Here is a 271,666-nt window from a genome sequence, read left to right on the forward strand (position 1 = left end):
GCCCAGCTGGCTGCGTTCTGACCGCAGGCCCTTTAGCTGCCTGCCTCTTCCCTAGGGTCAGTCTCCTCAAGGAAGGTCCCTGGACAAACGGGAAGCCCTGAGCACCCCTCCTCCATCAGACTTGCTGTCCACAGCAAAGTACTTCCGTGCACACACAGCTCTGATCTCGATGGCGCAAGGAGCCATCGCAGAGAAGATCCGAGTTGGCCTGGATCAGGGGGGCATTCCTGGCTGGTGGCCAAGGGAACCCCAGGGCCGTCCCGCCCTCACTGTCCCAAGTCCACCCTGCTCACAGCTCACCTGGTGCCCCAAGCTCCTGTCCTCTGGGCCAGGCGTGCTGAGTGCACCCGTCGACCCCCTTCTCCTGATGCACCTGCAGTGGCTCACCTGGATTCCCAGGGCATCGAACGCCAAGCCACTTCCAACGGGAGTGCTGCTTTTGTTGCCTGTGCTTTTGATGGGTCGGAGCCAGAAAGGCCACATGGAGCTCTGCTGTCCTGCACGTGTCTGCCCAGCCCTGCGACTCCTAGGATCCTGGAAGGGCATCAGGAGCCACTTGGCATGCCCCAGGGGTGCCAGGCTCTCTCTTGGAACACACAGAGGACAGGGGCCGTTTTATAACTAAAGCGTTTATTTCCATTCAGCTCACTAACCGATTGTTCCGCTCAGGTGCCTGCCTCGGCTCACGGGACAGAGCCTGTGGCCAGACCCCTCGGCTGATGGCTTCCCACAGCCAAGACCTCCAGGTCCCGGCAAAGGCCTGGAGGCAGGAAGGAGGTGGGAGAGAAATCACAAAGGTTCCCCCCAGGGAAGGGAAAGGGCCTGCCTGCCCGGGGCCTCTGGGGCGCCCTCTGCCGGGATGGGCTATCACAGTGAATGAGCCGGGTCCTGGCCTCCGATGCAGCCCGGGTTAGAGTCCCAGAGGCACAACTGGGTTTTGGCCGACTCCGGGCACCCAGGAACCTCGAAGGGGCCTTTGTGCCTGGGAAGTACTGGGTAGGCTGGAGAGGGCGGGGGTAGGGAAGTGGGCAAGGACTTGCAGCCTCACAGCCCACTTCCGGCTCAATCTGTTGCTTTCAAAAACAGTCCGGGGGGGGTGGTGGTGGTGGAGTGTGGGGTGGGATGGATGCTCCTCCACCTTGGTGCCTCCCCCTCCCCATTGAATCGCGGGAGTCTCTGGATGGCCAGATGGCCCCGTGGCGGTTGGCTTTGGTGAGGCCTGGCAGCAGGTGGGAGGTGGGAAGGATGTCGATGAAAACCGTATAAAAAATCCAGAAATGTGCATATAAAATCTCGCCCTTGGTAGATCGCCTAAGTCAGTATGCAGAAAGCACCTTCTTACTGGAGAAGGATCGGTAAGTCCTCAAAAGGTAGCAAACGTCAAAGTGTCACTTCATTGTCATTAAAAAAAAACACCCCACAAACCCCCCAACCAAAACCACCCGTGACCAAAATTCCCCACCCCCACCCCCCACGGAGTCCACGCGGTGCTGTCAACAAACCCAGTCGCAGGATCCACCCTCCTTGGTGGCAGTCGTAGCTGACGGCAGTGACCGCAGCAGCAGGCCTCGGCTGGGGGCTGGTGGCAGCGGCGGCGACGGCGCCACCGGGTTGTGCACGGGGTCTGGCCGTGGAGCTGCAGACCTGGGGTGGAGGGCGTCTTCAGCAAAGCTGCCCTTCCCCCTCTGTGCCCGGGGCTCTCCCCGACCCCGGGGAGGACCAAAGCCCCCTGTTTCAGCCCCAGGAACCAGCAGGAGACACAGTCTCTCATTGGAGTTTTTAGAATATTCTCCAAAGACAGAAAAAGTCTCTGATTGCTCAGTGGCAGCAGGAATGGATTTTTCCAGAGCAGGCCCGGGGCGGCTGCCTGTCCGCCTGCCCCCGGGGACCTGGTGCTTGGCTGTGTCGTGAGCAGCCCCAGGACACGAGAGGCGGTGACCCCGGCTCGCCGGTTCACATCTGATTCCTGAAAGTGTCCTCGGCTCTGACCAGGTCACTTTCCCAGAGGGAGACGGAGAGAAACTGCTGGTCTCCGGCTGGACAGACTGCGTGCACCCCCCAAGCCCTTGTACGCTTTCTCCAAGAACGGTCATCGCTTTCCTGATGAGAATCCGCTTTAAAAAATAGTCCTTGCGTGTCCCGCCCCTCCAGGACCTATTTCCTTTTAATTTTTTTTTCCGATTCCCTTATTTCCATCGTCCGAGTCGCGCGTGTTCTCGGGGACGTCTCGTGGCTGCAGCGCTGCTTGGTCCTTCCCGTTGCCGGCGGCCTCCTGGCAGGTGGCGGACCCTGCAGTGGACGGAGCGCCAGGGGGGCCGGCGGCGTGTGGGGCGGAGGGGGCGGGGCCTGGAGGAACAGGTGCGCCGAGGTGGTGACCGTCAGACCTCCACAGACTGAATTTGGTTCATCTGGGCCCGCATCACCTGGATGCTGTTGAGGATTTTTTTCTGGTGGCCAGCAAGCGTGACCCCCACCCGAAGAATGTCCCTTTGGGAGAGAAGCATGTGTGTTAGGGAGGGGTGGGGGGTGGTGGTGAGGGCTGGGCACCCCATGAGCTGCCTGGGGTGTTGGGATGGGAGAGCTGGTTAGGGTGGCCAGCGCTGCAGCGGCTGTGGCATTGGAAGAGCCCTGGACTGAGAGGCCGCCTGGGGGCCCCTCTGCCCTCTTCCCCGGGGACGGGAGGGGAGCTTGCATTCACCAAGCACCACTTCCTGCCATCTCTTTCAGCTCCCGGCTCACCCCCAGTTTACAGATGAGAAAACAGAGGCCGGGGGAGGTGCTGGGATTTGCCCAAGGTCACACGGCCAGGGGGCGTGACTCCAGAGTTGCCATGTCACCCCTTGGTCCCCGTGTGCCGGCTGGGACACGGCCTGTTCCTCACCCTCTGGGGGCCCCCTGCTTGGCTGGCGGGGCGGGTGGGAGCGGGTGCTGACGGCGCGAGTGGAGGTATTGGGCACTTACTCCATCATCATCTGAGACACGACGTCGAAGGAGGTGAAGCCGGCGTTGGCGAAGCTCTCCTTGTACTGCCCCATCTTGATGGCCTCCAGCCACTCGTCCACCGTGTTAAAGCTGCTGTAGTCGGGGACCGTGCGGTCCAGCAGCGGCAGGTTGATCCTGGGGTGACAGGGATGGTCAGGGCCCATGCCCGCAGAGGAGCGGACACACCTGCGGGCGGCCGACGTATGCGCACGTGTGTATCCACTTGCACCAACGGAGCGGGCGTGTTTGTGTTTCTTTTGTGTGCGGATGTGCGTTCGAACTTGTGTCAGTGTGTACATGGTGTGTGGGTGTGCAGGACTCGAAGCTGGGGCAGCCTGCTGGCCCTGCTGGGTCGATGGACCTCAGGAGCGAGAGGGGGCGCTGCTTCTCTGTGGCTCTAACTTCCGGGAGGTGGAATTCCAGTGGTCACTTCCTGCTCCTGCCCCAGGGCCACGCTCAATGCTGTTCCACTGGGGTTTGTGCTACAGGAGGCTGCATCCCCAGATAAACTGGTGATACTAAGGCAATGACTTCCTGCCTGGCAAGGAGTGAAATTGACTCTCTGGAGGTCAAGGTAGCCTTATCCACTGAGTCAGGAGGGGCTGAGACAAGGGTGTGGCAGGTGTGAAGATTTCTTGGCCCCCAGAGCTCAGGTGGGGGAAGGACTTTGGCCCAAGGAGTCTGGCACAGACAGCCCTGGATCCTGGGGACACACAGCTGGCTATGCCTTGGGGACCTGGGGGACTGTGCAGCCAAAGAGTAGGAGGGGGTAGGGCCAGCGGTGGGGCCCGTGGCAGCCGCCCAGGGTGGGCAGTGCTGAGTGGCGGCCTGGTGCAGCGTGCCCCAGGGCCCGGGGAGAAGGGAAGCTCCAGTGAGCCTGTGAGACCCCCCTCCCTGGACAGAGCCCAAGCTTGGGACACTGACCCGAGTGTGGGGACGCGTGTGTATGGTGACTGTGGACTTCTGAGCGGGCCGTGGGAGCAGGTGCCTGTGGCTGTGAGGAGTGTGGCATCGCGGAGTGCAAGGAAGCAGGGGTGTTTGGGCCTGAGTGTGCGTCCACTGCATCTGTCCGAGCATACATGCACGTGTGCGCGCGTGTGCACGGCTGTGTCAGTGAGTGTGCAAATGGAAGCTAGAGGAGTCCAGGACGCGCGTGAGGGGAGTGATGAGCCCCCAGCTAAGACTCCGAACCCTTTGTTAGTTTTCTTAGCTGCTGACCCTGCTTTACAAGGGATTCCCCTGCCACCCACAGTGCACGGGCATTCTCCTCTGACAGCAGTGTGCTGCACCCGCCTGCACCCCCAAGCCCCGCTGGTCCTAGCCTTCCCCCCGCTGGTCCTAGCCTTCCCCTTCCTGAGCGGCAGTGGGGGGCACCTGCCAGGAGCGGGATGCAGCCGTACCCGGAGGAGAGGGGTGCCATGGCTTTGAGGCTGTTGGGGTTGCGGATCATCTTGTCCAGCGTGTTGACGATCTGGCCGAACTTGGGCCGGTGGTTACGGTCCTTCTGCCAGCAGTCCAGCATGAGCTGGTGCAGGGCGCTCGGGCAGTCCATGGGCGGCGGCAGCCGGTAGTCCTGCTCGATGGCATTGATCACCTGGGGACAACACAGGGGCCGGGTGCATCTGAGGAGGCTTGAGCTCGTGTTGCCATGGCAACCACCTCCCCCTCCTAGAGGGGGCCCCAGAGTTGGGTCTGATCCCGTGAGCTGGCATCTGGGTGCTCCGCCCATCTTGGGGAATCCAGTGCTCTGACCGTAACCTCTGCCCAGGGCCCCAGGCTGGCCCTCCTGTGCCCGCCCCACAGCTGTACCCTCCTTCCCCTGTGTGAGCCCTGACCTGGCTTTGGTGGCCCTGAGGACCCCTACTCTGGCCTCTGCGTGACCCCAGGGTGGCCATGTTCTCCATGTCAGTGCCATTGACGGGTCCCCTGTTGGGCCCCACGGCACAGCTCAGGCCCCATGGTGGGTCTGTCCCGTCCCTCCTGGCCGGGCTGCCCTGCACAGCTCCACGGTGGCTCCCGGCTAGGAGGCGTCTTCAGGTCTTCCCGTCTGCACGTTTGCCAATGAAACCCTTTGGGCTGACTTTCAAATGGCTTTGACTCCTGCCTCCCTCTCTGCCCAGCTCCCCAGCACCCTCCCTCGCAGTCCACCTCTGGGCCTGGCACAGGCTGCTCTCCCCACCCGGGAGCCCCCACTTCCCAAGCTTGTCCACCATGCGGGTCCCACCTGTTGCGTGAGGACTTCCCGGTTGCTCCTGCCCATGCTGCCCCAACTTCTGTGCTCTCAGAACCCAACCCTGCCCCCTCCAAGTGAGCACCTGGCCACTTCTGACTCTGAACAATCTCGGTGAACCATACCTGGGCTGGCCACAGGTGCACACGTCCTGAAGGCCTTACCCCCACCCCTGCAGGGCTCAGGTCCTGTGCACGCACACACGTTGGCTGACCTTGGGCTGGGAGCTGCACTGGCTACCAGGCCTGCGGTCTCAAGGGTCCTAACTCCCATGCCCCAGGACAACAGGACAAGGCCTGGAGGTCCCCCCCCCCCCCCACCAAAATCTGGCTGGCTGGAAAGGCTCCGCCCACCCCCTCGGAGACTTACGTCCTGATTGGTCATGTCCCAGTAGGGCCGCTCCCCATAGGACATCACCTCCCACATGACGATACCGTAGCTCCACACGTCGCTGGCTGAGGTGAACTTCCGGTATTGGATGGCTTCCGGGGCCGTCCAGCGGATCGGGATCTTCCCACCCTGGGGGACAGGACAAATGGCTGACAGGTGGGAAGCTGACCTGCGCGGCCGCCTCTCTCAGCACTCCCCCGTCCTGTGCCCTGTGCTGTGCCAATCTCAGGAAGCAGCTCCTGGTTCCTCAAACTCTCCCTGCGCTTCTGACCACTGGACATCTGCACACACTGCCCTGTCCCACTCTGCCACCCAGACACCTCCTTCTCATCCACACATCCCCTGGAAGCCCTTCCCTCGTGTCCAAAGATCTGTTCTCTTCCTGCCAGTTCTCTGTGAGGGGCACAGAACTCGCCACACTTGCCCGCTGGCCTGGCTCCTTGAGGGCAGGGCCTGCGTCTTTTCAGCTAAAAACCCTTCATGGGACCGGCATTGTGGCACAGTAGGTTAGGCTGCCCCTGCATCCCACATGGGCACTGGTTCAAGTCCTGGCTGCTCCGCTTCTGATCCAGCTCCCTGCTAATGCACCTGGGAAAGCAGCGGAAGATGGTCCAAGTGGGAGACCTGGACGGAGTTCCAGGCTCTGCTTCAGCCTGGTCCAGTCCCAGCCTTTGTGGCCATTTGGGGAGTGAACCAGCAGATGGAAGATTTCTCTCTCTCTCCCTCTCTCTCTGCCTTTCAAATAAACAAGTACATCCTTAAAAAATAAAACGAAAAGCCTTTAGCAACCCTAGCTGCTCCCAGGAGTGAGTCCCAAGCTTGGGCACTCAAGGGCATCTCCTCATTGCTGCTCGCTGCCTCTCCCACTGCGTTCCAGTCACACAGGCTGGCCGTGAACTCCCGGCACCTACAAACTTCTGCTGGCGCATCAGCTCTCAGCTCAGCTGCCGCCCCTCTGCCTGGCCTTCACTTGCCTCCCAACACCGCTCTGCCTCCCTGTGCCGCCCCACCAGGCCGAGAGCTGCAGGAGGGCAGGGGGTGATGGTTGATGGGGTCTACACGGGGTCAGGGCCAGGTGTTTGGCATGAGCAGGTGCGGGCAGGGCTGGCTGTGGATGCACTCTTGTCCAGCAGGGGGCGCGTGTTCCCGATCTCCATCTTACCAGGGCGCTGGTATAGGTGGGGTCCGACGTGTCGTCCTCCAGGAAGCGGGAGAGGCCGAAGTCAGAGACCTTGCACACCAGGTTGCTGTTGACCAGGATGTTGCGGGCGGCCAGGTCGCGGTGCACGTAGTTCATGTCGGCCAGGTACTTCATGCCGGCCGCGATGCCCCGCAGCATGCCCACCAGCTGGATGACCGTGAACTGCCCGTCGTTTTGCTTTGGGAGGAGTGGGGGAGACACGGGTCAAGAGCAGAGCAGGTGTAGGAGCCCCGGAGAGCCGGAGCTGGCCCCTGCCGCCCAGACTCTGGGTTCCCTGGGGGAGGACTCAGATGCCCGCCGACCTTGGCAAGGCCAACTTGGGAGTGGTGGAGAGGACACGGGCTTCAGCTTGATTCTGGCCTGCCCCTTCCTGGTTGTGCAACCTGGGACGTGTGACAGAACCTCTCTGAGTTCTGATTTCTCATCTGTGTGTCTGATGGTGATAAACCATAACCACTTCCCAGGGCTGCTCCGGGCTAAACAACAAGGGGCCTGGCACAGAGTGGGTGCTTCCCAGATGTCTGTGGCGTGGCAGTCAGTCCACTGCTCTTCGGCTAACTGGTAACTGTGGTCCCCTGGGAGGGGCGAGGGACCTGGAAGTTCCCTCTGTTGGTCTTGTGCTCAGGACTCTTTCCCCCGCCTAGATAGTTCTGGAAAAATGTATGGGGGCTCCAAGATCTGGTGAAAACTCTGGGGGAGGGGCCGGACACCTGGTTCTCGTCCAGGCTCTCACCTTGACCCCCTGGGTGGCACTGAGCCATCTCTGCCCCTCCCTGAGCCCGTTTCTCCTGTGCATCAAGACGAGGATGGCTGAGAGTGTGCACAAGAACAGGCGGCCAGCAGTGAGCCAACTCTGTAATCGGCTGGGCGTGGCTTCCGGGGGATGTGGAGATTGCTTCTGGGTTTAGTGGGAGACAGTGCTGGGATTGACTAGCAATGCCTGCCATGGTAAGGGAATGGAAAGCGCGAGCCTACAAGCTGTTCCGGACCTAGGGCTCTCCCAGGACCCCTGCAGGCTCTGACCATCTGCAGCTGTGCCGCGGGGCCTTGGCGCTCCCTGCTTCCCCTACCCGGAGGAAGGAGTCCAGCGAGCCGTTCTCCATGAACTCAGTGATGATCATCACGGGTGTGCTCTTGGTGACGACGCCCTCTAGGTGGATGACGTTGGGGTGGTCGAACTGGCCCATGATGGAGGCCTCGCTCAGGAAGTCCCGGCGCTGCTTCTCTGTGTAGCCGGACTTGAGCGTCTTGATGGCCACAAAGATCTCTCTCTTGCCTGGCAGCTTCAGGTGGCCACTGCAGACCTCGCCAAATTCCCCTGGGACAGACATAGCGAGAGGTGGGAGGCCACTGGCCAGGTGGAAGGGCCACTTCCCTGTTTCCTGTCACCTCTTCCCCTGCGGCCTGCGGGTGCACTTCCTCTTTGCAGGTCCACTGGCCCTCTCAGACACAGAACCCCCATGACAACACGGGGGCCCGGAAAAGTCCCTGCCCCCAAGAAGAGCAGATTCCTCAAGGGTGGTGCCCTGGTCTCTGACTGGGCACTCGGGGAGGTGCAGGGGAGCCTGGGGCTGGGGGGGCACAGGGACTTGGGATGACCAGTGGGACAGAGGACAAAGCATTGCGCAAAGTCCAAGAACTGGATTCCAGTCCAGTTCAACCTCTGACCTGCTGTGCAAGCGCCTCCCCACCCCCGTGCCTCAGTTTCCCCCTTCTTCCATCGGTGAGGTTGTTCTACCAGATGACCTCTGAGGGGCCTTATTCCTCGGGCATTCTGAACCCCACCAGTCTCAGAGGGTGCTCTGTGGCCCTTGCCCCCATCGGACCCTCTGCCCCAGGAGCACACCCTGGCCTGGTCTCTCCACCCCTGGCTGCGGCCTGCAGGTGCCACCTACCTGCTCCGATCACCTGCTCAATTTTGACACAGGAGATGTCGATTTCCTTGGCGAATTCCCGCACTGCCTCGTTGGGGTCCTCGTAAGTGAAAGGGTCGATGTAGATCTTCATGCCTGGGGTCACTGGGGGACAAGACCAGGCTCGGTCACATGGGCTGACCCATCCTGAGTCACATGGGAAGGCAGAAGCCCGCCCCTCTGTGGGGAGAAGGACACTTCCGTGTGGCCCCTGGAAGAACTGGGCGACCCCCTCTCTGGGCCTCACTGGCAGATGGGCACTGAGTAGCAGGTGAGAGGAACAGAGACCAGAAAGGAGGCGCTGGCTCTTGTTCCAACTCTGATTGACTGGGAGTGACTTTCTGGGGCAGCTCAGTGTGTCAGGATCGACTAGCAATGCCTGTTGTGGGTGTGGGCATTAGAAGAATAAAAGGATGCAGAGGTTGGTGCCCTCCTGATGGAGAATCAGGGGTGCAAAGTAGAGGAAGAGGGGATCAAAGGGAAGAACCAGAACTACAATACAGAAAAGGGACGGGCATTTGGTGCAGCGGACACCAGCCTCCCATATGGGAGAGCCTGGCCCTGAGTCCCGCCTCCGTTTCTGAACCAGTTTCCTGCTAAGGTGCACCTGGGAGGCAGCAGGTGAAGGCTCAAGTGCTTGGGTCCCTGCCACCCACGGGGGAGACCTGGATGGAGTTCCAGGCTCTTGGCTTTAGCCTGGTCGGCCTCTGGCTGTTGTTGGCATTTGGGGAATGAACCAGTGGACAGATCTCTGTGGCTCTCAAACAAAAATTTTAAAAGTACGGAAAGAACAAGCAATAGACAGTTGTGGTGGGGGTCCGGCCAAGGACAACTCCATCCTGCCTCTCACACAGGAGCCCCTCCAGGCTGTCCAGGCTGCTGAGGCAGCCCTCCCAGGGCCTGAGCACCCACAGTTCCTGGGACCACCCCCTGTGTCCATTAGTCAAGTCTAAACCTTCCTGGACCCCTGGTGCCCTGGAGATCAGCAGGAGGCTGGGCATGAGGCATACTGATTTGATTCTGGATCCCATGTAGATTTTTGGTTTTTTGGTGCCAAGACACAAGGAGGTAACCAGGACATCAAAGACCCAATTCTGGCCCATCACCGGGCAGGAGGCTCTGCAGGAAGGGACACAGGATCCTCCCACATCCCCTTCCCAGGGAACTGATCCCCTACGCCCACCCCTTCCGGCCCCTGCCTGCCCAGAGGCCTTCCTCTGGCTCCTCGGCTATTGCTCACCTCTCCCACTGCTCTGAGAGCTGTCACTCTGGAGGGAGCAGCCCCAGGAGCTGGGAGCTGGCATTGCTGGGTCCCTGCAAGACACTGCAGATCGGTGATGTGAGGCCATCAACCCTGCTCAGCTGTGTGACCTTGGACCTGTTAGCCGACCATACTCAGCCTCCATTTTAGACATTCCAGGAATGTAGGAGTTGGAGCTTCTAACTGGCCCACTGCTTGTTTTGTAAATAAAGTTTTATTGGAACCTGGCTCTGTTCATTCCGTTGCCTGTGGCTACCTCCATGCTGTAACAGCAGAGCTGCTGCTAGAGCAGAGGCGTCCGCCCCACAAAGCCCTCACAGGAAAGACTGCGGGGTGGGCAGGTGGCACAGTGGTGAGGCTGCCGCTGGGGACTCCCGCACCCCACAGGGAAGTGCCTGGGCGCAGTCCACCTCCGCTTCTGATCCAGCTCCCTGCTCACGCGCACCCGGGAGGCAGCAGGTGAGGGCTCAAGTACTCGGGTCCCTGCCACCCACGTGGGGGACCTGGATTGAATTCCAGGCTCCTGGTTTTGGCTCGGCCAAGCTCCAGATGTTGCCCAGACATCTGGAAAATGAACCACGGGGTGAGAGACCTCTCACTGTCTCTCTCAGCAGTAACAAAACCACCGCCTGTGTTTAGAAGAATGTGTCTAAGTCATCTGATATTAGGACTCAAAATTATCCCACAGACTGTCTGGTTAAGCAGCGGCTAAGACGCCGCTTGGGATGCCCACGTCCCAGATCAGAGCGCCTGGTTCAAGTCCTGGCTCCGCTTCTGATCCAGCTTTGGGAGCAGGCATCGGATGATGGCTCAAGTGCTTGGGCTCCTGACATCCACGGGGAGACCTGGCCTGAGTTCCGGTCTCCCGGCTTCGGGCTGCTCTGGGCACTTGAGCAGTGATCCAGTGGTTGGAAGATGTCTCTCTCTGTCACTCTGCCTTTCAACTAAATAAAAATAAAATCCACCCCTGAGCTTGGGCCTCTGGATTTTTCTTGGCTACGCAAGGCACACCTGTGGGGTCCAAGCCTTGCAAGCAGCCTCCCGGAAGCCAGAGACCCAGCGAACCCCCGAGGTGGGGGGGTGCCTGGGAGCAGGGGAAGGCGCACAAAAGACACTCCGCCTCCAAGCAGCTGAGTCCAGATGACCGAGACAGACCATCCACAACAGCAGCTGTCACCCCAGCCTCTGTCTGTGCCCCACCTGTGCCAGGTCCCCTAAACGCAGCCGCATCTCATGGCTTCCTTCCAGTAATTCTCGGAGAAAAGGATCACTATCCCCATTTCACACACGGGGAAGCTGCAGCTCAGAGAGGTTAAGACACCTGGCCAGAGCCACACAGCCAGCAAATGGCACAGCCAGGACCGGAACCCAGGGCCAGCCCTCTTGGCTCCAGGGCGCGTTGCCTCCTGGGTGGTGCACAACCAGGACCTGGCCATGGCGCCTTCTTCTGGGGGTCCAGCCATGACTCCCTCTTTCCCCAAGTGCTGAGCTGGGCAAGCCGCTCCCTGGAGATGCTCCTGTGTTTTGCTCAGACCCAGTGCATGGTCTGTGGTTCTTGGCAACTGGATTTGTCCTCTCTCTTTAAAAAAAAAAAAAGATTTATTTCTTTATTTGCAAGGTAGAGGGTTGGGAGGAGAGATCTTCCATCGACTGCCCACAATAGTCAGGGCTGGGCCAGGCCAAAACCAGGAGCCCAAAACTCCATCCCAGTCTCCCCAGTGTGGTAGGGTCCCAAGCATTGGGCCATCCTCCGCTGTTTTGCCAGACACATTAGCAGGGAGCTGGATTGGAAGTGGAGCAGCTAGGACTTGAGTCAGCGCCCATAGGAGATACTAGCGTCACAGGCAGTGGCTTCACCTACTGCACCACAATGAGGTCCCTGCCCTCTGTTAACAGAACTGGGGAAGGCCTCTCTGGTGGCCAGCTAGGAAGGGAGGGCAGGAGGGGGTGGGTTCAGGGAGCCCTGGGCAAGCACAGAGGGAGCTCAAAGCCAACTGGGTGGGGGGCAGCGCTGTGGCATCGTGGGTAGGGTAAAGCCGCCACCTGCAGTGCTGGGATCCCACATGGACACCGGTTCAAGTCTTGGCTGCTCCACTTCCCATCCAGCTCTCTGCTTTGGCCTGGGAGGGCAGCAGAAGATGCCCAACTCTTTGGACTCCTGCATCCACGTGGGAGACCTGGAAGAAGCTCCTGGCTCCTGGCTCCTGGCTTCAGATCAGTGTATCTTCAGCCATTGCAGCCATTTGGGGAGTGAACCAGCAGAGAAAGACCTCTCTCTCTCTCTCTCTGCCTCTCTGTAACTCTGCTTTTCAAATAAATAAATAAATCCTCAAAAAAAAAAAAAAAAAAGAGCCAACTTGGTCACCTCCGCTGCCAGCCACTGCCAAGCCTTGGCCAGGAGCACTGGTCAGCAGGGCTCCCTGGTGCTCACAGGACAACGGCCAGTGCTGTACCTGGTGTACTCAGCTCTCCCCCTCACTGCCGGCCATGGGGGGGCGCAGGGTGGCGCGGGGTGGGTGGTTTCATGCTCTCTGCCTCCACGCTCTGCTCAAGTTGTCTTCTCCCCCTGCGATACCCACTCTTCTTCCACTTTTTTTTTTTTAAAGATTTTTATTTATTTATTTGAAAGTCAGAGTTACACAGAGAGAGAAGGAGAGGCAGAGAGAGAGAGAGAGAGAGAGAGAGGTCTTCCATCCGCTGGTTCACTCCCCAGTTGGCCACAATGGTTGGAGCTGTGCCGATCTGAAGTCAGGAGTCAGGAGCTTCCTCTGGGTCTCCACATGGGTGCAGGGGCCCAAGCACCTGGGCCATCTTCCCTGCTCTCCCAGGTCATAGCAGAGAGCTGGACTGGAAGTGGAGCAGCTAGGACTGCAACTGGTGCCCACATGGGATGCCGGCACTGCAGGCAGCGGCTTTACCTGCTATGCCACAGCGCCAGCCCCCCCACTTTTTTATAAAATGTAAATTTGAGGAGCTGGCACTGTGGAGTAGCAGGTTAAGCTGCCGTCTGCAGTGCTGGCATCCCATGTGGGCATTGGTTCAAGTCCCAGCTGCTCCACTTCCGATCCAGCTCTCTGATGATGTGCCTGGGAAAACAGTAGAAGATGGCCCAAGTGTTTGGGCTCCTGCACCCACATGGGAGACCAGGAAGAAGCTCCTAGCTCCTGGCTTTGACCTGGCCCAGCTCTGGCTGTTGTGGCCATTTGGGCAGCGAACCAGCAGATGGAAGATCTCTCGCTCTCTCCCCCTCTCTGTAACTCTGCCTTTCAAATAAATAAATAACTTAAAAAAAAGTAAAATGTAAATTGAGGAGCAGAACTGGAAACAGAGAGAGAGAGAGAGAGAGAGAGAGCAAGCACACGTTGATCAGTTCATTCCCCCAAAAGCTTGTGATAGCTGGGGCTGGACTGGGCCAAAGCCAAGGGCCAGGAACCCAGTCCTGGCGTCTCGTGTGGCGGCAGGGACCCCACCACCTGAGCGTCACCACCGCCTCCCGGGGTCTGCACTTGCAGGAAGCTGCAGCCAGGAGGAGCCAGGGCCAGGAATGCAGCCCAAGCGCTCTGCTTTGCGATGTGAGCGTCCCAGCTGATGGTTTAACCACCAGGCCCGACGCCCCCGCTCCTCTTCCTCTTCTTGATCAGCTCGCCACTGGCCTGGGCCCCAGCCGGGCAGTTTGCCAAGCTGAGCCCTCTGCAGAGCCTATAGACGATACTGGAAACACCGGACCAGGTTTGGGTGATTCGTGGCTGCCAGGCTGTAGCTGGGGAATTCAGGAGGAGGGAGAAGGGGGCAGGCGTTTGGAGTCCTGGGTTTGAATTCTGCCTCTGCCAGGGACAATGTGTCCGAGTCAACTGCTTTATGAGTTTCAGTCCAGGATTGGCCGCTGTGTTGAGCCAGCTGGAAGCTCTTGGATGATTCACCTCTGTGCCCCACTTCTATTATTTTAATTTTTTTTTTTTTGGACAGGCAGAGTGGACAGTGAGAGAGAGAGACAGAGAGAAAGGTCTTCCTTTGCCTTTGCCGTTGGTTCACCCTACAATGGCCGCCATGGCTGGCGCGCTGCGGCCGGCACACTGCGCTGATCTGAAGCCAGGAGCCAGGTGCTTCTCCTGGTCTCCCATGGGGTGCAGGGCCCAAGCACTTGGGCCATCCTCCACTGCACTCCCGGGCCACAGCAGAGAGCTGACCTGGAAGAGGGGAACCGGGACAGAATCCAGCGCCCCGACCGGGACTAGAACCCGGTGTGCTGGCGCCACAAGGCGGAGGATTAGCCTATTGAACTGTGGCGCCGGCTATTATTTTAATTTTTATGCATTTATTTTCATTTTATTTGAAAGGCAGGGGGAGAGAGAGAGAGACAGACAGACAACAGAGACAGATGTTTGATCTGCTGGTTCACTTCCCAAATGCCTGCAACAGCCAGGGCTGGGCCAGGTCAAAGTCAGGAGCCAGGAACTCCCCCCGGGTCTCCCATGTGGGTGGCGGGGGCCCAGGGACTCGAGCCATCACCTGCTGCCTTCGGAATGTGCGTTCACAGGCAGCTGGACTGGAAGCGGAGGTGACTCCAACGCTGCGCCCTGGTAGGTGAGGCAGGTGTCCCAAGCACTGTCTTAAGCACAGTGCCCAACACCCACCCCATGCCTCATTTTTTTTTTTTTACCAGCTACAAAGTGGGTGTAAAAAAATAGTCCCTACCTCACAAGAGGAGTGCAAGGATTAAATGGGGAATCTTTTTAAGGGCTTGGCAGCTGGCAAACAGCACTGAGAAAGTGCCGCTGTTAGAAAGACGAGGCGGCTACCGTGAAATATTATTATTACAAAGCACTTCCATCCGTCTCATCCTCGGGACCCATGAAAGAGCTGTCGCTCTGGCTACTCCCAGTATAAAGCCACCAGGGCTCAGAGGGGCGCGATGCCTTTCCCACAGTCCTCAGCGGGCCAGCGGCAGAGCAGGGGTGGGAAGCCTGGCACCCTCTGGCTCCACCTCCGGGCACCACAGGCCCTGGGATTGGCAGCAGCCCCTGCGGCAGGATGGGAACTAGGCGACTGTGTGGGTGGTCACACACCCGTGGGCCTCGGCACCTCCTTGGCCCTGGCCACGCAGGGTCGCTGGCCACGTCGGGATCACAGGGCCAGCAGTGCTTTGAAAAGAACAAAGTCTCCTCAGAGCTCAGATTTCAGCTCAGGGCCCAGCGAGGAGGCTTTGCAATGTACGGGTCTGCGGACACATCCCGGGGGCTATTTTTAAGATACATCGCTCCTGCTTTCTCGTCCCTGGCTCCCCAACAGCTCCAGCGACAAAGCGGGGGCCCCTCTGGGTCTAGCTCGGGGGAATGCAGACAGCGGGCTCCACACTCCGGCTGCTTTCCTGAGCAACTGCGCAGTCTCTGTGCCTCAGTTTCTCCTCCGTAAAGGGGAACTTACAAGGAGTAAACGAATAAATGCGGGCAAAGCCTGGAAACAGTTCCCGGCACGGGGCATGCCCGTAACACGTGCAGCTGCGGCCAGGAGCACGATTTTATCCCTTGCGGAACTGGAGGGGACGATGGAACGGATGACTTACTGTTAAGGCACAGGAGAGTTTTATTTCTGGGTACTTAAAGGTGTCCATCTTAAAAACATTTTTTCAAAAATTCATTGACTTGGGAGAGAGAGAGAGAGTGTGCGCATTCCCATCAGCTGGTTCATTCCCCAGATGCCCACAGAAGCTAGGAACCTGGAAGGCAACCTGAACCTGAGTCTCCTGCGCGGGTGGCAGGAGCCCAGTCCTCGGGCCTGGAGCCATCACTGACCCCTTGGGGTGCGCAGTTAGCAGGGAGCTGGGCCGGGAGGGGAGCTGGGCTCCAGCCCAGGCACTTGGATGCGGGACATGAGCGTTGCTCACCGCAGGCCACACCCCGACCCCGCACGTCCATCTGTTCCTTGTGGGCCTCCTGCTGCTTTTCAGCTCTGAGAGCCCTTGTCCCGTCCCTGTCTGTAATGCCGTTCCCTGGGCCGTCTGGTGGACATTGGACCCTATAATTGCCCTCACACGTGCATCCCACATGACTTTATGGCCAGGGGTTTTACTCCCCGTGAAGCCTCACCCCGAAGCTTCCAGTCTGGACCTGCTTGGCTCTGTTCTTTCTTGCACACCCCACACCCACTCCTGCAGCAAACCTAGGGGTTCTGCTTTCAAACTGGACCTCAGGGTCCAGCTGCTACCGTGACCGCGGCCATTGGGTCTGGCCCCCGTCCTGTCTGCCCCGGATGATTCCGTCACCTGCTGTCTCCCTGTGTCAGCCCCTCCCAGGCTTAGGCCAAGGTCCTGCCCCAGCTTGGTCCCAATCCCACTGGCCTCTCTGTTCCTAAACCCTGCCAGGCAGGCTCTGGCCTCAGGGCCTTGGCACAGGCTGTTCCCTCTGCCAGAAATGCTCTTCCCAGGCTCCTTTGTATCTTTGTTCAAACAAAACCCTCACAATGAGGTCAGCAGTGGCTCCCTCCAAGCCTCAGCCACACCCTGCGCTCACTGTCTTCCCCGCCTTCCCCATAGCACTGTATTTCGGAGAAACAGTAGCCACGCTCGCTGGGTCCGGGGGTCGCTCTCGTTCCTGGTCCCTCCCTCTAACAGGGGTGGGGAACCTTTTTCTGCCAAGGGTCATTTGGATCTTTAAACGTCATCTGCAACTTCAAAACTGGCCTGCTGTGGCTGCCTTGGCGGGGCCAGCCCCACTGACGCCATGGGCCTCACCGGATTCCCCAGCCCGGCGCCAGGACACTTCTACAGAGCCTGGGGTTCTGTGTGTTGGGCATCCCCGGCTTCTAGAACCGGGCCTGGCACACCCAGAGGGGGATGGCGGCCCTGTGGGGTCCTAGGGCGCCCTGCGGAGGACAGATGGACACGTGCGAGTCCTCTTTGCTGAGAGAGGAGGCGAGGACCGGGCTTTCCCCTCCGACGCGCACCCCGGTGACTGGTTCCGCCCAGGCTGCGTGGAGAGCGGCATCTGGGCGTGAGCTGCTCTTCTCTTGGGCCCTTCTGCAGGCTCGGCCTGGCCGGATGTAGGAGGGGACGGTGGGGAAGACCGGGGCCCTGGCCAGGCCACTAGGGGAGCACAGGGAGGAGGGGCTTCTGCCGAGGGCCAGAGCACCTCCCGCATGCGCAGTTCCCGCATTGCTGGTGCGTTCTGCAAGGTGCACCCGTGCCTGCTCCGCGCCAGGCGGATGCAGAGGCCAACAGTGGGCGTGGTTCCTGTCTCAGGGACCCCGGCCGTGCCGCTCAGGGAATAAGAAAACCGCCATTCTCGGCAGCACAGCAAGAGAGGGCCCGAAGCCCCAGGAGCCCCGAAACCTGATGGGGCCTAAGGTATGAGTCAGGGAATGGATACGGTGCGTGGGGCTCCAGGCAGAGGGGCAAGCATGTGGCAAGGCCAGGGGGCCAGCATGAGCCTGGTGCATCTGGGGAGCAGCTGGCCATTCTGCCTGGCTGCCCTCCGGGGCGGGTACGTACTGTGGCCGCTGGTGTAGTGCTGCAGCTTGTCCGTGTACTCCGAGTCGGCACGTTCAAACCCCCGTCTTCTGGAACAAGAGCAAAGGGCTGGAGCCACCTGGAGGCGCCCGGGGAGCTGGGAGCCACAGCAGGCGCAGGGAGAGGGGGGCAGCCCCGCGGAGCTGTCCTCCTGCTAGAAGGTTCTCTGCCCCTTCCTGGCAGCTTAGGTCCCTACGCCCCCTCCCACCTCAAGTCCAGGCTCACTCTCCTGGCCTCTGTCCAGCTGAGCCCCTTCCAGGAGGCAAAGTCATCGCCCAGCCATGGCCTCTGTCACCTGGCCTGGGGTCCAGTCTGTTCTACAGAGGATCCCCTTTAAGGAGAAGTCTCTTTTGTGGGAGTTGGGGAAGGGTCCTCTCCCCGCCTTGCCAGATGCTGGGGGCGCTGTCTCCTCGCCTCCTGTCTAACCCCCTCCCATCGTCCCAGCAGCTCAGCGGGGCCCTGCACTAGTGCAGAAGGTGGGGTGACCCGTCTACCACCCCCCGTAGCCCCAGCATCCTGCAGTCTGCCCTCCAAGCTCAAGCGCTTGTGTCGCCACGGGCCGGCTCTTTCACGGGTGGACTTGTCCAGGGCAACAGCTACGCTGCAGGCGGCCATTGAGGCAGTGGCAGGGGAGGGCTCCCCTGGCCCCAGCAACGCTGGGGATGCCTCCCGCGGTCACAGACGTGGACCAGGAGGGGCCAGGCCGAGGCGAGCTCCATCTTGGGCAGCCAGGCCCACAGCAGGCTTGGGACCCCAACCCACCTGTTGCACACGATGGCTATGACAACCACAGCGATGAGGAAGACCAGGCCGGCGGCCGAGGAGCCGATGATGAGGGGCAGCTTCTCCTGGATGCTCGTCTGGTACTCAGCTGGGGAGAGAGCATAGCGGGGCACTGTCACCTCACTCTGGGGTCCTTCCACCCGCCCCCAGCCTGCTCCTGGGGTCTCCTGGGACCCCCAGGCTCTGTTGCTGTTCCCCACACAGGGCCTGTCTCACGCCCATGTGGAGAGCAGGCCATCACCCACTCACATGTCACCTTGGACATGTCCAAGGACGGCTCCAGCCTCAAATTTCCATCTCTAAAATGGGTGTAATAATATGCCCAGCTCACGTTTGGTAGGAGAATCAACAAAAACAGCTGACACGTGGAGCGACGGGTCAGAGGAGCCCCCTGGGTTGGCAGCCCCAGGGTGCCATTTCCTGTCTGGGTGGAACTTGGGCAAAGTCATTACCTGTCTGTGCCTTGCTCTCCTTGTCTACATAAGGGGATAAAGATGGCTGTCACACAAAGCACTTGGAACCCAAGCCCCTTGCTGATGCGCCCAGAAGGCAGCGGAAGGTGGCCCAAGTGCAGGCACTGGTGCCGCCCATGTGGGAGACCCAGAGGGCGGTCCAGGCTCCTGGCTTTGGCATGAACCAGCCAGGGCCTTAGCTGCCATGCGGAGAGACTAAACCAACAGATGGAAGACCCCTCTGTCTGCGTCTCCCTGTGTGACACTCTCTTCTTAAAATAAATAAATCAATCTTTAAAATTAAAATGTTTTGCTGCAAAAAATGTTGCAATCCATGCATACGAGGGCCTTCAAAAAGTGCATGCAAAGGCAAATTATGAAAAAGCAATTAGAGGGGCCGGCGCTGTGGCGCAGTGGGTTAAAGCCCCAGTCTGGAGTGCCGGCAGCCCATGTGGGCACTGGTTCAAGTCCCGGCTGCTCCACTTCCGATCCAGCTCCCTGCTATGGCCTGGAAAAGCAGTAGAAGATGGCCCAAGTGCTTGGGCCCCTGCACCTGTGTGGGAAACCTGGAGGAAGCTCCTGGCTCCTGGCTTCAGATAGGCACAGCTCTGCCCATTGTGGCCAATTGGGGAGTGAACCAGAGGATGGAAGACCTCTCTCTCTCTCTCTCTCTGCCTCTCCTTCTCTCTCTGTGTAACTCTTTCAAATAAATAAATAAATAAATCTTTTTTTTTTTTTAAAAAGCAATTAGAAGTTTTTTTTGTACCACCCTACGTTTGTCTTTTAATTCCATTTTGCATCAGCTCTTGATGCCCCCCTCCAATCTGCCACCTATCCTGTCTGATTCTTGCACCAGTCTGGTGATGTACTTCCCATGACTGCCCGCTTAGGAGGGTCAGGGTTTGCTGGGGTCACAGTTAGGAGGTGGAATCCAGGCCTGCTCGCCCCAAGGCCAGGGACTTAAATGAGATTATACATCGGGTGCACTTAGCATGGGTCTGGCTCTTACAAAGCACCTGGTTCCTTCCCAATGCCTTCAACACCATCAGAGCTTTGGATCCTATTGTTGCCACTGGAACTGGAGCTTGGAGGTGGGGGACGAGGTGAGCTGTGTCCTTAGCACACGGCAGGGCCTCAACATGCACTTGGTAAAGGAATACAGAAAGGCTCGTGGGACAGTCCCAGGTTCTGGTCGGCGACACTCATCCCACGTGGGAAAGGACGGCGGGAGGTGAAGCCGCTGCCCGGGGAAGGGGCATCTCACGGAGGAGGTGAGTGAGCAGCCATTGGGGGGATTGGAATGTGGGGGGCCAGGCACCTCGGAAAGCTTCGGCCAGACAAAGGCCCAGGCTGAGAGCCGCCCCGGGGCTCGGCTGGCCCATGGACATGCAGGCAGACTCACAGCAGCCAGAGCCATGCCGTGCCTACTACTGGTATTGGCCACCTGTGCACGGGACCTAGCGCCACCCTCTAGTGAGGATGATGATGGTGAGCCAGCTGTTATCACCCCCACTTGTAGACGAGAGAATCGAGGGGCCGAGAGGTGAGGTGACACGGGGCAGAGTCAGGACCAGGATCTCCATCTGCCTGGCGTCGCAGCTCGCGTTGTTTAAACTATGCTGCTCCTTGTATTGACATCCTACATGGGCACCAGTTCAAGACCTGGCTGCTCCATTTCCGATCCAGCCCTCTGCCTTGGCCTGGGAGGGCAGTAGAAGATGGCCCAAGTCTTTGGGCCCCTGTATCTGCATGGGAGACCCAGAGGAAGCTCCTGGCTCCTGGCTTCGGATCAGCTCAGCTCTGGCCATTGTGGCCCATTGGGGAGTGAATCAGTGGATGGAAGACCTCTCTCTCTCTCTCTGCCTCTGCCTCTCTGTAACTCTGCCTTTTTTTTTTTAACAGACAGAGTGGACAGTGAGAGAGAGAAACAAAGAGAAAGGTCTTCCTTTGCCATTGGTTCACCCTCCAATGGCCGCTGCAGCCGATGCGATGTGGCCAGCACACTACACTGATCCGAAGCCAGGAGCCAGGTGCTTTTCCTGGTCTCCCACGCAGGTGCAGGGCCCAAGCACTTGGGCCATCCTCCACTGCACTCCTGGGCCACAGCAGAGAGCTGGCCTGGAAGAGGGGCAACCGGGACAGAATCCGGTGCCCCAACCAGGACTAGAACCCAGCACCACAGGCAGAGGATTAGGCTATTGAGCTGCGGCGCCAGCCAACACTGCCTTTCAAATAAACAAATAAAAAACTTAAAAAAAATAAACTATGCTGCTCCTCAAAGACTGTTAGAGCAGGAGTGGTGCTTAGAGACCCTGTAGTCCCAGATGGGGAAACACACATTGCACTCGGGCTATAGCCTCCCATGGCCCTGCCCAGGGTAGACATTACTAATCCATCCCAGCACTTCTTCCGGCTGAACTCAGACATGACTTCAGACTTCTTAATCCCCCTTGCAAGGTGCTGGAGCCGAGCATGGATACAACAGGCTCACTCTCTCAAATCAAACGAGAGAGATCTTTATAAATGAGAGAGATCTGATCTACGGGACCGAAGGCGCTTCCTCAGCGTGGCCATGTGAGTCAGGGCTGAGCTCCTGGAGGCCCGGGAAGGGATGTGGCCCAGCTGCTGCCATGGAGGCAATGGAGGCATCTGCATCCTTTCTGGGCCACTGAAATGGGGCCTCCGGGGATGGCTGTGCAGGCTGCACACTGCACAAAGGTTCCCGAGCTGGGGGGGTGGGCAAGCACTGGCCGCCAGGAGAGGCAGCGCCATCTCCAGCTTGCATGGAGAGGCCTCGCAGTGGGGGCGGCGGCGGGCTGGCTCACCTTCCGTCATGGTCTGGAAGTACATCTTGCCGCTGTAGCGCCCGTAGCCTGCCACGGTGCGAGCCCGCACCTGGAAGACATAGATGGCGCCGGCTTTGAGGCCTTGCACAGTGACCGTGTTGGTGGGGCTTTTTATGGCTGTGGCGTTGAACTCACTGAGCTCCTGCCGAGGAATAGAGAAGGCGGTTAGTGAGGTTGCCGCCCCGCGTGGTGTCGTCTGTGCGCAGACCCTGGGGGCTGGGCTGCTTTAGAGCAGGGAGAAGGCCGTGGTAGGCGCCGCAGGCCCCTCGGTGCCCTCTGGGGGAAGGAGTCCTTGTCGGGTTCAGCACACGTGGGTGAGCCCGGAAGGGAAACGGAGGCTCAACCTGCCAGTGCTGGCAGCGTTGGCAGTCAAGGCCAAGCTCTTGCACGGAGCCACCGCGAAGGTCCATGCCTTCGGGTGTCCCAGGACCCCACGTCCCCTCCCTTCAGAGACATGGGGCACCGTGCTGGCCTCCTGAGCACTGCCTGGGGCAAGACAAAGGCGCCATGGGGGTGGGGCCGGGCTGGGTGCACGTGGCGACTGCTCAGCAAACCTGCCCCAAGGATCCTCTTCTCCCGGGGGCTCACCCGGGGCGAGGCACACGTCCTGGTTTCAGAGAGCTCAGCCCAGGAAAGCAAGCCGCGCGGGCACCTTTGAGAACCCTCATCCGGAAACACGAGCACCTGATCGCGCCTGCCGGCTACGGGGCCCTCCAGGAGCCATGAAGGCTCCCGGCACAACCCGGAGCCCGACTTCCCCGGGTTCAAACCCAGCTCCACCCCTCGGTCATCGGCGACCCCGCACAGTCCCTGCACGTCTCTCGTCTCCTTTTCTTCATCTGTACAGGGGGTCCCAGCAATAGCCCCCTGGAGGGGCGGCTCAGAGATAAAATGAATCGGCTCACGCTGGTGACTGCTCTCTTAGAGAGCAACCAGAAGTCGCCCAGGCAAGGAAGGACGTTCCTGGTGGAGGAACAGCAGGTGCGAAGGCAAGGAGGTGAGAATGAATTTGGGATGCGGGGCTAGAGAAGGGGCTGTGAGAACTTTTTCCTCTGCTCCCACACCAGGGGGAGGCAGGGATGGCTCGTGGGGGGCAGCAGCACGCAGGAAGGCCCTTCCTGAGTCAGATCAGTTGCCCCCTCCTCCAGGAAGCCCCCTTGACTTCCCAGCCAGATACGCCTCTCCCTCCTCTGTGCCCCGAGCACTTGCTGTGGGTGCTGTAGAAAGGAGTTCCTGTCTCACTCCCTGACCCCAGGCCAGGGCTCATCTGGTCCCCTTGACTGTAAGCTCATGAGGGAGGGATTGTGCTTTGTCCCTTGTGCCAAGCACAGGGTCCTGTGACAGAGTCCTTTCCCGATGCCCACAGGGGAAGGCCAACTCCTAGCCCGGCATCCACACCCTTATGGGATGCCTCTGCCGGTCACTCCTGCCACGTGCCCCGTGTCCTCCTCTAGGCTCCAGCTGGCCCTGACCACCTGAAACACAGGACCCCAAACCCAGGATGCTGCCCAGCTGAATTTGAGTTTCAGGTAAATAAGAAATAACATGTTAGTGCAAGCATGCCCACGCGACGCTCGGGGCTGACACACGGAACATCTCTAGCAGGCAGCCCCGCCCTCCCCGGACATGCTGAGCTTTCGCAAGCACTCTCGTCCCTGTCTGAGATACTCCTTCCGCCTCAGTCTAGCAGCTCAGCTCAAGCTATCAGCTCTGGGGGGTGGGGGAGGGGCGGGGAGACGGCCCCGATGTCTCCACCGAGGCTGCAGGTCCCCTGTCTCCTTTCCCATTGACTGCTCTGATACACCTGCCTGTCTTCTTGAAGGCTGTGCTTCCTTGAGACCAGGGAGCACATCTCATTCACCTCCAGGTGCCCAGGCCGAGCACATAGTAGGTGCTCACTATTGACATAATGAATGAACAGTGAAACTTTTCCAAATTTACAAACCCTGGGCCGCAGTACCAGACTTAGCCACTGGGTGCCGCTGTCCAACATGGGATCTGCTCATGCGGGAAGAAAGGGGTTGGGTTCTGCGAACAGGACGGGTGCCGGCTTAGAGATGCAGGAGGGGCCCAGTTCCCCAGCACTGGAAGGAGATGAGAGGCCCCCGGAACCAACTGGAGCAGATCCCTCTCCTGGAACCCTGCGTGGGATGGAGCCCGGGATGGGAAGCTGTTTCCAGCCCAGTTCTTACACTGAGTTGCATGGTGGTCTTGGGGAAGACCACCCCCGCCCCCAGTCTCTGGTTTTTACTAGAACATTCAGTGTGGACCTCCCATGGCTGCTGTGAAGGTAAAATCGGATCAAGCAGTGCCTTGTGCCTTGGAGTTCAGGCAGGCACTGTCTCTGGAGTGCCTGAGTCTGATCAGGGAGTAATCGCCCACAGGCGATGGGAAGAAATCCAGCGCGAACTGTGCGAGTCCTTGGTCTGAGTCTCTACCCCGAGACCTAGAGGCAGCGAGGCACTCACTGGCTGACGTCGTGAGCCCTCTGAACCAGTCTTCTCGTCTCTAAAATGGGGCCACACCAGCAGGTCCCATACGGGATGGTGGTGAAGATTCACCAGGAAAATACGGGTATAGCTTTTGAGCACAGTCTCATGACTTCATTCATGTGTGTTGGCTGTCACCATACATGTCAACACAATCATGTGTGTTAGCTGTTGCCACACATGGCAACACATGTCATATATGCTAGCTGTCACCATACCTGGCGGTACACGTCACATACGTTGAGTGTTGCCATGTATGGCAACACAGTAACATATGTTGGTTGTCACCATACATGTCAACACATGCAACATATGTTGGCTGTCACCATACATGTCAACACATGTAACGTGTGTTGGCTGTTAGCATCAACACCGCATACAGGAAGTCCTCCCAGGGTTCAACAGATGGGTGAATCCACACACGTGGGGAAGGGGCGAGCAGCCAGATTGCTCCAGGCAGATCCGAGGGCGACAACAAGAATGCCGCCTGGGCTGCCCAGCTCACCCCGGCCTTGCTCATTCTCTGTCCCCGTCGGGAGGGCCTTCTGCTCACGTCTGCCTGCCCAGTAGACATCTCTGTTGAACACGCACTGGCATCCAGGACCGGCGCTGTGGCTCAGCGGGTTGAGCCACCACCTGCCACGCCAGCAGCCCACATGAGCACCTGTCCCGGCTGCTCTGCTTCCGATCCAGCTCCCTGCTAATGGCCTGGGAAAGCAGCGGAGGATGGCCCAAGTGCTTGGGCCCCTGCACCCACTTGGGAGACCCGGAAGAAGCTCCTGGCTCCTGGTTCCAGCCTGGCCCAGTCCTGGCTGTTGTAGCCATTGGGGGAGTGACTCAGCCGATGGTTCTCCTCTCTCTCTCTGCCTTTCAAATAAATAAATAAATAAATAAATAAATAAATCTTTAAAAAGACACTGAAACCGAGACCGACTCTCCTCCTCGAGCGCCCGGGGAGCTGAGTGCAGCCCGCACCGCTGTGCTCTGGGGCAGCTGCCAAGGAGGCCACGTCCCCAGGGACGGTGGAGCCGAGGGAAACAGCTCACGCCAGCTCTGCCGCGAGGCCGACGCTGTCCATCAGTAGCAGCCAGAAGCCTCTGGCAGAGCGGTTGGCAGCTCCGGGCTCTGGGCAGGCGGGGGAACCCCAGAGGGGCGGCAGGGGTGGAGGAGGGGGAGGCCATACGGAGCGCCCGCTCCCCCGGACCCCCTGCTGGGCCCTCCTGGGAACGTGTGCAGCCCTCGGGTAGAAAATCCACAGCAGGTGCCCGCGGGATTCCCACGTAAGGGGCGAAAGCCGGCGCCAGACCTGTCAGGAGGAGACCAGGACTCGGTGTCACCCCGGTGCTTGTGTCCTTGGAAGGCGGAGGCGGCGGCTGGGCCGTCTCGGCCTCGCCGGCACGGTCAGCGGCAGAAGCCACCCTGCACCTCCTCCTCCCCCTCTGCGGCCACTCCCCTGTCGCTGTCTCCCTGGACCTGGGCGCTCTGCTGGCTTCTGTCCCTCTCTCTGCATGCCGTCCTGTCTCTTCTGAGCGCCCCTGCCCCCGCTGGCGCCCAGCCCCGGTGAGCCCATCTGTACCTGCAAATCACAAACCCACATCCACCCGGAGGCGGCCCCACCTGGAGGCAGCCATGGCGGATCCCTGGCCCCCCGGGCTTCGATGTGCTTCCTGCCTCTGTCAGCCTCGCACCACCCCCGCTGCACAGCCTCCCGATCTCGCCACCACCTTTCTTTCCTGGGCTCCCGTGGGAGCCCTGCACAGGGTCTCCCCCGTGTCTCCAGGCTCCCCTTGCAACACACAGCAAGCTGCAGGGCGCTCTAGCACCATCGGAGTCAGATCGCATCATTCCAGGGCGCCCTCATCCTGCTTTAAATTAAACCCAGACGCCCCAGGCCCGGAAGGCCGGCCATGACCGGGCCGCTCTCCCTCCTGCTCATGTTGCTCCTGCCACGCTCACGCTCTGCAGCCAGCACATTCCTGCCCCAGGGCCTTTGACCATGCTGTTCCTGCTGCCTGCGATGACTCTGCTCCCATCATGTGTCTGTCTGGTGGACTCCTTGCCTCTTTCAGGGCTCAGCTCAAATGTCACCCAAAGCTGGCTTCCCCTGGCCCCTGCCAGGACGGTGGGGCGCTCCTGGTGCCCCGGGAGCCCTGTGGCTGGTATCAAACCTGTCTCACAGTTATTCATTTTGAGACCGTCTCTGGGCCCAATCCAAAGTCAGCGACCGTAAATACTGAACGACCCTGCATCCACACCCCTGGCAACTGCTGTCACACTGGCCTCTCTCTGCACCCCAGGGCCTGGTGCTGGGCACCAACCGAACCTTGTGGCAGGCAGACCTCCGGCTGCCGGGCCCTCTGCCCTGCCCCCTTGTCCTCTGGGGCAGGGCTGGTCCGTCACCTGACGGTCATCCCGGAAGCAGTTCTGGGAAACAGCCGGGAGGCAGGAGGGCCAGGCTCAGTGCCAAATGCCCTGGGTGCTCCTGGACAACTTGCCTGCTCTCTGTGCCTCTGTTTCCCCTCTACCCAACCACGAGGATGAGACCAGGGAGCCCAAGTGCTCGGCATCTGCTGTGTGCCCGTGACCTGTGAGCAGTGGTCACGTGGCTGCTGCGGAGCCTGCTGGTCCAGGCCCTCGAGGCAGGGGCCCGGGGATGCTGCGGCTGCCGTGGAAAGTAGGCCAGAGCCACATCCCGGTTCACACCCCAGCAGCCCCCAGGCCTGCCCGCGGTGGCAGGAAGTGGGTCGCAGGCGGGCCCGCGATGGGTTTCCTCGTTTCCGCTCCTGTCTTCAGGGACAAACACTTTCAGTTTCATTTAATCACACAGCTGCTTAATTAGGTTTTTTTTTCCTCCTCTTTTTTCCTTTTTGAATTCTGAGTTGCCGAAGCTCTGCCCGCTGGAGGGAGCAGGGACGCCGGCACCTCGGGCCGGAGCAGCCAGCCCCTGGCAGGACAGCCGCCCACACCACGCGCCCCACGGGCCCTCACCTGGCCACTTCCCAGAGAATCAGCCCACACGTGCTGGCCCGGCCCCTGCTGAGCGCCAGGCGCCAGGGCCACAGCAGAGGCTGGGGCAAGATCCCCACCGCGGGGGGTGCCCGTGGAGCTCAGAGTGGAGGGAGCAAGGTCCACGGCGGGGGTGGGGGGCCTGGTCAGGGTGCTGACAGAGGGCTTCTCTGAGGAGGGGGCAGCCGGACTGAGTCTCTCTCTCTTCTATTCACTGGTTCAGTCCCCAAATGGCTACAATTACCCGGGTTGGCCAAGGCTGAAGCCAAGAGCCAGGGACCTCATCTGGCTCCCCTACAGAGTGGCAGAGGCCCAGGGGTTGAGACCGACCGCGGCTGCCTTCCCTGGCGTATTAGCAGGGAGCGGGATCTGAAGCGGAGTAGCAGAACCAGTGCTCTGTTGGGGGGAGCTGGTGCCGCAGGTGGCAGCTTAACTCACTGCACCACAGTGTTGGCCCCAAGCTGCGATTTTTTAATCAACCAATCAATCAATTAATTAGAGAGAGAGGCAGTCAGCCAGAGCTCCCATTGGCTGGTTCATTCCCTAAATGCCTGCCATGGTCCTGGCCTGGGCTGGGCAGGCTGGGCCAGGGGCTGTAGTCAGGAGTCTAATCCAGGTGTCCCTGGTGGGCGGCGGGAACCTAATCACTCCAGCCCTCACTGCTGCCTCCCAGGGTCCACATCAGCAGGAAGCCGGAGCCGGGAGCCGGAGCTGGGGACTGACCCAGGCGTTCCGACGTGGGACTCAGGCACCTTGACTGGTGTCTTCACCACTAGTCTTAACCAAAGCCTGCTCCCAGGAGAGATAGGAAAGAAGACATTGGAGAGGCCAGGTGGGGGTGGGGGTGGAGGCGGGGGTGGGGGCCGGGACGCCAGCCCTCGGCCAGCCAGGCAGCCAGGCTTCCGCTCAGTCCTCTTTTGGGGCTGCAGGCTCTGCCCTCGCTTCTTCGTTCCCACAATTTGCTCACTGGCTGTCCACAGCCTGGGGTGGGGAGTGGGGGGCACCTGCCAGCAGCCCTCAGCTCTCAGGGTTTTCAGAGTAAGGGCAGAGTCCACGGGAAGAAGATGCACATTTGGCTGGGACCCTGGGGACTCTGACAGGCAGAGACGAGCACAGGGTGTGGGGAAAGTGGGCAGCAAGGTGTGTGTGTGTGTGTGTGTGTGTGTGTGAAGGCCAGGGGTGCCCGGGGCCTCTGCTGTGAGCTCCACACGCTAAGCCCAGGATCCACTCACTCACCCAACCCTTGTTTACCAGGCGACTGCTTCGTGCCAGGCCCAGGGTACTGGGCAGGAGGTGGGGGATGGGAGGGAGAGATGTGACCCCTGACCTCTGGGAGAGGATGAGCCAGGATCAAGCTGGTCAGGCTTGGACAAGTGTGTGACGAACTCTGAGTGTCACCGAAGTGTGGCAGACCCAGCAGGTCACAGGGTGCAGGGGCCGGGCCGGCCTCAGAGAGCTGGGCTCCAGCAGGGCTGGCTGGGGCCCTCCCACCTCCCTTCTTCTGCCTTTAGGGAGAGCTTTTCCATCATTTCCGGTTCCCAGTGGGCTTGCCTCTGAAGGATTTCCTTCCTCAGTACACTTGAGTCTGAATGGAAGCCCCGGGACCACCTTGCAACCTCTGTGGCTCTCTGGGAGGGGCTCAGGAAGCGGGTAAGAAGTCCTCAGGCACAGGACTGGCGCGTGGCCCAGTGGTCAGGCCACCCTTGGGGTGCCGGGGTCCCCGTTGGAGCACCTGGTTTGAGTCCTGGCTCCTTCACGGCTGACCCAGCTCCTGGCTAATGCATCCTGGGATGAGGACGAGCCTGAGGATGACCCAAGAACTTGGGCTCCTGCCATCCGTGTGGGAGACCTGGACAGAGCTCCTGGCTCCTGGCTTTGGCCTGGAACAGCCCTGGCTGGTGTTAGTGAACCAGTAGATGGAAGACACAACCCCACTCCCCGCCTTTCAAATAAAATGAAAATTAAATTTTTTTTTCAGATTTATTTATATGAAAGGCAGAGTTTCAGAGGCAGGTGGAGAGACAGAGAGAGAGGTCTTCCATCTGCTGGTTCACTCCCTAAATGGCTACAACAGCCAGAGGTGGGCTGATCCGAAGCCAGGAGCCAGGAGCTTCTTCCAGGTCTCCCTTATGGGTAGCAGGGACCCAAGTAGTTGGGTTGTTCTCCACTGCTTTCCCAGGTGCACTAGCACAAAGCTGGATGGGAAGTGGAGCAGCTGGGACATGAACCAGTGTCCATACAGGATCTTGGCACTGCAGCCGGCAGCTTAACCCACGAAGCCACAGCATTGGCCCATCATGGTGTAGCGGGTAAAGCTGTGGCCTGTGACACCGGCATCCAGTATGGGCACGGGTTTGTGTCCTGACCACTTCATTTCCCATCCAGCTCCCTGCTGATGGCCTGGGGAAAGCAGCAGGAGATGACCCAAGTGCTTGGGGCCCTGCACCCATGTGGGAGACCTGGAAGAAGCTCCTGACCGCTGGCTTTGACCTGGCCCAGCCCTGGCCATTGTGGCCAGCTGGGGAGTGAACCAGCAGATGAAAGACCTTTCTCTCTCTCCCTGTATCTCTGATTTTCAAATAAATTAAAAAAAAATAAAGTTGTCATCAGTCAGAGGAGAGGATTTATGGGGCATCTAATGGCAGCCATGTGGGCAGCCACCACCACCTGTGCTCCTGGCCCTGTCCCAGGCAGCTCTGCCCGCTCCGGCCTCACCCCATGCTGCCCATGCCCAGTGTGCAGCAGGTGGGAGAACAGGACAGGGAAGCACTCTGGCCTCTGCTGACGCCAGGCACTGCACTGGTGCCGCCCCTGCCGGTCTCACTCACACGGCCCCAGTGGGGAAGTGGCTCGGGGGCATTTAGCCCAGAGGCTAAGACACCCGCGCCCCCACCGGAGTGCCTGGGTTTGTTTTACAGCTCCTGCTCCTGACCCCAGCTTCCTGCTAATGCACACCCTGCGGGGCAGCGTGAGGGCTCCAGTAATCAGGGTCCTGCCATTCCCACGGGGCACCTGGATTGAGCGCCTGTCTCCTGGCTGTGGTCTGGCCCCAGTCTCAGTCACTGCAGGCACTGGAGGGGTGAGACAGCAGATGGCGCTCTCTCTCCCTGTGTCTCAAACATGGATGGACGGATGGATGGACGGACAGATAGAGGTGGTCTCGTCTACACCCGACACACACAGAGACCAAGGCTCGGAGGGAAAACAGTGCTGCCCGAGATCACACACTGGTAATGAGGCAGGATGGGAACTCGGAGCTGCCCGGCCTGGGCTGCTGCTCCTGCTGCTGCTCTAGGGGCTTCCAGCCAAGGGAGGAATGAGGGGCTGAGTTTAAAGCTGAGAGGCGCCTCACCCTCTCCCCTGCAGACACGAACCTCTCAGCCGGAACCAGGGTGCCGCTCGCCCCGGGCCCCGCTCTCCCGAGCAGGCTCAAATGTCGGCTGAAGAATGGGCAAAGGACTGATTGTGACTATCACACGCAGCTTGTGGAAAGCTGGGGTTTTATAGCTTCAGGCCCCTTGAAGTCCCAGTGCAGGGTGCCTCGGTGGGGGAGGGGCTGCGACTGTGGCATTGGTTCAAAGTCGCTGGCCGGACCCCCCCCCCCCAGACCAGAAAACAAACTCAGAGAGGTCAAGGCGTGTACTCCAGGCTGCGTAGCGTGGGGGGCGGGGCGCCAGATCAGAAGCCAGGAGGCCGGTGCTCTTGCTGCTGCACCCAGGCCCTGGTCTCTCGGGCGGGTGCATCGCCAAGAGTGCACCTAGGGAGGGGCCCAGGAAGGCCGGTGGGAGGGCGCGTGGGGGACAGGTTACCTTCTCATAGTACTGCAGCTCATAGTCCAGGATCACGCCGTTGGGCTGGTCCGGCTGGGACCACGACAAGGTGATGCTGTCCACGGTGCGGCTCACCTGGTGCATGATGGAGACGGCTGATGGAGCTGCAAGAGAGGTCAGAGGTCAGGGGTCGGGGTGGCCATGAGACAGTGCAGCTTCTGGACAGATGGGAAGCTGTGGGACCAGAGAGGTGCAGGCCACGCAGCCAGCCCAGGGGAGCTGGCGGGGGCCAGAGGGGCTCATGTGGGGCTGTGGGTGCAGCTCCTGAGCTCTCCTGGGGGCACCTGTAGACCCTGACAACGCTGGCCTCCCCGGGGAAGCTCACGCATGGCGAGTGCAGAGAGGCACTGGGGCCCAGCTCTGGAACCGGGGGCCTGTGTGCCTGTCACTCAGTCTTGGAAGTTCCAGTCTGTGGGACTGGGCTCCCGACATGGTGACGGCGGCCCTGGCAGAGGGAGCAGAGGGGACCATGGAGGCAGAGAGGGTGTCGGACACATTTCTTCGTTTACTGCGGGCCAATACATGCTAGGGGTTGCAGCAGCCCCTCGTCCCCGCCATAACTATGTATTCATTTTAGCAATTCCGCTCCTAAGTCCATCCTGATGCTGGGAGTTGGCAATGCAGAATCTGCCGAAGCCAGCACGCGTCCCAGCCGAGCTGAGCCGCCCGGCGCGCTGCGGAGTGTTGCTGTCCCCTGGTGACCCCGGGGCTGCCAGAGCTCTGCGTGCTGCCAGAGACAGGTTCGGAGCATCTAGTGCTAGCCCAGGAATGGATCCAAGTTCAAAACTCAAACCGTGGTTTCTTCTGAGTGCATGTCACGGTAACATCACAGCAACATCGAAAAATCCTGCGCTGAGCCACTGTCAGCCAGGAGCCGTCTGGGCTGGCGCCACACTGCAGATGGGTTCTCAGACAGATGCTGGACATGTGTGCCTCTAGCAGCGTCACTTGCAACAGCCCAAAGGAGGAGACGACGTGAGCACCCATCAGTGGGAGCACAGCTAGACAAACGGCGGAGGCACATGCAATGGAATTATATGCAGTCGCGAACAGGAATGCAGTTCTGATAGCTGCTACGGTGTGGATGCACCCCGCACACAGCCCAGGGGGAAGGCAGACGCAAAGGGGCAGATCGGACGATTCTGTGGATACGGAATACTCAGAAGAGGTGAATCAGTAGAGGCACAAAATAGAGCAGAGGGAGGGAGGGAGGGAGGGGGCACGTTGGGTCTGGAGGTCTCTTTGGGGCAATGGAAAGTACACTAAGCCACTGAATTATGCCGCGTGAGTTGCACCTCAGTAAAACCAACCGCTCCGTCTTCCTCAGCCCAAGCGCAGGTGCTGTTCGTGCTATTAGGAAGTGGTTGGATGAAGACGACAAGGAGGCCGGGCTGTGTTTTGTGCTAGGACTCTCAGAATCAGTTCAGCACACTTCCCCAGGTCCAGGAGGGGCCAGGAGCTGCACACGGCCTTTTCTCAACTCCTTAGCTCGTAAAGCACCCAGCCTGTTTTTTGCCTTTCTCAAGTGGAATAAATGTGCTCAAAGTACCTACTATGTGTCGGTCACGGCTCTGAGCCCTTTACACGTGTGTTCGGGGGTTGGCTGCCGCTGGGGGGCAGTAGGAGCTGCACAGCCTGGTAACGATGGGTGCCGGAGCTTGGGGCGGGAGTGGGGCCCGGCGCGTCGTGAGATCAGTCAGTGGGGTGCCAGGATTTGAACCCACGGCTCTGAGCTCCACAGCAGAGCAGGCTGGCACAGACCCTCCCATGGTGTGACTTGGTGTTCCAAGCTTCAGGTTTGCGTGGTCCGAGGGGGCGCTGAAGGGGGCATCTCTCTCATTCCCTCCTGGCTCCGGGGCTGGTGGTGATGAGACCCTCCCATGGTGTGACTTGGTGTTCCAAGCTTCAGGTTTGCATGGTCCGAGGGGGCGCTGAAGGGGGCATCTCTCGCATTCCCTCCTGGCTCCGGGGCTGGTGGGTGACGAGCAGATCCTGTCACCAGCAGCACAGGGACGCCTGAAGGCTGAGGGTGACACCCGCCTCCCCACACTCCCCTGCTTGCTCTGCAGGGCTCTGCCCACCCAGGATGAGAACACGGGGCCGGGCCGGGACTGATGGGGACTCACACATCAGCTGTTGCCTGGGGATGCCGCACCTGTTTCCTGCTCTGTTTCCGTCCCCCGAGACTGTCCTGTCTGACAGGCTGTGTGACCTTCGGGGAGCTGCGCCCTCTCTGGGCCTGGCTTCCCCTGCACCACGGGCCAGACCGGAAGACCCAGGCCTCGAAGTTGGATGCTCCCTGCCTGTCCCTCTCATGAAGCCCCTGGCCCTGAGCTGCAGCAGCCTGGGGGTCCCAAACTCTCCAGTGCGGCAGCGCTGCAGGAACGACCTGGACCTTGGTCTCAGCACCCCTGGTGAGCATCTGCTGCTTTTGCACCCAAGGGGGCCGCTGAGCTCCTTGCCAAGCCGGGGCAGTGGGCCCCTGGGGGCCAGGAATCCAGCTGAGCACTTGGTGTGGCGCCTGGCACGTGGACAGCACCGAGAGTGCTCACCGTGTCATTCGCCACTGTGCACAGAGCAGCTGCCCTGTGACATTCGATCCTCTGCACTTTGCAGAAGAGGAAACGGGGGCTCAGAGAGGCACAGCGACTTCCCCAAGGTCACACAGCTGGAGAGGGGCCATGCTGGGTCTCCCTGAGTACCTTCAAAGCAGACCCTGCTTCTTGTCCTGTCCCCTCATGCCCGGACCCCATGTCCAGCCCCAGTGCCATCCCTGCCCCCGACCACTTGTGCTCTGCTGGGCCTGGGCTGTCTACACCCTCGCTGGCCCGACAGTGTTCAGCTTTCCCCGGACAGCAACAAAGGAAGTTCCTTCGGGATGGAGTTTACAAGCGCGGGCCAGTGGGTGTGCCCGGGGGGGTCTCTGGGGGCTCATGCGTTGTGTTGGCTCTGGGAAGCACCCCCTGGCCTCTGGCCCCAGCCCCTCTCAGACAACGCAGCACAGAGCACGTGTGTGTGACGGGTGCAGGTCAGGAGAGGCCGAGATGCATCCCCTACCCCACCCCCAGGGGCCTGGGGATGAGGCTGCTACTGGGGAGGGGGATCCTCCAGGCACCTTGGACCCGTCCCCCGGGGGGCAACCAGGCGAGGCGGATGTGTGGCTCTGGGCGCTGTTTTCACAGTGACCGGAGCTTCAGTGTTCACCTCTGTCCAGTGGGGATCCTCACGGGGCCAGGGGGCTGTGAGCACGGAGCGGGAAGCCCCTTGAGGTGCGGCGGTGGCCCGGGCATGCGCAGGGGGCAGGCAGGGCTGAGTCCTTTGGTCCTTGGGGTGCGTTCAGGAGACGAACCTCACAGGCTCCCTGCCTTCCAGGGGCTCCGGGCCGGGTGAGCGGCACTCACGGGGGAGGCCGGGAGACTTGGGAGTGTGTGGGGCTCCTGGGCCCGAGCCCCCCGGTTAGGACTTGGCCAAGGGGGTCCGGTGCCGCCCCCTTTGTCCCTGCCCTCTCACTTCCCAATGGCCGTGCCATTCCCCTCAAACCAGAGCTGGCAGGGGGTGGGGGGTGGGGTAGCCAGGAGACTCGGCCCCCTCCCCTCAGGGAGTCTGACTCAGCAGGTCCGGGGCCTGAGAATCTGTGTTCCTAATGGTCTGTGGGCCGCACTGGGAGGCTTCAGGGCCAGAGACGGGCAGGGGTTGTCTGAGGCCCCACAGCGGGGTCCGGACGAGGGTTGGGGTCCGGAGCACCCGAGTCTCACACTCCGCCCGTCGGCCGCGCCGCTCACTGCAGGGCCTGCTCTCACCAGGGGCCCTCGGCTGAGTCCTGCCGCGGCGGCACAAGTGGTTCTAGGAGAGGGGCAGGGCCAAGGCTCCCCAGGAGAGGAGGCAGGAGGGACCCAGCCCGACACTCCTGCGTGCCTGGGGATGCCCGCAAAGGGGTGGGACCGTGCAGCGGCCACCAAGGCAGATGCTGCACCTTAGCCACTCATTTAACACTCAGATCCAGCCTGCGAGGCTGGTATTGTTATCATACCCATTTCACAGATGAGAAAACCGAGGCACAGAAGAGGGAAGCACGTTGCTCAGTCACACAGGTTAAGTGAGTGATGGAGTGGGGGTGTGAACCCAGGCCCACCCTGGTCCCCCCCCACCCCACCCTTTCCCCTCCATTGGCTGCAGCTGACCCAGGCTGCCCAGAGAGGTCTGGACACCAACGAACCTCAGAGGACTTCCGAGGACCCCCCGCCATGGCTCCTGTCCTGCCATGAAGCTAACTCCACCGGCACCTGCCGCCTAGGCCACTGCCCACCCGGCCGCCCCAGCTCCCGGGGGCTCAGGTGCCCGTCGGCGCAGGCAGGACCCGCACGGCCATGGAGGTCTGGGCCTGGTGGGCTTAGCCGGCAGGCTTGGGTTTCAGGCAGCTCACCCGGGCTCTGATCCCCTAAGCCCGGTAACCCGGGCGTGGCAAGGAGGCGGCATTTGCCGGGAAGATGATCCAGCCAGGGGCCGCGGGGGGCCGCGGAGGAAGGGGGGCGGGGAGGGCTGGCCTCTCCTGGAATCCGGCGGGATTAGCGGTGGAGGAAAGGGAACAGCTGGATGTTCTGGGCCCCTCCTGCCGCGCCGCCCACCCTGGGGGGTTGGGTTTCCCTGTAAGTTGGTCCCCAGGGAACTCTGGAATTTTCAATTACCAGCCTGCACGCCAGCAGGGGGACGGGGTCAGCGGTGCCCGTGACCTCTGCGCAGAGATGGAGCCCCAGGGAGCAAGCACAAAAGAGGTTTGTGGCCGAGAGGGGCAGGGGGAGGCCGGCCAGGTGGGTCGCGGGGCTGGAGCAGGTGGCCAGGGGCCCCGCTGCCTTTGTTAGCCGAGGCTTGGGGAAACGGCCGTCCTCTGGGTGCTCTGGGGCACGCAGGGGCTGAGCCAGGCGCTCCCTGAAGGCCTCCTGGGCCTCGGATCCTGGGGGGGGCCAGTGTGAGAGCCTGCTGGTCAGCGTCCTCTCTACAGCCCTGGGCTCCAAGGAGGGAGGGGGACCCCCGCCCTGGGCAGAGCGCCCCGTGAGCTGAGAGGCAGGGGAGAGGGCACCGGGCATTGGGGCATTGTGAGATCCCAGCCCCAGCCCCAGCCCCAGTCCCGCACAATCCCCCCTCCCCGTGCCCCCCAGGCACCTCCCTCCTGAAGCCTGAAGTGGCTCCCGCTGCCCAGGAATAAAGCAGGGATGTGCCACGTGGGCCTGCACCTGCCGCTTCCTCCATTCGACCCCGCGCCCCAGCCCTGTCCACGCTGTTCACCCCCCTCCCCCGTGTCTTCATTCAGCCCAAATATCACTGCCTCTTCAAGGTGCCCTCCCTGCCGGCCCCTCCCCTCCCGTCTGAAGGTAGGGGCCTGCGGGTGTCTCATCCCACCCTCCGTCCCCAGTGCCTGGGGCTCAGCATTCTCCAGACGAGCAAACGCAGAGTGAGGTGCGGTGCAGGGCCGGGAGGGACCCAGGGCTGCCGGACTCCACCGCCCGGGATGGTTCTCTTCCCTGGTTACCCGGCGCGACCCCGCAGGCCGAGGACACGCTCTGGCTCTGCGGGGGAACGACCCAGCCGTCCCCTTCCCGGGGGCTGCCTGGTGGGACCCATCCGACCACAGCACCAGGACCGGCAAGGCCTTGTGCATGTGGCCCAAGCATTTTGCCTCAGCCCTCTCTGCCTCAGTTTCTCCTCCGTAGAATGGGGACAGTGACAGGGACCTCGGGAAGGCCCAGGTCTTTAAAGTGCTCATCGCAGGTCTCTGCCCAGAGTCTGGGGTCGGGGGTCACGGGCAGCCCCAGGTCACAGCGCTATGCGCAGAGGCTCCTGGGAGGTGGTGGTGGTGACGGGGGAGGGGAGGCAGGCAGCTTTCAGGGTTCAGGTCCCGGCTCTGCCACCCCCAGGCCACCGTGTGACCTCAGGCCAACGATCCCTGTGTCTGGGCCCAGCGTCCTCACCTGTACACAGGTGCGGCAGACACTTCACTGCGAGCCAAATGCTCAGAGGACGAAAACCCGCCCTGGGCGCCTTCTGTCCCCAGTTCCCCAGCCGTGAGAAGGGACGCACAATGTGCCTGCCCCCGAGCTCTAAGCTGGGGTCATGGCTGGGGCTTCTGGGAGGGGCCTGGGCAGGGCGGCGGTTAAGGGGCTGGTCAGGGTGCCAGAGTGCCCGGGTTTGATTTCCGGCTGAGTCCCGGCTCCAGCTTCCTGCTGATGCAGACCCTGGGAGGCAGCAGTGAGGGCTCAAGTGGCTGTCCCCGCACCCACGTGGGAGACCTGGATGAGCTCCCAGCTCCCAGCTTCAGGCTGGCCCAGGCCTGTCTGTGTGGGGATTTGGGAAGTGAGATTTTACTCTCTCTGCTGAGAGAGAGAGAGAGAGAGAGAGAGAAAGAGAGAGAGAGAGGCCTTGCCCTACTCACTCTTCTTCTTCTTCTTTTTTTTTTTTTTTTTTTTTGACAGGCAGAGTGGACAGTGAGAGAGAGAGACAGAGAGAAAGGTCTTCCTTTTGCTGTTGGTTCACCCTCCAATGGCCGCCGCGGCCGCACACCGCGCTGATCTGATGTCAGGAGCCAGGTACTTCTCCTGGTCTCCCATGTGGGTGCAGGGCCCAAGTACTCGGGCCATCCTCCACTGCACTCCCTGGCCACAGCAGAGAGCTGGCCTGGAAGAGGGGCAACCAGGATAGAATCCGGCGCCCCGACCGGGACTAGAACCCGGTGTGCTGGCGCCGCAAGGCGGAGGATTAGCCTAGTGAGCCACGGCGCTGGCCCAACTCACTCTTCTTCTATACTGCAGCTTATGACAAACATGTGATAGCTGGAGCTCTTGCAGCCACTTTGGGTTGAAAGATTTGTTCATTTATTTGAAAGGCAAAGTCACAGAATGAAAGGGAGAGACAGAGACAAGACAGCGAGAGAGAGGCTTTCCATCTGCCGCTTTGTGCTCCAAATGGCTGCAGCAGCCCTGGGCTGGTCCAGGTTAAAGCCAGGAGGCTGGAACGCCATCTGAGTCTCCCACGTGGGTGCAGGGGCCCAGGCACTTGGGCCACACTCTGCTGCTCTCCCAGGTGCATTCGCTGGGAGCCGGATTGGAAGTGGAGCAGCTGGGACTAGAACTGGCGCCCACATGGGATGCTGGTGTCACAGAGGGTGGCTGAACCCACTGCGCTACAATGCTGGCTCCCTTGCAGCCATTTTGTTCCGTAAGGACAAGAAGCTGTGTGCTGAGGAGGCTGGACCACAGATGACTCCACAGAGCTGCCGAAACCACAGCACCCCAGGCTCTCTACACACTGACGCCGCCTCTCTAAGCCACCACGTTAGCCTGGTCGTCTCGTGCCCTTCTGTCCTGGGACGTGTGTGGTCTCCCTCTGACCCTGGGGTTGGCCAAGCAAGCCTGGTAAGACTGAGGAGCCCTTCGCCTGCGTCCACCTCTTGGTCCCCTGAGACTGCCACGTGACCAGGCCCTGGTCCACCTGCTGTGGGCCGCGGCACACAGCACAGAGCCGTTGCCTGAGCTGTCCCAGCCGGGGCCACTCCTGACCAGGGGACAGCAGGGGAGCCCTGGCGGATCGACGCCCGAGCCAGAACTACCCGCCGGGACCCGAGAGCCCGGCTGGCCGCCCCGGAGACTCAGGAGCCGGGGAGAGCGTCTCGCCTGACGCCAGGGCTTCCGCGGCTGACTGCTGATCTCCTCCCTACACGACGCTGCAGACCCGCACAAACTTTCCCTGCAGAATGCTGGGGAGATCAAAGAGGCCGGCGCGTGCAGAGGGCTCGGCCCAGGGGAGGCAGAGCGGCCGCCTCGCGCTCCTTCTCGGCCCTCCCACCCCAGGCACGGGCGCAGCCGGGGCTCCCCTGGCCCACTTCTCTCTGATCCTCCTGGCCCCCCGGGGGGAGAAGCAGGTGAGTGCATGTTTATGCCAGTCCTGGAGCCGGAGCCGGTTGGTTGCCGTCTGCCCGCCCTGCAGCAGGGTGGGAGATCAGAGAACACGGGTGGGAGGGGAGTGCAAAGTCCTTCCACGAGGAAGCCAGGCGGAGCAGTGCCATGGAGAGCGGTGTGGCCGGGGCGCCAGGGACTCTGCCTGCCACGATCCTGGGCAGTCGCTGAAGGGCCTTCCTCTCCCTGTCGCTAACAGGGCCCCCGCCAAGGCTGCTGTGACTGCCCCTGACTTAGGTCACCTTCCGTGATGGGCAGAATAAAGACCTCGCCCAGGGAGGTCTGTGGACGGGTCCTTGGGATCCGTGGCTACGTGCTCAGGGTCACGGCCAGCGAGGTGAGGAGAGGTTCTGGGACCATCTGGGTAGACCCAACTCAATCACCCGAGCCCTTCAAAGAGGACCCTGGGGCCAGCGTGTGGGTGGCAGGTGGAGCCACCGCTTGCTTGCAAAGCCGGCATCCTGTATCAGAGCTGCGGTTTGACTCCTGGCTGCTCCACTTCCCATCTAGCTCCCTGCTAATGTGCCTGAGAAGGCATCGGAAGATGGCCCAAGTGCTTGGGCCCCTGCACCCATGTGGGAGACCCAAATGAAGCTCCTGGCTCCTGGCTTCAGCCTGGTCCAGCCCTGGCCATTGCAGCCATTTGGGGAGTGAACCAGCAGATGGAAGACCTCTCTCTCTCTCTCTGTCTCTTTCTCTCTCTGTCTCTCTTTAATTCTGCCTTTCAAAAAAACAAAATAAATATATATTTTTAAGAGGAGACCCTCCCCCAGCAGGCTGGAGAGAGAGAGGGGCTCAGATCCCTGCTGCTGCTTCTGAGATGTTGAGGACCTGAGAGAGGGCAGCCCCAGCCCACGGACAGCAAACACACGGAGCCCCCAGGACTCCAACCACGTGGCGCTGCAGTCAGCCAGCGACTCCAGGCAGCAAGGACACAGACGGCCCCCGGGCACCGGCACACCCCTGCCGACGCCGGCCACAGCCCCATGGCGTCTCGCCACGCTGCCGGGCCCAGGGGGCTGGAGGCGTAAGATGCTGAGTTTCAGGTCCCTCGGCCCGGCTGCTGCCGGCTGTCCACCTACCACGTGCCTGGTGCTTTGTGCACGTTGCTGTCAACCCCCATGGCCGCCTGGCGGAGCTGCAATGATGGCAAATGGCGCTGTGTTGTTGAGGGTACCGAGGCTCCGGGCAAGCGGGGTCCTCCTAGGGCCTCGCCACACGGCTTAGAAAGGGCCGTGTGTGCCCAGCGAGGGCCAAGTTTGTCTCTCCCACACGACCCGCATGGACAGGCGGCTGGGAGAGCTTCCGCAGCGGTCAGCCCTCTGCAGGTGCCCGGCCCGGCCCGGCCCCGCCAGGGTGTGCCTGGGCCACCTGCTCCACCCGACCTGGCTCTGCAGAGGCGCGCGCTGGCCAACGCCGAGCCCCGAGGGCCTTGGCCTGTACCTGTGCTTCTTCACGTCCTGCCACGCCCAGCCAGCGTGACCCCGGCCGGGCACTGAGCTCTCAGGGCCACGATGCCTTTTACCCACAAGGCGGGGTAACAGGAGGACCCAGGGAGCCGAGTGACCCTCCTGTATCACTCTGTAGTGCCCGCCTGTACCAGGCCGCCCGCAGGCACCTCGCATCCACCAGCAGACAGCCTCATGGCCGTCCTTGAAGGAGCGGGCGACCAGGGCTGACTCGTCCAAGGTCACGCGCTTGGGAGCAGCCAGGAGCTAGCAGCGAGGCCAGCTTGCTTTGCTGAACAGAAAGAACTTTCCCTCCGGCTGCCTCCTGCACCTCCTCCCCTGGGACACCTTCCTGCCTGCCCAGTTCCATCTGTGCCACCAGAAGCCTCTCCGTTCTTCAAAGTCAAGCTCTAATGCCTCCTCTTCCAGGAAGCCCTCTGGCATACCTTTCTCTCATTCCCCAGGAGGAAATGAGCCCTCCTGCCAGTGATCTCTCGTCCCCCCGAGGGCCTCCTTGGGGGCTCACTCATGCTACTGTGTACACAGATTCTGCACCCACGTCGCCTCTTCCCAGCTAGGGCGCCCAAATCCTCAAGAGCAGGTACTGTGTGTCTTCTCCCATGCAGACTGGGAGTCACAGGCTCTGAGCTGGGTCTGTGTAGTAATGAGACCTTGCATAAGTGCCTGCACCTCTCTGGGCTCAGCTTCCTCGCTTGGCAAAGGAGGCTGGGGTGGGGAGGGGGGGCTGGGCTGCCCAGGCCCCGCTGGCCCTGAGCGGCTGTGAGCGAATGAGGCTTTCCAAGGGGCTCAGGCCAAAGAGGAGGGGGCGAGGCTTGTTACAATCCAGAAAGCCTCAGAGCTTTGAGGGCCTAACGGCCTTAGGCTCACTTATCCCAGGGCTCCCCAAGTTTGACTGAGGGTAAGAGATGTCTAAAACGCAGATTCCCGGAGCTCACTGCTGGGGCTGGGGCTGGGGCTGGGGCAGGGACTAGGAGTGTGTATTCTGAGAAAGCTCCCGCACAGTCCTGATGCACAGTGTGGTGGGGAAACTGAGGCCCAGAGGCAGGGAGTGATTTCCGTCCATCATCCCACTTCCTCCTGGGCTGACAGGTGATGTCCTGCAGGGCTCACTCACCGTGGGTGCACTGTGCCTCTCCATCGGCCACAGGACCCACCGTGGCCCAGAAAACGCGGGTGGCTGTGTGTGTGGCCCAGCTCCCCCCACGCTCCCACCCTGAGCCTGGAGTGGACCAAGCCCGGGCTGGCTGCTGGCATTAGAGGAGGAGACAGGAGCCCCAGACCGAACACAACCCACTTCCTGGAGTCCTGGCTGGCACGGAGGAGGCCCAGCCAAACCCCAGCTGACCCACAGACAGCTGAGCGGGAAGACCGGCCTGTCTCTGTGAACGGCTGAGGTCCGGGGTACTTTTGTTACGCGGTGCTCCTGCAGCCAGAGCCGACCTGCACACCAAGGTCTCAGAGCAAAGCTGGGGTCAAAGCTGGGGCCCCTGCTGCTAACCCAGGGCCTGCTCCTCTTTCAATCCTAGGGCTCCTCTGCACCCCGCCCCCAACTTCCATACTCGGCTCCAGCCCTACTGTCTGCTCTAGCCCGCTCCAGACAGGAGGAGCCCAACCCCACAGCCCGCATCCCACTCGCTGACGCTCATCTGTGCAGGCTCCTGGGCTCAGCGGCTGCCCTCTCAGCGACCCCCAAGAAGGCGAGTGTCTCCCTGCCTCCAGCGCTGCTGTGAGCTGGGCTTCCCAGTGGAGGCTCCATGGTCTCTTTAGGGGTTCTGCACCAGCAGCCACCCGCCTGGAGTCAGCACCCTCCGGGCCTCAGTCGCAGGGGGCTTCAGGGCCCCCACGGCCCCACGACAGGGGCAGGCACACAGCTGTTGGCCACGGCAACACTGCCACCATTCGCAGACAAAACCACACCCCCAGCCTAACTTAAAAACCCAGCAGATGGGAGCGGGGTAGACAGGTAGGGGGGAGGCTGGCGTCTCCCAGGCCCCTCGTGGCTCGTGTGGCCTGTGGCCAGGTGGGACGTGTGCAGAGCGATGGATGCTACTTCCGCCGACCTTGCTGACACCACCCCAGCCGTGCCGGGTCCTGGCTTCCCCCCAGCAAGCCCAGGGCTGGGCGGAGACAATGTAGGGCGGCATGTGTAAAGACCCGGGAGGCACACGGGGCTGCCCTGTGGCCCTGGGCTCTCCCTGCCCACCCCACGCGAGGCACTCACCTGCTTGGTTCGTGGTGATGTTCACGGAGGCGAACTGCGGGGAGAAGGGGCTCTGGTCGGTGACGCCGTTCACGGCCTGGATCTCGAAGGTGTACTGGGTGTGGGCCAGCAGGTCGCTGATGTAGATGCGCGGCTCGGTGAGGCCGAGCTGGCGCGGCGCGTACTGCACGTTGTCCCCGCAGCGGGTGCAGGCGCCCCGGCCTGAGCCGCAGCTCTTGCAGATGATGTTGTACACGAGGTCCTCGCGGCCGCCGGAGTCGCGTGGCGGAGTCCACTCCAGCATGAGCGAGGTCTCGTTGACGCTGGAGATGACGGCCTGCGGGGCCGAGGGGATGGCTGCGGGGGGGGGGGGAGGGGAGCGGTCAGCAGGGCCCCACAGCCTGGCTCCGGCCCACGCCTCCCATGGGGCTTCCTCCAAGTCCTTTCTCTCCAGCCACCTGAGGGAGGTTCCAGAACCTAACTCGGCAGCCTGTGCACCTGTTTAAACCTTCCCCTCGGGGCTCCTCAGCGTGGGTGCCGGGGACAGTTTGTGACTTCAAGGAGCCCTGCCTGATTTCTGCAGTGCCCCATCTGCCCCATCACGGGGCTGCAAGGAGCCCAGCTGGAAGACCATATTTCCCAGCAGTCTGTGCCCGCGTGCTGGCCACCGATACAGAGCAGAAGGATTGAACAGGGCTCTTATTTAAAAAAAAAAAAAAAGGGAGACAGACAAGCATGGCACATCCCTTTGTCCTTTCCCCTTGAAGTTGCCCAGAGCATGCGTGATGCCTGGAGCTTCAGCAGCTGCGTTGGGCTACAGAGCTGACCTTAAGGATGGGGCTCTGGAAGGCGGAAGCAGCCGTTGGCGGACATTCCGGCCTCTGGCGGGTGACCACCTAGCTCGATCTTTTCTGGGAGAGAATCATCCGTTTGATTTGGCCACTGGGGGCCGTGCTCCGTTCCTTGCAGCTGAACGCCCTTCCTGACTGATACAGGGGTTGTCAGCCTGCCCTCTGAGTCACCCCTCTCCTTGAGAACCCTGAGACCGTGGGCAGCTGTGTGCTGCCCCATGGCTCTTCCTCTGCCCTGGGCCTTTGGGAGTTAAGACCTTGAATTTCACCCTGCACGTGCCTTAGTGGAAGGGGGGAGGAGCCAGAGGTCAGTGCAGATGTCTGTGTGCTGGCGGCAAAACCACCCCAGCAACGGTCCCCACCCCCACCAGGAGGCTGCTCCGACTCGGGACAGCCTGCTGCACCCCCCGAGCCGGCCCGGCCCTGTCCCGTGGACCAGCTCGGGGCTCAGGCAGGCGCTGGCTCCGGGTGCCCGGGACGTACTCGTGCAGGGCATGTCCAGGGGGTCCAGGTCTGCTCTGTAGTAGCCGTTGCGGCAGACGCAGTTGGTGGCCCCTTCTGAAGTGGTCCGGCTGTTGATGGGGCAGTGGGTGCAGGCCTCGTCCCCTTGGTTGGCCTTGAAGGTTCCGGATGGGCAGGCTGGGAGAGAAGACAAGGCGGGTCAGCAGGGACATGAGGTGCGGGGAAGGCCCAGCCAACCCGCGGGTCTAAGCACTTGGGCCACCCTCTGCTGCTTTCCCTGGTGCATTGTAGGGGGCTGGATCGAAAGTGGAGCAGCTGGGACTCCATCTGGAGCTCACAGCGGATGCCAACATGATAGGCGGCAGTTTAACCCACGGTGCCACAACACCGGCCCCAACTATCCGGTCTCTTGTCCCTGAAGCTGCCGGCTCAGCGGGGTCCCCTAGCGGTCTCCTCCCCACACCCCAGCTTGGCTGTGTGGCAGCCGCTAGCATCAACGTGACCTGGCCAGGAGGCACCTGCAGAGCCGGGGCAGGGGCCGTGGGGTCCAGTCTGGCTTTCTAAGGTCTGGGTGAGCCCTGTTCTTGTAACTGTGTGTGTGATTCCAGACCAACATGATTGCATCACAGAAGAAAAGTCCCAGGACGGTGCAGGGCAGGTGGCAGCTGATGTGGCAGAGCAGAAAAGAACGCTGCCTTCGGAATCCGACAGGGCCTCTGACTCACTGTGTGGCCCTGCACAAGTGGCTTAACCTCTCTGGGACTCAGTTTCCTTATTTGTCAACTTGTGATGCTATGGCCGTTGTGAGCATTTTGCATAGGCCTGCAAGGTACCTGGCACAGTGCCTTGCCCAGGACAGGAGTCCCATCAATAGCTGTTGGAGTTGTTTGATTGATTGAAATAAAGGGGACCTGCAGTACCAGGTCCAGCCTGAGGAGGGCAGTGTTTTCACCGGACCCCCTTTGGAATCTGGGTTCTCTGGGGTGCAGGCCCCGCAGCTTGGTTCTAGAAGATCAGCTATGTGCACATGTGCTCAAACCCACTCTCCCCTTCCTGCTGGCCCTGGGCTGGGAATCAGAAGATTCTAAGCCCGGCCCTTGTGCAGCCTCTGCCTCCTTGGGCTTATGCTCGTGCCTGCTGAGATGCCTGGGCGGGACTGTGCAGGGGCGAGTGGGCGGGCAGGGAAGAGCTTTGCAGCAGACAAGACCCTCCTTGGGACGGAATGCAGCCAAACCATCCAGGGTCCTCACCCTCACTACACACGCCCGGGTGCTGCGTGACCTTTGACAAATGACTCGGTCTCCCTCAGCATCCGTTTCCTAGTAAGTCCGTTACTCACACAAACGCCCCCAGTTCATTTCTCCAGCCCTAATCTTCACGGGCTGTCTTCCAAGTCCACGTCTTAGCAAACCACCCACCTGCCAACCCCTCACCCAGCCCCGCCCCTGACACCGGCCTTTCTTGGCGCTTGGGGCACCCCTGGAGTTCCCAGCACTTTGTTCCACCCCCGTGATTATTCATCTGAAGGTCTCCTGGCCAGGGCTACCTGCCCGGGGCCGACCCCAGATCCGGGCACTCTGCAGCTAGGGCCTTCTTGAAGCTGCCTGCGTAGGTGGAACAAGCATGGGCTTCGAGAATTGTGCGGGTAGAACGGCAGTGAGCGCGGCGGTGAGCGCACAGGCTGCCTGGCAAGCCCCAGATGCACCTGTGTGAGCGGCGTGACCTCGGCCAAGTCACTTAAACCGTTTCTTCGTCCAACAACACTATCCCTAGTTTTCTATTGGTTGACATATGCGAAAAGGCTTAGGACAATTCCTGGCAATACTAACCAGTCCTCTAGTTCAGATCCCATCTGCTAAGTGACCTGAGCAAGTTGTTTGAACTCTGAGCTGCATTTCCTCCCTGGCCGTGAGGGTTCCATGCGATGCACACAGCCCCTGGCTCGGGGGTGGGGCGCAGGTGCAGCTATGGCCCTAGGGCTCGCTGGAGGAAGCAGGGCCTGGGGCTGGCCTTGAGCTCAGCAGGTGAGCGGTGCCAGCATCCCACGACTCTGGATCTCTGCTTCCAATCCAGCTTCTTACCAGTGCGCCTAGGAAAGCAGCGGAAGGTGGCCCAGGCACTTGCGGCCCATACGGCATTCAAGGCTCCCGGCTTCAGCCTGGCCCAGCCCTGACCACTGCAGCCATTTGGGGAGTGAAGCAGTGGACAGAAGACCTCTCTGTGTCTGTCTCTGTCTCTCTCTGTCACTCTGCCTTTAAAATAAATAAGGTTTTTTTTTTTTGTTTTTTTTTTTTTTTTTTTTAGTGAGAGCTCAGCAGATAAACCGAGGGCAGCTGGCCCGGGATGCCGGGAAACAGTGCCCGCCCCCCCCGAGCTCCCAGACGTGGGCCAGAGATGGTAGCCAGCACGTCAGTCAGCAGCCACGCTGGCTGATGCCACCGCCCCCAGGCCCTGTGGGGGGTCTCAGTCTCACAGAAAAGCAAAGGGGTGCATAGGGCCTTGACACAAGCAGGTACAGTGACACCAATGACCCCTGGGAGTCGGGGTGGCCTCCATGGAGGAGACAGGGCAGCCAGGGCCCCGGGGGACAGACATGCAAAGGGCTACCTTCTGGCCCCATCTTTGGGATCTGACGGTATCGGCCTGTGGCCGGGTAAAGGCTATCAGGTGCAGGAATGAAGGCTGTCCTGGGGTGAGGGCTCCCAGTGGCAGAGCCGGGAGCCACCCACACCATCTGCCCCAGAGGCCCCTTCTGTCCCCCCCACCACTACCACCACTACACGCTGTGCAGCCCCTACTCTGGGCACCCGTCAGGGACCCTCAGAGCTCTGCTGTGCCGGTGCTGGGGCCCCAGTCCTCCCACCCGGCCTCCCTCTCGGACCGAGTGAAGGGGCGGCCCCGCCAGCTTGGCACTGCCCAGGCTCCTGCAGCCTGGGCTCAGGCCGATCGCCCGACCTCTCTGACCCTCGGCTTCCTTCTCTGTAGGGCAGGGGCACGGGGCTCCTGCAAAGGTCTAGAACCATCCCAACAGATGCCAGAGGATCTTGGCGCCGAGACCAGGCTCGGCTGGAGAGCCTGCCCGGCTCGGCACGCCCCCTCCATCTGCTGGCCCGGACCTGGGCCCGGCTGGCGGGCGGCTGCTCTCTCCTCCCCGCCACGCCAGCCGCTCCATCTGGACCACTTCCCTGGCTGCCCTGTGTCCCTCATCAGGTCCTGGCCTCATCTCAGCCTCCCCAGGCCACCCCTTCCGGAAGGGGCCCCAGGGGCTGCGCTGCCAGCCCGGGCTTCTGCGTCCAGGGCCCGCTCTTCTCTGTCCCACTCTTCACCGCCCCACCCCCAGCCCGGAGATCTCATGAGCTCTTCCCCCGCACCCCTGAGCCTCTCATGGCCATCTGGCCTCCCTGTCCACCTGCCAGAGCCACACCGCCCCGTGTCCCCCACAGAGCCACAGCGGCATACAATGGAATATTACTCGGCCACAAAAAGGCAGGAAGTTCCGACACGGGCGGCAGCAGGGTGACCCTTAGCGCACCGTGCTCAGTGAGGGAGTGAAGGAGTATGATTCCATGTACAGGGGATGTGCCCAGAACAGGCCCATCGAGAGAGGGAGCTGGGGACAGGGGACAGGGGACAGGGACCGCCAGGGCTGGCGGCGAGGAAGCGCCCCGCAGTTCGTGCTGTGCGATTCGGCAAAGACACTAAAACCACTGCGCTCTGCACTCTGAAGACGTCTCAGTGAGAGTGCTGTGGCGACAGCCACGGGGCCAGGGTGCCGGCACAGAGGGTGGGGCCGCCACCTGTGACGCCAGCATCGCTATCAGAGCACTGGGGCGAGTCCCGGCTGCTCCACTTCCCATCCAGCTCCCTGCTAACGCGCCTGGGAAAGCAGCAGAGGATGGCCCGAGTGCTTGAGCCTCTTCCACTCTTATGGGAACTTGGATTGGTGTCTTGGCTCCTGGCTTTGGCCTGGCCCAGCCCCTACTGTTGTGGCTACTTGGGGAGTGAACCAGCACCCACGGGGAGTCCTGACCTCTGGGCCCCAAGTGTCCCCAGAGGCTGGTGCCCACCTATCTCTCCAGCTTCAGTGCCCACTGTGCCCCACGGCACTTGGCATACCCACAGCTCTGGCCTTGGCCCACGCTGACCCACGGCACTCGGCGCACCCACAGCTCTGGCCTTGGCCCACGCTGACCCACGGCACTCGGGGCACCCACAGCTCTGGCCTTGGCCCACCCTGCCCCACGGCACTGAGCACACCCAACAGCTCTGGCCTTGGCCCACGCTGCCCCACAGCTCTCGACGCGCCCACAGCTCTGGCCTTGGCCCACGCTGCCCCACGGCACTCAGTGTGCCCACAGCTCTGGCCTTGGCCCACGCTGCCCCACGGCACTCGGGGTGCCCGCATCTTTGGCCTTGGCCCAGGCTGCCCCTGACGCCTGCAGCGCCCTCTCTGCGCCCTTTTAAGAGGCCATCTTCAGTGCCTGCTTTGCCTCCTGCTGAACCTGCCCGCTGGCTGTGCTGTGAGCACCTCACCCAGTGCTGGGCACCCAGTGGGCGAGGGACGGGACACTGCACCTGGGGAGTGGTCGGCTCAACTCCTCGGTCATCATTTGGGGAAACTGAGGCCCAGAGAGGTGCAGACAGACGCAAACAAGTGCTTGGCAGCAGGGACGGATCCTGACTCTGGCGGGTGCTGGGATGCGGGCTTGCAGCAGCTGCCCCTCCCCGCCCCCATCCACAGTGCCCCCAGGGGCCGTCCTGCTCCCAGCTTCTTGGGGCTGGGAAGGCACCCAGTCCTGCCACACCGAATCTCACGTGCGGGAGTGGGAAGAAAACAGGGAAGCGAAGACGCAGACGCAGGCAGCCGAGCCTCTGGCGGGCGAGTGTGCCCCTCTCTGAGACTCGGTCTTCTCATCCAGAGAAGGGGTTGAGGATGCCCTCAAGGTGCAGACAACAGGGAGAGCCCGAGGGGGGCTCTCTGCTCTTCGTGGCCTCTCCTTGGTCCTCTGCGTGCCTGAGTGACCTTTGGAGAGTGAGTCAGACCCGCCACACCCCTGCTCCAATGCGCCAGTAGCTTCCCTGGCACTCAATAAATCTACACACCCAACCCGGGCCACAGGGCCTGAGTGGTCAGCCCCCAGGGCCTCCAAGCCTCCTGCCTGCCCTCGCTCACTGTGCCCCAGGCCACCAGTCACCGAGTAGGCGCTCACCTCTGGGCCGTTGTCACACTGTTCTTTTTCTTCTAGGCCCTAGCTTAAATGTCACCTCCTCCGAGAAGCCACCCTGACCACCTCGGCTAAAGCAATTCTCTGTGATTGCCTCTGATTTGGCCTGTTTCCTCTGTGGGCCCACACCACAGTTTGTGACTATGTTGGGAAACCTGTTGTGTTGTTTTTTCCACACCCAGGAAGCACCTGGATAGAGGAAGAGGAGCCAGGCTGGTGCTCAGCTCCTGGCGGAGTGGGCGGAGCACAGCAGGTGCTCAGGACGTGGGGGGACCGAGTGACTGTGCCCCTTACAGGTGGGAAGGAGAGGGAGGGGATATTTAGCCAAGGGCGAGCCTGCTTGGGTCCCACCAGTGTGAGCTCCGTCTCGGGTCACCTCTGGTGCCTCCACCGCTCATTCGTTCTCCCCGCGGTTGTCGCCAGGACCTGGCCTCCAGGGTGACCAAACGCTTTTGCTCTTTCAACTGGAAGTCCTGCGCCCCAGCGACTCCCTTCGTCCGAGGCCAGCGGGGAGGGCTGGCCACCCTGCTGCCCATCTTCCCAGCCCCATCTGTCATCGCTCCTGTCTGCTGGCAGCTTCAGACATCCCGGCCGCACACAAGGGCCCCTCTGCCCCATTTCCTGGCCCTCTGGATTTGTGGACCTGACGCGGGCACCTCTGGGAGTCTCCCGCAATAGCCGACGGAGACCTCCACTGTAGCGCACAGATCCGCTCCGCAGGCGGGAGCCTGGCCGCGGAGCAGGGGAAAAAAGCCGTGGTCTGCTGCGTGGTGTTTGGCCACCTCTATCCTGCGACGCCTCCCACCAGACCAAATTCCCAGCCACCAACCTGAGATCCCTGGACACAATTGGAAACAAACGTGCACCATCGGCTCTCACAAGCGACTTGGGGACGGGGGCCGTGGGTTGCAATGGGTGGAGTTAGAGCAGAACCTTAGAACACACAGCAAACACCCCCCGTCCGTGTGAGGCCCACGGACAATGCCCATGTATGATGGCTCTGCCGGTGCCAGGCGCGGCACGAAGGGTTTGACATAGATTCTCTCAATGAATCCACAAGACCCCCCAGTAAAGCAGGTGCCACCCTCATAGATAAGGAAATAGGGAAGGTAGTGGCCACCCCAAGGTCCCACAGGGAGCAAATGGCAGAGCTGGGGCTGGATGGCAGGTTTTTGTGGTTCCTAAGACGTTGCGTCCAAACAGCACAGCACAGGCCACAGAACTTACCGGGAGGCTGAAGGTCAGGGCTGGAGGCCGAGGGAGGGAAGGCTTGCAGGGGTCACTCAGTGAGGCAGAGGGGAAGCGCGGCCCTCAAGCCCAGGACCTCGGCCCCCAGCAGCTGGCCTGCACCTGCCTCCTGTCTCCGCCCACAGCCCGGGGCCAGGCAACCCAAGGCAGGATGGCAGCCGGCTGGGGCGGGGCAGGAGGGCTGTGGGGAGGCATATTTCCTCCTCCCCACCCCCTGGGCTCCGGGGACAGGTGATAATTGACCGAGCGAGCCCCAAGTCAGGCCGAGGCAGGGTTCCATCTGGGCCTGGCATGGTGAGGCTGCTAATTGGCACCGGGTGCTTCTCAGAGCCTCAATGGCTGGCCCGCTGCCCCTGCCTCCCTCCGCCCGACACCACTCTCATCCCAAAGCCGACTGCCGTGTAGTCGCCTGCTCGGTCAGGCTGGAGAGCGAGCACCTCTCTGCCTTGCCAGGGTCTGGGCGGACGCAGTGGCAAGACAGGCGCGCTCCCAGAGCGCTGCGCCGAGCTGCGCTGCCCACACCACACAGGAGGCCTGATGACAGCTGAACTGGGCACGGACCGTGCCGCTGCAGCCAGGTCCCAGCCCTGCCTCTCCTCACCCCCCTAATCGCTCTGTCCTCACTCTCCAGTCTGTGCAATGGGTGGCAATCTTGGTCTTGAGGGTGGATGTTTGCGCCCCCTCGGGGTGCCCGCATCCCCCGTCAGTGCGCCTGGATGCCAGTCCTAGGGCCGCTTCCAACCCAGCTCCCCGCTCAAGTGCATACTGGGAAGGCAACGGGTGATGATGGCTCAGGTGCTTGGAGACCTGGGTGGAGTTCTGGGCTCCTGGCTTCAGCCTGGCCAGGCCCCAGCTGTTTTGGGCATGTGGGGAGTGAACCAGGGTTGGCAGACCCACTCCCTTCTCCTATGTGTCTCTACCTTTGAAATAAAGTGAACATAGATAAATACAATGATCTTCCATTTGTCGGGGAGATCAAATGAGTTAATGGAAACACTAGAACAGTGACTGCTGTGGGACACCAGAAGCCAGCTCCACGTGGGACGGCTGCACCCATATCTGAGTACCCGGTTCATGCCTCGGCTGCTCCACTTCCGAGCCAGCTTCCTGTGAACGCTCCTGGGGCGGCAATGGAAGACAGTCCAAGGCCCAAGTTTATGGGTACCGGATGGAGTTCCCGGCTTTGGCCTGGCTCAGCCCTGGCTGTTGCAGGCATTTAGGAAGTGAACCAACGGATGCGAGATCTCTCTCTCTCTCTCTCTCACTCATCTCCTCTCTCTGTGTCACTCTGCTTTTCAAATAAACAGATTTTTTTTTAAAGTGTGATACCAGCGTCTGCTGTCATTGAACGGGCTGAATCCTCCTTATCCGAAATCCCCCTTATCGCACCTGCAGTGTTTTGGATTTCTGAATCTTTGCACGTCCATAATGAGATATTTGGGCGGGGGAGGAAACTCATCCGTGTTCCGCAGACCCCCTGGTCAGGCCGCCCGAAGGTCATTTTAAACAGTACGTTTAGTAATTTCACGCACGACAGTTTCACAGTGTGGAACTCAACTGGAGGTGTCACCGCGGAGTTCCAGAAGCTTCGATTTGGGGGTGAATTTTGGATCAGGGATGCCCGAGCTGCGTTCACTTGGCTTATACAAAAATAATTTTAAAATTGTAGAAGCTTTAACGAACACGTCCCGCCTGTCAGCTGCTCGTTCTGGGCTCTGGAGATGTGGAGAGAGGCCCCAGTCCCTGTCTTTCGGAGTTCAGGTGGTGTTGGGGTAAGGGTGACTTCTAGATGTACTCAACAGGGGGCCGGTGCTGTGGGTAAAGCCACCGCCTGCAGCACCAGCATCCCCTGTGGGCACCGGTTCGAGTCCTGGCTGCTCCACTTCAGATCCAGCTCCCCGCTGAATGTGCCAGGGCAAGCAGTGGAGGATGACCCATGCGCTTGGGCCCCTGCCACCCGCATGGGAGAATCAGTCAGAGTTGCTGGCTCCTGGCTTTGACCTGGCCCAGCCTTGGCATTGCGGCCATTTGGGGAGTGAACCACCAGATGGAAGATTTCTCTCTCTCCCTCCGTCTCTATTAACTCTGCCTTTCAAATAAATAAAAAACCAATAATAAATGTTTTCAACAACGCCTAGTGTATGTCAGGCCTTGAGGTGCTCAGACGACAGAGGCCACGGGCGGGCAGGGTGCTGGTGGGCCGGCCTTTTGCCAGGCACACCTGCTGCTGCGGGCAGAGGGGCCGGCGGTGGGCTCTGGGTCAGCAGGGCTGAACCTGAGGAGCATTTGCTTCCCACTCCTGCCCTGGGATCCCCAAGAAGTGAGCTCTGGGTCTGAGCTGGGGAGGGGCGTTTGAGCGGGCGGGGAGGGGTCCTGGGCCCAGGCTGGGGAGACTGAGGCTTGGTGCCCTTGGCTACTTCTTGTCCAGGCTGGAGGGGACGGCTCTGGCAGAGGCAGGAGCTGGCTGGGGCCACCTTCACGGTCGCTTGCAGCTGTCAGGTTCTGGCTGCAGCCAGGCTCGGGTACCCAGCGCTGGGCCCGCACTCTCGCTGCAGTGGGGGAAGCCAATTTGCATGTGTGCAGGGCTTGCCGTGTCCTGCGGCTGAGCGGGAGAGGTTTTTGGGGTCTGGCTCATGCAAAGTGGATTTAGCATTTTGTATGCTTCCTGATTTTGCCGCTGAGGTTAACCCAGCAGGCAGACTCCTGAGGCTGGGCTGGGCGGGGTGCCTGGTCTTCGGTACCATGGGCAAAGCTGGGCTGTGGGGGCTGGTGCTGTGGCATAGCAGGTTAAGCCTCTGCCTACAGTGCCGGCATCCCATATGGGCGCCGGTTCAAGTCCTGGCTGCTCCACTTCCTATCCAGCTCTCTGCTATGGCCTGGGAAAGCGGTAGAAGATGGCCCAAGTCCTTGGGCCCCTGCACCCACGTGGGAGATCTGGAAGAAGTTCCTGGCTCCTGGCTTAGGCTCAGCCCAGCTCCGGCCGTTGCGACCACTCGGAGAGTGAACCAGTAGATGGAAGACCTCCCTCTCTGTCTCTCCCTCTCTCTGTAACTCTGCCTTTCAAATAAATAAATACTAAAAACAAAACAACAACAACAAAACCTGGGCTGGAACTGGGCGCCCACACTGTACTCAGGGCTGGGCCAGGAAAGTCTCCAGCCCACGGCCTCACTGGTCCTCACGGCTGCCAGCGCAGTAGGGGTGTCACCTCCGTTCAGACGGGGAAACAGGCTCACAGAAGGGAAGGGGAGTCCTAGGGCCCCAGCCACAGGCCAGGCTGGTTCTTTCTAAAGCACCCACCCCAGGGGTCCCAGTGTTCCCACTGGACAGAGGGTGCCCCCCATTTAACCCTCTCCTCCCCCAGTGAGAAGGGAGACCCCCGCCAGCAGGTGAAGTCCAGGGAGCATCTCAGGGCTCTCTCCCTGCCACGGCAGCCCCCATGGGACCACCCAGGGGATGTCAGTCACTCTGCGCCCTCCTCCCCCGCCCCAGCTGTCAGGATGACACAGTCAGAAGGTGGTGGCAAGAGCTGCGTTAACATACCTCTCCCGTGCCTGAGGGGCACCTCCCAGGCCAGCCTGCCATCTGCCCAGGCACCACTCTGCTCAAAACACTTCCGTGGCTCCCTCGGGCCGCTGAGAGTCCAGCCTGCTCCGGCTCCCTGCCTGGTCCACCTGGCCAGCTTCAGCGCCACCACACTCCTGACCACAGCCTGGCTCCTGGCACAGCAGACGGCGTTCTGTGCCCTGGACGAGCTGTGCCCTGGACGAGCTGTTCTGTGCCTGGGGCTTAGCCCAGGCAGTTCCCTCTGCCCTAAATGCTGTTCCAGCTCCAGCCTGGCTAGCTCCTTTCACCCTTCAAATCTCAGCCTGGGGCAGGCCCTCGGCCCCACACACCACGCCGGAGCACCTGGGTTCGGATCTTGGCTCTGCTCCCGGCTCCAGCTTCCTGCTACCGCGGACCCTGCAGGCAGCGGGGATGGCTCAGGGCACCGAGCTCTCGCCGCCCACGGGGGGGGGGGGGGGGCCTGCACTGCGTTTCCAGCTTCTGCCTGGTCCAGCCCCACGTGTGGGGGGCGTCTGAGGAGTGACGCGGCCAACGGGAGTCTTCTGTCTGTGTCTGTCTCTGCCTCTCGGAAATCAGGACGGCTCTATCCCGAATCACCCTGTGGCCTTCCCAGGACCTGGGCTGGGTTTGGGGCCTCCCTCCCTGGCTCCTAAATACTTGACGGTGACCTCTGCCAGGCTCACAGGCGACCCTCAGGCCGGCCTGCCTCTCCTTGGGGCTGGTGACAGCGGCACCCACAGGTCTGGCACCTCTTGGCTCTGGTGTCTGACGGAGAGCTGATGGACAGGAGGCCTTAGGAAGCGTTTGTTGACTGACTGACTGACTGACTGACTGCAGTCCTAAAGGTGGAATCTTGTGCTTAAGGTTGCACAGCGCGTGGGTGGCCTGGAGACTTCATTCTAGTCTCTGGATCCCACCCCACCCAGGGTCTCCCCAGGTGCCACGGCACAGTTTTCAAGGCATCCTACCTCTGTCCCTGGCATTTGGCTAACATCTGTCTCTCTCCTACCAGCCCAGCCGAGAGCTCGGCCGCTGAGCCTGCCCTGCTAACTGCCTGGCACAGAGCAGGCACTCTGCAGTAGCTCCCCGGGCCAGCAGAGCTGTTGTGGGTCTGCTTCCAGACACAGTGTGAGTATCAGGGTGGGGGGGATGGGGAAAGTGCATGGCCCCCTGGAGAGCCGGACTCTGAACCCCACAACCTGCAAGAGCCGGTCAAAGTGTTTCGCAGCCTGGCCCCTGCAGCCCCTGGGCCCGGTGTGGGGCCCCCAGCCCCAGCTCTGGCCGGCCTCCCTTCAGCCTCCCCAGCCCCCTCGTCTCCACCCCCCCTCCACCCAGGGGCTGCCGTTCCCCCCGCCCAGCAGGCAGCCCCATTCCTGCAATTTCCTCCCAATTAATCAAGCTCTGAACTTTTTAATTATCTGCCTGCGGGGGCTCCCCACTCTGGAGAAGCAATTAAGGCCATTTCCAAGCGCCGTGGCCGTGCGGCTGCCGGCGGGCAGGGCCGGCTGACCGGGCCCCGGTGTAGGCGAGAGCAGAGGCAGGGCTGGTGACGGCGTGGGCAGGGCTGGCTGACCGGGCCCCGGTGTAGGCGAGAGCAGAGGCAGGGCTGGTGACGGCGTGGGCAGGGCTGGCTGACTGGGCCCCGGTGCAGCGGAGGGCAGAGGCAGGGCTGGGGACGGTGCGGCTGCACCGCACTCCCGCCTCTCCCGCCCCCGAGCCCCTGGGAGGGCACACAGGCTGGGGTCTGGGCCACGTTCAGGTTCAAAGGCACTTGGTCCGCAGCCTGAATCTGACTTCAGTGTTCCCGGACAGTTACACGTGCCAGGGGCTGGGTGAGGCGCGCGCCAGGCTGGCTTCACCTTGACCTTGGCAGTAGGGGAGGAATCACTGCTAGTTTCTACATGAGGAGACAGAGGCCCAGGAACTGGCAACCAGAGACCCAGCTGCCATTTGACTGCAGCCCCAAGGCCACACCACCCAGTTCTATCATTGCTCACGACAAATCAGTGTGACCTGTAAGCTTCCCAGGCAGGGCCGGCCCTGTGGTGCAGCGGGTAAAGCCACTGCCGCAGTGCCAGCATCCCACATGGTCACCGGTTCGAATCCTGACTGCTCTGCCAATCCAGCTCTCTGCTGTGGCCTGGGAAGGCAGTAGAAGATGGCCCAAGTGCTTGGGCCCCTGTCCCCACATGGGAGACCCGGAGGGAGCTCCTGGCTCTTGGCTTTGGACAGGCACAGCCCCTGCTGTTGCAACCATCTGGGGAGTGAACCAGTGGATGGAAGATCTCTCTGTCACTCCCTCTCTCTCTGTAACTGTGCCTTTCAAATAAGTAAATAAAGCTTAAAAAAAGAAAAAACAAACAAACAAACAAAAACTCTGGTACAGGTACCCCAGCCTGGGTCCTGTTGAAAAACATGGACTCCCATGGGCAGGCCTGCTGGGGGAGAGGAGGGGGTGTGGCCATGGGCAGGGCTGCTGGGGGAGAGGCAGGGGGTGTGGCCATGGGCAGGGCTGCTGGGGGAGAGGCAGGGGGTGTGGCCATGGGCAGGCCTGCTGGGGGAGAGGCAGGGGGTGTGGCCTGTGCAAAGGCACTGAGGTATGAAACAGCACTGTGTTGCTGGAGTATGAGCTGGAGGCCTGGAGAGGCGAGACAGGCAGGTGGGATCCGTGGTGCTGGAAGCCAACTGAAGCTTTGGGATCTTGCGAGCCAAGCTCCTCTCTTTAGTATGGACCATGCGACCCAGGCAAGGCAGGAGTTGGGGCTGCAGCCCAGGGGTCCTGATGCCCAGCTTTAGAGGGGATGTGGTGGCTTCCCGGCTGCTGCGCTCGCCCTGCCACATCCCCACCGTCCACAGAGCGGCCAGCGGGGCCTGCAGGACAGGAATCAGCTCCCGCTGCTGCTTTGCTCCAAGGCCTCCCGCAGCTCCCATCTCAGCTGGGGAAAAACCCATCAGCGACGCGGCTCTGAGCCCACCTGCTGCTACTCCACTGCAGACACACGGACCTCCTGGGCCTCAGGGCCTTTGCACATGCTTCCTCTTTGGCCCGGTTCAAGTCCTTGCCCGGGCATCTTGCACAACGCCCCTCTCTGAGTCTCGCCTCCTTACTTATAACTGGGGTTCATGCCGCACACCCCAACCTCCTGAGAAAATGGGTGGCGACTGTGTGCCTCCTCCCTCCAGCTGGGGGTCATCCCTGCAGCCCGGCTTGCAAAGGTCATGGAGCCCCCCAGCCTGTGACCGTTGGGACTCACAGATGCTGACGTGCCCGAGGGGGAGCTGGATGCATTCAGCAAACTTGACACATCTGGCAGAGCCAGGCCCAGGCCCCCAGGCACAGCTGGCTGCTGTACTGACAGGTGGCGCAGTGGGTCACCGGGGCAGGGTCTGGCGGATGATCGAGTTGGTGCCACGAGGGGGTAGTGGACGTGGGAGGCGGCCCCCCAGCTGCTCACGGGTGGGGGTCCCCTGCTCTGATCCAGAACCCGAGCGGCCGGATCCTCACACCCCTGCGTTCTTCTGTCCGTCCCAGCCACTCCTGCGCTGGGAGGGTGTGTGTCTGGGGAAGCCCCCTTCCCTCTGCAGTCAGGGAGGGGGCCTTTTCAGGGCCACCTCCTGCCGCACCCCTCCCCTCTTCTCTAGGCTCCAGAAACGTGGTCATCAGCCCCACCTGAGGGAGCCCAGGGCTGCGCCTGCCTCCTCCCGCCCCCCACCTGCCCCCACCGAGCCAAGGTCATTAATAAACGACACAATCAGCTGTCAGCGAAGAACATGAAGAACACGTCTGGAATTTTTTACCTGCTCGGTGAGCTTGGTTAAGGCAACACCCCCCCTCCCCGGCCCCCCAGGGAGCAGCTGCCACACACCTTCCAGGGGCCCCTCGCCGCAGCCCGGGTCAGGACGGGACTGTGAACTTTTCCAGCGAGGGTTCCGCAGGCCTGGGCCTGCGCCGGGTAGCTTTTTTTTTTTTCTTTTTCCAGGCCAATGGAGAAAGTGACAAAGCAGGAGAGATTCCTGGCAGAAGTGGTTTTGTTCGACCCAACAGGCAAGAGACGCAGTGCACGTGCCCGCCCCTTGCCCTGAGATGCGCTGCCCGCTGGGGCTGCAAAAACCGGCTCATCATCCAGCAAGGGAAACCGAGGCCGGGGAGGGAAGGGGCCCGGCTCCTGCTCCTCTCCTGGGTTCCGCACGGCATCCTTCACACGCGTGTCCGCGGCCCGAGCCGCAGTCCCTAGCGGTCTTTCTGCACTCGCTGCTGGGTCCCGGCTGTGGGGATGCCAATGGGGAGACAGGGTCCCTGCCGCGGGGAGCTGAGGTCTCAGGTATAACAGACAGGGGGTGAGAAGCAACGGACACATGACCAGGACGCCCTGAGGTCGTGGTGCTGCGGAGGGGATGCACAAGGGCTGGCACTGGACCTCGGCGGCGTCTCGGCGGGGACGGTGACATGGAGCACAGAGCATGTGGCAGGGCAGGGGACAGCACTGGCAAAGGTGGGAGCATCGCAGTGCCCCGGTTCCTCCCCGCCGGCCGCTCCACTCCCGCTTGCTCTCAATCAGAAGGAACGACCGTGCCTACTGACGCCATGACCTTGAGACCCGTCCACTCCACTCTGCAGACGAGAAACTGAGGCTCAGAGCAACCAAGTGCCGCTGCCCTTGGGAGCCTTATCCGCCAACACCTGCCGCTCTCGCTCCCTGCCCTGCCTGGGTGCTTTCTGGAACCGTGGCTGGCCCAGGGACCGTGACTCGAATACTAATGCCAGTCCTGCTCGGGAGGCGCTGGCATTTGGCACCTCGGGGAGAAGGGATCAGGAAACAAAAACAAGGAGGCGGGCGTCACCCACTCTCTCACGGGCTCTCCCACAACGGGTCCAGAACCCGGCACTCGCCCCCTCCTGCTGGCTTCTGGGGACCAGAAATAAGGCCTCAGCTAACCAAGCCATAAATCAAACAGGAGAGATGTGGCTTGGCAGCCCTCCCGGTGAAAGAGATCTGGGGGTTCGAGTTGACCACAAGCCAAAAGCTGCTGAAAAAGCCAGTGTGGTTGTGAGTCGTCAGCACCGCAGTGGAGTGACAGCCCGGCACCCTCCCTGCTGTGCGGGCAGAAGCGGCCGTGAGCGTGTCTGAAGGCGGTCCACGCCGTCGGGGGGCCACTGGGGGAGGTGGCCGGGGCAGCTCAGCCCCTGCCTCGGTGAATGTCGGCAGCCGCCTCTAGGTGGCGCTGGCGGGGGCCGAGGGCCAGGCTGTGCGCAGTCCCTGCAGTATTTCAGAGGTGTCCAGCCAGGCTCTGGAGGCCGCCTCACCCCGGACCAACCCCTGGCTGCATCCCGAGGAGCACGAGACCCCTCTTTCTCACCCAGGTCCTGCCACCAGTTCTGGGCCCCCGCAGACACGGGCGATGTGAGAGCGTGTGTGTGCACGTGTGTGCATGTGTGTGTGCAGCATCACCCGAGGCCACCCTTGATTTGAGGATAGACGTACTCAGTAAGAAGACTCATCGAGCATTTTCTAAACAACTGCTTTGTGTCCGGGTTGGTGTTGGGGGCACGAGCACAGGGTTGGATCAGACACTGTCTCTGGCCCTGACGCTCCCTATCCAGAGACTATGTGCACGAGAGGTGCCACGCAAGGCTCTCCGGAGCAGGGGCCATTTGCACAGGGCATTCACAGATAGGCAGGAGTCTGTCAACACCAGAAGTGCAGTTGGGGGGGGGGGGGCAGTGCTGTGGCGCAGTGGGTTAAGCTGCCGACCGCAACACTGGCATCCCATATGAGTGCCAGTTCGGGTCCTGGCTGCTCCCCTTTCGATCCAGCTCCCTGCTAACATGCACCTGGGAAGGCAGAGGAAGATGGCCAGAGTGCTGGGGTCCCTGCCACCCACAGGAGAAACCTGAGTGGAGGCTCCTGGCTTCGGCCTGGCCCAGCCCCAGCCGTTACAGCCATTGGGAGAGTGAACCAGCGGATGGAAGAACTCCCTCTCTCTGTAGCTTTGCCTTTCAAATCAATAAAACTTAACCAGAAAGAGTCTGAGAAGACAAAGAGAGGAGGAACGTTAGAGCAGCAGGGCGGGTGCTGAGGTCCCGCGGGCGACGTGGGACACAGCTGAGCTGGGAAACCAGAGGCGCTCCCAGCCCCGGGGCTCTCAGCCCCCTCCTCCCAGCAGCCTGCCCAGCTCTCGCCTGCTCGCTCCCGGCCCCTCCGACACCTGCCCTGTCTTCCCTCTGTTTTCTCGTCTTCTTCCTCCTTGCTGTCACTGTCCCCTCTCTTTATCATTGAAAAGGAGAGAGCACTGACTTTAAAAATATTTCTTAAAAACATTTGCTCACTGGCCAGTGCCACGGCTCACTAGGCTAATCCTCCACCTACGGCGCCGGCACCCCGGGTTCTAGTCCCGATTGGGGGCCCGGATTCTGTCCCGGTTGCTCCTCTTCCAGTCCAGCTCTCTGCTGTGGCCTGGAAGGCAGTGGAGGATGGCCCAAGTGCTTGGGCCCTGCACCCACATGGGAGACCAGGAGGAAGTACCTGGCTCCTGGCTTCGGATTGGCACGGCGCCAGCCGTAGCGGCCATTTGGGGGGGGGGTGAACCAATGGAAGGAAGACCTTTCTCTCTGTCTCTCTCTCTCTCACTGTCTAACTCTGCCTGCCAAAAAAAAAAAAAAAAACACTTTTGCTTACTTATTGAGAGTGTGAGAGAGAGAGGAGAGAGAGGAGAGAGAGGAGAGAGAGGAGAGAGAGGAGAGAGAGGAGAGAGAGGGGAGGGGAGGGGAGGGGAGGGGAGGGAGAGAGAGAGAGAGAGAGAGAGAGAGAGATCCCATCCACTGGTCCTTCTCAAATGTACCCAGAACAGCTGGGGCTGGGCCAGCTCCCAGCCAGGCCTCCCACATGGGAGGCAGGGCCCTAAGTATCTGAGCTGTCACCTGCTGCTTCCCAGGGTGCGCCCTAACTGGGAGCTGGAGTTGGCAGTGGAGTCAGGACTCGAACTCTGGCCTCTGCTAAGGGCTGCAGCTTCCCAAGCAGCATCTTGACTGCTGTGCCCAATGCAGTCCCCACTGTGCACCTGCTAACAATGGCAGCCACTGTCTGGTGACACACAACGTGGGCCAGGCCAAGCGCTTCCTGTAAGTCACTGGAACGCCGAGTGTCCCAGGGGTTAGTGGCAGCACAGGCTCTGGGGGCAGAGCCAGTGTGAGAGGGGGAGGGGAGTGCCGGAGCCCAATGGCGGGGACCGGCTGACTCCATCGCACGAGGCTGGTGTGGGGCTGCGCTCAGAGCCCAGGGGAGAGACGCCCAAGCACGCAGGCAGCTGTCAGGGCCCAGGGTTGTGTGCTGAACCCCACTGATCCTCAAAGTGGCTAAAGAGGACGACAGGGCGAAAGAAGGAAGGGGAGGGTTGTCTGGGCAGAGAGACCAGCCGGGGCAAGGGCGTGGAGGTGGCCATGGTGTGGCCCTGCTGCTAGCCCACTGCGTGCACGCATGAGTACAGGTCCCCGGGCACCAGGCTGGACGGGCAGGGGAGGGGGCGAGGGTGGACAGCACCAAGCCCCTCTCCTTCTCCCGCTCGCCCGCCCGCCTGCCCCAGCTCCTATCCATGCCCGCGGCCTGCAGAACAGAGACCCAGCTGTTCTGGGCTCCATGGCAGGGCTCCTCCGGGTGGAACTGATCCCGGGCAGGGACCGGTGGCTTCTTAAAAGGCCGCTCCCGGCCGGTCTGCTCCCCGAAGCTTGCAAACATCCACACCTTCTCAGTCTGAAGGGGTCAAAAGTTGAAAGCATGAGCCGGCAGCAAGATTTTCAGCCTGAGTGATCTCTGGCCGACAGCCGGAGACTTTACGACAAATTGTCCCGACACAGCCACCGCCGAGCCGCCACCGCTCCGTGTGGCTTCGGCGGGACTCCCCTAAACGTCTCTTTTATTTGCACAGCATTGGTGGGGCCTGGGGCTGCTATTCCTGGTCTGTGCAAAGGTTTTGTAAAGGAGGAGGAAACCAAGAGAGCTGGGGAGAGAGGAGGGGAGATTAAGGCTGAGGACGATGACAAACCTCTAAGCCCATAAACCCTTCTCTTATCTCAGCCCTCATAAAAAATGGGGAGCCCCGATTGCCCCTAAGAGCGGCTGGGAGAGCTCGTAAACTTGACACGCACTTAGCCCTGGCACCCGCAGGGGAGGGCTCCGATCCCCGGGGGAACTGGAGGTGCAGAGTAGGGAGGCAGCTGGTGCGGAGACGGCGCACGCTGTCACCCGGTGAGGGCCTGCGACCACGCCGACCAGGCTGGGCTTCCCTGACCTCACGGCGCCGCCGTCTGGGAGTGTCTCGGGGCCCGGGAGAGGCCAGCACTCGCATGTTCACCTCTGGGATGCTCTGATGAGTAACAGCTCCCCCTTAGCGCTTACGCCGGGCCAGGCGCAGTTTTAAGCGCCTCACCTGGGTTAACTCACAGAATCTCAGATTATACTAAGATGATTCCCAGGACACAGGCACTGGGAGGGGCGCGGCTCAGGAAGTGGCCGGGCAGGGAGTTTGTTTTTAGTTATTTATTTTGTAAGGCTTTTTTTTTTTTTTTTAAGTTTTGTCTATTTATTTGAAAGGCGGAATGACGGAAAAGGAGAAAGAGAGAGAGAGAGAGAGAGGTCTTCCATCTGCTGGTTCACTCCCCAAGTGCACACAACAGCCACTGCTGGGCCAGGCCAAAGCCAGGCCCTGGAACTCCCCCCAGGTTGCCCACGTGCGTGGCAGGGAGCCAAGCACTCGGCCATCGCCTGCTGCCCGCTATGGAGTCGGTCAGCAGGAAGCTGTTTCAGAAGTGGAGCTGGAGCTGGAGCCCAGGCAGTGCACTAGGGGGCGCCAGTGTCCCAGGCCGCGTCTCAACCACAGAGCCTGGGAAGGGATTCCAGTGGAGCTCACGCCCACCCCATGCCTCGCTCCCCATTCCAGGAGGGAGACCCCAGGCGGGGGGTGGGCTGCAGCAGCCCCCCCTTTCCTCCAGACGCCCTGATGAGCTCCCGGCCCTGCTTCATAGCTAGGGGAGTTGAGGCCCAGAGCACTGGGCCAGGAGCACACAGGAGGGGGCGTGGGCAGGGCCTGGGACCAGCTGCGGCCCCGAGGCTCAGCAGCTGGGGGCCTCAGGTTGGCTGCAGCTTCGTTTCCTCTGCTGGCCTGAACCTGGACGCTCTGGCACCCTGTCCAGCTGTGCCTCCTCCTCCAAGAGGCAGTGAGGTGCAGTGGTTAGCGCTGTGCACACCGCAGCCTGGCTGCCTGCCTGGACTTATGTCAGCACTTCCTGGCTGAACTTGCTAGGCCCAACAGCTCTGTGAACCTCAGTTTCGCCACTTACAACATGGGGATGACCACACTGTCCCTCTGGGTGGCCAGGGGGAAGGTTCATACCTATGAAACCGAGACCGCTGCAGGAGTACAGTGTGCTCAATAAACATGTTATTAATGTGATCTCCTCCCTCGGGGTCGCACCCTGGGCCCTGCTGTCAGACTGGAGCACCTCCCGCCCGCCCCAAAGCCCCCGGCAGTGCAGGCCGCTGCCCGGGCCGCCTGCCAGCCCCTGGCCCCGCCGAGAACGCAGCAGTCTTGGTTCAAATCCCAGCACCAGCTCTTCCTGGCTGAGGCACATCTCGGGGACTCGCTACTCTTGGGCAACAACAGCCGTTTCAGGCGCCAGGGACAGGGCAGAGCAGGGACCGGGAGGCGGACGGCCCGGCTCTGTGCGCAGCCTTGGGAAAGCTGCCTGAACCCCGGAGTCTCAGTTCCCTCGGCTGCTGGGCTTTACCCCGGGAGGGCAGGGAGGGCAAAGCAGGGTTACAGCTGGTCGGTGCCTGGACCTGCCTGGGAGACAGCCGCGGCCCCGCCCCGTTTCTCTTCGCTGGGACAGGCTGTGGGGACACAGGAGCAACCCAGACAAGCCAGGTCCCTCCGCAGGAGCTTACAGCCCAGCGAGGAAGATGGCAATCAACATGCCAAACAAGTCCAGGGTCGTGAGCCGGGCGGAATGGGTACGGTGGGGGAGGGGCGCTTCAGCTGGGCTGCCAGAGGGGCTTCTCGGAGGAGGTGACATCTGAGCGTGCAGGGACGGGGACTCAAGCCAAAGGGGAACAGAGTGTGCGGAGCCTTTTCCAGTAAGCTTGGGCTGTCTCAGGGGCCGCAGGGAGGCCTGGCGGCCGGAGGTGAGTAGAGCAGGCAGAGTGGGACGGGGCCAAGCAGAGGGAAGGAGCCAGAGCTGGGTCGCACGGCCCCAGAAAGGAAACCGAGCCTGGCTCTGGGTTTGATGGGAAAGCATTAGGGGAGGGAGGGGGAGCTGGGTCAGGCAGCGCTGGGCAGTGGCTTGGGATGTGAGCTGGCCCCTCTGTCTGCAGAGTGAGGGCTGGGCCCCGGTGGGGGGCATGGGGGGACCAGGGGGAGGCTGGGCCCCGGTGGAGGAAACAGGGGAGACCAGGGGGAGGCTGGGCCCCAGTGGGGGGCATGGAGGGACCAGGGTGAGGCTGGGCCCCGGTGGGGGGCATGGGGGACCAGGGGAGGCTGGGCCCTGGTGGGGGGCATGGAGGGACCAGGGAGGAGGCTGGGCCCTGGTGGGGGGCATGGAGGGACCAGGGAGGAGGCTGGGCCCCGGTGAGGGGCACAGGGCGGGAGGACCAGGGGGAGGCTGGGCCCTGGTGGGGGGCACAGGGGGGACTAGGGGGAGGCTGGGCTCCGGTGCTGAGAGATGACAGCAGATGGAGGCGGTGGTGATGGGGAGGGAGGGAGGGAGGCGGGATCCTCAGCCTTGGGTACCACCCTGGGTGGATGGAGGCTGCGGGGAGAGGCCGCCCCTTTCACCCTCCTGCCAAGGGCACACAGCCCTTCCTTCCGAAGTCTCAGCACAGCCGCCGTGCCACTCCCCGAGGACTGGCGATCAGCGAGCTGGCTGCCCAGCCAGTCGGTAATTAGGCTTCTGGGACAGGTGCCCGGGGGGCTGGCAGAGCCTCCTCTCCGCACTGCGAGGAGCCTGTGGCCACGTCGCTCCCTGGCAAAAAGTTGAAAGGAAAGAAAGCTGCTCCTGGCAGCCTCGTGCTCCATTTCTGGGGTCGCCCTGTTGCCCCCCGCCCAACGACAGGCTGGGGCTCCTCAAGCTGCCCGAGAAACCAGAGACCCCCGAGGGAAGGCTCAGATCTCGCCCAGCTTCTGGCGCCTACCCTGCCGCAGCCCGTCTGCTTCCCCCAAGCCCGGCTCACTCCTCCGAGAGGTCCGGGCTGCGTCTCTGCCTGGGAATCCCAATGTTGCACCGTCTACACCCGCGCGTACTAAAGCGAGAGCCCTCCCTCCTGGAGACCCCAGGCCTTCATCCCAGAAATGACTGCGGGTAGGAGGGGCTGGGAGGCCCACGGGGCAGTGGCTCGCGGCTCGCCCGCCTCCCCTGCTCCCGCCACCCAGAACGAATGAACCTGCACACCACCTCCCGAGAGCAGCGAGCCGTGCTCCAACAGCGGTACCGGTGCACGCAGGACCCTGCACTACTGCCTACCTCATCGCAGGTGACTGTGTCCTGTCTGCATGGCTGTCACATCCATAGTTTTTGTTTTTCTAAGATTTATTTACTTATTTGAAAGGCAGAGTGGCAGAGAGAGAGAGAGAGAGAGAGAGAGGGAGGGAGAGAGATCTTCCTTCTGCTGGTTCACTCCTCAAATGACTACAACAGTCAGAACTGGGCCATACGGAAGCCAGCCAGGAGCCAGGAGCCTCTTCCAGGTCTCCCACATGGGTGCAGGGATCCAAGGACTTGGGCCATCTTGTACTGCTTTCCCAGGCCACAGCAGAGAGCTGGATTAGAAGTGGAGCAGCTGGGGCTTGAACCGGTGCCCATATGAGATGCTGGAGTCACAGGTGGCGGCTTTACCTGCTACACCACCGCGCTGGCCCCCCCTTCTGTATTTTCAAAGGACCTGGGGGATTTTCCAACCCACGTTTCTAACGTTCCAGGCCCTCTCTTTCCTTTTTTTTTTTTTTTAGAATTTTATTTGTTTGAGAGGCAAAGAGAGAAGAGAGGAGAGACACAGAGGCAGAGGCAGAGGCAGAGATGGAGACAGAGAGCTCCCATCTTCTGGTTCCCTCCCTAAATGCCTGCCATGGCCGGGCTCGGCTGGGGTCAAAGCTGGGAGGCAGGAATGCTCTCCAAGCCCCCGCACGGGTGGTGGGAACCCAGCCGCCTGAGCCGCCGCCGCCGCCACCTCTCCAGTCTGCACCGGTGGGAGCTGCAGTCAGGAGCCAGCTGGGAAGTGACCCCCGGCACCGGGGCGCGGGGCGTGGGCACCTTCACGGCGGACTGAATGCCTGCGCCCTCCTCCCGCTGTGGCATCCTGGCAGAGCTACAGAATCCGCCAGCCAGGCGCGCTCTCCCGAGTGTCTATACTGAGACGTTAGCAGTGGCCCTGACTCTTTCCATTCTCCCCTGGAATGTGAGATTTGGGGGCTTTGCCACACCACCTCACTGAACCGCGGCCGCAGCGCCAGGACAGAAGGCTGCTGCCATTTCCCTCGTGTTGCAGAAGAGGAAAGAAGCTCAGAGAGGCTGCATGACATCTATCCGCTCATCTGTCTGTCCATTTGTCCATGCATCCATCCATCCATCATCCATCCAAGCACCCATCTGTCCATCCATGCACCTGCCCTTCCACCCACCCACCCATCCATCCGTTCAAGGTTAATCAAGTACCTATCATTGTGACCCAGCCAGGCACTGCGCTGTGCCAGGCTCCGGTGACACACGAGCCCCTACCCTATCAGGATTTCCGGTGCAGTAAGTGATGACCTATGTTAAATATGGGCCAGTGCCATGGCTCACTTGGTTAATTCTCTGCCTGTGGCACCAGCATCCCATATGGGCACTGGGTTCTAGTTCCGGTTGCTCCTCTTGCAGTCCAGCTCTCTGCTGTGGTCCGAGAGGGCAGTGTAGGATGGCCCAAGTGCTTGGGCCCTGAACTCGCATGGGAGACCAGGAAGATGCACCTGGCTCTTGGCTTCAGATCAGCACAGTGTGGTGGCTGTAGCGGCCATTTGGGGGGTGAACAAACGAAAGGAAGACCTTTCTGTCTCTCTCCCTCATTGTCTAACTCTATCTGTCAAATAAATAAATAGCAGTGCGCCAAGGCGTGCCAGGTGTGCCGGGTGTGCCGTGTGTGCCGGGTGTGCCCACCACGGGTCTGACAGTACGAGGGAGCCCCAGAGAGATGGTGAGAATGCAGGTTGTCCTTAACTTCCATTTTCCATGAACTTTCTGAAGCCCAACTGGGAAAGCCATCCCCTAGGGCGCTCCTCCCCACCCCAGCTTCACCCCTTAACGTTTACCAGGCTTGGTGGCCCCTGGGTGACACCTTGTCCTCCCCTCAGCAGCCTTGCTGTCACTCATCCCCAGAGAAGTTGCCACGGGACCTGAGAGCGGTCATCTGCTTGCTGGAGGAGCGCCAACTCCAGCGCCCCCTCCCCCGGGAAGCCTCCCTCTTCCCTGCCCCTGCACAGCCAGGGTGCTGGCTTCTCACTGCGTTCCTGACAACCTCCCACAGCACCACTGCCTCCTCTTTGGCCTTGTTCCCTCCAGAACCTCAAGCCTTTTGCTGACAGCAACAAGGCCTTAGTCACCTTTGGATCTTGGTGGACCTTCTGCAAGAGCTGGGTTTGGCCTGACACAGGGACAGGCAAAGGGCGTGATGAAGTCGCTCTGGCCAAGCAGGCTGGGGCAAGTGCAGGGGCAGGGTGTAGGGTTCATAGGCAAATAGCTTGGCCCCTGACTCTGATCACTTGATGGGTGGCTGCCTACATGGTTGGGTTGAGCAGGATTCTGAAGTAGCATCTGGCATGCTGAGAAGCGTGCGGTGATTGATTTGCAATGTCTGCTCTGGACCCAAGAGAGATGTGGCAACAGGTGCACCTCATTTCTGACATCCTGGGAAAATCCTTTCACTCTCTAAGGCTTTGTTTTTGCCATCTGCAAAAGGAGCAGCCCAGACTTGGTTATAGCCGACACTCAGGATTCTGAACCCGCCCCCTCCTAGTCTGTGACTTCTCCCTGGTCCAGCCCTGGGCCTGGTGCATGGCAGGGGCTCAAGAAAGCCCATGGGTGAGTCCTTGGTCATTATAGGACTCAGGAGAGAGAATGGGCTTGTTACCCCATTTAAACAGGGGGGAGGTGGGGCTCAAGGAGACGTGCAGATGCCTGCCCAGAGCTCCCCAGGGCGAGGCCACCCTGTTCCCTGGGTCTCTGGCTCCCGGCCAGTGCTCGCCCCCAGCCCCCACTCCAGTTAGCTGAATGGGCCCCTCTGAATGGGCGTGCCCCTCATGTCAATCAATCCTGGTCCCAGCCACAGACTGGGCTGCATTTTCACACTGCTCACTGCACGTGTGCTTCCCAAGGATTCTGGTGAGGGAGGGGTGGCTGCTGCCGTCGGTCAGACAGCGTGGGTGACTTGCTGGGACCACACAGAGTTGGGGTGCCAGCCCGGTTTTTGGGGTTCCACAACACGTGCTCTGTCCAGGGCCACCTCTGCTTCTCAGGTGGGACCACAGAGCAGAGGCACAAAGGGGCTGTGACAGGAGCTGGGCTCCCCTCGCCCAAGAGGCCGAGCCCCACCGGGGGCCACCTCCATGAGGGGGGACCAGACAGGGAGGGGAGGGGTCACGAGACCTGAGCAGCGGGGCCCCAGCTGTGCGACAGGCCTCCCAGGTCCCCCCTGTGACCCCGGCCTGGGCTCACAGCAGCTGCGTAAACAAGGGTAGCCCCTTCCAAGGGTGGGGGAGGGAGTGGGATTCCTGCCCCTCCAGGGCTGCTGGTGCGTTGCTAAGGATTCTGGGAAGGAGCTGGGGAGGGCTAAGGTGATGGGGAGCATCCTCAGGAAGTTGGGGTGGCCTGGAAACAGACGGGAAAACGGCTGGGCTGGCACCCCCTCTGCCGTTCCCAGCTCCACACGACCTGCTGTGATCTCACTCTCAGTGATACACAACCCTGAGTATGTTACTTGGTCTCCTGTGACTCAGTTTTCCCACCTGGAAAATGGGCCTGCAGACCAGCTCCTCAGCACCAGCTGTCCCCGCTCCACACACACGTCTGTCTGTGTGTGCGGAGGGGAGGCAAGTCGGTGAAGCTCCCGGCCCCTGACTGTGGAAAGGGCCCTGAACAGGAACTGGGGAGCCCAGGGTCCCCGTGACGGTGAGGAAGCTGCCTCCTCTCCTTGGGCCTCGGCTGCTTTCTTCCGGACAGGTTGGGGTGTCTTTGAACAGTTCTGCTTTCTCCACTCCCACACTACTGAGCAGGTGCCCCAGGGCATTTGCACACCCCGTGGCTGCACACTCAAGTTCAGCCCAGGGGCCCTCCCCCGGCACGCCTGTCCTGCTCTTGCTCTGGCCACGGGGACCACGGGGCTGGTTTCCCATCTCCTGCACCTCCTGGGACTTTGCATTTCTAAGGACACAGAAGTGTTCTGCCTTTCCTTTTAAAATATGTTGAAAATTATTATTTATTTGAGAGAGAGAGAACTCGTATCCACTGATTCACTCCCCACATGCACAGAAGGGCTGGGCTGGGGCCAGAGCCAGGAGCCAGGAACACAACCTAGGTCTCCCACGTGGGTGGCAGGGACTCAATTACTTGAGGCATCACTGCTGCCTCCCAGGGTCTGCACTTGGGTATGGGACGTGGTCTCCTTACCCGCTAGGCTGAACGCCTGCTGCCTCACTGCCTTTCTTACTGGAGCCCGGGCTGTCTACCCCTTGGGACTCTTGGCTCCTAAAGAAGGGCTTGGGGGGTCGGCACTGTGCATAGCAGGTAAAAGCCTGCGGTGCCAGCATCCCATATGGGCACTGGTTCGAGCTCCGGCTGCTCCTCTTCTAATCCAGCTCCCTGCCAATGCACCTGGGAGAACAGTAGAGGATGGCCCAAATCCTTGGGCCCCTGCATCCATGTGGGAGACTTGGAAGAAGCTCCTGGCTCCTGGCTTTGGATCGGCACAGCTCTGGCAGTTGTGGCCATTTGGGGAGTGAACCAGCAGATGGAAGACCCCCTCTCTCTCTCTGCCTCTGCCTCTTTGAAACTCTGCCTTTCAAACAAATAAATAATTCTTTAAAAAGGGGGGGGGGCTCAGTCCTATTCCCAGTCTCTCCAATGTCCAGCACAGCAGGTTCCCAGTATGAGTTTGTCTACCAGACAACAAAAATGAGCAAGAGTGTTGGCCCCACCCCTCCCAGGCTTTGGTGCACACTATGAGGGCCAAGGGGGCGGGCGCTGCAGCTCTGAGGTCCACTGGTCTTCTTACAACACAGAGAAAAGGTGAGAGAGGGTTCAGGTCGTCAGCCATCTGGTGGATCGGAGGCTGCGGCCACACGAGGGCCCCCAGGAGGCCAGGTCCAGTGAACTGCTGGCTGCTCCCCAACCCAGCAGCAGCCATCACCCACGCCCCCTTGCTGGCTGCACAACAGCGTCCCGCACGCAATATTCCGCCGATCACGGTACCAAAGCGCACTGCCCGCCGTGGCAGCCGCTCAAAGCCACGTAGCTCTCTTCTTCCCCAAGTGCTTTCAAGTAGCTGGAAAACGGAGACACACAGGGGCCCCTGACTCCTTGCCTGGTGGCCCCCTGTGCCCCCCGAGCGGGGAGCAGAGCTGGACTCGCTGAGCCCCGGGAAGGAGCAGCTGACCCCCACTCCTGTGCAGGCTGAGTTCTCAGCACGCCTCCCCTTGGACACACACGCTCTGTGGAGTGTAGACGATCAGAAGGCTTCGGGGAAATCAAAAGCAGCTACTCGGGAAAGGCCAGGGCCCCTCCGGAGAGGCCGCGCAGCGGGGCCCCGGGCCCCCGGCTGGTGATTCATGTCTCGCTGGCTGGGCTGGGAGCGCAGGCCGACTCTGAGCTGAATTCAGAAGACCTTCTCTGTTTTATCTCACAGATGTTTCTGGGATGGATGTGTCAGGGAAAAAAAAAAAAAAAAAGGATGAAGTTGAAAAATTCCAACTCAGCACATGCGCCCTGGCCCGCAGAGACGTGCGGAGAGATTCAAACGCCCTTTCTGCTCGCTCGCCTGGCGTCCCGGGAGAAAGCTCTGCAGCGTCCCCGCCAGGGCCGCTCTGGGCACCTGCTGTCTGCGATGACGGCCTCCTGGCGAGCCTGGCTTTCTCCCGCAGAACCCGCACCCCGGCGTGCGTGGGACGAGGGTGGCGTCGTGCGCCGTCCTCGCGCTGTCTGTAGCACAGCCTGTCCTCATGAATAATAGAAGCTACCTTGGGCATGCTTCTGGGTGCCAGCCTTTGTAAAAAGTTTTGATTTATTTATGTTAATTATTTGAAAAGCAGAGAGAGAGGGAGGGAGGGAGGGAGGGAGGGAGAGAGGGAGGGAGGGAGGGAGACAGACATCTCCCATCCACTGGTTCACATGGATGCAACAGCCGGGATTGGGCCAGGCCGAAGCCCAGAACTCAATCCGGGTCTTCTGTGTGGGTGGCGGGGATCTAGCTACCAGAGCTGTCACTGCTGCCTCCCAGGGTGCGCACTAGCAGGAAGCAGAACCGGACCTGACCCAGGCACCCCGACAGGGCTCAGGGCCGTCCCAGTTGGCATCCTCATCCCCAGCCAAGCGCCTGCCCCAGCCCTGGGTCCTGACCTCTCGTTTTCTGGACGGCTTGCTTACATGTGTGGCAGCATGCCCGTCGTGTGCAGACAGTGTGCTCAGGGGTACATCTTAGTCTTTGTGTATCTACCTGCCGCCATGTGCACACATGTCTGTGTGTCTGCACACGCGTGTGCGCCTGGCCCCTGTCCTGCCTTCTTTGCCAAGAGGCTCCACTACTGGGTGAGACCCCTTGTGTCTCTACAAACGGCTGCTGCTTGCATCAGAGGTGGGCAAACTGTGGGCCACCTTGGCCCGCGAGTTGCTTTTGCAAATAAAGTTTTATTGAAACACAGTCACACCCCTTTTTCTGTGCTTTGAGCTCCGCTGCATAGTCACCATGGCTGCAGAGTTGAGTCCTTGTAGTCCAGACTGTGGCAAAGCCCATGAAGGCTGAGATCTGAGCTCTTGGGAGCTTTCCGTTTTGCTATCCCCAACTCCACACTGTTTACGCAGGTTACTGACCCTCAGCACCTGGCGGCCCCAGCAGAGCCCCTCGCTTCCGGGTATCCGGGTATCCGGGTATCCGGGTATCCGCTGTGCAGGTGAGCGAGCGCAGGCTGGGAGGTCTGCCGCCTGCATGAGCCTTTCTGTGCGGCAGAACTGGAAACAAATGTGTATCTTCTTTGTCTCCTGGAAGCAGGAGTCCTATTAATTAGGTCATTGGGGTCTAATAATTTGTGTCTATTTAGTCAAACGATTTCTGAGAAATGCTAAAATATCTATGCTAAAATATCCCACTGAGAATGTGCGTTTGGTTTGGCAGTTTCTTGCAAGTATATCAGTTTTTTAAAAGAAAGCATTTTGGGGCCTGGGGCCGCTGTTGTGGCATAGTAGGCTAAACCTCTGCCTTCAGTGCTGGCATCCCACATGGGCGCCAGTTCTAGTCCCAGCTGCTCCACTTCCTATCCAGCTCTCTGCTATGGCCTGGGAAAGCAGTGGAGGATGGCCCAAGTGCTTGGGTCCCTGCACCCATGTGAGAGACCTGGAAGAAGCTCCTGGCTCCTGGCTTCGGATCAGCCCAGCTCTGGCCGTTTGGGCCATTTTGGGAGTGAACCAGCGGATAGAAGACCTCTCTCTCTCTCTCTCTCTCTCTCTCTCTAACTCTACCTCTCAAATAAATAAATCAAATAGTTTTTAAAAAAGTGTTTGGGGGGCCTGGTGTTGTGCCCAACAGGTTAAGCCGCTGCCTATGATGCCTGCATCCCATATGGGCACTGGTTCAAGTCCCGACTGCTCCACTTCTGATCCAGCTCCTGCTAACGCACCTGTGGGAGACCCAGATGAAGTTCCAGGCTCCTGGTTTCCGCCTGGCCCAGCCCTGGCTGTTGCGGCCATTTGGGGTGTGACCCAGCAGATAAAGACATCGCTCTCTTTTTCTGTAACTCTGCCTTTCAAATAAATAAAATACATCTTAAAGAAAAAGAGGAATAAAACCTGTAGCAAGAGTGTTATCAGGGCCGGTGCCGCGGCTCACTAGGCTAATCCTCCGCCTTGCGGCGCCGGCACACCGGGTTCTAGTCCCAGTCGGGGCGCCGGATTCTGTCCCGGTTGCCCCTCTTCCAGGCCAGCTCTCTGCTGTGGCCCAGGAGTGCAGTGGAGGATGGCCCAGGTCCTTGGGCCCTGCACCCCATGGGAGACCAGGATAAGTACCTGGCTCCTGTCATCGGATCAGCGCGGTGCGCTGGCCGCAACGCGCCAGCCGCGGTGGCCATTGGAAGGTGAACCAATGGCAAAGGAAGACCTTTCTCTCTTTCTCTCTCTCTCACTGTCCACTCTGTCAAAAAAAAAAAAAAAAAAAAAAAAAAAAAGAGTGTTATCAGGAAGTAAAAAGATGTTAAGAGGTTGGAGCTGTGGCACAAGGGTAAAGCTGCCACCTGCAGCGCCGGCATCCCATATGGGCGCCGGTTCGAGTCCTGGCTGCTCCACTTCCTATCCGGCTCTCAGCTATGGCCTGGTAAAACAGTGGAGGATGACCCAAGTCCTTGGGCCCCTGCACCTGCATGGGAGACCTGGAAGAAGCTCCTGGCTCCTGGCTTCGGATCGTTGCGGCCAATTGGGGAGTGAACCAGTGGATGGAAGACCTCTCTCTCTCTCTGCCTCTCCTCTCTCTAACTTCCAAATAAAATAAGTAAATCTTTTTAAAAAAAAAAAAAAAGATGCTAAGATAAGATGTTAGGAGCAAAGAGAGGCTTTGCTTACTGAGAAGGTTCAATAATTGTGAACTTGTACTCATTCACAGCATAATCTAAAACACTTTGTTTTGTTTCTTAAAGATTTATTTATTTACTTGAAAGGTAGTTACACGCACACACACACATGCACACACACACACAAGGGGAGACAGAGAGAATCTTCCATCCCGTTTCACTCCCCAAATGGCCGAAATGGCTTGGGCTAGGCCAAGCCAAAGCCAGGAACCTGGAATTCCATCTGGGTCTCCCATGGGTGCATTAGCAGGGAGCTGAATCAGAAGTGGATCAGCTAGGAGGACTTGAACTGGCACCCATATGGGATGCCAGCACTGCAGGCAGTGGCTTTACCTGCTACGCCACAGCGCCGGCCCCAGGATTTATTCTTTACATCCTTTTCTGTGCCTTTACTCCACCCTCTGTGCCATTACCTCCAAGGCTTGCCTCTGCTGAACAGATACAGCTGGACTATGTCTCCTCATTCAAGCTAAGATTTGTTTTATTTTTAAATTTTTATGTTTTTCATTGATTTGAAAGCCAGCATGACACAGAGAGAGATCTCCCATCTACTGGTTCATTCCCCAAATGCCTGAAAAGCCTAAGCCAGGAGCCAGCAACTCCATCCAGGGCTCCCATGTGGGTGGCAGGGGCCCAGCTACTTGGGCCATCACCGCCGTGTCCCAGGCTATTAGCAAGATGTCAGAAGGAGGAAGCGGGACTCGATCCTGGGCACTCTGGGCACCCCAACAGTGGCTCGACCTGCTGCGCCACCACACCTGCCCCTCTGACTCTGTCTTAGTTCCATTCTAAGTCCTCCCATCTTCTAGTCTTTGTTCCACTTACTATTAAAAAAATTCCTTAAATGGAAAAAAAAGATAAAGTCAAAGCGTTTCCTTTCTCTCTTAGATGCTGTCAATATCATCTCCAGTATTTGTGTGTGTGTGTGTATGGAGGTGGGGAGAGGGGCAGCCACATTAGCTCAATCCATCCTGTTCCAGAAAGTTCTCCCTCCCGCCTGTGTGTGTGCAGGCGCTGACCCACACGTGCACAGCTATGTACTTCTCTGACGCACGTGAGTGTGTGCACACCTGTGTGACCCCTGGGCAGGTGCAGCTGCTGTCATTATCGCACTGTTTCTGGTGCCCTCTCACCATGCAGGGCCCTCGGGGTCCTGACAATGTGACAGCGTCTGGTAAATGCTCTGAACAAGCTCTTGCATGGTCTGGAAGAAGAGACAGCTGACCTGCATCCTGACGGAGGAGAGGAGCAAGCCAGCCCGGAGAGGAGCGGCCTGGCTCGGGGGGAGGGGGGCACACTCTCTGTGACTCTGTGACTCTGGACATCTCTGATAGGATTCCTTACACACCTTGCACAAGTGCTGTTGCCAAGGAGAGGGTGGGTGTGACCGCGCCTGGCAAGCTGGGACGGGCCCTAGGTCAAACTCACAGACTGAGTGTCAGGCCCAGGGTTGATAAGCTGCCCCGCGACACAGAGGTGGCGCCCCTTTGTCCTCATGGCCAGGAAGGAACCCAAAGATCAGAGAGGTGGCATGACGCGGCAGGCCACCTTGGCTGACGCACGGGGCCTCAGGACCCAGAGGAGCCTCCTCTCCCGCCCGCGGCCGCACCCAGCCTGGATTCTCCCAGCCCTACTTTCTGCCTCCCCATCTCTCTCCCCACTCCCTGCTCAAACAGCCAGGGGCCCTGAAGTCCTCCTGGACCGCGAGAGCGGAAACCGGCGCCGCTGGCTCCTCCGTTTGGGGCCTGGGGAAGCCCAATTCTTCCCCCTCCCTGGTCCCCCTCCCTCCCGGGGCTGCTCTGCAGGTTTATGTGGGGCAGAGAATCAGGTTAATGGAATCCTGGCTGCCTCTGGCTGGGGGCGGGGCCGGGGGCCCCAGGAACCCACCATGGTCAGCACCGTCTGCAGCCTGGCCTGCCGAAGCCCCTCCCGAGCCCTCCAGGGTGGGCCCTGTGTCGTGCCTTCCTCAGGGAGCCCAGGTTAGCAACCCCTAGCACAGCCACCCTGGGGACTGGGTTTCAACACTCAGCGTGGATCCTTGTTTTAATGCTCTCAGTGAGGGACGCGCGGTGTCTAAGCCGGCACAGCACGGTAGAGGGTAAGAGGGGGCGGGTGAGCACTAGGGTTCCTGCCCTGCTTGTCTGACCTTAGGCCAAACACTCGGGCTCCCTGAACCTCAGTTTTTTCACCTGTAAAGTGGAACAACAGTGGACTCACTTGGAAGGAAGGCTCAGTTTCAATGAGATCACTGACTAGGACCCGGCAGGTTGCCTAGCACATAGTAGGAGCTCAATAAATATTTGTTGACTGGGTGTGTGTTATGCTATGTCTACAGCCGTGTTTTCATGTGAAACGCTGCCATCTGTTAAATAAGTGTTTATTGATTGGATTTGAGAGGCAGAGAGAGAGAGAGAGAGAGAGAGAGAGAGAGAGAGATGAGAGGGCCAGGGACAAACAGTGGGAGACAGAGACGTCCTGTTCACAGTGCTGGTTCACTGCTCAGGTGCCTGGGGCCAGATCTCCCACATCAGTGGCAGGGGCCCGCCTACCCGAACCATCAACGGTTGCCTCCCTGGGTGCATTAGCAGGGAGCTGGAATCAGAACCCAAACCCAGGCGTTCCAGTGCGCGTGTCCCAAGCTTAACCGCTGTGCCAGACGCAGGGAGAAGTGGCAGGGAGCGCCGTGCCCCGTCCTGACGCTGGGCTTCTACCCTGGGCACACGCACCTCCCATAGCTGAGCACCTGCTACGCACGAGAGACTCTGGGAGGCGCAGGACAGCGGTCACCGCAGCAGCGCGGCCAGGCGGCCAGCGCGGGCCTCCTGGCCACCCTGGCTCAGACGCCCAGACGTTGGCGTCACACCGTGCAGCCAGCCTTGACCTTTAGCTCTTTCCTTCACCTGGCCTCCACCTCCAGGCACTCGACCTCCAAACCGGCTGCTGGGCCCTGGCCCTCGGTTTCCCCAGCTGTAAAACGGGGTGGCCGGACCCCATCTCTTGCTGACTCCAGGCGTGAAGGGAACACGCCTGGCAGGGGCCCGGCATCCTCTCCCTCCTGGGAGCCCTGCGAGGCAGGCTGTAGGTCCCCGCCCCCCTCTCTCAGCAACACGAGCGCAGCCGGACACGGGCGTGCAGGCCCGTCTGGGCCTTCTGTGGGCGCCGTGGCCTCCTGCTCCGAGCAGACTTCCACAAAGCCTGCAGGCACTGGCAGGGAGCTTTGCTGCGGTTCCCCCGTGGCTCCCGTCCCAGGCCCGAGCCCCGCCCCTGCCCCTCCTTGGGAGCCGCGTCTGCTGCCCGCCTCTGAGGACAAAGGCATTGCAGCTGGCACCCCGGCGTGCAGCCTGGAATCCCTGCTCAGCCCTTTCTCTGCGTTTTTGGAGCCCAGCCCGGGGCTGGCCCATCCGTCCTGGGAAGGAATTTGTAGTTTCTGGTTTCTAAAGGGAGGGTAAGCGAATCTAAGCTCTGGTCCGCCCCTCCCGCCCGTCAGGAGCTTGGGCAGCCCTCAACCGTTTGCACATCCCTGCCTCCTCAGCCTGGCCTCAAGGCCTCTGCTCAGTGCTCAGCTCAGTCTCCCGCCCGCTGCTGTCACTTGGCACCTGTCACTGTCGCCCAAGTGAGAGCATGGGGGCTGCTGAACACACCCGACACGCGGCTGTCTCTGGGCCTTTGCTCCCTTACCACCCTCCCCCTACACTCAGAATCTGCCATTTCTGAAACCTAGCCCCTCCTCCAGGAAGGCCTCCGTGATACCTTGACCATTGCATCCCCTGGCCCCACCCCCACTCACAGCGCTTTCTGGGCATCCCCCAGTGGCCCCACTGTCCTGTCTCATAGGACAGGGAACTGTCATGACTCATGTCCATCTCCCCAGTGGCCAGAAAATGCCCTGACCCTCAGAAGATGACCTAGAAATGACAACTGACGGAGCAGACCGCTGATGAGTGATGGGGGCGGGAGGAGGGTGTTTGGTGCACATCGGTGTGGTCATCTGTGCCCCACAGGCAGGTGAAGAGGAGGGCAGGTGGGGGCGGCCTTGGGGCTCCGCACACGCCGCCCCTCACGCCCTGGCTAGGAATCCGGGCGGGGGTCGGGCTGCAGGCTCCTGCCCACGCACTGGAAGCAGATCCAAAGCTTCCACATTAACACGAGGAGAAAGGCCAGCCACGTTTCTCCCTCGGGAGTCCGCTGGGCCAGCCCAGACTGCAGGGCCTGGGGGCTTTGTGAGGCTCCTGTCCCCGGCCCTCCGCTGCCCACGTCAGGGGCTGCGGCGAGGAGCAGTGGGTTCGTGGATGTCGCCCGCTCTGCACAGACGCTGGCTCAAGCCGCCGCGGGGGCTCTCACCTCTCATTCCCGTTGACACCGAAACGCGCGCAGACGGAACCAGCCTGCCGGCCTGGACCGTGACATTCTGCTAGGACAGCTTCCTGCCCGCGCGGCGAGCCTGTGTGTGTGTTTACAGCTGGGCCACTGCCCTGCGTCTACGCTTCCTGCTCGGAAGGCTGCCACTCTAATAGTCTTCGCGGGGAAAATGCTCGCATTCTGGGGGCACGGCCTCCGGATGCTTGCAACATCGAAAACTGCTGCTCCCCCGTCTTCGCTGGGCGTCCGTGGCCGCACAATGGCCAGGTTCTCTGCTCCCGGGATCAGAACCTGGCGAGGCCGGCACCACGCTAGCACTGGCCCGGCTGTGATGCTCACGCCGTCCCATTCTGCGCAGTCACAGTGATCCTGGGCTCCCCGACCTTGTCCCGCTCCTCCCTCTCACCCCTGGGCTGCGGGCCCCTCCGAAGGGGCTCCGGCTTCCAACCGGAGTCTGAGCCCTCTGGCCTCTTCTGCCAACAAGGATTGGCTTGTGCAGAAGGAGAAGAGGCCCCAGGAGCTTCGGTGGCAGCCGGCGGGGTGGGGTGGGGGTCGGGTCATGGCGGCGGCGGCAGGGGCCGGGCTGGGTGTCTCGCTGGTTCCCACCCCCACTGCTGGGTGAGTCATGGCACAGCTGGCTCTGCGGCTGCTGCCTCTGCCAGGGCCCAGGGAGCCTGCAGAGCACACTTGCTCATGAGCCCCAAGCTAGAAGTCACACAGCTGCCACAGAGTGCCCAGATCCCTCAGGTAAGGGCAGGCACAAGACCTCCAACAACTGTGAGCCCTGGGGACCCAGACAGAACTGAGCACCTAGGTCTGGGGCCTGGGGTGGGGGTGGGGAGTAGCATTCCTTTCTCCTGATTCGGAGAAAGGGAGAGTGCATGCACGCATGTGCACATGTGTGTGCAAGCATGTACACACGACTGCGGCTGCCCACGTCCACAGCTCTGGTTCTGTCTCCAGGGGCCGCCCCCTGCACGTCCCTGGGGTGTGGGTCTCTGTATGACGCCCCAGGGCAAGGCCGAGGGGCTGCTCACCTCCTCCCTGCTTGTCTACTGTAGCCTGAGCCCTGGCTGAGCTGTTTCCAGGTGTACAGGAGAGGGGGCAGAAGAGGGTCGTCAGGCCCCCAAACTGAACACCGGGCTCCTTCTACCTCCACGTCGGACGCAGGAATCACTGCCCCGGAAGCAGACGTGCCAGGGCTCTGGCTTGGGAGCACCGAGCACTTCCACGTCCCAGCCCCTCTACACGGCTGCCCTCGGCAAGCCGCGAGGTGGGTGCCATCACTGCACGTTACCCGGATGAGGAAAGCGAAGGCAGGTGAGGGGTCACGTCCAGGCTTGGTGGACAGCAAAGCCACCACTGCCCGTGCGATCGCCACGCAACAGGCCAGGCCGAGAGTCCACCAGCCCGGGGGCGGGGCTAAGTCTCTTTCACGGGCTCCTGGGGGCCCTGCTGTGAGCCAGGCTGGGGGTAGGGCACCCAGAGATGTGCAGGAGCAAAGCCTGTCTTGCCGGGGAGAGAGGACCAGGGAGGGGGCGCGCTCCAGGGCTCCAAGGATGGACCGATCCACACATCTGTCCACAGAAACCAGGGAGGGCTCTCTGGGGGTGGTGGAGTTCAGGCTGGGCAGATGTGTAGGGAGGGGCCTAGAGAAAGATGAGATTCTCCTTGGAGGGGGATCTGGGGCTTCAGTGGGGAGCTCTGAATTCCATACTCATTTACTAGGAATTTCAGGAAAAACTGGTTTGGCTCTGCTGGACCCAAGGCAAAGGTCAACTGGAGGTCACAGGCAGGGGGAGGCGGCTGTGGGCCACCCACTCACAGACGCTCCCTGGGCTGGGATCCCCGAAACCAGCCAGAAGTGGATGCTGGGTGCAAAGGCGGCTCCGAGAGGCAGCAGGGCCTGGGCCGGGGACAAGGGGGCCTTGGCGACGCCCTCTGCAGCCTCCGGTGCAGGGTGGGGGAGGTGGCAAGGTGTTGTCCCCCGTGAGATCCGGGCAGCGAGTCAGAACACTGTGTGTGTGTGCAGCATCAAAATCTGAACGCAGGGATTTTCCAGGCTCCTGAGTCCTGCACCCCGGGGGGTACTTCTGGCCCCTCCCCAGCCTGGGGTTGGAGAGCTCAGCTGGAGAAAGCGTGAGACAGGGCTGACCTGGGAGGAGTGGGGGGCGCCGCACGCCGGCCTTTAAAGAGCGTGCATTTTCTGTGCATTGACGGGAGTCTCACTGGGGGAACACGGCAGCCTCACCCCAGGCCTCTGCCTCCTCACTCCAGTTCACTCTCCTCCCGCAATGGCCACACCCCTGCTCAAACCCCTCGGGGCCACACTCAACTCCAAGAGGCCCCCTCTCCCCTCCAGCTCCAGCCTCCGCACTCTCCCTGGGGGACACAGGGTCCTGACTTAGCTTCCGGGCTCTCCCCTCCCCTCCCCCTTCACTGACCACCTGCTCAAGGCCCCTCATTTGTCTACTTCTCGGCTCCCGCCCACGGACAGGTGTGTGGATTTGGTCTCCCGCCTGCACCCAAGGCAGCCTCCCAGGGGTCCCTGCTTTGCCTTGCAAAAGGCCGAGGCCTCACCTGGCCCAGCTCTGCCCAGTCTTCCACCTGTAGGGTCCTCTGAGCCATTCCCCAGCCCTGGCCACAGCCCTGGGTCCCCTCTCCCCTGCCCCTTCTAACCTATGGATGGGACCAGGACACAAACCCAGAGAGGTTGAGAGCGGGAGCTGGGTACCCTGACTCCTGGGCGAGGGCTCTTCTCACCTCCTCAGGCAGGCCGGCCCTCCCCACGCTTGCGCCCCGTGTGTTGTGCCTGGGCCACGAGGGGCGTTAGGGTCGCTGCTGCAATGCCACGCCTTTGGTGGGAGCAGCTGGTCATTTCCCAGGGACTCAGAGAGGCCAAGTGCCCTTCCTAAAGTCACACAGCTAGAAAGTGCCAGAACCGGGGCCTGGGTCCAGGTGTCTCTGAACCGCAGCCTGTCTCCAGGAGCTGCTTTGAGAGCAAGGTGCAGCGCGCAGACCGCGTTCCTGGCGTTCGAACGTGCTGGGAGCTCCCGGGGGTGGGAGAGCGCTCCCTTGAGAAGGAAAGGAAAGAGAACCATGCCCAAGTCCTCTGTCTCAGAGGCCGGGGAGGAGCCAGGCTCGCTCTCACCAGTTCTGCCCAACCCCGCAGGCAGCCCAGCCTGGCAAAGCCCCTGGGAACCCGGCGCTGGCCAGCCCACCCTGCCCCGGCCACGGGCGCCCTGGGACGGAATGCTCACAGGGCTGCCGTCCCAGGCTGCAGCTGAAAATTAAATTAAAACCACGACAGGGACAGTTAATTAAAGCAGATTAGCGTGAGACTAATTAGGGACACTGACACTGGAACCATCGCACTCCAAGATGTTAATTAGCTGTTCATTAATGTCAGCTCCCCGTTCAAGAGAGAAATATGAACAGCCCTTCGCTGGGCCTCCATTCCGGAGCCGAGTAAACAGGCCCCCCCCCCCCCCCCGCTCCGGCCGGGGATCTGCCCACTCCCTTTGTCTCCCTCCTATAGCAGCTTGCTGGCGCTGTGAGAAAGACCCTGGACCCGAGGCAAGGACCCGCTCAGCCAGGCCCCGACACGTCACACTGGAAGCAAGGCGGCCTGGGGCTCCCTGTCGCTGCCGCCTGCACTCAGGACCTCCTCTCCTTCCACCCATTCACCCATTCATCAATTAATCTGTCCATCCACCCATCCATCCGTCCATCCGTCCGTCCATCCATCCATACATCTGTCCGTCCATCCATCCGTCCATCCGTCCATCCACCCATACATCTGTCCGTCCGTCCATCCATCCACTCCTCCGTCTGTCCATCCACCCATCTGTGCATCCACCCGTCCATCCTTCAGACCAGCCGGCCACACGTCTCCCTCTCCCTTCACAAATCCACCTGTGATCCTCATACTCATCTTGTCACCTCTCCATCGACCCTTTTACCGGAAACCCCCCTGCCTCTCCAGCCCCTTCCAAACAGCTCCCGCTCCCCTCGTTAATCCACCCCTCTACTCCCGACCTTCAATCACCGTGCGCTCAGCCATCAACCAGTCTGCCTGCCCAGAGCTCCATCCAGCACCCAAGGAACCACCAGGCCTTCCGCTGTGTCTTCTTGCACACACACAGCAGCCGCTCATCGGTCCTTCCCTCTATCTGCCCCGGCTCCTCTGTGCACGCCTCACACATGCACATCTACTGAACACCAGGCACCAGGGCAGGGAAGGAATACGGGCAGAGAGGCAGTGGACTCTCCACCGCCACCCCTACTTAGCCAGATTGGGGAGGTGAAGTTACCTGCCCAGGGTCGCCCACGGAATTCTTCATCCAAATGCACTCACTGAACGTTGGCTTCGTGTTCCCGGTGTTGCTTTTCTATCCGTGTCGGCTGAGGACACAGGGCAGACACAGTTCCTAACAGCACAAGCACCGCAACCTAGAGCGGTGACTCTCCAGGGAATCTGATGCTACTGCTGCTGCACCCCCGGCCCCCAAACACGCACACGGGAAACGCTTTGTGAATGATTTCAGTGAATCTGCAGCCCTTCCTAAAGTCATCCCTGCGGAGCCGGCGCTGTGGCAGAGGGTTAAGGCCTCCACCTGCAGTGTCGACATCCCATGTGGACGCCGGTTCGAGTCCCGGCTGCTCCATTGCTGATCCAGCTCTCTGCTAATGCACCTGGGAAAGCAGTAGAGGACGGCCCAAGTCCTTGGGCTCCTGTACCCACATGGGAGACCCAGATGAAGCTCCTGGCTCCTGGCTTCAGCCGGCCCAGCCCCAGTTGTTACAGCCATTTGGGGAGTGAACCAACGGATGGAAGATCTCTCTCTGTCTCTCTGTCTCTGCCTCTCTGTAACTCTGTCTTTGAAATAAATAAAATAAATCTTAAAAAAAAAAAAAAAGTCATCCACACACCTTACGTTGAGACCTGTGATGCCAGATGAGAGACACGTATGTGAACAGAATACCAAATCCAGTATTCTAGAGAGAAGCAAGGAGGGATCCGTGAAGGCTCCCTGGAGGAGGTGACAGCCAAGATGACTGGGCCCCTGTGCCGGGTCTGCCTGGGGTGTGACTGGGCCCCTGTGCCGGGTCTGCCTGGGGTGTGACTGGGCCCCTGTGCCGGGTCTGCCTGGGGTGTGACTGGGCCCCTGTGCCGGGTCTATCTGGGGTGTCACTGGGCCCCTGTGCCGGGTCTGCCTGGGGTGTGACTGGGCCCCTGTGCCGGGTCTGTCTGGGGTGTCACTGGGGCCTGCTGTGGGCAGGGGTTTGGAGGAGCTCAGACTTGGCCCCAGGCCCCTGCCCAGATCTTCCTAAGATGCAGTGAGGACTCGTCTCTGGCCCCACTTCTGCCCTTGCTGTGAGACTGGGTGGGGTCCACGTGGGTCTGAGCGGCTCTGTCTCCCAGGAGCCCCGGGCTTGCGTTCTCCTCCGGGCATGGGGTGGGGGGCATTCTAGCCGTGAGTCTCCACCTTGAGGCTCTGTGTGTTGGGTCCTCCCTCGTCTGTCTCTGTTGGGGGAGGGGATAAGGAAGCAGGGGGCGCTAGACTCGAAGCCAGCTGGACAGCAGGCCAGGGGGGGAGGGGGGTGGGACACGTAGCCAGCACCTGGGGGTCAGTAGGTCAAGCCTCCGGCCTGCAGGGTGGTGCGTGCCCTGCCCGGGACTAAACCCTAGGGCCAGCATTGACCGCTCTTCCCTGCCCGTTCCAACCTGCTCCAACCTGTTCCAGCCTGCTCCAGCCTGCTCTGCGTTGATGGACTCTGGCCCCAGGTCAGACCAAAGGCGTAACACTGGTGGTTACCTCCATCAGAGACAACAGGATATTCCCAGAGAAGCAGGCACTTAGGGGACAGAAAGACCTGGATTCAAATCACACCCGTGCGATGTAGGGGCCACATGGCCTCAGGTGCATCACACTGCCATTCTAGGCCTTTCGTCTTATATTTTATTTATTTTTAGCATAAAAATTAAAATCGCAGGTCTTTTCCTGTCCCTTTACTTTTATCCGTTACCCTCTTGCGTCAGATGTGTCTCTTTCAGAGGGCATACGGCTGGACTCACTCTAATTGTTTATTCTTTTCTTTTTGGATTTATTCTACTTTGATTTTGGTTGTATTTGTTTTTGCTTTTACTTTTGTGTTTATGCTATTTTTTAAAATAATTATTTATTTGAAAGACAGAGTTACAGAGAGAGGTAGAGCCAGAAAGAGAAAGAGACAGAGAGGTCATCCATCCTCTGGTTCACTTCCCAAATGACCCCAACAGCCAGAGCTGGGCTGATCTGAAGCCAGGAGCTAGGAGCTTCTTCCAGGTCTCCCATGCAGGTGCAGAGGTCCAAGCACTTGGGCCATCTTCTGCTGCTTTCCCAGGACATAGCAGAGAGCTGGATTGGAAGTGGAGCAGCCGGGACTCAAACCATGCCCATATGGGATGCCGGCACTACAGGCCAGGGCTTTAAGCCGCTGCACCACAGCACTGTCCCTATGCTATTTTTTAAACCTAAGAGTCACTGTCTTTCAATGGGGAACATGACCGTCACGTTTATTGTAGTACTGTAACTGGTCCACAGCGGAGCTCACGCCTCCCTCTCAGCATTGGCCGTGGACCCTAGGGTTTTTTTTATATATATATATATACAGGCAGAGTGGACAGTGAGAGAGAGAGACAGAGAGAAAGGTCTTCCTTTGCTGTTGGTTCACCCTCCAATGGCCGCCACGGCCAGCGTGCTGCGGCCGGCGCACCACGCTGATCTGAAGGCAGGAGCCAGGTGCTTCTCCTGGTCTCCCATGGGGTGCAGGGCCCAAGCACTTGGGCCATCCTCCACTGCACTCCCTGGCCACAGCAGAGAGCTGGCCTGGAAGAGGGGCAACCGGGACAGAATCCGGAGCCCCGACCTGGACCAGAACCTGGTGTGCCGGCGCCGCTAGGCGGAGGATCAGCCTATTGAGCCACGGCGCCGGCCCTAGGGTTTTGTTCTCTGTTCCACTGCTCCTTCCACAAGTGCCACCCCCAGAATACGTGGCACAAGGCTTACACTCACTAAGCAAAAGCAACCCTCAGCTTCGAGTATCCCAGCAACTGACTTTCCGAACAAGAAAGACCGCCACGATCCTCAGAGCAGAACACGAAGGCCAAGGCCAGAGATCCTTAAAACATCAATGCTGGGAACAGAATCCGATCCTCTGCTACTCAATCCAGGGATCAAAGGGAGCCCCCACAGTATAAGCACCCCCACAGCACAGGCGAGGGAGAAGGGGAAATGAGGGGGACAATCCCCAAACCAGGAGAAAGGCCCCAAGGATGTAGGAGGTGTTGTGGCAAACTCAGGCTTTGTGGTTACTGAGCCAGGCTTGTGAACTTGACTCTCTCCCTTTTGCTGACTGATTCTAGACCTCCGGTTCCTATCCTGGGCTCCCAGGACGCTGGGTCCAATGGTTTATGAGACCGTGGCTCATGGTTTATGGGGGCGGCTCAGAATGATGCTACTGGAAGTCTGACGATTGTCCCACCATCTGACCTCCCCCATTCCTGGATAACAGCCCTGAATCAGGGGCGGGCGCTGTGTAGTGTCGACATCCCATACAGGTGTCAGTTCAAGTCCCGGCTGCTCCACTTCCAATCCAGCTCCCTCTAATGTGCCTGGAAAACAGCAAATGATGGCCCACGTGCTTGGGCCCCACGCCCACGTGGGAGATCTGGAACAGACTCCCGGCTCCTGGCTTTGGCCTGGCCCAGCTCCCGCCCTTGTGGCCATTTGGGGAGTGAACCAGCAGATAAGAGATCTCTCTCTCTCTCTGCCTTTCAAATAAATAAATAAATCTTAAAAAAGAAAAAGAAAGAAAGTAAAGGAGGAAGGAAGGAAGGAAGCAAAAAGAATGAGAGGACCAAGGCTACAATGCCAGAGAGACCTGGGTTCGAATCTCAGTGTCCCTTACACTGCCTGTGTGACCTCAGGCCAGCCTCGCCACCGTCCTGAGCCTGTCTTGTATTTTCCCAGGGCTGGTGATGCTGATCTCGTTAGGCTGTTCTGACAACCTCGGGGAGGCCCTGGGCAGGTTCGCTCTGGACACGGGACTGTGGCTGTGGCTTCAGGAGGCACGTGTGGGACAGAGGCTGCGCGAAGGGCCTGGGACGGCAAAGTCGCAACCGCATCGCTCATTTTTCGGCCTAACTGGCCCTGAGGGGTGCTTAGGACCCCGGGAGAAAAACCAAAGTTCCATCTTTAAAAAGCCAATCAATTTGCAGCAATCCACCTAAAGCCATTAGACGCGGCTTCCCCACTGGAGACACCCAGGGGCCTCTTCCTCACCGGGCTCCCAGGAAATTGAGTGGCAATTACTGACACTAATGGGGGTGGTGGAGGCCCGGGAATTTGCCCCGCCGCTCTCTGGGGACCCTGATGGCATGTCAAGATCTGTCAGGCTGCGTCCGGCGTGGGGCACACGAGACCCCAGCTCTGGCCGGAAGCGGGGCAGCCAGCTGGGGGTGGGTCCCCGGGGGGCCCTCGCCCCTTTACTTATTTATAGCCTGGTTGACTCATGGTGAGTTAATGGTGCTACTGTGGCTGGGCAGATGGCGGGTCCCCTCGCGGGAGGACGGGTGGTGGTCGGGGTGGGGGTGGGGGGGCCGCCAGCGGAGCTGCCAGGCCTGCCCTTCGACCTGGATCTGGAATTGCATAATGGAGACCTCAGCCCTCACAGGAGATCTGGGGTCACCCGAGAGGCTGACACAGAGACGGTGGGAGGTGATGGCTGGACACGGAGAGAAGACACAGACAGCAGAGGCGCTGAGAGGCCTGGCAGGGCGATGGGACACCGTGTGGCTCAGCTCCGTCTCTTACAGGTCCTTGGCAGTCAAGGCACAGAGAGGGAAAGACACCCACTCGACGTCTCACAGCACATTTCGGGAGAGCTGTGGCTAGAACTGCAGCAAGAATGTTTCAGAAACACGCCCTGGGGCTGCCGGGGGGATGGGTTGATGGGGAAGAGGGAAGGCAGGGGACCCTGGTGGGAGGCAGGTGCGCAAATCCAGACGATGACACGGCCTGGGCCAGGGCAGCGGGGGGGCCATGGGGGGAGTGACTATTCGGAGGGAAAATGGACAGGTCTGGTGTCTGACCGCGGGGCAGGCCAGGGGAGAGGGGAGGATGGAGGATGGAGGGGGTGGGAGGCCACAGAAGAGGGAACTGGGGATTGACAGGTGTTCTGAGAGTGAGAGTGAGTGGGCTGAGCATCACGGCCCTGAGCATGGATGGACCACATGGCTTCGGCAAGCGAGAAACTGCCAGCTGTTGGAAGGGAGGTGGCGGAGTCAGGCTCAGAGAGGTTAAGTATCTTCCCAAGGTCACACAGCCAGAAAGACCCACACTCTTCCTATCACACAGGCTGACCTTCGTGGCCAAGGTTGGAGGGCTGAGCCCTTCTGGTCAACATTTCTGCGACAGGGCCCCAAGCACCTGTTCTACCTCCCAGCCTCACCCCGGGAAGCTGGGTGCTGAGGGTTTTTTTTTTTTTTTTCTTTTTTAAGATTTATTTATTTGAAAGTCAAAGTTACACAGAAAGAGGGAGAGATGGGGAGAGAGAGAGAGAGAGAGAGATCGATCCTCCATCTGCTGGTTCATTCCCTAGATGGCCAGGGCGAGGCCCGGCCGAAGCCAAGAGCTAAGAGCCTCATCCGGGTCTCCCATGTGGGTGCAGGGCCCCAAGCACTCTGGCCATCCTCTGCTGCTTTCCCAGGCGCACCTGCAGGGAGCTGGATCAGAAGTGGAGCAGCCAGGACTTGAACCAGTGCCGACACGGGATGCCGGCACTGCAGTCGGTGGCTTTACCCTGTATGCCGCAGTGCCAGCCCTGGTGCTGAGACTTCGCCTGTTCTACCTGTGAGGTGTGGCGTTGAGAGACGCTCGGGCAGGCTTGTCCTTGGCCATGGTTGTGCGGCCTGTAGAGGGTGGGCAGTGAGGCTGAGACCACGGCAACCAGAAGTTCGGGTCCCTGAAACTGATGCCAGGCGGGAAGTGGCCCACACTCAGGGTGACTGTGGGGCCAGGCCCACCTTTCACCTTTCACCTTTAACTCTGGCAGAGGGAGGCTGTGCCCGGGCACCTGTGGGGAGGCGCCTCTCCTCACCTGTCTCGGAGCTCCTGGCCAGGGCACATTCCAGTCCTGGAAACGTCAAGCAGCTCCAGATCCGAAGTCCAGTGCCCAGAGCGCAGAGAGAGCCGGGAGGGATTCTGAGCAGGAAGGAGCCTGCGGGCGCGCACGGCCCTGGGCCGGGACAGGGACTGAGTCCCAGCGGGACACCCTAGCACGGAGCGGGAGCTTGGAGCCAGGCAGGCCTGGGGTCTGATCCCACCTAGGCTACGCTGTAGCCGTGCGATCTGGGAATTTCCCTCTTGGAAAATGAGGACCTCGGCACCTGTTCCTGGCGCTTGTAGGACTCAGAGGGTTAACACGTGTTACAAACAAACAGCAAACTCAGAGGAGCTCACGGGACAGCAGTGCAACAGGCGGCCCATCAAAGCCACAACACTTCGGCCTGCCCTGGACTGACCCTGCGGAGGGAGCAGGCCTGGCTCCGTCTATTCTTGGCCCACTCTCAGCCCCGGGGACGCGCTGTGGCATCGAGCAGGGCTGCCTGCCCACCGCGGTATCGATCTTCCTGTCGGCCGAGAAGGCGCAGCGCATTCTGCCCATCAGTCAGCTGCCCGGGGATCAGCCCAGCTGGGAGCCAGCCTGCCCGCGGGCCGCTCTGCAAGTGGGTCAGGCTTCTGGGAGGGGCCCCCAGGACCAGCCGGGCTGCAGTCGGCTCCGAGGCCCCCCGCGGTGCCCCACTTAGCAGCCTCGCACCAAGTCCCGGTTTGGCCTTGGGCAAATCAGCAGTCCCCTCTGCCCCGACATGGGGAGGGGGTGCACCTCGGCCCTACCTGTCCTCTTACTTGACCCTCACGACAGCCCTGGGAGGTGGCGAGAGCCCCAGTGTCCCTCCCACTCCATGGAGGCTCAGGGGCTTGCCAAGCGTCCCCCGAGTGGAGACCCAGCCCGGTCTTGGGTCCATGCGACCCCACGCTGCGTGCCTACCCCACCTGTGCAACGTCACCTGGAATCAGAGCTTTGGCCCAGGTGGTAACAGAGGCCCGGGGGGCGGACTGCGCCGCCATGATCAGCGCCATGAGAGGGGCAGTGGCGGCTGGAGGAGGAGGAGCCGTGGGGACTGGGTGTTCCAGGGAACAGCACGAGCAAGGGCCCCGAGGAAGGCAGGGCAACCGGAGACCAACGGAGGTACGGGGTGGGGGCGGGGGTGGGGGTGGGGGCCAGGGCGGTCAGGCCAGCCGTAAGCATTTGGAGGGAGAGTGCCAGAGATGGGCTTTCGAGGGGCAGAGACAGTAAGGGGACCTGACCGGAGAGAAGCCGCCATGGGGGGAGGGGCAGGAGCGGGCATCCTGGTCAACCGCGGCCGCAGCAGCCCTCGGCCTCTCCCCGGGGACAGCACACAGCAGGGCTGCGCCTTAAGGAGCTGGGGTTTTTGGAGGGCCGGTGGGCCAATCACAGAAGGCCCACCTATCCCCCTCTCCCTTGGAGACCCCAGAGCCACACCCAGGGGCAGCTGGGGAGGGGTTAGGTAGTCCTGGGTGGGCGGGCGCACCTGCTATAATTCCCATCTCACAGATGAGGAGGCCCAGAGAGGATCAGTAATTGGCCCCAGGTCACACAGCACGTGAGTGGCAACACCGGATTCTGGATCCTGTCCCCCTGCCGCTAACACCCACACTCCCGCTGCTCAGAACAGCAGGAGGCCAGCAGACCTGGCCGCTTCACCGCTTCACCTTTGCACTCTTCACGGGACCTGGACTTCAACCCTCGCCCTTGCCCTCCACGAGAGCCTCCGAGGGCTCCCCGCCCAGCGTGGCGCCAGCCCCAGCATCTGGCAGCCTTCACGCGTGGCCATGGAGGGCGGCCGGCTTCAGCCACCCAGAGCTGTCGCCATGGTGACAGGCACGGGGCCAGCCGGGCTTTTGAAGAAAACTCACAACGGCGCTAACTGGCCCCAGATGAGCCGGCGTGCACTTGGGGAGTGAAACAGCCTGGGTCACCCCACACTTTCTAAGCCACGGCTGCCGTGGCCTGGCCAGCCCAGCGAGCCCAGCCTAGCTTGGCAGCTCTGCAAGAAGATACAGCTGGGCAGCAGTCGGCCGCCTGGCCATGACCTTGAGCTGGGCGTGCATCCCCCTCTCCATGTCCTTCCAGTAAACTGGGCATGAGGAGGTCACCATGATGCACTGAGGGGGTGCAAAGCAGGTGCTTGGGGGCTGCCAGTCTCCCTCTGCTTGCCCCGCCTCCAGCACGGGGCTACCTCCTCCGGGCAGTGGGGGCCCCTTCCCCCTGCTCCCAGTGCACGCTCTGTGTGGGCCTGCACGGGGGCACCCAGAACACTGAACTGCAACGGTCTGTCCACGGTTCCCCAGATGAACCCAAGCAGCTGACACCTACCAGCTACTCTCCTCACGGGGCCACGCCCGAGGCTGGCACTCAGTGAGATAAATGGCAATGGGCCAGCACTGTGGCACAGCAGGTTAAGCCTCCACCTGCAGCCCCGGCTTCCCATATGAGCGCCAGTTCGAGTCCTGGCTGCCCCTCTTCTGATCCAGCTCCCTTCTAATGGCCTGGGAAAGCAGTAGAAGATGGCCCAAGTGCTTGGGGCCCTGCATCCATGTCCACATGGGAGACCTGGAGGAGGATCCTGGCTCTTGGCTCCTGGCTTTAGCCTGGCCCAGCTCCACCTCCGCCCCCCACTGTGGACCTCTGGGCAGTGAACCAGCGGATGGAAGACCTCTCTCTCTGTCTCTCCCTCTGTCTGTCTGTGGCTCTGCCTCTAAAATAAATAAATAAATCTTAAATTAAAAAAAAAAAAACAAACAGCAACATGCGGCCAGCGTTATGGCACAGCCTGTTAAGATACTGCCTAGGGCAGGTGCTGTGGCAGAGCAGGTAAAGCCGCCACCCGCAGTGCTGGCATCCCATATGGGCGCTGGTTCGAGTTGTGGCTGCTCCACTTCTGATCCAGCTCTCTGCTGTGGCCTGGGAAAGCAGTGGAAGATGGCCCAAGTGCTTGGGCCCCTGCACATGCATGGGAGACCCAGAAGAAGCTCCTGGCTCCTGGCTTTGGCCTGGACCAACCCCGGCTGTTGGGGCCATTTGGGGAGCGAACCAGCGGATAGAAGACCTCTCCCTCTCTGCCTCTGCCTCGCTCTGTAACTGTGCCTTTCACATAAATAAAATAAATCTTAAAAAAAAAAAAAAAAAGGCATCCTAGAGAGGCTGGCATTGCGGCCCAGCGGCTCAAGCTGCCACTTCAGATTCCTGGCCCCCCGCATCAGTGCCTAGGATCGCGTCCCAGCTCTGCTTCCAATCCTGCTCCCTGCCGATGTGCCTGGGAGGCAGCAAGTGATGGCTCAAGTACCTGGGTCCTTGTCACCCACAGGGGAGACCCAGATGGATGGAGTTCCTGGCTCCCAGCCTTGGCTGTTGAAGGCATTTGGAATGAACAAGTGCATGGGAGATATCTCTCCCCTGCTTCAAATAAATAAAAACGGATTTTTTCATAAAAAGGACACCAGATGTCAGCAGTTAGAAAGACACACAACAGAGCTGAAGTGCCTGTGCCCAAGGAGCGCGGTCTCCTGTCACTTGCTGTCCCCTGCCTCTCTGTCCCTCCCGCCAGCCGCGTGACCACCCGCCAGGTCTCCAGTGTGGCCCATCGACCTACACGGTGAAGCCCCTGCTAGGTACCGGCGCTCCTGATCCCCAGCTGGGTGCAGGTCAGCAGCTGCGCCCCAGCCCGCCGGGCGTTCCAGGGCCTCCTGCAGTCCCCACAGTGCGTCCTGCGCCCACTCCCACTCGGAGGACACCGAGGCTCGGAGAGGCTGAGGCCAAGACACAGCTCGATTCCGGCGGCCCTTCTGCCTGGGGGCCATGTCCCCGCACCCGGAGGTGGCCCAGGTCCCAGCCCCGCTGCCTCGGCAGGCCATCATCTCACTGTATCTTAGGAGCCTTCGTCCCCAACTTCCTTCGTTCTCAGAGCTCCTCCCACTCAGTGAGGTGGGGCCCGCCCCTCTCAGTCCCCTCCCCTGTGCCTGGGTTGTCTGCGCAGAATTCCCATCCTCATCCCTTCCTGAGTAATTTCCTTACGGAATGTGCCCCACACCCACTCCAGAAGCCTTTGTGGAAAATCCCTGGTGGTCCCAAGGGGCACCATATCCCCCCACAGCCCTGGCGGGGTCCCAGGCCCCAGCTCCCCTGCTCCCTGTGGGGCTGCCTTCTCTCCCGGGGGCCCAGGAGGTGCTAATGGGCGGCACCTCCATCTTATGACATCATACTCCCCCAGCAGCCAGAGAGCAGGTGCGATGTCAGCATCTTACAGCCGTGCCAGGGCTCTGAGGGGTCAGCTGCCTTTCCCTGGGTGCACAGCTCGGTGGGGCTGGGGGTGGGACCCGAAGCCCAGGCCTGACTCCAAGGGCGCGTTTGCCTGTGCCTCTGGTAGGTTCTGCCCTCCAACCCAGGGCCCAGGTGGGGTTCTCTGTAGCTCACCCTTGTCCTGCCACCTGTGAGGACAAAGGGCAGGGGGCAGCCATGCTGAGAGCGAACGACTGGCGCTTCCTGCCAGAGGCAGCCAGGATGTCGTGACCACGGCGGGGCCCAGGCAGCGAAACACACGGAGAATTTGGAACTGGTGCAGAGTTCAGACGCCGGAGCTCACCTTGGCCCCCAGGGTCTCCCGGGCCAGTGACACCCAAAACACAGGATGGCTGGGCCTCCCCTCAGCCCAACAGCATCAGGACCAGGAATAAGCGGCCAGGTGGGTCTCCTACTCACCTGGGGCTAAGAACCATACACCGACCCAAAGCCTCACATTTGACAGATGAGAAAAACGGAGGTCCAGAGAGGGCAAGGGCCTCACCCAGGTCACACAGCAAGTGTGTTGTCAAACCCAGCACACACCGTTTCCTCTGAGTCCCGGTTCCAGGTGCCACGGTTGCACCCCCAAGAGCAGGGAGCAGAGCATCTCGCAAGGCCACTCAGGAGCTCCAGTGGGCTGGGCGGGTTTGGGGAGGGGACCTGGGGCCACAGGTCTCCTGTGCCCGTGGGGTTGTCTGGGTGTCTGAGAGCACAGTGCAGCTGCATGTCTTTCTCTGCCACAGGAGGGGTGACGGGGACTAAGCGACACCTCGGGGGCGATCAGGCACCGGGAACAAGGTGAGGACTGGGCGCAGAAGGTTCAGGAGGCAGAGAGATGGAAGAGAAATGGTTCACCTGGACAGCTCCGCCGGGCTGGGTGGGATCCCGAACACGGCCCTTGTCACGGGAATTCCCTGCCCCCACCACACCCCTGGGACATTCCCAAGAGACAGACTCACCCTCCATCCCCAGGGAACCATGGGGTGTGGAGGCAAAGGGGTGCTGGAGACCCCTTGGGTTAGTTCTGTCTTCAGCTCTTCGGGATGCAGGCCCAGGGAGAAGTGACCGTCCTCAGGCCACACAGTGAGTTTGTAAGTGGCCCAGGCTGGGGGTACAAGGGAGGACAGGTGGATTGGAAACTCCTGGAGGGCAGCAGGAGGAGGTGACTCAATGGCCAAGCAATCAGCTTGGCCCCTCCTCCCATTCCCAGCCACCAAGAGGCCTGGGAAACAGGAGAAAGGTCCAGAGGACCGGGGGACCCCTGCGCCTGCCTGCTGGAGGTCCTGTTGGCCACAACGGGCTCCCGTTCCACCCCCACAGCCGGCGCCCAGGTGCCCAGCACAGCAGCTACCCCAGCGATCTCAGGGAAAGCGTCCAGCCACGCTGAGCCGGGAGCCACTGCCCCGGCACAGGGAGCCCTGCAGGGTCCACGCTGAGTTCTCTGCACGCCATGCCCCTTGGCCCAGCTTCACCCAGCAGACTCCTACACAGCCACCCAAGCCCCACCGAGGCTGGTTTTCTAAGTCTTTAACAGAATTCCCAGGGCAGGGAGGGCGGTCTCACTCTCCTCTTCTCTGCCTGCAGGTTCATGGTACACACCGGGTGTCCTTTTGCTACTGGCGTGGCCTTGGTGTCCCACCAGCATTGCACACACTCAGACACGGCGGCAGGGTCTGGCATGGCAGTTAAGCCCACGTCCCATATCCGAGGCCTGGGTTCAAGTCCTGGCTCCACTTTTTTTTTTTTTTTTTTTTTTTTTTTGACAGGCAGAGTGGACAGTGAGAGAGAGAGAGAGAGAGAGAGAGAAAGGTCTTCCTATACCGTTGGTTCACCCTCCAATGGCCGCTGTGGCCAGCGCACCGTGCTGATCTGAAGCCAGGAGCCAGGTGCTTCTCCTGGTCTCCCATGGGGTGCAGGGCCCAAGGTCATGGGCCATCCTCCACTGCACTCCCGGGCCATAGCAGAGAGCTGGCCTGGAAGAGGGGCAACAGGGACAGAATCCGGCACCCCAACCGGGACTAGAACCCGGTGTGCTGGCGTTGCAGGCAGAGGATTAGCCTAGTGAGCTGCGGTGCCGGCCCTTGGCTCCACTTTCGATTCCAGCTTCCTGCTAACACAGACCAGGGGAGGCAGCAGGTGATGGCTGAGGGACTCGGGTCCCTGCCACCCACGTGGGAGGCTCGGATGGAGTTCCAGGCCCCTGGTTTCGCTCTGGGCGAGCCCTGGAAGTTTCCATCTTTTGGGGACTGGACCAGCGGATGGAAGATCCCTCCCTCCCTCAGCTTTTCCCTTTTAAATAAAAGTGAAAACAGATAAAAATGCATATTCAAAAGCCGGGAAAGAGGCAGCTAGTCCTGGTCAGATCCTGGCTGCCCCATGTCGGCCTTGCTGGGCGAGTTGCAAACGGGAGGAACCCTCGCACCTGGCAGAGACGGTGAGACCGCTACACAGCTAGGCGCCTGGCCCACGGCGAATGCTACCAGTGACTGGACATACGTCAGATATGCGCGCTCTGGATATTAATAAATCATCTACTAGAAAGACTGAATAAAGACTGCAGCTCCATGGAAACTCGGTCCAGGCACTGATCCCTTGGAAAAACATCTTAGGAGGGTTGCGTCTGATCTGGAGACACCTCTGCACCCCAGCCTAAGCTCCACTTAATTGTCTCGCTGCGAGGGTGCCGAGTAAATACTCCAGGCCAGCTGATGCCTGCAAACTGCCAATCGCCGGGGAGCAGCTCGTTAATTTCACCGTCTCTGCACACAGACCGTGGCGCTTCTGCAACTCATCTTGGGAAATTGAGTGCAGCGGGTCGGGCTGGGGCCAGGGGTCGCAGGAAGTGGGGCTGGGGGCGCCAGGGGACATGAAAGGGCCTGCAGAGGCCCCGCCGGGAAGCCGTCCAGGCCAGAGGAAACGGGCCCGGAGCTGCCGAAAGGCAGATGGATCCCAGGCCCGGCTGGCCCCGCGGGCTCTGACTCAGCTCTCTGGCCTCCCGGCGACGCTGCACGCACACAGCCCCGCGGGTGGGCGGCGGCCCACAGCCTCTGTGGTGCTGCTCCTTGGGTTTAGCGCCGTGTGTTCTTGGGTGAGAGCCTTCAGTTCTCTGGGCCTCCGCTTCCCCTCGGCTCAGAGAGACACAAAGAGCAACCGTGCAGGAATGTAAGACACGCAGAGACCCAGCCCTGCCTGAGGTGTGGAAATCACTCTGTCCGTGTTACTATCCCTTTCCTCCCGCTAGAAGCATCTTGCTTGGACGACCTCATTGGCAAAATGCAAGCACGGGACGTAACCGCCTGGTGGCAGGTGTTTCACCCCACACGCCAGCTCCTGAGCATCTGCCTGCAGCCCTCTGGACTGGGTGAAGGAACACCACGATTGATTGGTGATGTCTGCACTAGACCCAAGAAGGGAAATGGGCAGCTGCTGGGCCCCCACCTGCCCTCGCTGGGCCCTGTCCTGCATCAGACCCTGGGCTACGAAGGTGAGCACTGCCAGTCATGGTTTCCCATGGGAGCTGAGAAGGGGTGGGCGGCCAGGCTCCCACGCCATGCCCTCAGCCCACAGGCACGGTGGCACCTGCCTGCCTGCCTGTCGTCGGTCCTGGAATCTGCTGTTCATTTCTGCTGGTGACCTGTGCCTCACGGTCCTCTTTTCTTTTTTAAATTTAGATCTATTTTTATTTTTTTGAAAGGTAGAGATGGGGCCAGTGCTGTGGCATAGTAGGGAAAGCTGCCGCCTGCAGTGCCCGCATCCCATATGGGCTCTAGTTCGAGTCCCAGCTGCTCCTCTTCTGATCCAGCTCTCTGCTGTGGCCTGGGAAAGCAGTAGAAGATGGCCTAAGTGCTTGGGCCGCTGCACCTGTGTGGGAGACCTGGAAGAAGCTCCTGGCTCCTGGCTTTGGATCAACCCAGCTCTGGGTGTGGCAGCCATTTGGAGAGCGAACCAGTGGATGGAAGATTTCTCTCTCTCTCTCTCTCTCTGCCTCTGACTCTCTGTAACTCTGCCTTTAAATAAATAAATAAATAAATAAATCTTTTTTTAAAAAAAGGGGGGAAGAAAAGGAGAGAGAGAGAGAGATGGGGACACAGAGAAAGATCTTCCATCCACTGGTTCACTCTCTAAACGCCCGCAACAGTTGGAGCCAGACTGAAGCCAGGAACCTGGATCTCACTCGGGGTCTCCCAGTTGGGTGGCAGGGACCCAGGTGCCTGAGGTGTCCTCTGCTGTCTCCCAGGGTGCCCGTGAGCAGGAAGCTGGGGTGGCAGCAGAGCCAGGACTGGCACCCAGGCACTCTGATCTGGGAAGCGGTCCCTTCACCACTGCACAAAGCCTGCCCCCGGTCCTCCCTTTTGAGAACAACTTTTCACCCCTGAAGGGGCAGCTCCTCGCTCCTGCCCCTCCCTGCCCCTCTGAGATGCCGGCCAGTTCTGCACCGGCCACTGCTGCCATCTACCACTGCGGGCTGTTGTGGGCATCTCCCCTTTGCCTGGAGTTCCTGGAGGGCGTGGTTGTCATGGCGCTTTCCCCAACACCCAGAGGCCAGCGATGGGCTGAGACCCAATTAGCATGCTCTGGCCAGAAAGCCTGCCTTTAAATGCAGCTTCTGCCACTTCCTGGCCAGGCATGGCCACGTTCCTGGGCCATTCTGAGAGCCCAGCATCTCTGCTGAGAAGATGGGGATCCTGCAGAATCAGGTTGTGCAGTCAATCTAGCAAGGACCCTGGCATACAGCAGGTGCTCAATAGGAGCCACTTCTCCCCTCTCCTGCCTTCCCAAGGTAGTACTCAGGTCTAGCATATGTGCCTGGAAGTGCCCAGGGCAGCCCCACCCTCAGGAAGCAGGACCCAGTGGAACGGAGGCGACAGCATAGGGAAGGCAGCCAGCAGGTCCCCTGGACCAAGCTGGGCCTGGCACTCGCTCACTGTTCCTTCAAGAGTGGGACCCATGGCCCACATGTGCAAGGCCACCCCTGCTCCCCCTGCCCTCTCTGGGGGGGGCCTCCTCACCCTTCCCTCAAGCAGGGGCGCCCGCCTCTTGGTGCTGCAGCAGCCGGAGCGCCGATAATAAAGGCACCTCTGTGTGTCTCGGGGGAAGCGGGGCTGGGGGTGGCAGTGGGGGGGCCCACAAAGCTCCCGCAGCTGTGTGTTTGCAAACAGGGGAGCTGAGCCGTGCAGAGGGGCTGAAAGCACTAATTGTCTTTAATTAAAGGAGGTTGGAGGCAGCGCAGGCTTTGACAAAAGAGATTCCCAGCCTGTTAGCAGCTTCAGCCTGTGCAGGGGCTGGGCCGCCCAGGCGCGCCCTCTGCTTTGTCCCCACGGGGCCTGGCCCTGTGGAGGGCACAGCCGACACCTGCCTGGTGGGGGTGGGGACGGGGGCGGCAGGGACCAAGCGCACGCAGTAGGACCCTGCAGAGAGAGCTGGGCTCCTGGGGCCTGGAATCGAAGCTTCCTGGGGAACATCTCATTCATTCATTCAGGCATGCATTTATTCCCTCACTCAGCAAACACTGCTGGGCCCTTGCTGTGCACACGGTGCTCAGAGCTGGGACAGCCCCTGCGTCTCGAGGACTTTGCACTCTAAGGGGGACAGCAAGCATAGACTCTGGGCTGTGGGAATGAGGCGGTAAAGGCGTCACAGCAAACCCAGCTGTGATTCTGCGGCAGCGACCTCACCTGCCTGTGCCTCAGTTTCTCTGCCTCGGAAAGGGGGGGGGGTGGTAAAAGCAACACATAGTTTGTAGGTTATGCAATGATACCAAGGTATCAACAGCTGTTTGCAGGGCCAGTGCTGTGACGTAGTGGGTAAAGCCGTCATCTGCAGTACCGACATCCCATATGGGCACCGGTTCAAGTCCCAGCTGCTCCACTTCCCATCCAGCTCTCTGCTGTGGCCTGGGAAAGCAGTAGAAGATGGCCCAAGACCTTGGGCCCCTGCACCCACATGGTAGACCCAGAAGAGGCTCCTGGCTCCTGGCTTTGGATGGGCTTAGCTCTGGTTGGTTCAGCCATCTGGGGAGTGAACCAGCGGATGGAAGACCTCTCTCTCTCTCTCTCTGCCTCTGCCTCTCTCTGTGTGTAACTGTTCGCACAGTACACCTGACAAGCACCAACAGTCGGGAGTCGTCCTCTAGCCAGGCAGGCAGACGCGCAGTGGGCAGGAGGCCAGTGACTTGCTGGTGGCTTCCCGGCATCACTGTCCCCACCTGTCCCATGAGGGCTGGACAGGACGGAGGGCGAGGGAGGCCTCTGCAGGCTGGGATGCCCTCAGCCCTGCCTCCAGCGCCTGGGAATGGAGACTTCTCTGAAGAGCGGCCTTGCTGGGCCCCTGCTCCCTGCTGCATACAAATGGGCTTGGCTTCCCACCCGGCAGCTCAAGCTGCTTTCTTTTGTCTTCTCCTTCACCAGGCTCACCCTCAGACACATCTGCAGCCACCCCCGCCCCAGCAGGCACACACTGGCTAGCCAGCACTCTCTCATGTGCACACACAGCACCTGCCTGATTCCCACCCCCCAACACACACACCACACTGGAAGCATTGCTGACCCCTGGGGCCAGGGTGGGCGGGAGCTAGGGGGCTGTTCACAGCCTCTGATCCCCTCCAGCCCAGCTGGCTGGGCTGGGTGGTCGTGGAGAGGTGGAGGGAGGGGGGCAGAGGGCAAGAGCTTCCTGGGCCAGAGCCCTCGGGTGGTGGGAGGGGAGGCCGGCTCCTGAAGGGGGGGGTGTCCAAGGGGGTCTGTGAGGGGAGGGCAGGTCTGGACCATCCGCCTTGGGGAGCACCATAGGAGCTGGCCTGGGAGAAACTGGCCCCTCGCTCACTCTTGGCCAGGAGGCTCTCGTTGATGGGGAAACTGAGGCTGGGAGAGGCTGGGAGTGGTCCAAGTGCACACAAATGGGGTCAGGTCAAACCAGGGCTCCACTCTGCTCCGTGCCTTCAGAATCAACAGGGCCAGGCCTCCTGGAGCCAGCACGGGGCACGCAGACGACAGGAGGATGACGTGGCCCTGGGGAGGGGGGGGAGCAACGGGGAAGGGGAGGCACAGGGTGCACGGATGGAGAATGCCTGACCCTGACAAACTCTAAGGCAGCCACGCCTGGGACTGGACGTCACCAATGGTCCCCACTGAGCTCCTGGACCTAACATCACTCAGGACCAAGGTCCTCCGATGCCCGATTTCCCTGTGACCCCTGAGCCCGGCCCTTCAGGCTGCCATCAGTGACCTTGGGGGCTGCTGGGCTCGATCAAGCCTCCCCTGTGCACTGAGTGCAGAGGGAGGGGCCACCAGTGCTCATCTGCACCACACTGAAGGCTGAGCCTGTCTTCTCTTTCATATTCCACCCCTGTGCACCTGCTACGTGCTGGCAGAACCTGCACACTTCGCCAGCATTAGCCCATCTGAACCTCACATGGAACCCGTCCAGGTCTGCTTTCTTGCCCCCTATTTAAAAAAATTTTTATTTATTTTGAAAGTGAGAATTACAAAGAGGTGGCGAGGAGTGGAGATTGCTCTTCCATCCACTGGTTCACTCCCCAGATGGCTGCAACAGCTAAGGGCTGGGCCAGGCTGAAGCTGGGAGCCAGGAGCTTTATCCAGGTCTCCCACGTGGCTGCAGGGGCTCAAACACTTAGGCCACCTTCCGCTGGTTTTCCCAGGTCATTAGAAGGGAGCTGGATAGGAAGTGGAGCAGCTGGGACACAAACTAGCATTTATATGGGACGCTGGCGACGCAGGCGGCAGCTTCACCTGCTACACCATTGTGCCTATCCTCTCGTCCCCATTTTACATACGACAAAGCTAAGATCCAGAGACGTGGAGACCCCTGCTCAAGGCATGGAGGGGGACTGAACTGGGGCTGGGATGGGTCTGCTCGTGTGCACAGGAAGTCACCTGGAGAACAGGGGGAGCGCTGAGCCCGGCCAGTGGCCCCACCAGCGCGGCCCAGAGGCTGGGTCCCTCCAAGCAGGGAGGCAGGGAGTCTGCTTGTGGACCTCAGCGTGTCCAGGGCGAGGAGGGAGGCGGCTTCGCTCTCCAGCTCAAGTCACCCAGGCCACTGCACACCCAGGCAGACAGCGGTGCCCTTAGGGCCTGAGGGAAGAAGTCGGGGAAGGGGAGAGGTGGGGGGAGGAGAGGGAAGGGGGGGGAAGCGGCCAAGAGCAGAGGCTTGCTTAAGGCAGCCAGAAGAGAGGAGAAGGAAGGGGATGAGAAAAGGGGGTGGGAGGGAGAGACAAAAGGAGGGAAGAGGCCGCGGGAAGGGGGAGGGATCAAGTTCAGAGAGGGGGTGGCAGGAAGGGGTGTGAGGGGCTGGGGCTGAGCCCAGGGAAGCCTCTCCTGGAAGGGGCCCCAGCCCCAGCCTGAGCAAGGAGGGGCGAGGGGCAGGGGCGGTCCCAGAGGAGCGGGGAGGGAGGGGCATGGATGCCTGGGCTGTGAGCAGTGGGAGTGGTGAGTGTGTGCTCTCAGCCCGGGCAGGTGTGGGCAGCAGACCGGTGTCTTCTCTCGCTCTCTGAGTCCACACCCGCTCTGCGTTTCGTATTCCCGAGAACTGTGCTGCGAGATTAATTCATATTTAATCGTCTTCCCTGGCAGGAGGGGGTGGGGTGGTGCAGAGTCATTATTTGGGGGGAAGAAAGGCGCTAGATAATGAAGAAGTGGAGGGCTGATTGACTGAATGGCTTTCTGCATTCATTCCCTACCCACCCAGCGGGCACCTACTACGGCTGGCAGGGCTCTGGGGCAGAAGGGCCGGGCAAGCGCACGGCTGCCCCGGCTGCGGGTCTGCACCGGTGGGGAGGTCCGCACTGGGGTCCTGCACTTCAACGCTGGCTCCTCCAGGTAACTGCTTTGCACCTGTTTGCTCACGGGTAGCAGAGGGTGGCCGATGCCCGCTCCCTGGGCCTGGGGAAGAGGAGTGGCTGCTGCTTTGTGCGAGGAGCCCAGCCCTGCAGGAGAGGCGCCAGCTCCGGGCAGGCTCGCCCACCCTGCGGCCTCCTGACCTCTTTCTTGTGACTCGCACTGAAGACACGAGCATCCGAAGGCTGCCAACCCTGCCAGGCCCAGGCGGTGGCCACAGCTGCACAGCCCGGCCAGGGCCCTGTGTGGGAGGGTGGGTCAGCCCTGCCCAGCAGCCCCGGCAGCTGAAGAAGGAGCATGGCGGTGGGGTGGCAGGTGCCCTGCCCCCTCCAGCCTCACCCCTGCCCTGTTGCTCAGGGATATCTCGGGCCTCGTCGGGCTATTTCTGTGTGTCCTCCAGGTCTCAGCTCTGATGCCCCGTCTTCAGGAAGCCCTCTAGGACTCCCGGGCTGGGTGGTGCAGTCCTATCCGCCCTTGTGGGCCCCTTCCCACACTCGGCCCTCTGGACATGGTAGCCCCCTTGCCTCTCTCCACTGTGAGCTCCTGCAGGCAGACGCCATGTCACAGCCCCTTGGGGCCCGGCACACCGTGGGGTCATTCCCAAAGGGGCCAGGGCACTGGCTGGTCTGAGCACTGAGGCCTAGACTGTATTCCCCCTGGTGCGGCCCTCCCTCTCCCTGGAGGCCAGGTCAGAGTGACAGGTGACTGTGAGAGATGAGATCCCAGCTCTGCCATGTAAAGCCGCACCTCTCTCCCCTCCACACCTCGGCTTCCTCATCCACACAGCAGGAGGGTAACTCAGGGGGTGGGCAGGGAAGGGCTGTTAGGCCATGCCTGGGGTGCTGGTGGTCGAAAGTTCTTTAGCCCATTTCTCAATGGTCGCCCTGGCCCCATCATAGGTAAAGCGTTTTGCAAATGAAGATTTTAAAACAATTCCCCAGGCCTGCAATCAGAGGGCAAAGCCCCTCCTACGGGGAGGTCCCGGTCCCAGCTCCCCACGCCGCAGTGTGCTGCCAGCGCCGCCCTCCAAGCCTCAAGTGGGGACCCGATAACCCCAGTGCACACCATTTTCCCCAAACACCCCCACCAGCCAGGGCTGCCCACTCCTCCCCAAGGCCCGCCCGTCCGTCTCTCCCGCCCGCTCTCCGCTGGGGCGTGACATTCACCAGCGCCCCTCCGGTCCCATCTGCGGCGCGCCCCGCCCCCCGCAGCTAATCCGCACAAAGCCCTGCGCAGGGCGCAGCATGACAAGCAGGCCCCGCGCCGCGCAGGCGGCCGAGCGTGCTCGCCGCGGCCGAGGCGGGATTCGGCGCGCCTGTCACTCTCGGCGCCCACGCCTCTCATTGGATTCCCAACACGCAGAGGTCAGCAGAAACGCGGGAGCGAGGGGGATCAAAGGGAAGGGGCGTCTGTGAGATAAAGGGAGGCATTGGCGCGCGCAGGGGAGGCGCGGGCGGGGACCTGCCAGGGCGCGGCGGAAGGGGCAGGAGGGCCCCCCCAGGCCTCTCTGGTTCCCACCCCTGCTTCCCCGGTGCCCGCGGTCTGGGCACCCTTCAAGGCCCGGCCTGTAACTGGCACGTGCTCTAGGGAGCTTGCTTGGAATGTTGGGGGAAGGGTTCCAACCCCAGCCTGCACCTGCTCCCTATGCTAGTCCTTGCGGCTCCCTGGGCCTCGGCCTCTTCCTCTGTGGAATGGGGGCAGCAGCAGCTGCCACATAGGGCGGCGGCTGGGGGGAAAGGCAGGGCCCTCAGCCAAGCGCCCATGGTTTGGGGCAGCTCATGGGCGCCTCTCTCCAGAGCTGCTCTGGCAGCCTGTCCATCAGAGAGACGCCAAGAAGGCGGAAGTGCTCCCTGAGTGTCACTGGGCGGACAGGCGAGAGGGGCACGGCAATCAACCCCCAGCCCGGGCTGGGCTTCCCCGGGCACATCTCAGGGCCGCCCTGTGCCTGTCTGCAGACGAAGAACCTGAGATTCAGCGAGTGGCGGGAGATGGCCCAGGCCAGGCAGCCGGGACACAGCAGAGCCTGGGCAGAGAGCCGGCCCCCAGCCTGCGCTCCCCCGGCATCCCGGGCTCCCAGGTCTGGGTGGCCGTGGGTGAGCCCGTGCGCAGCAGGGGAGGGGTGCACCGGGGATGGAGTGGAGCCGCAAAACGGCCCTATTTGCTGTAAGAATGTTGGATCTGCTGACTTTGGTTCATAAAAGAGACATGAAGAGGACCTCAAAGGGAATTTCTGAGACAGAAAATCAATGGCCCTGACATCCTGGCCCCCAGAAAGTGTGTGTGTGTGTGTGTGTGTGTGTGTGTGTTGATTCAGCATGCATGCACACACGCACAAATGCTTAGTTTCAAGTGCATCTGCCTTGATACATTGTAGCCATACACTCGGGCTGATCTCCCCATGGCTGTGCGCCCACATGAACCCACAGCCCCACGGCCCAGTGAGTGTGCTCACGCTGTGGTGACCGGGACCCCCCTGCCCACCGGTGCGCGCACACGCTTGTTTGGCACAGCACACACCTGCCTAGCCAGGCACCTGTCTGACGACGCAGCACACACAGGTGTGCTGGGACCAGCCAGGCAGGAGCACACGGGAGCGCGCCAACAGCGTGGTGACGACTCCTGGAGGGCTCCAGGGTGACCTGCACAGCGAGCGCCTGTCAGGGCGCATCCCTGCAACGTGCATACCTGCTCTCGGGCCAGTGCATGTGAATCAGTGGGCACGTGTGTGCATGACAGGCGCACACGCCCCCAGCAGGCCCGGCGCACATGGACGCTCCACGCTGCCCGACCACTCACATGCACATCCCTCCTGGGTCTCTGGGGAGCTCCACAGACAGACGGCCCTGACAGCAGGGTGTGGGGGAGGGCGGTGCAGGGCCTCGTTGCCAGGGATACGGGTGAGGGGCTCCCAAAGCTACTGGGCCTGCCCAGGCAGTGCAGGCAGGCCAGCCGGAGCTCTTAGCTGGTTAAAATGTTGCTCTTAGCCAGTTAAAATGTTGCTCATCTGATGGCTGTGGCTTTCAGGGAGGAAACAGGAGGTGGGTTTTCTAGCAGGAGCCAGTGCAACACTGACAGGTACCAGGTCAGGCCTGCAAAGGGACAAAAACAGGCCCGCGTGGCCCCCACGCCTCACCCAGGCCATACCTCATGTCCCATCAAATAACTGGTGTGCAGCGGCAGCCACTTACTTGCTGTGTGGCCACTCTCTCTGCACCCCGTTTCTTCATCCACAAAAAGTGGACGGGAACGGCCCTGGGCATTTAGAACTTGGACAGCCCACATGCCGCGTGCCAGCTGCTGGGCCAGATGTGCCTCTCATTGTCTCCTTGATTCTCCACTTACTATTGTACCCATTTTGTAGATGAGGAAATCAAGGCCATGGAGGTGAATCACCTGGCTAGGGCCACGTGGGTGGTGTCAGAGCCAGTGCTGGGACCCAGGTGGCCTTCCTGCTCACAGTGTGGCTCAGGTGGGACAGTGACAGCTGCCTGCATGGCCCCTCTTTGGGCACCATCAGGACCAGGCACGAGAATCAGAGGATGAACTAGCGGATGGAAGACCATTCCAGAAGCACACATTAAGCACCTGCTGTTTCCAGGCCCGCTGGCAACTGGTCATCCATCACCACTCCCCGCCCCCTCCTTAGTCATGTCCACACTGCCCTGCCCTCCAGGGACTCTGCCGGGCACTGGGCTGGCTCATTCCTTCCTAGAGCTGGACGGCCCCTCCCCACCTTCTCCCTGAACCCCCAGGATGGCTGGGCCCTCCAGCCGCAGGGACACTGAGGCTCAGGGAGAGGACCTGACCGAGGCTGGCTGCGGGGACACAATGGCAGGGTGGGGAGCTCCCCTCTCTCCTGCGTGCCTGCAGAGACCCCGGCGCAGTGGCTCCCAGAGCTCCTGGGCAGGGAGACGGCCTCCTGCAGAGCTGGTCCAGGACCAGGCGGCAGGGTCTGCACCCATTGGGCCTGGGCGGCGGCCAATGAGGCTGAACCGACCGCTGTTCAGGTCAAAACCCGAGCAAGACTGAAAGGAGACCCTCTGACGTTGCCAGCTCCGCCAGGATTGCGACCTTGTCAAGGTGTTGTTGTTTTAACTTATTTGCTTTTAGTTTGAAGGCAGAGAGCCAGATAGATCTTCCATCCACGGGTTCACGCCCCAGATACCTGCATCAGTCAAGCCTGGTGCAGGCTGAAGCCAGGGGCCAGGAACTCAGTCCATCTGGGTCTCCCAGGCACCTGCCTCCCGGGTGCACACCAGCGGAAGCTGGGTTGAAAGCGGAGGAGCCGGGACTCCAGCCAGGCACTCGGATACGGGATGTGATGTCCCAAGTGGCAGCTTAGCCACTGCACCAAACGCCCACCCAGATTTGCGATCTGATAGGAACCCCCGAGCACCAAACACCAGGACCCTCCAGCCGCGCCTAGAAGCATCCGTCCCAACCACAGACTTGAGGGGCAGCCCAGCCGTGCCGGTCCCCTGGGAGCCCTCCGAAGGTGGTAGCAAGGCCCAGCCTCCCCCAGGGTCTCTGTCAGCCTGGGCACTCACAGAGGGGCCAGGTGGCTGTGCCTGGCAGGGGGCGGGGCGGGACTCTGCCACAGTGCTGACAGTGCAGCCTGGCAATGGGAGACGGCGGCGAACACAGCACGCGCCTGCCCTCGTGGCACCTGCATCGTGCTGGGAGGTGGGCGGCAGAGGAGCGCCCTGGTGATGCAGGGCCGTCCGGTGCCCCTGGGAGCATGTGCCAATGCAGGGGTGCCGGGGGCCTCCTGCAAGGAGCAACAGGAGAAACCCGGCGAGGCCCGCCAGCCTGTGGACGTCTGAGGCAAGGCCACCAGCTCTGGGCAGAAGCCTCAGGCGTGGGGAGGGGGCATGCAGGGCCTGTGGCCACTGCTGGGACCTTGGCTTCTGCTGTGGGCAGCCCCAGGGGTTCCGGGCAGGTGGGGAACAAACAGGGGGAGGGGCAGGTGGGCTGGTGAGTCAAGGGCCCAGGGTGAGGGCTGGGCTGGAGAGAAGCCCAGGGAAGACATCTGAAGCCACGGGCCTGGACGGAGCCAGCCAGGGAGGGGAGAGGGGGTGGCCAAGGACCGGGCCCGGCGGCCCTGCCGGATGGGGAGACGGGGAGGTGGGAGACGAGCGGGATCCAGACTCCAAGCTCCCAGGGAGGGAGCCAGCAGCGAGTGTGGTCAGTCGCAGCCCACGAACTGGCCCCCGGCAACGTGGACCTCACCGTGGCCGTGATGAGGGGCTGCTCTGGTGGGATCAGGTGGCAGGGGCCTGATGTGAATGGGTCTGCAGGGGGCTGGGGCGGGAGCGGAGCCCCGAGGGCAGAGCCCGGGTTTCAGAATCCAACCCACGCGTGGCCTCACCCCAGTCCAGCTCCCACCGTTCCCAGCAGCGAGCCTTGGGCCTTGGGCCGGTCACCTCATCTTGCTGAACCTCAGCCTTCTCATCTGAACAGTGGGGATAATACCCCTGTTACCGCCTAGGGTTGCAGAGAATCAAACGAGAGAACAATTGTGGGAAAGGCGCTCTAACTCTGCAAGTATTCCCGAGGGGTGGGCTTGGGCCACGGAGTTAAAATCACCACTTGGGCCACCTGCTCCTGTGCCTCTGACCCTGCCCATGTGTACCCTGGGGGGGCAGCAGCTCATGGCTCAAGCATGTGGGCCCCTGCCACCCACGTGGGAGACCCAGACTCAGTTTCAGCTCCTGGCTATGCCCTGGCCCAGCTGTGCCTGTTGTGGGCATTTGGGGAGTGAACCAGCGGATGGAAGATCTTTCTCCATCTGTCTCTCTGCCTTTCCAATCAATCAATCCATCAGTAAGTACAACAAACAAAAAGCCCAAATATTCCCGTAGGGCGAGTACAGGTTTCTGGCTCCTCTGCCCCTCGCTGTGTGACCCTCGGCTGGTTGCTTCACCTCTCTGAGTTCCATGTGCTCCTCTGTAGTTTTACCCAACTTCTGCGGGCTCTGAGGACTCAGCAGAACAGGTCACGCCACACCCAAGGCACAGGGTCTGGCGCGTGCCAAAGCTCAATTCATGTCCGTTTCCTCCCTGGGCTCGACTTCTGTTCTGTACCATGAGGCCGGGCGGGAGGGCCAGGGACAAGCCACCGTGTCTCTTGTGTTCGGGCCTCAGCCCCTTCCTCCGGGTGGGTGTGAGGGGACAGAGAGGACCAGAGGGAAAGCGGGGGCGGGGAGCTGCAGGTGCGGCTACAGCCCTCTCCTGGCCTGTGGCTCAGCTGGTGGGACGCGTTGCCCTGACCAGAACCCAAATCCCTGTGGCGGACACAGCAACATCCCCCAGCCCACCCGGGGCTCCCCAGGCAGACCGGCAAGGCCTGGCCAAGGGCAGGGAGCCCAGGAGCCCGGCCAGGGCAGGAGGCCCAAGGCCCAGCCAGCCCTCGGTGTGGCTTCCCCTGGTGTTCAGGCTGTCAGGGCTGTGAGGACCTGGGCAGCCACCTCCTCTGTCCCGAGTGGGACAGACACCAGTGGGGCTCCCGTGGGGTCTCGGGGTGGGGGTGGGGGGCTCAGGCTGGCCATCTCAGAGACCAGGGCTCCAGCAGGCCGCAGCCTGGGAGGGGCCGTGGGGCCAGGCTGCAGGTGAAGCGAACCCTGCTCCTGGCTTCAGTGTCCCTGTCGCTGCAGCAGTGACCGTAACCTTTGCCTGTTTCCCTCACGTGGGCATCACTCACATCAAAGCGTCTCACGGGGCGAGACCAGACGCTGCACAAAAGCAGCCTCCAGGGTCTTCTGGAACAAAGCAGAGCGAGCAAATGCGCATGTGTGAGACATTATAATTGCCAACAGCATTTCCCCCTGAGCTTGGGAGGAAACCAGATCAGCCCAAGAAGGCCTGGGTTCTGAATCCGGCTCTGCATCTGACCCGGTGAGCACACCTGGGCCGGGCACTCCTCCCTCCCCGCCCCGACTCCGATTTGGGTTTGGGTTTTCCAGGGGCTCTGTATGTTCTGCCAGTAAGGAATGAACAATGCCTGAACCCCTCCCCAGAGAGGGGGTAGGAGAGAAGGGACAGGAACCTCAGTGGAAGCCTAGCACCTGCTGTGTGGCCTTGGGCTACTCCCTGTCCCTCTCTGGGCCTCGGCTCAGCAGTGAGGTCGAAGTTGTTACCTGGAGGCCTGAGGTGGGGGAGCGGGTGCAGGACAAAGGGCCCGTGGGAGGGGCGGCCCTGGTGGTGGGCGGGGGCCAGAGCGAGCCGGTGGGAGCGGAGCCAGCTGCCGCAGAGCGGAGCAATGAAAATCTCTTAACCACACAGGATTGTTAACGGCTCCCAAATCCTGTTGTACCACAGGCTTAGAAAGGCTTAAACTGTTAAATGCACAAACTTCCTCAATAAACGGGCCGCTGTCGCCAGATCTCGAGGCCCGGCGGCAGATGAAAAGGCAGCAGCCAGAGGGAGGGTTCTTCCCAGCTGTTCCGGGTCCCCGGGGAGGCAGCCAGGACCAGCACTGTCCACCTGGGGCTTTCAGCTCAGGGGGCAGCAGGGGCTCCTGGGCCCGAGGGCTTGGGTTCAAGTCCTCCCCCTCTGTAGCTGCGTTCCCTCTCTGAGCCTCAGTTTCCTCTTCTGTGAGGTAGGGGTGACCCTGTGGGGTGACCGAGGGGCAGGGGACACGGCAGAAGGAATGGAAGCGGGGGGGGGCAGGGGCTGGTGTGGGGGTGCAGGGGTGCAGCCGTGGCTGGGGCATGTTAGGATGCCCCTTGGAGCTCTGATCGCTCTGCTCTGTCCCAGCTCCCCGTCAGTGTGCACAGAAAGGCCACAGCAGATGTGGCTCTGCTGCCCACAGGGGACAGCCGGACAGGGTTCCAGGCTGCTGGCTCTGGCCTGGCCCAGCCCCGCCGTTGAGGCCATTTGGGGAGTGACCCAGTGGCTGGAAGATCTCTCTGCTCCGCCTCCACCCCCTGTTACTCTGCCTTTCAAATAAATAAGTAAATGTTTAAAAAAAAAATAAAAAGTAGGGGCTGGTGCTATGGTGCAGCGGGTTAATCCGCCACCTGCAGTGCTAACACGGGTGCTGGTTCGAGTCCCGGCTGCTCCACTTCTGATCCAGCTCCCTGCTAATGCACCTGGGAAAGCAGTAGAAGATGGCCCAAGTGCTTGGGCCCCTGCACCCACATGGGAGACCCAGATGGAGTTCCTGGCTCCTGGTTTCTGACTGGCCCAGCCCTGGCTACTGCAGCCATTTGGGGAGTGGGTGGAAGATCTCTTTCTCTCTCTGATACTCTACCCTTTGAATAAATACGTCTCTTTTAAAAAATCAAATAAGTAGATAAATCTTAAAACACAGGCACTGACGGGTGTGACGCTGGCCGAGCCTCCACACCCCCGCGGTATTCCAGCAGGTGACTGGCAGGAAGGGGCAGCGGGGGACTTTCCTCTCTGGCCGGTGTGGGGGCTCTGCCTCAGAGGCTTGGGTGCCCCCAGCATAAGAGGAGGCAGCCCTGGGGCTTCCCTACCCCCAGCCTTGCCCTGGGCCTGCCCTCCACCCTGCCCCACATCTCTCGGTGGGAAAACAGCTCTGTTCAAGGCCCAGCCTCCCTCCTCCTGGAGAAGCCCCCACCCCCTGGCTAGGGAAGAGCCCCTCGGCCCCCAGCAGGAGCCCCTCCCCCAGCTCTCTGCAAAGTCCTGCCTTCCACCAGCTCAGGGGCTCCTCAGGGGCCAGAGGTGGAGGTGGGGCTTACTATACCCATTGCTCAGGTAAGGAATGGAGGCTCTCCCCATCGCGCCCTGCTGGGGTGGGCTCCGTGGTCAGGTGGACAGGGCATGGGCCCCAGGCACGGAAGGCGGGTGCATTCTGGCACTGGCTCACTCCAGCTTAGCAAACCGTCCCAGCAAGGTGGGCAGGGTCCGACGCCGGCTCTGCTACTTGGCGGCCCTGTGGCCTTGGGCAGCCAGCTCCCTTGGCCTTAGTCTCACCATCTGCAGAATGGAGTCAGCGTCCAGTGCATACTCCATGAGAGACGGGAAGCACGTGGGTGGGCCCGGGGCCTCTCAGGACTCCCGTTAGAGTTGGCCACCCTTGGTTGTTGATGGGGATGGAAGTGAACCCCTGGCAGCCCCTCCCACCCATCTCCCCCCGCCCCTTAGCTGTTCCCTGGCCGGCCACACCTAGTCTGGATGTCAACGGGAAAGAGATCAATGTCACTGCCAATCATCTTTTTTCCTGGACTATTTTCCTTTTCTGCCCTCGGTTCCTCCCATTCTGGGAAAATGGTTCCTCCTCCAGGAAGCCTCCCCAGCTCTCCTCCACTCCCTGCTAAGCATCCCCAGGCCTAGTTACAAATGGAGCTGTCCCTGCATCCTAGACTGGACGTGGCAGGAGGGTAGGAAGGGCCTTTGTCCCCTCAGCAGCCTCCATACATGGCCCAGGGCCCGGTGCACAGGAGGTACTTGGGGAGTGGTATTTAAGTGAAAAATCCAAGTGCTATTATGAGGATCCAGAGCCTAAACTGTCCAATATTTCCTGCTTAGACTGCCAGGAACATGAAGACCAGGGAGCAAGAAATCATCTCATCCCCTGGAGACTCGGATCCTCCCAGTCAGCCAAGAGGAGAGGAGCGAGAACTGAAGTGACCCCACTCTGGCGGCCTCTGGGCCTTTGCACCTCCTCCTCCTCGCCTTGCTACTTCCCACTTCCACCGAAGTGACCCCTCTTCCAGAGCCCTCCCTGACCCCTGCTGTCCTGGAGGACGCTCCCCAGGAGGGGGGAGATGGGGAGGAGCCTCTGTCAGCTCGTCCGGGCCCCTCTGCCCACTCTGCTGTCCCCTGTCCCCTCTCCTTGTCCACAGACACCCCTGGCAATGTCTCTAGACTGGGTGGTCCTTGAGGCGAGCCTCTGGGGGCACGACTGAGCTTTCAGAGGGCCCCACTGCCTGGCACACGGCCGCACTCAGTGTGGGCGCCCTCTGGGCATCTCCGAAGACATCGCAGAACCCTCCAGGGAGCAAAGAGATCGGATGTGGCGCCCAGCGCACGTCGCACGATGGATGGACGGACAGACCAATGGGTGCACAGGAAAGGAGCGGTGCAGGAGCTGTGACTCTCGTCCAGTGTTCAAGAGCACAGACGCAGTGTGAGCGTGCTGGCCGGAGTCCCCACCCCAGAGGGCTGGCCCGTGTGGTCCAAGCCAGGCCTCCGTCTGGGGGTGTGCAGGGCCCCTGCAGCAGCCGCTGCCTCCCCAGCAAGTCTCCGCCCAGCCCTTGAAGAGAAACTGAACTTTTTTTTTTTTTTGGGGGGGGTGGTCTGGGCCTCCCTCCCACTTAGCATTCCAACCTCACGCCCTTCCCCAGCGGCACAGGCCCTGCCAGCTGGCCGCCTCTCTCCTTTTCCTCATCCCGGGCCTGAGCGCACCCCACCCCCGCACGCTTCCCCAGACACATCTGGGCCCCTGGTGCGGCCTCTGTGGGGAGGAGACCACCTCGAGGGTGGCCCAGCATCCAACCCTGAGGGCCCAGAGAGGACCTCTGGCCTCTGGCCCCTTCCCTCCCTGGGCTGGGGAAGCATGGGATTCTGGGAGTGAAGCAGAAAACTGAGCCGCGGGCGTCATATCCCCAGCTGGCAAGCATGCGGGACATCAGGCGCTCTCACGGGCTGCGGCCAGGAGGCCGGCGCAGCCCAGCCTTCCTGGGGGTGATCTGGCGACGTGAAACCAGAGCCCCAGAAAAAGAGTCTCTCCGCGGACCCCACAGCTCGTGGCCTGGAAGTGCAGCCTCCACAAACAGCAGCAGCACAGTGAGCGGCCGGGAAACAGGAGCAAGGGCGCTCACCCCAGCATGACACACAGCAGGGAGTTTCCCCATGGATCCGCAGAGGGATGGCAAGTGGAGTGGGCATTTGGGACCAGCGCTGTGGCGTAACGGGTAAAGCCGCCCACTGCCCACAGTGCCCGCATCCCGTATGGGCGCTGGTTCGAGTCCTGGCTGCTCCACTTCTGATCCAGCTTCCTGCTAATGTGCCTGGGAAAGCAGCAAGTACCTGGGCCCCTGCACTCATGTGGGAGACCCAGATGAAGCTCCTGGCTCCTGGCTTTGGCCTGGCCCAGCCCTGGCAATTGTGGCCATCTGAGGAGTGAACCAGTGAATGGAAGATCTCTCTGTCTCTCTGTCACTCTGTAACTCTTTCAAAATAATTAAACAAACAAACCTTTAAAAAAGCCACATGGGGGGACATTCACAGGCAAAGGCAGTGTCCCATAAAACTCCCAATTCTTTTTTTTCCTAACACCTTTCTCAGTTACTCTGGACAGAGGTTGTGGGAAGGTCAAGTGCTTGCCTAAGGTCACACAGCTTAGGAGAAGCCAAGTCTCTGAAGCCAAGGTCAAGGAGAGGCCATGGTGGAGGAGAGAGCAGGGCCAGGGGCTGCAAGGCAGGGCGGGGCAGGTGGAGAAGAGGACAAGGCTGGCTGGAGGAGCAGGCCGGCAGCTGGGAGCCGGGAGGAGCGAGCCGGAGCCGGCGAGCGTACACGTGTGCAGCCGCCCCGAGCTGGCGTGCGGCCCCTCTCCCCATCCAAGCTAAATATTAAAACTCCCGTTCCGCCCGGATAGCATCGCAGCCATCACACTGCCCACGGAGCTGCTTCTGGACGAATTATAGCCACAGAGAGAGGCAGGCAGGGCCCCCAAGGGCGGGCAGGCTCCTTCTGAGGCTGAGCCCCGAGAGACCAAGGGAAATGGGGACACAGGCAGACCCGCTTGGCGAAGTGGAGGCGGGCCACACTTACAGTCTAACCTGGGAGGGGCCGGGAGGGGCCAGAGACACCCACTCAGGGCCCCAGGGCACCCATAGCCCCCTCCAGCGCATCTGCTGCAGGGAGCCCCAGCAGAATCTGTGATCCTGAGGGTGGGGTTGGGGACGGGAAGGACCAGGAGAAGGCCAGTGGCAGCCGTGTGGCCACTGCAGGCTGGCATCAGGCACCAGGCAAACAGTGAGAGCAGGGCCCTACCCTCTTCACCCAGCAGAGCCCCTGCCATCTGCCCAAGTGTCCCGTGCTGTCACACCTCAGGCCTGGTCCACACAGTTCCCGCCTCCTCCCACCCTCCCCCACCACCAAGTCCTCCCCGTGTTGTTGAGGGCCTCGTTCCACCTAAAGCCTCCAGGCCGGGAGGGCCCCAGGCAGGCGCGGAGAAAGCCATCAGGGACCGGGTCAGAGGAGATGCCTTCTCCACTGTGTTCTCTGCAAGCCTGGACGGCCTTCATCCAGCAGGACCATGCTCTGCCTTGTCCCCAGCGTGTGCGTCCCTGGCCCAGCCCAGAGCCACTTGAGACCAAACTCTGAGTCTTCGGCTCTCTCGGGGCCCCTTGGCCTGGGAACATGCCCTTGGCCCCCCGGGACAGCCCGCTCAGCTCAGTTGGCACCTTTGAGCACTTCCCTGATTTTTATTATTTTATCCCCTTTTACCCATCACAGTCCGTACTGAGTTTCTTTCCTCCCATCCGTTCACCACGACTAAAAACTCCAGGAGGGCAACAGATGTGTTTGTGTTGCTCACTTCTGCCATCCCCAGCACCCAGCGTGTGCCAGGCTCCCAGGCCTGCGGGAGAGCTGACGGTACACAGTGGTACTACAGCGAGTTACAGGGGCTGATAGGCCGGGTCCCTGTTGGAAGGAGAAAAGGTGTACAAAATGCGTGCTTTTCCCCGCAGAAGCTGCCTTTAGCAAGACAAAAGTGCTGATCCCACCCTCCTGAGTTCCTAGTTTTGCCTTGAGAATAGAAAGAAGTTACCCAACCCAGCCTGTGGAAGGTTTTTTTGTTTTATCCTGAGCAGGCAAAATAGGATTCTGGCCTTCTGATGGGTTTTCCCCCACCCTTGGATCCGTCCTGGAATTGTGCTTAAAAGACGCCACTCCCACCAGCTTCTGAGGTCTTCCTGCCGGCCCAGGCAGGAGGTTTCTGACTTCAGCAAAGCTTGCTTTGCTCACTGCCTTGTCCGCGTGGAAATTCCTCATCTACGTGAAACAGGAACCAAGGTCATCTTCATTGCCGTTTTCCCTGTAACTGTACTCAATATGTGCTTATTAGCTAAATGGCATAGGTGCTCAATACTTGCTTATCAGAGAGCTAAATGGGGGCTGGTGTTGTGATGCAGTGGGTTAAGCCACTGCCTGCAGCGCTGGAATCCCATGTGGGCATCAGTTCGAGTCCTGGCTGCTCCACTTCCAACCCAGCTCCCTGCTAATGCACCTGGGAAAGCAGTGGAAGATGGCCCAAGTGCCACCCACATGAGAGACCAGGAAGAAGCTCCTGGCTTCAGCCTGGTCCAGCCCTGGCTGTTGCAGCCTTGTAGGGGAGTAAAACAGTGGATAGAAGATTTCTCTCTGTCTTTCCCTATCTCTCTCTCTCTCTGTAGCTCTGCCTTTCAAATAAATAGTCTTTTTTAAAAAAACAGAGAGCCAAATGGCATACAAAAAGCACTCAATTATCAGTGTCTCCAGACTGCCCCCCTCTCCCACTGTGCCCTGCACACAGTGGGCACCAGAGGAAATTGGCGTTGCCCCTAGTCTTGTCTGCCACTCACTGAATGGAGGACCGGCCCCCTCTTAGTCTCAACTGCCCACCTGGGATGGTGGCCACTCCCCACCTGCCTTCTGGCTCCAGCCTTAGTGCTCTACTTTATCTTAGCAAAGCAAGGACCTTTCCCCCATCCAACTGTGTTTCAGTGTTCAATGGACCCTTTAAACTATAGCCTCCTAGAGACTATGCTAATGGTGGGTGCTCCCTGGGCAGGGCTCGTGGGCACTCCCTTGCCCAGCCGAGGGTGTGCCGTCACTCCCTGTGTTCGAGTGGACGGGCCTGTCGGTGGCAAGTGCTGGCTCTGGGGCCCCTCCCGGGCCGCACCACTAGGCCTGGGGAAGAGGTTCGAGCCAGACCCACGAGCCGGCCTTTTCACTGTCCTGCCGGGTGATTCTGACCCACGGCGAAGGCTGAGAATCCCGGAGCTGGATGACGAGAAAGCGCTCGGCCGCCACTCTGGCGTGAGCTGCAGCCACCGCTCCCCCACGGCCTGGGCCGTCAGGCACTCGGGCTGGGGCAGCCCCACATCTGGGTGGCTGCCGCACAGGCCACAGCAGCAGCTGGAGCCCTTCTGGGCTCCTGGAGCTCATTAATCACTTCCCGTCTGGTCCCCATTCACCCCCGGGGCCAGAGGAGGAGAGGGCCGTGGGACGGAGCTGCATGGGCACCTGCTGCTCCCGCGGCACCTGGCACCCGCACTCCCTGAGGCCGAGATGCTGCCCATGACAGGTGACCTCCAAGATGGCCCCAGCGGCTCACACCTGGGTCATGGCTTTCCTCGGAGTAGGGGCTGAATTTGCCATCTTGCTTTGTAAGGGAGGACATGCAGCCGAAGTGACGGATTGTGGCTCTGTCCTGGGTGCCTCTGACACTCTCTGGGCCCACTGTACGTGCGAGACGCCTGCCAAGAATGACGGACGCAAGGGAGCGTGGGCGAGCCAAGCCAGCAGGTGCGCTGTAGCCCCCAGCTGCAACCTCATGGGAGGCTCGGAGCTGGAGGCCCCGTCTCAGCCGCCCCCGGGTTGCTCAGAATCTCGGCGATAGTGACTGCGGGCCGTGTTTTGGGGTACCGTGTGCAGCAGGAGGTGCCCAATGTGTGCAGCAGGAGGTGCCCAGTGCACCCCCTTCTCCGAGCCCCCTCCCCCCACCACAACAGTTCTTCCTGGATCCTTCCTAAGCCCCTAGCCAGGGCCATGTCAAGTTGACTCATGTGCCCTGATCTTGATTCATGCAGACCCGCCCCTCAGAAGTCCTGGGACCAACTCAACACCCCCCAGCACCCCCCAGACTCAGGGCCAATGCCGCCTCCTCGGTGGAGTCTTCTGTCATTTTCTGGGCCCACCACAGCCCGAGCAGTTTCTATTCAAACAAGGCTAATGCGTCATGGGTTTTGTTTATTCACAGGTCTGTCACCCCGCTCGCTACCTGATGCCCAGCATAAGTCGGTAATAGTTTGATGAGTGACTAAGGGATCAACAATGAAGCACGGGTTTCCATTGGCGCATTCTGCTCCCACCCCTGCCATTTCTCAAGGCTGTGAACATCCACATTCACGGATTTACAACCAAATTTGTTACCTTCCCCAAGGGGGCAGCCTTTTCCCCCAGATTCCCCATTTCTTTTCTAGAACCCTCACCTCCCCGCACCATCCCCTGTGCCTTCAGGCTCCTCCTCTTCCCCACCCTCCAGCCAGTCTTCACAGTGGTCTGCTTCACTGGCCACACCCCTTGCTCATCAGCACCCCAGCACTGTGGGGGAGGGGCCAGGCATCAGCTCCAGGCTCCCCTCCCCCATCCTCCCACAGCCTCACAGGGCTGGAGGCGGAGCCACAGGGGAGCCCCATGGCAACCATCCCCAGGCTAAACTTCCATGGACTCCCTGCAACCAGTGGGATAGGGTTGGCATTGGAGGTGCCCTGGGACACACCTGGGGCACACCGGGAGGCTCCTAATCCCCTACACCCCTGCCAGCCCAGCTCACCGGCAGGCACCTGCCACAGGTGGGCTTTGCATAGTTGGCGTCTAGCAAGCACTTCCTGTGTGCTGAGAACCGATAACGCTCTCGACTGCTCACAGCCACCCTACGCAGGGGGGCCTTGCCCTTGGCCAGCGTCCCAGGGCTTCTCCCAGCAAGGCTGTGACTTGAACCCAGCTCTGTCCGTGTCGTCAGAGCCTTCCCAGCCTTCCCACCGCCGCCTCGTGCCTCTCCAAACTCCTTATGCTTGCAAACCCCCTGCCGAGGCTTTGCCAGAGTCACCTGGCCCAGTGCTATTTTTCCCTCCCGCGAACTCTGTGGCCTGGGTAAGCAGCCAGATCTTCCCCGTTCTCTCTGCAGGAATTCTCTGAGCCTCAATTTTTTTTTTTCCATGTAAAACAGTTCTTTCCCTCAAGGGCTCCTGTGAGGGCTAAATGAGTTCATTCACAGAAGTGCTCAGCACAGTCCCCGTTGGCAGCCCTGGAGCCCGGCTCACGGGAACATGCACACACCCGTCTCTGAATCGGGAGTGACCACGTGACCCGCCCACTCCCCTGGCGTGTGTGGAGGTGGATCGTGTGGGCCGCCACAGGTATGAATTTCACCTGCCACCCTCTCCCCGCCCCTCTGCCCCGCCCACAGCAGCCTCCCAGCCCCTGGGTTTCCGGAGGGAGGAGCCTCAACCTGGACCATGCCTGGCAAGTGGCATGGGGTGAGGCGAAAACACTTCCTGTTGGGTCACTTCCGCACAGCCTGGCCTGTTCCGGACGCGGAGTAAAAGCTCCGTGCATGTTAAGTCATTCACACAGCAGGGCGATCTATTCTAGCTCGTCTCCTTAAAAAACCTCACCATTGCCATCATAAATAATCATGAAATAACGACAACGAGAAAGCTGTATCCTCACACCAACCGATTCAGTCATCTGGTGTCGCACCTGTTGTGTGTGTGTGTGTGTGTGTGTGCACGCACGTGCATAGATCAATGTGCTGGAAGTGTTCCCCACGCCCCTACAAAGAGAGGGCTTGGACACCCTGGCCGCAGGGGCCCCACGGTCATCTCCAGGCCCCAGCCCGCCTGGACCCTCGGCTGCCAGGTCCGCGTCTGCAGCCGGTAGCGACGTCCCGCGCTCACTGGGGCACGCGCCCCACTGTGGCCCTTACCTCGGCAGACGGTGCCGTTCTCCACGGCCTCGAAGCCCGCCTTGCACATGCAGCGTCCGATGGGCACCAGCCACTCGCCGTCCCCGTTACAGTACAGCTTGATGGGCACGTCCACCTCCTCGGCGTTGGCGATGCAGCTGCCCCGGGCGGCCACCAGGGACGTGCTCTCAGCCCCCGACAGCGTCTCCTGGAAGACGGCGCCGTTCTGGATGACACGGGGGCACTTGCGGTAGAAGACGCGCACGGCGATGAGGGACATGCAGCCGCCGTAGTCCTGGAAGGCCAGGTAGAAGCCAGCGCGGGACACGGGTCCGAAGCTCCGCACCTCCGTGTTGATTTTCATGACCCGGCCGCCCAGGTCCACCTGCGAGAAGCTCTCGTCGGCGGCAATGGTGTCCACCTTCACCCACGGGTTCTCCATCCAGTTGGGGAAGGTCTTGGTGGCCGAGTCGAAGTCGGCCTCGTAGTAGTAGAGGTTGAAGGTCTCCTTGCAGGAGCCGGGCACGCTGGGGATGCTGCTGCAGTCACGCACTGAGAACTTCATCTCCACGTGGATGCGGTGGGCGCCGCGGCGCCGGATGAACTTGGTCCGCAGCCAGTTGTTCTGGCTCGACTCAAACACGTTGCACACCTGGTAGGTGCGGATGGTGTTCATGTTCTCGTCATAGCCACTCACTTCTTCCCACTGCGGGCGAAATGCTGGTCAGGTCCGGGAGGAAGCGGCTCCGCCCCCCGCCAACGCCCGACTCCGCCTCCTCCTGGAATCCTCTGGTCTGATGGCGGAGGTATCAGAGAACTCCCAGGCTGTCTGATAGGGGAGACATGGCCTTGGCCCTGGGGAATTCCCAGCCTCTAAGGGGGACACACCAATCTGGTGGGAAAGGCACATGGCCTGCCCTTGGAGTTGCTCCTGGTCCGCGTGGGAGCCGTGGCCCTCACTGTCAGGAGTCCGCTAACCTGATAAAGGAAAAGTGCCCACCCGGAAGGGACAGTAGCGGGGGTGCTGCCTGTGGGGAGCACCGTCTGATGGAAGGGGGCACAGCTCTGGGCTCGGGGGCTGCCAGCGTGGTGAGGGGACCGGACTTCCGTCCTGTGGCAGCTCCCTGAGCGAGCAGGGAGACACAGCCCTGGGCTTCAGGGACTCCAGTCTGATGGGGAAAGTCGGTCCCCCCACCACCACCAGCCCCTCTGAACTCCCCCGATGCTGGGGAAGACAGCGCCCTCCCCACGGAGCAGCTCTGCTCTGGGCTTTCAGGTCAGCACCGCAGTGCTAGGCCGGGGAGGAATGTTACAAGGGCCCAGGGCCCCCGTGACCTCCTCAGAGACCCCTGGGGCTGGGCCTTGGTTCCCACTCTGCCCACCTCCAGCACCCCTCCGGCTGCCTGGGATCCTGTATTCACCCACTCTCCCCTGGCCCTCGGCGTACCCCGCCTGCCCGGTCCACTCTCCCCAGAGGCACTGAGAGCTTGCAGGGGGTACCATCCATCCTGTCCTCCTCCGGGGTGGGGGCCCCATGCTGTTGGGCTGCTTTTGCCTGGGGGTGACAGCAGAACGCCCCCACCCCCACACACACACGGGGCCCGGGGCTGGGTGCCCTGACACTATCGCCTTTGACAATCACTCGTGCCTGGTCGATTCTGCCGCTGAGGGAGTAGAGGTCAAGCAGGCAAGGACGCAGGCCCAGATCAGGCAAACCCAGACCATTCCGTGTGCTCGCCCGCACTGCCTAGAACACAAGGACCCAGTTGCGCCCCAGGAGCCCTGGGTTCTAACCCCAGTTCTGCTCACAACATGTGTGGCCTTGGGCAAGTCACTTCCTGTCTCGGGGCCTCTATTTCCCCAACCGCCTAATGTGACTGTGGGGGCAGGTGATGGGAGTGGGGTCCCCTAAAGTGGCCGCGCTGCGTGCTACTGCTCGGATTCTCTGAGCCGAGCAGGCGCGGTGTAGAGTGAGGGCCGCCAGCCCGAGGAGGGTCAGGCGCGTGGGGAGCGGGCTGGAGCCTGCTGGCCCCATCTCTACCGCAATGGCGACTCCAAAGCTCCCTACATTAAATTTTTTTTTTTTTTTGGTGGCACCATGTGACAAAGTCAGCCCCTTGTTACAACCACTGCTCTTCTTCAGAACTTAATTAGAGCACTTAATTAGAGCACTTTGCCTTTCTCCCCTCTCTCTAATTAACATGCGGAGGCCCTGCAGCCTAAACACCCCAAATAATTGCGTCCGGGGGCCCTGCAGCCCAGCCTGGCCTCATTACTGGCAGGGTGGGGCTGCGGGCCCTGCCGCCTTCACAGATGGAAAATTGGTGACAAGAAAGAGCCACAGAAAGAGGCCTGACCCTGGGGCCCTGCCTATTGAGAGCACAGGCCTGGGGGAGAGGTGGGGGGGGTGAGCGACTGCAGCGCCCTGGGGCAGCAGCTGAGTCCTGGGGGAGGGAGGAGCTGGGGTTGGGGGAAGGGCAGGGCGAGTGGCGGAGTCCCCCGCTCACAGAGCGGCAGGAGTGAATGCTGTCACAGAGGCCACGGCCGCGGTGCGATTACCATCAGCCGTGCTCTGTACTGGGCGGCAGCGCATCGCTCACCTGGCAGAAGACCGCCTAACGGTCCTGGCAGGAAGGCTTCATTGCGCCCATTTACGGATGAGGAAACTAGAGGGAGCTCGGAGAGACCAGTGAGCTGGCTGTGGCGGGAGGAAGAGGAATCTCCAGCCGCACCCAGCCTTGCTCTGGGGAAGTTCAAGGTCAGGGGAGCAAGCCCCCCCACCGCGGGAGACAGGGGGAGCCCAAGGAGGGGGAGCCTGGTGTTAGGGACCCGGGGCGTGGTCCCAGCCCTAGATACAGCCTGAGCCCCATCACCTACTAGCTATAGGGCCTTGGGCAGCCTCAGCTCCCCCATCTGTAAAATGGAGCCAATCTCATCCAGTTGGATTGCAGATGACGCGTATGAAGGTGCTTGCCACTGTAATTTTCAGGAAATGACAGCTCACTTTCCTCATCTGTAAAATGGGCAGAGCGTGGGTACCGATTTGGCAGCATGGGGATCTCGTGGGCATCCTTGCATGTTGTCATGGTAACTGGTGCTCTAGCAAAGGCAGAGGACTTGGTGTTGGGCAGTGAGGGGTCTGGCTCAGCTGAGTTGGGCCCCGAGCCGTGGGGAAGGGGCTGCAGTCAGAGGGGGCATTTAGGCCCTCAGTGGAGCCCTGACACATCTTGGGGGGAACCAAGTAGGGTTTGGGAGCCCCTGACTCACCCCTGACGGAGGGTGCACCATCCATCCCAGCTCAGCCGTCGCTGTGGTGGAGTCCATCAGGGTTTCTGTGGGAAGAGCCAAGAGTCATCGGCAGGCCCACCTACCAACTGCTGTCAATCACTCTGCAGCAGCCCTGAGATCCCTCCCTTTTGCATCCTTTTCCCTTCCGTTGCCCCAGTCAGCAGGCTGCATCTCCAAGACTGTCCTCCTTCTAGACTCCGCCTCTCCTAACCCCGCCTACTCTCACGTCCCAGCCAATCATTTGGTTCTAATAGGTTCCGCCCCTCTAGGTCCAACTGCAGCTCCTCCACCTACGATCAAGCCCCACCCTCCCAATCACCTCCAGCTAACCTAGGTACTGGCCTTTCCCTACTTTTCTGTAGAGTCAGGGTCCTAACCTGGGGTCTCCTTCATGGGTTTCAAAGGGTTCACTACCACTCAAAATTTTACATCAGGGGCCAGTGTTGTGGCGCAGCAGGTTAAGCCGCTGCCTGCCATGCCACCATCACATATGAGCACTGGCTGGAGTCCTGCCTGCTCCACTTCTGATCTAGCTCCCTGCTAATGCATCTGGGACAGCAGCAGACAATGGCCCATGTGCTTGGGCCCCTGCCATCCATGTGGGAGACCAGGATGGAGTTCCTGGCTCCCGGCTTTGGCCTGGCCCAGCTCCAGCTATTGCGCCCATTCCAGGAGATAGAAGATCTCCTTCTTTCTTTCTCTCTCTCTCTCTCTAATGCTTTCAAATAAATAAAATCAATATTTTGAAAAAAAATTTTAACATCACACTTTGTATATCTGTCCACTGTTTAGCTTGCATCAAATTCTAAAAACCTGGGACGTAGGTGAGCTTCGGCGCCAGCCACACCTCACCTGCCTGGCCCTCACAGCCTGTCAGGGCACCCTCCCTTCTCCCAGAACCTGGAGTCCTCCTGGTGTCCCCAACCCCGGGAGGCCTTCCCCAGGGCTCTGCCAACTCCATGCCCAGGAAGTGCTCAGGGTGTAGGATTGTGACTAGCAGGCACCAGCAGAGGGGTTAGGAGACTCAGGCCAGCCCTGGAACCAGCAGTCAGAGGGCACGAGCCACACAGAGCCCAAGAGAGCTCACGCCCACCCACCCAAGTTCGGCTCAGGCCCAGAGCTCCACATGGCCACAATGGCTAGGGCTGGGCCATGCTGAAGCCAGGAGCCAGGAACTCCCTCTGGGTCTCCCACGTGGATGGTGGGGGCCCAGGCACTTGGGCCATCATCTGCTGCTGTCCCAGACACATTAGCAGGGAGCTGGGTCAGAAGTAGAGCGGCCAAGAATCAACCCGGCACTCCAGTCTGGGACGTGGGAGTCCCAAGTGGCAGCTTAGCCTGCTGCACCACAACGGAGGCCCCTCAGAACAATTTGAGTTGAGTGGACTGAAACTGTCCCCTCAGCCATCTGGCCAGCTGACACTCGCAATGTGCCAAGCACTGTGCTGGGTGCCCTGGGACAGGAAGTGGGGAGCAGCATGACCCCCTGTGGAGCAGTTCACAGTCTGGCAGGGGAGATGAGGTGCGCACTGGGGACCTAGCAGGTCCCAGCAGGACGGGCACACCGCTCAGCCCAGCTAGCAGGTGAGAGACCTGCTCTCCACTCTGCTCCCAAGGCAGGCATCACCAATCAATCCTTGCACTCGTGGCCACCCAGGGTTTCTCATGGCAGAGTCCCTGGCCCATACAAATGCCCACCATCTGTGTTGCAGCCACCTGCCCCTGTCTAGAGACAGGGCAGCTGGGGCACAGGGAAGGAAAGAGATTCGCTAGAGATCACAGAGGAGTTGGTGGCGGGGCAGGTGTCCAGCCTCCTGCCCCATCCACTTCTGGGCATTTAGAACAATTAGTGTGATGGCCTGAGCAGGATAAACTAGTGCCAAGAGACTGGGGGCAGGGTGCCAGTGTCCAGGCCACTGAGAAGGTTCAAACGGGAGGTAACGAGGGCACGACCGGCGGGGCGGTGGGTGGGGGTGGAGCGTGGGGAGGGGAAGAAGCACTTGCCCAGCGATGACCTCAGCCAAACAGGAGAGCTGACAAGAGAGGATGCAGAAGTGTCCCTGAGACCGCCTGTGGCTTGTGTTTGTGGTCACTGGGTCTCTCGGCGCTGGGGCCGGCGTGGGGGGGGGGGGAGGGGTGCCAGGGACGGTGGAGCCAGTGCCAAGGGCATCTTTTTGATGACAAATTGAAGCGAAGTTCTATTATGATGCTTTGGAGCTGCAAAAAAAGGGCCCCTTTTCACACTCGGAATGCTACAGATTTTTCTTCCTGGAGAGAACAAGGGCTGAACTTTTAACCTGTTTTCTCTCATCGGCCTCATCGGACTCGCCAAGCTGGGCTCTCGGCCGGGCCGGAGGAGCAGCTGCCGAGAGCGGTGTGGACCGAGGGAGAGGAGCGGGGTCGGGGCGGGGGGAGGCGAGCCCCACCCCTTGGCTGGACTCCTGGGTGACCCAGAGGACACGCACTTGAGGGTTCTGTGTGGCCCAGGTGGGAGGGGCTGGGAACTGACCTCCTCGTTGTTCGGATGCAAACGTGGACCCAGAAGGGAACAGGGATCTGTCAGAAGTCGCGCAGGAAAGCGGGGGCTCAAACACTAGGCTCTCACCCAGGGGCTCCACCATGCCCCTCTCCTACCTGGCCCATGCTGGGCGGGAAGCCTGCCAGGGCAGGGGCTCGAAGGCCCGGATGACGCACGCTGCAGGCTCACAGCCAGTGAGGGTAAACGGGCAGAAGAGGCAGCGGAGGGCGGCGGCTCCCCTGCTCCCTTCTCCCCTGCCAGTCCCAGCCCTGGTGTGGGGAGTCTGGGCTGGGGCTGCTTTCCCCTCCCCTGGCCCTTTTCGGTCTGATCCTGCCCTGCCTCCCTCTACCTGTGCACGTAGGGCGGGGAGCAGAGCACGCACACCGGGCCCGGAGGCCAGCCAGAGCTGCATTCTAACACAGGTTCATTCTTCCCCCGCCTGGCCGTGCACCCTTGGGCCGTGTCCTCAGCAGGAAATGGCCCAGATACCTCCCAGTGTGGAGGTGAGGACCCAGCGAGCCAGGCAGAGTTTAGCTTGGAGTCCAGCACCAAGGAAACCCCCCAGGAAGTGGCAGCTATTTTTAGATGGAGCGCGGCACCCCCCCGCCCCGGCTGACCCTGGCACCTGCACCCATGTGGCCCCTGATGTGAAGGCGGGGGCTCGGCCCGCTGGCTTTCCCACGCCCAGACCACGCTGGCCAGCATCTGAGAAACATCAGCCTCCCTCTCCCGACGGCCGCCGCCTCCAAGGAGCCCTTCCCAGCCCGACCCACGCTGCTTTCCTGGGATGCCCCGAGCTCCTCTTTGTTCTTCTCAAACCGACTGCAACCGTCCGACTCAATTCCCTGGGGAATCTGGGGCAACCAGCTCTCGCCTCGGGAACCCAGGTGGGCCCAGCGCCCCCACCGGCACAACGGCTCAGACGCCTCCCCCGAAATCCCAAGACTCCACGGAGCGAGAGGACTCATTTCCACGGAGGCCCCAGTGAGGGCCAGAAACCTGCAAAATTCTCCCAACAACGCCAAGAGGTACCTGACACTGTCCTATGTCGCCGGCCGGCAGGGGCTCAGGAACTTGCCCAGGGCCACTCATGTCGTCTCTTCCCAGCTGTGCTCAGGCAGCCATGACTGTGTGGCGCTCTCCCTCTCGAACCTTTGCCCCTCTACACCTGCTATGCCTGCCCCTCATGCTCCCCAGCTGTGACGTCTCAACTCAGGTCACCTCCTCTTGGAAGTCCTCCTGAACTCGGCACCCTCCAGCTCTGCAGTCACGGGGGTTTTGAGATGGTCCAGCACCCGTAGCTGGCCAGGGCAGTAACTGCCTGGCCTCCTCGGAGGCCCTGTGCGTCCCTGAAGGGGAGCTGCATGGGGTCCTAGGGGCCTGGCGCAGAGTGGCGGGAACACGAGCCAGTGCCCTGCTCCGTCAGGGCCGCCGGCCTCGGGCCTGTCCCGTGGATGACACTGGATGACGTCAGCCAATCCTGCTACTTACTATTTTTCTTCCAACCGCCTCTTTTCTCTTAAGTACATTTTAAAGAGTTGGGGGGGGGGAGTAATCATTATTATAAATGGAAAACCAATATCACTTTCCATAAAAAGAAGGGAAATAAACACAAGGCTCTTATAATTAAAAATGTTCGTCCGCAAACCGCCGAACACGCTTTGGGGGCCACGGGGCTCCATCAAGCTGCCTCCGCTGTGACAGTGCCAATCCCTCATTGCTGGGGAGCTGGCGTCCCTGTCCACAGGTAATTAATCACCATGCGGATGTGACAAGACACGCGGGGCTGTGCGCGGTGCGTTGTCAGCTATGGGAACGGGAGTGGATGGAGGAAGGGAAGGCCACGTTCAGGTATGGCTTCGTGGAGGAAGTGACACTTGTGGGCGGGGGGTGGGGGGAGCTGGCGCTGAGTGTGGCTGAGGGCACTGCCCATGGGCTGACGCAGGGAGCCGAGGCCGTGCCCACCTGCCCACCTCCTGCTGCCACCGCTGCCATCTCCCTCTCCAGCCCACCCCACCCCATGGCCAGGTCCCCAGGGCCCAATGAAGAGATGAGCAAGGGGAGGCCACAGAGATTCTTGGCGCACAGGCCACAGCAGGAACGGGGAGCACGCTCCTCTCCTCGGGGTGGGAGAGGGCGCGGTCTGCCTGCGCCCACACCGCCTCTCCCGCCCGGAGCCGGCGCACAAGCAAGCAAGCGAGAGGCCCCGGCTGCACGGGCTGCAGGGGCGGCCGGCCCTCCGGCGAGTGGGAACTGTAGTGTGCATTTCAGAAATATTTCAGCTCAAAGGGGAGACACACTGAAGTCGTTAGCATCGGGCCGCCAGGAGGGGGCCGGGGGGGGCCTGCTCGCAGGCCGGCTAGATGTTGCCCCCGGCTCCCCGGGCCACCGCTGGGCAGCTCTGGCTGTCTGCACCACCATCGGTTAGATGAGAGCGCCAAAGGTGTGAAGAGGGGGCTTCCATTAAGTGCCTTCTGTGTGCCAAGCAGTGGCTGGGGCACTGGAAATGCCATCTTACGAGAAGTTGGGGGGCGCATGGGCAGGGCTGGGATGTGAACCCACACCCGTGTCCTCATCTGTATCATTTCTAAGATGCCACACCGTGCCCTTAGAAAACAGGTGACACAGGACGAGCAGATCACAGGGCTAACGTGCCTGTGCGTTTTCTCGCCCCCATCTAGCCCTGCGCGAGGCCAGGAGGGGGAAAGGGGGACAGCAGCAGAGGGGCAGGGCGGAGACCGTGCAGGCCAGAACGTGGGCTCCAGCATTCTCAAACATGTGACTGCCGGCGAGCCAATGCCCCTCTCGGAGCCTCAGCTTCCACATCCGTAAAATGGGTCTGTGTGAGGATAAAGTGACATCGCGTAGGTGAGTCGTCTTGTTCTGATGCCTGCCAGGGCCCTCGTCACCGCCGCGGCCCCAGCACTGACAAGGGGGCCGGGCTCATGGCAGATGCACCGAAGCTGCACACAGTGGCCGCCTGGGGCTTCTCACACCTGTGTCTGATCAGATCTTAACCGAGTTGAAGGCCTGCAGGAGACGACCCCAGCTCCTGTACCGTGCACTCCAAGCCCCTGCCCAACGGGCCGCCGGTGACCTCCCGGCCTCTCTCTGCCACCGCCTCAGCGTCCAGCCAGCCCGATCTCTGCTGCGGCAGGTGCTATGCTGGGGCACTGGAGACGTGGCCCTCCACGTTCCCCTGATCGCCGGCCCTGCCTGCTTTGGGAGCTCAGCTTCCAGGCTCCTTGTCGCTGGCAGTCGCCCTGCCCAGGCTGCGTTCAGTTACTAAGTTAGGCTCATCGGGTGAACGTCTACTCCACCCAGCGTGCGCTAAGCCCTGTGCTGGGCACTGGGGTCAGCAGGCCCTTCCCCCAGGAGCTACCGGGCTAGTGCCCAGTGCACGGACGTGCTGCAGGACCCAGGACACAGCTGGTGCAGGCCAGGGAAACCCGGGCGAAGAAGGGGTCAGCTCTAAGCCGGGAGTTGGGAGCTTGCGGTGTCTCGGGGAGGGAGCCAGGCAGAATGAAATGTCAGGCGCGGGGCGGCTTGGGCCATGACGAAGCTGCGCACTGGCCTTGGCCGTGGGCTCTGGGCTGGGCGGCCCGCGTGGAAGGAGCACGGGAGGGGCGGGAATGTGGGGGGGTCTCACAGGCTGGGACCTTGTCCACAGGCTGAGGGGAGCGACGGAGGATCCCTGACCAGGGTAGGGACGCCTCTGTCCTGAGAACTCTCGGCACCACAGTAGCCCTGCTGGGGGCTCAGCCCGGGAGCCAGCTGGGTGGGGAGGTGGTTGAGTGGTCTTTGCCCCCAAACTGGCCAGCAGCCCCCAGCAGGCAGCAAATCGGCCTGGTGGGGGCCTGAGCAGGTGTCACTCTGGAGTCTTCCGAGCAGCTCCGGGCACCTCTAACCCAAGCCCGGTGGGAATCCCCAGCCCGGGGCATCAGATCACCCTTCCTTGGTCCAACTTAGATGTCCCAAGAGGAGAGAGCGTTCAAGGCCACTGCCAGGCTCCAGCGAGTGGCTCCCCCTCCCTGAGGCCCCACCCCCTCACCTGTAAAATGAGGACAGACTCCTCCCCCTCTGACCTCACAGGCTGCTCTCAGGACCCCAGTAGGGGTTGGGTGCCAGGCGGGGCCACAAGAGGCCCGCAGGGAAAATCGCCAACACTCGGCAGGTGCTCCGCAGACACTGTCCATCTGGGAGCCCATGTGGCCAGTAAGGGGCTGGGCAAGATGTACCCACATGGGTTCTGTCCCAGAAGCCACCAGGCTGCACCACTCCACAAGAGGAAGGGGCCAAGCCTCTGCTTCCATCTCCCAGGGGCACGGGGGTGGGGGGACCAGGCCCTGAGCTACACACTCTGCAGTCTGTACGGCTGGCCCTGTGGACCCATTGCACAGATGAGGAGACTGAGTCCAGAGAGGCACAAAGACCTGCTCAAAGTCACACAGCTAGAAAGAAACCGGGCTGGGATTCAAACCCAGGTCAGCCTACAAGGCTTTGAGACCCCTGCTGACAAGATGCAGCTGGGAGCCTAAAAGGGCCTGGGGCTCAAGTGAGGGGCCGCGCCAGCCCCGGCAACCTTCCGAGGCGGGAACGGCCAGCGCACTGCTTCCGCAGCCCAGGCCCTGCTCGGGGCCCAGGCTGGACGACGGGGACCCTGCTGATGGGAAAGCCTTCTGCCCAGACACACGCTCCTGCCGGGCTCCGCGGCCCGCCCGGGGCGGCGTGTGTTTTCTCAGGCCCGGGCCCACCACGCCGCCCGCCGGCTCCTCCACCCTGTCCCCCGCCCGCCCGCCGCCGCTGGCCTGGGTACCCGCCAGCGCCGGCCCCGGCTGAAACCCAATCCTGCGGCCAGCGGGCTGCGCTAACAGCGGGCCGCATTGTGCAGCCGGGGCTGCGGGAGCGCTGGGATCCGCTGCCTGGGGACCCACTTAACCTCCGCAAAGGACAGGATGATGGATGGGGGTCCGGGCCGGGGTTGCTGGGGGCGGGGTGGTGGTAAATGAACACCAGGGCTTGCTGGGGGCGGGGGAGGAGGAGACACAGGGGGAGGGGGACACAGGAGGAGCTCCCTCAGTTCTCGGGACTCCTGGCCCTGGTCCCGTTTCACACGGAAGGAAACTGAGGCCCATAGAGGCCAGGCGACCTGACCAAGGGCACACAGCGAGTCAGAAACTGCAGCCAGGCCCGCCGCCCGCGAGCCGTCCCCGCGACACGCCAGGCTCTGCCCTGGAATCTCTACTTTTTGCGGCCCTTTTACGTAAGCGAACCCGCACACGCACACCCCTCGTGTCTGCGGATCGGCAGTACCAGTGTCCACAGGAGCCCGGCACCGTGCAGAGCTCTGTGCTACCTCATCCCACGAGGTCCCGCCGTGGCCCACGGACAGGGGACCCGTCACCAGGGCCGCGTTACAGATGAGACACGGGAAAGCTCAGGGAGTGAGTGGCCAATCAGGGCACGGCAGAGCCGGAGCGCAGGCGGTCACTGCTGGCACCTCCTCCACGTGGGTGCTAAGTGCCTTGCACCTCCCCTCTGCCCACCAGAGCCCCACTGTGCAGCCAGCACTGAGGCCTGGCCTGCTGGGGACACGCAAACACGTACATCCCTCAAGATGGGTCGCAAACGTCACCTCCTCTGGGAAGCCTTCCCTGATAAGCCCTGAAGCTGGGCTCCCAGGTCCTGTGTGTCTCCCACCGTTGTACTTGTCACCTCTCCCACGGCTTCCTTCACTTGACCCGTCAGACCCTCTCCTGGACTGTGTCGGCCATGAGCTTCTCTACCTCATCCCCTGCCCCCAACCCAGCTCTCTCCAGACATCCAATGTTCTTTCTCACTTACTCCGGCAGGCTGGGTGTTGGGGTTTCTCTCCAGGAACTATGGCAGTGGCCTGGTACGTTGTACAGTCACCCTTGCTACTCGCTGGGGACTGGTTCCAGGACCTCCTGTGGACACCGCAACCCGAGGAATGCTGGAGCCCCTCCCACGGAGCACGTGCACAGAACTCACACCTCCCCCTGGAGGTTTGAGGTCACGGGCCATGATGCAGCATGCCTAAGCCAATGCCCTGGGCTGGCTGTGTAACTGCAAGCACTAGGCACTGGCATCGTGGTGCAGGGGTTAAACCACAGCCTGCGACACCAGCACCTCATACTGGAGCATGAGTTCGAATCCTGGCTTCTCTACTTCCGATCCAGTGCACTGCTCACATGCCTGAGAAGGCAGCAGAGGATGGCCCAAGTGCTTGGGTCCCTGCCACGAACGTGGGAGACCCAGAGGAAGTTCCTGGCTCCCGGCTCTAACCTGGCCCAATCCCAGCTATTGCAGCCATTTGGGGAGTGAACAAGTAGATGGAAGACCTCGCTTCCTCTCTCTGTCACTCTGCCTATCAGAGCAATAAATCTCTAAGAAACAAAAAAAAGCAAGCGCTGGCTTTGTGCCAAGCCCCGCGCTGTCCCAGGCACCCTCACTTTGGGGGCTCACTGCGAGAGAAATCTTCGCTGGTCCCATTCAGCATCCATTCACCAGCCCCCCTGCCCCGCACCCCATCCGCCACGCAGCCACGGGCCACACGACTGGGATCCTGCTTATGCAGCCCCTCCTCGCCGCTCCCTGCCTTCGCCTTCCCCACAGCGGGGACAAGGGAGCCTCGGGGGAGCCACGGCCAGCTGCTCGGCCCTGTGCAGCCCACGTGGGAGCAGGAGGCAGGTTCTCTTCGCACCTCTCGGCTCGGTCGCCTGCCTTGAACCATCCTCCGCAGGCAGGCTGATCCGTCTGAGTCACCTCAAATCCTTCTGCGTGTGAGTGGAGTGTGAATTACAAATCAATACGGCGCGGCCGCTGTGGGTGCAGGGGGCTCCGTCAGCTCCGAGGCGATTAGCAGGCCTGCTGCGCCTGCTTCCATTTGCCTAATTGGCCCCGGTTTCCCCCAGCGCAAGACAATTAACTCAAATTCTAGAACCCGGACCACCCCTCGGCTTCTGGGCAGGGTGGCGGGCATTGGGCCACGTGGATTGCTGCTGGCCCACCCGCCCCCCGGGGCTCCCCATCATCCAGGCCGACCTGACATCTGCCCACCCACACAGCTATCCGCCTATCCGTCCATCTGTCCATCTCCCCACCCAGCCGTGCACTGACCCAACACATCCCACCCCTTCGCCCACTCGTATCCACACTGCCATTGAAACTCTCCATCCAGCAGCATGTATGAATGGATGCTTCCTGCCCCCATCCTCTCACGGCCTCCATTCATCCGTCACCCACCACCCATTTACCCATTCATCTGTACGGCCAGCACCCGCCTCCGGCGTTTGTCCGTCCGTCCATCCATCTTTCCAGCACACCAACCTCCCTCCCCCGCCCCATCTGCCCACACACTTGCCCATCCCCCCTCTGACCTCCCTCACTTTCGTCTCTATTACACCTGCTACCCACCCCTCCCATCCAGGCAGCCTGCATATGTCCAACACCTACTGTGTGTCGGGTTCATGCTAAATACTAGAAAATAAAAGACACTGTGGCTGATCAAGAAACTTAATGATTTGCAGCAAACGCTAAACCATCCATGGCTCCCACGCCCAACTCCTGAGGACTCTCCAAGCTTCAGGGTCTACCCTTGGACTTGGCCCTGCTCAGACTGCCTGCCCCAGGTTCCCAGGTCCCGTCCTGCTGCCTCTGAACCTGGTTTCTGTTCCCCAGGAGCCCCCCAGGGCCCAGAGACCTGTCTTCCACATCACATTAGGCACGGATGGGGCCGGGGCCGGGACCACCCCACAGAGGGGCCGTGGAGAACTTGACCCCCGAGCCTGCCCCATCCCCTGTTCCACAGCCTGTAAGGGGGACTCTGGCAGAAGAGGGACCTAACCAGGGGTCAGAGGTAACCCAGAGGAGTGACACCTGGCCTGGACTCCAAACACTGAGAAGGGAGCAGAGGAGGAAGTGGGGGGCGGTGCTCCCGGCAGGGGAAGAGTGGACATCTTGGAGCGCGGATGCCAGGCCTGAGGAGAGCAGAGACCCCCGGAGGGGCTGGTCTCACGCCTCTTTGAGACTGATGGAGGTGGCGCAGCCCCGGGAGCAGGGCGGTACGGAGGGCTGCCCCCAGCCGCGGCTGGTCCCATCCCAAGTCTGAGGGCCCCAGAGCGCTGGCTGTTTCTGAGAGTGGCTGCATCCATCCCCAGGCAGCTCCCCCCCCCCCCCCCCAGGACTCCATCTCTGCTCGGTGTACTTCCAAGGCCTCGCTCTCCCCCACCGGGCAGCTCAGCGGCTGAGCAGGCACGGCTGGGACCTACAAGGGAGTGTTCTGGGGGCGGGGCCTTTCTGGGGGCGGGGGCTTCCTGGGGGCACCGCTCAGCAGTTGCCCCATCCTGGCTTCCCCATCAATTCCTGCTCATTTCCTACCCACCCGACACCCTGAGAGGCTACGCCAGGCCAAGAGCTGGGCCGGGGAGCTTCCAGCGTGAGCTGGTGGGGGCCGGTGACATGGCCAGGCGTGGGGTGGGGTCAGCAAGGGTGGGCGTCCAGATCAGAGAGTGGCAGGAGGGGAACCGGGAGCAGGCATGGTCTGACTCAGAAGGAGAAGCCGATGCCCGGGGGTGGGAAGTGGGCAGGATGCAGTCCCCTGAGAGGTGCCCCACCCCCCGCAGCTGCGGGTCCCCTGGCCTCTGTGCCGTGTCAGGATCAGAGCTGGCTTCCGGTGGCGGAGGCGATGCCACACCCAACTGGAGAGGGTCCCCTCCCTCACCTGGGTGCCATCGCAGGCCTCAGGCTGGCAGGCCCCGGGCTCTGGGCCCCACGGCACCACCCTCCACCCCAGTCTGCTCACTCCCTGAGCCCCACTTTCTCTCCCCCTGCTGAGCCTTGGCCCTGGGTCCTGCCCCTGCCTGAGAAATGGGGGCTCCGCCAGGGCGAGGGCCTTGGAGAGGCGGGCGGGAGGAGGTTCTCGACTTGGCTGGGCTCTTTTTACCTCCTTGGAGCTGCCCGGGGAGTCCACATCTCCACCTGGAAGTTTCTGTTTACCTTGAAGACTCAGCTCAGACATGTCCTCCTCCAGGAAGCCTTCCCTGACCACCCACTCCTCCCCAGCTTGAGTCTGCCGCCCCTTCTGGGGGCTCCAGTTCCCGCTCTGGAATGACTGTCACGCGCTTCCCTCGCTTGTGCTTGCTTGGGGTCCACAACACTGGGCTGCCAAGCGGAATGTGAAGGCAGCTGGTGGCCAGGGCGACCAAGGGACAGGAGAGGCCGTGTAAGATGACAAGCAGGTGGCCTTGGGCTAAGCCACAAGCAGGCCCGGCCCTGCGTCCCCTCAAAGCAAACCCGACAGCCACCCTACCAAACTGCTGGCCGTGCCACTCAGCTGGAGGCCACAGGCCCACGGGCCACAGCCAGGCCCAGCTCCCTACCCCAGGTGGCCCCCGGCTCCCCGGCCCCACACTGGGGCGCCTCCTCACCGGGAATGCAGTACCGGGGGCGGCGGCAGCCCGGGCGCCCCTCGGACTCACCAGCGCTGGGAGCCGGGCCGGGAATTTCTGCTCTAATTGGGAAATTGGATCTGGAACCTCAAGCATCCGGCCACACTGGCGGGCAGCCCGCGGGGGACGGGCGCTTCACTTGTGGGTTTCGGGTGTGCGGTGGGTGGGCCCCTCAGGCCCACAGGGCTCCCGAGCCTCTGCCTGTGGCCTCCCCTCCCCCATCCACACAGCCTCAGTGACTTCACCCAGGAAATGGGGGCAGTGAACCATACCTTACTCACAGGTGTGGATGCATAGCTCTTAGCCCCAGGCCCCGCAAGCGAGCCTCACCGGAGGGAAGCCAGAACCACTTAGCATCAGCGCTGCTTCTGCCCAGGTTGCCGGGCCAGGGCAGCTCCCAGGGAAACCAGCAGGGAGGGGGAGGGGAGGCAGGGGAGCTGCATTGGAATGGGGTACCAATCCTAATCCGAAAGCCCTGCACTGAGGACCTAGGGGTGCAACTGTGAACACTTACTTACTGTGTACCAGGCCACCGTGACTTGCCTGGGGTCCCCAGGGAGCTGGTGGCAGTGCTGGGATTTGGAGCCATCTGGGGTTTCCTCCCCGCTGCCTCCCATGAACGCTCAGGGAGTCCCCGTGCCGGGCCTGGCGGGGAGCGCTCACTCGGCCTCATTTCACGTTGCAATTATCTGTCCCATTCCCCGCTGGCTGCAGCCAGGCTCCCCGGGGAGGCGGGAAGACCCTTTCGGAGAACGCCCGGAATAGGGAGTTCCCAGGGACGCCTCCCTGCGCCTCGGAGCGAGCGGGGAGGGGCCGCGTGCACCTGTGAAGGCCCTCCTCCTGCACCTGGCCTCTGTCCCCTGCGTCCCTGCCCTGGGGAGCCGGTCAGGATTGAGGGGTGGCGCCTTCTGGGGGTGCAGAGGCTGTGAGGGGGCAGGCTGGGGTTGAGGGGTTGCTAGGGTGCTGCAGGAAGGTAGTGCCCTGTGGAGGGTGGGGGGGGGGGCAGGCAACCTGGAGATGGCAAACTCAGCAACACCGACTAGAGGTCGGGTCCTTGAAAGCCTGTGGACAGGCAGAGAGCTCCCTGGGATGAGAGGGGCCTTGAGCTCCTGGTATGTGACGCCCCCGGCGTGGGCTCAGAGGTTTCAGGGCTCAGGTGCCTCCTGAGGCCTGGCCCAAGGTCGTGTTCTGACCACACAGTGTGGGGGCCACTATGTCCCCCTCTCCCCACCCCCACCTGGATACACACCCCCACCGCCATGGAGGCCTCAACAGCCCTCCCCACCCCCAACCTGCCCGTCTTCCCATTCCCACTGCCTCCCTCGCTGAGCACCCTGGGCCTCTGCCCGGCCACAGCCCCGCGCCTGCCACTGGCACTCTGGGCAGGAGGGCGGGGCCGAGAGTGGAAGCCAGGGGCTTTGTCCCGCACACAGGGGTCGCTCTGCAGCCCCTGCCGCCCCTTTCTGGCCTGTGGGAAGCGGACATGTGAGCACCTGCCTTGCAGGTAGCTCGGACAGCGATGACGTCATACACACGCCCAGCCCCTGGCTGCAGTGAGTGCTTAGAAATGACTGCCCGGCCGTCTTGTAGCCCCCACTTGTGTTACTGTCACCATCAGCCGGCCCCTCTGGTCAGCACTGAGGCTGACACTGAGGATGACAGAATTATGTTGTCATCCCCCCGCCCCAAAGCTGTCCAAGTCCTAATCTCTCGGACCAGCGATAGCAAAGGGACTTTGCAGGTGATTCTGACTCGAGATATGCGAAGGTGCCGACACAGGGAGACCACCCTGGGCCACCACATGGCCTCATGGGAGGGAGGTGGGAGGGCCAGAGTCCCGGATGTGAGGACAGAAGCAGAGGTGGGGCGGAGCGCCGTGAGGATGGAGGAAGGGGCCATGGCCACAGGAACGCTGGTGGCCTTCGGGAGCTGGGAAACGGATTCTCCCTGGGGAGCTCCCGGGGCGGTGGGGCCCCAGAGACACCCGCTCAGCCCCGGGAAACCCACCCACTCCAGACTTGGAGCTCCGGGATGGGCGGCCGCTGGAGACCCACACGGCCTCAAGGGGGAAAGTGGTGTCTGTACACCTGCTGCTGCCCCAACGCATGGCCCCAGGCCGTCTGCCGAGAGAGGGCAGGGTGCGGGCGCCGGCCTCTGGTGTTCTATCTGCTGTGCCCATCCAGGCCAGGCCAGTCACTTGGGCCCAGCAACACAGGGCTACTGTGGATTAAGCATTCATTACATGCCAAGCCCTGCCCAAGATCTCATCCCCGCAAAGTCCGGTGCGGCAGAAACTAGAGTCAGTCCCATTCTACAGATGAAGAAACAGAGGCCCAGAGAAATGATGTGACCTGCTCAAGGCTGTCCAGCAGCATGGGGCCCGGCTTCCCCCCTGCACAGGCCCAGGCCGCGCCCACCTGTGTGGATCTGGGGTGCTCCCTGGACCCCGAGGCAGGAATCACGTCAGCCTCCCTGAGTGTGGGCGCTGCAGCTGGTCCCAGGCGCAGGAGGAAGAGAGACCATGTGGGAGGCAGGGTGCCAGCACCCCGGCCAGACGCCCCCACGCACAGCTTCCCCCGGCCCTGAGAGGGCCACGGCGAGGCCCTGCCCTGGCCAGGCCCAGAGCAAACAGCTGGCTGAGGTCCTGTGCCGCGGGGGCCTCCCAAACCCTCCTCCTTCCCAGCCTGGCCGTCGGGGTTCGGGAGGAGCCAGGGCTTCCCGGGTGCACGGCTGGGACAGGGCGCTCCTGTAGCGCGCCCGGCCTCCGTCACGTCCTCATGGAGCAGACGGGACGCAGGCCCAGGGAGGCTGTCTTCCTCCCAGCCACGGGTGTCCCGGCGGCACCCTCAGGAGGCTCCAGCTGTGGCTCTGGGGATGGGGGGTGGCACCCAGGGACACACAGCTCGGAGCCTGTCTCCCGTCGCAGTGGGACCCCAAGAGCCGGGAGCTGGGACTGGGGGTCCCTGGTGGCCCTCGGTGCTCTGAGGACGCCGCCTGCACCCTGGTGTCTCCCCTGCGTCCCCAGGTGACGTTCGCCTCAGATGACTCCGGGCGGCAGCAGCGCCGGTGCCAGGCTAGGGAGGGGGAGGCGGGCAGGGCGGCGCTGCCACAGCAGGCCTCGGAGCCCGCTCGGAATCCCAATTGAGCTATTTTTAATGCGCTTCAATTTTCATTTTCTTTTATTGGAAAACACAGATGGGGACTTGCTGCCCCCTCACACTCACTGAGCAAGGCGCCGACAGGGAGCGAAAACCACAGCAGGCACGCACACGCCCCCTCCCGCGGCTGGGACCCTGCAGCTGCCCCGGGGCCTCAGTGTCCCCATCTGTAGAGTGGGCTTTGCCAGGGCAGCCCGGAAAGCCCCGGCCAGCCTTCCCTGCCAGGGTCTGAGCCAGAGAAGGGGCGGGGGCTCCCACAGGGCCCCGGCAGGGAAGTGGGGGCAATGAGCTCACTCAACACTGGCAGCCACGCATGGGGCTTTTACGATCCCCAGGTTACAGAGTAGCAACTGAGGCTCAGGAGATAGGCGGACACAAGGCCGGGTCTCTAGCTCGCCCCTCTCCGCGCCACTCCCTTCCACACGCACTCCTGCTTGTGTTTTCCATGGCAAATGCAGTACATGCCCATTAAAGACAACTCGGGGAACAGGTTAGAGTCAGATGGAAACTCAGGGCACAAGCCCCCCCACCCTCGCTCCCGCCACGGCCCAGCGTCCTGCCCGTGCCTCCACGCCCCGTGCTCCGTTCCCCACGATCGGCCGGCTTTCGGCAGCGCCAGGTGCTGGCACGAGGTGGCAGCCGCCCGAGCGTCAGCTCAGACCCGAGCACTTTCTGCACGTCCCAGTCCCGGCCTTCCCTCCGCCCCACAGGGCCAGGTTGGCGGCTGGGGGTCTGTGTTCTGCACAAGCCCCCGCCCCGCCCCCAGTCTGGGCGGCAGCTCCCTCGCCGGCCTGTACCGCGGATGTATCTGGCATCCTGGCCCGAGATGGAGCTGCCTCCCCGGGGCTGCCGTTGTCCTGGGTCACGGCAGATGGCGCCGAGGCCCCGGGGCACAAGAGGGGAAGGGGGGCTGCAGCACTGGGCAGCGTCACGGAGGCCTTCCTTCCTTGGGCGCGCTCGGCTGCCCGGCTGCCCCGACTCATCTCCCCTGGCACAGGCCTGCTCTCCCGTGGCCAGGCGGCACGAGGCAGAGTCTCAGGGACCCTGGCTCTGGGACAGAGGGAACAGAGGCCCGGCTGGGTCAGGAGGAACTTTTAGAAGCAAAACCACAAAGGTCCGGCTGGAGACCCTGCCTCCCCAGAGCCGTCCGCGTCCCCAGAGCTCCAGTGCTAGGCCTGGGATTGACCCCAGCCCCTGTACCTGTCACAGTTCTGCCAGCGGCCAGGGCCTGCCTAAAAGGGCATCCCCTGGGCTCCCCCAGGCCCCTGTCTGTGCCCTCCCACCCCAGCCTCCCAGAACTGTGCCTGGGTGAGAGGATGCCTTCTGAATCAGCCGAACATGACCTTCTCTAAGCCTCAATTTTCTCAGCTGTAAAATGGGGGAACTTCGTTGCCTGTCCAAGCTGCCTGGCGCTGTGGGTGGGTGGGCAGAGAGTATCCCCCCTGCCGGGATGCTGGGCAGGGTCCTGGCTTCTCCTCACCCTCCCGCCACTCCCAGACCTACAGGTGCCCTGCACCCAAAGCCTGGCCCGGAGCCCACTGGCTGCAGGAGCTGCTGCTGCCACTAATTGTCCCTTGTGAGAATGGCACCACCTCCCAAGTGTGTCCCCGCGCACAGTGGGGCGAGGGGACAGGAACAGGGCTCAGGGCCGCCTGGACACGAGGCGAAGCGGCAAAGCCACTGCTGGGGACTTAGCCCCAGGCTGGGCTTCCTTGGAGTTGGACAGCGACCGAGTGGGGTCCCGGACTCCCCCGCGTGCACAGCACCCTCCCGTGGCTGCCTCGGACTTTCCCCACGACAGCTCTGTGGACTACATGGTCTCACGTCTTCACCGCGCTCTGCAGGCCTCGCACTGAGCCCGGCAGACACCAAAGGCAGGCGGCCCACAGCTAGCGCAGGGAGAAGAAGCAGCCACCACAGCCGAGAGGTGCACATAAGGCGCACGCAAGGGGCCCCAAGGAAACGGGCAGGCCCCATGTTCCCACTGTGCCCATTTCACAGGTGACGTAGCGGGTGCAGTGAGGCCTAGGGCTGTGCTGGCCTCCACGTCTAGTGTTCTTTCAGGATGCTTTGTGCAAAGTGAGGAAATAAGTCAGTAAAATAGCTGGGGATAAAAAGGTTCAAAGCAGAAGAAATAGGGGCTGGCGCTGTGGTGTAGTGGGTTAAACCTCCACCTGCAGTGCTGGCATCCCATATAGGCACTGGTTCGAGTCCCGGCTGCTCCACTTCTGATCCAGCTCCCTGCTCACGTGCCTGGGAAAGAGCAGGAGATGGCCCAAGTGCTTGGACTCATCCATACATCCCTCTATCCAACCGTCTGTCAATCCATGCATCAGCTCACCTGTTCCCCCCACCTTCCTTCCCTCCTCCTGTCTGTCCATCCATCCCTCCATCCATCGGTGTCTCCATCCGTCTGGCCATCCCTCTAGCTGAGCCCCCATGGGTACCAGGCTCTGTTCTGGGGGTGAGGTTATGAGCTCCAACCTCATGGACTATAAAAGCTTAACAATGGGCCAGCTTGTCCCCCACCCCACCTTGTCACAGAGGACTCTGAGGCTCAGGGAGGAAAGGCCATCAGGGACCATGGCACTGGGCCTTGTGTCCCAGGTCCTGAGGCCCCGGGTGGCAGCCAGGATTCCGCCCTACGGAGGGCCCGGCTCAACTTGCTGCTGGCTCCAGATTCCAGCTCCTCGCCAGTGTAGACCCCAGGGGAGCGGTGATGGCTCCAGTAACTGGGTTCCTACTACCCACAGAAGAGGCCTGGCTTCAGCCTGGCCCAGCCCCAGCTGTTGTAAGGCTGGGGAGTGAACCAGCAGGTGGGAGCCCTCTCTCTCTCTCTCTCTCTCTCTCTCTCTCTCTCTCTCTCTCTGCCTCTCTTCTGCCCCAGCTTCGGATTCAATGCTCCAGCCTGGCCCAGGGCAGCAGGTGTCCAGTTTGTGGATGACCTAGGAGCCCTGCATGGGGTGGACCCTGACCCTGACCCCAGGACGCCTGGTGCCACACTGGTGTGGCCAGCTGCCCAGGAGGCCCCTCCCTGGAGGAACGCCTGCGTTAGGCCGCTCCACACCCTCCTTGCCAGTGCTCTGCCTCTGTCCCAAGCTTGTGGCCCTGGACGCTTGGCAGGGGGCTTTTAAGCTCTCAGAGCCAGCACCCTACTTTGGGGGACCCCCATATGTGAAAAAGAGAAGAGGAACTAGCTTATAGCTGGTGAGCACAGCCGACTGTTTGCACCGTCACACAGGAGAGAAAACTAAGGCGACGACACGTGCTCGGAGTCCCTCTGCTGCAAACAGATGGACAAGGATTCGGATGCACCCTGCCTGGCTGAAGAACGTGCCCTTAGCTTCCCTTCCAGAAAGTCCTTTGACAGTCCTCTGTCAGAGGGGACTTAGCACCCTTCAATGGTCACCACCTCCGGGGAGCCCTTCCTGACCACCCCAACCCACCTCAACTCCCTGGAGTTACTGCGTGAGCTCCTCCATGTGAGTGGGTGGGTGGGGGCTCCCCACTGAGGCTGGGGGCCTCCCAGGGAGCAAGGCTTCTTACTGAGAATGACCTCAGCATCCAAACAGACCCCAGCCCAGAGCACACTCAGGCCCACGTGACAGCAGCCGAGACCCCACCCCAGAGCGTGGGGAAGGCCTGCCCTTCTCCGTCTCCCACATCCCTGCCACTACCCTGGGTTTTAACCGAGGGTTTTAAGCGCACAGAAGTCTATGCTTATGAGCAGACATCACAACAGCACAGGAGGGGCCGGCGCTGCGGCGTGGCAGGTTAAACCTCTGCCTGCAGTGCCGGCATCCTGTATGGGCGCCAGTTCGAGTCTTGGCTGCACCACTTCCAGTCCAATTCCATGCTGATGGCCTGGGAAAGCAGCAGCAGATGACCCAAGTGCTTAAGGCCCTGCACCCACGTGGGAGACCAGGAAGAAGCTCCTGGCTTTGGATGAGCCCGGCTCCAGCCATTGCGGCCATGTAGGGAGTGAACCAGAAGACAGAGACCTCTCTTCCCTTTCTCTCCCTCTCTCTCTCTCTCTCTCTCTCCCTCTCTCTCTCTCTCTGCCTCTCAAAGACACAGAGGATGGCGTAAGAAGTCAGGGCTCTTCCCCGAGGCAGTCACGGTGGGGATCGCCGAGTCGCGCTCCTGGGCACACTAGCTGCTTACAGGGGCGCAAGTGCAGGGAGCTGAGGGTCCCCGGTGGACTCGCACTCAGCACGTGGCTTCTCGCCTGCTTTCAAACCAGGCATAGAAGATTCCAGCACATTCTTCCCACAGCCTCCTCACCTCTGAGCTTCCGGGACATGGCCCCTGTGTGCGTAGCCCCCTCCCAGGGAGCCCATCGGGGACACTGGGGCAGCAGGTGCTGTGTCCCAAGGCCGGCCCGGGGCAGGCTCTGAGGAATGAGGAGCGGAGTGACAGGGGCTGGCAGGGCCCCAAGGAGGAGACGGGTCAGCACGCGTCCCGGCTCTCCCCTCAGACCCGGCCCTGGACACCCCGGCTCCCCCGCCACCCGGCTGCTTCCCCCACACCTCATAAATCTGCAGGCAGCCAGGCCCACTCAGCCCAGCCAGCTGCCCTCGGAGCCGCCCAGATAAAGCTGCCCGTGGGCAGGGGGAGGCCCGGGGCGCTGGGCCCACCGAGCCCCTCCGACCCTGGGCCCTGGCTGACTGGGCCTGGCGCGGCGTCCTGGGGGTCAGTCTCCAGCCGCATCTCCCAGGGGACCTGCGCGGGCCAGCCGCCCAGCCGGGCTTCCTGCCGCCCGTTCGTGGGGAAACCGCAGCGGCGCACACCGTCCCCAACACCCCTTTTATCACGTCCCTCCCTGCTGCCGGCCGCTCCCCAGGGCCGGGGGAGAAAGTGAACGTCTTTTCCCGGAATTCCTGAGCGCGCCCACCCTCCCCGTCCCCCAAGATTCGGCTCCATTCGCTGCACATCCCCACGTCCCACCCTGTCCCCGAGTCAGGCTGTGCTTTCGGCCAAGGAACCACCTCCTAGAATCACGGTGGGGATGGCGGCGGGTGAGCTGTGCACACTGCAGTCCCAGTGCTTGGCCCATGAAAGAAAGGTCAGCTCCCTTCCTCTTTTCCTAACAATCATGTAAGCATTAATAACCCCAGCACACAGTTGGAAACATTTGTGTGTGTCGACTTAATCTTTGAAACACCCCTTTGAGATCTGTGCTGTATTATCCCCATTTTCCAGATGAAGGAACTGAGGCCCAGGGCAGCGAACAGAACCCAGAGATCCTCCCCAGGAGTGAGCTGGTCCCCGCCCTGCCCTGTGTCATTCCTCTCCTGGCAAGAATCCGGGTCCCCCTGGGGGCACTGGGTCTGGTGGGGGAGGCGGGAGGAGGCAGCCGGGTGGGGAGGCTGGGGCTCCCTTTCATCAGACCACAGCATGGCTGAGCGTGGCCCCTGCCCATCTGATGGGGGTACCCCCTGTCCTGCACCCATCCGCTCCTGGTTGAAACACCCAGGACAGGGGACGGAGGCCGAGGGCCTTGCCCGAGCAGTGAGAGTTCTGTCCCTTTCCCTGCCCTGCACCCCTGCATCCCGCGGGAGGAAGGCTCCGGCTGGGGCTTCCACGGCCCCGACCACGCTGGGCTCGCTGAACACGGGGCCTTGGCGGCCCTGCACCTGGGGCCCCTTCACCTGAGCGCCTCTCTCTGCCTCCCTGGGACTTCCAGCTGCCCACCGCGGGCCTGGAGGAGCCTGTCCTGCCCACAACGTGCAGGGGAGGGCAGCTGGCGACTCGGAAGTCCAGGCCCCTCTTGCCCCCAGTGGCACTCAGCTCAGCGGCACGACACACCCCGCACTGCCTGCCTGTTCCCCGGCCCCCTCAACCCATGTCTCAGGCTCCCCACATTCCTACGGGAGCCCAGCAGAGAGGGAGAGGGAGCCCCGGGCTCCAGGAGACAGACGGGGAGCCGTTTCTAGAACACCGCTCGAGATGCCAGCAATGGCGACGGACAACGGGGAGGCACAGGACAAAGAGGCAGCGGTGCCCGACAAGCCCCGGTCCGGCGTGGGACCCTCCCGGTCCCTGCAGTTGGAGGAGCTTCCTGGCTGGCGCGGCTCTCCCAGCGCGGCCACTGCGGGACGGTATCTCTGGGATGGCCCCTGCACGTGGAGCACTCGGGGGCAGGAGTCTAATACCAGCTCTAATCGGAGGGTCACAGGCCGGCGCGGGGGTGAAGCCAGGACCGGTGGGGTGGGGCTGTGGGCGCTCCCCACCCCTCGGCCTCATCCCCCTGGCCCCAGCACCCTCCGGGCTCCAGGGGGAGGTTTCGGGAAGGCCCCTTCCACACATCTGGAGCTCGTTAGACGGCGAAGCTGGAGAGGCCGGGATATAAATGGGTCCAGCAAGGGTTTAGATAAATACGGGGATGATAGATCCGTGGCGGGTTATTGAGGGGAAGAGAAAGGATGTTCAAGGAAGAGCCTTAACCTTGTCAAGCTCGCCGACAAACTGTCCCCAGGGGGCCCGCTACTCAGCAGCCTCATCTCCTGCCACCCCCCCCCCCACCGCCCCCGTAGCCCGCGAACAGCCAGAGCCGCCCAGCTCGGCCCTCCCCCGCCTCCCAGGTTGGGGGTGGACCCACAGGGCGTGACACTGACTTTCATTCATACTGGACAAAGCCACTGGACTGGGCCCGTGAGACACGACTCCATGACAACCAGAAGCGTGGTCACACATCGCGTGGCGTGTCCACCGAGAGCCGGGCCATGTGGAGTGTCTCCCATGCGTCGGCTCATTCAACCCGCACAACCGCCCGGTGAGGCAGCCCATCTTACAGGTGAGGAGCCTGAGGCTTGGAGAGGGGAAGTGACTGCCAAGCAAGGGTCGCACAGCCAGGAAGGAGGGGGACAGGGGTGCGGAGCTCGTGGGGCCTCAGCCAGCAGCAGGTGGAAGAAAGAAATGGCAAACAAACCCCAGCTGGGACTCCGGCCCTGGCCAGCCCCTTCCCAGAGGCTCCTGCTGGGCCCCAGGTGAGTCCCGTCCACGGGACTGTTCCGTCCGCCATGACAGCCGCGTTTCAGGGAGCACTCACCACCGGCCTGTCTCACCATGCCCGTGTGGTCAGTTTCACTGGACAGGCGAGGAAACTGAGGCACACAGCCACACAGCCGCACGGAGCTTGCCCAAAGCCAGCATGCCAGGGCAGTGCCGGCCTTTGGGAAGCCAGCCCTTGGTTTGCTCATCTCTGTGCTGGGCTCCATGACGAGTTTGTTCTCTACTTCCCAGGACCCTCGCACACCAGAATCCTGGCGGCCCCTAGGACAAATGGGGGCCCCTGTGGCAAGCTCCCCGCGGAGTGGGATAGCCGCCTGTCTCGTCTGTGCCACACAGCCGCCCCGCCAATGATCTTGGATCTGTGTCCCCGAGTTTTAGAGGGTGGGTGAGGGGGGAAGCCAGCAAAATCTGAAGGCGGCACCTGGTGGGGACCGGCAGAGCCAGGACTCGAACCCAGGCGAGCCTGTGGCTCCCAAGACAGAGGCCAAGGAAGTTTCTGGAAAGGTACGACCCGCTGGCTGAGCACTGAGCTCTTGGCTCGGGCTGGAACAACCCTGGAGAGGAGAGGAGACCTGGGGAGGAAGTTGGCCGCCCCAGTGCTGACTCGGGCTAGGGCCAGGGCAGGGGCTGGGGCCGGCCTGTTCTGGGAAGTGCAGAGACCACAGGGATCCCCTTACAGCTCTGGGCCCCCGCCAGGCAGGTGAGCATGGCTGGGCAGGGCGCACAGCCCCGCCTCTCTCCACTGCGCACCCCTGCAGCCCAGGATGGGCGTGGGCAGGCAGGGGAGAGCCCCCGGCGGCCCTGGCAGCTCACGGGTGCACCTGCTAAGGGACCTTTGTCCGGACTGCCTGGCTCTCTTCAAGCTTCCGACTTTCCTGAACTGCTGTTAGGACGGGTCACAGCCCCGTAACCACTTGAACTACACTTGACTTTTAAATGGACTCACCGACTTTTACTGAAGTAAATTCACTCGTAAAGGAAAAAGTGGGTTACTGCTGTAAGGAGAAGAAAGCCAGCACGGATTCCTCCGGAGAGGCAGAGCGAGGAGGCAGCGAAGGGCCTGGGTTCCTAAGCCTTGCTCGGATACTCACTGGCTGCCAGTGACCCGGGGCGAGGTCCCTGACGTCTCTGGGCCTCGGCCTCCTGGCGCGCCTGGCCCCTGGAGGGGCAGTAAGGATGAAACATGTACGTGTTTGTGAAATAAACTCCAACGCTGGCCGACGCTCCAGCTCCCCGCTCGGCTCTGAGTCTGGGGGCCGCTCTCGCCAGTTGGAAGGGAGGTTGGGGCCGTCAGCGGTGTCGCAGGCGTGCTGGCAGGAAACACACCCTCTCCGTGAGTCATCGCAGGCATGGGGGACAGGGAACGGGCGCTCTCCTACTCTGTGCTTCTGTGTTATTCACCACTACGGCTATGTGCTCCCCGCCCACCGCCCCCGCCATCCCACACCCTGGTAACTCGGGACAAAAGCACAGCGGGTAAAGCCAACACCTGCGGTGCCAGCATCCCATAGGGGCGCTGGTTCAAGTCCCGGCTGCTCCACTTTTGATTCAGCTCCCAGTTAATGCAGCAAGGGATGGCCCAAGTGCTTGGGCCCCTGCACCCACATGGGAGACCTGAATAGAGATCCTGGCTCCTGGCTTCGGCTTGGCCCAGCCTGGGTCATTGCGGCCTTTTGGGGAGTGAACCGGTGGATGGAAGATTCTCTCTCTCTCTCTCTCTCTCTGCAACCCTGACCCTAAATAAGTACATGTTAAACACACACACACACACTCACTCACTCACTCACGAGGATCAGGGCCTCGGCTCCAGCCCCTCCATCGGCTCCTCCTGCTGCCCCCTCCCCCTGCCCCGATGGCAGCTCTCCCACCCCGTCTCTGTCTCCACGTTGAGCGGAGGGCCCGCGGTCGAGGCGTTCTGACGCCTGCCAGCTGCGTGACCTTGGGCGAACCCCATCCCTGCCCGGTCCGTTTCCTCATCGCTTCCTAAGGGACGCGCCCTCCACCTGCCAGCGCTGTGCCGGTGTCGGGAGAAGCCGATCAATGAGCCCAGCAGATCGGGGGCTGCGCACACTTAGCACCCGATAAATGGCAGGTGTTGTCATAGATAAATTCAAAATTTGAGAAAAACCTCCCCTGTCAAGCCACCTGCCTTGATGGCCGTGACTGTGGCACTTCCTGCACTTCCCCTCCCCCAGCTTTCCAGGTGTTACAGGGGGGCGGGGCTGCTGATGGGGCTCAGCACACCAGCCCCCAGGGCAGGCTCTGGGTCCCAGGGGAGGCGCAGCTGAATGAATGAATGAATGAATGAGGAGCAGTGCTATCCTGCCTCTCTGCACCTGGGCCTGATTCCATCCGCTTCCTGCCCCCTTCCCCCAAAGCGGTACCAGGAGGGACAACTTCCCCCAGTGAGGGAAGCCAGGAGCCAGTGAGGGCACCTGTGACACCAGACAACCACAACCACAGAACACCTGCCGTCACCAGCACAGCACCAAACCCCTCGGCTCGCTTCCAGGTTGCTGCTGGGGTTCAGGGTGAGCCGGCCCGGGCAAGGCAGTGCAGCGGGTGGGCAGTGATAAGCAGCCAAGCCCCTGAAAACAAAGGAGTGAACAACGGGGGCCACTGTGAGGAGGAGCTCCCAGAGGCCCCGGGACACGCACGGCCTGCCCTGTCAGTGCTGTGAAACTCGTGCATATTCTGCTGTTTCTAGAAAGGATCAGAGGCAACTCTATAATTTATACATATATATATTTATACACACACGCACATAGAAATCAGGACATCTGAATCAAATTTACCTAAAAAGAACAGCCAGAGAGCCTTTTGCAGTAAGGGAAAGAGAAAACAGAGCCATAATCCCAATTAGGAAACAATGTTTGCTCTGAGCTTCCTGGCAGCCAAGGAGAGAAAGGAAACAAGGTAAGAGCGGAAATAACACAAGCCAAAACGTAGGAAGGGCTTCTCTGGGCCAGGAATTGGAGACTCAGATGTGGGAACATTTTGAATACTCAGTAATGGAATGAAGTGGAGCAGACTTCTTGCTCTATTTTACAGATGGGGAAACTGAGGCAAGAGAGGATTAAATGAGCGGCTCAAGTGGATACAAGAAGTGGAGCCAGAATCTGAACTAGGAAATTTGGGTCTGGTGCAATAGGACTCTTTTTTTTTTTTTTTTTTTTTAAGATTTATTTAAGATAGACAGATGTCTTCCATCTGTCTGGTTTTCTCCCCAAATGGCTGTAATGGCAGGGCTAGGCCAGGCAGAGAGAAGCCAGGAGCCAGGAGCTTCTTCCAGGTCTCCCGTGTGGGTGCAGGGGACCAAGCACTTGAGCCATCTTCTGCTGCTTTCCCAGGCCACAGCAGAGAGCTGGATTGGAAGTGGAGCAGCCAGGACTCGAACCAGCGCCCAAATGGGATGCCTGCCCCACTATACTGACCCTTAATCACCATGCTAGTTTGTCAGGTCTTTTACATGTGGGTTGTTTTTTATGTAAGATTTATTTATTTATTTACTTACTGGGAGGCAGAGTGACAGACAGAGGGAGATCTTTCATCCACTGGTTCACTCCAAATGCTGGCAACAGCCAGGGCTGGGCCAGGCTGAAGCCAGGAGCCCAGGACTCCATCTGGGTCTTGGAGCCCAAGCACTTGGGCCATCACCCGTTGTTGTCTTCCCAGACCCATATCAGGAAGCTGGATTGGAAGCAGAGCAGCCGGGACTCAGACCTGCACTCCGGCGAGGGGTGCTGGTGTCCCGAGCCGTGGCTTTAACCCCGCTGCACCACAGCACCCACCCCACACGGGTTCTTCATTGGCTTTGCACAATGACGTGACTAAGGCACAGAGAGGGGAAGTGACTTTCCCAGAGTCACATAGCTCATTGGTGGCACAGTGGGGCTGCCCAACCTCATTGTCCTTCTCAGCTCCCATGGCACATGGGTTCTAGAGCTCACAAGTAAGATCACTCCAGTTGACAAGAAGGCCGCACCCGAGTCCCCCAACCACACAGAAATCTCAATGTCAGGGCCGGTGCTGTAGTGTGACGGGTAAAGCCGCCGCCTACAACGCTGGCATCCCATATCGGCGCCGGTTCAAATCCCGGCTGCTCCACTTCTGATCCAGCCCCCTCTTGGTGCACCTGAAAAGGCAGCAGAAGATGACCCAAGTGCTCGGGCCACCTGCACCCACGTGGGAGACCCAGAAGAAGCTCCTGGCTCCTGGCCAGCTCAGTTCTGGCCGCTGCAGCTATTTGGGGAGCAAACCAGCAGAGGGAAGACACTTGTCTCTGTCTCTTCCCCCTCTCTCTGTAGCTCTGCCTTTTAAATAAATAAAATAAATCTAAAAGAAAACCCTCAATGACTCACCCTCCCGCTCTCTGCAGCCCGCACCCCTGGCAGAAGCCCCCTACGATGACGACGACAGCGGGGTCTGACAATGCCAGCTCACCGGCCACACACCAGCCACAGGTGTTGGCTCCAGAGCAGGTGGGTCACTTCAGAGCCCCGCCCCCACCTTGCCCAGGCCTGTGCAAGACCCCAAGCCCCTCTGAATTGCCACTGGAACAGCCTGGTGGGTCTAGAATCCACACACCTTGATTCAATCTGTAGCCTCCGGTATTCACCACTTGGGGGCGCTGTCAAGGAAGAAATCTCCACCTGATTCAGTGAGTGTTGGGGTGCCCAGGGAGTGCAGAACAAATTTCAGCCATTTTTAAATGCAGTGAGCCTGGCCTGGGCCTCTCTATGGCTCGAGCTGGCTGCTGATGCACCCACCAAGGGCAGACGGGATCCAGCCTTGCTCGGGCTGCAGGGGGCTCCACACCCAGGCACGGGGTCCGAGCAGAACACAGTTCTCCCAGGCCACCGAGGGCTCTGCTCTGAAGCTGCTGATGCAGAAACCCGAGTTTCGATCCCAGCCTGCCTCAGGCCGGCCACCCTGCCCCTCTGGGCCTCAGTTTCCCCTTCTATAAAATGAAAGGCTTATGCTGAGGGTTGCCTGCTCTGACTGTCGGTCCCGTCACCTCCTATTTCATCTGACTCTGAAGCCCCCGCCAGGAGGGCAGCGGGGTGGGGCAGCTCAGGAGTGCGGGACCAGGCTCAGGGGCTGGGCTCCGGGGCGGGGCTTCGAGGGAATCCAGCTCCTCCCCTCCCCGCGGGAGGTCATGAGGAAGACACTGGCCTTGGCCACCAGAAAGGCAGGGGTGGGCCTCCCTTGCAGGAGGGGCTCAGTCTCTGGTTCACAGCAGGAGGTTGAAGGTGGAGCTTTTGTTATTCTTTGCTCAAGGCCAATTTTATGACCTCTCCCTGGTGGACCTCTCCGCTGGGATGGCCTCCTTGGCTCCCAGGGTGGGAGGGAGTAGGCCCCCTTGGCCTCTGTGGGCTGCACTCTGCCCCTCCCCGCCCCAGGTCCTCCAGGCAGTCACCACTGGCAATTCCTGCTGGGCTGCTACTCCCCGCTGGTGCAGGCTCCTTCCCTTCAGCCATGTGGGCTCCCCCTCAGCTTTCAGGCAACACATGTCACTTCTTCCAGGAAGTCTTCCCTGGCCTCCCTACCAGACCCTACTCTTTTGGAGTAGCTGTCAACAAGGCAGCTGTTGGGGGCCCAGCACCTCAGCTCAGCGGGCTGAAGCCCCACCCTGCAGTGCTGGCATCCGCTTCCGATCCCGCTCCCTGCTAATGCGCCCGGGAAGGCAGTGGAGGATGGCCCGAGTGCTTGGGCCCCTGCACCCGCATGGAGACACGGAGGAAGCTCCTGGCTCCTGGCTTCGGATCAGCCCAGCTCTGGCCGTTGCTGCCATTTGGGGAGTGAACCAGCGGATGGAAGACCTCTCTCTGTAAATATGTCTCTATATATCTTTCAAATAAATACAAAATAAATCTTTACCAAAAAATGTAGTTGTTGGGACTGGGGCCAGTGCTGTGGTATAGCAAGTAAAGCTGCCGCCTGCAGTGTCGGCATCCCACATGGGCACCGGTTTGAGTCCCTGCTGCTCTACTTCCGATCCAGCTCTCTGCTATGGCCTGGAAAAGCAGCAGGAGGACGGCCCAAGTGCTGGGGCCCCTGCACCCATGTGGGAGACCAGAATAGAGATCTGGCTCCTGGCGTGGGCCTGACCCAGCCCTGGGAGTTGTCCTTTGGGGAGTGAACCAGCAGATGGAAGATCTCTCTCTCTCTCCCTCTCCCTTTCTCTGTGGCTCTTTCAAATAAATAAATCTTTCTTTAAAGAAACACAGTTGTCCCTTATCTGTGAAGTTCTTTGCTGATGGTCTGATCTGCCCCAGCCTCTGAGGACCACACAGGCAGGTGTCCGGCCCGGCCCCTGGCACAGCTCCTGACCCAGAGCAGGTGCTCCACCATGGCTGGGTTTGGATCCGAGCAGAGCCCACAGCTGTGTGGGTGGAGGCCTTCCTCACCCAGCCTGGGCGCCATGGACAGAGTGCAGCATCCACTTTGCAGACTGCCTGCCCGGGTGTGGAAGGGTGGGGAGGCGGGCTTTGAAACATAAGCTGAAGTTGTCACGCAAACCAGGAGCGTCAGCCACTCTGGTGAGAGGCAGCCGGGCACCTCCTGCGCACGTGGCTGCTGACACATTGCAGGCCCCACCTGACCCTGTGAGGTGAAGACCCCACGCCAAGCACCCAGCGAGCGCTAGGCCCCAAGCACCAGAATGTGTGTCCCTGTGATGGGCAGGTTGCTCACCTCTCCGTTAAAAAAGAGTTGTATTCACTGGAAAGGCAGAGAGCCAAAGACAGCCGTCTTCCTTCTGCTACTTCGTTCCCCCAAATGCCTGCACAACTGGGGCTGGGCCAGGCCAACGCTAGGAGCCAGGAGCTCCATCTGGGTCTCCACCATGGGTGGTGGGGACTCAGGGACTTGAGCCATCACCTGCTGCCTCCCAGGAGGCACACGGGCAGGAAGCTGCCAAGGGAGAGGGGCAGGGACTCAAACCCCGGCCCTGTGCTATGGGTGCCGCCGGCCCAGGAAGTCCCTGCCACTGCGCCAGACCTGTCTTCACAGAGGCTCAGAGTGACCACTCGCAAGCGGGCAGGGGCAGGGCTTGGAGTCAGCGGAGGTCTAACTGGCCCGCGGTCAAGTGCACGGATCTCAGGTGTAGGGCGGCGCCGTGAGTCTCACAAACATAAGCTCACGTGATGACCACCCGGATGCCTCCCTCCTCCAAATTCCTCCCTCCCCACTTGCCAGGACGACCCGCCCCTCCTAGAAACAAAACCACTTAGTAGGTCTCCTTTGGCTGCTTCCACTCGGCACGGTGTTTGGAGATTTCCCCAGGATGCCGTGCGCTCACACTGGGGGTCCTTTCTCAGTGTTGCCGGGTGAGCAGCCCAGTGTGCGCATTCCGCGCCATCGGGCCATTCTTGGCTGATGGTCATGGGCCGCTGCCTGTTTGGGGCTAGTTTGAGCAAGGCTGCTACGAACGCTCCGGTCTGGTCCTCTGCTTCTGTGAGCACAGGCACTCTCTCCCTAGAGGTCTGAGTAACCAGGGCGTGGGGAGCAGGCGTCCGGCCCAGCACCCCACACCCCACACCTGGAGCGCCTAGGTCCAAGTCTCCGCTCTACCCCCGGCTCCAGCTTCCGGTCGTCATGTGTCCTGCAAGGAGGCAGGCGCTGGCTCCCCGCCACTCACACGGGAGACCTGGATGGAGCTCCCGGCCCCTGGCTTCGGCCCGGCCCGGCCCTGGCCATTACAGACATTTGGGGAGTGAACCAGCGGATAGGAACTCCTCTGTCTGTTTCTCTCTCTAATAAGTAAAATAAATAACCAAAAAAATAAAAAATAAATAGGGGTGGAGTTACTGACCACCCGGCCGGCCTACTAAGCGCTTAGCTTTATGGAAACGCCAACGCTATTTGCCGTGTCCTGGGACTGATCTGTTCACGTCCTCGCTCCTATCCGCTTCTTTGGGGAATCATGATTTGGGTTGATTTGGACAGAAGTGATTCATTATGCTAATAATAAAATATAATTTGATCCTTTTTAGTACCACTGGGCGAGTTGCATTAGAGGCAAATTCACAAATCTATTCCGAACCCTTTGTGAGGCTCCCTAGGTTGTAATTTGGGGTTCAGAGCCACACATTTCCATTCTCCACTGGCCCAGATTGCACAGCAGCTGATGACGTCACCATGTGCACAGGGGCAGAGGCGTGCCCGCAAGCTCCCTCTAGCCCCCGGGAGGAGGGAACTGGGGTTCAGGGAGGTGAGTGTCTCCGCCGGGGCCTGGGAGGTCAGCAGTAGCCTCGCAGGGTGCTGGAGACGGCATCGCCGAGACTGGGGTTCACGTGACCAACGCTGGTAACCAAGGGCACAGTCGGCACCCACAGAGGCCGGCTTGGGGCTCGGGGACTGGGTGGCTCCCGTGTCCAAGCAGGAGGGGAACAAGGACCCTGGGGAAACCTGGGCTTGAACTTCTCTGCCCAGAGAAACCACCTCAGAGCCCCGGGACCAGCAATCAATAAATTCCATTCCCCTTCCAGGGGGCGGGGGCAGGGGTGGGGTGGAGCTCCAGGCCCAGCTCTGAGCCTCTGTCCTCTCCAGCGCCACACTCCCCAGCAGGCCCGACTGGCCCTGGGCCCGCCCCGCGTGCAGAAGGGAGCGTCTCTCTCCGGCCTGTCTCACTCCCGCCATCCTCTCACACCAGCTGGCCTAGCGTCAGTGGCCACGACTTGACCACAGCACAAGCAAGCCCAGGGCCTCCCAGCGCCAACATGGCCCTTGGGCTCACACAGGTCCAGAGGGTGAGCAGAGGCCTCAGCCCGGCCCCAGCTTGGACCTGGCCCACCACCCCCAGGGGACCTTGGGCAAGCACTTCTCTCTGAGCCTCAGTCTGCCCATCTGTTAAGTGGGGTGCTGATTTTACATGCAGGGCCATGGTTCAAGTCCTGATTTACGGCTTCCCCCAGGGGGCCGAGGACTTGTGCCTTCACCACACCGAGCTCAGCTTTCTCGCCTCCGCCTGGCAGATGGGCACGAGGACCTGCAGCCTGGCGTGCGACGTGGTTTCAGCGCTCACGCAGGTGCGCCGGCCTTGCTGCTCTTGCTTTCGTATTGCAGCGGGCGGGAGGCAACAGGAGACACGGATCGCCTTCCCTCGCGGGGAAGAACCCGGGCCTCACAGCGAGCACGCCCTGCGTCCGTCTGGATTTCACCCCAAATCGGCAGACAGGAGGGACAGAGGGGCCGCGGCCCTGCCACTCACTCCGCAAGCAGCCAAAGGCCTACTGTGTGCAGGGAGCCACTGGGAGTGTCAGGCAGCCCACACCCACCCTGCAACCAGCTAATCCCGCCAGGAGCCCCTTATCTCCAGCAGAGAGACAGGAGGGCTTGGGATTTAGATAACAGGGAGACTGGGGGGCGCAGTGGGGGATGGGCAGCCAGGTGTCGGAGTGGAGGGAAAACAGACCCCCGGGAGCGGGGTAAAATGCTGGGCTCGACTCTGCCGGGGTCAGGGCAGGGGACGATCCCAGCGGTGAGGGAGGAGAGGTCTCCCCACCCTCTGCTGGGGGCAATCAGGGCATGCTGATGGAATCAGAGGATGGAGGGGGGGGAGGTCTCCAAGGCCGGCAGCAGCCCCACGACCCACACTCCCTGAGCTCACCCCACACTCCTCGCCTGCCCAGGGAGCCACGCTGGGACCTGGCCTCTGCAGCAGGAGCTTGGCCCAGGGCGGCCTCCACCCAGAGGACTCCAAGAGCCCAAGAACAAGTCCAAGGCCACCCACATCAGTAGGCGTGGGGGAGCCAGCGCCACGCCAGGGATGCTGACTAGGGCTGACAGAGGGTGGGGCTGCAGGGGTGGGGAGGGCAGAAGGAGGGCTGAAGGGGTAGGGGGAGTGCACAGAGTGGCAGGACACAGGCCCCGCGAGACTCGTGGGCATCCAGTGGGCACAGAGTCGCCTGACGGCATGGGGCCAGCCCAGGAGGTTACAATGACAAGCCAGGCTCGCGAGCAAACCAAACCGCCTGCCTCCCAGGCCCGGGAGCTGACTTTCAAGGATTGGAGGTGGGGGGTGGGGGGGTGCTAAGCAGCCCGCCCTGGGCAGGACGGTCCCACGCCTGTAAGAACTGCCCTCCCAAATGCCCAGAGTAACCTTGTTGAAAAAAATAGATTCAGCCCATGAGGATGCACAGTCCCAAAAGAAGCCCCTCCACCCCCGCCTTCTCGTGACCCCAGCGAAGATGATTCAGGTGAGGGCGAACCTCGGGCCGTCACGCAGGTAAAGAGGGCCTGGCTGCGCTGGCACCGCCGAGAAAGATCGCGGGGTCACTGGGGACTGCAAGCTGAGTACAAGGAAGCAACAAACGGCTCAGGCAAATCGTCGAGGCCTGGAGCTTCAAAAACAGGGTTTATTTAGATAATCCCTCGCCAGGCCTCCCGCCTCAGCGCCTGGCTTCTCCGAGGATTTATTTTGTGAAAATGTCTCTCTCAACAAGTCAGTTATCCTGCCCTGAGCCAGGCAGGGAATTCTTCCCTGCGTTCAAAACCACAAACCCCGGGCAGCCCTCGTGGGCCCGGCCCGGCTTTCTGCAGCGTCAGGCGATGAATCACTCATCGGCGCCCAGGGTGGCTCCGGGCCAGGCTGGGCGCGATGCGGGGGGGGGGGGGGGGGGCTTGCACTTGCACTCCCAGCCCCAGCCCCAGCCGCCAGGGCCGGCTCCTCTGGCGCGGGACACAGCTTCGAGTGACCAGCCCCAATTCAGACAGGAGCTCAGGGAGGGGGTGGGGTGGCCACATGGAAAAGTGGTAAAACTAAGACTGGAAGCTAAAGCCCTGTGCACGCCTCACGGTGCCCTGCGAGGCTGGGGGCTGAGGTCACAGCCGCCGTCCCCACCCCACCAGACCGCAGAACCCCACGACCCCGAGTCTGACCTTCCCAGGAGGCCTCGGCTTGGCCTCCTCTCTGCCAATGCTAACGTCAAGTGTCGCCCCCTGGAGGTGTCAGCAGCCTGTGCCTGTGTCAGCCTGGCACATAGCAGGTCCTCAGTGAACAGTGGTCAGCAGCCACAGTGCTGTCGTGAATAGCTACTGAAAGGCTGAGCACCCGACGGCCTGGCGTGGCCCCAGCACAGGAAAGCGTGGGGGATTCCCGTGCAGGTTTCAATCCTGGCTCAGCTGCTTGGCAGCCTGATGACATCTGGGAAACAACGTTGCTCTTGAGAGCTTGGTTTTCTCATCTGTGAAATGGGGCCGCTGATGGGCTCGCAGGCTTGTTATGGAGCCGCAACAGAGAGCCTGGCTCAGCAGCTGCACGCGGGCCTGCCCCGGGAGGGAAGCCGGCACTCTGGTGGCTCCACAGGCACGCACAGCGACTCAGCGTTCGGGGACCAGCTCTCCTGGCTTTGGGATGGCCATCAACACAGACCTGGACAGGGCCAGACACTCAGGAATAAGGGGACGATGAAGGAAAAGAGGAAGAGGAGCTCCGGCCCAGCCCCCAAGTGCAAACAGCCACCCTCGCTGCGGCGCCAACTGTCCCCTAAGAGGAGGCCCCAGGGACCCCGCGGCCCCAAGTGGAGATTTCTCACCTCCAAGATGAGCTGCTGCGGGTCCTCTTTATTAAACATGCTTAAAACGTACTGCTTTCTTCCCCACTGAGAGAGAGGGAGAGAGAGGGAGAGAGAGAGGGAGAGAGAGGGAGAGGGAGAGGGAGAGAAGAGAGAGGAGAGAGAGCTCCGATCCACCAGTTCACTCCCCAAACGCCGGCAATGCCCGGGGGCCTGAAGCCAGGAGTTAGGAGCTCCATGCAGGTCTCCCGTGTGGGTAGCAGGAACCCGACTACTCGAGCTATCACCCTTCCGCCCACGGGTCTGCATGAGCAGGGAGCTGGAGCGGGGATCAGAGCGGGGACCGTGGACCCAGGACACACCAGGCCCCGCCCCTCCTCTTTCCACAGTCCCGGTCCCGGCAGGGCAGGAAGCTTGGGCCTCACGGGGGCTGCGGGGCCGCCTCGCGCTGCCTGAGCCCCCCTGCAGCCCGGCACGGCTCCACCTCGTTTCCCACGCGTCTCAACAGCCCTCGCCGCACCATCATTTCCTCCCACTTCCAGGGTCCTGTGGGTGTCACGCTGAGTTGTGAAAGCCGGAAGTCATTTTTATGGGCAGACAGCGTTTTCATTCATTCCTCCATTCATAAAACATCAACTCAGAACCTGCTGGTGGCAGCCGCTCGCTAGGCACCGTGGCCCGAGGATGAAGGAGACAAGACCGGGTCCTCGTTCCGGCCCAGTGGGGGGCCGCTCTGGACAAGATTAGCCACAGCTGGGTGCTGCAAGGCCCTCTACGAAGGGGTTGGAGCTAAAGGGCTGAGGGCAAGTCTAGAGCTGGGATACTAAGAGTTGGGCCTTGAAGGATGAGTAAGAGTTTGCTGGACAGAGAAGTGAGACGAGGGCGTTCGTTCCAGGCAGCAGCAGGGGTCTCCACAGCCACCGGGGGCACAGGGTCTGTGACACGTATTCAAGAAACCTGGAGTCTGTGGGTGAGGCCAAGGACAGGCGGGGCAACACCAGGGGCCAGCGACATGAGCAGGGAGTGATTCGGTCTGAAGGCTCGGGTGGCGCACAGTGGGGTCCAGGAGAGGAAGGGGAGACCTCGAGGTCAGGCGGGGGCTGCAGGGGGAGGAAGGGCCTCAGGGCAGGGCCAGGGCGAGAGGCAGGCGCAGCTCTGCCAGGTGCTGTCCCCTCTGAGCCACAGGCAGTCAGACTGGGAAACTGAGGCAGAGGGCGGCTCGCCCAGCGTTTCTTGTCAGGCTGGTGGCTGCGTTCAGATGCCTGGAGGCCTCTGGGGGGAGCCCCAAGTTCCCAGCTGTCTCCCCTCCGAATCCACCCAAACCAACCGAATCAACCCAAATCATTGCCAAGGTGCAGCTGAGACGTCGGAGCCAATCAGGGCCTCCCCTCCCTGCCCCCTCCCAGGGCTCTGGCAGTGGGGGTAGGGGGGCGGGAGGGGCCGGGTGGAGCGCTGAGCCTCGCAGCGGCTCCATTCTCCTCCGAGGCCGGCCGACCCCCCGCCGCAGCCCCGCAGCGCGCCGGGAAGAGAGCCCCATTGCAGGCTGCGCCGGGGTCTGGGCAGCGCCTTTATCCGCGGTGACCCTGCCGCAGCGTCCGCGGCTGAGACGTGTCGAGCCGCGGAGGCCGCCCCACCCCCGAGGGCCGCGTGCTAAAGCTGCGGAGGGGCCTCCATTGAGGCTCCCAGCCCCCTTCCCACCCCCCAGGGAATCGCGCTGGGCCGCGGGGTGGGGGCCCCGGGCCCTTTGTCCGCTTCCAGAATGATTTGGGAGGGGACAGGCTTTTGTGACTGGCCCAGCCCTGGGCCTCCTTCCCCACGCAGGCCAACAAGAGGGGCCTCCTAGTCCCCAAGCATTCCCCGAGGCGGGCCTGCTCGCTCCGGCCCCCTCTCCCGTCCAGGGCAGCGTTGCCAAGGAGCACCCGGAGGTGTAACCAGGCCCCCCCCCCCCCCCCCCCCGCCTTCCCCACTTCCAACCACAGCCACCAGGACCAAGGAACAAGCACCTGCAGGGGGCACCGGCCTCCTGGGACCAGAGCTCCATCCTCATTCCATGATGGGAAACAGAAAGAAAGTGGCCTCCTGCGGTCACCGAGCACCTAGGCGGCCGGGCAGGATTGGAACCCAAGCCCACCAGGGCCCATGGGCTTGTCCACGACACGGCCTCCTGAGACTGTGCTGCTAATGAGAATAAGTGGAGGCTCTGCCTTTGGCCCGGCGGCATTTTCAACCTCCCAGCCCTCTCCCCCAGCCCTGCTCTGGGTCACACCCATTTCCAAAGAGGCCTGAGGCTCCCCTGGGTGGGAGGGGCAGCTTCCAGGAAGAGAAAATCCCATCAGCCAGATGATGGACAGCGCAGAAGGAGGGGCTTCTTCAGCAAACCAGGCCCCTGGGGGGCAGGAGAGGGGGCACCTGCCTGCTAGGACAAGTCAGCCCGCCCTTTCCAGGAGGAAATGAACTGGCCCCAGAGCCTGCATCTACCAGCCAGCAGGCCGGAGGCTGAGGGGGCAGGGCCCGGGAGCCAGGCAGAGCTGGGCCGAGTCCCCGCTGCGCGGCCCCTGTGAGCACCACCCTCTCGGTCTCCCCAGCTTGCAGGGTTACGAGGAAATGGACGTAAAAGCATCAAGCCTCCTGCCCAGCGCGAAGCAGATGCTCAGTAAAACGGGGCCATCATCATGGCTGTCGGCACGGAGGCGCGGGACGCGGAAGCTTGCCATCTGCACGTCCCCTGAAGTTCACGGGAGAAGCCGGGTGCGTCTCCGGTTTCCTGGGATCAGCAGACTCCTAGCTCCTGGCAGCCGCTTCTCAAGGCTCTCGTGACCCCAAGAGAAGGCAGGGCCCCAGCAAACACTGCCCTTCCCGCGGGCCTCTCGGCCTCCAGCCCGTAAGGGTGGTTCAGGCCAGCAGGGAACGTGCAGAGGGGCAGAGGCGAGGGGACAGTGGCCCTACCAAAGGAGCCTGAGAGAGACACGAGCCCCCCGCCCCCAGCCCCAGGCTGACCTCCGCGTGGGGGCCGGGGCACAGCTCCGTTCTCCCTGACTCAGGCGCTCCCGCCGAGGGTGGCCTCTTGGCCGTGGTATTCTTTCTAGAGGCCAGGAGGCTGAGAATGAGGCCTGGGCTCCACGCCCAGCTCCGTCCCCACCGACCACGCCAGCCTGATGCAGTCAGAGGCGCTGGCTTCGCGTGGGAAGGGGGTGGGCTCAGAGCCCACTCTGCCACTCAGGCCACGGGGCCCCCTTGGAGTCTCTGCTTTCTTACCCCTAAAACAGACAGCAGCAAGGCCACGCGGGGAGCACACAGTAGGACGGCAGGACACGTGCCGGCCGTCGTGGGGACCCATGCTGTGAAGCCCACACTTGACACTCATGCATGTGGAGCCCGTGCCCTGTGGCGATGCGTGTCGCCGCGTGCCCTTCCACACGCACTCTCTCTGTCCGCCCTGTGTCCCACTCTCCTGGAAAGGTGGCCCAGGGGTGGGACTTTGGACAGAACCGGAGCTGCGGCTCCAGGGAAGATCCAGTTGGGCAAATTCTTTCATCTCTCCGAGCCTCAGCGGCTGCATCTGCACTCAACAGCACTGGCTGAGTCTGCGTGGGTAACGGGCCAGGTCCCCAGCGGAAGCCGCGGTGACAAGGCGCAGGCAGCACGGACCTGCGGCTATGGGGTGGGTCACGGTCACCCGCGCCCAGGGCCACAGTGAGTGTGAACACGCCTGGGGGGTGCCCAGGGCTACACACGTGTGGGCTCCGGCCAAGGGTGCGGCATCACAAGATACTTTCCTGCTGGGTAGGCAAAACCCAGGACTCTTCACGTCAAGGCCAAGGGTGGCTTTCAATCTAGCTCCGTGTGTGTGCACATGTGTCCGTGTGTGCACATGTGTCTGTGTGCATGCTCCTATGTGTGGCGGGCCTTGGAATGAAGTGAGGTCATGTAGAAACGGACTATTTTTATATCAACAAGGCATTTTAAAAATACTCTTAATTATATGAAGATGAGGGAAAGGCTTTCTCAAAAATTAGAGAGAACTGTCTGAGCCGCCCCCTGGCCGGGGGGCCCCCCCACACCCTTCCCAAACCCTTTGCCTCCCGCCCGCTGGCGCCTGCCCCCCATCCTCCCCTGCCCCCCCCACCTCTCCCAGGCCCCCGCGGCTCTTGGCACCCACCCCGGGGAGGCAACTGGCCCACACATCTGGACAGAGGGGAGCCGGAGGCAGCCCCGCCCTCGGAGCGCTTTCCAGGGGCTTCCTTATTCCACCCCGGGAGGTGGGAGAGGCCTCTTGTTTTCCCAGCAGCATGGACCGGGCGCAGGAGGAGGCGTGAGTTGAGGTCCCGCCTGTCATTTCCCAGGGGGTGCTGTCTTCCAGGGCAGCTGCCACCCAGGCCCTGCAGGTGCTGCCCAAACCCAGCGCCAGGCAGACTTCGGCACAGAGGCCTCCCGGGGCCCGAGCTTTGGCGTGTCCCCCCCCCCCCCAATGATCCCATCTTGATTATCGACTACGATTCACAGCCACACACCAAGGTCAGGGCTGTCCCAGTCACACCAGAACCAGCCGGGATGCAGGCAGGGTCCCAGGTCAGCTGTCTTCCAACACAGCCCCCAGCCTCAAGAACAAAGTCACCCATCACATCCTAACAGGGGCCCTGGGTCCAGGCCACACTCTCCCTGCTCCCTGGCCTCCACTGCCCCCAGGTTGGTCCAGCACTTGCTAGAGGCTCTGGAGATCAAATTGTCGATCAATTATTAATTCATGTTAGAAGCCAGAAGCCAGACGCTTCCATGCCGCGAACGCCAGCAGAGCCACCTGGGGCAGCTGGGTGGCCACGGGCCAGAGCCAGGGGACCTCTGCCGGAGGAGATCAGGAGCACCGCTGGCCAGTTGCAGGCAGTCCCAGCACTGCCCGACCCGCCCGGGCTCTGAGGCTCCTGCTGGCCCCAGCATCACTCGCGTCCCCGCAGCCGGTCCCCTCATGGCAGTCAGAGTAGTGCTGTCTGAACTCAAGTCTAGTCTTCTCCCGGCTCAAAACCCTCACTTGGGGCCAGCACTGCGGCGTAGCAGGTAAAGCCGCCACCTGCAGCACCAGCTTCCCATATGGGCTCCGGCTCATGCCCTGGCTGCTGCACTTCCGATCCAGCTCCCTGCCAATGCACCTGGGACAAGCAGTGCAGGACGGCCCAAGGCTTGAGCCCCTGCCACCCATGTGGGAGAACCGGAAGAAGCTCCTGGCTCGTGGCTTAGACCTGGCCCAGCCCTGGCTGTTGCAGCCGTCTAGGGAGTGACCAGGATAGAAGATCTCTCTGTGTGTGTCTTTTCTCTGTAGCTCTCAAATACATAAATAAATCTTTTTAAAAACGCTCACATCACAGCCAGGGTGGAAGCCAAAGACCTACCTGGTCCCCTGCTGTCATCTGCTCCCAGCCCCGCTGCCCCCTTGCACATTCTGGCCACAGGGCCTTTGCGTGGACTGCGGTCCCTGCCTGGACGCCCCGCTGGCCTGGACGCCCCCCTGCACCTCTGCTCAAACACCGCCTCCTCCAGCTGGCCCTGCCCACCTTCCTCTGCTCTGGTCCCCTCCTGAGTCCTGTCCCCACTCTGCTTCCTCACCAGGCACAGCCGTCACGAGAGGAAAGCTCCATGGCAGAACAGCCCTTGGTGTCCCCTGGCACTCGGCCACAGAGAGCCCCGACACCTCCCATGGGCACCATGGCGAAGCCGAAAGCCCCAGGCCGGTGTCCACTGGGGCACCCCTGTCCCCCTGGCAGCTCTGAGGCCTCCCAAGTCACTTCCCCTCCCCGAGGGGCGGAGTCTCATCGGTCCATCCCTGAGAACAGTCCCCAGGGGCCCCTTCCTCCCAGGGGGCGGTGCCCATCCAGTGCGTGAGCTGCCCGAGGCCAGGCCCACGCTGCGATTCCCCTCAGATCCCACACCCGACCCTGGGGCCTGGCCCCGTGCCAAGCCCCTTTAGACTTCAATACCAGCCTGTTCAATTACAGACATGACGGGTGTCACAGCACTCTGCCAACTGTCACCACAGAGAACACTCGCAGGCTGCCCTCACACCCTCCTCCAGGAACCGCACACTCATTCATCCCTGCGCTCACACACAGGCACCGGGCACCTGCTCCGGGCCAGGCGCTACAGCGGGCCCAGGGAGCCTGCAGCCGCAGCAACTCAGTCAAGGTCGCTGCCTCCGGGGCACAGCAGGTAAAGCTGCTGTCTGCAGTGCCGGCGTCCCATATGGGTGCCCGTTCTAGTCCCGGCTGCTTCTCTTCCCATCCAGCTCTCTGCTATGGCCTGCAAAAGCAGTGGAGGATGGCCCAAGTCCTTGGGCCCCTGCACCCTTGTGGGAGACCCGGAAGAAGCTCCTGGCTCCTGGCTTCGGATCGGTGAAGCTCCAGCCGTTGCGGCCAATTGGAGAGTGAACCAGCAAATAGAAGCTCTCTCTCTCTCTCTCTCTCTCTCTGCCTCTCCTTCTCTCTCTGTGTAACTCTTTCAAATAAATAAATAAATAAATAAATAAAAGAAAGAAAAGATCCCTGCCTCTGTGGAGCTGAGTCTGGTGGGAGAGAAAGATGCTCAAACAATGCATGAACTATTGTTAAATTACGAAACTTTAACAAATGAAACATCAGCCCATGGAGCTACCTGGGGTTTGAGGAAGATGGCCCCTGGGTAAGAATTGTCCTGGTGATTCCAGCGTGAGGGAGCAGCCCGTGCAAAGGCCCTGTGGTGGGAAGCCTAGGAACTGGGAGGGTTTGGAAGCCAGAGTGGCCACAAGTGCAACACCGAGGTGGGTGACGGAGCTGCGAACGGGCAGCAGTCAAGCCGAGCAGGGCCTCTGGGCCACAGGAAGCGTGGCTCTTTGCCCCCGAAGCAATACAAGTCATGGGAATGTTCTAGAGAAACAACACAGCTGGGTGCCAAACCCAGTCCTGTCTGGTCCCCTAACACAGGTCTGTGTGCCTCTGTGCCCTGGAGTGGCCATGGCTGGGGAGGCCAGGCTCAAGGCTCCTCTGCCCCCAGCGCCTGCTGCCCAGGGCGGAGCAGTCCGAAGCCGTCTGGGGGCCTGCTGGCTGAGGTCCACCCGTTGGCCAAGGTCTGCCCCACAGCACACTTGTCACAGAGGACTACAACCTGCCCCGGGGACTGATGAACCTCGGCGGGGCGCCCGCTGTGATCCTGACCGGGAGGCAGTACCCCAGCGAGCAGATGATCAGGATGCGAAATTTCTGGAATAAACACAGCTGTGCTTGTCTCTGCACAGTGTTCCAGACAGAACAGCAGCCGGCCCGCTGCGGGCAGTGGGAGTCTCGCACCTCGGGACGCAGGGCGCCAAGACCTTGGGACGCAGGGCACACGCCCCTCCAGCGGGCCGCTGGGCGCTGTCACGCCAGCGAAACCACCTGAAGCCCACGTGGGGCCCTGCAGCAGCCACGGGCCCAAAGTGGACATGGAGCAGCAGGAGACCCCCTAGGGTCAGGGGCGGCTCCCCGTCTGGACGCCTGGCCCTGGAGCTTCCCCCACTGAGTCCACGTGGGAGCCTCCTGCACCTGAGCCGTGCAGAGGGGCGGGGAGAGGCGAGGAGCGGGCAGGGGCGCCGCCCAGCCAGCCCCACCTCGTGCCGGGCCCCGCAGCACGTCCCAGGCGCGCCATCGCGTTCACTCAGCTCTGCAGCTGGGACACAGAGCCCGCTGTTGGTCCCGGTGCTGTCGTCCAGGAACCAGGACCAGAGTGAGTCACAGGGACCCCCTCGGAGGCCCGGCCTCCACGTCTGCAAACAGGGATTCCCACGCCCACTCCACGGTACCGTTCTGAAGGTTACAGGGATGCTGCCTGCAAGGGCTCTGGGCACTGCTGGGCCGGCTGCAGGGAGCCCATCATTTATTCATTCATTCATTCATTCATTCATCCAGGAACCGTTCCCTGAGCACCTACTATGCACCTACCACCACTCCAGGCACTTCCACTCTTCCAGGGAGAAAAACCGATGGCTAAATGCTGTCTTGTCTTTGTGGCTGCTATTATTACCCCCATTTTACAGCAGGGTCAACTAAGGTTCAGAGCAGTGAACTAATTTTTTTCTTTTTTAATTTATAAGGCAGAGAGAGAGAGAGAGGCGAGAGCCAGAGAGAGAGAGAGACTGACTCATCCACTGGTTCACTCTCCAAACGCCTGCAAGAGCCAGGGATGGGCCAGGCCAGAGCCAGGAGCCCAAAACCCAACCTGGGTCTCCCATGTGGGTGGCAGGGACCCAAGTACTTGAGTCACCATCTGCCGCTTCCCAAGCAGGTGGATCAAAGTGGAACAGCTGGGGCTCGAACCAGGCACTCCGGTACGGGCTGTGGGTCCCCCCAGCAGCTACCTTACCACTGCACCAAATGCCTGCCCCTACGTGATTTTTAAAATGCCCACGACTTATTTTTGTGCCACCAGACTTTCAAAAGGGCCCAAGGCAGCTGTTAAAGGACCCAGGAGGGCAAGGCCAAGGCTCCTGGAACGGGCGCCGCCTGCGGTAAAGGCTCTGTCTCGGAGACCGTTTCGGGGGCCGCAGCCTGCCACTGGCATTGGGTGACCCCGGCAGCTGGAGGGCCCTTCTGAGCCTCAGTTTCCCCTCCTGTTCAGCCCAGACATTCTGCATTCTGGGATGCTTCCAGGGTTGTCCAAGTTCCCTGAAAGAACTGGGCCCCAGCGAGGTGCCTGAACCCTGCCGTGGCACCGGGGAGGGGGCGGGGAGACAGGGTCCCCAGGGGCTCCCCGAGAGCTGCAGGGCTACAGCTTGGGGAGAGGGCGGGCAGGAGGTATTAGGGTTTTTAAAGGGATTTATTGACTGACTTATCTGCAAGGCAGAGTGACAGGAAGGAGAGGAGCAGAGACGGAGGTCTCCCATCCGCTTCCACTCACTCCCCAAATGTCCACAGCAGCCAGCGCTGGAACTCCATCCGAGTCTCCCACATGAGTGGCAGGAACAGAAGCCCTTGAGCCCCCGTGTGTCTCCCCCCAGGTGCACTAGCAGGAAGCTGGATCAGACACGGAGTAGCTGGGATGCGAGCCAGGCACTCCCACCTGGGATGCGGGTGTCCCAGGGCACGGCCCGCCCCGCTGCATCCCCTGGCCAGCCCCAGGGTGATTCTTCACGTGTTCTCTGCCACGGTCTCTCCCTTCTGGCCTGCCCTCCAGGTGGCAGCTCTGTGCTGAGCCTCCCCACGCTGGAGCAGCCGGCTTGGCAGGAGTAGCCTGCACCAGGCCCAGGCAGCCGCTCCCGGCCCCAGGATCCCCTGTGGCTGAGCCGTCCTCCCACGCCAGCCTCCAAGGCCGTCTTCCTGGATACTCCCCTGCTCCTGATTTTCCAGCGGCTCCCTGCTGCTTCTGTCCTCACCCAGGCTTGTCACTCAAGGCCTTTCTGAACAGACTCCGAGCTCCTCTGCCAGTCTCCTCTCCCATTTCCGTTCACTGCGGCCCGTGGCTCCCGGGAACCAGCCCCTCTCCGTCCTCTAGGCCTTTGCACAGGCTGTTCCCTCTGCGAAGAACGTCCTTCCTTGCAGTCAGTGTGTGTCAGACCCCTACCCAGCTCCTGTGTCTTCCCTGCTGCCCCCCCCCAACCCCTCGCACCTCGCACACAGGACCTGGGGGGACATTTGCAGCTATCTAAGAAGATATCTTGGGAATGGGCCCCTTCTCTAAACACAGATTCACTTGTGGTTCACATACACGCCACCCACGTGCAGTGTTTCCCACGTGCACGCGTGCGTCCTGACTGTGACAGCAGGTGGGGGGCGGGACTTCCCGCTCGGCCATCACAGCAGGGCTCAGCAAGCCTCACACCTGGGGAGTGCTGGGATTTCCAATTTTTGGAATAGGGGTGTTCAGTCTGCACCAACGCACGAACGTCTCTGAACACGCCTGTTCTCACCTGGAAGACGAGTGTCAGGGGCGGGGCGTTTGGCACAGCTGCTTGGGACGCCCACGGCCATATCGGAGGGTCTGGTCTGAGTCCTGGCTCCTCTGTGCCCTGTTAATGCGCACCCTGGCAGGCATCAGATGGTGGCTCAAGTACTAGGGTCCCTGCCCCCTACATGGGAGACCCACATGGAGCTCTGGGCTCCCGTCAATGGCCTGGCTCAGCCCTGGCTGTTGCTGGCATGTAAGGAGTGAACCAGCAAAAGGAAAATCTCTCTTTCTCAAATAAAAATGAACACTTTTTTTTTTTTTGACAGGCAGAGTTAGACAATGAGAGAGAGGGAGAGACAGAGAGAAAGGTCTTCCTTTGCCGTTGGTTCACCCCACAAATGGCCGCTTCAGCCGGTGCGCTGATCCGAAGCCAGGAGCCAGGTGCTTCTCCTGGTCTCCCATGTGGGTGCAGGGCCCAAGCACTTGGGCCATCCTCCACTGCACTCCAAGGCCACAGCAGAGAGCTGGACTGGAAGAGGAGCAACCGGGACAGAATCCGGCGCCCCATCTGGGACTAGAACCCGGGGTGCCAGCACCGCAGGCAGAGGATTAGCCTAGTGAGCCGCGGAACCAGCCAAAAAATGAACAATTTTAAAACAGTGTCCATGACCACCATGCACCTGCTGAGGGAATGCTGGGAGCCTGCTAGGGCAGCACCGGCAGGTGCAGTGGGGGTGGGGGGTGCCCAGCACTGGCGGTGGGGAGGGGGCTCCTTGTGGGGAGGCTGCTGGGACAACAACACTGATGCTGGAGGAGGAAAGCAAAGAGGCAGAGATGGAGAGGGGGGAGGCGGGGACGGAGGAGGCCCTGTCCCTCCCCAGCTAGGATAGAAGTAGCGCTTGGCCAGCAGAACACCTGTGTCTCTCCGTGCCCTCCGGCACCCTAGAGGTTCCCAAACCTGACGGCTGCCTGGGAGGACAGATGGACGGACGGATGGACAGGGGTGAGGAGGCGGGGTTCTGGGAAGGAAGGACACACAGCCAGACGCGCAGACACAGAGCGGGCTGCAGGAGGCCAGGCGCGCTCTCCCAGAGCCTCCAGCACAGCCTCCCGCCAGCAGCAGAGACTTCTGGGACCAGATGCCAAATCTGTCCCCCTGCTGTTGCCTGTCCCCTGGCTTCAAGCTCCTGTGCTCCTGGCCCCCGTCAGTCTGCTCTCAAGGTGGAGCGAGGAGAGGCTCCGGGCAGCCGGGGCCCAGGGGAGGCTCCACTCTTCCCTCCACCTGTCACCAGCCCCTGACAGCAGGCGCAGGTCTCGGAAAGTGCGAGCCAAGTCACTGGGAAAACAGGATTTACTTTATGGAAAGCCACGCTGGGGGCCGGCTTCCCCAGAGCGCCCCGGTGCAGAGGCTTCAGCAATCCACAGGCAATGGCTCAGCAGGTTTCTCCCAACCTGGGGAGCGTGCTACTTGCCAGCTCTCCGCAGGGCCAGAAGTGGGAAAAGGAAATGTCACAATCCAGATACCAGAAGGAGTCCAAGGGGGAGAGCGGCAGTCTGGTGTTTGGCTTCTTCATTTATCTGTTCATTCATCCACCCGGCTATCCAAAACATGCAGCCGTCTGTCCCTCCCTCCATCCATCCACCCACCCATCATCCAATCTCCAAGACACCATTTTTTGCTACTTATCTATCTCTGTCTCTCTATGTATCCAGTCATCCAATCATCCAACCTACGGAATCTGCAGGAAACCATCCTGTTATCTATCCATCCATCCATCCATCCATCCATCCATCCATCTTCCACCCAACAACCTGTCCAGTTCATTCAGTCAGCCAATCCACATAACTGTCCACACACACACCTATCTGTCAGTCACTCAACCACCCATCCACAGGCTCAGCTGCTCACCCACTACCGCACCGCATTCCACCCGATCAGGACGGCTGAGGACCTCCCGGGTTGGGAGGAAATCAGACCTGCTGACGCAGTACACTTCACGGTCTAAGTGGGCGCTTGCAAGGTCTGACCAAGGACACGGAGGCCACCAGGACCGAGGGGGAGGGGCCAGAGAGAGGTCAAGGCAGACTTCAAACAGGAGGAGAGGTTTAAACGTGATCTTATGAAGCAGCGCAAATCGGCCAGGCTGAGAAGGGGGAAAGAGGGCCCAGGTGGTGGGGAGTGGGGTGCAGCCTGAAACAGCACGGTGGACTCTGGGGGTCCCGAGGCTGAGTCCTCACATCACTTGGCCGCTGTGGCTGCCAGGTCATTCCTTCTCGATCCCTAGAGAGAAGGGGCCATGTCCCCCTGCAGCTGGGAGAGGTGCACCTGCTGCCCCGGCTGGATATGTGTCAGCTCAGAGAGGAGAGACGCGGGCCCCTAACGGTCTGTGGGCAGGCTCTGCTGCGAGCAACCCCACGCGTAGACCCCCACTTCCCGTTCTGCTGTGAGTCACCCCCACCCCCTGCTTCTGACTCCCCAAGCCACAATGGGGACGGGTGAGACCATCCTCACAGAAGACTCACGAGGTGGCGGGACAGGGCCCAGCAACAAAGGGGGGAGCCGGGATGCGAACGCCGGCCCCAGGCCAGCGGGCCCTGCCCCATCACCCGCTCGGCTCGGCTGGCACGGCTGCACTTCCGGCTGGCCAGGGGCACCCAGGGCCGGGGGCTCGCTGGCAGCTCTTTTCCACTGCGCTCCCCAGAACCGCAGGAGCTGCCATCTGAGACCGTGGGGAGTGACAGCTGCCGCTGACGGCGACAAGCAAGGGGGAGGACGGGCCAGGGGCCTGACTCGAACAGACTCCCTGGGCCACGGCCTTTCGTGGGCTCCAGAAAGGGCCCGCAGGCTCTGGCCGAGGCTGTTCCCAGGCCCTGCCTCCCCGTGAGAGGCGGAGAAGCCCCATTCAGGCGGGACACACCCCACTGTGCGCTAAGCCGCTTTCTCCCCACTTACACGTTTCCGGCTTCCCATGGACCCAGGCCAAGTGACAAGTTGGTGCTGTGGACATATGTCGTCGCCATAATGGGAATGTTGACCCCATGCTCCCTCCCTGCGGGGGCCAGGCAGCCTGCACCCCACCCTGGCGCTTGGCACGCCCTGCTCTCAGCCACACAGGACCCCGCCAGCTCCTGGACACATCCCACACCCGCCGGCCGGCCTCCGAGTGAGACCTCTGCAGAGGCTGGTCCCAGGGCCCGGAACGCCCGCCCCGCCACTTCCTCATCTGGTTGTTTCTGAAGCATCCTCTGAGAGGCTGCCTCTTCCAGGAAGCCTTCCCTAACCTCATTTCACAGCTGAAGAAACCAAGGTTGCAAGAGGCAAGTTGAAAGGGCCAACGTGAGGCCGCGTGGAAACGTCAGAGCCACAGAGCCAACCTAGCCCGGGAGCTCTCCATTCCACCGACTCCGCCCACACAGAGGAGCCCTGGGAAGATGAGCAACGTGGTAAATGCCTCCCAGACAGTCGGATACTCCGGGATTCTTCTGGAAGGTGGAGAAACACAGACCATGGCAGGAAATGACAGGAAAAGAGACCCCCTCCCCAGGTCAAGGCTAGGAGTCACGCTCCAACGGCTGCCATCCAGCTATGTGACCATGGGCAAGTCACCAGGGTGCTGAACCTCAACTTCCCCATCTGTACAATGGAACAACAACACCCTTGCTATCTCCTTCCCCCAAACACCTGAGCTACAGCCTGCACCCTTCTGCCAGTGTGCCAAATCCCGGTGGCACACGGGGGCTTCCTTGGCCAGGGCTGTGTTTTAGAACAAAACCAAGCAAGCATCTCAGTAACGAGATTCGCCATAAACTCCAGACTTTTACAAACCCGACCGGGCAAAGGTGGACCCTGGTTTCAGGAATGGGGAATGCCTGCCGTATTTTTTAAATATTTATTTATTGATTTATTTGAAAAGTAGAGTGGCACTGAAAGAAGGAGAAATACAGAGAGAGGGAGGGAGGGAGGGAGATCTTCCATTCACTGGTTCACTCCCCAAATGGCTGCAACAGCCAGGGCTGGACCAGGCCAAAGCCAGGAGCTCCATCCGGGTCTCCTGCATGGGTGCAGGGGCCCGAGCACTTGGGCCGTCCCCTGCTGCTTTCTCAGGTGCATTAGCAAGGAGCTGGATGGGAAGCGGAGCAGCGGGGTCTGGAACCAGCGCTCCAACAAGGGACGCCAGGATCGCAGGCAGCAGCTTAGCCCGCACCTGCCTTCTGCAGGCCGAACACGGGCTCTTCCTGCGCCCCTGCTGTCCATGTAACCCCAGCTCTCCTCCCTCCCCCCTCCCTCCCAGCACCGGCTGCTCCTGGGGCCCAGTCCCCGCCAGGACTCTCACGATCTATGCTCTCTGCAAGTCTTCTGTTGGGCTTGAGTTCTTGCTCAGTTAGTGAAGAGGAGCCCAGCTTCTTGTTCAACAGTTTAACCCACAACACGTGACTCTGCGTTACCCCAGTCCCCTGTGCCACACACCTTCGAGATCAGCGTCCCCACCCACCCACTCACCCACTCCACCATCTGCCTGAATCTCCTTGAGCTCGAAACTTGAATTTAGCCAACACCCTTAGGGCTTTATCGTCTGCCCTCCGGTCCCTGCTCCGTGCCCAGCTCCATGCCCCCATGTGGTGAGCGACGTCCCTTGAGAGCTGACCTGGGTAAAGTCATGATCTCCAGTTTGCTGGCGAGGACACTGAGGCCCAGAGGGGTGACGTGGCCTGCCCCAGCCACGGGCCACGCTCCGCATTCCACGCAGAGACCTCTACTTAGAGCGGACCAGGAGCATGGCCTGGTGCCAGGTGTGGGGTACCCCCCGCCCGGGGGGAGGAGCAGGCAGCCCTGGAAGACAACGCAGGGAGCTGGGTGCCGGGGGTGTAGGGGTGGGAACAGAGGCAGAGCCCGAGGGGTCTGGCTTCCTATAAACTCCCCCTGGGGTGGGATTTGGCCTGGGGGCTGAAACGCCGGTTCAGACCCCCCATCCCGTATCGGAGCACCCAGGTTTGATTCCTGGCCCCGGTTCCTGACTCCAGCTTCCTGCAAATGCAGGCCCTGGGAGGCAGTGGATGACGGCTCCAATGACCAGGTCCCTGCCACCCACGCAGGAGAGCCGGGTCACGTTCCCAGCTCCCGCCTTTGGCTAGGGTGGGCACGCGGGGAGTGGCCAGCAGACGGACGCTCTTGCTCTGTGTCCCTCGAGTCAAAATAAAGGCAGAAACTCCCTGTAGATGTCCACACCAGGGCTGCCAACAGCCCCTCTCACGGCAAAGCCCAGAGCCCCGCCTCCCACAAAGGGCGGCCCGAGCACAGGAAGCCGTGTGCAGGTGGTGGGTGTGCACAGGGCACTGAGCCCTGGGTGTCGGCTCCAAGACACGGCCGAGGATGAACACGCCCACCCCACAGTCCAATATCACGTCTTCAACCGTGAGCAAGAAGTGGGCTTCAGGGGCCAACGTGGCGGCGTAGTGGGTAAAGCTGCCTCCTGCAGTGCTGGCGTCTCATGTGGGTGCCAGTTCAAGTCCCGGCTGCTCCACTTCCGATCCAGCTCTCTGCTATGGCCTGGGAAAGCAGAAGATGGCCCAAGTCCTTGGGTCCCTGCACCCGCATGGGAGACCCAGAAGAAGCTCCCGGCTCCTGGCTTCAGATCGGCGCAGCTCCGGCCATTGTGGCCATTTGGGGAGTGAACCAGGGGAACAGAAGAACCTCTCTCTCTGTCTGTCTCTCCCTCTCTCTCTGTAACTCTTTCAAATAAAGAAAATGAATCTGAAAAAAGAAACAGAAGAGGGCTTCTCCCCGTTGACCGAACAGAAAATCAAGCTCTGTGCCTTCTCCCTTGCCTTCACCCTGGGGGATGTCTGGATGCAGGCGGGACGTTCTGTGACAATACAGCCAGCTCCCAGAAAGCCTTGCGGTCCTGCATCAAACTCCGTCACCCACAGGAAGCCCAGGCCATGGAAGCTACATCTGGACCAGTGACGCCAGGGTGGCGCTGAGGGGTGACGGGGACCCAGCCTCCCAGCCACAGCCCCCAGGGAGGGCGGCAAGGCTGCAGGTGAGGCCCTGCTGGAGCTCCCCGCCCACCCCGCCGGGTGCGGCCACTGGAGCAGCAGCTGTGCCCGCGGAGCCCCCGAGCCCCCGGCCCGCCCACCAAAGCACCAGAGCTGCGCAGTCACTGCTGTTGGAAGCCAACAGGTTTCGGGTTGGCAAGTGGTCATGGAGAGGATGTACACAGGCCCCCTGCCCCGGCCTCGAGCCAGGCACTGGGCACTGGGCACTGGGCACCGGGGCCCGGAGCCAAGGGGCCCCCCAAACCACTGTGCCTCCCCCCACTGTTTACAGAGGGGAAGCTGAGGTCCAGGGAGCACCCCAAGCAATTTACCCCAGGGTCAAACAGCGCGTGGGGGCAGGACCAGGAGGCACACTTAACCCCACAGGGGCCGCGCGGGCGACCCCAGCGCAGGGCAAGCTGGTGGCTCGCACTCCAGCTGAAGAGGCGGCCGCTATTCGGCCCCAGCCAACTGTGGCCACGTGCGGACGTGGGCCCCACGTAGCCAGGCTGTCTGCCTTTCAGAGAAGCCAAAAACAGGATTGCTCTTGATTTTCAAATGTTGGCTGAGAATTCAGATTGGACTGCTGTCCTCTGGGGTGGCAAAGCCCGGTCGAGCTGCTGGCTTTATCTGCCAGGCCTCAGTCTCCCCATCTCTCAAATGGGCCCCAGGGCTCCTGGCTACTTCCAGCGCTGCTGGGAAAACCCAAGGAGCTGGTGTCTGGCAGCACAGGCTGCAAATGGCACCACGAGCGCCCCACGGTGTCCACTCTCCACGTGGCGCCCCTCACCATGCCAAGCGTCACCGCCGGCCTAAGCTACAGCCGCGTGGTCCTCACTGAAATGACAGACTGCACGTTTATGGCAGGTGTGTATTAGCTGGGATGTGGGTGGACTCAGAGGCTGGACTCCTGCCTTCCAGACCCCCACCAGAGCCAGGTCGGGAGGAACATTCTGGAAGTGGCTTGTGTGAACTACCCAGCCAAAGCTTTGAATCCCTGTCCCACCACTCCCTGGGGGATCCTTGGACCTGTTACTCTCTGAGCCTCTGTTTCCTCATCTGTAAAATGGGCATAATCCGCCGTCCGGTTGTGGGGCTGCTGGGGCGATTCCACAGGACGGCACCCACAACGCCCTCAGGGCCGCGCCTGGCACGAGTAGACGGCTGGTATCATTGTCAGGGCACGCACGGGAGTGGGAGCCTGGCAGGCTCTGCACCGAGGAGCAGGGCACGGCCGACCCCGGGGTCCCGGGAGGGGATGGCACGGCCCCCACAGAGGCCGGCTGAAGGGGCCTCGCAGGGAGACCCTGGCTGTGGAAGACTCGGGCCAGCACCCCCGGAGCACTGCCAGGAAGCCAGCGTCCCACCGCCCAAGGGGGCGACTGCGAATGTCTACTGTGTGCTCAGCGGATGTTCCCTCCAGAGACCGGGGACCCAGGCCTCAGAGAGGTGCAGCAACCAGCCAGGGGACACACAGCGAGGGCCACTCCTCCGGAACAGGAGAGAAGGTGGCCAGCACCAGGCTCTAGGGCCGGGGAGTGCTTCCAACCCGGCTCAGCTACGACAACCAAGGAACACCCGGCACGCCGTGTGTCCGTGGTCCGGCCGCGTGTCCGTGGTCCCGCGGGTCACAGCCTGCGGCATCTCACTCATCCTCACCGCCAGCCTCAGCCAGCGGCGTCTCCAGTTTACAGATGAGGACTCCGAAGCTCCTCCAGCCGCGGAGCAGGCAAGCCCCCCCCCCCCACTCCCAGGGGGCTGCATCCCCAGGCCCAGGCTTCGGGGACTGGGGCGCTGGTGCCCCTCCCCCACCCCCTCCCTCCGGAAGGCAGCCGCTTTAAAAGGCCCTAAAACGCTTTCCAGGCGGCCTTATCAGACGGGCTGAGCTGATCCCAATCAGGAAGCTTCCAGGTGCTGCCTCCACCAACGGCCGCCGCACCCCTGGGAGCTGTGCAAACATTCCTTCCTGCCAGGCCTCCCCAGCCACCTCCACGCACCAGGAGCGGCCCTGGCCGGCTGCACTTCAGCCTCTGCCAGCTTCCTGCCTCTTTCCCGGGAATCCTGTGTCACCTGGGGAGCAAATTCACCTGCCCCATGGATTTCCTACCCTTGCTCCCCATCTACCAAACCAGGCAGCAGATCAGATCACAACATTGGGCCACCTCTTCCAGGAAGCCTGCCATGATCTGCATCCCCTCGGTTCTCAGTAGGAGCACAGGTGCCCTGCCCTGTCCAGCCCAGGCCTCCTCCACCTGCCCCTTCCTGATTGGGGCCTTTCTGTGTGCAGGTGCCCGGCCTCGGGCCTGAACTTCTAGGTGAGTTCTGGGAAGGCAGAGCTGACCTGCATCTGTCCCGGGCTGAGCAGCCAGCCCTGCCTTGCTAAAGTGCAGCCTGAGCACCGATCTAGGCCTGCCGAGGGGAACCTGGGGCTCTTCGGCAAGGCCAGGCCCCTCCAGGAAGCCACGTCAGCACCGATCCTGCAACAGTTCCACGTGAGCCCGGACCTCAAGGTTTAGGAAGCTGCACCCCCACACCGCCAGAGTCTGGAGAGGAGGCAGGGGGGTGCCGGAGTCCGCCCACACGTGTGGGGCCGCTGTCCCAGGGCCGGGGGAAGTGGGGAGCACCGGAGTGGGCTGGAGGAGACCCCAAGGCCTGGGCAGCTCAACTAGGGGCCACCGTAGGACCCAGCCATCATGGGCCGTGCCGACAGGCACTCGGTCCCGTGCCGGGGCATCCACGGGAGTCCCCGAGGACAGTGATGCTGGGGGCAGGGGGGCTCTGAGCTCCTTGTCCCAGAGCACCCCAAGTGCAGTGCTGGGATCGGGCCCCAGGAGGCTGGGCCTCACGCCGGCTACCGGTCAGTCGGCCCTGCTCCCCACCCAGCCCACGCCCCTCTCCCACCCAATGCCCGCCGCGCGCTAGGGGCCCGGCGACTCTCCCAGTACAGAGCCGGAGTGAATGAACACAGCAGCCTGCTTGTAGATTCCGTAGCGTTTGGGTCTTAAATCTAAGCCCTGATTTCCTGGCTAAGGCGGGCGCACGAAAGCAGGTCTCCTTCAGAAACGAGAAGCCGAAGAAACAAACATGAAAGCAAAGCCAGTTCCCAGTTAATCCCACTGAGGGTCGCAGGTTCTTAGCTCGCGCCCGAGAGGTAAGTGCGGTGGGAGAGACAGGTGCGGGGACGCGAGAGGTACACACTCCGCCCGTCTAAGGCGCACGTGGCTTCCGCCAGCACACTTGAACCTGTCGCTGGCTGGAGCTGAACTGGTCCATGCGTTATCTCCCCAGACCTCCTCGCACCCCGGCTCAAGCTGTCCCTGGGTGTCTCCCTCCCCCGGGTGGACTCCCTCCCTCATTTGGGTCCCGGTTCTCCACTCACTGGGTCACTCCACCTTCAATTCATTCAGGGTCGCCTAGCTGAAGACCTCCTACCGGGAGGAGCCCCCCCCCCCCCCCCCCGCCGTGGCTGGGGAGGCCACACCACAGCAGATTAAAAAAAGCCTCTTGGCTCCTGGAGTGGGCGGCCCAGGGGCCAAGCAAATACCGAGCGAGGAGACGGACACGTCTCCCACACCACCGCAGGTGGCCATGGGTGCTGCAAAGCAAAACGAAGCCGGTGGCAGAGAAAGGAGCAGAACTGGGTCTACGGTAGATGCGTGATCAGGGAAGGCACCCGGAGGAGGTGACGTTTGAGCAGAGCTCGTGGGACCACAACTCTGGGCCCCACATAAGCCAGAGGGGTCCCTGCTTCTTCCGAGTCTCTCCACCTGCTGGCTCCTCTTCCCGGCACCACGCGAAGCCCCAAAGCCGACCTTGACTCCTGGGAACGTGGCTCGTAGGCAGGACAGGTGGCTGAGAAAGCGCCTGGCAGGGAGAAGGGGCAGTGACATCACACGGCAAAGCTAAGGCTGTAGAATACAACATCGCCGCCTGCCCCGTGGCCCCAGGCAGCGTACAACTTCCTGCTGGCAGCTCCCGGCCCCGCGTCTCAGTCTCTCCTGCCAGCCGTGTCCCTGGCCCACGTGTCCCTTGTCTCCCTGCTGGCGCCAGGACCCGGATCACACCGGCCAGAGAGGAAACTCAGCAAGACCTGGAGAGGAAGTGAGCAGAGAGGACAGGCGAGCTTTCTCCAGCCCCAACCTCGGGATTGCATCTAGCGGCGGGCCGGCCTCTCCTGCTTCTCTCCCCTCTCAGCCTCCACTCGGGCTGCGCGCTTGGCTTTGCTTACAAGGTCTCCTGGTTTGGGGAGATGCTAAGCGTACCACCCCAACACACGCACGCGCACACACACACCTTCTCTCCCCCTTCCCCAGGCTGCAATGGGGATTCCCCAGGGCTTCGCGGTCAGGATGGCCCTGCTCTGGGCTGAGGGTTGGAGGAGGGGGAGCGGAGGGGATGGCGGCCCCATGACTCTGGGTACCCCAAGCCTCCACCCGGTTTCCAGACTGCTGCTCCCACATGGACCCCCGTGCCCCCGGCTGCGCTCATCCCATCCTCCACCCCCCAGAGGCCACTCCCAGGCCCTCAGGACAGACTCACCTGTCCTGACATGATTTGACAGGCAGGACAGGCATGAAGGTGCCCCCTTGGGCAGATGGGGAAACTGAGGCAGGGAGAGGAAACCACGAGGCGAGCTAGACCACTGTACGCCCAGGGAACCCAGGGCTCCTGTAGACGGGGAGCCAGCCCAGGGTCCCCCAGGAAACCTGGCAGAGCCCCTGACCACCTGACCACCTCACACCTGCCCCGCCTCCCGCTGGCCAGCCCCCTGGCCCCAGCGGACTGGATTTCTTGGCGTCCAGGGCAGAGGAAGAGCCTGAAGCCAGGTGTGGAGGACCCCCTGCCGCCCTCCTCTCACCCAGCCTGGGCTTCCCTTCCCCACCCTGCCCCCAAGTGGCAGCCCGGGCAGCCAGCTCCTCCTGTGACGTCAGCAGCCGGCCAGCCCTGTTCCCGGGGCCAGGGGCCAGTCTGGCCACAGCCCACCAGATTCTAAGCACCCCCTGCCAGGGCCACGGCCGGACAGATGCGGCCCTTCCACCTACCCCGCAGTAATTAAAAACACACCCAGGCCTCTTCCAAGGCGACGGGGGCCAATTTTTCTGCCTCCAGCACTGCCAACTGCAACCTAAATAGCGATATTTATGCCAGCTCCCCAGAATACTGTAAACATCGCAACATATAGCGAGGCCAGCGCATGAGTCATTTCCAAAGCCACAGCTAATAAGTGGTACCCTCTGCCACATTCCTGGGAGCCCCCGCCAGCAGCGAGGGCCCACGGCTGCCCTCCACACCCGGGGCCCGCGAGGCGGCACGGCACCCACTCTGGGAAGCCACAGGAGCCGGAGGACAGCTGGCCTCCGGGGCCACCCCCAGCCCCCGAGTGTGGCCAGTGAAGTCACTAAAGTCACACCGCCCATGTCACTTCCAGAGGCCGCAGCTCCGAGGCCAGGTCTGATCAGGTTGTGTTGAAGTTTGCAAGAGGGGAAGGGGCTCCCGGTCACCCCAAAGTGGCCGGAGAAGAGGGTACTCAGCCCGCAGCAGCGGCAGGATCCTGCACGGGCTCACCTTGCCGGGGGGCGGGAAAAGCCAGCCAGGGCAGCCCGACTTCAAAGCCCCAGACCTGGATGAGAGAGGGGCACTGGGCTCTCTCAGGCTCGGCTGCCCCGGCGGTTCCCAGGGGCCAGGAATCACGCCCACCTGGCCTCCCGGGAAGGCTGATTCCGAAGGAGCCAACACAGCTGCGGCGGGAAGGCGCTTTGCAAAGCTTAAAGTACCTTGTCAACGGTGCAGCACGCCGTAAACCACAGAGAAGCGCGCACGGTGCAAAGTACTTCATAAACTGTGACGCGCGCGCCACCCCAGAGCCATTATTCACATCCAGCTCTCGGCCCGCACGCTGGGCCGCTCCCGGGGAACACGCCCAGACCCCGCTAACTTTCCCTCCCGAGCAAGCTCGCTGGCGTGACCTGCCTGGGGGTCGGGGGCAGCATGGGGAGCGGGCCCGGCGACCCCGGCCGAGGCCAACACATGGCAAGAGCATCTGGTCCGGCCCTGGAGGCAGCTGGAGAGTTCCTGGGGCTCCAGCCGCCACGCTGGGCTCTAACGCGCGCGGGGCGGTGGCCGGCAGGGGTGCCCGGAGACCCCTCGCAGCCGAGAGATGCCCACCGACCCATCCCCCCCACCCTGCAGCCCTCCCGGGGAGGAGACCCCATTGTACGCCGCAGGCGACGGGCAGGCACCAGCGCTGGGGGCCGGCGCTCCCGCTTCCACTCTTGCCAGTCCGCGCTCTCCCGGGCGCCGGGCCCCGTCCCGGGGGCGCGGACCAGGGACCCCCACACACACCCCAGCCAGCCGCGGTGCCTCCCTGCCAAACTTTGCGGCCCCGACTGCGCGCCCGGGCCCCCCGGCCCGCGCGGGCCCTCCACCGGTGCCGAGCAAGGCCAGGCCCGCGCGAGGGGGGCTGCCCGGGCCGGGGGGAGGCGAGCGCGCGTGGGCAGCCCCCAGCCCTGGGCGGCGCTTGCCGGGCTGGCTACAAAGCCTCGGCAAGATGGTCCCTTCGCCTCCTCCTGGCACCGTCAATCAGCGCCCGCCGCTCCCCCGGGCGCCCGCGGGGCCCGCGCCCCCCGGCGCGGCCGGACACACCTCCCCGCGGCCACCTGCGCCCCGCGCCAGCCCCCGGGCAAACTTTGCGGGCCGCAGGGCGGAGGTGGGCGCCGGCGGCCGCCCGTGCCCGGCCGTTCCCCGCCCCCCATCGCCGCCCGCCGGCTCACCTTCCACGGCGGCGAGCAGCGGCAGCAGCAGCAGCGCGGCCCCCAGCCTCCGCAGGGCCATGGCTGCGCTTCCCGGGGCCTCGGGCCGCGGCGCCGCGGGGCCCGGGCGGCCCGGGCGGGAGCGCGCGCCCCGGGCTCGGGGGGCCGGGGGGAGCGGCGAGGCGCGGCGTACACACAGCCGCCGCCACCGCGCAGCCAGCAGAATGAGCCATCCAGCCCGGGCAGAACGGGGACCCGGGCTCCGCCAGCGCTGGGCACGGCCCACCTGAGCCGCGGGCGCGGGGGGAGCCCGGCCCGGCCGCCGCCCCCCGCGCGCGCGCCCCGGCGCCCCCCGGCCCGCGCGCCGCCCCGCGCCCCCGGCCCCCCGCGTCCGCAGGGCCCCCCACGGGGGCGGCGCGCGCGGCCGAGCGCAGCGACCCCGCGCGCCCGGGCGGCCGCGACCCCGGGCTCCCCCCCCCGCGCCGCAGTGGTCTCTCCCGGCGCTGTGGCTCCTCCAGATAAAGCAGCGATTTCAGCCCAAATGTTTCTCAATTTTTATTGAATGCTGCAAAGCCGGAGAGCGTCTGGCGCGGCTGACAGGGGCAGGGAGAGGGGACCCGGGGGGCAGGCGAGGGAAGGGGGCTGCCCCGAGCGGGGGCGGACGCTACCTGTCAGGCCCCGGGAGTGCCACCCCCTCGCCTCAGCCCTGCCACCCGGGTCCCTGCGGCTTCGAAAGGGACCGAGCTGCTATGAATGGGAAGAAGAAAAAAAAAAAACCGGTGGTGGTGATGGAGGGGTGGGGGGAGAACTGGGAACAAAACAGGCGGCTTTCCCAGGCGCCGGGGCCTGCGACTCGGGGAGTGGGCCTTGGCGCTGCCCCGAGGGCCTGGGGGCGTCCCGCTGGCAGCGGTGGGCCGAGCCCTGGCAGGCAGACCCCAGGCCGCCCCTCGCCGCCTTGTTCTGAGCGAGCGCGAGCCCCTCCCGCAGCCCCTGCACGGGGGATTTCTCCTTCTCTGTTGAGCGGGGTGCCCGTGCGGTTTAAGGTGGGGGTGGGGTTTCTGGGGGACGCCCTCACCCCAGCCGGCACCGTGGAGCGGGCCTGTGCCTGGCTGGCCCTCCAGGGAGGACACAACCCCTTGTTCCATTTCCACGTCCCAGCCGGCTCTGACAGCCTTTATCACCATCATCATTAGCAGGCTCTGTGAGGCTGGATGGTGGGCTGGCTGCGGGGGCCCCCCCCAGCCTTGGGAGCCACACTCTTGACAAATGAGACTTAACCGGGAGCGGGGCGCCCTGTGCGGTGGGTGCAGGAGCCCGGCGGAGAGGCGGCGGCGATTGGAGTTCACTGGGTGCCACCCAAAACCTTCAGGATCTAGCCCCCCTACCCCAGAAAGTCCAGACTGAGAAAATGGGCTCTGGGCTCGGAGGGGGTGTAAGGGGGGGAGATGGGGTCACCTTTGGCATCTCTGAGAGTCCATGTGACATGGACATCGTCCTGAAAGGCCACCAGGAGGAGGTGGCTCCCTAAGGCGGGAGTGGGCAGGGAGGAGGCGCCCCCTACTAAGCCTGAGCGCCAGGGTCCAGACCCCCCGGGTGCAGCTCCTGCTCTCCTATGCTCCTGCTTGTCTACTTTCCAGGGGGCCCAGGCCCTGAGGGACCCGGAACCCGTCCCAGCTTGGGGCAGAGGGGGCTCCCAGCAGCACCAACCCCAGTGCGCCCAGGGGCCCAGCTGCTTACTGGCCCGGCCGGTCCAGCCTTTCTGCGCCCTTTCTAGGGGGACCCCTGTCACCACCCAACCCAGCAGCTGCCCCCCATGACCAGCATCTGTGTGGGGGGGACCTGGGTGCTGTTTACACAGTGTTCCCCTCACTGTTTTAGCTCTGAGGGCTGAAAAGACAAATGAGGAAGCAGAGGACCAGATCAGCTCTTTGTCCAAGGTCACGCAGCACCTTGGGCTAGAATTCACACCTCCCTCCCCCCACCTCACTCATCTGCCCAACTCCAGGGCTAGTCCCCTTGTGTCTTTCAGCTCAGGGAGTCATTTGGTCTACTTCCCACGCCCATTTTACAGGTTAGGAAGCTGAGGCCAAAAGGGAGAGAGTGGTTCACTCAGGTTATGTAATTAAATATCCATTAGTCTCCGGTCTTATTATTTTTTTATTTGACAGAGTTAGACAGTGAGAGAGAGAGACAGAGAGAAAGATCTTCCTTCCGTTGGTTCACCCCCCAAATAGCTGCTACAGCCGGCGCCCTGCGCCGATCCGAAGGCAGGAGCCAGGTGCTTCCTCCTGGTCTCCCATGCGGGTGCAGGGCCCAAGCACTTGGGCCATCCTCCACTGCCTTCCCGGGACACAGCAGAGAGCTGGACTGGAAGAGGAGCAACTGGGACTAGAACCTGGCACCCACATCGGATGCCGCGCCGCAGGCGGAGGATGAACCAAGTGAGCCACGGAGCGGGCCCCCTTACGTATTTAACATTACAAAAGTGATAGTAATAAAGTCCCCCTTCTCAGCCATCCTTTTCTGTCCAAATGTTCTTTTATTCCTCATCTGAGATCCTCCAGGGAGCCTGGATGCTGCCATTGGGCCAGGCCCTTCCTCCCTGGTTTCTGGGCAGCTATGCAGCCCACTTGGCTCCCTTGCCCGCCACTCTGGACCCTGGGACTCGGCCCCATCACAGCCGCCACCAGAGCTGCGACGGGCACCGGCCTCCCAGCTCGCGACAACCCCTCTGCTTAACAGTTTCCCGGAAGCTGATCAGCCCCAAGGGCCCTGGCTGGTGTCTCTGATCCTGGGGTGGCGTCCGATTTGCATATCCCAGCCTGGGAGCTGCTCCCTGCGGGAAGTGCCTGTGTGCGAGCAGGAGGCCCAGAGAGGCCTGGGCTCCGAGGAGGAGGAAGAGGAGGGGAGGGGGAGGGGAGGCGGCGTAAGCTCGCCTGGGCTAATGACAACAGCTCCTCCTCACATTTGCAATCACGCTTTAACAGTTTACAGAGCGGCGTTCACACCCGTCAGCTCGCGCGTGCTCGCGCGCCCAGCCTCCCCTGCGAGCCTCCTGGCAGCGTGGCGATGCCGCGCCTCCCGCCCTGGCGGGGAAGGCACTTGCCCAAGGACACGCCGCAGACTTGCTTCTCGGCGCAGCTGGAGGGAGGCTTCGGTGACCTGACTTGTCCGTGTCTCTGTCAATCAGATCTGATTGACGGACACTATCCGGGCACCTCCCCGCAAGGCGGGCACCGGGGAGGCGGGGACGCAGCTGTGCACCTGCCGGGCAAGGCCCTGCCGTCCAGGAGCCTACAGGCTTCAAAAAGTTCATGGAAAACACCTGTTCCCTTTTCATCCACTCTTCCCATGAGCTTCTGAGGTGCCCTGGTGTACAACAGGATGGGGAGCGTGGGGAAGGTCGGGAAGAGACCGGAATGGGAACAGGGTGACGGGGCAGTGATTGCCGTGGGTAAGGGACAGCTCCAGCCCGGGGATGTGTGACCACTGAAAGCTGGACGCTACAGACGGTGGCAGGGAGGTCCCTGTGTGAGGAACCCCAGGTGCAAAGGGCCTGGGCCCCACGCAGGAGCAGCGGCTGAGGTCAGCAGACAACGGAGGTGCGGGGGACAAGGCCAGGAGGGTGAACCTAGATCGCGTATTTTAAGCACGAACGGAAGCCACAGAGGGTTCTAAGTAGGGAGCAGGTGGCCCGGATGCAAGGGAAGCAGCACGAACTTGGCTGAGAAGGGCCAGGGTGGGGGGGCAGCCCGGGTGCTAACCCAGGCCACCGTCCTGGTCTGCGGGGCTGGCCTGGCCTCTGCACCCCGTGGACGGAGGCCCCAGTCCTCCCTTTCCTTGCTGTGTGACCTCAGGCAGAATGCTCCCCCTCTCTGGGCCCCACTTGCCACAGATGCAGAATGAGGGCATTGGCAAAGGGGGTTTATCTGAGGCTGCCTTTGGCCCTGGCTCTCCCACTGCTGTGGGCCCAGTGGGAAGAAGACTTCGCTGAGGACCTCAGCCATGCCAGAGGGGGCTCAAGGCCCCCATGACTCTTCCAAGGCCCCCATTCCTGCAGTGGGAGGGCCTCCCAAGGGGACGGTGTCGTCCTGAGTGACAGAGCCTGTAGAGGGGACAGAAGTGTCCCCTTGGTGTCCCCGGTCTCTGACGCCCATCCACAAGCCTCATGGGGGCATCGGGCTCCCTGCAGCCCGGGCCAGGCCGGGGATGGAGGGGGTCTCAGCACAGAGTCCTGGCCCAAGTCCTAGTTCTGCCACCAGTTTGCTGTGCGACCCCAGCCGGGGGCCCGTCCCCTCCCTGGGCCTGCGTGGGGAGAGTCACACACCTGCGCTCCGGAAGCTGGCGGACCGGCGCTGTCCAATGGAAACACAAAAGTCCGTAACTGAAAGTAAGAAGAAACAGGTGGAATTGATTTCCACTTGTTTATTTAACCCAACATAGCCACAATATTGTGATTTCAACATGTGATTGATGAACCATCTTGCAGTCTTTTTTTTTTCCCACTCCATCTACGGAATGCGGTGTGTATATTTCAGCCTATCTCAGCTCCACCGCTGCGTGTGGGCAGGGGCGGCACCCAGTGACCCAGGGCGAGCCGATGAGCAGCCGTGGAAAGGGAGCTTGGACACAAGTTGTCCCAACGCGCCAAGGGCACGGGGAAGGCAGTCACTCCCCCTGCCGGAGGAAAGGGGGCAGGCTTTCCCCGGGGAGGTGACTGCCCCCGGGGGTGGGCGCCCGTCCTCAAGCTTACGAGGCCCCTGGGATGCCTGGGTTTCTGTCCCGGCTCCAGCTTCCTGCTGACGCACGCCCTGGGAGGCAGCAGGGATGGCTCAAGGACTTGGGTCCCCGCCACCCATGTGGGAGGCCTGGGTGGACCTGGCATGTGCAGAGTGAACCAGTGGGTGGGAGCTCTTGTTTCTCTCCACCCACCCCCCCCCCCACTCTCAAATAATACTTTTCAAAAATACTTTAAAAAAAAAGCCTCTTGACAGTTAATGTCTTTCCTTCTCCTTTACAAAAGCACATTTTTTCCAGGATAAAGTAATGCATATTTTGTTAGAAACAGAATGGCTAGAGAAGAGTTCGAAAGGAGAATGAAAATCACCCAGAACCTCCCCAGGCCCGGAGCCACTGTGAATAGTTCCAGCCCCTTCCTGCCAGGCGCTTTCCAGGCGCAGGGAGCAAGCAGCACTGTCACCTTGCTGTGTGTGCAGGGCTGTGTCTGGTGCCTGTCCCTATTCTGGTTCCTCCTAGCTCGCCCCTGGTTGTCAGAGACTGGGGAAGGCACACAGCAGGGTGCTGTTCCGGGAACACGATGGGCCGCAGGGCCAGCAGCTCCCGGGCCTTCCTGCCTCCCCTGCAGGCGTCTGCCTTCCCAGCTCCACCCTGGGTGCCGCTCGGAGGTGGCAGGAGCACTCAGGAGGGCCCGATCCAGCCCGCGCCTGACTCCTCGCCCCAGCCCTGTGGCTGGCTCTTTGTGACTCGGAGGCTGGGCTGGGCTGCGGCTCCCAGCAGCCAGTCTCTCGACTGCCACCTGGTGTCCCTGGGAGTTACTGCAGCTCCGGAGCAGAGGCGTCCTCCTCCCAGGAGCTGGGAGGGCCTGGGTCACCTGGCTTGGGGGCAAGGACTCTGATGGGGGGGGGGTGTCTTCTTGCAGGGACAGCCAGTCTCCAGCACCTGCTGTGATCCTCCCGCCAGCATGGCCGCCCTCCCCACTCCACAGCGGAAGAAGCTGTGCCTGGAGAGGAAGTGACTTGGCTAAGGTCACTCTGCAGACCAGTGGATGCTGCGCTGGGCACCAGGCTTCTGGGTCCCCGGGATAAGACCCTCTTGAGGCCTCTGTGTGTGCCGTGGCCGATAAGGCACCAGATTGGATTTTAGGGGACCCGAGTTCACGCCCCTGGCAGCTCTCCACGTGGCTGTGAGTGCCCGTGTGGCTTCCTGAGCCTCCGTTGCCCTGTTAGAAGATGAAAGGGGCCGGGGGACAGACGCGCCTCTGCCAGCCTTGGAGGGGCCCTGTCTGGGAGAAAGGTCGCCACGTCGCACCCGAGCCCGAGGCTTTGATCCCAGCGCCCAGAGCCGCACGGTTTATGGAGGTTCACTGGGCAGGCGTTTCCCAATCTGCCAGTTTCAAAGTGCAGTTTTGATGGGTGCCTGGCGGGAGGGGTGCGGCAGGGTAGGGGAGCTGGGCGTGGAGGCACGAAAGGCTGGGAGCGCGGCCCCCACCTGTGCCCAGACGCAGCTGGGCGCGGGGGCCGGAGAGGCACGCAGAAGGCTAACGGGCAGCCCCCCGTCTCTAAGGACCCTTGTACCTGCAAGGGAAACTCACGCAGCCAGGAGAAGCTGAGCTCCCTGCAAAGGTTCCGGCCCAGGAGTGGAGTTTTAGGACAAAGATGCAGCCGGCTCATGTTCGATCGGGGCCGAGGAGAAAGGAAGTGTTCAGGCGGTATCTGCCAAATTGGGGGAGGAGGGGTTGGAAGGAAGGAAAGAAGGAAGGAAGGAAGTGCAGATGGACGGGTGGATGAGTGGGTGGACGGACGGATGGATAGGCAGACGGATGGATGGATGGATGGATGGGTGGACGGATGGACGGATGGATGGTTGGGCAGACGGATGGATGGATGGATGGATGGATGGGCAGATGGATGGATGGATAGGTGGGTGAATGGAAGGATGGATGGATGGTTAGAGAGGAGAAAGGATGACAAGCAGGCAGGCTTCTAGGAGGTGGTGACATAAGACCTGGGATGAGTCTCGGCATTGTAAGACATTGACGCAGGAGTTTTTGGAAGGACACCTTTTACAGTCAAAAACGAGGAATCTGTACTTCGTGATGGGCACTCGGTGGAACCGAGAAGGGGAGGCGGAACAGGACTCGGATGATTCAGAATCTGGGGGCTGGCTAACCGCGGGGATGATGGTAACAGTAACCGCGGCTGCCCGGGCCGCCCCGAGCACTTGGCACGTGTTAGCCCCGTCACGCCTGCGCATTCCCCGGGAGGTTTGCTGGGGCTCCTGTGCCCGGCTGCCCTGTGCAGCTCGTTCCCCTGGGCGCTCACCTCGACTGCTTGACCGTGCCTCTGGGGAGGGGCCGCACTGCAGGCGGGGGAGGGCGGCGCTTCCGAGCTGGGGGAGGGACCTGCTCTGCGCGGGGTCCCCTGGCGAGCTGCGGCGGAGTTGGCAGAACTGGGGGCTCTGGCGCTCGTCCTCTCCTGTGCTCGCGTGGGAACCGGCGTCTGGGGTCTCGGAGAGGAGCGGGGAGGAGGGAAGGGGCAGCAGCTTTGAGGGCCTCCCCTACATCCCCTGCACAGGCTCCGCCCCTGGGAAGTGGCTCCCACCCACCGCTGTGCCATCCAGGCGGCCGCGCTGGTGATGACAACCTTGGGGTTTTACATCCAGAAGAGCCTGGCGTCGGCTTCTCCACCCTTCTCATTTTGTGAATGAAGAAACTCAGAGAAGGGAAGTGGCTTCCTCAAGGTCAAGGGCAGCGGAGGTTCCAGGGTCTCCAGGTTAAGCAGCGGACGTGGCTGTTGGCCTCGGGCTTCGAGTTAGGAGGCTGGGACCAGGGGAGTCCCGGGGGACGAGGTGGGCATTCTTGTTTCTCTAGAACCATCTGGAAGGCTGGGCAGAGCTCAACCCTGTAACCGTCTGAGATGGGAAGTAGCTCGTCTGTCTCACTGCTAACTCACATCCTATTCTACTTTCTTCCTCCAGCATTCGCTATTGTTTTCTAATTTTTTTTTTTAAAAGATTTATTTGTTTGAAAGAGGAAGGGAGTTGGTGAGAGAGAGAGAGAGAGAGAGAGAGAGAGAGAGAGGTATTCCATCTGCTGGTTCACTCCCCAAATGGCTTCAACAGTAGAGGCTGGGACGGGCTGAAGACAGGAGCCAGAAGCTCCGTCTGGGTCTCCTGCATGGGGGCGGGGCAGGGACCCAAGCACTTGGGCCATCTTCCGCTGCTTTCCCAGGCGCATTAGCAGGGAGCTGGATTGGAACCAGAGCAGCCAGGACATGAGCCGGCGCCCATATGGGATGCCGGTGTCGCCGGGAGCAGCTCAGCCTGCTGTGCCACCACGCTGGCCCCCAGGATTCATTGTAAGTGCCAATGCTCTGCACCTTCAACACTCACGGATCCCAGGCCCCATCCCAGGCCCCATGGGGAGCCAGCAATGGGGGACTCGCAGGTGGAAGGTCAAACTTTTGTTCCTGAATTCCAGCTCTGCAGAGACAAAGCAGTAGGGGTGGCACCACAGGGGGACAATGGGGAGCAAACAGGAGCCAGCTCTGCTGGCCCAGGAGTCTCCCCTCCACTTAATTAAGATCACAAAGGGAAGCCGGGTCTGCATTGGATTGTGGGGATTATGCAAATGAGGCTGCAGAAAGGGCAGACTTCTGAGCGCCTGGTTGCCCCGGCTGCCATGATGGGGCAGGCCTGGCCAGGAAGAGGCGATGGGAGGGACCCCAACCTCCCAGGGCCCCGCCCTGGGCTAGAGCTCCTAGGAGTGAGGGGCAGGTTTTCCCAGAAGGGGGCGTCTGGAGTGCTCACCTTGCAGGGATCTGCCATAGGTCACACGGCTTGGTGCTCCAACAGCAGTGAAGAGAAAGGGCAGGAGGCAGAACGGGTTTGATCCCCTGCTCTGCCACTCACTGGCCGTGGGGCCCTCGGGGAATGGCGTCTGCGCTCCAGGCCTCAGCAACCGCACCGCCTGGGGTGGATGTGGGGACAAAGTGTGGCCAAGTCCAGCAGCTGCTGCGGCAGTGCCCGGGTTCCTCCTCTCCTGCTGGCTTCATGTGGGCTCAAGGTCATGATAATTCAGTCAGGGTAAGCGCCTTATAAGTAATACAATGTATGAATGTGACAGCAATATATGTGTGCACACACATATATACACACATGCACACGCGTGCACACATATGCACACACATACACATATGCACACACACACTTGCTCAAGAGCACTTCAAAACATTCCTGGAAAATGGATTTAAAAGACAAGTTTAGGGCCGGCGCCGCGGCTCACTAGGCTAATCCTCTGCCTTGTGGCGCCAGCACACCGGGTTCTAGTTCCGGTCGGGGCGCCGGATTCTGTCCCGGTTGCCCCTCTTCCAGGCCAGCTCTCTGCTGTGGCCCGGGAGTGCAGTGGAGGATGGCCCAAGTCCTTGGGCCCTGCGCCCCATGGGAGACCAGGATAAGTACCTGGTTCCTGCCATCGGATCAGCGTGGTGTGCCGGCCGCAGCACGCTGGCCGCGGCGGCCATTGGAGGGTGAACCAATGGCAAAGGAAGAGCTTTCTCTCTGTCTCTCTCTCTCACTGTCCACTCTGCCTGTCAAAAAAATAAATAAATAAAAATAAAAATAAAAAACTTAAAAAAAAAGACAAGTTTATTTTGGGGCAAAAAAATTCATGCAAGGGTCTTTCATGCTACACACTTTCAGTGAAGTTTTTGAAGACCCCACCTATGCACAGATTTTGAGATTCTTTGTACCAAAATATTTGTTTTTTAATTTCATTTTCCATGAATTAAAAAAAATTATTTTATTTATTTGAAAGGCAGAATTGCAGAGAGAAGGAAAGATTGATCTTCTATCCTCTGGTTCACTCCCCAAATGGCCACAATGAGTGGGGTTGGGCCAGACTGAAGCCAGGAGCCAGGAGCTTCTTCTGGGTCTCCCATGTGGGTGCAGGGGCCCAAGGACTTGGCTCATCCTCCACTGCTTTCCCAGGCACATGAGCAGGGAGCTGGATCGGAAGTGGAGCAGCCGGGACTCCAACCGGCGCCCCTATGGGATGCCTGCATCACAGATGACGGCTTCACCCCCCATGCCGGCCCCTTCAAGAACTTTTTGAAGACTCCCTCCTATGCATGGACTTTGAAATTTTTGGCACCAAAGTATGCATATCTTTTAATTCTGTTTTCCATGGGTTTTTGAAGTCCCCTCCTACCTCTATGTGACAACAGCAGACACACGGAGAGTACCTGCAGCAGGAAGGATCTGGGAGCCATTCGGAGCTTGGCAAACACAGCTCAGGACTGCCGAGGTGCGACCACACCCATCTTCCGGGGAGCGGCCGTGTCCAGGAGGGCCGCGGCGGCTATGCCCCCACGGCTGAGCCGACCCCGGCTGCTCCCAGGCCCACAGCGCCAGGGCGCAGGAGCTCCTGGCTGTCATCAGGTTTGACTTGCTCATTTCACACTCAAGAAACTGAGGCCTGGGGAGGGAACGGAACCCCCACCCCGACCCGGCGCAGCAGATGGAGTTACAGCAGCCCCCTGTCTCCCAGCCCAGCCCTTCCCTCCCCACCCCTACGCCAGCACCCGGCCTGGCTTTCTGAACCACCAGCTGCCTCACGGTCGGCCAGTGTTTGCTGAGCCTGAGTCATGAGCTCAGAACTGGGCCCTGGGGGTGAGGGCAGGCACCAGACGGAGCAGCTTCACACCTGTCTAACCACAGGAGGAAGCCCAGACAGGGAGGGGAGCTCTGGGCCAGCCGGGGCGGGCGGGGTTGGGGGCAGAGATGAGCAGACCCCGGCCCTGCCGTGTAGAAGCTCAGCCTGCTCGGGCACTTGTGCCGTCCGCTGTGCCGTGCACTGCGCCACAGACGGCACGATCCTGCACTGCTGGGGTAGCGACAGAGCAGGTGATGACATGAGGGTGTACATCAGGGACAGAGCAGAATCCTTTCACGTAGAGAATGTCACCTGTGGGCCATCGCGCCATTAGACAGGTGAGCCGTCAAGGCTCAGAGACTGCAGAACTCGCCCAAGGTCACACAGCACTGCCACAGAAGAAGGAGGCAGAACTCATACAGTTCCTCGGGCCTCGTCCCATTACTGCTGTGTCCAGTGCGGCGACCACTTGAAGAGTGGCTTGTCTGAATTAAGATGTGCACAGCTGCAAAAATACACGTCCATTTGCAAAGGCATAGTAAGAAAACAGTAAAATATCTCATGAGTTTAAAAACAAAATGTTAGTGAGGGGCTCGTGTTGTGGTGCAGGTTAAGCTGTCTCCTGAGACACCAGCATCCCAGATGGGCGCCGGTTCGAGTCCTGGCTGCTCCACTTCTGACTGAGCTCCCTGCTAATGTGCCTGGGAAAGCAGTGGAGGATGGCCCAAGCCCTCAGACCCGTGCCACCTACTTGGGAGACCCGGATGCAGTTCCGTGCTCCTGACGTTGGCCTGAACTAGCTCTGGCCATTGTGGCCATTTGGGGAATGGACCAGCAGATGGAAGATTCTCTCTTTCTTTCAAATAAATGAACAGATCTTTAAAAAGAGTGCTGGCGAAATGTTGAAATGATATTCGCGATACACTGGGTTAACTAAAACGTGTTATTAAAATCAGCTGTACCTGTTTCTTCTTACTTGCTCAGATGTGTCTACTAGAAAGTTAAAAATCTGGGCTGGCACTGTGGCGCCCTGGCCTAAAGTGCCGGCATCCCATACGGGCACTGGTTCAAGTCCCAGCTGCTCCTCTTCCAATCCAGCTCTCTGCTATGGCCTGGGAAAGCAGTATAAGATGACCCAAGCCCTTGGGCCCCTGTACCGGCGCAGGAGACCCAGAAGAAGCTCCTGGCTCCGATCAGCGCAGCTCCGGCCGTTGTGGCCAATTGGAGAGTGAACCAGAGGACGGAAGACCTCTCTCTCTCTCTGCCTATCCTCTCTCTGTGTAACTCTGACTTTCAAATAAATAAATAAATCTTTAAAAAAAAAAGAAACTTAAAAATTGCCCATTTCCATCACCCAGCGCAGCTGTGCAGCGGAACTTTCCACCAAGATGAACACGGTCCCTCCTGCCCCGTCCCGCAGGGAGCCACCCAGCGGGACGTGGCTATTGAGAACGTGGACTGGGATAGCGTGACTGAGCAAGCGCATTGTCCATTTGCCGTCCTGGTAATGAATCGAAACTGGAATTTGAGCAGCCAGCGACTCCTGGATTGGTCCGCACATTGCAGCCGGGCTTTGCTGGCTCAGGAAGACAAAGAAACACGGCGGGGGGCACAGAGGGCTAGGCTCCATTGTCCTTGTGGAAATGAGGCTCAGAGAGGTTGGCGATCGCCCCAGAGCGCACAGCTTGGAGGGGTGGAGTCAGGGCTGCCCCCACCCCCAGCCTGGGAGCCGCAGCGCCAGCGCCGGCCCTGGTTTGTTCTCCAGAACTGCGCCTCCCTCCACTGCCTGAGGAACTGTCCCCAGGGCCTCCTCCAAGTCCCACCCACCACAGAGCCCCCCCCCCCCCCAGCCTCCCAGTCACCCCGCTGGAAACCTCGGCCGGCCCCCTGGGGCTGTCGTCACCCTTCCCTGCCTCCTCCCTCCGCACTCCACGCCTGAGCGGTGGCTTCTGGGCACCGGCTCCACCCTGTCCCACCCCAGCCCCCTCTCACCCGCTCCCATCCACTCTTCCGGGAAGCCTGGCTACCTTCGCGCCCAGCCTGCTCCATTTCCATGGCTTCTCAGACGGTCCCAGGTGCTTCAGAATGCGGAACTTGAACTTGGCATCCGTGTGCAAACCACAGCAGAAGCTGACCATGGCTGGGCCCGCCCAGCTCGGCCACACCCTTTCTGTGTGACCTTGGGCCAGTGAGGGTTTCGGCCCTCTGGGAAAGGGAAGGCAGGTGCTCCATGGAGCTTACTTCCTGAATAACCCCCTCCTAAGCTGAAAATGCGCCCAGGGGTGGGCGTTGGGCCAAGATGCTGCGTCCCACATCAGAGCGCCTGGGTCTCATTCCAGCTTTCTGCTTCTGCACACCCTGGGAGGCAGCAGAGAGGAGGAACTCCAGGAGGAGCTGGGTCCTGTCATGTACGTGGGAGACCTGGATGAAGCTCCTGGCTCCTGGCTTTGGCCCGGCCCAGTCCCAGCCTCTGCGTGCATTTAGGGACTGACCCAGCAGATGGGCGATCTCTCTGTCTCTCTGCCTCTGACACTAATGAAACAAAGGCGCTGAAGCCACCCACCCTATAGGACACCGGGGCCCAGTTGTGGGCAGCTGCACCTGCTGGTGGTGGGCTGACTTGGAGCCTCGGTGCCCACCAGTGCCCGGCATCACGAGAGAGGACCAGACTGCGTGTCAGCAACCCCAGGGCAGAGCAGCCCTCAACGTTGGAAGCGAGGTTTTTCTGTTGAGTACCCAGCGTGTTGTGCTGTTGTAAAGTTGAAAACGCCCGAGTCAGGCCACTGTAATTTTGTTTAAAGATGTATTTATTTACTTGAAAGTCACAGTTACACAGAGCAGATGTGGGTGACCCTCAGGCGTGGCCCACTCGAATTACAAACTGGTGTGGGCATGACCACTCTGTGGCCCACCTCCCGCAGGGGCTGTGCACGGCACATCCTGACCTGGTTCCCTGCAGGTGCTCACTAAATGCGTGTTTGCACGCTGGACAAGGCTTTTGAATCACATGGGGTCCCGGTCCTGCGCAGGTTCCTTGGCCAAACTGTGCGACTGTTGTGGGGTGTGGGGGCAAGAGGGGCATAGAGCTCTGTGTGCCACACATGGCAATCTTTCAAAGCTGGGGCTCAAGCTAACCAGCAGTTAGACAGCTAGAGGTATGTGCCGCCTAGTGACGGGGCTCTGTTCTCAGACAGGCGGTTTTGTCACCACGCAGGCACCACAGAGTTCAGATAGGCAAAGGAAGAGGGCTGTGATGTAGCAGACAGAAGCTTCCAGAACCGCTGTTGTCTGTGTGGTCTCTCGTGGAGCAAAATGTTATTAGGTGCAGCCCGTTATAGGAAATATAAAACATATGTAATGCTATACTTTTGAAAGTTAACTTTTAAGGATTTATTAATTTGATTTAGAGATTATTTATTTGATAGTGCTACCAAGAGAGAGGGAGAGACAGAGACAGAGAGAGGTCTTCCGTCCACTGGTTCACTCCCCAGGTTGGCCATAACGACCGGGGCTGGGCCAATCCGAATCCAGGAGCCAGGAGATTCTTCTAGGTCTCCCATGTGAGTGCAGGAACCCAAACACTTGGACCATTTTCCGTTGCTTTTCCCAGGCCATTAGCAGGGAGCTGGATTGGAAGTGGAGCAGCTGGGACAGGAACCAGCGACTGTGTGGGATGCCGGTGTTGTGGGTTGCGGCTTTGCCTGCTGTGTCACATCGCTGACCCGGTAACTCTACAGCTTCGATACGACAGGAAGTCAGCAGACTACCTAGGACGAGTGAATGTCATTACTGTTTGGGAAGTTTCTTGGCGGCCGGATGAGTAATAAAATAAAAATATGGATGACTCGCACATTATTATATATTTATTCTATCAATTTTGTTTTTCTTGCCTGTATTTCAGCAAAATCAGTAATTACGCTGCTATAATCAAGATTTTTCAGGTAATTTTTGTTCTGTTGATGGTAATGCGAAATTACAGCCTTCTTCGAGCCATTGTATTTCTCAGAGAGTTTTTAATTAATTTCAACTTGGAAACACTTGCTCTGTTGAGGATGTAGCAACAAATTGTCAATAAAATTCTTAAAAGCAATGTTTAGATTAGGAAATGAGCCATGAATTTTACATAGCAAGCTTAAACGCCGTGATGGGGTTGCCCATGATAAATGACAACAATTGTGGAAAATATTACAAACCATTTAGGTTCTCCATCTAAATCATGTCACGTGTGTATCTGGAGTGTTACAGTCTCTCAAAGCCATATCCAGGCCGAACCCCCGTGTCGCGTGGGCCGTGGCTGCCACGCTCCACGTGCCTTCCTAACTGCACCGACACAGGTCCAGAGTTCAGAGTGATGCGGATTATTTCATGTTGCTTGTGGACTCTCCGCGCCTCCTAAGCGCGTCGGCAACCACCAGCCACGGCTGGGGATCCGAGAGGGGCGGGGCTGTGCATGCCTGGTGCTCTGGGGAGGAAGGGGTTAGCGAGCTAATTCGTCTTTCCTCGCCCAGGAGCAGTGGCTTTTCTCGCCCTGCTCAGGGCCTCCCTCCCTCCCTCCCGGAGCTGCGTCCATCTGTGATGTCAGCAGCCACACAGCTCATGGCCGCTGTGTCACCGGTGTGTGGCCTGCCTTTGTGTCCAGGGCGGCACAGGGCGGGACATGGGGAGAGATGTTTCCCTCTGTACCAGACACCAGAGCCGATGTCGGGGGTGATGGGGAGCTGGGCCAAGCCACCGGGGCTCCACACTTTCTTTTCCTTATTATTTAAAGATTTATTTGAAAGGCAGAGCATCAGAGAGAGAGAGAGAGAGAGAATAATCCATCCACTGGTTCACTCCCCAAATGGCTGCAACACCCCAGGGCTGGGCCAGGCCAAATCCAGGAGCCAGGAACTCCATCCAGGTTTCCCACAGGAGTGGCAGGGACCCACGCACTTGGGCCATCCTCTGCTGCTTGAGGCGCATCAGCAGGTGCTGGATCAGAAATGGAGCAGCTGGGATGGGAGCCGGCGCTGCGATACAGGATCACGGCGTCGCAGGCAGTGACTCGCCCCTCGGCCGCTGCACTCCTTCGGAGAGGAGTCGCTGTGTGTGTGTGATACACGTCTGTGCCTGTCGTGGGCGGGCAGGGGCTGTGGCTGGCTCCAGGGCTGCGCAGAAGCCACGCCACTCAAGCTCGGGTGCCCGTATCCAATAGTTCATCTGCTAAACGATGATTTCACTGCGTGTCCTCCAGTGGCTATGTTTCTTGCATTTCCTGCCGTGTTAGCGCTGTTGCTTCATGGAGCAGGGACTGTCATTTCAACATAACACATATATTGGCACTTGCATTATTACAGGTTAGAAACCGACTTGATGGTGGGAGGAAGGCACGTAAGCTGATGGACCGTCCGAGCTGGTTTGTAGAGTGTGCAGTTCGTGGTGGTGTAGACACACCTCCAGAGCTTTCTCCTCTTACAAACAGGAGCTCCGGGTGCGCCCAGCCCCTCCTGCTCCCAGGCCCTGTAACCACCATTCCACTCTCTTTTCTTTTAATTTGTTTTATTTGAAAGACGGGCGTGGGGGAGAGAAGGAGAGACAGAGACACACAGACAGATGGAGGTCTTCACTCCCCAAAGGCCGGCAACAGCTGGGGCTGGGCCAGGTGTCCCGCATGGGTGGCAAGGACCCACACGTCTGAGCCGGCACCTGCTTCCTCCCAGGGTGCGCATGAGCAGGTAGCCGGGGCTCCACCCGGCTCCCACAGGGACGTGGGTGTCTCGGGCGGCCCCTACTCCCTGTGAATTTGACCACTTAGGATACTGCACTGCAAATTCATGTGTGTTGTCTTGGATGGAAATATCTGTCTGCAACAGATTGGAAATTTTAAAAACAAAATGGTCTCTCGCCATAGAAAGTGTTGAGAAGCAGGGGTTCCCAAAATGTGGGAACCCTCTGAGGGTCTCAAGGCATTTCTGATTCACTTCTGGGGCCCTCATCTTCCCCGCCTGCCCCCCCACCCGGGTGGGGGCTCGCTGCATCCTGGAGGTGCACCACCCTTGGCTTTGCCCTGGGGGCCCCCGTGGCCGTCTGGCTGGGCGGGGCCCTCCGGGCTCAGGCAGGCCCGGGTCCAAGTCCCATTTCACGCGCCGAGGACTCCTTTGTCTGCTCTGACACCTGGTTTCCGGCCTCTGCAGCCACCGGGAGGCCGTCTCACGGATGACACACACCAGCATCTTCCACCGCTGACGTCCCGGCCGAGACGGAAGGCAACGCCCGAGACAGCCGCTTCCCTCTTCGGCTGGCTGTCACCTGTGCATGTCACCATCCACACTGGGGACAAGAGGGAGGCACTGATGTCAGTGAGCCCCAGGCCGAGGAGGGGCCCTCATTCCAGACTTCCAGAGCCGGGAGGGATTGGCAGCTATGTCGCCCTCTTATTTCAGGAGGAATGGACCTGGAAAGACGGCCACAGTCCCAGCACCGGGCATGAGCACTTCCGTCTGTTAGCGAACATCCTCCCTGTTTTCCACCGTACATTTCCCAAAAACGGGAGCAGCAAAGGAGCAGCAAAGCGCATTTCGCGGGGCAGCGTGGCTGCTGTGACTGCAACACCGTGGCTCCAGCTCCGGCTCATTCTGGCGGCTGCAGGGCGTTCTGTCCGGGGTGTGTGTGTGTGTGGGGGGCGGTTGGCCCCCGAGTCCTCTGGACATTCATTCTCTCGCCCTGCCCAAGCAACCACATTCCGGCACTCAAGTTGTCCTTACTTCCTTAGAATAAAGTCAGAGATGGCGTTTCTAACCTAGGCAAGCGGACGCACGGACCCTATTCGCAGGCTTTGGCTGCTCCAGGGTTGGACACTATGGCCAGTGCCGTCAGGAGTGGGAAGTGTCCCTCTCAGCTCACCCTGCCAGCTCCGGGGCGAGGGATTTTGATTTCATTGTCTCGTGTTGGAATGCTTTTGGGATGCTGGGTCCTTGCCTTCTGCCTGTGGGTCAGTGCTACAGAAACAGCGTTTTGTTTTCCTTATGGCGCTTGGCCGATGGGACGAAATAGCTGTCCGAGCCTGTCCATCCAGCTCTTGATGTTGACTGACGGCAAGGGAGGATCTTCAAGTTCGGGTCAGGCCAGCCTGGGAACCAGGATTTCTGATGCCCAGGGGAGGACTTGTCCCCTGATTCGGGGGCCCCTGTGAGAGACAGGGGCTGTGAATCAAAATGGCAAACACCTCTCTTGTGCTCCGTGTCGCCGGACGCCGGGAGACGAGTGACGCTGGCCCCCTCCGGTCAGAACCTCGGCTTCCTCCCTGTAAAATGAGGAAATTGGGCACAATCCATAGCTCAGCTGGTTCTTGTTTTCGTTATTTATTCGAAGAAGAGATTTACAAGAGGCAGAGAGAAAGAGAGAGAGAGAGAGAGAGAGTGTCTTTCATTCACTGGTTCACTCCCCAGTTGGCTGCAGCAGCCAGAGCTGTGCCGATCTGAAGCCAGGAGCCAGGAGCTTCTTCCAGGTCTCCCATGTGGGTTTAGGAACCCAAGGACTTGGGCCATCCTCTACTGCTTTCCCAGGACCTAGCAGAGAGCTGGATTGGAAGTGGAGCAGCTGGGTCTTAAACCAGTGCCTGTATGGAATGCTGGCACTGTAGGTGGCAGCTTTACCCGCTACACCACAGCCCTGGCCCCCGTGGCTCAGCTGTTTTTCAGCAATCTAATTAAGACTATGCTGCCCGAGACCCTTCCCATCTCTGGCAGTTATGAGGGGATCTTGCACGGACTCCACAGTTTACAAACCCTTTCTGGAAGCAGAGAGGAGGGGCCTGGCATTAGCTCCATCACACAACACCAGGAGGCTCCTGGAAGTGTGTGGAATGTGCCTACGATGGATAACTATACAAAGATCTTTACAGCAACTTGTAAAATTTGTTTATTTCTTTTCATTTTATTTGAGAGGCAGAGAGACACACACAAAGAAAAGGAGTCAAAGACAGACAGAGACGTCTGCCTTCTCCTGGTTCATGCCACGAATGCCCCTAAGAACCAGGGCTGGCTGAGGTCCAAGCTGAAACCTTGGAGCTCCATCTGAGGCTCCCACATGGCGGCAGGGACAACGCACTTGGGCCATGACTGCTGCCTCCCAGGGCGCGCACCGGCAGGAAGCCGGCACCTGAGGCTGAGCTGGGACTCGGACCCCGGCCGTCCAATATGGGATGCAGGCGTCCCAATCTGGCGTCTAAACCGCTGGGCTGAATACCAAATACCTGCCCTGAATTTCCTTTTCAATTCCTTTTTTCTCTTTCCTGAAATTTTTATTTATTTTATTTGTATGTGTTTGAAAGGCAAAGCAACAGAAAACAAGCTAGATGGGGAGATGGATAGGCGGACAGGTAACAGACAGACAGACATCTGCTGCCCCCTGGTTCACTCCCCAAATGCCCACCACAACTGGGGCTGGGCCAGGTGGAAGCCAAGAGCCCAGAACTCAATGCAGGTGCCCACGCAGACGGCAGGAACCCAAGTGCTGGAGCCATCACTGCTCCTCCCAGGGTGTGCACTAGCAGGAAGCTGGCGTGGAAGTGGGCAGGGACTCAGACCCAGGATGTGGGTGTGCGGGCCAAGCACGACCCCTCGAGTCTGCTGTCCCACAGACTCTGGGGTACCCTCACCAGCTGGCCAAAGCGCAGGGAGCCCGATGGCTTAGCCTGTATGAACATCAACCGGAGGCAAACCTCTTCGCTGTCCTCCGACACACCTCACCTGACTGCTGGCTCGAAGCTCCCCTGCGAGGGAGTGCTGTCCATCCACCCGGCCAGGCTGTTCACTCAGCTCCAAACTCACTGTGCCCAGCTAGGGGGTGCCGACGGGCACGGAGCTTGCGGGGGTAGCTGTGGGGGAAACTCAGCACACATAGCATTTCACAGAGGCTGCAGGAGCCCGTGAGCTTGACTGAGGGTAGCAGGAGGGTGGTGGGAGAACAGGGGGCATCCAGCTCAGATAAAGGCATCAGGGTGGGCTTCCCGGAGGAGGGGATGCCTGACTCTTACCTTCAAGATGGAATGGTGATAGCCAGGAGCGTATGTGGGGCAGAGCGACAGCGTGCGCAGAGAGCTGGGGACCAAGAAGGAGCAGCACCTTTAGAGAACTTTAGGAAGGGCGCTTGTATGGGGCCTGGCGTGTGGCACAACGGGCTAAGCCAGTGCCAGAGACACCAGCATCGCATACGGGAGCGCTGGTTTGAGTCCCGGCTGCTCCACTTCCGGTCCAGCCTCTGTAACGCACCTGAGAAGGCAGTGGAAGATGGCGCAGATCCTTGGGCCCCTGCCACCCGTGGGAGAGACCCAGATGCCTGGCCTGGCCCCAGCCCCAGCTCTTGCAGCCGTTTGGGGAATGAAACAGCAGGTCGAAGATCTCTCTCTGTCTCTCTCTTTCCCTGTCAGTCTGCCTTTCAAATAAATAAAATGCATCTTTAAAAACAAAGGCCACCACGACAATGCTGTGGCACAGCAGGTCAAGCTGCTGCTTGCGATGTCCACAGCCCTGTGAGCTGTGGCCCGAGGCCCAGCTACTCGGCTTCTGATCCAGAGCCCCGAGAACGCTCCTGGGACGCAGTGGCTGACGGCCCAGGGGCTTGCCTTCCTGTCACCCACATGGGAGGCCCTAATTGAGTTCTGGACTCCTAGCTTCAGCCTGACCCAGATTTGGTCGCTATAAGCATTTGGGGAGTGAACCAGTGGCCGGGAGATTCTCTCTGTCTCTGTCGGTCTGTCTATCTGTCTCTCTCTCGGTCACTCTGCCTTTCAAGCAGATAAAAATAAATAAACATTTAAAAAAAATAAAATAAAAAGGGCTGGCGCTGTGGCATAGCAGGTTAAGCTGCCACTTCCAGTGCTGATAACCCATATGGGTGCTGGTCCAAGTCCTGGCCACTCCACTTCCGATCCGGCTCTCTGCTATGGCCTGGGAAAGCAGTAGAAGATGGCCCAAGTCCTTGGGCCCCTGCACCCACATGGGAGACCTGGAAGAAGCTCCTGGCTCCCGTATTCAGATCGGCGCAGCTCCGGCCACTGTGGCCAATTGGGAAGTGAACCAGCGAGGTCAGTGAACTGATCTCTCTCTCTCTCTCTCTCTCTCTTTCCCCTTTCCTTCTCTCTCTGTGTAACTCTGACTTTCAAGTAAATAAATAAATATATTTTTTAAAAAAGGGAAGCTTGTTTTGGTGCAAAAGTTTTGCAAGCCCTGTGTACAGGGGGCTTCAAAAAGCTGCTAAGCGGGCGATATTGTACCATCCACCAGTACCGTATTTATTATATTAGATGCAAAGACTGAAAACATGGAAACGCGCTCATTTATTGATTCATCTCGAAGGATTAGGAGGCCACCATGTGCTAAAACCTATGGCGTCTTTCCGCGACAACCGAGATTCTCCCAATGAAAGTGGGAGTGCTTTGTGGGCTGAGTGGCAGGTGGGGTTGACATGGTGTCTGGTTCATTTTTATGGAAAGCCTGTGGCCTCACAAGCAAAGTCCCTGGAGGGTCTGGGGGATGCCAGGCCTTGCTTGAGAGGAAATCCTGGAGGCAGGGGAGGAGGCAGCTTTCCTGGCAGGGGTGGGAACGGAGGAGCCGGGAGCCGTCGCAGGGGTGGGGGCTGGTGGGGGCTGGTGGGGGCTGGGAGGCAGGGCCTGTGGCCTGGTTCTGCCTGAGTAGGTGGGAAGCAGACCCAGGCCCCAGCTTGGTCCCCGGGCGCCAGCTTGCCGAGGCGGGGCTGCCGCAGAGGAGCAGGTTTGCGGAGGAGACGAGAACTGGCGCTCGGAGCTGCCGGCTTGGAAGTGTCTGTGGCCTCCCACGTGCGGGGCTCAGAGCCGGCGTGGGAGGGACAGTGTTGCTGCGGACAGAGCTGTCAGGACTGGAGGGAATGGCCTGGGGGCTGCGGCTGGCCGGGCAGGGCCCAGCGTGGGAGCGCGGGCGGTCAGCCCCTCGCAGCCCGGCTGAGCACGCGCCCTGCGCCATCCACGCCAGTCCCAAGGAGAAACTGTCGAGGAGGGGCCTGGCCAGGGCTCAGCACGGAGGAGCGCTGGGGATGAGGAAGGGGACAGGGCGCTCCGGGAAGCCGGGTGTCCAGGGGTCTCAGGGAGGAGGAGCCCCGGCGGCTTCTCCCCGGCTGTGAGCCTCTGCCCGGGTTTGAGAATCTGGACACCCCGCAGTCCACCTCCGAGCACCGGTTCGAGTCCCGGCTGTTCTGACTCCCACTGGGCTCTCTGCCAGTGTGCCTGGGAGAGCTGTTTGGTGACGGCCCAAGTGCCCGGATGGAGCTCCAGGCTGGGCCCAGCCCATTTGAAACAGTGCAAGGAGGACCTCTCTCTCTCTCCCTTTGTCTCTCTCTCTTTGCCTCTCTCTCTCCCCCCTTCTGCCTTTCCCACTCCACCTTTCAAATAAATAAATAAATAAGATGAAAATGTAGGGTCAGAGGGTTGAGTCACGGGCAGGCCACAGGCAGCTCCAGTCTCTGGAGGGCGCGATGCCTCCCTGCTCGGCTCTGCCAACTCCGGAGCGCGTGTCCGAGAGCCCCACAGGGACAGCCACGCCGAGGACGCGCACTCTCCCGGCTGGGGGACATCAGGAAGGCTTCTCGGAGGAGGTGCACGGAGCATGAGAATTAGGCCGGAAGGAGGCTCCAGGCCGAGGACAGAGCATAAGCACAGGTCAGGAGGAGCTCCCTGCGGTGGCGTGGGAGGGCGGGGCCCGGGGGCAGGCTGCAGAGTGGGCACGATTTTCCTGGCGGGAAGGGCCAGGCGCTGCATCTGGGAAAAGGCTGCAAACAGAGATGGAGCCACATTTGCTCAAGTTCAGTGTGTCCAAACTAAAGCCAGTCCAAGCCCTGCCCCCTGCCCCTCACCCCCCGCCTCCTGCCCCCCTGCCCCCTGCCCCAGGTGGCAAAACAGGGAAGCTCCGGGTCACCTTGGTGCCTTCTCCCCGCCCCCACTGCTTCCAGCAAGTCCCCAGCCGGCCACCCCGTGGCTCAAGCCCCGCCTTTGCTTCTTCCCCGGGCCCTGCTGCGTGCTCCAACTGGCCTCTGCCTCTGCTTGTCCCTTCAGTCTCCTAACCAACAAGATCTCCATCCTACCTGTCCCCTCCTCGCGACGCTCAGTGGCTGCCCAATGCTTGCAAGCTGAAACACAAGCTCCTCAGCTCCCTCCGGCCCCGCCTGCCTGCCTCGCCCATGCTCTCTGGTCCAGGCTGCCAGGTTTCTTTTCCCTTCTGGGAAACACAGCCTGTTGCCCCAGGGCCTTTGCATGCTCTGTGTGGACGTCCTCCCCAGCCCCTCTCCCCGTGACCCAGGTTTAGCCTCATCCTTTGGCTCCCGCTTCCCCATCATCACGACACACATAATTTTAAGGTCTGCCTTCTCGTTGGTCTCCCTGCTCCAGCACACAGCAGCGAGCCCCGTGCTCACTAGGTCCTGTGCTCAGTAGGCACCCAGTAATATTCGTTGAATGAGTGAATGAATGAATGAAGCATTGTGCCTGCTCCAGAGAAGCTCAGGGGCACAGGCACAGGTCACGCTGCAGGTACCAGGGGTCCCCGAGGGAGGGTCGGACAGCGGAGGGTGGGAAAGGGGTCTTGGGAGGCAGGGAAGGTGACGACAACCTTCCAAGCCATTTCTGTTTCTTTTTTAAATATTTATTTATAATTTGAAACACAGAGAGACAGAGAGCAATTTTTCATCTGTTGGTTCACTCCCCAGATGGCTGAGAGAGAGAGAGAGAGAGAGAGAGAGAGAGTGAGCGCCAGGGCTAGGCAGGCTGAAGCCAAGAGCCTGGGACTCCATCCGGTCTCCTCTGTGGGTGCAGGCACCCGCTCCTCGGGCCGTCTTCTGCTACTTCCCAGGAACTGGGTGGGACAGGGGGCAGCCAAGGCCTGGCCCAGCGCTCACATGGGATGCTGGCGTCACAGGCAGTGGCTGAACCTGCTGTGCCACGATGCTGACCCCTGGTTTTGGTTTTGGTTTTTGTTGTTTAAGATTCAGTTATTTATTTGGAAGAGTGAGAGAGAGAGGAAGAGAGAGAGAGACCTAGAGATTGAAAGAGAGACAGGGAGAGACCATCCATCTGCTGGTTCACTCCCTTAAATGGCTGTAGCAGCTGGGGCTGGGCCAGGCCGAAGCCAGGAGCCGGGAACTCCACCCGGGTCTCCCACGCGAGTGCAGGGACCCAAGCACTTGGGCCATCCTCTGCTGCTTTCCCAGGCCATTAGCAGGGAGCTGGATGGGAAGCTGAGCAGCCAGGTCTCGAACCGGCACCCATGTGGGAGGCAGGTGTCACAGGGGTGGCTCCACCCACCGGCCCCCAGGCACTTCCGTACGATAGACGACGGACGTGCTGCTGCCTGCCAGACCCTGAAGGATGAGTAGGACTCATTCGGCAGAGTGATGGCAGAAGAGCAAATGCTTAAATGTTCCTGGTCGTTATTGTTGGCCTAAGGACGCGCGCAGCTGGCGTGAAGGCGACTGGCCCACGAGAGGTGACCTGTTCCCGGAGGCGTGGTCCACACTTCGGTGTCCGGGCGGAAACACACAGAGCGCCTGGCTTCCAACGCTCTCAGGCAGGAGTTCCGGACTTTGTGGAGGTGCGAGGTGCACGCACACAGCCACCCCGCTCTCCGCTTTCACTGGAGTGTCCAGTGAATGACTCAACCCCTGCTTGTGGGTGGCTTCATGTCGGCTGTCGCCTTCTGGAAGCAGCCTGGGAAAGTGAGGATGTGCTGGGGGAGGCTACGGTGTGCACCGGGCTCAGGCATTGAATGCCTTTCCAGCCCACCATCTTCCCAACTCACAAAGCATTTACGGGGTGGCCGCCCTGTGTGACTCAGGGATTCCGGGGTCTGGTGGGGTGAATAGAAGGAGGTGATGGGTGTGCATCCCTGAGGAGACCGGGTGTGGGCGTCAGGCATGGCTGGACCCAGGTCCTCAAGCGATGTCCCCGTCATCTGCCTCTTCCTGTTTCCCTCTCCAAGGCTTTATCCGCAAGGATTCTCTCCACCTGTGCTGACAAGAGCTCTCCCTGCACAGAAAGCCCGGGGAGACGCGGCTCCGCCTTCTCCAACTCCTCCGCTGGGCAAGTCACCACCCACTTTTGAAGATTGATCGATTGATTTAAAGGGCAGAGGAACAGAGAGAGAGAGCGAGAGCTTCCATCCACTTGTTCACTCCCACAATGGCCAGAGCGGGGCCAGGCCAAAGCAGGAGCCCAGAATTCCATGCTGGCCTCCCCCATGGGTGGCAGGGCCCCAAGCACTTGGGCCGTCCTCTGCTGCTTTCCCAGGTGCATTAGCAGGGAGCCGGATCAGAAGCAGAGCACCCAGGGCTCAAAGTGGGGTCTGATGTGGGGTGCTGGCATGGCGGGCAGAGGCTCAGACCGCTGCATCCCAGCGCCGGCCTCACACGCCCCCTTCTGGACAAAAAGTCACCAACGGCAGAGAAGGATGAAGTGCGCCGATCGGCCGGGCCGGGGGCCTGTGCCCACTCCTGAAGTGGGGGTGGGATGGACGGGAGACGCAGGGCGTCGATGGTGTGGCAACAGGACGTCCCCCGAGGAGTGAGGAGGCTGCTGCACCCAGGAATGGTCCCTCCTCCAGGCGGCGGCTGCGACAGTGAGGCTCCCCGCAGCTTGCACGTGGCACAGACCCAGGGAGCCCTGTGGCCCCTGGGGACCCGTGAGACCTGGCGTCTTGCCCCGGCTCCCTCTGCCCTGGCTGTGTGACCTTGGCTGACTGATCGCTTCTCTCTGAGCCTCAATCTCCTGCTCTGAGAAATGGGCAAATGCCCTGAGGAGTGGAGCACACAGAGAGGAGGCTGGGTGGAGAGGGGGGCAGAGGCGGGAGGCTGGAAGGGCGGGGAAGGAGTCTTCTTGGAGCCATCAGGGGATGCCTGGCCCTCCTGCCCCCCTCCCCCGCCCCTGTGGCATCGGAATTCCGCGGGTCAGAGCCTCCCGGCGGCCGGGGGTGGGGGGCACTTTCCTGAGACAGCCGAGATGGGATCTTATTTACTGACTCATGTGTTTGTTCTCCACCCAGAGTTCTCCCCAGGGGGTCAGCTCCGAGAGGCTGGGTAGCAGCTGTCATCGTCCCTGCCGCCATGCCCCTGGTGTCTGGGGCGGTGCCTGTTACATAGACAAAGCCCACAAAGTATTTGGCCAAATCAAAGCCTGGAGGAGGCAGGAGCCCCTCGGCTCCACCTGCCCCCCAGCCGCCGGCCCCTCGGACTCAGCCACTCCACCACCGTGTTGCTGTGGACAAATTGCTCTGATGACAGAGCACGGCGCTGTGCCCCTCTGCCCAGCCCCCACGCTCGCTCACACATCCCGTGGGAGCAGTGCAGCCTGGTGGCACGTGCGTCAGTGCACCAGGACCCTTAGCTCCCGGCTTCCTCCCACGGACAGCGGGGCTGGGCTCTCCATCCTCCCAGAGTGCCTCGCGGTGCCCGGGACGGAGTAGGTGCTCGGTGCACAGCAGCTGCGGTCAGCTCTCCTGGTGGCCTGTCTTCCCTGCGAGGCTGGCCTGAGCCCACTCTTCCTGCAGGAAGCCCTCCCTGATGCCCCCAGTGCTCTGCGGAGGCTCCGCATGTCTGGGATTGCCCGTGCTGTTTCCTGGGCATCCGTGGCTGGCTCTCTGGCAGCCCCTGCCGTGGGCCACGTTTTAATGAGGAATTCTCTTTGTGAATAGGGAAGTGAGCTTTTGATCTCCCTGCTGGAATTGGCTGAGTGTGACCGTGCATGGAGCAAAACCGAGATGCGGCCTGGAATTCGGGCCTGGGCACCGCTGCTGAGGGCGGCTGGACCCTCTGCGGGCTGCCTCCCCTCTCCCAGCCTCAGTTTCCCCGTGGATGCAAATGGCCTGAGCACAGCAGTCACTGTGTGACTGGTGTGAGAATCGCCACTTCCATGACTTCGGGAAAATGTCAACTTATTCCCGCTTTCGGTGTCTGTTGGCTCACTAATGGGGACAAGGAGGCGAGAGAGGGGAAGGAACTTGTCCAACACCCTCAGCCAGGGGTGGGGCAAGGGGGGATTTGAACCCAGCCTGCCTGCCTCCTATGACCGCAAGGCCAAGGTTAAATGTGGTCATCTGGTGACACCTTGGGTAGCCCAGTGAGGCCCCACAGGCCGGCTCTGCTGTGGGAGGGGCCGCCTGGGAGCCCTGGGCCAGGCCCCAGGATTTGGAGGGGGGATCATTTTCAAAGGGGAATAAAGTTCTCGTCCAACTTAGTGGCCTCAGTTTTGGGGGACAGGGATTTCTTGGCAGTCGTGCCTTTTGCTACCCACCAAGGGGAGAAGGGGCTGCCTGGAGGTGGTGACCGGGCTGGCGCCGGCCCCAGAGCACAACCCTGGCCTGGCCCCGCCCCGGGCCCCACAGCAGGAGCAAGCTCCCTGCAGAGGGCGCAGACGGGAGCAGGGCAGACCCGGGGTGGGGGGGGGTCATGGGGGGGCGCTGAGAGGAGGGAGACGGGGAGTGAGAGCGGGATGCAGAGAGAAGCAGAGACAGGGGGAGCAAGCGGGGAAAGGTGGGAAGCAGGAAGGAGAGAGGAGAGAGAATTGCGGACTCCGCTCTGCTTCCTGAGCAGAGCCCGTCTCCAGCTCTGGGCGCGGGGAGGGCTGATCCGCACAGCCAGGCTGTTGGTTTTAAGATTTCATTTATTGAATCTTGATGTGAATGGAATGGGAGAGGGAGTGGGAGATGGGAGGGGTGTGAGTGGGAGGGAAATTGGGGGGGGAGCCAATGTAATCCATAAACTGTACTTTGGAAATTTATGTTTACTAAATAAAAAAAAAGAAAAAAAAGTACATAACAGAAAAAAAAGATTTCGGCCGGCGCCGTGGCACACTAGGCTAATCCTCTGCCTTGCGGCGCCGGCACACCGGGTTCTAGTCCCGGTCGGGGCGACGGATTCTGTTCCGGTTGCCCCTCTTCCAGGCCAGCTCTCTACTGTGGCCAGGGAGTGCAGTGGAGGATGGCCCAAGTGCTTGGGCCCTGCACCCCATGGGAGACCAGGAGGAAGCACCTGGCTCCTGCCATCGGATCAGCGCAGTGCGCTGGCCGCGGCGGCCATTGGAGGGTGAACCAACGGCAAAAGGAAGACCTTTCTCTCTGTCTCTTTCTCTCACTGTCCACTCTGCCTGTCACAAAAAAAAAAAAAAAAAGATTTCATTTATTTATTTGCAAGTCAGAGTTACAGAGGGAGAGGGAGGGGAGGGGAAGGGGAGAGAGGTCTTCCATCCACTGGCTCACTCTCCAGTTGGCTGCAACGGCCAGAGCTGCACCAATCTGAAGCCAGGAGCCAGGAGCTTCATCCGGGTCTCCCGCATGGGTGCAGGGGCCCAAGCACTTGGGCTGTCTTCCGCTGCTTTCCTGGGCACATCAGCAGGCAGCTGGATCGGAAGTGGAGCAGCCGGACAAGACCCGGCACCCACATGAGATACCGGGGTCGCAGGCAGTGGCTGTACCCACTGTGCCGCAGCGCCGGCCCCAGCACAGCCAGTTTCGACAGGAGCAGAAAGCACCAGCCACAGCGCAGTCCTGGGGCACAGTGGTCAGGCTGCCTCTCGGGGCACCCGCCGTCACACTCTGAGTCCTGGCTCCTCCAGCTTCCTGCTGGGCGCACCCCGGGGGGCCCAGGTGATGGTTCAAGTACTTGGGTCCCCACGGAGGAGACTCAGCTAGAGTTCCAGATTCAGCCTCTCTGCCTCCCAAAGTGAAAATAAATGCATGAGTAGTGAGAAAGCCAAACAAGAAACACCAGCCGCCTCGCTCCTGGGCTCGGCGGGCTGTGGGGAGGGTGGGGGCTGCAGAGGACAGGAGAGGGGGGCCGGAGGCCGGGCTGTGCTCGGGAGCTGGGTGGTCTGCAGCCAGCCACAGCCACCCTACCAAGCCTCAGTTTCTGAATCTATAAAATGGTTGGCATTGGGGCCGTGTGTGTGTGTGTGTGTGTGAGAGGGTATGTGAGTGTGCATGTTTGTGTGTCCAGATATGAGTGTGTGCGTGTGTGTATGATTGTATGTGTGTGTGAATGTGTGTGCAGATGTGCGTATCTGCATGTGTGTGTGAGACAGAATATGTGTGCATGCAAGTGTGTATTAGATGTATGTATGTGCCTTGTGTAAGCGTGCGTGAATATGTGTATGTGCTTGTGTGTGTGTGCACATTTGTGTGTATCTGCATGTGCATGTGTGCACATTTGTGTGCGTGCATATGTGCATGTGTGTGCATGTGTGTGTAGGACTCAGCATGTGGCCTCTGATATTCCAGATTCCTCCATGCCTGGGCTCTGGGCCATCCGTGGGTGGGGGTGGGGGCAGCTGGTCTACGCCCCCTCCCTGGGAGGGGTTCAGCCTGGACTCAGCTGCTGCCGCCTCCCACTCATCCCGGCCCCTTCCTCGCTCTGCTAGGCAAACCCCAACCAGCGGGGACGGGAGGGTTGGGCCCCACCTGCGCTGAGCTGTTTCGCACCAGGGCACCTACTGTGTGCCAGGCCCAGGTCTGTTTTTGGCACACTGTCATCACATGCTCAGAACTGTGCCCTTCACAGCTCTGCACTTGGGTGGGGAAGCCCGCCTGAGAGGGGTGGGGGGTGGGGTGCACAGGGAGTGGGAGGCGCCGGAGCCCAAGGCTGCACCTGCAGTGGCGGCTGGGCCACGGGCTGGGGCCACGGGCAGATCTTCGACTTGCGGCAAATCGCCTTCTGCCTACAGGTTTCAGTTTCCCCATCTGTCAAGCGGGTGGCAGTAAGAAACAGAGATGGTGGGGGAGCACCAACGTAGAGGAAGTCCGGGAACGTCAGCTACTGGCTTTCCCGGGGCGGAGATCCCAGGGGTGCGGGGTAGCAGCTGGGTAACCTGGGGAGGGTGTATAGGATGCAGTGCTTCGAGGGAAGGCTGGGGGTGCACACAGAGGCCCCAGGGAGAGCCCGGCACAGGAGGGGGCACGTTTGATCTCGGCCCCCACCCCCACCCCACTCGCCCCTGTCCCTTGCAGGGGTGTGGGAAGGGGAGGCGCGGGGCAGGCGGGGATTAGCCCTGGGTCCCTCTCCTGGGGCAGCTCTTTTAACTGCGGCCTCCCCGGGGATCAGCCCTGCCCCCTCCCAGGCCCCGGGCCAGGCCTGTGTTTGCCGCGGGGATCTGGGCTGGCCCGGGCCCCTGTCTTTCATTCCTAGGCAGCTTTGCTTGCTTTGCGTGGCGGGGCCAGCAGCCCGCATGCCGGCTCCCCGGGAGCAGATGGGCCACAGTGGGAACGCCGGGCGGGCGGCCCTAAGAGGATTGCGGCCTTTCTTCCCCCCCTTTGTGCCGCTCCCGCGGCCGCCAGCGCCCGGACCACAAAGGCCGTTTGTTTGGCCGCCTCTGGGGGCGCAGGGGTCACAGCTGACAGCAGCGCCCTTGGAGACAGCGGCACCCTGGCCCCGGGATGCCACTGGAAGCACTCCCGCACGGTGGGGCTGGGTGCGGGGAGGAGGGAGCCCCGGGGCCGGCCCAGACAGGGTCCGCATACCACGGCCACCACTTTGCTGAGAGCCTGACGCCCAGAGAGGGCTGAGACTCGGCCACATCACACAGCAGGGCAGCCGGCGGTCAGGACTCTGGGGTCCCCAGCACCCGTCGAGGCCCCCTGTGATCTTGGTAGTGTGGTCGACCTGGGGCCGGCAGGGACAGGAGGAGCTGGGCAAGCGGAGGCCTGGGGGCCGTGGGGAGACCCCGGAAGGGTGTCAGCCTGGAAGGGTGTCAGCCCGGAAGGGTGTCCGCCGCCGAGGCCTGAGGCCAAGCTCCACATCCCAGCTGGAAGCTGGGAGAAGAGAGGGCGGGGTGGCCTCCCCCATGGGTTTAGGTTCTGCCCCGGGCACCCACATGGGCGCAGAGGGAGGCTTTTGGTCACAGAGTTCCAGACCAGGGGTCTCAGGCCCATCCTTCCCTGTGCACCCTTGACCCTGACCCACGCATCTCAGCAGAACTCCCATTTACCTTTCAGGTAGATGAAAATAAACAAGTGTACTTTAAAAATAGATTTATTTATTTATTTGAAAGGAAGAGTTACAAAGAGAGAGAGAGAGAGAGAGAGAGAGAGAGAGAGAGAGAGAGAGAGAGTCTTCCATCTACTGGTTCACTCCTCAAATGGCCACAAAGGCCAGCACTGGGCCAGACCAAAGCCAGGAGCCAGGAGCTGCTTCTGGGTCTCCCATGTGGGTACAGGGGCCCAAGCATTTGGGACATCCTCTACTGCTGTCCCAGGCCATCAGCAGGGAGCTGGATGAACGTGGAGCAGCTGGGACTGAACCAGCGCCCATATAGGATGCCGGTGTCACAGGCTACCCCACCCCACAGCTCCAGCACCAAATATACATTTTTTTTTTAAAAGCTGGAAACAAGAACATTCCAGGCCCAAACAGGGCAAGATGACCTCCTGGATCCAGCCCTGTGCTGAGACAGGCCCCTGGCGTGCAGAGGGCTCAGGGCTGCCCACAAGGCTCTGCACCCTGTGTGGAGGCTGCAGGGGCTTCCCGGGGGTGGGGGGAGGCAGGGGGAGCAGGGAGGAGCTGGGGCAGGAGGAAGCAGCCCCTGCTCAGGCCACAGAGAGTCCCGGGTTGCAGCTCCGGGAGTGGGGAGCAGCATCCTGAGAGGGGGCTGAAAGCCAGGAGCCTGGGCTCTGCCCTGGAGGCACCGGGGAGCCAGGACGGGTTCTAGAGTACTCCCTGTGGCTGTGGGAGGGGACTGGGGAGCAGGGGAGCAGGAGAAGAGGCAGGAGAGGGGGTCGCAGTGGCTGAGGAGTGGGAGACACCCTCCCCCGTCCCACTGCGGAGGTGACAGGTGGGGTGACGGGTTAGGACGTGGGCTGTGGGGGCTGGAGGAGGCGTCTGGGCAGGCGATGAGCAATGGCAGGGCCGCCCTGAAACGCCTCCCCGGATTAGAAACCCCGGGCGGCGGACGCTGTGTGTGAGTCCCGGGGCAGGAATTATTTTGGGAGCTCCACTTCCCTGTGTCACTTTTAAATATTGATGACCGCTGTTTTTAACGGCCAGCACCATTCTAAGCGCTTCACTGAGTGAGTGCACTAAGTCCTCAGACGAACCCTGCGGGGGCAGCGATTTCCGCCACCTCCAGTCTTCAAATGAAGAAACCGAGGCACAGAGAGAGTCACGCGTCCAAGGTCACGCGGCCCACAAGCCGCCAAGCCGGGAGTCGACCTCGGGTCGCCCGGCTCCTCTCACACGGTGCAGAGTTGCTCGAAGCCTGCTCCCCGCGGCACACAGGGGTTCTGCGCGGCTGTCCCCACTGCCCGCGGGGTGTCTGAAACCCCGGGTGGTTCCAACCCTGATGGAGTCTGTGTATTTTTCTATCCACAAATACCTAAGATAAGGTTTAATGTCTAAGTTAGGCACAATAAGAGGTTAACAATCAATAATAAAATGGAATAATGGCAACAATACACTAATCAAGGTTATGTGAGTGTAGTCGCTCACTCCTGAAAGAATCAAGAGAAACGTTAATATAGTGGGGCCACAGCTGGCACAACAGGAAATGAAACCACAGATAAAGGGGAATGATTTGATCTTTTAAATATATTTTTTTCATTTAAAAAGTTATTTATTTGAAGGACAGAGAGAGAGAGAGAGAGAGATCTTTTTTCCATTTGTTCATTCTCCAAATGCCCGCAACAGCTGGGACTGAGAGCCCAACCTGGGTCTCCCACGTGGGCCATCGCCTGCCGCCTCCCAGGATGAGCATTAGCGGGAAGCTCAGTCAGAAGCAGAGCTGGGACTTGAACCCAGGACTCCGACTGCGATGCAAGCATCCTAGGCACCAAATGCCTGCACCCACTTTGTTTGTTTTTAAAAGACACACACAGAGAGAGAGAGAGAGAGCGAGCTCTCATCCACTGGTTGGCTTCCCAAGTGCTTGCAGTGGCTGGGGAGCCCGGAAGTCAGTGCAGGTCTCCCACAGGGTGGCCGGACCCCGACAGCACGAGCCAGCACAGCTGCCTCCTTGGGTCTGCCTTAGCAGGAAGCAGCACCTGGAGCCAGAGCCCAGACTCAATCCCAGGCATTTTTTGGTTAAGATTTATTTTATTTATTTGAAAGAATTACAGAGAAGGAGAGAGAGAAAGAGAGGGGGAGAGAGAGAGAGAGAGAGAGGGGTCTTCCATACGCTGGTTCACTCCCCAAATGGCTGCAACTGCCAGAGCTGGTGCAATTTGAAGCCAGGAGCTTCCTCTGGGTCTCCCACACAGGTGCAGGGGCCCAAGGACTAGGGCCATCTGCTACTGCTTTCCCAGGCCACAGCAGAGAGCTGGATTGGAAGAGGAGCTGGGACTCGAACCGGTGTCCATGTAGGATGACAGCACTGCTGATGGTGACTTTATCTGCTGTGACACAGCGCCAGACCCAATCCCAAGTATTTTGATGTGGGATGTGACTGTCTTACAAAAAGTCCACCTCTGGCTGGCACCGCGGCTCACTAGGCTAATCCTCTGCCTTGTGGCGCCGGCACACTGGGTTCTAGTCCCGGTTGGGGTGCCGGATTCTGTCCTGGTTGCTCCTCTTCCAGTCCAGCTCTCTGCAGTGGCCCGGGAGTGCAGTGGAGGGTGGCCCAGGTCCTTGGGCCCTGCACCTGCATGGGAAACCAGGAGGAAGCACCTGGCTCCTGGCTTCGGATTGGTGCAGCGCGCCGGCCACAACGCACCATCTGTAGCGGTCACTTGGGGGGTGAACCAACGGAAAAAGGAAGACCTTTTTCTCTGCCTCTCTCTCACTAACTCTGCCTGTCAAAAAAAAAAAAAAAAAAAAAAAAAAAAAAAAAAAAAGGCCACCCCTGTTGCAATCCGAATCTAAAAACCAAAAGCAGTGTCATTTCATAGGCTGTGGTGGGGGAATGGAAACTGGCAATGATCTGGAGTCCCAGGGAAACCCTACTGCGGGCGGAGGCTGCCGCCACCTGGTGGCAGCGTACCCCAAGCAGCGCCAGGACAAAGGCCGAGCTTTCGGAGTCAGCCGTGGAAACTCACTCCAGGTCTCGGCAACAGGAGCTATGAATTCAGGCCTGACTATCGGGAAGCTGTGTCCCCTGTTGCGCAGGAAGGAGACGAGCTCCCCGGGGCCTGGGCTCTGAGGAGCTGTTCTCGGGACACGCCACCCACTCCCTCCCCAGCTCCCTGTTCTCGGGACACGCCGCCCACTCCCTCCCCAGTTCCCTAGACGACCGGCATCAGCATTTCTACAACAGCTGGTGGGAGCTCGGCTGGGGTGGGGTGTGACTCTGCAAACATCGGCTGCACCCATGACCCCGACCTTCTAATCCCATGGCTTAACAGACTTCATTAACTCCAGGGGGCTGGAGAGAGACCCCCCAAATCATTCTCTGTCAAACCATACTCATAAAAGTCCCATTCCTGGGAGCTATACAGGAAAACCTACTGCCTGGAGGCAGGGGACTGGAGGTGATGACCCTTGGATGTGAACCCTCCGCGGACTGGTAAAAGGGCAGGAGCCAGCCCACCCACCCCCACTTGCCCAGGGGCAGCGAGGGAGAAAACTGGGTGAGAGCAGAGCATGCCGGGTAGCCTGGCCAGGAGCAGAGCGGTCCAGCCTCCCACCCCCCACCGCGGTTGCTATGGCAACAGAGTGGGGGCGGGAGGAGGAGAGGAGGGACCACTCGCCCCTCAGACAATGGGAACCTATTCCAGGTCACCGCTGGCCTTATCCGGAGGACTTGGGGTGGTCAACAGTTGTGGCTCTTCACACCCTGCAGTCCTGGGACCGGGGCCGCAGTGCTGGGCTCGGGCCAGACCTGGAGGCCTCAGGCTGGGATCTGCAGACAGACCCCTCCCCCTGGGAGCTCCCAGTCCTACCAGCGCCTCTTTCTTCTTGGGCTCCCAGATCCCCCAAGATGTAGTTGGTTCATTTGCCGGCCCCCTTGCCGTCTCTGCTGCTCAGTTTGACCTGGTATTGGGAGGCGAGTGGCGGTGCAGGCAGGAGGCAGCGGCTGCTTTGGGGACAGGCCAAATATTTTATGAGTAATTTAATATCTGGAGTGCGGACCACTGAGCAGAGAATCCTTCTGCCGCCTGGAGCAACGGGCTGGTCTGGCCCTCCTAACGCAGGGGTGAGGATGGGGGTTGACAGGGATGGGCCAGGCCACTGGGGACTTAACCCTTTAAGGGTCCTGCGCAGGAACCAGGAAGGGGCGGGGTCATGCACCTGCTGTGCCCAGGCACTGAGCCTGCAGTTTAGACGGCTTGAGCGCCCGGAGCCTGGGCGTTCCCTGGGAGGGAATGTGTGGCCCGTGGGGCTCGCTGCCTCTGAGCCCCATAAAATGGGAATGATGACAACGGTCCCTGCATCCCAGCTAAGGACTCCATGATGCTACAAAGCCTTAGTGTCCTGCCCAGGACCCAGCAGGTGACGGAAGGGCACCGTGGGAGCCTCAAGACAGCCCCGTGGGGCCCAACACCCTCAGCTGTGCCCTGACCCCTCGCCTCTGCCCTGGGGCGGTGCCCGAGAGGTGTTCCTGAATTCTACAGAGCCACAGAGGCGTCCTGTTGCCGACATTTGCTCCAGGGTCCCTGGGGAGGGTACTGTCTGGCCCTGGGACAGAAGCCAGCTCCGCCCCGCCCCAGCTGTGTGGCCGGGGCAGGCACCTCATGCTTCTGGGCCTCTGTGTTCTCTCCCATGAAAGTGGAGTGACGATGCTGTTGCCGCGAGTGAAGACGATCTTTGAAGAAGCCAGCCCTGAGCCGGGGACGCAGGACGCGCTCATTAGAGATCTCCGCCCTCCGCGCTTCCAGGGGGCGCCTTGGCTGCCGCACTGTCTTAGCCCCTGTCCTGGCTCTGGCACGTGCTGACTCGGAGGCAGGCCAAGGTCCTGCGCCTGCCTGCACCTCAGCTTCCCGCCTGTGAAATGGGCACAATAATCCCCTCTGAGGTTGAATGACGTGAGGCAGAGAAAGGGTTTGGAGCAGAGCCCAGAACGGAGAGGGTGGGGGAAGGTGGCTGTGAGCCGCCGGCAATTCGGGCACAGGACCACCACCCCCCCCCCGCTCTCGGCCCCTTCTTCCGGGGTGTGGGCTGTAGCGCCATGAGCTCGCGTCTGCTCAGGGCCTCCTAGGGGATTTGCACAGCGCTGGGGGCTTTTCTGGCCCTGGGCTTCTGCCCCTCAGCTCCGCATCAGCCTCTCTTTCCCCTACAGTGCAGCCCTCAACGCCTGGAAGAAGTTTGGAGTGCTTGAGCCAAGCTGGCCCAGAATCGTCGCCCCAATTCACAGATTGGGAAACTGAGGGCGAAGAGTGGTCCCCACGGGACTGGAGCCCTGGTCTCGGGACTCCCTGTTCGGTGCTCCTGCCCTGCAGCAGGCTGCTCTGTGGGCCTGGACACTGGGGTGCCTGTCTCAGCTGACAAGGAGAGGAGGGAGTCCGGGGCAGTCGGTCAGATGGGAGGGGAGCAGCCCACAGTCCCACGGCCACTGACGGGGAGTGGGCAGGATTCAAACCCAGGCCTGAGAGCACTAGAATCTGAGCAAGCCCTGTCCCTGTGGCCCCGGGGAGGGTCAGCCAAGGCCTGGGCAGCCCAGCCTGCGCTCATCATGGACTCTGGGGGGCAGAGAAGACCCCCACCCACCCTCCCAGCACAGGCGAAGAACCTGCAGTGGCTGTTGCGTGCAGGAGGTTAAGCCACTGCTGGGGTACCTGGTTCGAGTCCCGGCTACTCTGTGCTTCCCAGCCAGCACCCCTGCTGGGCCCCTGCCATCCATGTGGGAGACCCAGATGGAGTTCCAGGCTCCTGGCTTTGGCCTGCCCAGCCCTAGCTGTTGTTGGTATTTGGGGAGTGAACCAGGGGATGGAAGATCTCTCTCTCTCTCTCTCTTTTAAATATTTTATTTATTTGATAGGTAGAGTTACAGTGAGAGGGAGAGACAGAGAGAAAGGTCTTCCTTCCATTGGTTCACTCCCCAGATGGCTGCAACGGCCTGAGCTGCACCGATCTGAAGCCAAGAGCCAGATACTTCTTCCTGGTCTCCCACGTGGGTGCAGGGGCCCAAGGACTTGGGCCATCTTCTACTGCTTTCCCAGGCCACAGCAGAAAGCTGGATTGGAAGAAGAGCAGCCAGAACTAAAACTGGCGCCCATACGGGATGCCAGAGCCGCAGGCGGAGGATTAACCTGCTGCGCCACAGAACCGGCCGCAATCTCTCTCTTTTTCTCTTTCTCTCCCTCTCTCTTTTTCACTCTGCCTTTCAAATAAATAAATCTTTATAAAAGATAAATATGATGACACTGAGTCCCAGAGAATTGAGAGACTTAGATCTCATGAACTTTTCCTTTTTTCACACAGATTTATCCATTTATTTGTTTATTTGAAAGTCAGAGTTACACACACAGAGAGAAGGAGAGGCAGAAAGAGAGAGAGAGAGGTCTTCCATCTGCTGGTTCACTCCCCAGTTGGCTGCAATGGTCAGAGCCAAGCTGATCTGAAGCCAGGAGCTTCTGCCTGGTCTCCCACACGGGTGCTGGGGTCCAAGCCTTGGGCCACCTTCCATCCACTGCTTTCCCAGGCTATGGCAGAGAGCTGGATTGGAAGTGGAGCAGCCAAGACTCAGACTGGCACCCATATGGGATGCTGACATTGTGGGTGGCGGCTTTACTCACTGCCCCACAACACCACCCCCCTCCCAATCTATTTTTTGTCCTTGTTTCCCAGAGGGTCTCAAAGTCTCTCCCAGCTTGACCCCATTAAAAGGGCGGAGCGTCGTGTGAGCCGCGTGTGCAGCGTGGCCCCCAGTGTGCCTCCCTCTGCGCTCCTGGCTGCAGCGAGCACTGCTCTGCGCACGGCGCCACACTGCCGTACGCTATCTCCGTCTTCCCAGCAGCCCATGGGTAAAGTTGCTGTCCCCATTTCACAGATGGGAAGCTGAGGCTGTGGGATGATGCTGGCTCCAGGTCACCCAAGCGAGCACCGGGCCTGACGGAGGGTGCCCTGCAAGACTGGGTTCTGTCTCTGCTGTTCTGTCCACCCCATCCCCCACTCCCAGCAGGTCCTGATGGCCTGAACTACAAGAGGAGAAATGAAGACATCTCTCTCAGGCCTCCTTCCCTGGACAGTGGATGCGGCCAGCCCGGTGGGGCTGGCACTTAGGCGCTCTCTTTAATCACATTAGCTGACGTCTCCCAGACAAGATCACAGATACCTTGTTAAGGGGGCCCAGCTGCCTCTCCCCTGTGCGGCAGGAGGAGCCTGCCCCTGAGAGGGCAAACTCAGGCTGGGGCCCGCATGGCTGCGCAGCTCATCTGCCCCAGCCGCAAGCCCAGCAGGTGCCCGGCATGGCTCAATCCCAGGCTGCAGGCAGAGAAGAAAATTTGTCTCCACATGGGCTTGAGGGTATTTTTAAAAATATTTAATATATTTATTTGAAAGGCAAAGTAACAGAGAGAGAGAGAGAGGTCTTCCATCCACTCGTTAACTCTCCAAATGGCCTCAACATCCAGGGCTGAGCCAAGCAGAAGGCAGGAGCCAAGAGCTTCTTCCAGGTCTCCCATGAGGGGGCAGGGGCCCAAGGACCTGGGCCATCTTCCTCTGCTCTCTCAGTGCCTTGGCAGGGAGCTGGATGGGAAGTGGAGCAGCCAGGACCTGAACCGGCGCCTGTATGGGATGCTGGCCCAGCAGGTGGTGGCTTCACCCGCTACACCACAGCGCTGGCCCCAGATTGTGCTTATTTATTTAATTATTTATTTATGCCTCCGGTGGCTCATGGGAACCCCATGACCAGCAGCCGTCAGTTTGCAGGTCAGAGCGCTAACATTTGTTGAGGCCGGCAAGGCGTTGGTTCTAAGAGCCGCTCTTTCCCGTGTGCCTGTGCTGTGCTGGGCAGGTGCCTCCCTGACACCAGCTCACGCGGCTGACTGCGCTCATAGCCAGGATCGGCGGGGAGTCGAGGTAGGGCTGCAGGGGGACATGGGGCGGAGGCGAGGAAGGGAGCCGGCCTGGCTGCCTTCGTGCCCGCGGCAGGGGTGCTGTGGATTGAACAGGCCCACGTATGTATTCCCGGGCTCTGGAAGTTTCTCGCTGCCTGCCTGTGCCTCCCCTCCAGATGCCAGCTTTCCTAGGGAGACCGTCCTGGGCCTCAGGGCAGTCCGTCCGTCTCGCTCATGCCCCTTCCACCTAGCAGCTGTTCCCTGTCATGTGCAGCGTGTCCAGGTGTCCCTGTATCCACGGGGAATCAGATCCAGGACCTCCTACAGATCCCCTGCCCCCGGGCTGTTGGAGTCCCTTGCAGAAATGGCATCGGAGCTGCACGCTGCCCACGCACGTCCTCTGTGTACGTTCAGGCACCTCTAGGTGACTTAGGGTGGTGATCGCATCACTGCTGCCTGTGTCGTTGTCACACTGTACTGGCAGGGCACAAGGCCAGGGCCAGAAGCCTGTACCTTGCAGCCCTCACCGGCTGGGCCCTCATCGCGGCTGGCTGACATCAGAGCAGACGCCGAGCATGGACTGGAGTCTTATCTGACTCCAAGCCCTCTGCTCGCTGGAGTAAGTGAGAGGCATCAGTCGATCCATTCATTCACACACGGATCAACTGTGAATGAGTGAACCAATCATTCATTCCCACACCTGTGCTTCCGTTCATTCATTTGCAGGAGGTGGACCTCCCGGGCTGTCTGGGCCTTGGCACTGCGGTTTCTGGCCGCCCTCCTGGGGCCTCGCGGCTCCTGCACAAGCCATGTGTGATGGGGACGTGGCTGCTGCTCCTCCCTGCGGGTGACCTGGCTTAAATCAGCAACTCCCCTTGCTCCTGACCAACGGGCTTGGCCCGGGCCTGGAACTCTGCCTCTGCCCCTCATCTAGTGCACCGCTTTCCTCCTAGGAGCAGTCCGAGGCTCAGAGAGGGCTAGTAACCTGCCTGAGGTCACACAGGAAGTGGGGTTCTGAGGCCAGCTTAGAACTGGGAGCCCTGGACGTCCCATCCAGGGTTCGTCCTGCTCTGCCAGGTCTCCGTGCTCTGGGTGCCCCTCCCTTGGTGGGCCCTGCTGGGTTTCTTGAACAAACACCCCTGTTCTTCTGCTCCTGGCCAAGGGGGCTGCCTATGAAAATGCCTCCTGGCTATGTGCTAAAATAGACACAGATCGCAGCTTGCTGTGTGTGTGTGTGTGTGTGCGCGTGATGGGTGCGGGGATTTAAGGCAGGGCACCCGGTGCCCCATCAACAGCGGGACGCCAGAGGGGCAAGGAGGGAGACAGCAGGGCTCAGCTCTGGGGACAAGGACCATCCGCCCGAAGCTGCTTCCGTTGCCTGCCCTTGAACCCCCCAGCCCCCATCACCATCAGAATGTAATCGCAGTGCCCCCAGTAGCAATCCCAGCAATCAGTAGATGAAGGAGCACTTGCTGGGCTGTGCCAACCACTGCCCACGCATGAGAGTGGTGTGTTTCCCCCAGGTCACGTCGCCAACCCACCGCCCCTGACCCTGACCCCGACCCCTTGCGCTATGGCCCTGCTTGGGCAACCAGCCCGACAGTGTGTCAGGCCCCCTCTATGTACCTGCTGAAATAGAACCTGCATTTTAGCAAAACTCCGGGTGACTTTTGTGCACCAATTCCAAGAACAACCCAGCATTGTCGCTGCAGCTGGTATTCGTGGAGAACTCTGTGTGCTGGAAGCTTTGCACACAGGACCCCATTTAACCCTCGGCAGCTTTATAAAAGTCCCATTTACCTGAAAGGCGGAGTGACAGAGAGAGGGAGAGACGGACCTTCCATCCACTGCTTCACTCCCCAAATGCCGGCACCAGACAGGGCTGGGCCAAGCTGAAGCCAAGAGCCTGGAGCCCCATCCAGGTCTCCCACATGGGGTGGCAGGGACCCAGGTACTTGAGCCGTCCTCTGCTGCCTTCCAAGGAAGCTGGCTCTGACGCAGAGGCGGGATGCAGTCCCAGGCACCCTGGGCTGCAGATGTCCCAGGCAGTACCTGGACCTGCTGTGCCACCGTGCCTGCCCCTTGTCAGCTCTCTGGGGGTGGGTGTGCTGGTCACCCCCAGGTGACAGGAAGGGAGCCTGTAGCCCAGGAAAGACACAGCTGGGCATCCCACAGGGTGGGATTTGAACCCAGCCTCTCCGAGTCCACTGTTGTTCAAGTTCCTGAGCCCTAGGCTTCCCCACCCCACCCTGTGCAGAGCTGCAGGGCATGGGGTCTGTCTCCCCCTCTCTCACCCCGACACAGCCCCTGAACTCTGGAAGGAAGAGGCCGTCCATCAGCTCAGTCCCCGCACTGGGGCTGGAGCCACCTGCACCGGAACCCGCAGGGACACCTGAGAAAAGTGCAGACGCCCAGGTCCCTCCCGGTGCTGGCAGATGGTGGGATAGGACCTCAAGGGTGGGGCCCAGCCATTGCCAGGGGATCTGCTTGCTGCCAAAATCAGAGACCCAGCGCCTCCAGTGGCTCAGGGCAGGGACCGCCGCACCCATTTTACAGTCGAGGGCACTGAGGCCCAGCGAGCCTGGTAGAGCATGCCCTGGGCTTGGCATCTGGCCGGTGAGCCCAATGGGTGGGCACAGGTGGGCACAGGCTCTAGGTGGGCTGGTTCTGGGCTCCAGTTCCCGTTCTCTCCTGCAAGCCGGGAGCCACACCTGGCGCCAGCACAGATCAGCAAACTCCACCTTGGCGGGCAGCCCACCAGCTCAGCATGGTGTGTACATTTTTAAAGATCAAAAGCGATTGTTTTAAAAGATCTATTTTATTTATTTGAAAGGCAGAGTTACACAGAGAGGGAGAGACATAGGGAGAGATCTTCCATACAACCGTTCACGCCCCAAATGGCTGCAACAGCCAGGGCTGTGCCAGGCCGAAGCCAGGAGCTAGGAACTTCATCCGGGTCTCCCACGTGGGTGAAGGGGCCCAAGGGCTCGGGCCATCCTCTGGCGCTTTTCCCAGGAGTGTTAGTAGAAAGCTGAGTTGAAAGTAGAGCAGCTGGGACTCAAACTGGTGCCTATATGCGATGCTGGTGCTGCAGGAGGAGGCTTAACCCACATGCTACAATGTCAGTCCCCAAAAGAAATATTTTGTAGCACATAGAAGTTACAGAAAATTGAAACTTTAGTGTCTGAAAGGTTTGACTGAACTCGGCTACATCTGTTTGTTTATTCACACAGTCATCCCGTGGTCCCCACGGGGGAATTGGTTCCAGGACCCCAGAGGACACCAGCACTATGGGTGCTCAAGTCCTTTATGGAAAATGCCGCGGCATTGGCACAGCCTCCCGTACCCTTCAAATCGTCTCTAGGTGACCAACAATGCCTGATACAACACACACCTCATGGAAGGGGCTGGTGTCGTGGGGCGGTGGGTTAAGCTGCCGCCTGCAATGCTGGCATCTCTTATGGGCGCTGGTTGAGGTCCAGCTGCTCCACTTCCAACCCAGCTCCCTGCTAATGCTCGAGTACTTGGGCCCCTGTACCCACGTGCAAGACCTGGACAGAGTTCCTGGCTCCTGGCTTCTGCCTGACACAGCCCGAGCAGTCACGGCCATTTGGGAAGTGAACTGGCAGATGGAAGACCTCTCTCTCTCTCTCTCTCTCTCTCCCCCTCTCTCTCTCTCTCCCTCTTTCTCTGTAACTCTGCCTTTCAAATAAATAAAAAATAAATGTTTTTAAAAAAGAAAGGTGGGGCCGGCGCTGTGGTGCAGCAGGTTATGCCACTGCCTGCAGTGCTGGTTCGAGTCCTGGCTGCTCCACTTCTGATCCAGCTCTCTGCTGTGGCCTGGGAAAGCAGTGGAGGATGGCTCAAGTCCTTGGGCCCCTGCACCCACATGGGAGACCCAGAAGAAGCTCCTGGCTCTTGGCTTCGGATCGGCGCAGCTCTGGCTGTTGTGGCCAACTGGGGAGTGAACCAGTGGATGGAAGACCTCTCTCTCTCTCTCTCTCTCTCTCTCTCTCTGCCTCTCCTTCTCTCTGTGTAACTCTTTCAATAAATAAACAAATAAATCTTTAAAAAGGAAAGGCAAGGCAAGGCAGGCTATGGAAACAGTTGCCATACCGGGTGGCCTAGGGAACAAGAAGAAAGTGGGCACCTTTCAGCACGGAGGCGACCTTCCCCCCAGAATTTCCCGTCGGCGGCCGGTGGAGCCCATGGATGCTGGCGGGCACAGGGTGCTGCTCAGGCTGTCTGCGTGCACTGAAAGAGGGCGGAGTCGCGGCAGCGGAGCCCGGGTGGCCGCAGAGGCTGGAATATTTCCTGTCTGGCTCTTCACAGAGAAAGTTCAGAGACCCCTGCTCTGGAGCAAGCGTGGAAATCCCCTGGAGGGTTGTTGAAAACCCACAGACCGCCGGGCCCCTCCCCCCTCTCCCCGCTCCAGGGTGGGGCTGGAGCACTTGGCGTTTCCCACAAGTTCCCAGGCCGCGCGGATGCTGGACCACACTTGGAGGACGCTGGCTTAGCCGAACTTGGGCCTGCAGAGCTGACCCCCCGCCCCGCCGGAAGTTCATAGCCCACCCAGAGAGTGGGGAGGGCGGGGGGGGGGGGGAAGCGAGGGAGGGGGGAAGAGCTCTCACAGCCCACCTGCCTGCCGGGCCGCTTCCGGCGGCCTTTTGCTGGTGTCTGCTCCCCCTGGTGGCAGCGAGCTCAGAGCGCGGCTGGCGCCGGCAGCCTGACTCTCCTTGGGGACGCGGCTCAAAGACCTCAGCTTTGCTCAGCCTTGCACCCTAGGAACCGAACCCGAGACAGCAGCTGAGGCCAGTACGTCTGTAAGGGGACAGAACGGTGACTTGGCTGTGGTCACGCAGCTGCTGCGAGAACCAGGCAGGATTTGAACTTGAGGTCTGTCTGACTCAAGAGGCAGTGCCCTTGAACGCGGCCCAACACAGCCCCTCCGAGAAACTCCTGCTGCTACAATGCGGCGGAGAGCTGCAGGCATCCACCCCAGCTCCATGACTCTATGACTCCATGACTCCATGACTCACCAGGCCGGTCGCTCAGTGTTCCCATCTGCAGAAGGGGACCGTGGGTGTGGAGGAGACACGGGGCAGCGGAAGTGCGCACAGCTGGGCTTGTTGTGACTTAGCTGACCCCGCTTCCTTCTCTGCCCCGTACCCTGCTCCCCTCTTCCTAGCCAGCTCCAAGCACGTGCGGCACCGGGTGCAGGGGAGGGCATGTTGCTTGCAGTGCAGCGCGTGGAGGTGGAGAAGGCCGCCTGGCGCCGGAGTCAGCAGGTGGCCGTTGTCTGGCGGGGCCTGAGAGCCACCTGCGTCTGCAGGGCTGGGCCCTGGGAGTCTGGGCGGCAGTGCCCAGATCTTAACCGCACGGATTCAGCAGACCTGCATGTAGATCCTGGGTCCTCTGTGTGACTCGAGCAAGTAACAGCCCCTCTCTGATTCTCAATCGTCTCATCTGTAGAATGGGAGCGGTTGTGTGGTCTCCGAAGCAGCAGTGGGAAACGCAAATTGTAGCGACCCCTCCTGGCCATTCTGCTGTTGGCTCAGACTGCCTGCCCCACATCACTAGGTTCTGTTCAAGCACCTGGAGCTGCTCTGTTCTAGGCCCTGCCCCTCCTTGGCCTCCACTGATTGGGCCAAGGAAGATCCTTGCTCCAGCTGGGCCAAGCAGATCCCTAGTGCTGGGGACCGGGAGTGACAGCTGTTAGAATCTGTGTCGTCTCCCGAGCACAGGGGCTAGTGCGGGGTCAAGGTGTCACCTGGGCCATCTACTTGCCTTACTGGTGGGAGACCTGGGGTGGGCACCGTGCGCAGAAGGCTAAGCCTCCACCTGCGATCCCTTATGGGTGCTGGTTCGAGTTCCAGCTGCTCCCGATGCTCCTGACTCGTGGCTTTGGATTGGCCCAGCTTTGGACATTGTGGCTGTTTGGGGAGTGAACCAGCGGATGGAAGACCTCTCTCTCTCTCTCTCTCTCTCTCTCTCTCTCTCTGCCTCTCAAATAAATAAAATAAATCTTAAAAAAAAAAAAAACAACCCACACCCAGTGGAGAAGCCCGCTCTGCAGAGATGCACAGCGAATGCAGAGAGACGAGGCAGCCCTGGCCAGGGGTGTCCAGTGTCCACTGAGACTGGGTCGTCCACCTGCTCCTGGCTCACCTGATTGTTGCCTCCGGGCTCCCAGCGACCCTTGATCCAGGTTCCTGTGACATCACCCATCACCTGCTGCCCGTGGTGGGGACTCCTGCCCACTGCTTGGAGCAGAGCCACAACAGAGGTGAGGAGTTTAGATCCCTGCGCACGCTTGTGTCAAGTAAGCGATGTTGAGCTGCCACGGGCAAGGCTGGACACGCAGCGGAGCCTCGGATTCTGGCAGATCGGGAAGCTGGGGTGGGCGGGGAGGAAGGGGCACTGTCCTGAGTCCTGACTGGGGGGTGGGATGGGAGTCAGGGTCAGGGCTCATGGTCCAAGGGCAGAGGAGTGTTGGCTCCGCAGGACCACCGAGGCCTGAGAGAAGCCCCCGGCGCTAGCAGGCAGGGGCAGGAGGCTCTCTGACTTCCTGGCCGTGGCTGGTTTTGCCTGGGTCCTTGCAGTGAGGGTTCTCTGTACCTGCTTGGCGCCAGCACTCAGATCCACCCCTGGGGTCAAGTGCATCCTTGCCTAGACAGACCTGACGGCAGGGGCTCAAGAATGTGGGCCCCTAGGGCCCTGCGCTGTGGTGTAGCGGATTAAGCCACTGTCTGCAATGCCAGCATTCTGTATGGACACCAGTTTGAATCCTGGCTGCTCCACTTCTGATCCAGCTCCTTGCTAATGCATCTGAGAAAGCAGTGGAAGGTGGGTCTAAATGCTTGGACCCCTGCACCCAGGTGGGAGACCCAGAAGAAGCTCCTGGCTCTGGCTTCAGCCTGGCCCAGCCCTGGCCGTTGCAGCCATTTGGGGAGTGAACCAGTGGATGGAAGACTTCTTTCTCTTTCTCCATCTCTCTATGTACCTCTGCCTTTCAAATAAATTCAATGAATGCCTTAAAAAAAAAAGAAGAATGTGGACCCCTGAGGCCTGATGAGAGGCTGGGGGGCAATGGAGGGGCCAGGTAGGGAGGTGGCACCTCTACGTGTTTACCAAGAACTCTGAGGCCAACAGGAGCAGGTGCCAATCCCAGCTGTGCTCTCGCCAGGACGCTGGACCAATGACTTGCCGCCTCTGACCCTCAGGTTTCTTATCTGTAAAATGGGGAGCGTGCTGCGCACTTCCTAGAGGGCGCCTTGGGATGAAAGGAGCTAACACACCTAAAGCAGGAGACACAAAAACGTGGCGGGGCCCTGTGTAGGCACTGGCATCGCTGGACAGGGTGTCTGAGCAGAGGGCGGGCCCAGGGGAAAGCTTCCAGGTGTTGGCTACAGAGTCTGGGGTTGGGACAGGTCACCAAGGCCAGGCCGGGGGATGAGGCTGAGCCTATGCCCCGAGCGAGCGGCCGCGGGTCCGTTGGTAGAGGGGCTTGCGGGGGGGAGGGATGCAGCAGGAAGCGCTGTGGAGAGCAGGTGCTGCTGGGGCCCGGTCCTGCGCCCTCCACCCCTCCAGCAGTGAGTCTTTATGGAGGGGCCGATGTGCATCTTGGGCGCTGTTGGGGTTCAGCAGTGAGCAGGGTAGGGGACTCACAGCCTAACTGGGGGGATCAGGTGGGTGAGTGAAAAGCCAGAGGCTGGCTGCGCATGCTCACACGGGAAGGAGTGAGAAATGGGGCAGGGGGTGGGGTCAGAGGTGTCCAGCTTTGGGGAGGAGGTGTGGCCTGAGTGAGCTTTAAGGCTGGTTAGGCCGATAGAGTTGAAAGTTTCAGGTGGGTGAACAGGGAGCTGGCGGGTGCTTGGTAGAGGAGTGGGGCCGGAAGCCAGGCTTGTGGGCTGGGACTACAGCCGGTGGGCGGTGGGAGCCACGGAAGGTTGTTGAGGGGCAGTCATAGCTGTTGTAACTGGGTGACTGAATAAGATGGGGGGAGGGTCTGTGGAGGGAGTTGTAAGGGAAGATTCTAGTTCCAGGGTCAACTATGACCCCTGGTGGGCCAGTGTGGGTTACAGGTGCAAAGCCGCTTCTGGGGCTGGCCCTGGCCTGTTGCTGTAAAGAGAGCTCAGATGTGCCCTTGAACCCCAGCTGTGGAGTTGTGGGTGGCTCCCTCAGCCCTCAGCCCTCAGCCTCCTCCGGCGCCCAGGCGTGGTGCACCTGTCTCCGGGAGGAGGTGAGCGTGGAAGAGGGAGTGAGGAAAAGCTCTAGCCAGTGGGGGCAGCGTGGTCAGCGTTCCCGGCCCCGCCTCCCACTGTGTGGCTGCCATAGAACAGGACCAGCGCCTGGCCTTCTGGTCACCTCCAATTAGATGGGGCTTCTACTTTCAGAGATCATCCACGCATCCGTGCATTGTCCAGTCATTCACTCGGCCAGCTTTCCTGAGCATCTACTATGTGCCGGGTGCTGGGACCCAGAGCTGACGTCCACCCCCGTCCCTTGGTCTGGAAGAGTTTATTCACTCATTCACTCAACAACATGCACAGAGCTCTCCTGTGTGCTCTGGCTGGGCTGGGGGAGCGGGGGTCCGGGGGATCTGGGGGGAGGGAGCATGGCCGGCAGGGGTGGGGTGGGCGGGGTGGATGCGGCTCAGCCTGCACTTCCCCTGGGGTCACGCTTCTGGGAAGAGCAGGAACCCAGAGAAGATGCTGTTGGCCCCCTCCATGGCCAGCAGGTTGTTCTTGTCGTTGGTCTGCAGGTAGACTTCCTCACCCAGTTCCAGCTTGAGGACCACGCCGCCCGTGGTGACCTGGAAGGTGTTGTAGGAGTAGTCGCAGAAGGTGAGCACATGCCGTGGCTTCTCCCGGCCCCGCAGGATGTTCATGCACAGGTTCCCGCGGGAGCTGGCGTGGTAGGTGAAATAGTAGAGGCCGGGCACGGAGCATCTGAACTTGCCGTTGCCAGGCTGGTAGCTGCGTTCCTCGTTGGTGATGACCTGCTCGAAGCGGATGGGCAGGTCACGGCGCGGGGAGGCGTGGGAGGTCCGCAGGGCCGAGAAGGCGATCTTCTGCGTGGCTTTGTAGTCGCCCGATTCACCCTTGGGGCCGGGGGCTCCGGGAGCTCCTGGGGCACCTTTAGGGCCAGCTGGGCCCTTGGGACCCACTTTTCCTGGATTCCCCGGAATCCCTGGGTCCCCCTTCTCTCCAAACTCGCCGTGGTCTCCAGCTAGTCCTGGGAGTCCTAGAAAAGCAGGCAGAAGAGAAATGAGAAGGTCAGAGGTCAACGGAGAGCAAAGGAAGGGGCCTGGGCTGCGACCTCGTGCAGGCCCCTGGTCTTCTCCCGTCTGTGAGGGTGGGGGGCAGGAGTTGGAGAGCCTGCGTGCAGCCCAGCGTTCTGCACTGGTCCGCCACTTGCCAGAATTGGGGGCTGAGGTCTCTGGGGAGGGAGGCGCACTGGGCCTCCCTGCACCCCAACTTGTACAGGCGCAAGTCTTGAGCAGGGATGATGGATTCCTGGCCTGCGTGCTATCCCTCTCCACTCCCACACCCGTGCAGATATCCTTAATCAATCACAGCATTCATTCATTCCTGCTGAACTCGGAGGTGGACTTCAGAAGCCTTCTCTCTCCACCACTCCAAGCAGCCCTTGGTTTAGCACAGCACAAAACAAAAACCTGTTTTCCAGAAAAGTGGCAGAGAGCAGTGCCCGAGAGCGTGGGCTCTGGACACAGACACAGACGCCTGTGCGTGTTCTGCCACCTCCGCCGTTACTGGTCGTGCGTCCTTGCACAGGGAGTCACATCGTCTGAGGCTCAGCTTCCTCATCTATTAAATGGGGGTGAGGGTGTTTGTGAGCATTCCATGAGCTCAGTGGGGGAGAGTGGCTAGCACAGAAGCTGGCTCCACAATCCTCTGTTCAACGAATGAATAAGCGACGTTTTATACAAGGAGTTTTGCAGAGGGAGCGTCTCCTTGGAATGGCAGGACTTGCTGCCTGGATGCCATTTCACAGGTGAGGAGGTGCGACCCCAGAATGACCCCAGAGGCATAGTCTAACCCAGGGCCGGGCGGCTACCTGGGTGCTCTCTCTCCCGCTGGAGAGCCACGGTCTGGTCTCAGCCGGAACATTTGCTGGGCTGCCTTGGGCAGCTGGACACCAGCTTTCCTGTCTGTACAATGGGAATAGGAATTCGCTACTGGAAGATTTGTTGCAAGGGCTCCGTAGGTGGACGGGTTGGCAGGTGTTTTGCAATCTCATATGCAAGCAATGTGACTTGGGAGGGAGGAGATGGGGTCTGGCCAGAGAGACACTGGTGTGTTCCCGAGGCCTGCTGTACCTTTCTCTCCCTTTATCCCTGGGGTCCCAGGTTGGCCATCGGAGCCGGGTAACCCTGGGATGCCCGGGGTTCCAGGGATGGCTGGGTGCCCAGTGCAGCTGCTCTGAGCCTGGGAAGCATCAAGCAGACCCAGGAGCAGCAGTGGCAGCAGTGCCGGGACTCGGCCCCTTGGGCTCTTCATCACCACAGTCTCTGCTGCCTCCTGCAGGGGGAAAGAGGTGGGAGGTCACTACCAGGGCGACTCCTATCATCCACCCACCCACCACAGCCATGCACCCACCCATGGACCTGTACGCCCATCCATCCACCCACCCCACCCATCTACCCACCCATAGACCCGCATACCCATCCATCAACCCACACCACCCATGTACCCATGCAACCACTTATCCATCCATCTATCCATCCATCTATCCATCCATCCATCCACCCGTCCATCCATCTGTCTGCCTATCCATCCATCCATCCATCCAACCATTTGTCCATCTACCCATCCAATCATTTGTCCACCCACTTATCCATCATCCATCCATCCATCCGTCCATCCATCAATCATTTGTCCATCCATCCATCCATCCATCCAAGCATCTATCTATCCATCCACCCATTCACCCACCCACCCATCTATGCAGGCATGCATGCACCCATCCATCCATGTGTTCACTGTTTCCTGTCCCCCAGACACTGAACTTGGTGCTGGGGACACAGTGACAAACAAGAGAGTTATGGTCCTGCCCTCGTGGTCCTGTGCTCCAGAAAGAGAAGTAGTCGTAGACTGAGCTTGGTGCTTGGAAAAGTCAGGGGAGGTGCTGCAGGCAGAGTCCCCGGGCTGGGGGTCGGGGTGGCTAGTTTCAGGGGAAGTCCCCCACTGGGAGGGTCTCCTCCACAGGGGAGGCCTCTCTGTGAAGCCGTGTTTGGGCCGTCATCCGAAGGTGCGGGAAGGGCTGAAAGGCAAGAATGTTCCAGGAAGACGGAAGGGTGGGAGACAGCCCCAAGATGGGAGCTGCAGGGTCAGCAGCGAGGGGAGGGGCAGAGTGACGGCGGTGAGCCCGCAGGTGCAGCCAGGGGCTCTGAGCCCAGGACGCCTGCGCTGTCTCTGTAGTGGGCCACTCTGCCTCCACGGTTCAGAGAGGGCACCGAGGCTCCAGGGCGCCCGGCCACCTGCTCGGGGTCACACAGCAAGGAACAAAGCAAGTGTCCCTGGCGGCAATCAAGACAACCTCTGTGGGCTGGGGGCTGTGCCCAGGTGCCTCCGAGAGCTGCAGCTCTGGCGAGAGCGTGGTGCCGGCCCCATCATCACACAGAACCCAGCAGGAAGCCGGTGGCCCATGCTGGGCGGTCAGCCAAGCCAGCGCCCCAAGCATCCACTCTCGAGGATGACCCTTGAGTCCGACTCTGAGCCTATGCTTTCTTCGATTGAGGCAACAGTCACAGAAGGTAAAGTGACCAGGTTCAAGTGAGCACTCGGTGACATTTAACATGCTCACAGCATTGTGTCCCCGGCGCCCGCGTCTGCTTCCAAAACATTCTCATCACCCCGAGCTGAGACCCTGGGCAGGCAGCAGCTTCTCCCAAACCCCCGTCCCTAACCCCCTGACAACCGCCAGTCTGCTTCCTGGCTCCGGGGTGCGCCGATTCCGCGTATTTCATACGAGTGGAATCCTACAGGGTGGACGTTTGCTGATTCCTTTCGTTTAGTGTGATGTTCTCAAGGTCACCCCCGGCAGTGCTGGCGGGAGTCAGTGCGCCCGCCTCCCTGCGCCTGCGCGGGGCTCCACGCGTGGGAGAGCAGGCTCTTGCTCATCGCTCCTCAGAGCCGGACATTCGGCACGGCCCCTGCCTTCGGCCACTGTGACTGTTGCTGCCATGAACACGCGTGTGCAAGGATTTGAGTGCCTGTTTGTAATTCATTTGGATGGACACCTAGGCATGGAATTCCCATTCTTATGGTAATTCTGTTTAACTTTTTGAGAAATTTTCAACCTAAATTAAAAAAAATTGTTGGAGAAACAGAGACAGCTACACACACACATGCACACACACATGCGCACACACACACAGAACTCCCATCCACTGGCTCACTCCCCAGACAGCCACAGTGACCTCAATCCAGGTCTCCCATGTGGGCGGCAGGAACCCATGTCAGCATGTCACAGCTGCCTCCAAGGGAAGTGGAGTCAGGAGCCGGAGCCGGGACTTGAACACAGCACTCCAACTGGGAGGCGGACACCCTCACCGACAACTGTGAGGCCCAGTGCTCCCCCCTGCCCCCCCGCCCCCTCACTGACGTCTCTGCCAGGGCTGCCTCCACCCGCGGTCTGCACCACCTCAGGGCTGAGCGCCTCGGCGCCTGCAGGGGGCGCCCGTTCCGCCTTGGCCGTGAGCCAACGTTCTCCAGCTCTCAGGACTGTGCCAACGTCTTTTTCCTCCAGGAAGCCTTCCCTCTTTACCCTCAGCCCACAGAGGCTGCGGCTAGTCCCTACTCTTAAAACGGGCGTTTGTTGAGGCACAGTGCCTTAAGCCGCCACGTGTGACACCAGCGTCCCTTCTTCCTGGGATGGCAGCAGGAAATGGCCCAAGCGTTTGGCCCCTGCCACCTGACCTGGGAGACCCTGGTGGAGTTCCTGGCTCCTGGGCTGGGCCTGGCTCTTCCCTGGCTGTTGTGGCATTTTTGGAGTGAACCAGCAGAGGGAAGCTGTCTCTCTGTCTCTTTCTCTATCGCTCTTTCAAATTAATTAATTAATTCTAAAAAGTGGGAATGTGGGTTGGTCCCTGCCCCGTCCCAGGACAGCCGTGGGATCCAGGCGGTACCGGGCTGGGCAGGGGCCATGGAGACAAAGGTCACACCGATCCTGTGTGCCTGGGATTCCAGCCCACGTGAGCTGGATCTGAAAACTCGGCGTCAGGTGAAGAGGCCCCTGTCCCTGGTGGGTGAGATGCTGGTGTCAGGGCCGGGCGGTCTGATAGAAAGATGACTTTACGGGGTGAGCTGGGAGCAGTGCATGCTGGGGCCGTGGTCATGCTCAGAGAAGGTGACCTGCAACGGCTGTTCCTGTTGTCCACACGCAAATAGCCAGCAGGTAGCCAGCGATCGTGGTCACAAGCAAAGCAGAACCCCCAGGATTCAGAAGGGCATGGGAGAAGTCACTTCTCTCTGGCCACAGTTTACCCTCCTGTAAAATGGGACTAAGACGGATCTGTTCCTGGAAGGGTTGGCATGACAGTGACAGAGCCTTGCATGTTGGAAATGTGTAATGAGCACGAGGCATTTTGTCCTTGTCCCCGTCAGCCAAGACTCCCGCGTGTGGGAGCCGGGAGGGAAGATGGCGGCTGGGGAGAGGGGCTCGCTCAGGGGGTGGCGAGCTCTGGCCAGTGGGGGCGCTGTTGGGCTGGAGAACAGGGTCCTGATGAGCCTGGCTCCTTGGGGAAGCTGGAGGCTGGGCTAGGGGAGCAGGGAGATCCCGATTCTAGCCCATTTCAGGGGCCACTGTGTCTGAAAACCCACCTGGCCTGGCCTCTCCGGCTGTGCCAGCCCCGCATGGACCCTTCCACCGTTTTGCAGCCCCCAGCTGGAGTCCAGCTGACCTGACCTGAACTCCCCTGCTGCTGCGGCACCAGGAGGAACAGGCCCCCGGGGCGGCGCCCGAGCCAGCGTCCCTCCTGGACCCACAGCTCCGCTGCTCACCACATTCTCTCCTTGCCAGGACCACGCCGAGCTCTCAGCTCACCGCCAGGGAGCAAGGGCAACAAGGCGTTGGGAAACAGGGCTGCTCGGAGGGGCCCGGGTTCTAATCCCACCGCCACCCCGGGTCACCGGCACAGTGGAGCAGGGCGTGCACTGGGCCCCCAGGGAGCTTGAGCTCCGGCAGCCCAGCAAGTTCTGACAGAGGTGGCCAGTGGCCCGCAGCTCGAGCCTGTGACCGCGGAGCCGTGTGCCGGAGGCCCCCACTTACCTGCCTGCAGGGTTAGACCAGCCATCTGCTCGGCAGAACACCCAGGCGAGGTGGCCAGGCCCATACTTTGGGAATCACCGCCTCCCCGCCCCCAGGCTCTGAGCCCCCTCCTCACCTGGGAACCGGTGTCCGGCGAGGCCTCTGGGCTGGGCAGCAGTGGGGCCGGGAGCTCGGAGCCTGCTGCTCTCTGTCCAAAGCGGAAGTTCCATGGCCTGGGGATGGGAAGGGCTTTCCCCTGGGTGTCCCCTTCCGCTGTCCTCCTTGCTGTCCCCTCGCCCTGCTGCCCTCAGGCAGTTTCAGATCCCATTTCTGCCTCCTGGAGGGGTTTACTGTAACTGCGGGTGGGGGGGGGTGCCGAGTTGAGTTTCGCCGACTCAGCAGCTGTAGGGCACACAGGCTGTCCGGGGCGGGGCGGTGGGGGTGGGGGGCTCTGCCGCTGGTGGCTCTCCGGCCTCGTGATCTTGCACAGGGGACAGGGCCTTCCCAGTGGCGGGTGCTGTGGCTGCTGGGGTGCGGTTAGGGACCCTGATTCCTAGCCTGGCTCGGCTGCTTACTAGTTAAAGCTCTCAGCCGAGAGCAACCACGGGAGCCCCAGTTTTCTCTGCCATGTGGTGGGGCCACGATTGCACCTGCTGGACAGGTCCCACGGGCCCCTGGGAGGACCATGGATGGGCTCATGGAGGGGAAGGGGCGTGTGGGGGCGAGTGGGGAGGTGGAGGCCGTGTTCACCGTCAGCACCCCTCTCAGCCCAGGCTCCCGGTCTGAGCTCATCTCTGCCACTTCCTCCCCTTTCTGCACCTCTGCTCTTTCCCTGTTCTCAGAAAATAATCTAATAAAGCATTTGAAATGTGCTCATTACTTATTTATGCCCCTGCCGCTGCCTCCAGCCGGGCTTGAAGCTGGCGACAATAGTAGGCACAGGCAGGGGCCTGTTGCTAGCCGATCCAGGGATGAGGCCGGCTTAGGGCTGGACAGGGGCTTGGAGGACACCTCGCCCAGCCTCCTCTTTTGACATGTGGGGCAACAGAGGCCTGGAGAGGCCAGTCTTCATCGGCACATGCTGATCGTTAGCTTGGAGACAGAGCGCGGAGCGGGCGAGCTGCAGCCCCGGTCCCCACGGGGGGACGCCGGTGTTTAACATTAGATGACGCTAGGTTTATTGCTCTTGTAATAAATGTCGCAAGAAAGAAGCGATCGCTGGCGCACACACTCCGTGGAAGGGGCAGGTGCAGGGTTGGAAGGCTGGCATAGCGAGCACTCCCCCCGCCCCAGGAGCAGCCCAGGCAGAGTCACCCCCAAGCACTGGGAGCTGGGGGTGTGGGAGGCCTCTTGACGTCTGTGTTTGGAGATTAAAAGAAAAAAATGTCACAGAGCTGGCGGATGCTGATTGGTGGGAGTTTAGCGCTGACTGCACAAGGTGATAGCGAAGGAAAGGGCTCCGGGCTCAGCCACCTGCAGACCCAAAGGGAGCCAGAGGGGGTGAAGAGGAGAAACAGGCGGGTTCTCAGCGGGAAGCGGGGAGTGGGGGTGGGGAATGGAGGCTGCAGGTGCAGGCCCCATCTGAGGACCCCCCCCCACGTGGGCGGGGTCTCCAATTCCTCCACCACAGACGGCAGGGGGGAAACCTGGCTTTTGTCCAGGGTGGAAGCGGGGAGGCTCAGAACAGGACGCAGCGAGGGGGCCAAGCCTGGGCTTTAGAATCGGCTACGTCCAACTTGGAGCTGCAGCCCTGGTGGCCGCAGGCCTCGGTCTCCTCGTGCCTAAATGGGAGGCATGGGCACCTGTCTCCTGTAACCCGCAGGTCAGGGCCCCCCTGGCTGGCCGGCCCCTGCTGGCAGGCGTCCAATATAAGCACTGACACCGTGTTCCTGATGTGAAGAAAGGAAGTCACGGAGCCTGGGCTCTCAGGGGTCCCTGGGCCTTGGCCCCCTGGGTGGGAGCCGCTGGTCTCTGGGCTGTGCTAAGGGGGGCCCTATCCCTGCAGACGGCGGGCAAAGACCTGAACCCCTCAGCTCCCTGCATCACGGACTCCTCCCAGCCTGAGGATCTGGTCCTGGCTGGGTCCCCTCTGCAGCCCCCTAACCCGCCCTAACCCCATCCCCCCGCTGCCCCCTGCATGGCGGGCCAGCTGGTGCCCTCAAAAGGCCTATCTCTGCCGACAAAGGGACGACAACAGGAAGCAGCCATGGAAAATAAAGAAGCCGCTGCTTCCCGGGCACGGGGTTCTGATCTGACGCTGCGGCTACACAAGCGCGGTATTGATTTTGTAAACCAAAGCGACATGAAAGGCAAGTGGTACCCATGTGGCCTTGCGGGGCCAGCGAGCGGGTGGGCAGCTGAGCGGCGGACGCCGGGGGAGCTGCGGAGGCTGTGCCCGGTGCCCTGTGCCCTGCCCGGCCAGAGGCGCCCGGGCTCCGTGAGCAGGCTGGGGCCCTGGCTCTCGACACCTGCTCTCCCTCGGCGTGGTGCTCTCTCTCTCTCTCTCTCTCTCTCTCTCTCTCTCTCTCTCTTGCCCTCCTGCGGGCTGGCCAGCATCAGAGGGGCCCCGACCACACGGAAGCACTTGCTGGAGCCCCTGCTCTGACAGCCCCCGTCCCCGGCCAGGGCCTCCGGGAACCACACTGAGCCCCTCCCAGGCTCCCTCCGTGCTCTGCGCGGGCATCCCAAGCCTGTGCAGGAGTCATGCCTTTTATCTTTTTGCACCTGAGCCAGCAAACAGAGGCCTCCCTGGGCCGCAGAGGCCATGGCAGCTGGGCCCCATCGATAGCCTCAGAGCCAAAACTCGGGGGCCTGTGGGCAGCCGCGGATTTAGACGAACTCCTGGGGCCCCCAGAATCTGTGAGCTACTCTGGGGTGTCAGAAGGGTGGAGGCCAATTCTCTGTCTCGTGCCCCCGTCCCCTCATGCCCACCTCAGAGCGTGGCGATGACTGTTAAACGAGTTACTATACGTGAAGCACTTAGCGTAATGCCTAGTGTATCGTCAGTGCTCAATAGGTCTTAGCTACTATGACTTATTAAAACAAGATTTATTTTGAAAGGCAGAGCAATAGAGAGAAAGAAAAAGGGGGAGAGACAGAGGCAGAGAGAACTCTTCCATCCACTGGTGTACTTCCCAAGTGGCCACAACAGCCAGGGCTGGTCCAAGCCGAAGTCAGGAACCCGAAACTCCATCCAGGTTGCCGCGTGGGTGCAGGGTGCCAGGCACTTGGGGCATCTTCCACTGCTTTCCCAGGTGCATTAGCAGGAGGCTGAATTGGAAGTGGAGCAGCCGGGACTCGAACCAGCACTCTGATACGGGATGCCAGTGGCGAGGCAGGCGTGGTCTGTGGGAGGCCTCTTTACAACTTTTTTATCCATTTGCTCTGTCTTTAGTGGTTCATTCGCCCATTCATCCGTTCATCCAGCCCATCCGCTTTGTCTGCCTGAGCCTACTGAGTCCACACCCGGTCCGTGGCAAATGCACCCAAAATCCAGCATCGGCCCGGAGACAGCACGCGCTCACGCGAACCTGGGAGCTCAGTGCTTTTATGGACAGCAAACAAGGGACGGCAGCCAGCCCTGGGGACCAGCAAGACGCCCCAAGTCCAGCCCCGCAGACAAGAGTGGCCGAGGCCACGCTAAAGCTGCAGCATCCAAGGAACGGACAGTGAGGAACCAGCCAGGCATGTTTACCAATTTATTTGTTTCTATTTCACCCTGCTTTTCAAGATCTGAAAAAAGCCACTGAGGGTACCAGAAGGTATTGGGTACAAAGAGTGAATTCAGAGACAGAACTCCTAGGACAGGGGATCAAGGCGGGCTTCCTGGAGGAGGAGTTCATCAGGTGGGGACAAAGGCCTGGGCAAGGCTGCAGGCAGCTGAGGGAGAGGACAGCTGTGCCCCTAGTCAGGGAAGAGCAGGAAGCCAGAGAAGACGCTGTCGGAGCCCTCGGTGCCCACCATGCCGTTGTAGTCATTGACGCCCAGCCACACCTCATCGCCCACCTGCAGCCGCAGCAGCACCCCGCCCGAGCTGACCTGCTTGGTGTTGGCCATGTGGTCGCAGAAGGCCGTCACCCTGGCCCCGTTGTGGTACAGCTGCACGCACAGGTTGGCCGTGTGTGATGTGTGGTGGACAAAGTAATAGAGGCCGGGCACTTTGCAGGTGAACTTGCCGGTGCTCGTGTCATAATCGCCTTGAGGGTTGGTGATGGCCGTGTTGAACCTGACCAGGCTGTTGGACTCCGGGAACTGGGCGGTCTGCCGAGTGACCGTGAATACCGACTGGTGCTTCTGCTTGTACCTGCCCTCCACGCCCGGCTCCCCAGGAGGGCCCCTGTGGCCAGGGTCCCCCGGCGGCCCCGAGCTTCCCATGGGGCCATTTTTCCCGGGGTGGCCAGGTGTGCCCGGTTCTCCTTTCTGACCCTTGGGTCCTCGTGTCCCCGGTATGGCTGGGATTCCTAGGTAGAGAGAGAAGGCAGGAAGGCGGTGAGGGGCAGGGCACAGGCGAGAGGGATCCTAGGGTGTCTTCCTCAGGTCACACCGCAGTGTGTGGTCTCTGGAATCTTATCGGGCCGAGGGGTGCAGGAGCAAGGCTGTAGCTCAAGGTGAGGGAGGTCCTGCCTCCCCCACAGGCTTGACCTCTGACCTCGCCTCTTGGCCTCAGCTCCCCCATTTGTCACGGAGGAAGTAGGCTAAGACGGGAGTGGGGGGGACCCCAGGTGGCGGCACCAAGTGAGAGCCCCGGCGGGGGGGGGGGCGGGGCGGTGGTCAGCCTAAAGTCCAGGCTCCACCCGAATCCCAAGACGGCTTGCGATTCCTAGGAACCCCGACGAGCCCGCGGCGGCCCCTGCGAGGCCTCTGGCCTGATTCTGCTTTGTAATCTGTGCGAATTTGTATTTGGAAATGATGGTGGCTTCCCAGGAACTTGGCGGGAGTAGAGAGACAGGGTTTCCCCCGCTGGCCCGTCTCGCGTGTCACTAACAGACAAATCGGAACCGGGGCACCGACATTCTCGCAGTCCACGGAGCTCGCGCCGGTTTTGCACGCTTGTGTGTGTGCACGTGTTTGTGCATGTGTGTGCACACGCATGTGTACACGTGTGCTCCCAAACAGGGTTTTATCCCGTGTAGGTTTCCACACCCCCCACCGGCCCTGAACCAAGTCTCAGCCGTTTTGCCTTGTTTTTTGTCACGAGGTCCCTTGACATTTCCCGAACCGCAGAGCCCCAGGAAACCCACACCCGCACACCTGGGCCGGCTCCGCCCCTGCCAGCGTTGGCTCATGGGAAAGCTTGTGGGGAGACCGTGGGAGCCACCGGCCGGTCTGGCTCAACTTCCCTGATGTTACAGAGAAGGAAGCTGAGGCCAGAGACGGCCCCAGGCCACAGCCGGTGTGGAGTGGAGTCGGGACTCGAACACGAGTCTGTCTGAATCCTGGATGAACTGATGAACTGAGCCTCTGTTCAAACCACACCCATCTCTTAAGGTTTGATGCTACTTTCTTCTTCCAGAAAGCCCTCCTTGACCACCCCACCGGCCCTCGGGCTGGATGTGTGTGCAGCCCCGTCGGGGACAGACCCCGTGTGACTTGTGAGCGTTGAGTCCCACTGTCAGGTGGGACCTGGGCTGCCGGTCAGCTGAGCCTGAGCAGGCGACCTCCCCTCTGAGCCCAGGACGGAAGAGACCCTGAGAGTCTCTGGGAGACAAGCAGGAGAGAGCACCGGGGTCGCAGAAGCATCCGGCGACCCTGGCCCTGCTCCTGGCTCCCACCCATCATGGCGCTGTCAAGCAGTGGACAGGAGGGGGCAGTGAGCAGGAGAGGAGAGGACAGTGGAGGGCAGAGGTGCACAGGATTCCACTGTGCGGCTTCGGACAAGCTGCTTAACCTCTCTGAGCCCAGGCTTTGACACTGGCCAAGTGAGGGGGAATCAATCCTGGCGGGACTTGGCCTCAGAGCAGGGCACAGGGTTGCCACCTCTGTGGGGTGAGTGCACGCAGAGCCCTGTGCAGGCTAGCCAAGGCTTCTTCCTGGTCCTGGCCGCCCGGCAGGTGCTCAGCCCACTCCCTGGCACAGATGAGGAAGAGGAGATGCCGAGAGGTGGGGCTCTGAGGACAGAGGAGGCGACGGCCATGGGGTGGCAGCTGTGGCAGGAGGCAGCACGCTTCCTGCCTTAAATGGCTGAGCCCCGGCCTCCACGCCAGCCCCGGACGAATCCGTGCCCCTGCCCCTGCCCCCAGCAGACTCACCTGGCTCGCCCTTGGGCCCTGGCAGCCCATCGTGCCCGTCCTTTCCAGGGGTCCCGGGCAGGCCTGGCATCCCCGGGATGCCGTAGCAGTCTGCACTGGCCTGGCTTCCAAGTGGCAAGGCCAGCAGGAGCAGCAGCAGGTGCAGCCCAAGCGGGGACTGGGAGCCGAGCCCCACATCCATGCTGGGGAGGGAGTGATAGGGAAGGCATGGAGACAGCCCACCCGGCCTCGCTCCCCGGGTGCCCTGCTCGTCCTCGGACCCACCCCATGGCCCCCACCCCAGCCCCCTTGGGACCCACCAACCAAGCCGTCCCTGGTGCCATGCTTCAGAAGCTGGCATTGGGTGTCCCCTGGGTGGAGGCCCCTCCTCACCTGGGTGGGGGGCCTCCGGCCGGCTCACCGAGCTGTCCTCAGACCTGTGTCCCCTCTCCCAGGCAGGAAGACTCCGTGTCAGGGTGGCCGGAACCCGGATTGCCCAGGGCAGGGCTGGGCGGCCCCCGCCCCGCCCCTCGCCCCACTTCCCACATCCCCTTTCTCAGAATTTGTCCTGACTCCACACTTTCTTTCGGGTGCTGAGCCAGGCTGACCCCAGCGACACCCTGTGCCCCTCCCTGTTCTTGCCTGGCCACAGGGATGGGAATGAAGAAATGGCCGCTGCCGGCAAGGGCGGCTGTGTGTGTGCACGTGCGTGTAAGCCCCCAGGCCACAGCCCTGTGTGAGGCTCAGTTGTTTCCCTGCGTCCTAGGAGGAAGTTGTAAACCCCCACCCCCCACCCCCTGGTAAGACGAGAAAACCCATCCATGAGACGGGAGCCCGAGACAGGAGCCCTGGCCGGGAGCCACGTGCTGCCCGGCCTCTCGGAGTCCAAAGCCTCGCTCTGACCCCTCTGCTCTGCTGTCCCCAGGAACAAGCCTCGTGTGCACCTGCCGATCAGGAGGACCAGGGCTTGGAGACGTCCATGTCCCATCCCAGGTGCCACACGCGGGGACGGGCATCCCGGAGGGGCCAGCTGTGCGGTGGCTCCAGGCTGCTCAGAGCAGTCAGCAGCCTTGGCCTCCTCTCCCAGCCCTGCTGCTCACTTGTCTCCTTTAGCGAATCATTGGCTCTCCAGGCCTCAGTCTTTCCTTCTGTCTATGGGGCAGGCTTTGAGCTTTGGTGCTTCTTCCTACGCTGGAGCCCTGTCTCTCTGCTGATCTCACCTTTTCCGTCATCGCTGCCTTCCCCAGCTAACCCCCGGGCACCCCGACCTCTGCTCTTGGAGCCTGTTTTTCTGGTGAGGGGGTGCCAGTCCCTGCCAGGCTGGCAGAGCTGAGAGACCCTCTCCCCTCTCCTGCCTCTCAGATGGGATTGCAGGGAGAAGAGGGGCCCAGCCTCCCCACATTCCTGCCGCCTGTGTGACTCCTGGGGAGCGGTTCTGTGGCCCTGAGCTTGAACCTGGATCCCTCCTCCACATGACCCGCGGCAGTGCATCCTGCAGGCACAATGCCCAGCCCTGTGCAGGCGCCAGCTGGAGTCCAGTGCTCAGCGCCTGCCTCGCTGAGTGGCGACCCCGACTGTCCCCGACAGTCCCTGCGGTGTGAGGGCTGTGGAGCGTCGGGCGAGGCCCTGGGCGGCTGGGGGCCGGGGGAGCAGATGGGACAGATGCGCATCACGCAGGCAGGGGCCGCCCAGCCCACGCACCGGCTCCCATCCTCTGTCCTCATGGCTGTTGCGCCTGGCTCTGGCTTGTCCAGCAGGTGGCAGCCTCGGCCCGCGCTCAGCCGTCCTGCCCGGTCCGGGCTGGGGCTGGGGCTGGGGCTGAGATCTGCCTGGGGGAGGGGCAGGCGAGGCCCTTCCGTGGCCTGACTCGGGGACCCCCGTTTGCCCCGACGTTTTCTTCGAGTCGCATGGCAGTGAAGGAGCTCCCTGGGGACTGCCAGGCCAGGCTCCCGTCTCGCCGGCTCCTCCCGCAGGGATCCTGGGCCAGCAGCTCCTTCCTCAGAGCCTCAGTGTCCTCCTGTGTTTGGTGGGGACCCGAGGGTCACCGGCTCGGAGAAGTGGCCCAAAGACAGGCAGGCGCGGGCGCAGCCCCCCTGGAGTGGGCGCAGGGCCGCGGGGATCCCCAGGTGTGTGCTGGGGGGGGGGGTAGGGGAGGCTGGAGCTGGGTGCAGGGCTGTGGCCCGAGGTCTGGGACTCTGAGGATGGCCCCGTGTGGGCGCAGGCGTGAGGAGGTCAGCATGGGGGGAGCACGAGCGCTTCTTAGAAAGCAGATTTATTTACTTATTTGAAAGGCAGAGTTAGAGAGACAGAGACAGAAAGAGAGGTCTTCCGTCGGCTGGTTCAGCCCCAGATGGCTGCGCTGGGCAGAAGTCAAGGCCAAGAGCTGCATCCGGGTCTCCCACAGGAACATGAGCGTGTCTAAGGCCATGCACGTGGCAGGTGAGGGGACTGCACCCCTCGGTGTGTGTTTGGGGGACTTCAGAGGGGTGGCAGGTGTTCTCCGGATGTCTGGTGCTGAGGGTGCTGGGACAACAGCTTGGGCACCCCCAGTGTGTGTGTAGGGGGAGGGGGTTGCTGTGAGCCCAGAGAGGCATCACTCAGCGCGTGCGTGTGTGTGTGTGTGTGTGTGATTGTAGTGTGTGCACGTGAGTCAGTGTAATGTATGCATGTGTGTGTGTGTGTGTGGTGTGTGCGGTGTATGTATGTGTGTGTATGCGTGGCTGAAGCACACATGTGCGTATCTGGTATCACCCATGGCATATGCATAGATGTGACTGACGGACACATGCACGCTGTGTGTGCACGTATGCACATGTGTGTGGCTGTTGTGGATGCATGCAGCGCACATGCATGACTGTGATGTACTCATGTGTGTCTGTGGTGTGTGCATGTGTGATCTTGTGTGTGGCTGTGATGTGTGTGTGACATACACATGTGTGCTGTGTGACTGATGTGTCCACGCATGTGCACATGTGTTCATGTGTTCACAGCACAAGGACCCAAGCAGCTTCCTCTGAGAAGACACACAGGGCCCTGGACCACAACGAGGGTGACGTCCTGGCCTCCTCCCCTCCCCCACGCACCAGGCACACGTGCTGGGGGCGTTCCTTCTGAGCAGCCCCTGCAGGGGACTGCGGAGGGAGGGGGGGCCTGGGGCAGCACCACCTCCGTGCCTGCTGGGCAGAGTCCAGGGCTGGGCTCAGGCCCCCAGGCCGCAGGGAGGGTGCTGGGCGCCCCTGGGCCAAACACTTCCTCTCTCTGATTCCTGGACCCACCTTCCTGGCCCGGGGCTAGAGTCGCACCTGTGTGATTCCTGGGTGCAGCTGTGGGGGTGGGGTGGTAAACACCGGAAGGAGTGTGTTCACCAGCAGGCGTGGGGTCCCAGCTCCTCCCCTTAGATACTGGCCTGGCGCCTGGCGCCTCGGGCCTCCAGCCTCCCCCGGCCTCAGTTTCACCATCTGCAAAATGGGCCTCCAATTCCTACCTCAGGGCTGGGGTATAAACACAAGACAGCCCAAACTCCCGCGGGCTCCCAGGAGACCCACACCCATCCCAGTGCTCTTCTATGGAGGCCACACTCGGAGGTGGGCACTACCAACAGTCCCATTATACAGAGGTGCAAACTGAGACCACAGAGTGACAGGTGTCAGGGTGCAGGGGGACCCGAGCCTGCTGGACCCAGCAGGTAAAGCGCTCAGGGCGGGCCTGCTCTCCCTCGCTCTCGGGCCTCCCCCCAGTGCCTGGGGCAGCAACCGGAGCGGAGGCTCAGCAGCCGGAGGCTGAACATTTATTGCAGGAGGAGCTCTGAGAAGGAGCCGGTGGCAGCGGCTACAGCGACAGCTCAGCGACAGAGAGGGGCGGTGGGCGTGGCCGGGGGGGGGCCCAGCCGGAGGCTCAGGCCGACGGGAAGATGAGGAAGCCGCTGAAGACGCTGTCGGCCTCGGTGCCCTGGTAGATGCGGCCCCGGGCGGGGTCCTTCTCGATCCAGACCTGGTCCCCCCGCTGCAGCTGCAGCGCCGTGCCCCCCGACACCACCTGGAAGATGCCTTTGCTGTTGGTGTCGCAGAAGCCCACGGAGCGGCGCGTCTGGCCCCTGGAGGCCGACACGATGAACAGGCAGAGGTCCCACTTGGACACCACCTGGAAGGTGAAGTAGTAGAAGCCGGGCACGGCGCACACGAAGTGGCCCGTGTGGTTCTGGTACGGCTCTTCCTGGTTGGTGATGACCGTGTCGAAGATGACCACGTTGCCGCCCGATGGGGGATTCCGCCTCACTGCGGAAAAGGCCGGTCGGGGCTGGTCTCTGATGTTCCCTGGGTTACCCCTAGGGCCCCTGGAGCCCTGGGGGCCGCGGTCGCCTGGGGGGCCGCTGGGCCCTGGGAAGCCCACCTTGCCAGGGCTCCCAGGGGGCCCGGGTTCCCCCGGGTCTCCTTTAAGGCCTCGGATGCCCGTCCGCATGCCGGGTGCCCCTGCAGGGAGAAAGGGCAGGTGGAGGGTGAGAGTCGGGCACCTGCCAGTCCTGAGTGGGGGAGTGCAGGGGAGTGCCTGGGCCTTCAAGACCTGGATTCTGACTGGCTGTGTGACCTCAGGGAGGTGTCTGAACCTCTCTGGGCCTCTGCTGTGAAACGCAGAGAAGTGTGAGCCGGCACCTGGGAGAGAGGCAGCTGCCAGCGGACGGCCTGGGAGCAGCCCTGCCCCCGCCCTGCCATCCCCACCCCGATTCCCCGGGTGCGGGTGATTGCCAGCATCTCCACCGAGCCTTCTGGTCTGCCACGGCCCGGGAGGCCACGAGGACCCCCCAGGACCTTCCCTCTGCCCCTGACTTCCTCCCTTTTCCGTCACCCTCAGCGCTTTTTCTAGAACGTGAGCCACTCCGAGCAACCCATTCTCTGGAGGAGGAGGGTGAGGCGGGGGGGGGGGGGTGAGAGGCCTGGCTAGGACTCCCTCCTCACCCCTCGGGCCAATTACAAACTGAAGGGCTGTGGGGGGCCCACAGGGACTCCTGCCTCTCACTGCCACGCCCACGCCAACACCTGGAGGCCAGGTGCAGAGAGAGGGAGGCTACTCAGCTACTCACCCGGCGCCCCTCGCTCGCCCTTGAGGCCCGGCCGTCCGGGTCGGCCAGGCTTCCCCGCAGCCCCGTCCTTGCCATCAGGGGCTCGGCACACGCCCTGGGTCACCCCAGAGCTCAGGGAGGTGGCCAGCACACACAGCAGCAGCCATGTCGAGGTCTCCATGTGGTGCCTGTGGAGACACAGGTGCGATGAGGGGCGCCTCTCGGGCTCCCCGCCCCCTCTCCCCTGCACACACGCCCAGAACCGCAGCCGCACCCGGAGACACGCGTGCACCGGGCACAGCCGCATGGTCACACTCAGCACCGGCCCCAGCCACAAGCGCAGCACCCACTGCGCCCTCCAGAACCGAGACCCTGGTGGACGTCTCCCCTCTCCTCCCCCCTCCCCGGGCGCACACACTCACACACTCCCGTGGCTGATCGATTTCATTGAACAAATATTTATCGAGCGTTGGCTCCTTGTTTAATTAACACTCTCACGTCCAGGTGGCGGAGCTGTGCAGACACACGTGCGACGCCGGCGCCTGCTCACTGCCCTGCACCCGGGGGCTCGCTGTCCCCCATGGCCCCCTCCTGGGCTCCGGCACCTCTAGGCTTTTCCCAGCTCCTTCAGTTTGGGGGGATCAAGGCCCAGGAACTGTGGGCCTGCCTCACTCCTCGCCTCCCCCAGGGCTGGCCCTAGGGGGTTGAAGTCCCTTCCCCTGAGCCATTCTGGGTGCTGACTCCGAGCTGCCCGACCCCAGCCCTGGCCTGGCCCAAAGCCTGCAGCCGTGGCCTCTGCCTGCTTCGTGGCCACCCGCACCAGCCACCTGGCTGCCCTGCCCCTCCCTCCCGGGCTCCGGCCTCACCTGCCTTCGGCTTGTCCACTCGGGACTGGACGCTCCTGCCCTCTGCCCAGGGACCCTGGCGTGACGGCCAGCAGGGGTGGCGCGGGACGGGGGCCAAGTTTCACATCCCTTCCCCCTTGCCCTTCTCTGGACCTCCCCCTCAACTTCCCCAGGGGCACAGCTCGCCAGGGACATTTTGAGCAGACGTCAGCAAGACCAGAGCATCCGTTGTCCCAACCCGGCTGTGTGGGCATGGACGTGGGGGCCGGGAGGAGGTGCTGGGCGGGGCCGAGAGGGATCTCTCCAGGCGCCGTCACCGGCAGGACTTTGTCACGGTGGTGAAGGCAGCAGTGTTCCCACAAAGAAGAAAGGACGGCGGGGGAGCGAGCGTCCCAGCGTGTCTCGGGAAAGCGATCTGCTTCCTGGATCCTCAGTTTTCTTGTCTGTAAGATGGGGACAGCAGGTTCTACCTCATCCGATTATCGGAACATTTTATTTGTTTATTTTTAAAGAGTTATTTATTTGAAAGGCAGAGTTACAGAGAGAGGTAGAGAGACAAAGAAAGAGAGAGAGAGAGAGAGACAGAGAGAGTCTTCCATCTGCTGGTTCACTCCCCAAATGGCCACAATTGCCGGAGCTCGGCTGATCCGAAGCCAGGAGCCTGGAGCTTCTTCCAGGTCTCCCACGTAGGTGCAGGGGTGCAAGGACTTGGGCCGTCTTCCACTGCTTTCCCAGCCCATAACAGAGTTGGATCGGAAGTGGAGCAGCCGGGACTTAAACTGGTGCCCATATGGGATGCCAGCACCGCAGGCGGAGGCCTAACCCACTACACCACAGCGCCGGCCCCTATAGAACATTTGAATGATGTGCACGTGCAAAACACTTGGCGTATGGTGAGTGTGCAAAGGTTAGTGTCTATGGACATTTTAATGAAATAGCAGTCTGTGGCGTCCACCACCTGGGCAGAACTGCTGCCTACTCCCCCTCACAGACGGGCAGCTCACCACCTGTCAGCACAGCGCACGTCCTCACTGCCGGCCCCGACCCTGCCTGCCCCGACCCTGCCTGCACTCTTCCTTAGGGCGAGACTCTGCCGTCCCAGACCGGAGGCCAGTGTGCCGGGTCCGCATGGGCCGGGCGTTCTGCTGCTTCCCGGGAGCGCACGTGCTGTCTTCTTTTCCTGAGGATTATTTCGCCAGAAAGTGGGCAACGTGGGGAGGAAGGGGGGGGGAGGAGAGGGAGAGGGAGGGGGAGGGAGGGGGAGGAGGGGGAGGAGGGGGAGGAGGGGGAGGAATAGGAGGAGGAGGAGAAAGAGGAGGAAGAGGGGGAGGAGGAGAAAGAGGAGGAAGAGGGGGAGGAGGGGGAAGAGGAGGAGGAGGAGGAAGAAGAGGAGGAGGAGGAAGAAGAGGAGGAGGAAGAAGAGGACGAGGAGGAAGAAGAGGAGGAGGGAAGAGGGGGAGGGGGAGGAGGAGGAGGAGGAGGAAAGAAACTAAGGAGCGAGGGCGTTGCTTGGCCATGGATTCAGCCACCGGTGCAACGCGGGCGTCCTCTATCAGAGTGCCACCTCCATTCCCGGCTGCTCCGCCCTTCGGTCCAGCTCCCTGCTCATGTGCCTGGGAGGTAACAGGTCATGGCCCAAGTCCTCGGGTCCCTGCACCCACGTGGGAGGCCAGATGGAGTCCCCGGCGCCTGGCTTCAGCCTGGCCCAGCCCCAGCTGTTGTGGGCATTTGAGGAATGACCTGGCAGGTGGAAGATCTCTCTTTCTCTGTCACTCTGCTTTTCAAATAAATAAAACTGAATAAACTTTAACAACAAAAAACCCCAAGGACCAAAGACAAAAAGACTCACCCAAGGTCGCACAGGGAGGGGTGGGGTTGGCATGAGGACAGGTAAAAAATATTAACTCCCAGTTCTTAGAGAAATACAGTGAGAACGAGCCCAGGGGGGTGGCTTTATTTTATTTTATTTTTTGGAGCTTATTAGTGAAGCAGACTAACAAAGCTTGTCCAACAAAAGATGAAAAAATCGTCCGTGGACAGAGAGGAGAGAGAAATGCAGTAGAAACAACAGGATTCTGGAATATTCATGAGATCGTTAAGTTAGACACGAAACCAGCTAATGTTCTATAAAGCAATAAAATGCTAAAGCTTGGAGTTGTCTTCCCTACTGGCAGGAACCCATGTGCATCTCGGCCAGACAAAGATCATCTGCACCTTATCCGTTCTCACCGGTCACCAGCTGTCTTTACAGAGGCGGGACCTCATCAACAGTAAACACTCGGTTCCCCGAGTGGCAGGTGACCCTCTGGAGGGCTTGTCACACACCGCTGGAATCTGACTTTGAAAGGACACCGCTTATCTGTTGGCCTCATTTCCAAGTGTGGGTGGTTTCCGTAGCTGGCTGTGGCAAGCAGGACGCACTTCCCAAGGAATAAAAGGCAGCAGGAGTGACGCGTGCAGTGTGGCGGCAAAAAGAAAGTGGGTCAGCGGTAGCCCTGTGACTCGCCACTGGGACACCTTCAGGCCGTCGGGACCGGCGCTTGGTCCCATATCTCCAGAGCACGGCCTTGTGGGGGAGGCGGGAGACCCCTCTGAGGCTCCCAAGGTCAAGATCTCAGAGCGGAGTCACAGGAAAACTGAGACATAACGTGGGCATTACTCAAAGTCCACGTGGACTCACGTCTCACTCAAGACCGGGGTTCCGAAAATCAGCCCGTGGAGCAGGTGCTGCGAACGGCCAGTCTCACGGCTGGAGAAGGATGTCAGGGACGCGGGGGCCAGAGTGTCTTCCCGTTTCTCGGTGGCCCTCTGCAGGGTTCTGAGATCAGCACAGATCCCCTGTTCTTCGGCTGAGTGGCGCGCCCACCCCATCCTGTGCGCACAAAGGAACGGAATCTTAGACTGGAGTCTCCCTCCTGGTGGGGTGCTTAGACAGGAGCAGGTGTCCGTGACCAAGATCATGTCAGAAATAGGCTCCCGCAGGGCCTAGAGGGCCGGGCCCCGTCCCCTGCCTGATAAACAGCTATTCCCACTCTGACTTGTATTCGGCAAAGTGCGGAGAGTCACACGTGTGTGTAATGCCACTCTGAGCTTCTGCCGTCGTTTTCATTAAAGGCCTTTGACGTGTAATGTGCATGCAGTTAGCTGCACGGACCCCGAGTGCGCTGTCCCATGCTTTGTGTGCGGCCGCACACGGCCCGTGTCCCACCGCAGGGTCAAGCGCAGATCGCAGATGGGTGCTGGCCCCCCAGCAGGTGGCTCCACGCCCCTCCCCCACTCCTAAGTAAGCTGAGATCCCCATTCAGCGCCGTCGCTCCTGCCTGTCTCCAACTCCGTGTGGATAGATGGATGCTCCCTCGCTCCTTGCTTCCTTCCTGAACCCGCCTGGGAGACAGGCTGTGCGTCCGTGTCCTCGCACGTGGCTGCCACCTCTCCCCCTGGGGGGTCACCTCGACTCTGATGACTAAAGCTGCAGGGAGCATGCAAGCGCTGAGCTGGCCGGCCCTGGGACGGTCCTAACACCACACGGGGGCACAGAGTCTACACCAACCCTCACACCCTCTTCCTTCCATGGCCCCAGAACTCCCTCTTCCACACGTGCCCCCCAAAACACAGACAAGCCGGGGCCTGGCCTCATGCACTCTCCCTCCTCCTGTGGAGGGGATCGGCTCAGTCTCCTTCAGGCTCTGTGGGTCTCTCCTTCCTCTCTCGTCCTCACCACGCGGTAAGATGGGCGGGGGGCTCCTGGGGGGCTGGGGGAGGCTGCCGTGGGTGCTCTCGCCCCGTCTTTCCTCCTCACAGATAGAAGCCCTCAGTCACAGGCTGAAGGCAGCCCGGGCTTGATTCAGTGCCTGTGTCCTTCGTGCTGTGTGACTTGGCAGGAGCCACACCATCTGGGTTTGGGGTTCCTGGTCTCACCTAGAAATACCAGTGGGGTGGTGCTGTGGCATAGCGGGTAAAGCCGCCGCCTGCAGTGCCAGTATCCAAATATAGGCGCCAGTTCGAGTCCTGGCTGCTCCACTTCCGATCTAGTTCTCTGCTATGGCCTGGGGAAGCAGTGGAAGATGGCCCAAGTGCTTGAGCCCCTGCATTCACGTGGGAGGCCTGGAAGAAGCTCCTGGCTCCTGGCTTCGGATCAGCACAGCTCCAGCCATTTCAGCCAATTAGGGAGTGAACCAGCAGATGGACGACCTCTCTCTCTCCCTCTCTCTCTCTCCCTCTCCCTCTCCCTCTCCCTCTCCCTCTCTCTGTGTGTAACTCTGACTTTCAGAAAAATAAATAAATCTTAAAAAAAGAAAAAGAAACCCCGGTGGCAGTGGGCCTTGGGCGGGGCGGGGCTTCGGGCACCACAGCGCTGGCCCCTGCATGCGCTGGACATGAAGCCAAACTCCCATCTGCTCCTTCTTCCCCCGCCTACCACTCAGGGGCCGGTGCCATGACCCGATGAGAAGTTTGGGAAAGAAAAACCAAAAGTAAGACAAAACAGGGCAAAGCCTCAGAGGAGAGTGAAGAAAAAATAGGAAGAAATAAAGCTCCCCCCCCCACCCCCGGCCTCAGCTGGATGGAGCCGGGCGCCCAGGCTGCCCTGTGGGGAGGGCACCCCTGGGGGGAGGCGCACCTGCAGCCACCACACAGGCAGGTGAGCTGCAGGAGGGGACTGGGAAAGTCAGGGGCTGTGGGAGCCAACCTGGAAGTGGTGCTGCCACCTGCTGGGGTTGCAGCCCTGGTTCTGGGACATGCCTGCCGCTTCCCCAGGGCTGGGCAGAAATCAGCTCTCCAGGGCTCACAGAGGCAGGAGGGCTCAGCAGATTGGACAGAGAAAGCCGCGACCACTGTGGTGTCTTTGGGATAAGCACTGCCCTCTCTGGGGTATTTGGAAGTTGAAGTCTTGGTAAATTTGCAAGATGCCTCCCAGGACGGATCAGGGGCGTGCAAGGCTCTGTACTGGGTACTTAAGACGCTGTCATACTTGACCATCACAAATCCCAGGGTGGTAGCGCTATGAAGGAGCCCCTTTTACAAGATGCAGTAACTGAGGCTCAGAGAGGGCAAGTAACACACCCAGGGTCACACAGCCAGGGTGGTAGAGTTACCTCCCCACACGGGGTCACCGTTCCCTGGGCAGCCTGCAGGTGGCTCCAAAGCTGCAGCTCAGGAAAAAGCCGGCAAAGCGGTCACCCAGAGGCTGCAGGGGCTCCAACCGCGTGTTTGCCAGCTCCAGGCATTTGACACGCCTCTTTCTCACTCAGTTTACTCCTTAAGCTTACAGAGTAGGTTTTGGTTCACTTTTTTCTTTTAAGATTTATCTGAAGGGGAGAGAGAGAGAGAGAGAGAGAAAGAGAGAGAATCTTCCATCTGCCAATTTAACTTCCCAAATGGTTGCAACAGCCTGGACTGGGCAAGGCACAAGCCAGGAGCCAGGAACTCCATCTGGGTCTCCCACGTGGATGGCAGGGACCCAAGCACGTGGGCCGTCTGCCGCTGCTTTCCCAGGCGCGTTAGCAGGGAGCTGGATCAGAAGTGGAGCAGCGGGGCTGATTTGGCATCCCGGCACTGCAGGCGGCGGCCTAACCGGCTGCACCACAACGCTGACCCCATTGGTTCATTTTCAAAGAAAAACTGAGGCTGAGAGCAATAAAGAGGGCGTGGGTCTAGGGGTTGCTGGATTTAGCAAATAAAAAACACTGGATTCCCAGCTCAATTTGAATTTCAGATAAACAACAGCTTCCAAAAGCTCGTGGCAAAGGGAATAATTTTAGCGTAAAAATGTTTTGAACTCTGCGCACAGGTTTTCAGGATACACGTTTTCCACGCCCGCCTCCCCAGCACTTATACTAAGAGAATTCTTGCTGTTGAATCCACCCCCGAGGCTCCCCCGCAAAAGCCAGGTGGGGCGGGGTGGGGGGAGGAGGCTCCTCTTTCCCTGAGCCTCAGCGCCCTCCTTGGGGCCCAGGACCCCGGCCCAGTTCCCCCACCTGAACGCACATTGCACATCGTCACGGCAAGCGGCCTCCCGGGGTCTTCTCTCCACCCTACACTTCTGGGACTTAAGTTCGCTTCTCAGAGCTCAGTGTCCCTGCACAGATCGCTGTCCTGGGTCTCAGCCTCCCCATTTGTAAAAATGATGGGGGTGTTGGACCAAAGCCGGGGTTCTTGTGGGGTGGAGTCACCTGGGGTTGCTGGGCTGTGCCCCACGCATCTGGAGGGCTGCTTAGAGCCTCCGTGTCTGGAACGGGGCCCTGGGCCACCCAGGCAGCCAGTCCGACCCTTTCTGGAGCCCCGACCACTGGTGGGGTCCCTCCAGCCTCGGCGTGTCGGCAGAGCCCTCCCCCCAACCTTGGCATGATCTTTTGGCGCTTGACAAGTGGGTAAAAGGCCCCGGAGAAAGGCCTTGGGGGAGGGGGCAAGGCCAGGTTTGCTGAGTGGGGGCCGCAGGGGCTGGGGTCCAGTCCAGCATTGGGGTCCGGGCGTGGCTCTTACCTCTAAGAAGAGACTTTCCGTTTTTATGAGCCCCTACTGCTGCCACGCCCACCCTCCGAGGGGCCGCTGAGTCACCGAAAGCCCAGGTCCCTGTGCCAGCAGAGCTGCCCGGCCCCCAGTCTCGGGGACCAGGACCCTCTCTACCAGCCCGTCCTCAGGTAGCCCTGGGAGTGTCCTGTCCCAGGGTCTCGAGTCTCGGACATTGCCATTTCCATGCTTGCTGTGGGCCTCTGTCCAACACGCCCCTAAACTCGGGGCCAGCCCAGGGCACACGGGGTCACAGGGCGGCGCGAACCGGGCCCAGCCGGGCTGCGCGCTCTGAGCCCACCCTCCCTCGTTTTCCCACCTTGCAGCCGCTCCGGAATTTGGGCTAATGACAGCTGCTTCTGCCCCATTCCTCCCCCTCCCGCCGCCCTCTGCTGATTACAAATAAACACCGGCTCTACGCCGGAGAGTAATTAACTCTCCAATGTGGGAAGAGCTAATCAGCCTGGAGTTTGCTGCAGGTGGGAAAAGTGAAGGCTTTTCCTAAGTAGTATGCAAATGAACCTGTAGTATGCAAATGAACCCCTCACAGCTCCTGGGAAGGGCTGTCCGGGCCGGAAGTGCTGGCTGCCGCCCCGGAGGTGGGGGAGGGGGAACGGCCGTGTCCTCCAGGTGTGTGTGGGAGGGGGCGGGACTTGGTGGTCAGCGCGGTAGTGGGTCAGGGCTCCACATCAGGCCCAGCGCACCTTCAGTCTTGCTGCAATACAGGAGGCTGAGGGAGAAACAGGCTCTGAATTTGAACACCAGGGGTCTCACCTGGACGACCTTGGCCGGTGGCTTCAACTTCAGGAGATTGAGTGTTTTTACGGCAACCTGGGAGCTGGACAGCAGGTGTGGTGTCTGACACGGTGGGTGCTATGTAGGCGGGAACTCTTATTAGAGAGAATCAAGATCTGCCCCTGGCTTCGGGGAAGGCCCGCCCCCTGGGGGCTCACCGGTGGCCTGGGCGATTTAGGGGTGTGGTCACCCTGCTCCCGACCTCTCCCCAGATCTCCTGCCGGGCAGTGAGGTCGCAAGGGCATCAAATTTAAGGAGGCACTGACTGTCAGGAGGGTCTAAGTGCAGAATTGGCCCTGAGAGTGAGTGCCTCCTTAAAAGCTTGCACCTCCAATGCTGGCTCCCCTCATCTTTGGTCTGGCCAAGGTGGAAAGGCCACTGGTGCGGAGTCACCTCACTGTTCATTAAGAATTGCCCTCACCCTGTGTCATTTATTTTAAAAAAGAATTATTTCATTTTATTTTGAAAGGTAGAAAGAAAAAGAGATCTTCCATCCTCTGGTTCACCCTCTCCAATTCCTCCAAAACAGCTGGGACTGTAACTTTTTTTTTAAGATTTATTTATTTGCAAGTCAGAGTTAGAGAGAGAAGGAGAGGCAGAGAGAGAGAGAGAGAGAGAGAGAGAAGGGTCTTCCATTCCGTTGGTTCACTTCCTAAATGACCGCAATGGCCAGAGCTGAGCTGATCCGAAGCCAGGAGCCAGGAGCTTCTTCCAGGTCTCCCACGTGGGTGCAGGGGCCCAAGGACCTGGGCCATCTTCCTCTGCTTTCCCAGTGCCTTGGCAGGGAGCTGGATGGGAAGTGGAGCAGCCAGGACCTGAACCGGTGCCCATATGGGATGCCGGCCCAGCAGGCGCAGGCGGTGGCAGGGACCCAAGCGCTGAGTCACCAAACTGCCGCCTCCCAGGATGCGCATTTGCAGGAAGCTGGATCAGAAGTGGAAGCAGGTGAGGGTGTCCCTAGGGAGGTCTCAACGCTGCTCCAAATGCCCCACTGGGGTGGGGACGAAAGGTGATGGAAGCAGTTTGTATCCTGCCCCCCACCCCTCACTGGTTTCCTGAGTGTATCGATTTGTCACTGGTCGAATGGTAACACTGAGCTCCATGCATTTCACTGCACCTAAGTTTTATCTCCACCTGACAATTTCAAAATAAAATACAGCGTAGATATCTTCTGGGAGATTTCACCCCGTGGCAATGACAGCCAAGGTGCGCATCCAGCGTCTGCTTGCACGCCTCTCATGATGGTGAGCTCACTCCCTGTGGGGCCAGGCCATCCCAGGTTTGGCAGGAGAGGTGGGATTGGAACCCAGATGGGATTCCAGAGTCCAAGGCCATGGCCTGTGCTCTGTTGACCCTCCCAGGGCTGGGTGTGCTTAGGCGTTGCCACGGGCTTGAAGGAGACACACTCGGCAGTAAGATGTGAGCCCCCGCACACCTGCAGACGTGGGAGAAGCAACCCTGCCCTGCCCCCTGCCCCCTGCCCCAGAGCCCTGCAGTCGTGTGGGGTCCAGAGTGGCAGAGGTGGTGTGGCTGGGGCACACCCTCCAGCAGGTTCTAGCGCTCCTGCTGAGGGTGCGGCACTGTGTTGTCCTGAGTGCAGCCCTGGCGTCCAGGTGGCCTGGTGGCTGAGTGACCGCAGAGCCCCCTGGCCCTGTGACAGGCTCTGCAGGATCCTGGGCTGTAGTCGTCACTGCAGCCGCCTTGGCTTCCAGCAACCCACACGGCACACGCTGGGCCCAGCACGGAACGGCCGTGCCCTGACCTTGTCCTTTCCCTCCCCATTTTCAGGGCTGACCTTGGCATTGGCAACATTCTCACAGAACCCTTCTGGTGGCTCAGATCCTGGTGGGGCCCAGAGGGGCTGCCCGGGGTCCTGGCCTCAGCCTAAGCTCTCCACCACTGCCCTGGCGCTGGTTCTGTGCACCCAGGCTGGCCAGCTGGAATTCCAACATGAGAACTGTCTGGGCCCACTGTGGCGCACTCACAGTCTCTCCAGGGAGGCACACATGGAAACAGCAGGTCAGGGGGCAGCACAGTGATGGTGAGATGAGAGTCCCCCAGGGCAGGAATCTCAGGATGCTCCTCAGAGGAGGAACGAGGTGATGGCAGTGCCCCTAGGCTCTGAGTCCCGATGGCACAGGTGTCTTTGCCCCTGACTCTCAGTTTTCCTGTCTGTAAGATGGGCCGGTGAGAGTGCATCGGCACAGGGTTTTCCTGAGGGCCGAGTGGGTTTGCAGGCGTGTGGGGCTTTTCCCAGGTCATCACCAAGCAGGTGTTATGATGACCACATCTGAATTTACATGCCCAGCTCAGTGGCATGGAAACGGCGGTGTCATTGTCACCTGTCACTGCCATTGTCTCCCCTTGCTGCTGGCCCCTCGTCACCACGCCTCTGCCTCCTGTCTCTGGGCCCCGGATGAGTCCGGGCTGTGAATATGGGATCCGACTGAGTCTGTCTGTGGGCCCCAGCCCATTTCTCCCTGCCTGGTATGTTCAAGGCCTGCCGGTTCTGCCGCCCGCCTCCCTCGCTAGGGCGGAGCTACGGTCCAGCGAATGAGATGCCACAGTTTGCTTCTTTGTCTGTGCACTGATGGACACGTGGTCACGTCCCCCTGTCACTTGGGAATAGCGCCACGGCAAATCCAGGACAAATTCTTGCTTTTGTGGGACCCATCACTGCCACTGTCTTGGGGTCCCTCCAGGAGCTTTACTGGGATCCCCAGGTCCCAGGGCCCACACAGCCCAGGAGGCCCCAGCTGCCCCCGCCTGGCTTCTCCCTGTCCAGCTGCCCCTCCCTGCCTTGCTCTGGAAGTTTCTCTGCCAGGCCTGCCCCTCCCCCACCTCCGCATCCCAATCAATCCCATTCCTGGAGCTCAGCTTGAACCCCCCCCCCGGCCCCGGGCCCCGACCCTCTGTCTGCCTCTCTCTTAGGTCTCCCGTTTCTTTACACCTTAGGCTGCTGTCCCCGTCTCTGGGCTCACTGCCTCCAGCCTCAGTGACAGAGCCGGTCCCAGCGGTGCTGTCAACGCCAGGAGACCCAGTTCCCTGAGCCCTGCTGTGTGCTGATCCCTCATTACCGGATAAGAGCCCAGGGCAGACCGTGTTCACATCCCACCTTGCCTCTCCCTGGCCATGTGATAGCCGGCAAGTTTTTTGTCCACCTATGGACTGGACACAGGAAGAGAGGCTCCTCCCGTAACTGTGGGCATGTCTTTAGACGAGTGGCCAGCGTACAGGAAGCGCTCATGGAACAGAAGATACTGTTTGTCCCAAGAGTCTACAGCGGTTGCTCAGAGAGTCTTTGCCAAATTCTTGCCAAGGGTGAGAGCACGGAGGGAGTCTGGGTTCAAAGGCAGCAGGTGCCCAGGGTTGCCGTGGGGGAGCTGTTGGGCCTCCCTCCACCAGGGGGCGTGCGTGTTGCCCAGGGGGGCCTGGGGAAGAGGCACGGGGAGGGCGGGGGAAGAGAGCAGGGCAGTGGCTCTTTCTCCCCAGCAGCGGCCCCCTCCTACTTCCTCAGTTTCTCCAGCTTCTTAGCTGGGGCAGACAGGGGCTGTGGGAGGGGCAGAGACGGAGAGGGAGCCGGCACTGGGGTGGGAGCTGCTGGGATGAGCCTTCCTTCCAAGGGGCTTTCCGGAAGCCAAAAGGACCCTGGCTGAGGGGAGAGGACGTGCCTAGGGCAGACCAGGCACGGTTCCAAGTCACTCCTGGACCAGCGTCATGGTCTACCCAGGCCCCTGTTCAGGGCACCGACTTGGGAGCCTGAAGAGCCCTGTGGCCATGTCTTCACGGGCCCACAGGTCCTGTCCTGGCCGCTTGGTGGGGCTGTGGGGGTGGCCCCTGGGTCGACGCTGGTGAAAGAGCGTCCCCCCGCAGGTCTGTGGGTGGCCAAGTCCTGCAGGTGGCCGATGCGCTCAGGGCCCCCAACTCCCAGCAGGAGGGGAGCTGGGTGTGCACTTAGAGAGATGTTTGTGGGGTGCAGAGAGGGCTGGCTGGGAACCCAATGCCCCCTCTGCAGCCTCCGTGCTGGCCGTGAGCAAGTGTGCATCCCACAGCCTCAGTTCCCCCGTTGCTGGTGGTGGTATCAGCTGTGCTGTGGGCCCACGCAGGGCCGGGCAGGGTCCATGCAATGCCTGCAACCCATATCTAAGTGTCAACCTGGGTCCCGGCTGCTCCCCTTCTGGTCCAGCCTCCTGCTAATGTGCACCTGGGGAGGCAAGGGGGGAGGGCTTAAGGGGTTAGGCGTCTGCCACCCATGTGGGAGACCAGGATGCAGGTCCAGGCTCCTGGCTTTGATCTGGCCCTGTCCTGGCTTTTGTGAGCATTTGGGTAGTGAGCCAGTGGATGGAAGATTTCTCTCTCTCTCTCTCTCCCCCACTCCCAAATGCTCTGCCTTTCAAGTCAATGAAAGTAATAAATAAAGGGACAAGCATTTAAAACAATATGCCGATACCTGAGTGCTCACTCTCCCTGGTATGGCAGGTGGATCATTCCCACCTTACGGATGAGAAAACGGGGTCTCCACAGGTGACATTATTACTGCCCCAGGCCGCACGCTGAGACTGAGAGAGCAGTGGGAGCCCTGGCTTCTAGCAGCCGCTCCCAGAAGCCTTGCCTTTCTGAGCCTCGGTTTCTGCATCTGTAAGATGGGCGGGACAGCGTCTCTCTCCCAGGCGCTCTGTGAGGGTGAGCAGCAGAAGTCCTAGGTGGTGCCGCTGGCACTCGGGTGGCCTCAGTCAGCCGAGGAGCCGCACCTGGTGGTCTCCAGCAGCCTTGGTAGCGGGGCTCGGACAGGGCCAGGCCCCACGGGAGCCCGCAGCTTCCTGGAGCACGCTGCCGGACGTCGCTCGGCCTGCGCCTGATCTTGTGGGGGTAGGGGGGCGGCTGGTGCTGATGCCGGGGCAGCCCCTCCCCCAGCTCCGTTTCCTGGGTGCCTGTGGGGTCCTCCTTGGCAATGAGGCGGCCCCGTGACTTCCTGGGGCTTCCAGCTTCTGTGAGGGGCCGACCGGGGGGCGCCGCTCTGGAGCATCCCGCTTTGCTTTCCAGCAGGAGGGGGTGACCAGGTTATTTTTGTGATAAAAGTTTAATAAATTGAAAGGCACGGTTTTCATTCTGCGGGGTAATTAGCTGCCGCCACCGCGCTCCCTCCTAATTGTCTCTCTCACTCCAGACGGGCACAGATCAATAGGAAGCTGCCGCTGTGCGGTGAAAGTCACAATTAATTAATTGTCGGGCGTGTGTGTGTCTCCATCTCTGTCACATCAAAGGGCTGGGGCGGCAGCTGCCCGAGTCGCGGCTCTGCTGGGCCAGCCCAGCCCGCAGCCCCCAGTGCACGTGACCCACAGCCACGGGGCTCTCCCCTCGGCTGAGGGAGGCGCCCAGAGAAGGGGTCTCCTGGGATCCCGGGCTCCGGAGCCTTCTCTGACAGTGAGCATCTTCCCGCACCTCCTCCTCCCGCGCAGACTCCGCCCCAGCATCGCGCCCCAGCCCCCGCCGCCAATCCACTGTCCGCCATCCGGGTGAGCTGGCCCTCCTAAGGGGCAGCTGTGGCCGTGCAGGTGGTCAGAATGGTGGGGGCAGGGAGGGAATGGTGAGGGGTGCTGGGCGACCGTGGGGGGGCCCGTGGGGTGCGTGTAAAAAGTCATTCCACTGAACGTTTCAGGTTAGTGCAAACACACACATGCACACACACTCATACACTCACACACACACTCATACACTCACACACATTCACACACACTCATACACTCACATACTCACACACACTCACACTCACACATTCACACACACTCATACACTCACACACTGACACACTCACACACACTTATACACTCACACACACACTCATACACTCTCACACACTCATACAATCACACGCTCACACATTCACACACACTCATACACTCATGCACACTCATGCACTTACACACTCACACATTCACACACACACTCATACACTCACACACTCACACTCATACACTCACACACTCACACTCATACACACACTCATACTCTCACACACTCATACACACTCACACACACTCTCTCACACTCACACTCACACACTCACACACACACACGCTCCCCTCCCCACTCATCCCCATTTCCCAGCTGGGGATGCAGAGGCACAGAGAGGGTTGGGAAGGAGCTGAGGAGAGTGAGCGTGGAGGGAAGGACGTGTGTAGATGGGGGCTTGCACACCACACCTCATGTGCCTGCACCTCTCCCCAGACACAGCGACCCCTCCCACGTCACAGACAGCGAAGCTGAGGCACATAAGTTCTGCGTTCACGCAGCCTAGAGTGATGCCCTGGGTGTGCGAGCCAGCCACCCTCACGCCAGTGTCCTAGCCGGGACAGGGAGAGTAGGGTGGCAGCAGAGAGGAGACGGGGACGTGGGGCAGGGGGAGGGGTGTGGGGGCAGTGAGTGAATCTGGGAAGAGGTAGGCTTGTGGGTGCAAACACATGCGCGTGCACACACTAAGCACATGCGTGTACACATGCATGCACACATGGGGCCGGTGTGTCCAGCTTCCCCTCGTGTGTGAAGGGGTGGGCAGGAGCCATCTGTCCCCAAGGTTCGTGGTGCCTGCACATTGCCTGGCACACGGGCGGGGCCGGGCGGGGCCGGGCTCCTGGCCGCAGGGTTGTGGCTCTGCAGGTGCATGGTGTCTTTGGCGGGTAGAGCCCCTGCCTGGAGCTCCTGGCTCGCTGCTCTCCCCTCGTCCCCAGGCGGGCTCACGGGCCCCCCATGGAGCTGGAAGGTTGACAAATATTGTACCAGCTCCTTGCTGGTGGGGGAGGCGGTGCCTGTCCTCCTGTCACGGCTCCTCCGTGAGAACACAGCAGCGAGTCCAGCCTCCCGCTCAGGGCTGGCCGTCAGGGGAGGCCACCCCGGTGCTCCCACCGCCGTCGCCGCCTGTCACTGCGCCTTTGAAGTGCTGCCTGATTTTCCAGTCTGTCTGAAGTCGCTGGCTGTTTATGCAGCAGCTGGTCCGGCAAGTCCCCCGCGGGGGCCTTTCCACGCCGCGGTGCCCGTCGCTGGGGACTCGGGGAGGCAGCCCCTGGCTCTCGGGGGTGGGGGGTGGCGGGAGGACGCTGAGACGCCATCATTTCTGTCTTTGGGGTCCTTCTAGACCGAGCGTGCGTCGTTTTTGTTTAAAAGGACAACAAAGGAGTTTCTCAGAGCCCCAAAGTGCTGTTTCGCTTCAAAGAGGAATAAAGACAGAAGAGAAAAACCCCATACAAGGGCCAAAGGCCAGGCTCTTCCAAGCGTTTGAACATTTTCTTGCGGCAGCGGAAGGCGCTGGACGGGACGCAGCCGTGCTGTGTGACCTTGGCCGAGTCACTGCACTCTTGGCTCCTCTGGGCTCCGGGGGAGGGTGCTGCGGGCTCTGCCCCCAACCACACCACAGGACCTTGTCGTAGCGGAGCTGGAGGGGCCCCTTCAGCCGGGGGTGCACGAAATCCCCAGCACCAGAGGGGTTAAGTGACTTGGGCAAGGTCACACAGCGAGGGCATCTGTCCGTGGGAGAAGTGGGGTTACTGAGTCTGCCCAGCCAGGATTTCTTCTGCCACATGAAGGGACAGGAGGGAGTCCCCAGGGAGCAGGGGACAGTCTGTCCATGGACTCAGGTCTTGAAAGTGGTGCTTACAGGCGAGGGCTCTGGGAGCAGACAGAAGTCGACCCTGTACCTGTCACTCTGCTCATGGGCCTGCAGGCCTCTCTTTCCCCACCTGCAAAATGGGGGTATTCCCTGCCCCCTCCACGTAGCTGTGTGGGCAGAGGACCGGATGCCCGGGAAGCGCTGGGCGGCACCGGGCCCTCCGTGAACTCAGCAGGGTCTCCTCCGGGCAGTCAGCGTGGGGCCCGGCCCCATCAGCTTTCTCGGTCACACCGGGCTGGTCTCCCAGGCCTGGCTGTCACTTCGCTGCCTCTCTCACCACATCCCCTCCCGCCAGAGCCTCTTCCTGGGAGAGACAGGCAGCCCTGGCAGGCGGTGTGGGAACTGTCAGCCTCGTCTCTCTCGGAGAGGCCCTGCTGTCACTGAGGACGGCCCCGGCGGCCGAGGCGGGCAGGGAGCAGCCCGGGCCTGGCCTTGCTCTCTGTGGGCCTGGCCCTGTGTAGTCTCCCTGTCACCGTTCTGGCTCCAGCCCTGGGAGCTGACCCTGCAGGCTGCTGGGGTCACCTGCCAGGGGGCTGGGGAGCTGTCAGTCTCGGGGGCTGGTCTTCAACAGAGTTGGCGGGTGGGCCAGTGGGTGGGCTCAGCTTTAAGCACATGGCGCGGAAGGCAGGTGCCCAGCAGACATGAGCTGGGGGTTTGAATGCAGGACACAGTGGGGGGGAGTCCTGACTCAGTCCATGGTTCTCTCACTGTGCGACTCAGGGCCTTCAGCTGCAGATGCGGGCAGGGCTGCTGGGGAGACTGGAACAGCATCTGTGCCTACCGCCTGCCGTGGGGACATCCGGGGCAGAGAGCTGGGACTATGGCTACGCTCTCGCCTTCACGGGAGGCCATTCATTCATTCATTCATTCAGGCATCACTGAACACTTACTGTAACTTTCCAGCCCAGTCTAGGCACTGGGAGGGACAGGGAACCAAGAGACGAAGCTCCTTGCCCTGGTGGAGCTGACCTCTGGGGGGGGGGGGGGGGGGGCTGGGCGGGGAGGGTACAGGATGTCAGAGGCCCAGAAAAGACAAAGGGTGGGGCTGGGCAGCAGCAGGAGACCTACTTCAAATCCTGGCTCCAGGGGCCAGTGCCATGGTGCCCCACCCCGTATGACTAGCAGTTCGAGTCCCGGCCACTCCACTTCCCATCCAGCTCCCTGCTAATGTGCCTGGGAAAGCAATGGAAAATGGCCCAAGTGCTTGGGCCCCTGCCACCGACAGGAAGATCCAGATGGTGTTCTTGGCTCCTGGCTTTGGCCTGGCCCAGCCCCCCGCTGTCATGGACATGGTGGGGGAGTGAACCAGTGGATGGCAGATCTCTCTCTAGTCTAACTCTGCCTGCCTCTCCCTCTTTCTCTGTAACTCTGCCTTTCAAATGAATGAATGAATGAATGAATGAAAAGTCTTTAACAAAAAACCATCCTGTCTCAAGTAGGATTGCTGTGTGACCTCAGCCAGGCTGCGGTTTCCATGAGTGCCAAGTGGGAGTGAGCACACTGCCTTGTCCCAGCCAGAGGCAGGTCTCCCGTCGGAGGGCTGTAGGCAGACGGGCTTCTCTGTCCGCCCAGCTGCCCACTCTGAGCACAGGGCAGAGCGACCAGCTGAGGACACTGGGCGCTACCTGCAGTACCTCGACTCAGGCTGGACGCCCCTGGCCAGCAAACCCCAAAGCTGCAAACCCCTAGTTGGCTGCTGTGCCCTTCAAAGCCCGGCCCGAGGCGGGAGCAGGAGCTCTGCACATCCTCTCCAGCCCTAAGCCCCCGAGGTGAGGATCCTGCCCCCACCTGGAGTGCAGTTCCTTCCCAGTCACCCTCAGGGCGCAGGGGCCTGGGGAGCCTGGCAGCACTCATTCCCTTTCAGTCAGTCAGTCAGTCAGTCAGCAAACACGCATCCAGCATTCGCCACGCAGCAACCCTGTGCTAGGCACAGGGCTTCAGGGGTGAGTTTCATGAGCAAGCACTAAGCACCGCCTCATTGCAGGCTCCAGTCTGGCACTGGGGACAACGGAGTTCGCTGATTTATTCAAAGCTTAGTGACACCCACCTGTGCCCTGTGCTGGATGTCAATTGGCATGGAGCTCTGCTCTGTGCCGGCCCCTGTGGCTGGTGCAGGGATCGAAGGCCCCGCACCGGGTCCGAGTCCGAGCCGGGCACCCAGCGTGCGAGGACAGCAGCCGGTGTTTAGTATGCGGCCGTGAAACCCAGCCTCCCTCTGTGGCTAATGAATCACCGGGCTTCGGCTTCGGCTTCGCAAGAGAAGTGCCAACAGACCCCCTTGTCTGTGAATTTGCTAATTGAGCTCCTCGAACCCAGACATTAACCTACATTACCATAAGCACCGCGGATTAGGGCCACGCGCCGGCGCTGCTCGCGGTCGGCGGTTGTGGGGAGAATCGGTTGAGGAATGCAGCTGAGATGGGCCCACACACCTTACTTTCCCCGCCGATGCGGACCTGGTCTCCCCAGGTGCCCGTGGCCGAATCTCTCCGCCTCTCCACAGCCTCACAGAGGCGGGCAAGGCTGAAAGAAGGCAGAGGTGCACCTCGGAGCCTTTGATATCGCGTGAACCCAGTGCCACACATGAGATAAATGGGGGGGCAGGAGGTAAGAGAAGGGGGCGGCAGAGACATGCAGGGGTAGACGGACAGGCAGACGGGGAGGTGGAGATGTGCAGGGGTAGACGGACAGGCAGATGGGGGGGGCAGAGATGTACAGGGGTAGATGGACAGGCAGATGGGGGGGCAGAAGGGCTGCCCGCCTGCCAGGAAGAGGAAAGCAGCCCGCCTGAAAGGCAGACGGACAGACAGGCTGGATGACAGACAGCGGGCGGCCTGGGGGAGGTAGCCAGCCCGACAGCCGACAGGACAGACAGACCAGCAGAGGGAGGCCGCCTGACCCAAGAGAAGCCTGACAGCCAAAGGCAGACCGAGGTCATCCCGGGCAGACAGACGGGCAGTGACCACCCGAGACGCCGACAGAGGGGGGCAGGTGACCAGCCTGTCCACTGAGGACGGAAGGACCGGCCCAGAGGCAGGGATCATGGAGCGCCCCCTGGGTGAGCCCAGCAGGAGCAGGAGAGCAGGTGGATGCCTTGACGTGCGTGCTAAGCCCCTTGCGTGAGGGAGACTGGCGTGCGGGGTGCTCCCCTGGGCCCAGCTGCCTGGCCTCTGCCCCTCCTCCTCTCAGCCCCGTATAGCGTCTGACACGCAAGACAGGGAAGCTCCGCGGTGGTGGAACGGGGGCAGGGCCTGGACCCCGCTCTGCAGGCCCAGTCATGTATGTAGGGGGCTCAGACACAGGTGAGGGGCCCGGCCCTGAAAGGGACCCGCCAGGCAGCTGCCCCTCTTCTGCTCCACCTGTACCGCCTGACCCTGGCCGCGACTGTGTGGCATATTCTGTTCTCTCCATGGGACAGAGCAGCTGCATGGGGCTCAGAGTGAGGGGCAGCCCCTGGGCCAAGGACCCCCAGTGCGAGTGGGGGATGATCTTTTGCTCTGGGCCAGGCTGCTCACAGGAAGCCCACGTGTGTACCCTCCTTGGAGGTGGAGGGGCTGCCACGTCCCGTGCATGCGTGGCTGGGCTGGGAGCCTGCTGGGGCCTGGGGTACACTGTAGGAAGCCTGTTGGCCATCAGGCACAGCTTGTCCAGTGACCCAGAGGCCTTGGGTCTCATCAAGGGGCTCCCATTGTCCCTCAGCTGGGTGTAAAGTGAGCCGGGGCTTCTCCCCAACAGCTGGGACTCTGGGCAATCAGAGGCCCGGTTCCTCACACCTGCCTCGCCCTCTAACGTGAGGATGAGAAACTTGGGGCTTCCCTAAGTGGTGACTGGGGCTCAACTCCAACCACCTTGGTTTTCATCCATTTCTCCTCTGGGTCCTCAATCACCTGAACTCGGGACAAGGAAGGCTTCCATTTGTCAAGATAATGACTGTGCTCATGGTCATGGCCATTTAAATGCTCAGCAAGAGGAGGTAGCTTTGTTCTTGGCCCACCCCCCATCCCCACTGTGACTCTAGGCGGCAGGCATCTCCCTCACTTCATGGAGGGGAAGCCAAAGCTGAAAGGGCTCCCTGGTCCCATGGAAGAGGCGCAGCCAGGTTCCAGGCTCCTCAGACCCTAAAGCCCAAGCTTGGTCTACACCACCCAACCCCCTACCTCAAAGATGGGGGGGGGAGCTTGGCAGGGCCATGAGGAAGGTGGAGGGGGGAGGGTGGCAGGAGGTGGAGCAAGTGCAAAGCCAAGAAGCAAGTGGCCTTGGTGGCTTACAGGTACCTGTGCCACTGCAGGTGAGCACCCGTGTCCCATCCCTCATGAAAGAAACATCCGTGTTAATGGGGTCAGACCTCTACCCCTGGGCTGGAAGCCTCATCCATTTTTCCTCTCTCTCTCTCTCTCTTTCATTTTAAGACTTCTTTTATTTTACTTGAAATGCAGAGTTACACAAAGAGGGAGAGAAAGAGAGCAATCTTTCATCGGCTGGTTCACTCTCTGAAGGGCCACAAAGCTTGGCACCGGGCCAGGCTGAAGCCAGGAGCCCAAAATTCCATCCAGGTCTCCCATGAGGACAGCAGGGGTCCAAGTACTTGAATTATCACTTGCTTCCTGCCAGATACATTATTAGCAGAGAGCTGGATCAGAAACAGAACAACCGAAATTCGAGCCAGTGCTCATATGGGATGCCAGTGTTGTAGGCTGCAGCTTAAATTGCTGGCCACAATGCTGGCCCCTCATCCATTTTTCATTTGTTTCTTCCTTAAAACTCGACCCAAGGCGGCAAAGGGAGAGAAAGCCAAGAGAAGGCTGTGAGGAGTGGGGAGTGTGGGTAGGGTTTCCACACCTCTCAGATTGGTGCAGGGAGCCTGGTTAATAGCTCAGGTTTGGGGTCAGACATCCCTGGGCATGATTCCAGCTCAATTGCTTCCTAGCCTGTGCCTGTACAGGTCACCTCCCCTCCCTGGACCTCAGTTTCCACACCTGTAACCCTGGGACTAATGATGAGTGTATGTGCACGCGCCCATGCATTGTGGCTGGCATGAAATAGGTGTGCAACAAAGGGCAGCCGTTTTGCCTGAGGGCTGGCCTGCTCTCGTGAGGCCCCTGGGGGAATGGAATGCTTGTTTTTCTCACTGTCAGGAAGCTTGTCTCTTCCTGAGGCAAAATGATCCCTCACTGGTGAACTGATGGTAAGAAAGGCTTTCTTCGGTGCAGCTGAGATCTGGCTTCCAGAGGCACGACCGTCCGGTTCTGAAGCCCCTGACCCCAGTCCCTTCCCCAGCACAGATGCCCAGAGACCTGAAGACAGACAAGGAGGCTCCCACATCCCCACCAGGGTCTTGCCACGATCTCCCTGGGGTGTAGTTCCCAGACCTGCTCTTTCCCTCCAGCTCAGGCCAGCGACACTTGCTGAGCCAGGGCCCGGGCTCACCACCTCTCAGCAGCCTCACCCTGCCCTAAGTGGCTCTGCAAGAGGCCAGCATGGAAATGGGGCTGCTGGGGGTGGGGTGGGAAAGTCGCTCTCCCTCCAGGGACTCTGCTCCCAGGGACTTGTCAGGAAATGCCTGCAGACGAGGCTTCAGCACCAAGGACAGCTCAGTGGTGCTGTTGGGCTGCAGGCTGGGGGGAGGTAGGTGCATCCTCGGGAGTCAGGTACAGGCTGAACTGCTGAGTGGGTGATTGTTCAAGTGTCTTGGCTTCAGCCAGAACAAGAGGTCAGGGAAATTCTGGAACAAAAGCTCAGGCGATCAGGGGGCCTTGGATGACAGCAATTTGCACCCGAGACCGGAGACAACCTCAGTTTCCCCAGCTGCATTACAGGAAGAAAGACCTGACCTGGGAGGGACCCAGGGAGGATCTGGGTGGGGGGATCAAACACGTATGTTAAGCGGGACTCTGAGGCTGTGCTGAGTTCTGCACCTGGATATTCTATGTCCAGCATGGTTCTGTGATGATCCTTACGTTGCGGCAAAATGACTCCTGTTCTTTTTTTTTTTTTAAGTTTATACATTTATTTGAAAGGCAGAGTGATGGAGAGAGAGGTAGAAATAGAAACAGAGAGATCTTCTATCTGCTGGTTCACCCCTGAAATGCTCACAGTAACCAAGCCTGTGCCAGGTTAAAGCCAGGACTCCATCTAGGTTTCCCATGTGGGCAACAGGAACCCAAGAACTTGAGCCATCACTTGCTGTCTCCCAGGGTGTGCATTAGCAGGCAGCTGGATCAGAAGCGGAGGCAGGACTTGATCCCAGGTACTCTGATATGAGATGCAAGTGTCCCAAGAGGCAGCTTAGCCTGCTGAGCCACAACACCTACCCCTAATTCCTATTCCAAGCATTTAGCATAAAATTGCCCCTGGGAGAGAAAAGTGGTGGTGGTGGTGGGAATCAGAGGTGACCTTCTCAGCCTGGCATGTACATGCACTTTCCTCCTTGTACACACAGACACGCTACCCACCCACCCAGGCACACACTGTCACAGTCGTGGGAACACGTGTACGTATAGCACACCCACCCACCATCATATGTACACCTGCAGCTGCTCCGGCCACACACTCCCACCTGTGTATTTCTGTATCTGAGTCACTGTTTCTATAAAGACGCACCCATCCGTTAACTTCAGCCACTCGCACCTTTATAGTGTAGGCTCAGTCATCACAGCCACAGTCACGTGGACACACACACTCCACACATACACACACACACACACATACACACACACTCTTTCTCACAGTCACACGTCACCACATGCACCAAAAAGTCGGAATAGCCCGCATAGCCGTCTCTTCCTAAGCATGAATCCATGGCCATGGGCGTGCTCCCCCAGCCCCCCCAACCATGGCCTCTGGCCAGCGCTCCCCCGGGAGCAACATTCCAGGAGGCCCATTCAGATACGTGACCTGCTGGCCTGCCAGGTGATTCCCCAGCTTGGAACAGAGCTGCGTCCTGAACCACCCCCTCCAGCCACACCACTGCCCCTCCCAGGGAGAGCCAGGTGGCCTAGATGGAGTCTGGCTCCCGCTCTCCCCGGCTCTGTGAAGTGCAGCAGGTTCCACACCCCCTGGGCCTGTCTCATGCGGGTGAAGAGGAGCTGGTGCTGAACTGCTGTGAGCATTCAAGTGCACCTGCGTGGCACACACTTGGCATGGTGTCTGGCACAAGACAGAAGTGCGGTGATTCGCGACTGGTTGTTACCAATAAGGAGCCACCCACGTCAGTGCCCATGAGCAGCCACACAGATGACCCCCTCCCCACCCCTCCCACATGGTGAGTGAGTGTGTGTGTGTGTGTGTGTATGTGTGTGATAATTACTTTGAACATCCAGGAGGAAGTCAGCACTGGGGTGAGGAGGCTGCACCGGGCCCCCTCCCCACTCCCTGCCCCAGCCCCAGCCCCAGCCCCAGGCCTTGGGTCACCTTGGCTACGCCTCCACTGGAGCCTCTCTCTTGGTGGGTCTATCTTGCTTCACCCGAGTCTGAATCACGCCTTCCGTCCGCCTTCCCAGCCAGGTCCCCAGGCCCCTTCCTCCCCCAGGCTCCTCCCTGCCACCTCCAAGCAGGAAGGCAGGTTTTGGGTCTACTTCGCGGTTTTGGTATTCAGAGACGCTCCCGCGCTAATCTCCCCACTCTAGATGCTCATCACATTTCTCTTAAAGCCACGGGAGCTCCCCCCCCACATCCCCATCTTTTATTCATCACCTTCCAGCAGCCCCAACACGGGGGACATGGAAATGCACACCCTCCAAGGACTGTGCATTGCACGTCAGCCGTGGCCCTCCCACAGCCGCAGAGGCTGGGGGAGATGGAGGAGTCCGCAAGGTGCTCGGGCCTTGGCCGTCACCCCCAGGTGGAGTGAGATGGGGAGGAGTGCAGGGAGCTGCTGCGGGGGCCGGGACTCCAGACAACTTGAGGGCGCACCCCTCCCTGCTTCCAGAACCGTACCCGCACCAGCCAATGGCTTTGCGCCCCCCACTGCCACGGAGACACCCAGGCACTGGTGACACACGCCAGGCACTTAGTCTCATGCTGTCCCTCAGCCCCCACCACAAGGCAGAGATAAGTCATGGCCCCTGCTGCAGAGGAGGAAATGAGGAGGGGCAGTGACATTCTCAAGGTCACATAGAAATCAAGAGTGAGAATAGAGGCCTCCAGACAGGGCTGGCCCCCAGGGCCCCAGGGAGTGATCTGTGTGTGTCTCATCCACAGAATTCTTGACATGAGCCCCCTGGGCTAGGCACAGGCTCTCTGGCTAGACGGGGACAGTTCTGGCCTCCATCAGTCCACAGTGGAGGTGAGAGAGCTTCACAGTGCAACCAGGTACCTTAACGGGGAAGCCCAGGGGCCTGGCGGCTCAGAGAACGGAGGTATCCAGCCCTAAGTGATGGGCGGGGCAGCAGAGGTTGGGATCATGAGCTGGGGTGGCCGGTGGAGAAGAGGAGAGCTTCCTCTAGTGGAAGGCGCACTGGCATGGCCGTGGGAGGAGCCCAGAGAGTGTTTGGGTCTGCAGGTGTGTTCTGGGGGCCTGCGGAGCGCCTGTGACTGGCTGGGAGCTCAGGAGATGATGCAGCCAGAGAGGTGGGTGGTGCCAGCAGAGGCAGGTTTGCCAGGGAACTTGGACACCTCTTTCCGAGTGTTCTCTGACCCCAGTCACAGTGTCTGTCCTCTCCCAGTGACCCCTTTGCTGTGGTGGGAGGGCCCAGCCAGTCTGCCCACGCTGAGGGGCCCTGGGGATCATTCCTCAAGGGAGCTCTGTGTTTGCTCAGGGGAACCCAAAGAAGCAAACTGGCTGCAAAGAGGGGATCCCAAGGTGAGAACAGAGGAGCTGTGCTAGATCCAAGGACAAGGAGCCCTGTGCTCCTCAAACCACTCCCCTGAGAACTTGCTGCCCTTCAGTGGGTGGTGTCTGGAAGGACAACCAAGGGGCTGGTGTTGTGGTGCAGTGGTTAAGCCGGCACCCCATATCAGAGCATCAATTTAAGTCCCCGCTGCTCTGCTCCTGGTCCAGTTCCCTGCTAATGCACCTGAGAAAGCAGCAGGTGATGGCTCAAGTACTTGGGACCCCTGGCACCCATGTGGGAGACTCGGACGGAGTTCCTGGCTCCTGGCTTCAGCCTGGCTCAGCCCTGACCTCTGTGACCATTTGGGAAGTGAACCTGCAGATGGAAGATAGATGGAAGATTCTCTCTCTCTCTCTCTCTCTCTCTCTCTCTCTCTCCCCTATCTCTGACCCTCCCTTCTCTCTGTCATTCTGCCTTTCAAATAAATCAATAAAAATAGAAGTACACCCAAAAGCTTGGAGATGAAAGAGTGTCCACAGCTTCATTTGGGGGTTCCCTTGAAAGGCAAAGTACAGGAGCTGTGCTGAACTCATTCGTCCCTGGTGCTGTGTGGGCTCGGGCAGCCTCTTTTTTTTTAATATTCTTTAATTAATTTATTTATTTTTTATTTGACAGATAGAGTTAGACAGTGAGAGAGAGAGACAGAGAGAAAGGTCTTCCTTCTGTTCGTTCACCCCCCAAATGGCCGCCACGGCCGGAGCTACGCTGAACCGAAGCCAGGAGCCAGGTTCTTCCTCCTGGTCTCCCATGGGGTGCAGGGCCCAAGGACTTAGGCCATCCTCCACTGCACTCCCGGGCCACAGCAGAGAGCTGGCCTGGAAGAGGAGCAACCAGGAATAGAACTGGGCGCCCATATGGGATGCTGGCACTGCAGGCAGAAGATTAACCAAGTGAGCAGCCGCCCCCGGGAACGGCCCCGCCCTATACAAGCCTTTCGTGCAGGGAGTCCTGGCCTCCGGGCCAGTGCTGGCCTCCAGGCAGCCTCTTTCTGAGCAAGACTGTGCTCCTGAAACAAGGAGAGGGAGGGGATGGAAAAATCAAATGACTTTAAAGTCTTCTAATTCTACAATAAGAGCAATAAGAGCAAAAAGAATTATTCCAACATTCTGTGATTCGGCAACTTGCTTTGCTCTCTCCAGCTTGCAAGCATCTTGAGGGCAATGATTATCTCAGTTATTCTGGAATCCAGAGTCCAGCACAGGGCCTGTCACAGGAGAGATGCTCAGTGAACTTGGGTCCCCCCATTTGACCAATGTCTGGTACACACTGAGGGGAACCAGCGCTGTGCTGGGGTTGGTGGATTGAGTAAGTTAGATCAGAACCTGCTTCTTAATTTTGCTAAGATTTATTTACTTGTTTATTGAAAGGCAGAGTGCCAGGGAGAGGGAGAGGGAGAGGGAGAGGGAGAGGGAGAGGGAGAGGGAGAGGGAGAGGGAGAGAGAACTTCCAACTGCTGCCTCACTGTCCAGATGGCCGCAATGGCTGGGGCTAGGACAGGCCCAAGTCAGGAGCCTGGAGTTCCATGGGGGTCTCCCATGTGGGTGGCTGGGACTCAAGTCCTTGAGCTATCATTTTCTCTACCCCAGAGCATTAGCATGGAGCTGGACTGGAAGTGGATTGGAAGTCCAGGCCTCAAACTGGCACTCTGATTTGGGATGTGGGCATCCTAAGTGATGGCTTAACCCACTGGCACGCACCCCAGGATCTGCTTTTTTAAAAAGATTTATTTATTTATTTGAAGGGCAGAGTTACAGAGAGGCAGAGGGAGAGAGAGAGAGAGAGAGAGAGAGAGAGAGAGAGGTCTTCCATCTGCTGGTCACCACCCAGATGGCTTCAATGGCTGGAGCTGTGCTGATCCAAAGTCAGGAGCCAGGAGCTTCCTCCAGGTCTCCCACAGGGGTGTAGGTGCCCAAGGACTTGGGCCGTCTTCCACTTCTTTCCCAGACCATAGCAGAGAGCTGTATTGGAAGTGGAGCAGCCAGGACTTGAACCAGCTTGCATGTGGGATGCTGGCACTGCAGGTGGTGGCTTTACCTGTCAGGCCACAGCGCTGGCCTTGCAGGACCTGCTTTTTGAAGGGGGTTTTGAAGAGCAGGGCAAACAAGTAAATAAGCACACAAATGAGGTAACTTGCACTGGCAGGAAGTGTTGTAGACACAGCGACATCAGCTACCAGCATGGAAAGTGACGGGTTGGGGCCAGGATCATACTGGGGCTGAACATCGCAGACACAGAGAAGAGAGGGTGCAAAGGCCTGGCAAGTCCAATGAACGAGAGAAAGCCTGAGCGTGGTGGGAAGAAGGCTGGCAAGGCCATCAGCATAGAACACACGGGGTGTCACAGGCCATGGATGTGTCATTGTAAACTTTGGAGGATTGCGATCAGGGACACGGCATAATCCGGTTTATGTTTTTAAAGATCTCTTTGGCTGTTTGTGGAGAACAGATTATGGAGGTGACAGAGGAAGCAAGGGGACCAGGAAGGAGGCTCCTACAGCCACCAAGTGGCAGGCCAGGGGTGGGGAGGGAGCGAGAGACCTAGTTGGATTGGCGCATTTTGGAGAGACTGACAACACCTGCTGGTTTGGGCCCACAGGGATTCAGCACCATGGACAGCGCCCACAAACCCCCAGCTCCTGGAGGCGTTCTTCAGATCCTGAGCTCCCTGAAGGTGGCCCTCGGAGCTCCTCCCCTGCGGTGTCTCTGCTGCTCTCTTGCTTGTGAGGCAGAGAGAGACACACACACAGAGGGTCAGACAAACCAAGTGAGCTACCATCTGCTGGCCCACTCTCCATGTGCCCGCAACAGTTGGTGTTGGGCCAGGTTGAAACCAGGAGCCCGTATCTCAATCTGAGCTCAATCTGAGCTTTGCACATGGGTGGTAGGAACCCAAGTACCTTTTTAAAAAAATATCTTATTTATTTATTTGAGAGGCAGAGTTACAGACAGAGAGGGAGAGACAGAGAAAAGTCTTCCATCCTCTGGTTTACTCATCAAATGGCCACAGAGGCCAGAGCTGGGCTGATCTGAAGCCAAGAGCCAGCAGCTTCTTCTGTGTCTTCTACATGGGTTTTGGGGCCCAAGCACTTGGGCCACCTCCTGCTGATTTCCCAGGCCATAAGCAGAGAGCTAGATCAGAAGAGGAGCAGCCAGGGTTTGAACCAGTACCCATACGGGATGCTCAGGCAGAGGCTTAACCTACTATACCACACATAGTGCTGGCCCTGGACCCAAGTATTTGAGCCACCCCTGCTGCCTGACAGGATGCGCATTAGCACGAAGCTGGAGTAGGGAGTACAACCAAGACTTAAACCCAGGTACTACAATATGGGATGCACGGGTCTTAACTGCTAGGCCAATTCACTGCCTAACTCCATGGCTCCTTATGGAATTTTAAAAATGATTGATAGGGGATGGCACTGTGGTGCAGCAGGTTAAGCCATTGCCACCATCTGCAATGCTAGCATCCCACATCACAGCTCCAGTTCAAGTCCTGGCTGTTGTGCTTCCAGTCCAGCTCCCTGCTAACACACTAGGAAGGCAGCAGATGATGGCTCAAGTACTCGGCCCCTCCCACCCACTTGGGAGACCTCGATGGAGCTCCTCGCTCCTGACTTCAATTGTGTCCAGCCCTGGCTGTTGCGGCCATTTGGAGAGTGATCCAGCTGATAGAAGATCTCTTTCCCTCTGTCTTTACCTCTCTTTCGGTTACCCTTTCATCCCGTGCATGCTCCAGAGCTGTCAGTATCTGGTTATGCATTCAGACTGTTGCTTCCACTTTAAAAGTTTACATAATGCCTGGGAAAGCAACAGACGAAGTCCTTGGTCCCCTGCACCCATGTGGGGGACCTGGGTGGGACTCCAGACTTCCAGCTTCAGTCTGGCCCAGCCCTGGCCATTGCAGCCATCTGGGGAATGAACCAGCAGATAGAAAATCTCTCTCTCTCTCTCCCCTTTCTCTATAACTCTACCTTTCAAATAAATTACAGCTGTATCCTTTGCCTCAGAGTGTATTTCTCTAGAATACTATAAAATCCACTGCAGGTGCCCCATTCAGGTGCACCGCCCCCCTCCCCAGCCACCATGCACTTTGGTGCTAACAGCTCATAGCTGCTCCTTTCTTAGAAACTTCCTTGCTCATGGAGTTGTACTACTTTCACCTCCCATGTAGAGCAGCTCACAGCCACTGATTGAGTGACACAGGATACAAAATACTGGCTCGCTTGCCTCAAGGCAGATCAACTCTGCGGTGTTATCAGCATTTCAGCGTCCCTGTGTGATCAGATCGGAACCAATCTCCAAGTGGGACCACATCATTGCTTAGCATTTCTTCCCACTATCTGCCACCCCCCCTCACCTGAGAGCTCTCCCTCCACAAATCACCTGTTCAAGAATGTCTGTCTGTGATCCCACTTAGGGAACCCAGCCCAAGACAGGCGTACGTGAGTGGCGTGGTGGAGTTGGCTGGGTGGTAGATTTGCTTGTTGTAAAATTTACTCAGCGTTCCCAAATTGCTCTTCAAGTCGTTTTGCCAATTTGCACTCCTACCAGCAGTTTAGCAACACTGCTCTCTCTCCCACATCTTCATCAATGCTAGTGCTACACAAGGATTCTTCAAAAAATGGCATGGAAAATGAATTTAAAGATGTTTACCCTGGTGCAAAAAATATGGAAATGAATACATAGGAGGCGTTTTCAAAAAGTTCGTGGGAAATGTGTATTGTAAAAAAACTTCAAATTTGGACTTCAAAATTTCTTGGCGCAAAAATAAACCTACCTTTAATTCCATTTTCCTCGAACTTTTTGAAGTCCCCTCACAGGCTGATTGTGCCAACCAGATCAGTGCAATTGCTCTCTCACTATTGTTTTAATTTGCACTTCCATGTTAGTAGTTGAGAATCTTTTTGCTATCTTCTTTGGCCATCCAAACTCTTCCTCTGTTACTTCTCTGTTGGGAACCAGGAACAATCGGGTCTCCCACGTGGGTGGCAGGGACCTAAGCACTTGAGCCTCCACCTGCTGCCTCCCAGTGTGCGCCTTAGCAGGAAGCTGCATCAGGAGCAGAGCCAGAACCTGAACCCAGGGTCTCTGACGTGGGATGTGCACATCCAAGTGCAGCCTCGCTCCTGGGCCAAATGCCCACCCCTAGCCTGCGGCTTTAACAAAACGTTCATTTTTTAACAGACAGAAGTCCTTAATTTTGATGAAATAAAAATTATCCTTGTGTTTTTATAATTTGTGACTTTCGCATCCTATTTTCTCCCCTAAGATCATAGTTATATTTCGCCTGTTTATTCTTCCCAGTTGTAAAGTTTACTTTTAACACCTGGAGCTTTGTTCCACCTGGATCCCATTTTGTGGGTTGTGTTAGCGGGAATCAATTTTATCCTTTTTACAAAGGGATATTCAATTGTCCCGCTACCAGCCACTACCTAGCCCATACCCCAGCCCTCGTCACGCTCAAGTTCTCACACATATTTGCATTTGTTCCAAGCATTATTCTCGTTCTTTCCATC

The 271,666-nt window shown here is 60.8% G+C and overlaps 4 protein-coding genes and 1 long non-coding RNA gene across 13 annotated transcripts; all 5 read right to left on the reverse strand.

Moving 5' to 3' along the window:
- Window positions 1-613: 613 nt before the first annotated feature.
- Window positions 614-177,875, reverse strand: EPHB2 (EPH receptor B2). 6 transcript variants are annotated; one of them, XM_051857962.2, is made up of 16 exons: window positions 177,677-177,875; window positions 121,289-121,353; window positions 118,043-118,727; window positions 43,837-43,992; window positions 42,524-42,859; window positions 30,867-30,991; window positions 21,542-21,704; window positions 18,244-18,352; window positions 17,464-17,531; window positions 8,699-8,896; window positions 7,874-8,121; window positions 6,765-6,980; window positions 5,582-5,731; window positions 4,383-4,576; window positions 2,962-3,117; window positions 614-2,487 (listed from the first exon to the last, which is right to left on the reverse strand). In XM_051857962.2, exons 1-16 carry the CDS (start codon window positions 177,735-177,737, stop codon window positions 2,379-2,381), a joined length of 3,039 nt encoding a protein of 1,012 aa, XP_051713922.1. In that variant the 5' UTR covers window positions 177,738-177,875; the 3' UTR covers window positions 614-2,378. The 6 variants fall into 6 exon arrangements, with proteins under 6 accessions (XP_051713922.1, XP_051713921.1, XP_051713917.1 ...); XM_051857961.2 differs by having other exon boundaries at window positions 21,542-21,611; window positions 177,677-177,866; XM_051857957.2 differs by having other exon boundaries at window positions 17,464-17,528; window positions 177,677-177,866.
- A 2,267-nt stretch (window positions 177,876-180,142) lies between these two features.
- Window positions 180,143-190,125, reverse strand: LOC127493695 (uncharacterized). 2 transcript variants are annotated; one of them, XR_011390186.1, is made up of 4 exons: window positions 190,073-190,125; window positions 186,203-186,362; window positions 184,717-185,875; window positions 180,143-182,039 (listed from the first exon to the last, which is right to left on the reverse strand). It is a non-coding gene; the product is annotated as an uncharacterized lncRNA (long non-coding RNA). The 2 variants fall into 2 exon arrangements; XR_007924143.2 differs by lacking the exon at window positions 190,073-190,125 and having other exon boundaries at window positions 186,203-187,909.
- A 34,333-nt stretch (window positions 190,126-224,458) lies between these two features.
- Window positions 224,459-230,553, reverse strand: C1QB (complement C1q B chain). Of its 2 annotated transcripts, none has more exons than XM_051856705.2 (3): window positions 230,364-230,553; window positions 226,296-226,497; window positions 224,459-225,199 (listed from the first exon to the last, which is right to left on the reverse strand). In XM_051856705.2, exons 2-3 carry the CDS (start codon window positions 226,474-226,476, stop codon window positions 224,631-224,633), a joined length of 750 nt encoding a protein of 249 aa, XP_051712665.1. In that variant the 5' UTR covers window positions 226,477-226,497; window positions 230,364-230,553; the 3' UTR covers window positions 224,459-224,630. The 2 variants fall into 2 exon arrangements, with proteins under 2 accessions (XP_051712665.1, XP_069935220.1); XM_070079119.1 differs by having other exon boundaries at window positions 226,296-226,493; window positions 230,355-230,498.
- A 3,358-nt stretch (window positions 230,554-233,911) lies between these two features.
- On the reverse strand, window positions 233,912-237,167 carry C1QC (complement C1q C chain). Its single transcript, XM_070079121.1, has 3 exons — window positions 236,848-237,167; window positions 236,476-236,657; window positions 233,912-234,687 (listed from the first exon to the last, which is right to left on the reverse strand). The coding sequence occupies exons 2-3, from the start codon at window positions 236,654-236,656 to the stop codon at window positions 234,131-234,133; spliced, it is 738 nt and encodes a 245-aa protein (XP_069935222.1). The 5' UTR covers window position 236,657; window positions 236,848-237,167; the 3' UTR covers window positions 233,912-234,130.
- A 3,057-nt stretch (window positions 237,168-240,224) lies between these two features.
- On the reverse strand, window positions 240,225-242,624 carry C1QA (complement C1q A chain). Of its 2 annotated transcripts, none has more exons than XM_051858205.2 (3): window positions 242,377-242,624; window positions 241,532-241,698; window positions 240,225-240,923 (listed from the first exon to the last, which is right to left on the reverse strand). In XM_051858205.2, the coding sequence occupies exons 1-3, from the start codon at window positions 242,607-242,609 to the stop codon at window positions 240,349-240,351; spliced, it is 975 nt and encodes a 324-aa protein (XP_051714165.2). In that variant the 5' UTR covers window positions 242,610-242,624; the 3' UTR covers window positions 240,225-240,348. The 2 variants fall into 2 exon arrangements, with proteins under 2 accessions (XP_051714165.2, XP_069935223.1); XM_070079122.1 differs by having other exon boundaries at window positions 242,381-242,520.
- Window positions 242,625-271,666: the final 29,042 nt, after the last annotated feature.

This window comes from Oryctolagus cuniculus, chromosome 7 (genome assembly GCF_964237555.1).
Source record: "Oryctolagus cuniculus chromosome 7, mOryCun1.1, whole genome shotgun sequence".
NCBI classification, from domain to species: Eukaryota; Metazoa; Chordata; class Mammalia; order Lagomorpha; family Leporidae; genus Oryctolagus; species Oryctolagus cuniculus.

Coding starts and splice junctions, on each gene's coding strand:
- EPHB2 (XM_051857962.2), bottom strand. CDS start 177,737: ATGGCCCTGCGGAGGCTGGGGGCCGCGCTGCTGCTGCTGCCGCTGCTC. Junction 17,532..18,243: donor ATAGCCATCGTGTGCAACAG/GTGGGTTGGGGT, acceptor CTCTTGTTCCAG/AAGACGGGGGTTTGAACGTG. Junction 2,488..2,961: donor GTGTCTCAGATGATGATGGA/GTAAGTGCCCAA, acceptor TCTCTCCCAAAG/GGACATTCTTCGGGTGGGGG.
- C1QB (XM_070079119.1), bottom strand. CDS start 230,457: ATGGAACTTCCGCTTTGGACAGAGAGCAGCAGGCTCCGAGCTCCCGGC. Junction 226,494..230,354: donor CCGGTTCCCAGGTGAGGAGG/GGGCTCAGAGCC, acceptor CCCTGCAGGAGG/CAGCAGAGACTGTGGTGATG. Junction 225,200..226,295: donor AGGGATAAAGGGAGAGAAAG/GTACAGCAGGCC, acceptor CTGCTTTTCTAG/GACTCCCAGGACTAGCTGGA.
- C1QC (XM_070079121.1), bottom strand. CDS start 236,656: ATGGATGTGGGGCTCGGCTCCCAGTCCCCGCTTGGGCTGCACCTGCTG. Junction 234,688..236,475: donor AGGGCCCAAGGGCGAGCCAG/GTGAGTCTGCTG, acceptor CTCTCTACCTAG/GAATCCCAGCCATACCGGGG.
- C1QA (XM_051858205.2), bottom strand. CDS start 242,609: ATGCCCACACAGCCGGGTTGGGACAACGGATGCTCTGGTCTTGCTGAC. Junction 241,699..242,376: donor AGTGGACAAGCCGAAGGCAG/GTGAGGCCGGAG, acceptor GTGTCTCCACAG/GCACCACATGGAGACCTCGA. Junction 240,924..241,531: donor GGGCGAGCGAGGGGCGCCGG/GTGAGTAGCTGA, acceptor TTCTCCCTGCAG/GGGCACCCGGCATGCGGACG.